This window comes from Pleurodeles waltl, unplaced genomic scaffold (genome assembly GCF_031143425.1).
Source record: "Pleurodeles waltl isolate 20211129_DDA unplaced genomic scaffold, aPleWal1.hap1.20221129 scaffold_80, whole genome shotgun sequence".
Lineage (NCBI taxonomy): Eukaryota > Metazoa > Chordata > Amphibia > Caudata > Salamandridae > Pleurodeles > Pleurodeles waltl.
In genome coordinates, this window is record NW_027150396.1 from 283,931 (window position 1) to 572,288 (window position 288,358).

Sequence of the window (288,358 nt, forward strand, 5' to 3'; positions counted from 1 at the left end):
TCTCCCGATAAAAATGATACCTCAGTTGTGTGGGTAGTCCTAGCGGCCGCGACATGAGACGCCCCAGAACATAACGTGGACACATCCCATTTTTTTTAAGAAAACAGAGCTGTTTTTTGCAAAGTGCCTACCTGTAGATTTTGGCCTCTAGCTCAGCCGGCACCTAGGGAAACCTACCAAACCTGTGCATTTTTGAAAACTAGAGACCTAGGGGAATCTAAGATGGGGTGACTTGTGGGGCTCTGACCAGGTTCTGTTACCCAGAATCCTTTGCAAACCTCAAATTTTGGCTAAAAAACACATTTTCCTCACATTTCGGTGACAGAAAGTTCTGGAATCTGAGAGGAGCCACAAATTTCCTTCCACCCAGCGTTCCCCCAAGTCTCCCGATAAAAATGATACCTCACTTGTGTGGGTAGGCCTGGCGCCCGCGACAGGATATGCCCCAAAACACAACGTGGACACATCACAGAAAACAGAGCTGTTTTTTGCAAAGTGCCTACCTGTAGATTTTGGCCTCTAGCTCAGCCGGCACCTAGGGAAACCTACTAAACCTGTGCATTTTTAAAAACTAGAGACCTAGGGGAATCCAAGATGGGGTGACTTGTGGGGCTCTGACCAGGTTCTGTTACCCAGAATCCTTTGCAAACCTCAAATTTTGGCTAAAAGAAATGCATTTTCCTCACATTTCGGTGACAGAAAGTTCTGGAATCTGAGAGGAGCCACAAATTTCCTTCCACCCTGCCTTCCCCCAAGTCTCCCGATAAAAATGATACCTCAGTTGTGTGGGTAGGCCTAGCGGCTGCGACAAAAGACGCCCCAAAACACAACGTGGACACATCCCATTTTTTTAAAGAAAACAGAGCTGTTTTTTACCAAGTGCCTACCTGTAGATTTTGGCCTCTAGCTCAGCCGGCACCTAGGGAAACCTACCAAACCTGTGCATTTTTTAAAACTAGAGACCTAGGGGAATCCAAGATGGGGTGACTTGTGGGGCTCTGACCAGGTTCTGGTACCCAGATTCCTTTGCAAACCTCAAATTTTGGCTAAAAAAATGCATTTTCGCCACATTTCGGTGACAGAAAGTTCTAGAATCTGAGAGGAGCCACAAATTTCCTTCCACCCAGCGTTCCCCCAAGTCTCCCGATACAAAAGATACCTCACTTGTGTGGGTAGGCCTAGCGCCCGCGACAGGATATGCCCCAAAACACAACATGGACACATCACAGAAAACAGAGCTGTTTTTTGCAAAGTGCCTACCTGTAGATTTTGGCCTCTAGCTCAGCCGGCACCTAGGGAAACCTACCAAACCTGTGCATTTTTGAAAACTAGAGACCTAGGGGAATCCAAGATGGGGTGACTTGTGGGGCTCTGACCAGGTTCTGTTACCCAGAATCCTTTGCAAACCTCAAATTTTGGCTAAAAGAAATGCATTTTCCTCACATTTCGGTGACAGAAAGTTCTGGAATCTAAGAGGAGCCACAAATTTCCTTCCACCCAGCGTTCCCACAAGTCTCCCGATAAAAATGATACCTCAGTTGTGTGGGTAGGCCTAGCGGCCGCGACATGAAACGCCCCAGAATACAACATGGACACATCCCATTTTTTTAAAGAAAACAGAGGTGTTTTTTATAAAGTGCCTACCTGTAGATTTTGGCCTCTAGCTCAGCCGGCACCTAGGGAAACCTACCAAACCTGTGCATTTTTGAAAACTAGAGACCTAGGGGAATCCAAGATGGGGTGACTTGTGGGGCTCTGACCAGGTTCTGTTACCCAGAATCCTTTGCAAACCTCAAATTTTGGCTAAAAGAAATGCATTTTCCTCACATTTCGGTGACAGAAAGTTCTGGAATCTGGGAGGAGCCACAAATTTCCTTCCACCCAGCGTTCCCACAAGTCTCCCGATAAAAATGATACCTCAGTTGTGTGGGTAGGCCTAGCGGCCGCGACATGAAACGCCCCAGAATACAACATCGACACATCCCATTTTTTTAAAGAAAACAGAGGTGTTTTTTATAAAGTGCCTACCTGTAGATTTTGGCCTCTAGCTCAGCCGGCACCTAGGGAAACCTACCAAACCTGTGCATTTTTGAAAACTAGAGACCTAGGGGAATCCAAGATGGGGTGACTTGTGGGGCTCTGACCAGGTTCTGTTACCCAGAATCCTTTGCAAACCTCAAATTTTGGCTAAAAGAAATGCATTTTCCTCACATTTCGGTGACAGAAAGTTCTGGAATCCGAGAAGAGCCACAAATTTCCTTCCACCCAGCGTTCCCCCAAGTCTCCCGATAAAAATGATACCTCAGTTGTGTGGGTAGGCCTAGCGGCCGCGACATGACACACCCCAGAACACAACGTGGACACATCCCATTTTTTAAAAGAAAACAGAGCTGTTTTTTGCAAAGTGCCTACCTGTAGATTTTGGCCTCTAGCTCAGCCGGCACCTAGGGAAACCTACCAAACCTGTGCATTTTTGAAAACTAGAGACCTAGGGGAATCCAAGATGGGGTGACTTGTGGGTCTCTGACCAGGTTCTGTTACCCAGAATCCTTTGCAAACCTCAAATTTTGGCTAAAAGAAATGCATTTTCCTCACATTTCGGTGACAGAAAGTTCTGGAATCTGAGAGGAGCCACAAATTTCCTTCCACCCAGCGTTCCCCCAAGTCTCCCGATAAAAATGATACCTCAGTTGTGTGGGTAGTCCTAGCGGCCGCGACATGAGACGCCCCAGAACATAACGTGGACACATCCCATTTTTTTAAAGAAAACAGAGCTGTTTGTTGCAAAGTGCCTACCTGTAGATTTTGGCCTCTAGCTCAGCCGGCACCTAGGGAAACCTACCAAACCTGTGCATTTTTGAAAACTAGAGACCTAGGGGAATCCAAGATGGGGTGACTTGTGGGGCTCTGACCAGGTTCTGTTACCCAGAATCCTTTGCAAACCTCAAATTTTGGCAAAAAACACATTTTCCTCACATTTCGGTGACAGAAAGTTCTGGAATCTGAGAGGAGCCACAAATTTCCTTCCACCCAGTGTTCCCCTAAGTCTCCCGATAAAAATGATACCTCACTTGTGTGGGTAGGCCTGGCGCCCGCGACAGGATATGCCCCAAAACACAACGTGGACACATCACAGAAAACAGAGCTGTTTTTTGCTAAGTGCCTACCTGTAGATTTTGGCCTCTAGCTCAGCCGGCACCTAGGGAAACCTACTAAACCTGTGCATTTTTAAAAACTAGAGACCTAGGGGAATCCAAGATGGGGTGACTTGTGGGGCTCTGACCAGGTTCTGTTACCCAGAATCCTTTGCAAACCTCAAATTTTGGCTAAAAGAAATGCATTTTCCTCACATTTCGGTGACAGAAAGTTCTGGAATCTGAGAGGAGCCACAAATTTCCTTCCACCCTGCGTTCCCCCAAGTCTCCCGATAAAAATGATACCTCAGTTGTGTGGGTAGGCCTAGCGGCTGCGACAAAAGACGCCCCAAAACACAACGTGGACACATCCCATTTTTTTAAAGAAAACAGAGCTGTTTTTTACCAAGTGCCTACCTGTAGATTTTGGCCTCTAGCTCAGCCGGCACCTAGGGAAACCTACCAAACCTGTGCATTTTTTAAAACTAGAGACCTAGGGGAATCCAAGATGGGGTGACTTGTGGGGCTCTGACCAGGTTCTGGTACCCAGATTCCTTTGCAAACCTCAAATTTTGGCTAAAAAAATGCATTTTCGCCACATTTCGGTGACAGAAAGTTCTAGAATCTGAGAGGAGCCACAAATTTCCTTCCACCCAGCGTTCCCCCAAGTCTCCCGATACAAAAGATACCTCACTTGTGTGGGTAGGCCTAGCGCCCGCGACAGGATATGCCCCAAAACACAACATGGACACATCACAGAAAACAGAGCTGTTTTTTGCAAAGTGCCTACCTGTAGATTTTGGCCTCTAGCTCAGCCGGCACCTAGGGAAACCTACCAAACCTGTGCATTTTTGAAAACTAGAGACCTAGGGGAATCCAAGATGGGGTGACTTGTGGGGCTCTGACCAGGTTCTGTTACCCAGAATCCTTTGCAAACCTCAAATTTTGGCTAAAAAACACATTTTCCTCACATTTCGGTGACAGAAAGTTCTGGAATCTGAGAGGAGCCACAAATTTCCTTCCACCCAGTGTTCCCCTAAGTCTCCCGATAAAAATGATACCTCACTTGTGTGGGTAGGCCTGGCGCCCGCGACAGGATATGCCCCAAAACACAACGTGGACACATCACAGAAAACAGAGCTGTTTTTTGCAAAGTGCCTACCTGTAGATTTTGGCCTCTAGCTCAGCCGGCACCTAGGGAAACCTACTAAACCTGTGCATTTTTAAAAACTAGAGACCTAGGGGAATCCAAGATGGGGTGACTTGTGGGGCTCTGACCAGGTTCTGTTACCCAGAATCCATTGCAAACCTCAAATTTTGGCTAAAAGAAATGCATTTTCCTCACATTTCGGTGACAGAAAGTTCTGGAATCTGAGAGGAGCCACAAATTTGCTTCCACCCTGCGTTCCCCTAAGTCTCCCGATAAAAATGATACCTCGGTTGTGTGGGTAGGCCTAGCGGCTGCGACAAAAAACGCCCCAAAACACAACGTGGACACATTCCATTTTTTTAAAGAAAACAGAGCTGTTTTTTGCCAAGTGCCTACCTGTAGATTTTGGCCTCTAGCTCAGCCGGCACCTAGGGAAACCTTCCAAACCTGTGCATTTTTGAAAACGAGAGACCTAGGGGAATCCAAGATGGGGTGACTTGTGGGGCTCTGACCAGATTCTGTTACCCAGAATCCTTTGCAAACCTCAAATTTTGGCTAAAAAAATCGCATTTTCCTCACATTTCGGTGACAGAAAGTTCTGGAATCTGAGAGGAGCCACAAATTTCCTTCCACCCAGCGTTCCCCTAAGTCTCCCGATTAAAATGATACCTCACTTGTGTGGGTAGGCCCAGCGACTGCGACAGGATATGCCCCAAAACACAACGTGGAGACATCACAGAAAACAGAGCTGTTTTTTGCAAAGTGCCTACCTGTAGATTTTGGCCTCTAGCTCAGCCGGCAGCTAGGGAAACCTACCAAACCTGTGCATTTTTAAAATCTAGAGACCGAGGGGAATCCAAGATGGGGTGACTTGTGGGGCTCTGCCCAGGTTCTGGTACCCAGAATCCTTTGCAAACCTCAAATTTTGGCTAAAAAAATGCATTTTCCTCACATTTCGGTGACAGAAAGTTCTAGAATCTGAGAGGAGCCACAAATTTCCTTCCACCCAGCGTTCCCCCAAGTCACCCAATACAAATGATACTTCACTTGTGTGGGTAGGCCTAGTGCCCACGACAGGATATGCCCCAAAACACAACGTCGACGCATCACAGAAAACAGAGCTGTTTTTTGCAAAGTGCCTACCTGTAGATTTTGGCCTCTAGCTCAGCCGGCACCTAGGGAAACCTACGAAACCTGTGCATTTTTGAAAACGAGAGACCTTGGGGAATCCAAGATGGGGTGACTTGTGGGGCTCTGACCAGGTTCTGTTACCCAGAATCCTTTGCAAACCTCAAATTTTGGCTAAAAAAACACATTTTCCTCACATTTCAGTGACAGAAAGTCCTGGAATCTGAGAGGAGCAACAAATTTCCTTCCACCCAGCGTTCCCCAAAGTCTCCCAATAAAAATGATACCTTACTTGTGTGGGTAGGCCTAGCGCCTGCGACAGGATATGCCCCAAAACACAACGTGGACACATCACAGAAAACAGAGCTGTTTTTTGCAAAGTGCCTACCTGTAGATTTTGGCCTCTAGCTCAGCCGGCACCTAGGGAAACCTACCAAACCTGTGCATTTTTGAAAACTAGAGACCTAGGGGAATCCAAGATGGTGTGACTTGTGGGGCTCTGCCCAGGTTCAGGTACCCAGAATCCTTTGCAAACCTCAAATTTTGGCAAAAAAAATGCATTTTCCTCATATTTCGGTGACAGAAAGTTCTGGAATCTGAGAGGAGCCACAAAATTCCTTCCACCCAGCGTTCCCCCAAGTCTCCCGATACAAATGATACCTCACTTGTGTGGGTAGACCTAGCGCCCGCGACAGGATATGCCCCAAAACATAACGTGGACACATCACAGAAAACAGAGCTGTTTTTTGCAAAGTGCCTTCCTGTAGATTTTGGCCTCTAGCTCAGCCGGCACCTAGGGAAACCTACCAAACCTGTGCATTTTTGAAAACTAGAGAGCTAGGGGAATCCAGGATGGGGTGACTTGTGGGGCTCTGACCAGGTTCTGTTACCCAGAATCCTTTGCAAACCTCAAATATTGGCTACAAAATCGCATTTTCCTAACATTTCGGTGACAGAAAGTTCTGGAATCTGAGAGGAGCCACAAATTTCCTTCCACCCAGCGTTCCCCTAAGTCTCCTGATAAAAATGATACCTCACTTGTGTGGGTAGGCCTAGCGATTGCGACAGGATATGCCCCAAAACAAAACGTGGAGACATCACAGAAAACAGAGCTGTTTTTTGCAAAGTGCCTACCTGTAGATTTTGGCCTCTAGCTCAGCCGGCACCTAGGGAAACCTACCAAACCTGTGCATTTTTGAAAACTAGAGACCTAGGGGAATCCAAGATGGGGTGACTTGTGGGGCTCTGACCAGGTTCTGTTACCCAGAATCCTTTGCAAACCTCAAATATTGGCTAAAAAATCGCATTTTCCTCACATTTCGGTGACAGAAAGTTCTGGAATCTGAGAGGAGCCACAAATTTCCTTCCACCGAGCGTTCCCCTAAGTCTCCCGATAAAAATGATACCTCACTTGTGTGGGTAGGCCTGGCGCCCGCGACAGGATATGCCCCAAAACACAACGTGGACACATCACAGAAAACAGAGCTGTTTTTTGCAAAGTGCCTACCTGTAGATTTTGGCCTCTAGCTCAGCCGGCACCTAGGGAAACCTACTAAACCTGTGCATTTTTAAAAACTAGAGACCTAGGGGAATCCAAGATGGGGTGACTTGTGGGGCTCTGACCAGGTTCTGTTACCCCGAATCCATTGCAAACCTCAAATTTTGGCTAAAAGAAATGCATTTTCCTCACATTTCGGTGACAGAAAGTTCTGGAATCTGAGAGGAGCCACAAATTTGCTTCCACCCTGCGTTCCCCCAAGTCTCCCGATAAAAATGATACCTCGGTTGTGTGGGTAGGCCTAGCGGCTGCGACAAAAAACGCCCCAAAACACAACGTGGACACATTCCATTTTTTTAAAGAAAACAGAGCTGTTTTTTGCCAAGTGCCTACCTGTAGATTTTGGCCTCTAGCTCAGCCGGCACCTAGGGAAACCTTCCAAACCTGTGCATTTTTGAAAACGAGAGACCTAGGGGAATCCAAGATGGGGTGACTTGTGGGGCTCTGACCAGATTCTGTTACCCAGAATCCTTTGCAAACCTCAAATTTTGGCTAAAAAAAATCGCATTTTCCTCACATTTCGGTGACAGAAAGTTCTGGAATCTGAGAGGAGCCACAAATTTCCTTCCACCCAGCGTTCCCCTAAGTCTCCCGATTAAAATGATACCTCACTTGTGTGGGTAGGCCCAGCGACTGCGACAGGATATGCCCCAAAACACAACGTGGAGACATCACAGAAAACAGAGCTGTTTTTTGCAAAGTGCCTACCTGTAGATTTTGGCCTCTAGCTCAGCCGGCAGCTAGGGAAACCTACCAAACCTGTGCATTTTTAAAATCTAGAGACCTAGGGGAATCCAAGATGGGGAGACTTGTGGGGCTCTGCCCAGGTTCTGGTACCCAGAATCCTTTGCAAACCTCAAATTTTGGCTAAAAAAATGCATTTTCCTCACATTTCGGTGACAGAAAGTTCTAGAATCTGAGAGGAGCCACAAATTTCCTTCCACCCAGCGTTCCCCCAAGTCACCCAATACAAATGATACTTCACTTGTGTGTATAGGCCTAGTGCCCACGACAGGATATGCCCCAAAACACAACGTCGACACATCACAGAAAACAGAGCTGTTTTTTGCAAAGTGCCTACCTGTAGATTTTGGCCTCTAGCTCAGCCGGCACCTAGGGAAACCTACGAAACCTGTGCATTTTTGAAAACGAGAGACCTTGGGGAATCCAAGATGGGGTGACTTGTGGGGCTCTGACCAGGTTCTGTTACCCAGAATCCTTTGCAAACCTCAAATTTTGGCTAAAAAAACACATTTTCCTCACATTTCAGTGACAGAAAGTCCTGGAATCTGAGAGGAGCAACAAATTTCCTTCCACCCAGCGTTCCCCAAAGTCTCCCAATAAAAATGATACCTTACTTGTGTGGGTAGGCCTAGCGCCTGCGACAGGATATGCCCCAAAACACAACGTGGACACATCACAGAAAACAGAGCTGTTTTTTGCAAAGTGCCTACCTGTAGATTTTGGCCTCTAGCTCAGCCGGCACCTAGGGAAACCTACCAAACCTGTGCATTTTTGAAAACTAGAGACCTAGGGGAATCCAAGATGGTGTGACTTGTGGGGCTCTGCCCAGGTTCAGGTACCCAGAATCCTTTGCAAACCTCAAATTTTGGCAAAAAAAATGCATTTTCCTCATATTTCGGTGACAGAAAGTTCTGGAATCTGAGAGGAGCCACAAATTTCCTTCCACCCAGCGTTCCCCCAAGTCTCCCGATACAAATGATACCTCACTTGTGTGGGTAGACCTAGCGCCCGCGACAGGATATGCCCCAATACATAACGTGGACACATCACAGAAAACAGAGCTGTTTTTTGCAAAGTGCCTACCTGTAGATTTTGGCCTCTAGCTCAGCCGGCACCAAGGGAAACCTACCAAACCTGTGCATTTTTGAAAACTACAGACCTAGGGGAATCCAAGATGGGGTGACTTGTGGGGCTCTGACCAGGTTCTGTTACCCAGAATCCTTTGCAAACCTCAAATTTTGGCTAAAAGAAATGCATTTTCCTCACATTTCGGTGACAGAAAGTTCTGGAATCTGAGAGGAGCCACAAATTTCCTTCCACCCTGCGTTCCCCCAAGTCTCCCGATAAAAATGATACCTCAGTTGTGTGGTAGGCCTAGCGGCTGCGACAAAACACGCCCCAAAACACAACGTTGACACATCCCATTTTTTTAAAGAAAACAGAGCTGTTTTTTACCAAGTGCCTACCTGTAGATTTTGGCCTCTAGCTCAGCCGGCACCTAGGGAAACCTACCAAACCTGTGCATTTTTTAAAACTAGAGACCTAGGGGAATCCAAGATGGGGTGACTTGTGGGGCTCTGACCAGGTTCTGGTACCCAGATTCCTTTGCAAACCTCAAATTTTGGCTAAAAAAATGCATTTTCGCCACATTTCGGTGACAGAAAGTTCTAGAATCTGAGAGGAGCCACAAATTTCCTTCCACCCAGCGTTCCCCCAAGTCTCCCGATACAAAAGATACCTCACTTGTGTGGGTAGGCCTAGCGCCCGCGACAGGATATGCCCCAAAACACAACATGGACACATCACAGAAAACAGAGCTGTTTTTTGCAAAGTGCCTACCTGTAGATTTTGGCCTCTAGCTCAGCCGGCACCTAGGGAAACCTACCAAACCTGTGCATTTTTGAAAACTAGAGACCTAGGGGAATCCAAGATGGGGTGACTTGTGGGGCTCTGACCAGGTTCTGTTACCCAGAATCCTTTGCAAACCTCAAATTTTGGCTAAAAGAAATGCATTTTCCTCACATTTCGGTGACAGAAAGTTCTGGAATCTAAGAGGAGCCACAAATTTCCTTCCACCCAGCGTTCCCACAAGTCTCCCGATAAAAATGATACCTCAGTTGTGTGGGTAGGCCTAGCGGCCGCGACATGAAGCGCCCCAGAATACAACATGGACACATCCCATTTTTTTAAAGAAAACAGAGGTGTTTTTTATAAAGTGCCTACCTGTAGATTTTGGCCTCTAGCTCAGCCGGCACCTAGGGAAACCTACCAAACCTGTGCATTTTTTAATACTAGAGACCTAGGGGAATCCAAGATGGGGTGACTTGTGGGGCTCTGACCAGGTTCTGTTACCCAGAATCCTTTGCAAACCTCAAATTTTGGCTAAAAGAAATGCATTTTCCTCACATTTCGGTGACAGAAAGTTCTGGAATCCGAGAAGAGCCACAAATTTCCTTCCACCCAGCGTTCCCCCAAGTCTCCCGATAAAAATGATACCTCAGTTGTGTGGGTAGGCCTAGCGGCCGCGACATAAGACACCCCAGAACACAACGTGGACACATCCCATTTTTTAAAAGAAAACAGAGCTGTTTTTTGCTAATTGCCTACCTGTAGATTTTGGCCTCTAGCTCAGCCGGCACCTAGGGAAACCTACCAAACCTGTGCATTTTTGAAAACTAGAGACCTAGGGGAATCCAAGATGGGGCGACTTGTGGGGCTCTGACCAGGTTCTGTTACCCAGAATCCTTTGCAAACCTCAAATTTTGGCTAAAAGAAATGCATTTTCCTCACATTTCGGTGACAGAAAGTTCTGGAATCTGAGAGGAGCCACAAATTTCCTTCCACCCAGCGTTCCCCCAAGTCTCCCGATAAAAATGATACCTCAGTTGTGTGGGTAGGCCTAGCGGCCGCGACATGAGACGCCCCAGAACACAACGTGGACACATCCCATTTTTTTAAAGAAAACAGAGCTGTTTTTTGCAAAGTGCCTACCTGTAGATTTTGGCCTCTAGCTCAGCCGGCACCTAGGGAAACCTACCAAACCTGTGCATTTTTGAAAACTAGAGACCTAGGGGAATCCAAGATGGGGTGACTTGTGGGGCTCTGACCAGGTTCTGTTACCCAGAATCCTTTGCAAACCTCAAATTTTGGCTAAAAGAAATGCATTTTCCTCACATTTCGGTGACAGAAAGTTCTGGAATCTGAGAGGAGCCACAAATTTCCTTCCACCCAGCGTTCCCCCAAGTCTCCCGATAAAAATGATACCTCAGTTGTGTGGGTAGGCCTAGCGGCCGCGACATTAGATGCCCCAGAACACAACGTGGACACATCCCATTTTTTTAAAGAAAACAGAGCTGTTTTTTGCAAAGTGCCTACCTGTAGATATTGGCCTCTAGCTCAGCCGGCACCTAGGGAAACCTACCAAACCTGTGCATTTTTTAAAACTAGAGACCTAGGGGAATCCAAGATGGGGTGACTTGTGGGGCTCTGACCAGGTTCTGTTACCCAGAATCCTTTGCAAACCTCAAATTTTGGCTAAAAAACGCATTTTCCTCACATTTCGGTGACAGAAAGTTCTGGAATCTGAGAGGAGCCACAAATTTCCTTCCACCCAGTTTTCCCCTAAGTCTCCCGATAAAAATGATACCTCACTTGTGTGGGTAGGCCTAGCGCCCGCGACAGGATATGCCCCAAAACACAACGTGGACACATCACAGAAAACAGAGCTGTTTTTTGCAAAGTGCCTACCTGTAGATTTTGGCCTCTAGCTCAGCCGGCACCTACGGAAACCTACTAAACCTGTGCATTTTTAAAAACTAGAGACCTAGGGGAATCCAAGATGGGGTGACTTGTGGGGCTCTGACCAGATTCTGTTACCCAGAATCCTTTGCAAACCTCAAATTTTGGCTAAAAAAATCGCATTTTCCTCACATTTCGGTGACAGAAAGTTCTGGAATCTGAGAGGAGCCACAAATTTCCTTCCACCCAGCGTTCCCCTAAGTCTCCCGATTAAAATGATACCTCACTTGTGTGGGTAGGCCCAGCGACTGCGACAGGATGTGCCCCAAAACACAACGTGGAGACATCACAGAAAACAGAGCAGTTTTTTGCAAAGTGCCTACCTGTAGATTTTGGCCTCTAGCTCAGCCGGCACCTAGGGAAACCTACCAAACCTGTGCATTTTTAAAATCTAGAGACCTAGGGGAATCCAAGATGGGGTGACTTGTGGGGCTCTGCCCAGGTTCTGGTACACAGAATCCTTTGCAAACCTCAAATTTTGGCTAAAAAAATGCATTTTCCTCACATTTCGGTGACAGAAAGTTCTAGAATCTGAGAGGAGCCACAAATTTCCTTCCACCCAGCGTTCCCCCAAGTCACCCAATACAAATGATACTTCACTTGTGTGGGTAGGCCTAGTGCCCGCGACAGGATATGCCCCAAAACACAACGTCGACACATCACAGAAAACAGAGCTGTTTTTTGCAAAGTGCATACCTGTAGATTTTGGCCTCTAGCTCAGCCGGCACCTAGGGAAACCTACAAAACCTGTGCATTTTTGAAAACTAGAGACCTAGGGGAATCCAAGATGGGGTGACTTGTGGGGCTCTGACCAGGTTCTGTTACCCAGAATCCTTTGCAAACCTCAAATTTTGGCTAAAAAAACGCATTTTCCTCACATTTCAGTGACAGAAAGTCCTGGAATCTGAGAGGAGCAACAAATTTCCTTCCACCCAGCGTTCCCCAAAGTCTCCCAATAAAAATGATACCTTACTTGTGTGGGTAGGCCTAGCGCCTGCGACAGGATATGCCCCAAAACACAACGTGGACACATCACAGAAAACAGAGCTGTTTTTTGCAAAGTGCCTACCTGTAGATTTTGGCCTCTAGCTCAGCCGGCACCTAGGGAAACCTACCAAACCTGTGCATTTTTGAAAACTAGAGACCTAGGGGAATCCAAGATGGTGTGACTTGTGGGGCTCTGCCCAGGTTCAGGTACCCAGAATCCTTTGCAAACCTCAAATTTTGGCTAAAAAAACGCATTTTCCTCATATTTTGGTGACAGAAAGTTCTGGAATCTGAGAGAAGCCACAAATTTCCTTCCACCCAGCGTTCCCCTAAGTCTCCCGATAAAAATGATACCTCACTTGTGTGGGTAGGCCTAGCGACTGCGACAGGATATGCCCCAAAACACAACGTGGAGACATCACAGAAAACAGAGCTGTTTTTGGCAAAGTGCCTACCTGTAGATTTTGGCCTCTAGCTCAGCCAGCACCTAGGGAAGCCTACCAAACCTGTGCATTTTTTAAAACTAGAGAGGTAGGGGAATCCAAGATGGGGTGACTTGTGGGGCTCTGCCCAGGTTCTGGTACCCAGAATCCTTTGCAAACCTCAAATTTTGGCTAAAAAATGCATTTTCCTCACATTTCGGTGACAGAAAGTTCTAGAATCTGAGAGGAGCCACAAATTTCCCTCCACCCAACATTCCCCCAAGTCTCCCGATACAAATGATACCTCACTTGTGTGGGTAGGCCTAGCACCCGCGACAGGATATGCCCCAAGACACAACGTGGACACATCACAGAAAACAGAGCTGTTTTTTGCAAAGTGCCTACCTGTAGATTTTGGCCTCTGGCTCAGCCGGCACCTAGGGAAACCTACCAAACCTGTGCATTTTTGAAAACTAGAGACCTAGGGGAATCCAAGATGGGGTGACTTGTGGGGCTCTGCCCAGGTTCTGGTACCCAGAATCCTTTGCAAACCTCAAATTTTGGCCAAAAAAATGCATTTTTCTCATATTTCGGTGACAGAAAGTTCTGGAATCTGAGAGGAGACACAAATTTCCCTCCACCCAACATTCCCCAAAGTCTCCCGATACAAATGATACCTCACTTGTGTGGGTAGGCCTAGCGCCCGCGACAGGATATGCCCCAAAACACAACGTGGACACATCACAGAAAACAGAGCTGTTTTTTGCAAAGTGCCTACCTGTAGATTTTGGCCTCTAGCTCAGCCGGCACCTAAGGAAACCTACCAAACCTGTGCATTTTTGAAAACTAGAGACCTAGGGGAATCCAAGATGGGGTGACTTGTGGGGCTCTGACCAGGTTCTGTTACCCAGAATCCTTTGCAAACATCAAATTTTGGCTAAAAAAACGCATTTTCCTCATATTTTTGTGACAGAAAGTTCTGGAATCTGAGAGGAGCAACAAATTTCCTTCCACCCAGTGTTCCCCAACGTCTCCCGATAAAAATTATACCTCACATGTGTGGGTAGGCCTAGTGCCTGCGACAGGATATGCCCCAAAACACAACGTGGACACATCACAGAAAACAGAGCTGTTTTTTGCAAAGTGCCTACCTGTAGATTTTGGCCTCTAGCTCAGCCGGCACCTAGGGAAACCTACCAAACCTGTGCATTTTTGAAAACTAGAGACCTAGGGGAATCCAAGATGGGGTGACTTGTGGGGCTCTGTCCAGGTACTGGTACCCAGAATCCTTTGCAAACCTCAAATTTTGGCTAAAAAAATGCATTTTCCTCACATTTCGGTGACAGAAAGTTCTAGAATCTGAGAGGAGACACAAATTTCCTTCCACCCACCGTTCCCCCAAGTCACCCAATACAAATGATACTTCACTTGTGTGGGTAGGCCTAGTGCCCGCGACAGGATATGCCCCAAAACACAACGTCGACACATCACAGAAAACAGAGCTGTTTTTTGCAAAGTGCCTACCTGTAGATTTTGGCCTCTAGCTCAGCCGGCACCTAGGGAATCCTACTAAACCTGTGCATTTTTGAAAACTAGAGACCTAGGGGAATCCAAGATGGGGTGACTTGTGGGGCTCTGACCAGGTTCTGTTACCCAGAATCCTTTGCAAACCTCAAATTTTGGCTAAAAGAAATGCATTTTCCTCACATTTCGGTGACAGAAAGCTCTGGAATCTGAGAGGAGCCACAAATTTCCTTCCACCCAGCGTTCCCCTAAGTCTCCCGATAAAAATGATACCTCACTTGTGTGGGTAGGCCTAGCGCCCGTGACAGGATATGCCCCAAAACAAAACGTTTACACATCACAGAAAACAGAGCTGTTTTTTGCAAAGTGCCTACCTGTAGATTTTGGCCTCTAGCTCAGCCGGCACCTAGGGAAACCTACTAAACCTGTGCATTTTTGAAAACTAGAGACCTAGGGGAATCCAAGATGGGTTGACTTGTGGGGCTCTGACCAGGTTCTGTTACCCAGAATCCTTTGCAAACCTCAAATTTTGGCTAAAAGAAATGCATTTTCCTCACATTTCGGTGACAGAAAGCTCTGGAATCTGAGAGGAGCCACAAATTTCCTTCCACCCTGCGTTCCCCCAAGTCTCTCGATAAAAATGATACCTCAGTTGTGTGGGTAGGCCTAGCGGCTGCGACAAAAGACGCCCCAAAACACAACGTGGACACATCCCATTTTTTTAAAGAAAACAGAGCTGTTTTTTGCCAAGTGCCTACCTGTAGATTTTGGCCTCTAGCTCAGCCGGCACCTAGGGAAACCTACCAAACCTGTGCATTTTTTAAAACTAGAGACCTAGGGGAATCCAAGATGGGGTGACTTGTGGGGCTCTGACCAGGTTCTGGTACCCAGATTCCTTTGCAAACCTCAAATTTTGGCTAAAAAAATGCATTTTCGCCACATTTCGGTGACAGAAAGTTCTAGAATCTGAGAGGAGCCACAAATTTCCTTCCACCCAGCGTTCCCCCAAGTCTCCCGATACAAAAGATACCTCACTTGTGTGGGTAGGCCTAGCGCCCGCGACAGGATATGCCCCAAAACACAACGTGGACACATCACAGAAAACAGAGCTGTTTTTTGCAAAGTGCCTACCTGTAGATTTTGGCCTCTAGCTCAGCCGGCACCTAGGGAAACCTACCAAACCTGTGCATTTTTGAAAACTAGAGACCTAGGGGAATCCAAGATGGGGTGACTTGTGGGGCTCTGACCAGGTTCTGTTACCCAGAATCCTTTGCAAACCTCAAATTTTGGCTAAAAGAAATGCATTTTCCTCACATTTCGGTGACAGAAAGTTCTGGAATCTGGGAGGAGCCACAAATTTCCTTCCACCCAGCGTTCCCACAAGTCTCCCGATAAAAATGATACCTCAGTTGTGTGGGTAGGCCTAGCGGCCGCGACATGACACACCCCAGAACACAACGTGGACACATCCCATTTTTTAAAAGAAAACAGAGCTGTTTTTTGCAAAGTGCCTACCTGTAGATTTTGGCCTCTAGCTCAGCCGGCACCTAGGGAAACCTACCAAACCTGTGCATTTTTGAAAACTAGAGACCTAGGGGAATCCAAGATGGGGTGACTTGTGGGTCTCTGACCAGGTTCTGTTACCCAGAATCCTTTGCAAACCTCAAATTTTGGCTAAAAGAAATGCATTTTCCTCACATTTCGGTGACAGAAAGTTCTGGAATCTGAGAGGAGCCACAAATTTCCTTCCACCCAGCGTTCCCCCAAGTCTCCCGATAAAAATGATACCTCAGTTGTGTGGGTAGTCCTAGCGGCCGCGACATGAGACGCCCCAGAACATAACGTGGACACATCCCATTTTTTTAAAGAAAACAGAGCTGTTTTTTGCAAAGTGCCTACCTGTAGATTTTGGCCTCTAGCTCAGCCGGCACCTAGGGAAACCTACCAAACCTGTGCATTTTTGAAAACTAGAGACCTAGGGGAATCCAAGATGGGGTGACTTGTGGGGCTCTGACCAGGTTCTGTTACCCAGAATCCTTTGCAAACCTCAAATTTTGGCTAAAAAACACATTTTCCTCACATTTCGGTGACAGAAAGTTCTGGAATCTGAGAGGAGCCACAAATTTCCTTCCACCCAGTGTTCCCCTAAGTCTCCCGATAAAAATGATACCTCACTTGTGTGGGTAGGCCTGGCGCCCGCGACAGGATATGCCCCAAAACACAACGTGGACACATCACAGAAAACAGAGCTGTTTTTTGCAAAGTGCCTACCTGTAGATTTTGGCCTCTAGCTCAGCCGGCACCTAGGGAAACCTACTAAACCTGTGCATTTTTAAAAACTAGAGACCTAGGGAAATCCAAGATGGGGTGACTTGTGGGGCTCTGACCAGGTTCTGTTACCCAGAATCCTTTGCAAACCTCAAATTTTGGCTAAAAGAAATGCATTTTCCTCACATTTCGGTGACAGAAAGTTCTGGAATCTGAGAGGAGCCACAAATTTCCTTCCACCCTGCGTTCCCCCAAGTCTCCCGATAAAAATGATACCTCAGTTGTGTGGGTAGGCCTAGCGGCTGCGACAAAAGACGCCCCAAAACACAACGTGGACACATCCCATTTTTTTAAAGAAAACAGAGCTGTTTTTTACCAAGTGCCTACCTGTAGATTTTGGCCTCTAGCTCAGCCGGCACCTAGGGAAACCTACCAAACCTGTGCATTTTTTAAAACTAGAGACCTAGGGGAATCCAAGATGGGGTGACTTGTGGGGCTCTGACCAGGTTCTGGTACCCAGATTCCTTTGCAAACCTCAAATTTTGGCTAAAAAAATGCATTTTCGCCACATTTCGGTGACAGAAAGTTCTAGAATCTGAGAGGAGCCACAAATTTCCTTCCACCCAGCGTTCCCCCAAGTCTCCCGATACAAAAGATACCTCACTTGTGTGGGTAGGCCTAGCGCCCGCGACAGGATATGCCCCAAAACACAACATGGACACATCACAGAAAACAGAGCTGTTTTTTGCAAAGTGCCTACCTGTAGATTTTGGCCTCTAGCTCAGCCGGCACCTAGGGAAACCTACCAAACCTGTGCATTTTTGAAAACTAGAGACCTAGGGGAATCCAAGATGGGGTGACTTGTGGGGCTCTGACCAGGTTCTGTTACCCAGAATCCTTTGCAAACCTCAAATTTTGGCTAAAAGAAATGCATTTTCCTCACATTTCGGTGACAGAAAGTTCTGGAATCTAAGAGGAGCCACAAATTTCCTTCCACCCAGCGTTCCCACAAGTCTCCCGATAAAAATGATACCTCAGTTGTGTGGGTAGGCCTAGCGGCCGCGACATGAAACGCCCCAGAATACAACATGGACACATCCCATTTTTTTAAAGAAAACAGAGGTGTTTTTTATAAAGTGCCTACCTGTAGATTTTGGCCTCTAGCTCAGCCGGCACCTAGGGAAACCTACCAAACCTGTGCATTTTTGAAAACTAGAGACCTAGGGGAATCCAAGATGGGGTGACTTGTGGGGCTCTGACCAGGTTCTGTTACCCAGAATCCTTTGCAAACCTCAAATTTTGGCTAAAAGAAATGCATTTTCCTCACATTTCGGTGACAGAAAGTTCTGGAATCCGAGAAGAGCCACAAATTTCCTTCCACCCAGCGTTCCCCCAAGTCTCCCGATAAAAATGATACCTCAGTTGTGTGGGTAGACCTAGCGGCTGCGACATGACACACCCCAGAACACAACGTGGACACATCCCATTTTTTAAAAGAAAATAGAGCTGTTTTTTGCAAAGTGCCTACCTGTATATTTTGGCCTCTAGCTCAGCTGGCACCTAGGGAAACCTACCAAACCTGTGCATTTTTGAAAACTAGAGACCTAGGGGAATCCAAGATGGGGTGACTTGTGGGTCTCTGACCAGGTTCTGTTACCCAGAATCCTTTGCAAACCTCAAATTTTGGCTAAAAGAAATGCATTTTCCTCACATTTCGGTGACAGAAAGTTCTGGAATCTGAGAGGAGCCACAAATTTCCTTCCACCCAGTGTTCCCCCAAGTCTCCCGATAAAAATTATACCTCAGTTGTGTGGGTAGGCCTAGCGGCCGCGACATGAGACGCCCCAGAACACAACGTGGACACATCCCATTTTTTTAAAGAAAACAGAGCTGTTTTTTGCAAAGTGCCTACCTGTAGATTTTGGCCTCTAGCTCAGCCGGCACCTAGGGAAACCTACCAAACCTGTGCATTTTTTAAAACTAGAGACCTAGGGGAATCCAAGATGGGGTGACTTGTGGGGCTCTGACCAGGTTCTGTTACCCAGAATCCTTTGCAAACCTCAAATTTTGGCTAAAAAACACATTTTCCTCACATTTCGGTGACAGAAAGTTCTGGAATCTGAGAGGAGCCACAAATTTCCTTCCACCCAGTGTTCCCCTAAGTCTCCCGATAAAAATGATACCTCACTTGTGTGGGTAGGCCTGGCGCCCGCGACAGGATATGCCCCAAAACACAACGTGGACACATCACAGAAAACAGAGCTGTTTTTTGCAAAGTGCCTACCTGTAGATTTTGGCCTCTAGCTCAGCCGGCACCTAGGGAAACCTACTAAACCTGTGCATTTTTAAAAACTAGAGACCTAGGGGAATCCAAGATGGGGTGACTTGTGGGGCTCTGACCAGGTTCTGTTACCCAGAATCCATTGCAAACCTCAAATTTTGGCTAAAAGAAATGCATTTTCCTCACATTTCGGTGACAGAAAGTTCTGGAATCTGAGAGGAGCCACAAATTTGCTTCCACCCTGCGTTCCCCCAAGTCTCCCGATAAAAATGATACCTCGGTTGTGTGGGTAGGCCTAGCGGCCGCGACATAAGACACCCCAGAACACAACGTGGACACATCCCATTTTTTAAAAGAAAACAGAGCTGTTTTTTGCTAATTGCCTACCTGTAGATTTTGGCCTCTAGCTCAGCCGGCACCTAGGGAAACCTACCAAACCTGTGCATTTTTGAAAACTAGAGACCTAGGGGAATCCAAGATGGGGTGACTTGTGGGGCTCTGTCCAGGTACTGGTACCCAGAATCCTTTGCAAACCTCAAATTTTGGCTAAAAAAATGCATTTTCCTCACATTTCGGTGACAGAAAGTTCTAGAATCTGAGAGGAGACACACATTTCCTTCCACCCACCGTTCCCCCAAGTCTCCCGATAAAAATGATACCTCAGTTGTGTGGGTAGGCCTAGCGGCCGCGACATGAAACGCCCCAGAACACAACGTGGACACATCCCATTTTTTTAAAGAAAACAGAGCTGTTTTTTGCAAAGTGCCTACCTGTAGATTTTGGCCTCTAGCTCAGCCGGCACCTAGGGAAACCTACCAAACCTGTGCATTTTTGAAAACTAGAGACCTAGGGGAATCCAAGATGGGGCGACTTGTGGGGCTCTGACCAGGTTCTGTTACCCAGAATCCTTTGCAAACCTCAAATTTTGGCTAAAAGAAATGCATTTTCCTCACATTTCGGTGACAGAAAGTTCTGGAATCTGAGAGGAGCCACAAATTTCCTTCGACCCAGCGTTCCCCCAAGTCTCCCGATAAAAATGATACCTCAGTTGTGTGGGTAGGCCTAGCGGCCGCGACATGAGACGCCCCAGAACACAACGTGGACACATCTCATTTTTTTAAAGAAAACAGAGCTGTTTTTTGCAAAGTGCCTACCTGTAGATTTTGGCCTCTAGCTCAGCCGGCACCTAGGGAAACCTACCAAACCTGTGCATTTTTGAAAACTAGAGACCTAGGGGAATCCAAGATGGGGTGACTTGTGGGGCTCTGATCAGGTTCTGTTACCCAGAATCCTTTGCAAACCTCAAATTTTGGCTAAAAGAAATGCATTTTCCTCACATTTCGGTGACAGAAAGTTCTGGAATCTGAGAGGAGCTACAAATTTCCTTCCACCCAGCGTTCCCCCAAGTCTCCCGATAAAAATGATACCTCAGTTGTGTGGGTAGGCCTAGCGGCCGCGACATTAGATGCCCCAGAACACAACGTGGACACATCCCATTTTTTTTAAAGAAAACAGAGCTGTTTTTTGCAAAGTGCCTACCTGTAGATATTGGCCTCTAGCTCAGCCGGCACCTAGGGAAACCTACCAAACCTGTGCATTTTTGAAAACTAGAGACCTAGGGGAATCCAAGATGGGGTGACTTGTGGGGCTCTGACCAGGTTCTGTTACCCAGAATCCTTTGCAAACCTCAAATTTTGGCTAAAAAACGCATTTTCCTCACATTTCGGTGACAAAAAGTTCTGGAATCTGAGAGGAGCCACAAATTTCCTTCCACCCAGTTTTCCCCTAATTCTCCCGATAAAAATGATACCTCACTTGTGTGGGTAGGCCTAGCGCCCGCGACAGGATATGCCCCAAAACACAACGTGGACACATCACAGAAAACAGAGCTGTTTTTTGCAAAGTGCCTACCTGTAGATTTTGGCCTCTAGCTCAGCCGGCACCTACGGAAACCTACTAAACCTGTGCATTTTTAAAAACTAGAGACCTAGGGGAATCCAAGATGGGGTGACTTGTGGGGCTCTGACCAGATTTTGTTACCCAGAATCCTTTGCAAACCTCAAATTTTGGCTAAAAAAATCGCATTTTCCTCACATTTCGGTGACAGAAAGTTCTAGAATCTGAGAGGAGCCACAAATTTCCTTCCACCCAGCGTTCCCCCAAGTCACCCAATACAAATGATACTTCACTTGTGTGGGTAGGCCTAGTGCCCGCGACAGGATATGCCCCAAAACACAACGTCGACACATCACAGAAAACAGAGCTGTTTTTTGCAAAGTGCATACCTGTAGATTTTGGCCTCTAGCTCAGCCGGCACCTAGGGAAACCTACAAAACCTGTGCATTTTTGAAAACTAGAGACCTAGGGGAATCCAAGATGGGGTGACTTGTGGGGCTCTGCCCAGGTTCAGGTACCCAGAATCCTTTGCAAACCTCAAATTTTGGCTAAAAAAATGCATTTTCCTCACATTTCAGTGACAGAAAGTCCTAGAATCTGAGAGGAGCAACAAATTTCCTTCCACCCAGCGTTCCCCAAAGTCTCCCAATAAAAATGATACCTTACTTGTGTGGGTAGGCCTAGCGCCTGCGACAGGATATGCCCCAAAACACAACGTGGACACATCACAGAAAACAGAGCTGTTTTTTGCAAAGTGCCTACCTGTAGATTTTGGCCTCTAGCTCAGCCGGCACCTAGGGAAACCTACCAAACCTGTGCATTTTTGAAAACTAGAGACCTTGGGGAATCCAAGATGGTGTGACTTGTGGGGCTCTGCCCAGGTTCAGGTACCCAGAATCCTTTGCAAACCTCAAATTTTGGCTAAAAAAACGCATTTTCCTCATATTTTGGTGACAGAAAGTTCTGGAATCTGAGAGAAGCCACAAATTTCCTTCCACCCAGCGTTCCCCTAAGTCTCCCGATAAAAATGATACCTCACTTGTGTGGGTAGGCCTAGCGACTGCGACAGGATATGCCCCAAAACACAACGTGGAGACATCACAGAAAACAGAGCTGTTTTTGGCAAAGTGCCTACCTGTAGATTTTGGCCTCTAGCTCAGCCAGCACCTAGGGAAGCCTACCAAACCTGTGCATTTTTTAAAACTAGAGAGGTAGGGGAATCCAAGATGGGGTGACTTGTGGGGCTCTGCCCAGGTTCTGGTACCCAGAATCCTTTGCAAACCTCAAATTTTGGCTAAAAAATGCATTTTCCTCACATTTCGGTGACAGAAAGTTCTAGAATCTGAGAGGAGCCACAAATTTCCCTCCACCCAACATTCCCCCAAGTCTCCCGATACAAATGATACCTCACTTGTGTGGGTAGGCCTAGCGCCCGCGACAGGATATGCCCCAAAACACAACGTGGACACATCACAGAAGACAGAGCTGTTTTTTGCAAAGTGCCTACCTGTAGATTTTGGCCTCTGGCTCAGCCGGCACCTAGGGAAACCTACCAAACCTGTGCATTTTTTAAAACTAGAGACCTAGGGGAATCCAAGATGGGGTGACTTGTGGGGCTCTGCCCAGGTTCTGGTACCCAGAATCCTTTGCAAACCTCAAATTTTGGCCAAAAAAATGCATTTTCCTCATATTTCGGTGACAGAAAGTTCTGGAATCTGAGAGGAGCCACAAATTTCCCTCCACCCAACATTCCCCAAAGTCTCCCGATACAAATGATACCTCACTTGTGTGGGTAGGCCTAGCGCCCGCGACAGGATATGCCCCAAAACACAACGTGGACACATCACAGAAAACAGAGCTGTTTTTTGCAAAGTGCCTACCTGTAGATTTTGGCCTCTAGCTCAGCCGGCACCTAAGGAAACCTACCAAACCTGTGCATTTTTGAAAACTAGAGACCTAGGGGAATCCAAGATGGGGTGACTTGTGGGGCTCTGACCAGGTTCTGTTACCCAGAATCCTTTGCAAACATCAAATTTTGGCTAAAAAAACGCATTTTCCTCATATTTTTGTGACAGAAAGTTCTGGAATCTGAGAGGAGCAACAAATTTCCTTCCACCCAGTGTTCCCCAAAGTCTCCCGATAAAAATTATACCTCACATGTGTGGGTAGGCCTAGTGCCTGCGACAGGATATGCCCCAAAACACAACGTGGACACATCACAGAAAACAGAGCTGTTTTTTGCAAAGTGCCTACCTGTAGATTTTGGCCTCTAGCTCAGCCGGCACCTAGGGAAACCTACCAAACCTGTGCATTTTTTAAAACTAGAGACCTAGGGGAATCCAAGATGGGGTGACTTGTGGGGCTCTGACCAGGTTCTGTTACCCAGAATCCTTTGCAAACCTCAAATTTTGGCTAAAAAAATCGCATTTTCCTCACATTTCGGTGACAGAAAGTTCTGGAATCTGAGAGGAGCCACAAATTTCCTTCCACCCAGCGTTCCCCTAAGTCTCCCGATTAAAATGATACCTCACTTGTGTGGGTAGGCCCAGCGACTGCGACAGGATATGCCCCAAAACACAACGTGGAGACATCACAGAAAACAGAGCTGTTTTTTGCAAAGTGCCTACCTGTAGATTTTGGCCTCTAGCTCAGCCGGCAGCTAGGGAAACCTACCAAACCTGTGCATTTTTAAAATCTAGAGACCTAGGGGAATCCAAGATGGGGTGACTTGTGGGGCTCTGCCCAGGTTCTGGTACCCAGAATCCTTTGCAAACCTCAAATTTTGGCTAAAAAAATGCATTTTCCTCACATTTCGGTGACAGAAAGTTCTAGAATCTGAGAGGAGCCACAAATTTCCTTCCACCCAGCGTTCCCCCAAGTCACCCAATACAAATGATACTTCACTTGTGTGGGTAGGCCTAGTGCCCGCGACAGGATATGCCCCAAAACACAACGTCGACACATCACAGAAAACAGAGCTGTTTTTTGCAAAGTGCCTACCTGTAGATTTTGGCCTCTAGCTCAGCCGGCACCTAGGGAAACCTACAAAACCTGTGCATTTTTGAACACGAGAGACCTAGGGGAATCCAAGATGGGGTGCCTTGTGGGGCTCTGACCAGGTTCTGTTACCCAGAATCCTTTGCAAACCTCAAATTTTGGCTAAAAAAACGCATTTTCCTCACATTTCAGTGACAGAAAGTCCTGGAATCTGAGAGGAGCAACAAATTTCCTTCCACCCAGCGTTCCCCAAAGTCTCCCAATAAAAATGATACCTTACTTGTGTGGGTAGGCCTAGCGCCTGCGACAGGATATGCCCCAAAACACAACGTGGACACATCACAGAAAACAGAGCTGTTTTTTGCAAAGTGCCTACCTGTAGATTTTGGCCTCTAGCTCAGCCGGCACCTAGGGAAACCTACCAAACCTGTGCATTTTTGAAAACTAGAGACCTAGGGGAATCCAAGATGGTGTGACTTGTGGGGCTCTGCCCAGGTTCAGGTACCCAGAATCCTTTGCAAACCTCAAATTTTGGCAAAAAAAATGCATTTTCCTCATATTTCGGTGACAGAAAGTTCTGCAATCTGAGAGGAGCCACAAATTTCCTTCCACCCAGCGTTCCCCCAAGTCTCCCGATACAAATGATACCTCACTTGTGTGGGTAGACCTAGCGCCCGCGACAGGATATGCCCCAAAACATAACGTGGACACATCACAGAAAACAGAGCTGTTTTTTGCAAAGTGCCTTCCTGTAGATTTTGGCCTCTAGCTCAGCCGGCACCTAGGGAAACCTACCAAACCTGTGCATTTTTGAAAACTAGAGAGCTAGGGGAATCCAGGATGGGGTGACTTGTGGGGCTCTGACCAGGTTCTGTTACCCAGAATCCTTTGCAAACCTCAAATATTGGCTAAAAAATCGCATTTTCCTAACATTTCGGTGACAGAAAGTTCTGGAATCTGAGAGGAGCCACAAATTTCCTTCCACCCAGCGTTCCCCTAAGTCTCCCGATAAAAATGATACCTCACTTGTGTGGGTAGGCCTAGCGTCTGCAACAGGATATGCCCCAAAACACAACGTGGAGACATCACAGAAAACAGAGCTGTTTTTTGCAAAGTGCCTACCTGTAGATTTTGGCCTCTAGCTCAGCCGGCACCTAGGGAAACCTACCAAACCTGTGCATTTTTGAAAACTAGAGACCTAGGGGAATCCAAGATGGGGTGACTTGTGGGGCTCTGACCAGGTTCTGTTACCCAGAATCCTTTGCAAACCTCAAATTTTGGCTAAAAGAAATGCATTTTCCTCACATTTCGGTGACAGAAAGTTCTGGAATCTGAGAGGAGCCACAAATTTCCTTCCACCCTGCGTTCCCCCAAGTCTCCCGATAAAAATGATACCTCAGTTGTGTGGGTAGGCCTAGCGGCTGCGACAAAAGACGCCCCAAAACACAACGTGGACACATCCCATTTTTTTAAAGAAAACAGAGCTGTTTTTTACCAAGTGCCTACCTGTAGATTTTGGCCTCTAGCTCAGCCGGCACCTAGGGAAACCTACCAAACCTGTGCATTTTTTAAAACTAGAGACCTAGGGGAATCCAAGATGGGGTGACTTGTGGGGCTCTGACCAGATTCTGGTACCCAGATTCCTTTGCAAACCTCAAATTTTGGCTAACAAAAAGGGATTTTCGCCACATTTCGGTGACAGAAAGTTCTAGAATCTGAGAGGAGCCACAAATTTCCTTCCACCCAGCGTTCCCCCAAGTCTCCCGATACAAAAGATACCTCACTTGTGTGGGTAGGCCTAGCGCCCGCGACAGGATATGCCCCAAAACACAACATGGACACATCACAGAAAACAGAGCTGTTTTTTGCAAAGTGCCTACCTGTAGATTTTGGCCTCTAGCTCAGCCGGCACCTAGGGAAACCTACCAAACCTGTGCATTTTTAAAACTAGAGACCTAGGGGAATCCAAGATGGGGTGACTTGTGGGGCTCTGACCAGGTTTTGTTACCCAGAATCCTTTGCAAACCTCAAATTTTGGCTAAAAGAAATGCATTTTCCTCACATTTCGGTGACAGAAAGTTCTGGAATCTAAGAGGAGCCACAAATTTCCTTCCACCCAGGGTTCCCACAAGTCTCCCGATAAAAATGATACCTCAGTTGTGTGGGTAGGCCTAGCGGCCGCGACATGAAACGCCCCAGAATACAACATGGACACATCCCATTTTTTTAAAGAAAACAGAGGTGTTTTTTATAAAGTGCCTACCTGTAGATTTTGGCCTCTAGCTCAGCCGGCACCTAGGGAAACCTACCAAACCTGTGCATTTTTGAAAACTAGAGACCTAGGGGAATCCAAGATGGGGTGACTTGTGGGGCTCTGACCAGGTTCTGTTACCCAGAATCCTTTGCAAACCTCAAATTTTGGCTAAAAGAAATGCATTTTCCTCACATTTCGGTGACAGAAAGTTCTGGAATCCGAGAAGAGCCACAAATTTCCTTCCACCCAGCGTTCCCCCAAGTCTCCCGATAAAAATGATACCTCAGTTGTGTGGGTAGGCCTAGCGGCCGCGACATAAGACACCCCAGAACACAACGTGGACACATCCCATTTTTTAAAAGAAAACAGAGCTGTTTTTTGCAAATTGCCTACCTGTAGATTTTGGCCTCTAGCTCAGCCGGCACCTAGGGAAACCTACCAAACCTGTGCATTTTTGAAAACTAGAGACCTAGGGGAATCCAAGATGGGGTGACTTGTGGGGCTCTGACCAGGTTCTGTTACCCAGAATCCTTTGCAAACCTCAAATTTTGGCTAAAAGAAATGCATTTTCCTCACATTTCGGTGACAGAAAGTTCTGGAATCTGAGAGGAGTCACAAATTTCCTTCCACCCTGCGTTCCCCCAAGTCTCCCGATAAAAATGATACCTCAGTTGTGTGGGTAGGCCTAGCGGCTGCGACAAAAGACGCCCCAAAACACAACGTGGACACATCCCATTTTTTTAAAGAAAACAGAGCTGTTTTTTACCAAGTGCCTACCTGTAGATTTTGGCCTCTAGCTCAGCCGGCACCTAGGGAAACCTACCAAACCTGTGCATTTTTGAAAACTAGAGACCTAGGGGAATCCAAGATGGGGTGACTTGTGGGGCTCTGACCAGGTTCTGTTACCCAGAATCCTTTGCAAACCTCAAATTTTGTCTAAAAAAATGCATTTTCCTCACATTTCAGTGACAGAAAGTCCTGGAATCTGAGAGGAGAAACAAATTTCCTTCCACCCAGCGTTCCCCAAAGTCTCCCAATAAAAATGATACCTTACTTGTGTGGGTAGGCCTAGCGCCTGCGACAGGATATGCCCCAAAACACAACGTGGACACATCACAGAAAACAGAGCTGTTTTTTGCAAAGTGCCTACCTGTAGATTTTGGCCTCTAGCTCAGCCGGCACCTAGGGAAACCTACCACACCTGTGCATTTTTGAAAACTAGAGACCTAGGGGAATCCAAGATGGTGTGACTTGTGGGGCCCTGCCCAGGTTCAGGTACCCAGAATCCTTTGCAAACCTCAAATTTTGGCAAAAAAAATGCATTTTCCTCATATTTCGGTGACAGAAAGTTCTGGAATCTGAGAGGAGCCACAAATTTCCTTCCACCCAGCGTTCCCCCAAGTCTCCCGATACAAATGATACCTCACTTGTGTGGGTAGACCTAGCGCCCGCGACAGGATATGCCCCAAAACATAACGTGGACACATCACAGAAAACAGAGCTGTTTTTTGCAAAGTGCCTACCTGTAGATTTTGGCCTCTAGCTCAGCCGGAACCTAGGGAAACCTACCAAACCTGTGCATTTTTGAAAACTAGAGACCTAGGGGAATCCAAGATGGGGTGACTTGTGGGGCTCTGACCAGGTTCTGTTACCCAGAATCCTTTGCAAACCTCAAATTTTGGCTAAAAGAAATGCATTTTCCTCACATTTCGGTGACAGAAAGTTCTGGAATCTAAGAGGAGCCACAAATTTCCTTCCACCCAGCGTTCCCACAAGTCTCCCGATAAAAATGATACCTCAGTTGTGTGGGTAGGCCTAGCGGCCGCAACATGAAACGCCCCAGAATACAACATGGACACATCCCATTTTTTTAAAGAAAACAGAGGTGTTTTTTATAAAGTGCCTACCTGTAGATTTTGGCCTCTAGCTCAGCCGGCACCTAGGGAAACCTACCAAACCTGTGCATTTTTGAAAACTAGAGACCTAGGGGAATCCAAGATGGGGTGACTTGTGGGGCTCTGACCAGGTTCTGTTACCCAGAATCCTTTGCAAACCTCAAATTTTGGCTAAAAGAAATGCATTTTCCTCACATTTCGGTGACAGAAAGTTCTGGAATCCGAGAAGAGCCACAAATTTCCTTCCACCCAGCGTTCCCCCAAGTCTCCCGATAAAAATGATACCTCAGTTGTGTGGGTAGGCCTAGCGGCCGCGACATAAGACACCCCAGAACACAACGTGGACACATCCCATTTTTTAAAAGAAAACAGAGCTGTTTTTTGCAAATTGCCTACCTGTAGATTTTGGCCTCTAGCTCAGCCGGCACCTAGGGAAACCTACCAAACCTGTGCATTTTTGAAAACTAGAGACCTAGGGGAATCCAAGATGGGGTGACTTGTGGGGCTCTGACCAGGTTCTGTTACCCAGAATCCTTTGCAAACCTCAAATTTTGGCTAAAAGAAATGCATTTTCCTCACATTTCGGTGACAGAAAGTTCTGGAATCTGAGAGGAGCCACAAATTTCCTTCCACCCAGCGTTCCCCCAAGTCTCCCGATAAAAATGATACCTCAGTTGTGTGGGTAAGCCTAGCGGCCGCGACATGAGACGCCCCAGAACACAACGTGGACACATCCCATTTTTTTAAAGAAAACAGAGCTGTTTTTTGCAAAGTGCCTACCTGTAGATTTTGGCCTCTAGCTCAGCCGGCACCTAGGAAAACCTACCAAACCTGTGCATTTTTGAAAACTAGAGACCTAGGGGAATCCAAGATGGGGTGACTTGTGGGGCTCTGACCAGGTTCTGTTACCCAGAATCCTTTGCAAACCTCAAATTTTGGCTAAAAGAAATGCATTTTCCTCACATTTCGGTGACAGAAAGTTCTGGAATCTGAGAGGAGCCACAAATTTCCTTCCACCCAGCGTTCCCCCAAGTCTCCCGATAAAAATGATACCTCAGTTGTGTGGGTAGTCCTAGCGGCCGCGACATGAGACGCCCCAGAACATAACGTGGACACATCCCATTTTTTTAAAGAAAACAGAGCTGTTTTTTGCAAAGTGCCTACCTGTAGATTTTGGCCTCTAGCTCAGCCGGCACCTAGGGAAACCTACCAAACCTGTGCATTTTTGAAAACTAGAGACCTAGGGGAATCCAAGATGGGGTGACTTGTGGGGCTCTGACCAGGTTCTGTTACCCAGAATCCTTTGCAAACCTCAAATTTTGGCTAAAAAACACATTTTCCTCACATTTCGGTGACAGAAAGTTCTGGAATCTGAGAGGAGCCACAAATTTCCTTCCACCCAGTGTTCCCCTAAGTCTCCCGATAAAAATGATACCTCACTTGTGTGGGTAGGCCTGGCGCCCGCGACAGGATATGCCCCAAAACACAACGTGGACACATCACAGAAAACAGAGCTGTTTTTTGCAAAGTGCCTACCTGTAGATTTTGGCCTCTAGCTCAGCCGGCACCTAGGGAAACCTACTAAACCTGTGCATTTTTAAAAACTAGAGACCTAGGGGAATCCAAGATGGGGTGACTTGTGGGGCTCTGACCAGGTTCTGTTACCCAGAATCCTTTGCAAACCTCAAATTTTGGCTAAAAGAAATGCATTTTCCTCACATTTCGGTGACAGAAAGTTCTGGAATCTGAGAGGAGCCACAAATTTGCTTCCACCCTGCGTTCCCCCAAGTCTCCCGATGAAAATGATACCTCAGTTGTGTGGGTAGGCCTAGCGGCTGCGACAAAAGACGCCTCAAAACACAACGTGGACACATCCCATTTTTTTAAAGAAAACAGAGCTGTTTTTTGCCAAGTGCCTACATGTAGATTTTGGCCTCTAGCTCAGCCGGCACCTAGGGAAACCTTCCAAACCTGTGCATTTTTGAAAACAAGAGACCTAGGGGAATCCAAGATGGGGTGACTTGTGGGGCTCTGACCAGATTCTGTTACCCAGAATCCTTTGCAAACCTCAAATTTTGGCTAAAAAAATCGCATTTTCCTCACATTTCGGTGACAGAAAGTTCTGGAATCTGAGAGGAGCCACAAATTTCCTTCCACCCAGCGTTCCCCTAAGTCTCCCGATTAAAATGATACCTCACTTGTGTGGGTAGGCCCAGCGACTGCGACAGGATATGCCCCAAAACACAACGTGGAGACATCACAGAAAACAGAGCTGTTTTTTGCAAAGTGCCTACCTGTAGATTTTGGCCTCTAGCTCAGCCGGCAGCTAGGGAAACCTACCAAACCTGTGCATTTTTAAAATCTAGAGACCTAGGGGAATCCAAGATGGGGTGACTTGTGGGGCTCTGCCCAGGTTCTGGTACCCAGAATCCTTTGCAAACCTCAAATTTTGGCTAAAAAAATGCATTTTCCTCACATTTCGGTGACAGAAAGTTCTAGAATCTGAGAGGAGCCACAAATTTCCTTCCACCCAGCGTTCCCCCAAGTCACCCAATACAAATGATACTTCACTTGTGTGGGTAGGCCTAGTGCCCGCGACAGGATATGCCCCAAAACACAACGTCGACACATCACAGAAAACAGAGCTGTTTTTTGCAAAGTGCCTACCTGTAGATTTTGGCCTCTAGCTCAGCCGGCACCTAGGGAAACCTACAAAACCTGTGCATTTTTGAACACGAGAGACCTAGGGGAATCCAAGATGGGGTGACTTGTGGGGCTCTGACCAGGTTCTGTTACCCAGAATCCTTTGCAAACCTCAAATTTTGGCTAAAAAAACGCATTTTCCTCACATTTCAGTGACAGAAAGTCCTGGAATCTGAGAGGAGCAACAAATTTCCTTCCACCCAGCGTTCCCCAAAGTCTCCCAATAAAAATGATACCTTACTTGTGTGGGTAGGCCTAGCGCCTGCGACAGGATATGCCCCAAAACACAACGTGGACACATCACAGAAAACAGAGCTGTTTTTTGCAAAGTGCCTACCTGTAGATTTTGGCCTCTAGCTCAGCCGGCACCTAGGGAAACCTACCAAACCTGTGCATTTTTGAAAACTAGAGACCTAGGGGAATCCAAGATGGTGTGACTTGTGGGGCTCTGCCCAGGTTCAGGTACCCAGAATCCTTTGCAAACCTCAAATTTTGGCAAAAAAAATGCATTTTCCTCATATTTCGGTGACAGAAAGTTCTGCAATCTGAGAGGAGCCACAAATTTCCTTCCACCCAGCGTTCCCCCAAGTCTCCCGATACAAATGATACCTCACTTGTGTGGGTAGACCTAGCGCCCGCGACAGGATATGCCCCAAAACATAACGTGGACACATCACAGAAAACAGAGCTGTTTTTTGCAAAGTGCCTTCCTGTAGATTTTGGCCTCTAGCTCAGCCGGCACCTAGGGAAACCTACCAAACCTGTGCATTTTTGAAAACTAGAGAGCTAGGGGAATCCAGGATGGGGTGACTTGTGGGGCTCTGACCAGGTTCTGTTACCCAGAATCCTTTGCAAACCTCAAATATTGGCTAAAAAATCGCATTTTCCTAACATTTCGGTGACAGAAAGTTCTGGAATCTGAGAGGAGCCACAAATTTCCTTCCACCCAGCGTTCCCCTAAGTCTCCTGATAAAAATGATACCTCACTTGTGTGGGTAGGCCTAGCGTCTGCAACAGGATATGCCCCAAAACACAACGTGGAGACATCACAGAAAACAGAGCTGTTTTTTGCAAAGTGCCTACCTGTAGATTTTGGCCTCTAGCTCAGCCGGCACCTAGGGAAACCTACCAAACCTGTGCATTTTTGAAAACTAGAGACCTAGGGGAATCCAAGATGGGGTGACTTGTGGGGCTCTGACCAGGTTCTGTTACCCAGAATCCTTTGCAAACCTCAAATTTTGGCTAAAAGAAATGCATTTTCCTCACATTTCGGTGACAGAAAGTTCTGGAATCTGAGAGGAGCCACAAATTTCCTTCCACCCTGCGTTCCCCCAAGTCTCCCGATAAAAATGATACCTCAGTTGTGTGGGTAGGCCTAGCGGCTGCGACAACAGACGCCCCAAAACACAACGTGGACACATCCCATTTTTTTAAAGAAAACAGAGCTGTTTTTTACCAAGTGCCTACCTGTAGATTTTGGCCTCTAGCTCAGCCGGCACCTAGGGAAACCTACCAAACCTGTGCATTTTTTAAAACTAGAGACCTAGGGGAATCCAAGATGGGGTGACTTGTGGGGCTCTGACCAGGTTCTGTTACCCAGAATCCTTTGCAAACCTCAAATTTTGGCTAAAAAAATCGCATTTTCCTCACATTTCGGTGACAGAAAGTTCTGGAATCTGAGAGGAGCCACAAATTTCCTTCCACCCAGCGTTCCCCTAAGTCTCCCGATTAAAATGATACCTCACTTGTGTGGGTAGGCCCAGCGACTGCGACAGGATATGCCCCAAAACACAACGTGGAGACATCACAGAAAACAGAGCTGTTTTTTGCAAAGTGCCTACCTGTAGATTTTGGCCTCTAGCTCAGCCGGCAGCTAGGGAAACCTACCAAACCTGTGCATTTTTAAAATCTAGAGACCTAGGGGAATCCAAGATGGGGTGACTTGTGGGGCTCTGCCCAGGTTCTGGTACCCAGAATCCTTTGCAAACCTCAAATTTTGGCTAAAAAAATGCATTTTCCTCACATTTCGGTGACAGAAAGTTCTAGAATCTGAGAGGAGCCACAAATTTCCTTCCACCCAGCGTTCCCCCAAGTCACCCAATACAAATGATACTTCACTTGTGTGGGTAGGCCTAGTGCCCGCGACAGGATATGCCCCAAAACACAACGTCGACACATCACAGAAAACAGAGCTGTTTTTTGCAAAGTGCCTACCTGTAGATTTTGGCCTCTAGCTCAGCCGGCACCTAGGGAAACCTACAAAACCTGTGCATTTTTGAACACGAGAGACCTAGGGGAATCCAAGATGGGGTGACTTGTGGGGCTCTGACCAGGTTCTGTTACCCAGAATCCTTTGCAAACCTCAAATTTTGGCTAAAAAAACGCATTTTCCTCACATTTCAGTGACAGAAAGTCCTGGAATCTGAGAGGAGCAACAAATTTCCTTCCACCCAGCGTTCCCCAAAGTCTCCCAATAAAAATGATACCTTACTTGTGTGGGTAGGCCTAGCGCCTGCGACAGGATATGCCCCAAAACACAACGTGTACACATCACAGAAAACAGAGCTGTTTTATGCAAAGTGCCTACCTGTAGATTTTGGCCTCTAGCTCAGCCGGCACCTAGGGAAACCTACCAAACCTGTGCATTTTTGAAAACTAGAGACCTAGGGGAATCCAAGATGGTGTGACTTGTGGGGCTCTGCCCAGGTTCAGGTACCCAGAATCCTTTGCAAACCTCAAATTTTGGCTAAAAAAACGCATTTTCCTCATATTTTGGTGACATAAAGTTCTGGAATCTGAGAGAAGCCACAAATTTCCTTCAACCCAGCGTTCCCCTAAGTCTCCCGATAAAAATGATACCTCACTTGTGTGGGTAGGCCTAGCGACTGCGACAGGATATGCCCCAAAACACAACGTGGAGACATCACAGAAAACAGAGCTGTTTTTTGCAAAGTGCCTACCTGTAGATTTTGGCCTCTAGCTCAGCCAGCACCTAGGGAAGCCTACCAAACCTGTGCATTTTTTAAAACTAGAGAGGTAGGGGAATCCAAGATGGGGTGACTTGTGGGGCTCTGCCCAGGTTCTGGTACCCAGAATCCTTTGCGAACCTCAAATTTTGGCTAAAAAATGCATTTTCCTCACATTTCGGTGACAGAAAGTTCTAGAATCTGAGAGGAGCCACAAATTTCCTCCCACCCAGCGTTCCCCCAAGTCTCCCGATACAAATGATACCTCACTTGTGTGGGTAGGCCTAGCGCCTGCGACAGGATATGCCCCAAAACACAATGTGGACACATCACAGAAAACAGAGCTGTTTTTGGCAAAGTGCCTACCTGTAGATTTTGGCCTCTGGCTCAGCCAGCACCTAGGGAAACCTACCAAACCTGTGCATTTTTGAAAACTAGAGACCTAGGGGAATCCAAGATGGGGTGACTTGTGGGGCTCTGCCCAGGTTCTGGTACCCAGAATCCTTTGCAAACCTCAAATTTTGGCCAAAAAAATGCATTTTCCTCATATTTCGGTGACAGAAAGTTCTAGAATCTGAGAGGAGCCACAAATTTCCTTCCACCCACCGTTCCCCCAAGTCACCCAATACAAATGATACTTCACTTGTGTGGGTAGGCCTAGTGCCCGCGACAGGATATGCCCCAAAACACAACCTCGACACATCACAGAAAACAGAGCTGTTTTTTGCAAAGTGCCTACCTGTAGATTTTGGCCTCTAGCTCAGCCGGCACCTAGGGAAACCTACGAAACCTGTGCATTTTCAAAAACTAGAGACCTAGGGGAATCCAAGATGGGGTGACTTGTGGGGCTCTGACCAGGTTCTGTTACCCAGAATCCTTTGCAAACCTCAAATTTTGTCTAAAAAAATGCATTTTCCTCACATTTCAGTGACAGAAAGTCCTGGAATCTGAGAGGAGAAACAAATTTCCTTCCACCCAGCGTTCCCCAAAGTCTCCCAATAAAAATGATACCTTACTTGTGTGGGTAGGCCTAGCGCCTGCGACAGGATATGCCCCAAAACACAACGTGGACACATCACAGAAAACAGAGCTGTTTTTTGCAAAGTGCCTACCTGTAGATTTTGGCCTCTAGCTCAGCCGGCACCTAGGGAAACCTACCACACCTGTGCATTTTTGAAAACTAGAGACCTAGGGGAATCCAAGATGGTGTGACTTGTGGGGCCCTGCCCAGGTTCAGGTACCCAGAATCCTTTGCAAACCTCAAATTTTGGCAAAAAAAATGCATTTTCCTCATATTTCGGTGACAGAAAGTTCTGGAATCTGAGAGGAGCCACAAATTTCCTTCCACCCAGCGTTCCCCCAAGTCTCCCGATACAAATGATACCTCACTTGTGTGGGTAGACCTAGCGCCCGCGACAGGATATGCCCCAAAACATAACGTGGACACATCACAGAAAACAGAGCTGTTTTTTGCAAAGTGCCTACCTGTAGATTTTGGCCTCTAGCTCAGCCGGAACCTAGGGAAACCTACCAAACCTGTGCATTTTTGAAAACTAGAGACCTAGGGGAATCCAAGATGGGGTGACTTGTGGGGCTCTGACCAGGTTCTGTTACCCAGAATCCTTTGCAAACCTCAAATTTTGGCTAAAAGAAATGCATTTTCCTCACATTTCGGTGACAGAAAGTTCTGGAATCTAAGAGGAGCCACAAATTTCCTTCCACCCAGCGTTCCCACAAGTCTCCCGATAAAAATTATACCTCAGTTGTGTGGGTAGGCCTAGCGGCCGCAACATGAAACGCCCCAGAATACAACATGGACACATCCCATTTTTTTAAAGAAAACAGAGGTGTTTTTTATAAAGTGCCTACCTGTAGATTTTGGCCTCTAGCTCAGCCGGCACCTAGGGAAACCTACCAAACCTGTGCATTTTTGAAAACTAGAGACCTAGGGGAATCCAAGATGGGGTGACTTGTGGGGCTCTGACCAGGTTCTGTTACCCAGAATCCTTTGCAAACCTCAAATTTTGGCTAAAAGAAATGCATTTTCCTCACATTTCGGTGACAGAAAGTTCTGGAATCCGAGAAGAGCCACAAATTTCCTTCCACCCAGCGTTCCCCCAAGTCTCCCGATAAAAATGATACCTCAGTTGTGTGGGTAGGCCTAGCGGCCGCGACATAAGACACCCCAGAACACAACGTGGACACATCCCATTTTTTAAAAGAAAACAGAGCTGTTTTTTGCAAATTGCCTACCTGTAGATTTTGGCCTCTAGCTCAGCCGGCACCTAGGGAAACCTACCAAACCTGTGCATTTTTGAAAACTAGAGACCTAGGGGAATCCAAGATGGGGTGACTTGTGGGGCTCTGACCAGGTTCTGTTACCCAGAATCCTTTGCAAACCTCAAATTTTGGCTAAAAGAAATGCATTTTCCTCACATTTCGGTGACAGAAAGTTCTGGAATCTGAGAGGAGCCACAAATTTCCTTCCACCCAGCGTTCCCCCAAGTCTCCCGATAAAAATGATACCTCAGTTGTGTGGGTAAGCCTAGCGGCCGCGACATGAGACGCCCCAGAACACAACGTGGACACATCCCATTTTTTTAAAGAAAACAGAGCTGTTTTTTGCAAAGTGCCTACCTGTAGATTTTGGCCTCTAGCTCAGCCGGCACCTAGGAAAACCTACCAAACCTGTGCATTTTTGAAAACTAGAGACCTAGGGGAATCCAAGATGGGGTGACTTGTGGGGCTCTGACCAGGTTCTGTTACCCAGAATCCTTTGCAAACCTCAAATTTTGGCTAAAAGAAATGCATTTTCCTCACATTTCGGTGACAGAAAGTTCTGGAATCTGAGAGGAGCCACAAATTTCCTTCAACCCAGCGTTCCCCCAAGTCTCCCGATAAAAATGATACCTCAGTTGTGTGGGTAGTCCTAGCGGCCGCGACATGAGACGCCCCAGAACATAACGTGGACACATCCCATTTTTTTAAAGAAAACAGAGCTGTTTTTTGCAAAGTGCCTACCTGTAGATTTTGGCCTCTAGCTCAGCCGGCACCTAGGGAAACCTACCAAACCTGTGCATTTTTGAAAACTAGAGACCTAGGGGAATCCAAGATGGTGTGACTTGTGGGGCCCTGCCCAGGTTCAGGTACCCAGAATCCTTTGCAAACCTCAAATTTTGGGAAAAAAAAATGCATTTTCCTCATATTTCGGTGACAGAAAGTTCTGGAATCTGAGAGGAGCCACAAATTTCCTTCCACCCAGCGTTCCCCCAAGTCTCCCGATACAAATGATACCTCACTTGTGTGGGTAGACCTAGCGCCCGCGACAGGATATGCCCCAAAACATAACGTGGACACATCACAGAAAACAGAGCTGTTTTTTGCAAAGTGCCTACCTGTAGATTTTGGCCTCTAGCTCAGCCGGAACCTAGGGAAACCTACCAAACCTGTGCATTTTTGAAAACTAGAGACCTAGGGGAATCCAAGATGGGGTGACTTGTGGGGCTCTGACCAGGTTCTGTTACCCAGAATCCTTTGCAAACCTCAAATTTTGGCTAAAAGAAATGCATTTTCCTCACATTTCGGTGACAGAAAGTTCTGGAATCTAAGAGGAGCCACAAATTTCCTTCCACCCAGCGTTCCCACAAGTCTCCCGATAAAAATGATACCTCAGTTGTGTGGGTAGGCCTAGCGGCCGCAACATGAAACGCCCCAGAATACAACATGGACACATCCCATTTTTTTAAAGAAAACAGAGGTGTTTTTTATAAAGTGCCTACCTGTAGATTTTGGCCTCTAGCTCAGCCGGCACCTAGGGAAACCTACCAAACCTGTGCATTTTTGAAAACTAGAGACCTAGGGGAATCCAAGATGGGGTGACTTGTGGGGCTCTGACCAGGTTCTGTTACCCAGAATCCTTTGCAAACCTCAAATTTTGGCTAAAAGAAATGCATTTTCCTCACATTTCGGTGACAGAAAGTTCTGGAATCCGAGAAGAGCCACAAATTTCCTTCCACCCAGCGTTCCCCCAAGTCTCCCGATAAAAATGATACCTCAGTTGTGTGGGTAGGCCTAGCGGCCGCGACATAAGACACCCCAGAACACAACGTGGACACATCCCATTTTTTAAAAGAAAACAGAGCTGTTTTTTGCAAATTGCCTACCTGTAGATTTTGGCCTCTAGCTCAGCCGGCACCTAGGGAAACCTACCAAACCTGTGCATTTTTGAAAACTAGAGACCTAGGGGAATCCAAGATGGGGTGACTTGTGGGGCTCTGACCAGGTTCTGTTACCCAGAATCCTTTGCAAACCTCAAATTTTGGCTAAAAGAAATGCATTTTCCTCACATTTCGGTGACAGAAAGTTCTGGAATCTGAGAGGAGCCACAAATTTCCTTCCACCCAGCGTTCCCCCAAGTCTCCCGATAAAAATGATACCTCAGTTGTGTGGGTAAGCCTAGCGGCCGCGACATGAGACGCCCCAGAACACAACGTGGACACATCCCATTTTTTTAAAGAAAACAGAGCTGTTTTTTGCAAAGTGCCTACCTGTAGATTTTGGCCTCTAGCTCAGCCGGCACCTAGGAAAACCTACCAAACCTGTGCATTTTTGAAAACTAGAGACCTAGGGGAATCCAAGATGGGGTGACTTGTGGGGCTCTGACCAGGTTCTGTTACCCAGAATCCTTTGCAAACCTCAAATTTTGGCTAAAAGAAATGCATTTTCCTCACATTTCGGTGACAGAAAGTTCTGGAATCTGAGAGGAGCCACAAATTTCCTTCCACCCAGCGTTCCCCCAAGTCTCCCGATAAAAATGATACCTCAGTTGTGTGGGTAGTCCTAGCGGCCGCGACATGAGACGCCCCAGAACATAACGTGGACACATCCCATTTTTTTAAAGAAAACAGAGCTGTTTTTTGCAAAGTGCCTACCTGTAGATTTTGGCCTCTAGCTCAGCCGGCACCTAGGGAAACCTACCAAACCTGTGCATTTTTGAAAACTAGAGACCTAGGGGAATCCAAGATGGGGTGACTTGTGGGGCTCTGACCAGGTTCTGTTACCCAGAATCCTTTGCAAACCTAAAATTTTGGCTAAAAAACACATTTTCCTCACATTTCGGTGACAGAAAGTTCTGGAATCTGAGAGGAGCCACAAATTTCCTTCCACCCAGTGTTCCCCTAAGTCTCCCGATAAAAATGATACCTCACTTGTGTGGGTAGGCCTGGTGCCCGCGACAGGATATGCCCCAAAACACAACGTGGACACATCACAGAAAACAGAGCTGTTTTTTGCAAAGTGCCTACCTGTAGATTTTGGCCTCTAGCTCAGCCGGCACCTAGGGAAACCTACTAAACCTGTGCATTTTTAAAAACTAGAGACCTAGGGGAATCCAAGATGGGGTGACTTGTGGGGCTCTGACCAGGTTCTGTTACCCAGAATCCTTTGCAAACCTCAAATTTTGGCTAAAAGAAATGCATTTTCCTCACATTTCGGTGACAGAAAGTTCTGGAATCTGAGAGGAGCCACAAATTTGCTTCCACCCTGCGTTCCCCCAAGTCTCCCGATGAAAATGATACCTCAGTTGTGTGGGTAGGCCTAGCGGCTGCGACAAAAGACGCCTCAAAACACAACGTGGACACATCCCATTTTTTTAAAGAAAACAGAGCTGTTTTTTGCCAAGTGCCTACATGTAGATTTTGGCCTCTAGCTCAGCCGGCACCTAGGGAAACCTTCCAAACCTGTGCATTTTTGAAAACAAGAGACCTAGGGGAATCCAAGATGGGGTGACTTGTGGGGCTCTGACCAGATTCTGTTACCCAGAATCCTTTGCAAACCTCAAATTTTGGCTAAAAAAATCGCATTTTCCTCACATTTCGGTGACAGAAAGTTCTGGAATCTGAGAGGAGCCACAAATTTCCTTCCACCCAGCGTTCCCCTAAGTCTCCCGATTAAAATGATACCTCACTTGTGTGGGTAGGCCCAGCGACTGCGACAGGATATGCCCCAAAACACAACGTGGAGACATCACAGAAAACAGAGCTGTTTTTTGCAAAGTGCCTACCTGTAGATTTTGGCCTCTAGCTCAGCCGGCAGCTAGGGAAACCTACCAAACCTGTGCATTTTTAAAATCTAGAGACCTAGGGGAATCCAAGATGGGGTGACTTGTGGGGCTCTGCCCAGGTTCTGGTACCCAGAATCCTTTGCAAACCTCAAATTTTGGCTAAAAAAATGCATTTTCCTCACATTTCGGTGACAGAAAGTTCTAGAATCTGAGAGGAGCCACAAATTTCCTTCCACCCAGCGTTCCCCCAAGTCACCCAATACAAATGATACTTCACTTGTGTGGGTAGGCCTAGTGCCCGCGACAGGATATGCCCCAAAACACAACGTCGACACATCACAGAAAACAGAGCTGTTTTTTGCAAAGTGCCTACCTGTAGATTTTGGCCTCTAGCTCAGCCGGCACCTAGGGAAACCTACAAAACCTGTGCATTTTTGAACACGAGAGACCTAGGGGAATCCAAGATGGGGTGACTTGTGGGGCTCTGACCAGGTTCTGTTACCCAGAATCCTTTGCAAACCTCAAATTTTGGCTAAAAAAACGCATTTTCCTCACATTTCAGTGACAGAAAGTCCTGGAATCTGAGAGGAGCAACAAATTTCCTTCCACCCAGCGTTCCCCAAAGTCTCCCAATAAAAATGATACCTTACTTGTGTGGGTAGGCCTAGCGCCTGCGACAGGATATGCCCCAAAACACAACGTGGACACATCACAGAAAACAGAGCTGTTTTTTGCAAAGTGCCTACCTGTAGATTTTGGCCTCTAGCTCAGCCGGCACCTAGGGAAACCTACCAAACCTGTGCATTTTTGAAAACTAGAGACCTAGGGGAATCCAAGATGGTGTGACTTGTGGGGCTCTGCCCAGGTTCAGGTACCCAGAATCCTTTGCAAACCTCAAATTTTGGCAAAAAAAATGCATTTTCCTCATATTTCGGTGACAGAAAGTTCTGCAATCTGAGAGGAGCCACAAATTTCCTTCCACCCAGCGTTCCCCCAAGTCTCCCGATACAAATGATACCTCACTTGTGTGGGTAGACCTAGCGCCCGCGACAGGATATGCCCCAAAACATAACGTGGACACATCACAGAAAACAGAGCTGTTTTTTGCAAAGTGCCTTCCTGTAGATTTTGGCCTCTAGCTCAGCCGGCACCTAGGGAAACCTACCAAACCTGTGCATTTTTGAAAACTAGAGAGCTAGGGGAATCCAGGATGGGGTGACTTGTGGGGCTCTGACCAGGTTCTGTTACCCAGAATCCTTTGCAAACCTCAAATATTGGCTAAAAAATCGCATTTTCCTAACATTTCGGTGACAGAAAGTTCTGGAATCTGAGAGGAGCCACAAATTTCCTTCCACCCAGCGTTCCCCTAAGTCTCCTGATAAAAATGATACCTCACTTGTGTGGGTAGGCCTAGCGTCTGCAACAGGATATGCCCCAAAACACAACGTGGAGACATCACAGAAAACAGAGCTGTTTTTTGCAAAGTGCCTACCTGTAGATTTTGGCCTCTAGCTCAGCCGGCACCTAAGGAAACCTACCAAACCTGTGCATTTTTGAAAACTAGAGACCTAGGGGAATCCAAGATGGGGTGACTTGTGGGGCTCTGACCAGGTTCTGTTACCCAGAATCCTTTGCAAACCTCAAATTTTGGCTAAAAGAAATGCATTTTCCTCACATTTCGGTGACAGAAAGTTCTGGAATCTGAGAGGAGCCACAAATTTCCTTCCACCCTGCGTTCCCCCAAGTCTCCCGATAAAAATGATACCTCAGTTGTGTGGGTAGGCCTAGCGGCTGCGACAACAGACGCCCCAAAACACAACGTGGACACATCCCATTTTTTTAAAGAAAACAGAGCTGTTTTTTACCAAGTGCCTACCTGTAGATTTTGGCCTCTAGCTCAGCCGGCACCTAGGGAAACCTATCAAACCTGTGCATTTTTTAAAACTAGAGACCTAGGGGAATCCAAGATGGGGTGACTTGTGGGGCTCTGACCAGGTTCTGTTACCCAGAATCCTTTGCAAACCTCAAATTTTGGCTAAAAAAATCGCATTTTCCTCACATTTCGGTGACAGAAAGTTCTGGAATCTGAGAGGAGCCACAAATTTCCTTCCACCCAGCGTTCCCCTAAGTCTCCCGATTAAAATGATACCTCACTTGTGTGGGTAGGCCCAGCGACTGCGACAGGATATGCCCCAAAACACAACGTGGAGACATCACAGAAAACAGAGCTGTTTTTTGCAAAGTGCCTACCTGTAGATTTTGGCCTCTAGCTCAGCCGGCAGCTAGGGAAACCTACCAAACCTGTGCATTTTTAAAATCTAGAGACCTAGGGGAATCCAAGATGGGGTGACTTGTGGGGCTCTGCCCAGGTTCTGGTACCCAGAATCCTTTGCAAACCTCAAATTTTGGCTAAAAAAATGCATTTTCCTCACATTTCGGTGACAGAAAGTTCTAGAATCTGAGAGGAGCCACAAATTTCCTTCCACCCAGCGTTCCCCCAAGTCACCCAATACAAATGATACTTCACTTGTGTGGGTAGGCCTAGTGCCCGCGACAGGATATGCCCCAAAACACAACGTCGACACATCACAGAAAACAGAGCTGTTTTTTGCAAAGTGCCTACCTGTAGATTTTGGCCTCTAGCTCAGCCGGCACCTAGGGAAACCTACAAAACCTGTGCATTTTTGAACACGAGAGACCTAGGGGAATCCAAGATGGGGTGACTTGTGGGGCTCTGACCAGGTTCTGTTACCCAGAATCCTTTGCAAACCTCAAATTTTGGCTAAAAAAAACGCATTTTCCTCACATTTCAGTGACAGAAAGTCCTGGAATCTGAGAGGAGCAACAAATTTCCTTCCACCCAGCGTTCCCCAAAGTCTCCCAATAAAAATGATACCTTACTTGTGTGGGTAGGCCTAGCGCCTGCGACAGGATATGCCCCAAAACACAACGTGGACACATCACAGAAAACAGAGCTGTTTTTTGCAAAGTGCCTACCTGTAGATTTTGGCCTCTAGCTCAGCCGGCACCTAGGGAAACCTACCAAACCTGTGCATTTTTGAAAACTAGAGACCTAGGGGAATCCAAGATGGTGTGACTTGTGGGGCTCTGCCCAGGTTCAGGTACCCAGAATCCTTTGCAAACCTCAAATTTTGGCAAAAAAAATGCATTTTCCTCATATTTCGGTGACAGAAAGTTCTGCAATCTGAGAGGAGCCACAAATTTCCTTCCACCCAGCGTTCCCCCAAGTCTCCCGATACAAATGATACCTCACTTGTGTGGGTAGACCTAGCGCCCGCGACAGGATATGCCCCAAAACATAACGTGGACACATCACAGAAAACAGAGCTGTTTTTTGCAAAGTGCCTTCCTGTAGATTTTGGCCTCTAGCTCAGCCGGCACCTAGGGAAACCTACCAAACCTGTGCATTTTTGAAAACTAGAGAGCTAGGGGAATCCAGGATGGGGTGACTTGTGGGGCTCTGACCAGGTTCTGTTACCCAGAATCCTTTGCAAACCTCAAATATTGGCTAAAAAATCGCATTTTCCTAACATTTCGGTGACAGAAAGTTCTGGAATCTGAGAGGAGCCACAAATTTCCTTCCACCCAGCGTTCCCCTAAGTCTCCCGATAAAAATGATACCTCACTTGTGTGGGTAGGCCTAGCGTCTGCAACAGGATATGCCCCAAAACACAACGTGGAGACATCACAGAAAACAGAGCTGTTTTTTGCAAAGTGCCTACCTGTAGATTTTGGCCTCTAGCTCAGCCGGCACCTAGGGAAACCTACCAAACCTGTGCATTTTTGAAAACTAGAGACCTAGGGGAATCCAAGATGGGGTGACTTGTGGGGCTCTGACCAGGATCTGTTACCCAGAATCCTTTGCAAACCTCAAATTTTGGCTAAAAGAAATGCATTTTCCTCACATTTCGGTGACAGAAAGTTCTGGAATCTGAGAGGAGCCACAAATTTCCTTCCACCCTGCGTTCCCCCAAGTCTCCCGATAAAAATGATACCTCAGTTGTGTGGGTAGGCCTAGCGGCTGCGACAAAAGACGCCCCAAAACACAACGTGGACTCATCCCATTTTTTTAAAGAAAACAGAGCTGTTTTTTACCAAGTGCCTACCTGTAGATTTTGGCCTCTAGCTCAGCCGGCACCTAGGGAAACCTACCAAACCTGTGCATTTTTTAAAACTAGAGACCTAGGGGAATCCAAGATGGGGTGACTTGTGGGGCTCTGACCAGATTCTGGTACCCAGATTCCTTTGCAAACCTCAAATTTTGGCTAACAAAAAGGGATTTTCGCCACATTTCGGTGACAGAAAGTTCTAGAATCTGAGAGGAGCCACAAATTTCCTTCCACCCAGCGTTCCCCCAAGTATCCCGATACAAAAGATACCTCACTTGTGTGGGTAGGCCTAGCGCCCGCGACAGGATATGCCCCAAAACACAACATGGACACATCACAGAAAACAGAGCTGTTTTTTGCAAAGTGCCTACCTGTAGATTTTGGCCTCTAGCTCAGCCGGCACCTAGGGAAACCTACCAAACCTGTGCATTTTTGAAAACTAGAGACCTAGGGGAATCCAAGATGGGGTGACTTGTGGGGCTCTGACCAGGTTCTGTTACCCAGAATCCTTTGCAAACCTCAAATTTTGGCTAAAAGAAATGCATTTTCCTCATATTTCGGTGACAGAAAGTTCTGGAATCTGAGAGGAGCCACAAATTTCCTTACACCCTGCGTTCCCCCAAGTCTCCCGATAAAAATGATACCTCAGTTGTGTGGGTAGGCCTAGCGGCTGCGACAACAGACGCCCCAAAACACAACGTGGACACATCCCATTTTTTTAAAGAAAACAGAGCTGTTTTTTACCAAGTGCCTACCTGTAGATTTTGGCCTCTAGCTCAGCCGGCACCTAGGGAAACCTACCAAACCTGTGCATTTTTTAAAACTAGAGACCTAGGGGAATCCAAGATGGGGTGACTTGTGGGGCTCTGACCAGGTTCTGTTACCCAGAATCCTTTGCAAACCTCAAATTTTGGCTAAAAAAATCGCATTTTCCTCACATTTCGGTGACAGAAAGTTCTGGAATCTGAGAGGAGCCACAAATTTCCTTCCACCCAGCGTTCCCCTAAGTCTCCCGATTAAAATGATACCTCACTTGTGTGGGTAGGCCCAGCGACTGCGACAGGATATGCCCCAAAACACAACGTGGAGACATCACAGAAAACAGAGCTGTTTTTTGCAAAGTGCCTACCTGTAGATTTTGGCCTCTAGCTCAGCCGGCAGCTAGGGAAACCTACCAAACCTGTGCATTTTTAAAATCTAGAGACCTAGGGGAATCCAAGATGGGGTGACTTGTGGGGCTCTGCCCAGGTTCTGGTACCCAGAATCCTTTGCAAACCTCAAATTTTGGCTAAAAAAATGCATTTTCCTCACATTTCGGTGACAGAAAGTTCTAGAATCTGAGAGGAGCCACAAATTTCCTTCCACCCAGCGTTCCCCCAAGTCACCCAATACAAATGATACTTCACTTGTGTGGGTAGGCCTAGTGCCCGCGACAGGATATGCCCCAAAACACAACGTCGACACATCACAGAAAACAGAGCTGTTTTTTGCAAAGTGCCTACCTGTAGATTTTGGCCTCTAGCTCAGCCGGCACCTAGGGAAACCTACAAAACCTGTGCATTTTTGAACACGAGAGACCTAGGGGAATCCAAGATGGGGTGACTTGTGGGGCTCTGACCAGGTTCTGTTACCCAGAATCCTTTGCAAACCTCAAATTTTGGCTAAAAAAACGCATTTTCCTCACATTTCAGTGACAGAAAGTCCTGGAATCTGAGAGGAGCAACAAATTTCCTTCCACCCAGTGTTCCCCAAAGTCTCCCAATAAAAATGATACCTTACTTGTGTGGGTAGGCCTAGCGCCTGCGACAGGATATGCCCCAAAACACAACGTGGACACATCACAGAAAACAGAGCTGTTTTTTGCAAAGTGCCTACCTGTAGATTTTGGCCTCTAGCTCAGCCGGCACCTAGGGAAACCTACCAAACCTGTGCATTTTTGAAAACTAGAGACCTAGGGGAATCCAAGATGGTGTGACTTGTGGGGCTCTGCCCAGGTTCAGGTACCCAGAATCCTTTGCAAACCTCAAATTTTGGCAAAAAAAATGCATTTTCCTCATATTTCGGTGACAGAAAGTTCTGCAATCTGAGAGGAGCCACAAATTTCCTTCCACCCAGCGTTCCCCCAAGTCTCCCGATACAAATGATACCTCACTTGTGTGGGTAGACCTAGCGCCCGCGACAGGATATGCCCCAAAACATAACGTGGACACATCACAGAAAACAGAGCTGTTTTTTGCAAAGTGCCTTCCTGTAGATTTTGGCCTCTAGCTCAGCCGGCACCTAGGGAAACCTACCAAACCTGTGCATTTTTGAAAACTAGAGAGCTAGGGGAATCCAGGATGGGGTGACTTGTGGGGCTCTGACCAGGTTCTGTTACCCAGAATCCTTTGCAAACCTCAAATATTGGCTAAAAAATCGCATTTTCCTAACATTTCGGTGACAGAAAGTTCTGGAATCTGAGAGGAGCCACAAATTTCCTTCCACCCAGCGTTCCCCTAAGTCTCCCGATAAAAATGATACCTCACTTGTGTGGGTAGGCCTAGCGTCTGCAACAGGATATGCCCCAAAACACAACGTGGAGACATCACAGAAAACAGAGCTGTTTTTTGCAAAGTGCCTACCTGTAGATTTTGGCCTCTAGCTCAGCCGGCACCTAGGGAAACCTACCAAACCTGTGCATTTTTGAAAACTAGAGACCTAGGGGAATCCAAGATGGGGTGACTTGTGGGGCTCTGACCAGGTTCTGTTACCCAGAATCCTTTGCAAACCTCAAATTTTGGCTAAAAGAAATGCATTTTCCTCACATTTCGGTGACAGAAAGTTCTGGAATCTGAGAGGAGCCACAAATTTCCTTCCACCCTGCGTTCCCCCAAGTCTCCCGATAAAAATGATACCTCAGTTGTGTGGGTAGGCCTAGCGGCTGCGACAAAAGACGCCCCAAAACACAACGTGGACACATCCCATTTTTTTAAAGAAAACAGAGCTGTTTTTTACCAAGTGCCTACCTGTAGATTTTGCCTCTAGCTCAGCCGGCACCTAGGGAAACCTACCAAACCTGTGCATTTTTTAAAACTAGAGACCTAGGGGAATCCAAGATGGGGTGACTTGTGGGGCTCTGACCAGATTCTGGTACCCAGATTCCTTTGCAAACCTCAAATTTTGGCTAACAAAAAGGGATTTTCGCCACATTTCGGTGACAGAAAGTTCTAGAATCTGAGAGGAGCCACAAATTTCCTTCCACCCAGCGTTCCCCCAAGTATCCCGATACAAAAGATACCTCACTTGTGTGGGTAGGCCTAGCGCCCGCGACAGGATATGCCCCAAAACACAACATGGACACATCACAGAAAACAGAGCTGTTTTTTGCAAAGTGCCTACCTGTAGATTTTGGCCTCTAGCTCAGCCGGCACCTAGGGAAACCTACCAAACCTGTGCATTTTTAAAACTAGAGACCTAGGGGAATCCAAGATGGGGTGACTTGTGGGGCTCTGACCAGGTTTTGTTACCCAGAATCCTTTGCAAACCTCAAATTTTGGCTAAAAGAAATGCATTTTCCTCACATTTCGGTGACAGAAAGTTCTGGAATCTAAGAGGAGCCACAAATTTCCTTCCACCCAGGGTTCCCACAAGTCTCCCGATAAAAATGATACCTCAGTTGTGTGGGTAGGCCTAGCGGCCGCGACATGAAACGCCCCAGAATACAACATGGACACATCCCATTTTTTTAAAGAAAACAGAGGTGTTTTTTATAAAGTGCCTACCTGTAGATTTTGGCCTCTAGCTCAGCCGGCACCTAGGGAAACCTACCAAACCTGTGCATTTTTGAAAACTAGAGACCTAGGGGAATCCAAGATGGGGTGACTTGTGGGGCTCTGACCAGGTTCTGTTACCCAGAATCCTTTGCAAACCTCAAATTTTGGCTAAAAGAAATGCATTTTCCTCACATTTCGGTGACAGAAAGTTCTGGAATCCGAGAAGAGCCACAAATTTCCTTCCACCCAGCGTTCCCCCAAGTCTCCCGATAAAAATGATACCTCAGTTGTGTGGGTAGGCCTAGCGGCCGCGACATAAGACACCCCAGAACACAACGTGGACACATCCCATTTTTTAAAAGAAAACAGAGCTGTTTTTTGCAAATTGCCTACCTGTAGATTTTGGCCTCTAGCTCAGCCGGCACCTAGGGAAACCTACCAAACCTGTGCATTTTTGAAAACTAGAGACCTAGGGGAATCCAAGATGGGGTGACTTGTGGGGCTCTGACCAGGTTCTGTTACCCAGAATCCTTTGCAAACCTCAAATTTTGGCTAAAAGAAATGCATTTTCCTCACATTTGGTGACAGAAAGTTCTGGAATCTGAGAGGAGCCACAAATTTCCTTCCACCCTGCGTTCCCCCAAGTCTCCCGATAAAAATGATACCTCAGTTGTGTGGGTAGGCCTAGCGGCTGCGACAAAAGACGCCCCAAAACACAACGTGGACACATCCCATTTTTTTAAAGAAAACAGAGCTGTTTTTTACCAAGTGCCTACCTGTAGATTTTGGCCTCTAGCTCAGCCGACACCTAGGGAAACCTACCAAACCTGTGCATTTTTTAAAACTAGAGACCTAGGGGAATCCAAGATGGGGTGACTTGTGGGGCTCTGACCAGGTTCTGGTATCCAGATTCCTTTGCAAACCTCAAATTTTGGCTAACAAAAAGGGATTTTCGCCACATTTCGGTGACAGAAAGTTCTAGAATCTGAGAGGAGCCACAAATTTCCTTCCACCCAGCGTTCCCCCAAGTCTCCCGATACAAAAGATACCTCACTTGTGTGGGTAGGCCTAGCGCCCGCGACAGGATATGCCCCAAAACACAACATGAACACATCACAGAAAACAGAGCTGTTTTTTGCAAAGTGCCTACCTGTAGATTTTGGCCTCTAGCTCAGCCGGCACCTAGGGAAACCTACCAAACCTGTGCATTTTTGAAAACTAGAGACCTAGGGGAATCCAAGATGGGGTGACTTGTGGGGCTCTGACCAGGTTCTGTTACCCAGAATCCTTTGCAAACCTCAAATTTTGGCTAAAAGAAATGCATTTTCCTCACATTTCTGTGACAGAAAGTTCTGGAATCTAAGAGGAGCCACAAATTTCCTTCCACCCAGGGTTCCCACAAGTCTCCCGATAAAAATGATACCTCAGTTGTGTGGGTAGGCCTAGCGGCTGCGACAACAGACGCCCCAAAACACAACGTGGACACATCCCATTTTTTTAAAGAAAACAGAGCTGTTTTTTACCAAGTGCCTACCTGTAGATTTTGGCCTCTAGCTCAGCCGGCACCTAGGGAAACCTACCAAACCTGTGCATTTTTTAAAACTAGAGACCTAGGGGAATCCAAGATGGGGTGACTTGTGGGGCTCTGACCAGGTTCTGTTACCCAGAATCCTTTGCAAACCTCAAATTTTGGCTAAAAAAATCGCATTTTCCTCACATTTCGGTGACAGAAAGTTCTGGAATCTGAGAGGAGCCACAAATTTCCTTCCACCCAGCGTTCCCCTAAGTCTCCCGATTAAAATGATACCTCACTTGTGTGGGTAGGCCCAGCGACTGCGACAGGATATGCCCCAAAACACAACGTGGAGACATCACAGAAAACAGAGCTGTTTTTTGCAAAGTGCCTACCTGTAGATTTTGGCCTCTAGCTCAGCCGGCAGCTAGGGAAACCTACCAAACCTGTGCATTTTTAAAATCTAGAGACCTAGGGGAATCCAAGATGGGGTGACTTGTGGGGCTCTGCCCAGGTTCTGGTACCCAGAATCCTTTGCAAACCTCAAATTTTGGCTAAAAAAATGCATTTTCCTCACATTTCGGTGACAGAAAGTTCTAGAATCTGAGAGGAGCCACAAATTTCCTTCCACCCAGCGTTCCCCCAAGTCACCCAATACAAATGATACTTCACTTGTGTGGGTAGGCCTAGTGCCCGCAACAGGATATGCCCCAAAACACAACGTCGACACATCACAGAAAACAGAGCTGTTTTTTGCAAAGTGCCTACCTGTAGATTTTGGCCTCTAGCTCAGCCGGCACCTAGGGAAACCTACAAAACCTGTGCATTTTTGAACACGAGAGACCTAGGGGAATCCAAGATGGGGTGACTTGTGGGGCTCTGACCAGGTTCTGTTACCCAGAATCCTTTGCAAACCTCAAATTTTGGCTAAAAAAACGCATTTTCCTCACATTTCAGTGACAGAAAGTCCTGGAATCTGAGAGGAGCAACAAATTTCCTTCCACCCAGCGTTCCCCAAAGTCTCCCAATAAAAATGATACCTTACTTGTGTGGGTAGGCCTAGCGCCTGCGACAGGATATGCCCCAAAACACAACGTGGACACATCACAGAAAAAAGAGCTGTTTTTTGCAAAGTGCCTACCTGTAGATTTTGGCCTCTAGCTCAGCCGGCACCTAGGGAAACCTACCAAACCTGTGCATTTTTGAAAACTAGAGACCTAGGGGAATCCAAGATGGTGTGACTTGTGGGGCTCTGCCCAGGTTCAGGTACCCAGAATCCTTTGCAAACCTCAAATTTTGGCAAAAAAAATGCATTTTCCTCATATTTCGGTGACAGAAAGTTCTGCAATCTGAGAGGAGCCACAAATTTCCTTCCACCCAGCGTTCCCCCAAGTCTCCCGATACAAATGATACCTCACTTGTGTGGGTAGACCTAGCGCCCGCGACAGGATATGCCCCAAAACATAACGTGGACACATCACAGAAAACAGAGCTGTTTTTTGCAAAGTGCCTTCCTGTAGATTTTGGCCTCTAGCTCAGCCGGCACCTAGGGAAACCTACCAAACCTGTGCATTTTTGAAAACTAGAGAGCTAGGGGAATCCAGGATGGGGTGACTTGTGGGGCTCTGACCAGGTTCTGTTACCCAGAATCCTTTGCAAACCTCAAATATTGGCTAAAAAATCGCATTTTCCTAACATTTCGGTGACAGAAAGTTCTGGAATCTGAGAGGAGCCCAAATTTCCTTCCACCCAGTGTTCCCCTAAGTCTCCCGATAAAAATGATACCTCACTTGTGTGGGTAGGCCTAGCGTCTGCAACAGGATATGCCCCAAAACACAACGTGGAGACATCACAGAAAACAGAGCTGTTTTTTGCAAAGTGCCTACCTGTAGATTTTGGCCTCTAGCTCAGCCGGCACCTAGGGAAACCTACCAAACCTGTGCATTTTTGAAAACTAGAGACCTAGGGGAATCCAAGATGGGGTGACTTGTGGGGCTCTGACCAGGTTCTGTTACCCAGAATCCTTTGCAAACCTCAAATTTTGGCTAAAAGAAATGCATTTTCCTCACATTTCGGTGACAGAAAGTTCTGGAATCTGAGAGGAGCCACAAATTTCCTTCCACCCTGCGTTCCCCCAAGTCTCCCGATAAAAATGATACCTCAGTTGTGTGGGTAGGCCTAGCGGCTGCGACAAAAGACGCCCCAAAACACAACGTGGACACATCCCATTTTTTTAAAGAAAACAGAGCTGTTTTTTACCAAGTGCCTACCTGTAGATTTTGGCCTCTAGCTCAGCCGGCACCTAGGGAAACCTACCAAACCTGTGCATTTTTTAAAACTAGAGACCTAGGGGAATCCAAGATGGGGTGACTTGTGGGGCTCTGACCAGATTCTGGTACCCAGATTCCTTTGCAAACCTCAAATTTTGGCTAACAAAAAGGGATTTTCGCCACATTTCGGTGACAGAAAGTTCTAGAATCTGAGAGGAGCCACAAATTTCCTTCCACCCAGCGTTCCCCCAAGTATCCCGATACAAAAGATACCTCACTTGTGTGGGTAGGCCTAGCGCCCGCGACAGGATATGCCCCAAAACACAACATGGACACATCACAGAAAACAGAGCTGTTTTTTGCAAAGTGCCTACCTGTAGATTTTGGCCTCTAGCTCAGCCGGCACCTAGGGAAACCTACCAAACCTGTGCATTTTTAAAACTAGAGACCTAGGGGAATCCAAGATGGGGTGACTTGTGGGGCTCTGACCAGGTTTTGTTACCCAGAATCCTTTGCAAACCTCAAATTTTGGCTAAAAGAAATGCATTTTCCTCACATTTCGGTGACAGAAAGTTCTGGAATCTAAGAGGAGCCACAAATTTCCTTCCACCCAGGGTTCCCACAAGTCTCCCGATAAAAATGATACCTCAGTTGTGTGGGTAGGCCTAGCGGCCGCGACATGAAACGCCCCAGAATACAACATGGACACATCCCATTTTTTTAAAGAAAACAGAGGTGTTTTTTATAAAGTGCCTACCTGTAGATTTTGGCCTCTAGCTCAGCCGGCACCTAGGGAAACCTACCAAACCTGTGCATTTTTGAAAACTAGAGACCTAGGGGAATCCAAGATGGGGTGACTTGTGGGGCTCTGACCAGGTTCTGTTACCCAGAATCCTTTGCAAACCTCAAATTTTGGCTAAAAGAAATGCATTTTCCTCAAATTTCGGTGACAGAAAGTTCTGGAATCCGAGAAGAGCCACAAATTTCCTTCCACCCAGCGTTCCCCCAAGTCTCCCGATAAAAATGATACCTCAGTTGTGTGGGTAGGCCTAGCGGCCGCGACATAAGACACCCCAGAACACAACGTGGACACATCCCATTTTTTAAAAGAAAACAGAGCTGTTTTTTGCAAATTGCCTACCTGTAGATTTTGGCCTCTAGCTCAGCCGGCACCTAGGGAAACCTACCAAACCTGTGCATTTTTGAAAACTAGAGACCTAGGGGAATCCAAGATGGGGTGACTTGTGGGGCTCTGACCAGGTTCTGTTACCCAGAATCCTTTGCAAACCTCAAATTTTGGCTAAAAGAAATGCATTTTCCTCACATTTCGGTGACAGAAAGTTCTGGAATCTGAGAGGAGCCACAAATTTCCTTCCACCCTGCGTTCCCCCAAGTCTCCCGATAAAAATGATACCTCAGTTGTGTGGGTAGGCCTAGCGGCTGCGACAAAAGACGCCCCAAAACACAACGTGGACACATCCCATTTTTTTAAAGAAAACAGAGCTGTTTTTTACCAAGTGCCTACCTGTAGATTTTGGCCTCTAGCTCAGCCGACACCTAGGGAAACCTACCAAACCTGTGCATTTTTTAAAACTAGAGACCTAGGGGAATCCAAGATGGGGTGACTTGTGGGGCTCTGACCAGGTTCTGGTATCCAGATTCCTTTGCAAACCTCAAATTTTGGCTAACAAAAAGGGATTTTCGCCACATTTCGGTGACAGAAAGTTCTAGAATCTGAGAGGAGCCACAAATTTCCTTCCACCCAGCGTTCCCCCAAGTCTCCCGATACAAAAGATACCTCACTTGTGTGGGTAGGCCTAGCGCCCGCGACAGGATATGCCCCAAAACACAACATGAACACATCACAGAAAACAGAGCTGTTTTTTGCAAAGTGCCTACCTGTAGATTTTGGCCTCTAGCTCAGCCGGCACCTAGGGAAACCTACCAAACCTGTGCATTTTTGAAAACTAGAGACCTAGGGGAATCCAAGATGGGGTGACTTGTGGGGCTCTGACCAGGTTCTGTTACCCAGAATCCTTTGCAAACCTCAAATTTTGGCTAAAAGAAATGCATTTTCCTCACATTTCTGTGACAGAAAGTTCTGGAATCTAAGAGGAGCCACAAATTTCCTTCCACCCAGGGTTCCCACAAGTCTCCCGATAAAAATGATACCTCAGTTGTGTGGGTAGGCCTAGCGGCCGCGACATGAAACGCCCCAGAATACAACATGGACACATCCCATTTTTTTAAAGAAAACAGAGGTGTTTTTTATAAAGTGCCTACCTGTAGATTTTGGCCTCTAGCTCAGCCGGCACCTAGGGAAACCTACCAAACCTGTGCATTTTTGAAAACTAGAGACCTAGGGGAATCCAAGATGGGGTGACTTGTGGGGCTCTGACCAGGTTCTGTTACCCAGAATCCTTTGCAAACCTCAAATTTTGGCTAAAAGAAAGGCATTTTCCTCACATTTCGGTGACAGAAAGTTCTGGAATCTGAGAGGAGCCACAAATTTCCTTCCACCCAGCGTTCCCCCAAGTCTCCCGATAAAAATGATACCTCAGTTGTGTGGGTAGGCCTAGCGGCCGCGACATGAGACGCCCCAGAACACAACGTGGACACATCCCATTTTTTTAAAGAAAACAGAGCTGTTTTTTGCAAAGTGCCTACCTGTAGATTTTGGCCTCTAGCTCAGCCGGCACCTAGGAAAACCTACCAAACCTGTGCATTTTTGAAAACTAGAGACCTAGGGGAATCCAAGATGGGGTGACTTGTGGGGCTCTGACCAGGTTCTGTTACCCAGAATCCTTTGCAAACCTCAAATTTTGGCTAAAAGAAATGCATTTTCCTCACATTTCGGTGAAAGAAAGTTCTGGAATCTGAGAGGAGCCACAAATTTCCTTCCACCCAGCGTTCCCCCAAGTCTCCCGATAAAAATGATACCTCAGTTGTGTGGGTAGGCCTAGCGGCCGCGACATGAGATGCCCCAGAACACAACGTGGACACATCCCATTTTTTTAAAGAAAACAGAGCTGTTTTTTGCAAAGTGCCTACCTGTAGATTTTGGCCTCTAGCTCAGCCGGCACCTAGGGAAACCTACCAAACCTGTGCATTTTTGAAAACTAGAGACCTAGGGGAATCCAAGATGGGGTGACTTGTGGGGCTCTGACCAGGTTCTGTTACCCAGAATCCTTTGCAAACCTCAAATTTTGGCTAAAAAACGCATTTTCCTCACATTTCGGTGACAGAAAGTTCTGGAATCTGAGAGGAGCCACAAATTTCCTTCCACCCAGCGTTCCCCCAAGTCACCCAATACAAATGATACTTCACTTGTGTGGGTAGGCCTAGTGCCCGCGACAGGATATGCCCCAAAACACAACGTCGACTCATCACAGAAAACAGAGCTGTTTTTTGCAAAGTGCCTACCTGTAGATTTTGGCCTCTAGCTCAGCCGGCACCTAGGGAAACCTACAAAACCTGTGCATTTTTGAAAACTAGAGACCTAGGGGAATCCAAGATGGGGTGACTTGTGGGGCTCTGACCAGGTTCTGTTACCCAGAATCCTTTGCAAACCTCAAATTTTGGCTAAAAAAACGCATTGTCCTCACATTTCAGTGACAGAAAGTCCTGGAATCTGAGAGGAGCAACAAATTTCCTTCCACCCAGCGTTCCCCAAAGTCTCCCAATAAAAATGATACCTTACTTGTATGGGTAGGCCTAGCGCCTGCGACAGGATATGCCCCAAAACACAACGTGGACACATCACAGAAAACAGAGCTGTTTTTTGCAAAGTGCCTACCTGTAGATTTTGGCCTCTAGCTCAGCCGGCACCTAGGGAAACCTACCAAACCTGTGCATTTTTGAAAACTAGAGACCTAGGGGAATCCAAGATGGTGTGACTTGTGGGGCTCTGCCCAGGTTCAGGTACCCAGAATCCTTTGCAAACCTCAAATTTTGGCTAAAAAAACGCATTTTCCTCATATTTTGGTGACATAAAGTTCTGGAATCTGAGAGAAGCCACAAATTTCCTTCAACCCAGCGTTCCCCTAAGTCTCCCGATAAAAATGATACCTCACTTGTGTGGGTAGGCCTAGCGACTGCGACAGGATATGCCCCAAAACACAACGTGGAGACATCACAGAAAACAGAGCTGTTTTTTGCAAAGTGCCTACCTGTAGATTTTGGCCTCTAGCTCAGCCAGCACCTAGGGAAGCCTACCAAACCTGTGCATTTTTTAAAACTAGAGAGGTAGGGGAATCCAAGATGGGGTGACTTGTGGGGCTCTGCCCAGGTTCTGGTACCCAGAATCCTTTGCGAACCTCAAATTTTGGCTAAAAAATGCATTTTCCTCACATTTCGGTGACAGAAAGTTCTAGAATCTGAGAGGAGCCACAAATTTCCTCCCACCCAGCGTTCCCCCAAGTCTCCCGATACAAATGATACCTCACTTGTGTGGGTAGGCCTAGCGCCTGCGACAGGATATGCCCCAAAACACAACGTGGACACATCACAGAAAACAGAGCTGTTTTTGGCAAAGTGCCTACCTGTAGATTTTGGCCTCTGGCTCAGCCAGCACCTAGGGAAACCTACCAAACCTGTGCATTTTTGAAAACTAGAGACCTAGGGGAATCCAAGATGGGGTGACTTGTGGGGCTCTGCCCAGGTTCTGGTACCCAGAATCCTTTGCAAACCTCAAATTTTGGCCAAAAAAATGCATTTTCCTCATATTTCGGTGACAGAAAGTTCTAGAATCTGAGAGGAGCCACAAATTTCCTTCCACCCACCGTTCCCCCAAGTCACCCAATACAAATGATACTTCACTTGTGTGGGTAGGCCTAGTGCCCGCGACAGGATATGCCCCAAAACACAACCTCGACACATCACAGAAAACAGAGCTGTTTTTTGCAAAGTGCCTACCTGTAGATTTTGGCCTCTAGCTCAGCCGGCACCTAGGGAAACCTACGAAACCTGTGCATTTTCAAAAACTAGAGACCTAGGGGAATCCAAGATGGGGTGACTTGTGGGGCTCTGACCAGGTTCTGTTACCCAGAATCCTTTGCAAACCTCAAATTTTGTCTAAAAAAATGCATTTTCCTCACATTTCAGTGACAGAAAGTCCTGGAATCTGAGAGGAGAAACAAATTTCCTTCCACCCAGCGTTCCCCAAAGTCTCCCAATAAAAATGATACCTTACTTGTGTGGGTAGGCCTAGCGCCTGCGACAGGATATGCCCCAAAACACAACGTGGACACATCACAGAAAACAGAGCTGTTTTTTGCAAAGTGCCTACCTGTAGATTTTGGCCTCTAGCTCAGCCGGCACCTAGGGAAACCTACCACACCTGTGCATTTTTGAAAACTAGAGACCTAGGGGAATCCAAGATGGTGTGACTTGTGGGGCTCTGCCCAGGTTCAGGTACCCAGAATCCTTTGCAAACCTCAAATTTTGGCAAAAAAAATGCATTTTCCTCATATTTCGGTGACAGAAAGTTCTGGAATCTGAGAGGAGCCACAAATTTCCTTCCACCCAGCGTTCCCCCAAGTCTCCCGATACAAATGATACCTCACTTGTGTGGGTAGACCTAGCGCCCGCGACAGGATATGCCCCAAAACATAACGTGGACACATCACAGAAAACAGAGCTGTTTTTTGCAAAGTGCCTACCTGTAGATTTTGGCCTCTAGCTCAGCCGGAACCTAGGGAAACCTACCAAACCTGTGCATTTTTGAAAACTAGAGACCTAGGGGAATCCAAGATGGGGTGACTTGTGGGGCTCTGACCAGGTTCTGTTACCCAGAATCCTTTGCAAACCTCAAATTTTGGCTAAAAGAAATGCATTTTCCTCACATTTCGGTGACAGAAAGTTCTGGAATCTAAGAGGAGCCACAAATTTCCTTCCACCCAGCGTTCCCACAAGTCTCCCGATAAAAATGATACCTCAGTTGTGTGGGTAGGCCTAGCGGCCGCAACATGAAACGCCCCAGAATACAACATGGACACATCCCATTTTTTTAAAGAAAACAGAGGTGTTTTTTATAAAGTGCCTCCCTGTAGATTTTGGCCTCTAGCTCAGCCGGCACCTAGGGAAACCTACCAAACCTGTGCATTTTTGAAAACTAGAGACCTAGGGGAATCCAAGATGGGGTGACTTGTGGGGCTCTGACCAGGTTCTGTTACCCAGAATCCTTTGCAAACCTCAAATTTTGGCTAAAAGAAATGCATTTTCCTCACATTTCGGTGACAGAAAGTTCTGGAATCCGAGAAGAGCCACAAATTTCCTTCCACCCAGCGTTCCCCCAAGTCTCCCGATAAAAATGATACCTCAGTTGTGTGGGTAGGCCTAGCGGCCGCGACATAAGACACCCCAGAACACAACGTGGACACATCCCATTTTTTAAAAGAAAACAGAGCTGTTTTTTGCAAATTGCCTACCTGTAGATTTTGGCCTCTAGCTCAGCCGGCACCTAGGGAAACCTACCAAACCTGTGCATTTTTGAAAACTAGAGACCTAGGGGAATCCAAGATGGGGTGACTTGTGGGGCTCTGACCAGGTTCTGTTACCCAGAATCCTTTGCAAACCTCAAATTTTGGCTAAAAGAAATGCATTTTCCTCACATTTCGGTGACAGAAAGTTCTGGAATCTGAGAGGAGCCACAAATTTCCTTCCACCCAGCGTTCCCCCAAGTCTCCCGATAAAAATGATACCTCAGTTGTGTGGGTAAGCCTAGCGGCCGCGACATGAGACGCCCCAGAACACAACGTGGACACATCCCATTTTTTTAAAGAAAACAGAGCTGTTTTTTGCAAAGTGCCTACCTGTAGATTTTGGCCTCTAGCTCAGCCGGCACCTAGGAAAACCTACCAAACCTGTGCATTTTTGAAAACTAGAGACCTAGGGGAATCCAAGATGGGGTGACTTGTGGGGCTCTGACCAGGTTCTGTTACCCAGAATCCTTTGCAAACCTCAAATTTTGGCTAAAAGAAATGCATTTTCCTCACATTTCGGTGACAGAAAGTTCTGGAATCTGAGAGGAGCCACAAATTTCCTTCCACCCAGTGTTCCCCTATGTCTCCCGATAAAAATGATACCTCACTTGTGTGGGTAGGCCTAGCGCCCGCGACAGGATATGCCCCAAAACACAACGTGGACACATCACAGAAAACAGAGCTGTTTTTTACCAAGTGCCTACCTGTAGATTTTGGCCTCTAGCTCAGCCGGCACCTAGGGAAACCTACTAAACCTGTGCATTTTTAAAAACTAGAGACCTAGGGGAATCCAAGATGGGGTGACTTGTGGGGCTCTGTCCAGGTACTGGTACCCAGAATCCTTTGCAAACCTCAAATTTTGGCTAAAAAAATGCATTTTCCTCACATTTCGGTGACAGAAAGTTCTAGAATCTGAGAGGAGCCACAAATTTCCTTCCACCCACCGTTCCCCCAAGTCTCCCAATACAAATGATACTTCACTTGTGTGGGTAGGCCTAGTGCCCGCGACAGGATATGCCCCAAAACACAACCTCGACACATCACAGAAAACAGAGCTGTTTTTTGCAAAGTGCCTACCTGTAGATTTTGGCCTCTAGCTCAGCCGGCACCTAGGGAAACCTACGAAACCTGTGCATTTTCAAAAACTAGAGACCTAGGGGAATCCAAGATGGGGTGACTTGTGGGGCTCTGACCAGGTTCTGTTACCCAGAATCCTTTGCAAACCTCAAATTTTGGCTAAAAAAACGCATTTTCCTCACATTTCAGTGACAGAAAGTCCTGGAATCTGAGAGGAGCAACAAATTTCCTTCCACCCAGCGTTCCCCAAAGTCTCCCAATAAAAATGATACCTTACTTGTGTGGGTAGGCCTAGCGCCTGCGACAGGATATGCCCCAAAACACAACGTGGACACATCACAGAAAACAGAGCTGTTTTTTGCTAAGTGCCTACCTGTAGATTTTGGCCTCTAGCTCAGCCGGCAACTAGGGAAACCTACCAAACCTGTGCATTTTTGAAAACTAGAGACCTAGGGGAATCCAAGATGGTGTGACTTGTGGGGCTCTGCCCAGGTTCAGGTACCCAGAATCCTTTGCAAACCTCAAATTTTGTCAAAAAAAATGCATTTTCCTCATATTTCGGTGACAGAAAGTTCTGGAATCTGAGAGGAGCCACAAATTTCCTTCCACCCAGCGTTCCCCCAAGTCTCCCGATACAAATGATACCTCACTTGTGTGGGTAGACCTAGCGCCCGCGACAGGATATTGATAGAGCGGTCCGTAGTAATAATTTACCTGTGTTCGGACGCTCTTTAGGCCGATGAATCTTTTGACTTAGTGGGAACTCTTTGTACTCTTAATCGATCGGTCTCATCAAAATCAATAATCAATAACGAACATAAGCAACACCTTAAACAACATAACACTTTACAATTAATCCAGAATACATTTCGGCGAACCCTGACCTTTCAGCCAGGAATAACTACACCAGTTTATTGCAAAGTTAGTGAATTTATTTCCCTATATTAACAAAGCTAGCACAATATAGATGTGTCTCAACACCAAATGAGAAACATATATGAACCTTAATAGCTGTCCATAACGTCGAAACAAGTGCAATCTATGAAGCATTTGAATCACGAGGCATTCGATAATGGCAATGCAAATCACTAATACGATAATCTGTAATGAACTAATGGCATACATTTAGTCAGCATAACAAGATCTCAAATTGCATCGTGCGACATATGGAATCCTCATCTAACCTCAAATTAGCATCAGCATGTGGGACATCATGCAAAAAACAATTTAGTAACATTAATTTAGAAAACTCCTAGCTAGGGACCTTATCAAAATCAGCAGTTGGTTACCTAAAAGAAACACAATGCAATTTTACAATTTCTTTCCATATTTACCAATTACGATCAGCATACAAGGAAGTCTTCGTCTCACAGGTACCGTTCTTCGGTCATCATGGGTACCAATTTCGATCAGCATAGGACGGGGCAAAGGGGCAGGGGTGGACGGGGCAAATGCCTCACGGCGGCAAGGTAAAACTACTACTTCATGCAAAGGGCATTTCAAAGTTAAAATCTCTAGGGCAAGAATCATTAAAGTCTCTTTCTCTCGATTAGAGAAAGCATCAAAGTCTCTTTCAAAATGGCGTCGCAGCAAAGTGGGCCATAATAGCTACGATGTCCGAATGTTCGTAATCGCGGGCAAATGGCTACCTTCTTCTCGTGCACCTGATTTTTATAGACAATAGTTCGAATCCAGTAGGGTCTCCATTGGAGGGTTCATAGGTTAGCTTCAAATTGACCAATCAAAAACGACAGTTCTCAAGCTTTTACTTAAGCATACATTATCCTTGGAGATGGGTACGCAAGTTGCAACATTGTCTCCCAATTAGCTCACTTTCAGAGCCTCCATTGTCCGCACCTGCAAGTCGACCTTGAATTAAAGAGAAAATATGCCAGGCTGGCACTAACTTTAAGATAAGCATGTGAACAGTTTCTGTGGAAAAGTACAGCTTCAAGCAAAAATACACGTTTATTAGCACAGTGGAAAAATACGAGCATCTAAACCGTGAGACCAGGCAACTAGGCCAAAGCCTCCGCTAAAGTAATGCTAAGCTAAAGCATTTCAAACAAGCAAATCGTAGCACACGTTTACGATTATGTCGGATTAGTGCAATTCTAATACACCACGTTATATAAAGCACGCATATAAATGATGGCAAACTACTCTAAGGGCGCATTTTGTCCCCGTACAATCTTTATTAGTTCGGTTAAAGTCACACATGATTATTTCAGCACTACGTTTAAGCGTTAATAAATCAAAACCTTCATTTTCTGCTTCATCAATCCCTCCTCTGATGACTACTTGTCATCACACAAATTAAGCCCACAAATTTTATCCCATTAAAATTCTGTCAGTTCCCTTTTCCTTTTAGTTCCCCTAGTTTGCGCTTTGTATTCTTCTGCCATTCTTTTCATAATTTTCTCTTCTTTTCTTCTTTTAATTCTTTCCATAATCATTATTATTCCCCTTTTTATTCCCCAAATTCCAAACACACAAATTATTACTATTAATATTCCTTCTATTATTTTCAATAATATTCCATTCCAAATTCCCCCAATCCAATGTCCCACTGAAGCAAGTCCTTTTCCAACTTTCTCCCACACTCCTGGTTCTTTCAATTCCTTCAAATCTGCACTTTCTTTTGTTAGATTAGCAAGCATAGTTTTAATTTTCACACTATTATCGGGTATATAGGTACAGCAGTGACGTGCACCAATCATTTTGCAAACGCCTCCATCCTTTGCTAAAGAATGTCTAAAGCAAGCCTATTTTGAAGAGTCATGGCTCTTTCCGCTGCAAGCTCAGCATCTATCAGGATTATAGCACCTGAAAACTTTGTCAACATGTTATCCACTATAGTAGACAACTTTCTTATTTTGATGGAATTCAACACAACTCCCAATGAAGGAATCATGGCTCCAAATATATCACCTACCACAGCAGCTGCGGTCTCTCTTTTCTGGATACGATGGGATCCAGATGTCTTTTGAATCATCGATACATCATCCAGTTGATAAACCTTCGGGAACACTATACCCAAATAACATCTCCCCCACCATCCCTTTGGAAGACGATAATAGGCATTAAGCCCACAAATGTAATATACACCTGGAATGACAGGGTCAAGTCCGTTCATCATGAATGTCCATTTGGCCTTAAAAATAAACGTATGTTTGCACTCACTCGCTCCTACAAAAATGTTGTCATAATAAGATTCTCCTCGATATATACAACATTTCCCTACATGCCAAGCATCTAAAGCTATTTTCCCTTGTGTCTTTATAGCAGCAAAATCATAGTTATCTACTGAAGTTCTCTTATGTAGCTCTTTTTCTAGTTTCGCCTTCATTTGTGCCCTTCTATCATCTGTGCGATCTAAAAAGCTTATTTCTACAGCAGAGACTGAGCAAGTAAGGTTCTCCCTATGAGCATGAGCCGTTTCAAAAGGTTGCATTGGCTCGAAAAATTCCCTCATTATTTTAGCATCCCAATCTTTAGCAATCTGGCTTAGCTGTGCTATTATAGGAACATAAGCAAAGGTAACATCATAATTTGAGTAAAAATACTGTATGTTAGTTTGACCATAAAACCTAGACATTACTATACTACACGTAATCCCATATGTAAGAGGCATGTGGTGATAAGTCACCCCTTCCTTTACTGATGTCGGTATCTGTGTACACACATAACAATCTTTCGCATCCATAGTTTCAACATACTCTGTTAGTAAGCGATAGAAAACGTTATACGAAAGCTCTTTCTTATCGTGCAAGAGCCTCTCATCCAATGCTAGTCTTTTCAATGGGGTTAGTTCAGTGACAGTAACAGGAGCAATAGTAGAAGCCTCGATATTCTCACTTTCACCCTTTCCATGCATTCCAAACACAATTGCCATTATTATTTTTACACATGTAATTACCAAGCCTATACACACATATTTACAATATCTCTTTCTATTATTTTGCGTGGCGTACCTAGTCATGATCTGTATAGAATCAGAGAGCTAGAAGCACCTATAAAAGAAACTATTTAGTAATTCAGTTACAAAGCTGAACGAGCGCAATGTTCACACCGTCTTCTTCAAAAGGCCAGTCACTTATCGGTTAGCAGCATTTGTCTCAATTCGGCAATAACTCAGTCTTTATCAGTTTAGCAAGTCTCGTCCGGTTTAACAATGTCTCAGTTGGTTGTTTCTTTCACGTTAGATTGTAGCAAGCAATATCATTTACTACCCTTTCAATCGACAGAGTCTATGAAACTTTTCTTTTCTATTGGTATCTCTTCTTCTTCTTCGTTCTCGATGCTTAGAGATACAAACTCATCAGTCCAATCGTCATTGACTGCATATGCCCATTCAGGACCGGAATACCTTCTGTTCGGTATCCTTTTCCTTTTCAATTTTGCTTCTCTTTTCGACTCTGCCTCGCTGGTACTTTCCTCTTTTGTCAAGTCCTTTTCTTCACTTGAGGATTGTTCCACAACAGTCACTTCCTTTCTTTTCTCTTTCACTTTTGGCCTTCCTCCTTCGTTCAAACTTTCTTTACCCCTTTCTTTTATTGGTGAGATACTTAGTCTCCTCTTTGCGCCGTGTCCATTTGATGGACCTGCAGTCTTTTCTGTGGAAGCTTGAACCTTTTCGTTCTGTTCTGCCTCGTCCCCTCCTTCTGGGGAGTCGATCACGTTCTCTTTTTCTTTTTCTGTATCGTCTGCTTCTGGGAAAGCCCTCCTCTGATCAGGCTCTCCTGCCCTTTCAACTTTTTCGAGACCTTCGTCACCGTTACTTTCTTCAGGCTCTTTATCACTTTCAGCTGCTTCAGGCTCCTTGTCACCTTCAGCTGCTTCAGGCTTTTTGCTACCCTCAGCTGCTTCAGGTTCTTTGTCACCTTCAGCTGCTTCGTCGCTGTCTGAACTTTCTCCTTGGTCTCCCCCAAGCGAGTTGGTGTCTTCGTCGTCAGAGAATATTTCTTTCTCTCCCGTTTCTGCCTGCTCGCCTTCAGTTCGGTTTTGTTCTGTCTCAGCACTCAGCACTGTTTTGTCAGGCACTGGTAGTTTCAGCGCTTCAACTTCCTCATCTGTGGGACACAACACCTTCTTTGTGTGACTGGCGTGAATCCAGTTGGGAACCCCTGCACACTTCACATCGGTAGTTGTCGTCAGGATCACTTGGAAAGGGCCTTTCCAATGGGGTTCCAGACACGATTTTCTCACGTGCTTCTTTACCACGACCCAGTCACCTGCTTTCAGTGCGTGTCCTGGACCTTGGATCGGTGGCAAGGTGGTCGCTTCCACCTGGTGAGAGAAAGAGCGAACCACGTCAGCCAGTCCTTTGCAGTAGTCTAACACCATATCATCTGTAATATTCAAAAGCATGTTTGCAGGAACTGCAGGAAGTCTCATAGCCCTGCCCATGAGAATTTCATGCGGAGACAATCCAGTTTTCCTATCGGGAGTATTTCTCATTGACATTAGCACTAAGGGCAATGCGTCAGGCCATTTCAAATTTGTCGATGCACATATTTTTGCCATTCTCGATTTCAGCGTACCATTCATCTGCTCCACCAGTCCTGATGCTTCAGGGCGATAGCTACAGTGCAGCTTTTGCTCAATGTTCAGCGCTTCGCAAAGTAACTTCATCACCTCGTTATTGAAGTGACTTCCCCTATCTGATTCTAAAGAGATCGGGAATCCGAAACGTGGTATCAACTCCCTCAACAATAGCTTCGCAACTGTAAGGCTGTCATTTCTACGTGTGGGGTATGCCTCAATCCAGTGACTAAAAATGCACACAATCACCAACACATATTTCAGACCCCCATGCACAGGCATCTCAATGAAGTCCATCTGCATTCGACTAAAAGGCCCGCTTGCCCTACCAATGTGACTCGCGTTCACAACTGTTCCCTTTCCTGGGTTCATCTGCTGGCAAGTGACACATCGATGACAAACTGCTTCTGCAGCTTGATGAAATCTGGGGTTAAACCAATCAGTTTTGAACAATCTTATCATGGCATCTCTCCCTAGGTGAGCCTGCCCATGATAGAACCGCGCAAGCTGTGATAAGAGACTATTTGGCAAAACAAATTTTCCCTCATGTGAAACCCATAACTCGTCTTGTCTCTTTATACATTGTGATTTAATCCAGGAATCTCTTTCATCCTCCCTGACATTATTTTGTAATGTTTTTAGTTCATCTATTGTATCTACGACCTTCAAGGCAAATGCTTCAGCTGGTTCGAGTTCTGGCTCATTTATCGTATTCCAATCATCCCTTAGTAATATACAGTTCAAGGCACAAAATCTTGCGACTTGATCGGCATACGCATTTCCCAGAGACACATAGTCCTGTCCTTTCGTATGGGCACTACACTTTACCACTGCAACTTCCGCTGGCACTTGAATGGCATGTAACAATTCCCTTATCCTCTCCCCGTTCTTCACTGGGGATCCTGAAGAAGTCAGGAACCCTCTCTGTGACCATACTTGTCCAAAGTCATGCACAATCCCAAACCCGTACTGACTATCAGTGTAAATGGTGACTTTCATCAATGCAGACAGTTGACATGCTCTGGTAAGGGCTACAAGTTCTGCTACTTGTGCAGAATAGACTCCTTGAAGCCATCCCGCTTCCAAGACCCCTGTTACAGTACATACAGCGTATCCTGCTTTCAAAATCCCCATCCCGTCTCTTAGACATGAACCATCAACAAAAAGAATTTGGTCATTTTCATCAAGTTTAGTATCCTTGATGTCCGGTCGAGGTTTTGTGCAAAATTCAGTCACCTGAAGGCAGTCATGCTCGACGTCTTCAGCGTTCTCAATTTCGGCATTTTCTCCAGGAAGCAAGGTTGCTGGATTCAACGTAGTGCACCTTTTCAGCTGCACATTCGGTGAGCCCAGAATAATCGTTTCATACCTTGTGAGTCTTGCTCCAGTCATGTGCTGCGTTCGGGAGCGGGTCAAAAGTATCTCAACTGAGTGAGGGACCATGACTGTTACTGGGTGTCCCATCACTATTCCTTCACTCTGAGTGAGGCTGATACCAACTGCTGCTACGGCGCGCAAACACCCTGGGAGTGCTGCTGCAACCGGATCCAAAGTAGCTGAAAAATACGCTACTGGTCTGTTTACACCACCATGGGCTTGAGTCAAGACAGACAGAGAACATGCATCACGTTCATGACAAAATAATGTGAAAGGCTTCGTGTAATCAGGCATACCTAATGCTGGAGCCCTGCACATGCATTCCTTTAATTCAACAAAAGCATCCATCTCATCTCCTTTCAGCTCAATTTCATCCAAGGCATCCTTCTGGGTCAATTTCAGTAGAGGATTTGCTAGAGTCGAGAAGTTGGGAATCCACTGGCGACAATAGCCCACCATTCCCAAAAACTTCCTCACCTCCTTCCTTGTCTTTGGTGGACTCATTTGGAGTACGCTTGTAATTCTTTCCTTCATTATTCTCCGTGACCCTTTCTCTATTTGGTGACCCAAGTATTTCACTTTCTTCTGACAGAACTGTAATTTGGAAGGAGACACCTTATGTCCATTCCTTCCCAAATGGTTCAACAGAGCAATGGTATCGGCTGTGCAGCCACTTTCTGTCTTTGATGCAACCAGTAAGTCATCAATGTACTGTACTAGTGTTGACTCAAACGGCAATTCTAATTCTTCCAAGTCTTTCTTTAGAATCTGATTGAATATCGACGGTGACTCAGAAAACCCTTGGGGAATTCGACACCAACTGTATACTCTGTCTAGGAATTTGAAACAAAAGAGGAATTGGCTGTCCTCATGAAGAGGCACAGAAAAGAATGCTTGTGACAAGTCGATGACTGAGAACCATTCAGCATTGCAAGGAATTTGGAACATTATCACAGCTGGATTCGGTACGACAGGGCAGCACTTGACTATGATGTCATTTATTTTCCTCAAATCCTGCACGAGTCGGACCTTTCCACTCGGCTTTATTAATCCCATTATTGGTGAATTACATGGACTGCTTAACTCTTCTTTCAGTACTCCCTGTTTTACAAATTCGTCAATGAGTTGAGCAACTTTCATGAGGGTATCTTGTGGCATGTGGTATTGTGGGGTCTGGGGAAAGATTGCATTGGGCTTTACAGTCACTTTCACTGGGTCTACTCCTTTCATCAATCCCACCTCTTTCCCTGTCATGTCCCACACCTCCTTTCCGACTGTTTCCCGTAATTCAGCTGGGATATCTTCTTCAGGTATCATCGGGAAAAGACAAATCAGAGGATACTCTTCATCTACTGTTTCCATCTCATCCCCCTCTACACTGTCCTCTTCTTCCCCATTACTGCTCGTCTGTATTGTTATTCCTTCGTTCGAACACATTATCGAGCAACCCAATTTGCACAATAGGTCTCTCCCTAACAGTGCTATCGGGCTTGAGTCACATACCACAAACTGATGCACCCCTTGATAGTTACCGATGCTGACTGGTACCGGATCTGTAATTGGGTTCGTCAGATGTCTGTTTGCTACTCCCACCACTTGAACTGTCCTCCCTGAGAGTGGCAAATTTGGTACTTCACTGCTCTTAACAGTTGAACGTGTGGCTCCCGTGTCGACCAGGAATGAGACACGATGACCCATTACTCTTCCCTCTACGTACGGACCGCTTTGATCAACTTCCAAGGATGCCGCAAGCACACAATCTCCTTCTTCTCCTGAACTTTCACTCTCCCATACATTGTTTATTCCACTCTCACTGTGTAATGGGAACTGTTGTACGGTGCCATTTGTGCTCATTACCTGACCCGTTACCTGTGGAGGAATCATCACTTGCTGCTGACTCATTGGTGCCAAGGGTATTTGCATTTGCTGATTAGGTACCATAGGTAACTGTTGTTGCATCGGCTGCATTTGCGTCATCTGCATACGAGGCATCTGCATCTGCTGCGGCTGCATAGGTTGTAATCCCTGCAATTGATTTACGGTCTGAAAATTTGGGCTTGGACCTCTCAGTTTCGGTCCCCTCATTGTCTGAAATGCATTGACATCATTGTTTTGCTGACCAACACCTACACCTGCACCTGCACCTGCACCTGCACCTTCCTGCACCACCATCGGGCACTCGCGTTTCCAATGACCGACGATTCCGCACACGTGACACGGCATCACCTTCTTCATTGCCTGCACACCCGTCACAACAGTGTTCAAATCCGGACCATTATTCACAAACCCTCCTCTGCCTCTGCCTCTGGCCTGTGGCTGAAACGCCATGTTTCCCTGCAACTGCAACTGCGGTTGTGGTACCTGCTGTTGGAACCCTTGCATCCCTTGCAAACCTTGCAGACCTTGCAAACCTGTCTGAGCTGCCTTAAGCTGCATCATCATCACCTTCTCTTTCAACTTTTTCTGCTTCACTTCGATTTCGTCGCTACAGTATTTCGCATAAGTCAAGACTTCGTCAATCGGTTTAGACTGCCAACAAATCAAATGTGACTTTATCATTTGACTTATTTCTGGTCTCAGCCCTTCCACAAATCTGAACACAAAATGAAGCATATCTTTCGCCTCTATTGTTTCCGTGCCACTGTAATTCTTGAACGCCTTCAACAACCTCTCATAGTAACTATGAATCGATTCTTTGGCCTCTTGGGCAGTTCGATCAATCTTCTGCCAATCCACATTTTTCGCGGGTACCTTCATTTTCAAATGCTCAATCACCTTATAGTACAAGCTCATCACCATAGGTGATGGTGCACCCGTTTCCCTGTCTCTCTCTGGTTCACTTGTCGGCCAACCTACAGCTCTTTTGCAATCCTACCACAAATCTGCCGGAACCACAATCTCAAAGAGAGTGTTCAGGTCTTCCCAAAGACATTTTGCAAGCTTTACAAACCTATCAGTCTGTTGATACCATTCAATCGGCTTCTCTCTTAGTTTGGGGAAATCGTCCGTAAAAGACTGAATGTCGCTTCTGTGCCATGGTACATGTACTAATTTTCCCCCTGCTGTCTCCCTCATTGGTAACATTGTTACTGTATCACTACTCTGCGGTCTTTTCTCATTGTGCTCTGTAGCACTGTCCCTCCTCTTTTCCTTCCTCTTTACCCACCTGCTTTCCCATTTGTCTAAGCACCTCCACACTTGTGCACTCTGCAGCAATTCTTTAAGGTGTGTCTTCATGCCTGCTGACCTCATGTGTTCAAAATCTGTGGCCCCAAAATCTAACCTGTAGCTTCTGCTTAAGTGTTTCATCTTGTCTATGTCAACCCCGTTTCTGTCAGCTGCTTCCTGCAAGCTCTTATGTATCTTGTTCACTTCCTTCGTAATCCTGGGACATAGATACCTCAGCTCTTCTTCCGTGTAGGACTCTAACCTGTTCACACCCATAGTCCCTTCCACCAATTCTTGTGCTTCCATGTTCAACCTGACCCTATTCATATAGTTTTCTCCTTTCCCACTAGCTGAATTTTGTGTGGAGTTTAGACTGTTGAACCATTGTGTCAACTGTTGCGCATTCACCCCCATCAGCGTAGAATTCACATCGACTGCCATTGATGGTTGCGGCAACTTTTCAGTGTTCGATGTTAGGGGTATTATCAGTGGGGGGCTCGACCTCACCAGTGTTGACTGAGCACATATGGGACTAAACTCCATCAAGGATCCAGACCCATTTGGCTGAGTCGCTGTCGGAGTTATCCCTGGGGTGTTTTCTATGCACCTCCTTTCTGTCCCATTCTGCGGCATTGATCCCTGACTGCTCAGACCCAAGTTAGGCTGACTATACAGAGGTACCGGCGGACCTACAGTAATGGGTAGTGATATCGCGTCTGGGTTCTGTCCATTCCCCATGTTCTGAGGCATGTTCATTCCCACACCATGGGTCATCATTGCCGGCATGCCCATCTGACTCCCCGTCATCTGAGCATGTGCATTTCCTCCCTGCATCTGCTTCTGGGGCAACATAAACTGAGTTGATTCAGCTTGTCCCATTATTGGGTTGTAACCATTCTGTACTCCCCTTACGGTTTGTTCTAGAATCATTCCTGCACTGTTATCACTGTTGTAGTACACTGGCATCTGCGGCTGATAATTTTCTGCTGGTTTCAACACGGGCACATCTGGATATATTCTCCTAACCTGCGGTATCTGCGGGGTGAACAGTAGACTCGGGTCCTTAGATCCCGATGACGCTCCTGAACTCTGGGTTTCACTGTTCTGTACCAGTGCCGGAGGGGCAGAACTGGTACTTGGACCTTGTCCATTCTCTGCATAAGGCGGTGGACGGTCGTTCAGCATTTGCATTATCAACTCCTCATCCTCTAACTCCTCTTCTCTTCTCAACTTTTCCTCATCCTCTCTATCCTTGGAGCACTTCCTGTCTGTCTTACAGGTGGCTTTCTTACCTGTCTCCTCTCCTTCCTTAGTAATTGCGGGGAATAATTTTATCCCCTGCAATACATCTGACCTCCACACCTTCTGTGCATTATCCCACCTAGCATCCGCTAGTGTCTTTTCTACCTTTCTCATCCTGGTCTCGAACTTCTTTTGCTGTTGCTGTCTGGCCATTAGTTCCCAAATTGCTAGAGCCTCAAACTGTGCTGGCCTTGGAGGCACCTTCATGTCGTACATCGTGAATCTCAAATTCTCTAAAATCCTTATATTGAATGTCCCATGTATCGGGAACGCTACGCTCCCATGTTTCTCTGTCAACTTGTGCCATTGCTTTAACCAAAGGCACGGAGCTACCCCCTTCTCTTCCATTACAATGTAAGCTGGTGTACCCTCGGGTGGCGTCTCTTCTCCTACGCTCGCTTTAATGTAAGACTCCCCCTTCATCGCACTCCTAAATGCTTTAAAGAATTTCATTTTTTTTTTTTTCTCGTCTTTTATTTAGCCAAGTTTATAATCAATAGGTGACTTTAATTCCACAAAAATTTGTAATCAATAGATGACTTTAATTCCCAGAATACTCTTCACCTGCCTTTCCCCTCCCAATCGAGTCCCACGGACTGCGTCCAATCCGTGCGCGACCCTTCTCTGCAACCAACCTATCCCAGCGCGGCTCTTAGTGACGTCACACTCACACACACTGCGGCTGACAAAGCCTCGCGGCTAGTCTTCCTTCACTCACCTCCTCTCGTAACAACTTCTGCATGTATCGCGAGCTACCAAAAAATAAAACAGATCTGTCGGTTTACTACAGGAAGGGTAACACAATCGCTTCAGGACCTTAGGGACCTTTCACTAGCCTCGGGACCTTTCACTAGCCTCCGGCCGCTATTCCGTCTTTCTCAGTCCCCACATTCGCAAGCAAATCTGACCCGCAGACCTACTCTCAACTTGTCAATGATCTATTCTAGTGCACTTAGAATCTTGTCAAAGCCCGAAGTCGAAGTTTCTTTCACTCCCTAACATACGTACCGACTCGTTGACCACGCCCGATCAACCTACTAAACCGCCCAGACCACAACATGGATCAACATACTCCGGAGTCTCTTGACCTCGCAGGGCCCGTCTCAACAACAACAACCACGTGGACCTTTTTTTTATGCACAAAGCGCCACACGCACATGAAGTTCGACGACTTCCCTACTCTCACACTCGGAGCCGCACCTCCGCTGTCTCTATGAAGTTCGACGACTTCACTACTTCTACACTCGGAGTCGCACCTCCGCTATCCTCTAAAAAGAAAAATCCTCACAACCTTTTCACTCATCCTGCGGCAATAAGCTGTGCAAGCGCAAAACCCTAACTTCACTCATACCATCACTAGTACCGCCAACGCTGATTCCACACCTCCATTCTCTCCATTCGCAAGCTCCGAGATCCCGGGGAAGTCGCGGTGGACCTAGCCCATCATCATCTTGTCAATCCGTTTTATCCAAGAAAAATCTAATTCAACCTCTCGAATGGGGTCTCAAAATGCGTAACCGTTAACTCAACACCATGTACTTTAAGAGTACAGGGTCCCAAAAGACGAAACCGTCCTCTGCTACCATCTACTGATAGAGCGGTCCGTAGTAATAATTTACCTGTGTTCGGACGCTCTTTAGGCCGATGAATCTTTTGACTTAGTGGGAACTCTTTGTACTCTTAATCGATCGGTCTCATCAAAATCAATAATCAATAACGAACATAAGCAACACCTTGAACAACATAACACTTTACAATTAATCCAGAATACATTTCGGCGAACCCTGACCTTTCAGCCAGGAATAACTACACCAGTTTATTGCAAAGTTAGTGAATTTATTTCCCTATATTAACAAAGCTAGCACAATATAGTTGTGTCTCAACACCAAATGATAAACATATATGAACCTTAATAGCTGTCCATAACGTCGAAACAAGTGCAATCTATGAAGCATTTGAATCACGAGGCATTCGATAATGGCAATGCAAATCACTAATACGATAATCTGTAATGAACTAATGGCATACATTTAGTCAGCATAACAAGATCTCAAATTGCATCGTGCGACATATGGAATCCTCATCTAACCTCAAATTAGCATCAGCATGTGGGACATCATGCAAAAAACAATTTAGTAACATTAATTTAGAAAACTCCTAGCTAGGGACCTTATCAAAATCAGCAGTTGGTTACCTAAAAGAAACACAATGCAATTTTACAATTTCTTTCCATATTTACCAATTACGATCAGCATACAAGGAAGTCTTCGTCTCACAGGTACCGTTCTTCGGTCATCATGGGTACCAATTTCGATCAGCATAGGACGGGGCAAAGGGGCAGGGGTGGACGGGGCAAATGCCTCACGGCGGCAAGGTAAAACTACTACTTCATGCAAAGGGCATTTCAAAGTTAAAATCTCTAGGGCAAGAATCATTAAAGTCTCTTTCTCTCGATTAGAGAAAGCATCAAAGTCTCTTTCAAAATGGCGTCGCAGCAAAGTGGGCCATAATAGCTACGATGTCCGAATGTTCGTAATCGCGGGCAAATGGCTACCTTCTTCTCGTGCACCTGATTTTTATAGACAATAGTTCGAATCCAGTAGGGTCTCCATTGGAGGGTTCATAGGTTAGCTTCAAATTGACCAATCAAAAACGACAGTTCTCAAGCTTTTACTTAAGCATACATTATCCTTGGAGATGGGTACGCAAGTTGCAACATTGTCTCCCAATTAGCTCACTTTCAGAGCCTCCATTGTCCGCACCTGAAAGTCGACCTTGAATTAAAGAGAAAATATGCCAGGCTGGCACTAACTTTAAGATAAGCATGTGAACAGTTTCTGTGGAAAAGTACAGCTTCAAGCAAAAATACACGTTTATTAGCACAGTGGAAAAATACGAGCATCTAAACCGTGAGACCAGGCAACTAGGCCAAAGCCTCCGCTAAAGTAATGCTAAGCTAAAGCATTTCAAACAAGCAAATCGTAGCACACGTTTACGATTATGTCGGATTAGTGCAATTCTAAAACACCACGTTATATAAAGCACGCATATAAATGATGGCAAACTACTCTGAGGGCGCATTTTGTCCCCGTACAATCTTTATTAGTTCGGTTAAAGTCACACATGATTATTTCAGCACTACGTTTAAGCGTTAATAAATCAAAACCTTCATTTTCTGCTTCATCAATCCCTCCTCTGATGACTACTTGTCATCACACAAATTAAGCCCACAAATTTTATCCCATTAAAATTCTGTCAGTTCCCTTTTCCTTTTAGTTCCCCTAGTTTGCGCTTTGTATTCTTCTGCCATTCTTTTCATAATTTTCTCTTCTTTTCTTCTTTTAATTCTTTCCATAATCATTATTATTCCCCTTTTTATTCCCCAAATTCCAAACACACAAATTATTACTATTAATATTCCTTCTATTATTTTCAATAATATTCCATTCCAAATTCCCCCAATCCAATGTCCCACTGAAGCAAGTCCTTTTCCAACTTTCTCCCACACTCCTGGTTCTTTCAATTCCTTCAAATCTGCACTTTCTTTTGTTAGATTAGCAAGCATAGTTTTAATTTTCACACTATTATCGGGTATATAGGTACAGCAGTGACGTGCACCAATCATTTTGCAAACGCCTCCATCCTTTGCTAAAAGAATGTCTAAAGCAAGCCTATTTTGAAGAGTCATGGCTCTTTCCGCTGCAAGCTCAGCATCTATCAGGATTATAGCACCTGAAAACTTTGTCAACATGTTATCCACTATAGTAGACAACTTTCTTATTTTGATGGAATTCAACACAACTCCCAATGAAGGAATCATGGCTCCAAATATATCACCTACCACAGCAGCTCCGGTCTCTCTTTTCTGGATACGATGGGATCCAGATGTCTTTTGAATCATCGATACATCATCCAGTTGATAAACCTTCGGGAACACTATACCCAAATAACATCTCCCCCACCATCCCTTTGGAAGACGATAATAGGCATTATGCCCACAAATGTAATATACACCTGGAATGACAGGGTCAAGTCCGTTCATCATGAATGTCCATTTGGCCTTAAAAATAAACGTATGTTTGCACTCACTCGCTCCTACAAAAATGTTGTCATAATAAGATTCTCCTCGATATATACAAAATTTCCCTACATGCCAAGCATCTAAAGCTATTTTCCCTTGTGTCTTTATAGCAGCAAAATCATAGTTATCTACTGAAGTCCTCTTATGTAGCTCTTTTTCTAGTTTCGCCTTCATTTGTGCCCTTCTATCATCTGTGCGATCTAAAAAGCTTATTTCTACAGCAGAGACTGAGCAAGTAAGGTTCTCCCTATGAGCATGAGCCGTTTCAAAAGGTTGCATTGGCTCGAAAAATTCCCTCATTATTTTAGCATCCCAATCTTTAGCAATCTGGCTTAGCTGTGCTATTATAGGAACATAAGCAAAGGTAACATCATAATTTGAGTAAAAATACTGTATGTTAGTTTGACCATAAAACCTAGACATTACTATACTACACGTAATCCCATATGTAAGAGGCATGTGGTGATAAGTCACCCCTTCCTTTACTGATGTCGGTATCTGTGTACACACATAACAATCTTTCGCATCCATAGTTTCAACATACTCTGTTAGTAAGCGATAGAAAACGTTATACGAAAGCTCTTTCTTATCGTGCAAGAGCCTCTCATCCAATGCTAGTCTTTTCAATGGGGTTAGTTCAGTGACAGTAACAGGAGCAATAGTAGAAGCCTCGATATTCTCACTTTCACCCTTTCCATGCATTCCAAACACAATTGCCATTATTATTATTACACATGTAATTACCAAGCCTATACACACATATTTACAATATCTCTTTCTATTATTTTGCGTGGCGTACCTAGTCATGATCTGTATAGAATCAGAGAGCTAGAAGCACCTATAAAAGAAACTATTTAGTAATTCAGTTACAAAGCTGAACGAGCGCAATGTTCACACCGTCTTCTTCAAAAGGCCAGTCACTTATCGGTTAGCAGCATTTGTCTCAATTCGGCAATAACTCAGTCTTTATCAGTTTAGCAAGTCTCGTCCGGTTTAACAATGTCTCAGTTGGTTGTTTCTTTCACGTTAGATTGTAGCAAGCAATATCATTTACTACCCTTTCAATCGACAGAGTCTATGAAACTTTTCTTTTCTATTGGTATCTCTTCTTCTTCTTCGTTCTCGATGCTTAGAGATACAAACTCATCAGTCCAATCGTCATTGATTGCATATGCCCATTCAGGACCGGAATACCTTCTGTTCGGTATCCTTTTCCTTTTCAATTTTGCTTCTCTTTTCGACTCTGCCTCGCTGGTACTTTCCTCTTTTGTCAAGTCCTTTTCTTCACTTGAGGATTGTTCCACAACAGTCACTTCCTTTCTTTTCTCTTTCACTTTTGGCCTTCCTCCTTCGTTCAAACTTTCTTTACCCCTTTCTTTTATTGGTGAGATACTTAGTCTCCTCTTTGCGCCGTGTCCATTTGATGGACCTGCAGTCTTTTCTGTGGAAGCTTGAACCTTTTCGTTCTGTTCTGCCTCGTCCCCTCCTTCTGGGGAGTCGATCACGTTCTCTTTTTCTTTTTCTGTATCGTCTGCTTCTGGGAAAGCCCTCCTCTGATCAGGCTCTCCTGCCCTTTCAACTTTTTCGAGACCTTCGTCACCGTTACTTTCTTCAGGCTCTTTATCACTTTCAGCTGCTTCAGGCTCCTTGTCACCTTCAGCTGCTTCAGGCTTTTTGCTACCCTCAGCTGCTTCAGGTTCTTTGTCACCTTCAGCTGCTTCGTCGCTGTCTGAACTTTCTCCTTGGTCTCCCCCAAGCGAGTTGGTGTCTTCGTCGTCAGAGAATATTTCTTTCTCTCCCGTTTCTGCCTGCTCGCCTTCAGTTCGGTTTTGTTCTGTCTCAGCACTCAGCACTGTTTTGTCAGGCACTGGTAGTTTCAGCGCTTCAACTTCCTCATCTGTGGGACACAACACCTTCTTTGTGTGACTGGCGTGAATCCAGTTGGGAACCCCTGCACACTTCACAGCGGTAGTTGTCGTCAGGATCACTTGGAAAGGGCCTTTCCAACGGGGTTCCAGACACGATTTTCTCACGTGCTTCTTTACCACGACCCAGTCACCTGCTTTCAGTGCGTGTCCTGGACCTTGGATCGGTGGCAAGGTGGTCGCTTGCACCTGGTGAGAGAAAGAGCGAACCACGTCAGCCAGTCCTTTGCAGTAGTCTAACACCATATCATCTGTAATATTCAAAAGCATGTTTGCAGGAACTGCAGGAAGTCTCATAGCCCTGCCCATGAGAATTTCATGCGGAGACAATCCAGTTTTCCTATCGGGAGTATTTCTCATTGACATTAGCACTAAGGGCAATGCGTCAGGCCATTTCAAATTTGTCGATGCACATATTTTTGCCATTCTCGATTTCAGCGTACCATTCATCTGCTCCACCAGTCCTGATGCTTCAGGGCGATAGCTACAGTGCAGCTTTTGCTCAATGTTCAGCGCTTCGCAAAGTAACTTCATCACCTCGTTATTGAAGTGACTTCCCCTATCTGATTCTAAAGAGATCGGGAATCCGAAACGTGGTATCAACTCCCTCAACAATAGCTTCGCAACTGTAAGGCTGTCATTTCTACGTGTGGGGTATGCCTCAATCCAGTGACTAAAAATGCACACAATCACCAACACATATTTCAGACCCCCATGCACAGGCATCTCAATGAAGTCCATCTGCATTCGACTAAAAGGCCCGCTTGCCCTACCAATGTGACTCGCGTTCACAACTGTTCCCTTTCCTGGGTTCATCTGCTGGCAAGTGACACATCGATGCCAAACTGCTTCTGCAGCTTGACGAAATCTGGGGTTAAACCAATCAGTTTTGAACAATCTTATCATGGCATCTCTCCCTAGGTGAGCCTGCCCATGATAGAACCGCGCAAGCTGTGATAAGAGACTATTACGCAAAACTAATTTTCCCTCATGTGAAACCCATAACTCGTCTTGTCTCTTTATACATTGTGATTTAATCCAGGAATCTCTTTCATCCTCCCTGACATTATTTTGTAATGTTTTTAGTTCATCTATTGTATCTACGACCTTCAAGGCAAATGCTTCAGCTGGTTCGAGTTCTGGCTCATTTATCGTATTCCAATCATCCCTTAGTAATATACAGTTCAAGGCACAAAATCTTGCGACTTGATCCGCATACGCATTTCCCAGAGACACATAGTCCTGTCCTTTCGTATGGGCACTACACTTTACCACTGCAACTTCGGCTGGCACTTGAATGGCATGTAACAATTCCCTTATCCTCTCCCCGTTCTTCACTGGGGATCCTGAAGAAGTCAGGAACCCTCTCTGTGACCATAGTTGTCCAAAGTCATGCACAATCCCAAACCCGTACTGACTTTCAGTGTAAATGGTGACTTTCATCAATGCAGACAGTTGACATGCTCTGGTAAGGGCTACAAGTTCTGCTACTTGTGCAGAATAGACTCCTTGAAGCCATCCCGCTTCCAAGACCCCTGTTACAGTACATACAGCGTATCCTGCTTTCAAAATCCCCATCCCGTCTCTTAGACATGAACCATCAACAAAAAGAATTTGGTCATTTTCATCAAGTTTAGTATCCTTGATGTCCGGTCGAGGTTTTGTGCAAAATTCAGTCACCTGAAGGCAGTCATGCTCGACGTCTTCAGCGTTCTCAATTTCGGCATTTTCTCCAGGAAGCAAGGTTGCTGGATTCAACGTAGTGCACCTTTTCAGCTGCACATTCGGTGAGCCCAGAATAATCGTTTCATACCTTGTGAGTCTTGCTCCAGTCATGTGCTGCGTTCGGGAGCGGGTCAAAAGTATCTCAACTGAGTGAGGGACCATGACTGTTACTGGGTGTCCCATCACTATTCCTTCACTCTGAGTGAGGCTGATACCAACTGCTGCTACGGCGCGCAAACACCCTGGGAGTGCTGCTGCAACCGGATCCAAAGTAGCTGAAAATTACGCTACTGGTCTGTTTACACCACCATGGGCTTGAGTCAAGACAGACAGAGAACATGCATCACGTTCATGACAAAACAATGTGAAAGGCTTCGTGTAATCAGGCATACCTAATGCTGGAGCCCTGCACATGCATTCCTTTAATTCAACAAAAGCATCCATCTCATCTCCTTTCAGCTCAATTTCATCCAAGGCATCCTTCTGGGTCAATTTCAGTAGAGGCTTTGCTAGAGTCGAGAAGTTGGGAATCCACTGGCGACAATAGCCCACCATTCCCAAAAACTTCCTCACCTCCTTCCTTGTCTTTGGTGAACTCATTTGGAGTACGCTTGTAATTCTTTCCTTCATTATTCTCCGTGACCCTTTCTCTATTTGGTGACCCAAGTATTTCACTTTCTTCTGACAGAACTGTAATTTGGAAGGAGACACCTTATGTCCATTCCTTCCCAAATGGTTCAACAGAGCAATGGTATCGGCTGTGCAGCCACTTTCTGTCTTTGATGCAACCAGTAAGTCATCAATGTACTGTACTAGTGTTGACTCAAACGGCAATTCTAATTCTTCCAAGTCTTTCTTTAGAATCTGATTGAATATCGACGGTGACTCAGAAAACCCTTGGGGAATTCGACACCAACTGTATACTCTGTCTAGGAATTTGAAACAAAAGAGGAATTGGCTGTCCTCATGAAGAGGCACAGAAAAGAATGCTTGTGACAAGTCGATGACTGAGAACCATTCAGCATTGCAAGGAATTTGGAACATTATCACAGCTGGATTCGGTACGACAGGGCAGCACTTGACTATGATGTCATTTATTTTCCTCAAATCCTGCACGAGTCGGACCTTTCCACTCGGCTTTATTAATCCCATTATTGGTGAATTACATGGACTGCTTAACACTTCTTTCAGTACTCCCTGTTTTACAAATTCGTCAATGAGTTGAGCAACTTTCATGAGGGTATCTTGTGGCATGTGGTATTGTGGGGTCTGGGGAAAGATTGCATTGGGCTTTACAGTCACTTTCACTGGGTCTACTCCTTTCATCAATCCCACCTCTTTCCCTGTCATGTCCCACACCTCCTTTCCGACTGTTTCCCGTAATTCAGCTGGGATATCTTCTTCAGGTATCATCGGGAAAAGACAAATCAGAGGATACTCTTCATCTACCGTTTCCATCTCATCCCCCTCTACACTGTCCTCTTCTTCCCCATCACTGCTCGTCTGTATTGTTATTCCTTCGTTCGAACACATTATCGAGCAACCCAATTTGCACAATAGGTCTCTCCCTAACAGTGCTATCGGGCTTGAGTCACATACCACAAACTGATGCACCCCTTGATAGTTACCGATGCTGACTGGTACCGGATCTGTAATTGGGTTCGTCAGATGTCTGTTTGCTACTCCCACCACTTGAACTGTCCTCCCTGAGAGTGGCAAATTTGGTACTTCACTGCTCTTAACAGTTGAACGTGTGGCTCCCGTGTCGACCAGGAATGAGACACGATGACCCATTACTCTTCCCTCTACGTACGGACCGCTTTGATCAACTTCCAAGGATGCCGCAAGCACACAATCTCCTTCTTCTCCTGAACTTTCACTCTCCCATACATTGTTTATTCCACTCTCACTGTGTAATGGGAACTGTTGTACGGTGCCATTTGTGCTCATTACCTGACCCGTTACCTGTGGAGGAATCATCACTTGCTGCTGACTCATTGGTGCCAAGGGTATTTGCATTTGCTGATTAGGTACCATAGGTAACTGTTGTTGCATCGGCTGCATTTGCGTCATCTGCATACGAGGCATCTGCATCTGCTGCGGCTGCATAGGTTGTAATCCCTGCAATTGATTTACGGTCTGAAAATTTGGGCTTGGACCTCTCAGTTTCGGTCCCCTCATTGTCTGAAATGCATTGACATCATTGTTTTGCTGACCAACACCTACACCTGCACCTGCACCTGCACCTGCACCTTCCTGCACCACCATCGGGCACTCGCGTTTCCAATGACCGACGATTCCGCACACGTGACACGGCATCACCTTCTTCATTGCCTGCACACCCGTCACAACAGTGTTCAAATCCGGACCATTATTCACAAACCCTCCTCTGCCTCTGCCTCTGGCCTGTGGCTGAAACGCCATGTTTCCCTGCAACTGCAACTGCGGTTGTGGTACCTGCTGTTGGAACCCTTGCATCCCTTGCAAACCTTGCAGACCTTGCAAACCTGTCTGAGCTGCCTTAAGCTGCATCATCATCACCTTCTCTTTCAACTTTTTCTGCTTCACTTCGATTTCGTCGCTACAGTATTTCGCATAAGTCAAGACTTCGTCAATCGGTTTAGACTGCCAACAAATCAAATGTGACTTTATCATTTGACTTATTTCTGGTCTCAGCCCTTCCACAAATCTGAACACAAAATGAAGCATATCTTTCGCCTCTATTGTTTCCGTGCCACTGTAATTCTTGAACGCCTTCAACAACCTCTCATAGTAACTATGAATCGATTCTTTGGCCTCTTGGGCAGTTCGATCAATCTTCTGCCAATCCACATTTTTCGCGGGTACCTTCGTTTTCAAATGCTCAATCACCTTATAGTACAAGCTCATCACCATAGGTGATGGTGCACCCGTTTCCCTGTCTCTCTCTGGTTCACTTGTCGGCCAACCTACAGCTCTTTTGCAATCCTACCACAAATCTGCCGGAACCACAATCTCAAAGAGAGTGTTCAGGTCTTCCCAAAGACATTTTGCAAGCTTTACAAACCTATCAGTCTGTTGATACCATTCAATCGGCTTCTCTCTTAGTTTGGGGAAATCATCCGTAAAAGACTGAATGTCGCTTCTGTGCCATGGTACATGTACTAATTTTCCCCCTGCTGTCTCCCTCATTGGTAACATTGTTACTGTATCACTACTCTGCGGTCTTTTCTCATTGTGCTCTGTAGCACTGTCCCTCCTCTTTTCCTTCCTCTTTACCCACCTGCTTTCCCATTTGTCTAAGCACCTCCACACTTGTGCACTCTGCAGCAATTCTTTAAGGTGTGTCTTCATGCCTGCTGACCTCATGTGTTCAAAATCTGTGGCCCCAAAATCTAACCTGTAGCTTCTGCTTAAGTGTTTCATCTTGTCTATGTCAACCCCGTTTCTGTCAGCTGCTTCCTGCAAGCTCTTATGTATCTTGTTCACTTCCTTCGTAATCCTGGGACATAGATACCTCAGCTCTTCTTCCGTGTAGGACTCTAACCTGTTCACACCCATAGTCCCTTCCACCAATTCTTGTGCTTCCATGTTCAACCTGACCCTATTCATATAGTCTTCTCCTTTCCCACTAGCTGAATTTTGTGTGGAGTTTAGACTGTTGAACCATTGTGTCAACTGTTGCGCATTCACCCCCATCAGCGTAGAATTCACATCGACTGCCATTGATGGTTGCGGCAACTTTTCAGTGTTCGATGTTAGGGGTATTATCAGTGGGGGGCTCGACCTCACCAGTGTTGACTGAGCACATATGGGACTAAACTCCATCAAGGATCCAGACCCATTTGGCTGAGTCGCTGTTGGAGTTATCCCTGGGGTGTTTTCTATGCACCTCCTTTCTGTCCCATTCTGCGGCATTGATCCCTGACTGCTCAGACCCAAGTTAGGCTGACTATACAGAGGTACCGGCGGACCTACAGTAATGGGTAGTGATATCGCGTCTGGGTTCTGTCCATTCCCCATGTTCTGAGGCATGTTCATTCCCACACCATGGGTCATCATTGCCGGCATGCCCATCTGACTCCCCGTCATCTGAGCATGTGCATTTCCTCCCTGCATCTGCTTCTGGGGCAACATAAACTGAGTTGATTCAGCTTGTCCCATTATTGGGTTGTAACCATTCTGTACTCCCCTTACGGTTTGTTCTAGAATCATTCCTGCACTGTTATCACTGTTGTAGTACACTGGCATCTGCGGCTGATAATTTTCTGCTGGTTTCAACACGGGCACATCTGGATATATTCTCCTAACCTGCGGTATCTGCGGGGTGAACAGTAGACTCGGGTCCTTAGATCCCGATGACGCTCCTGAACTCTGGGTTTCACTGTTCTGTACCAGTGCCGGAGGGGCAGAACTGGTACTTGGACCTTGTCCATTCTCTGCATAAGGCGGTGGACGGTCGTTCAGCAATTGCATTATCAACTCCTCATCCTCTAACTCCTCTTCTCTTCTCAACTTTTCCTCATCCTCTCTATCCTTGGAGCACTTCCTGTCTGTCTTACAGGTGGCTTTCTTACCTGTCTCCTCTCCTTCCTTAGTAATTGCGGGGAATAATTTTATCCCCTGCAATACATCTGACCTCCACACCTTCTGTGCATTATCCCACCTAGCATCCGCTAGTGTCTTTTCTACCTTTCTCATCCTGGTCTCGAACTTCTTTTGCTGTTGCTGTCTGGCCATTAGTTCCCAAATTGCTAGAGCCTCAAACTGTGCTGGCCTTGGAGGCACCTTCATGTCGTACATCGTGAATCTCAAATTCTCCAAAATCCTTATATTGAATGTCCCATGTATCGGGAACGCTACGCTCCCATGTTTCTCTGTCAACTTGTGCCATTGCTTTAACCAAAGGCACGGAGCTACCCCCTTCTCTTCCATTACAATGTAAGCTGGTGTACCCTCGGGTGGCGTCTCTTCTCCTACGCTCGCTTTAATGTAAGACTCCCCCTTCATCGCACTCCTAAATGCTTTAAAGAATTTCATTTTTTTTTTTTTCTCGTCTTTTATTTAGCCAAGTTTATAATCAATAGGTGACTTTAATTCCACAAAAATTTGTAATCAATAGATGACTTTAATTCCCAGAATACTCTTCACCTGCCTTTCCCCTCCCAATCGAGTCCCACGGACTGCGTCCAATCCGTGCGCGACCCTTCTCTGCAACCAACCTATCCCAGCGCGGCTCTTAGTGACGTCACACTCACACACACTGCGGCTGACAAAGCCTCGCGGCTAGTCTTCCTTCACTCACCTCCTCTCGTAACAACTTCTGCATGTATCGCGAGCTACCAAAAAATAAAACAGATCTGTCGGTTTACTACAGGAAGGGTAACACAATCGCTTCAGGACCTTAGGGACCTTTCACTAGCCTCGGGACCTTTCACTAGCCTCCGGCCGCTATTCCGTCTTTCTCAGTCCCCACATTCGCAAGCAAATCTGACCCGCAGACCTACTCTCAACTTGTCAATGATCTATTCTAGTGCACTTAGAATCTTGTCAAAGCCCGAAGTCGAAGTTTCTTTCACTCCCTAACATACGTACCGACTCGTTGACCACGCCCGATCAACCTACTAAACCGCCCAGACCACAACATGGATCAACATACTCCGGAGTCTCTTGACCTCGCAGGGCCCGTCTCAACAACAACAACCACGTGGACCTTTTTTTTATGCACAAAGCGCCACACGCACATGAAGTTCGACGACTTCCCTACTCTCACACTCGGAGCCGCACCTCCGCTGTCTCTATGAAGTTCGACGACTTCACTACTTCTACACTCGGAGTCGCACCTCCGCTATCCTCTAAAAAGAAAAATCCTCACAACCTTTTCACTCATCCTGCGGCAATAAGCTGTGCAAGCGCAAAACCCTAACTTCACTCATACCATCACTAGTACCGCCAACGCTGATTCCACACCTCCATTCTCTCCATTCGCAAGCTCCGAGATCCCGGGGAAGTCGCGGTGGACCTAGCCCATCATCATCTTGTCAATCCGTTTTATCCAAGAAAAATCTAATTCAACCTCTCGAATGGGGTCTCAAAATGCGTAACCGTTAACTCAACACCATGTACTTTAAGAGTACAGGGTCCCAAAAGACGAAACCGTCCTCTGCTACCATCTACTGATAGAGCGGTCCGTAGTAATAATTTACCTGTGTTCGGACGCTCTTTAGGCCGATGAATCTTTTGACTTAGTGGGAACTCTTTGTACTCTTAATCGATCGGTCTCATCAAAATCAATAATCAATAACGAACATAAGCAACACCTTGAACAACATAACACTTTACAATTAATCCAGAATACATTTCGGCGAACCCTGACCTTTCAGCCAGGAATAACTACACCAGTTTATTGCAAAGTTAGTGAATTTATTTCCCTATATTAACAAAGCTAGCACAATATAGATGTGTCTCAACACCAAATGATAAACATATATGAACCTTAATAGCTGTCCATAACGTCGAAACAAGTGCAATCTATGAAGCATTTGAATCACGAGGCATTCGATAATGGCAATGCAAATCACTAATACGATAATCTGTAATGAACTAATGGCATACATTTAGTCAGCATAACAAGATCTCAAATTGCATCGTGCGACATATGGAATCCTCATCTAACCTCAAATTAGCATCAGCATGTGGGACATCATGCAAAAAACAATTTAGTAACATTAATTTAGAAAACTCCTAGCTAGGGACCTTATCAAAATCAGCAGTTGGTTACCTAAAAGAAACACAATGCAATTTTACAATTTCTTTCCATATTTACCAATTACGATCAGCATACAAGGAAGTCTTCGTCTCACAGGTACCGTTCTTCGGTCATCATGGGTACCAATTTCGATCAGCATAGGACGGGGCAAAGGGGCAGGGGTGGACGGGGCAAATGCCTCACGGCGGCAAGGTAAAACTACTACTTCATGCAAAGGGCATTTCAAAGTTAAAATCTCTAGGGCAAGAATCATTAAAGTCTCTTTCTCTCGATTAGAGAAAGCATCAAAGTCTCTTTCAAAATGGCGTCGCAGCAAAGTGGGCCATAATAGCTACGATGTCCGAATGTTCGTAATCGCGGGCAAATGGCTACCTTCTTCTCGTGCACCTGATTTTTATAGACAATAGTTCGAATCCAGTAGGGTCTCCATTGGAGGGTTCATAGGTTAGCTTCAAATTGACCAATCAAAAACGACAGTTCTCAAGCTTTTACTTAAGCATACATTATCCTTGGAGATGGGTCCGCAAGTTGCAACATTGTCTCCCAATTAGCTCACTTTCAGAGCCTCCATTGTCCGCACCTGAAAGTCGACCTTGAATTAAAGAGAAAATATGCCAGGCTGGCACTAACTTTAAGATAAGCATGTGAACAGTTTCTGTGGAAAAGTACAGCTTCAAGCAAAAATACACGTTTATTAGCACAGTGGAAAAATACGAGCATCTAAACCGTGAGACCAGGCAACTAGGCCAAAGCCTCCGCTAAAGTAATGCTAAGCTAAAGCATTTCAAACAAGCAAATCGTAGCACACGTTTACGATTATGTCGGATTAGTGCAATTCTAAAACACCACGTTATATAAAGCACGCATATAAATGATGGCAAACTACTCTGAGGGCGCATTTTGTCCCCGTACAATCTTTATTAGTTCGGTTAAAGTCACACATGATTATTTCAGCACTACGTTTAAGCGTTAATAAATCAAAACCTTCATTTTCTGCTTCATCAATCCCTCCTCTGATGACTACTTGTCATCACACAAATTAAGCCCACAAATTTTATCCCATTAAAATTCTGTCAGTTCCCTTTTCCTTTTAGTTCCCCTAGTTTGCGCTTTGTATTCTTCTGCCATTCTTTTCATAATTTTCTCTTCTTTTCTTCTTTTAATTCTTTCCATAATCATTATTATTCCCCTTTTTATTCCCCAAATTCCAAACACACAAATTATTACTATTAATATTCCTTCTATTATTTTCAATAATATTCCATTCCAAATTCCCCCAATCCAATGTCCCACTGAAGCAAGTCCTTTTCCAACTTTCTCCCACACTCCTGGTTCTTTCAATTCCTTCAAATCTGCACTTTCTTTTGTTAGATTAGCAAGCATAGTTTTAATTTTCACACTATTATCGGGTATATAGGTACAGCAGTGACGTGCACCAATCATTTTGCAAGCGCCTCCATCCTTTGCTAAAAGAATGTCTAAAGCAAGCCTATTTTGAAGAGTCATGGCTCTTTCCGCTGCAAGCTCAGCATCTATCAGGATTATAGCACCTGAAAACTTTGTCAACATGTTATCCACTATAGTAGACAACTTTCTTATTTTGATGGAATTCAACACAACTCCCAATGAAGGAATCATGGCTCCAAATATATCACCTACCACAGCAGCTGCGGTCTCTCTTTTCTGGATACGATGGGATCCAGATGTCTTTTGAATCATCGATACATCATCCAGTTGATAAACCTTCGGGAACACTATACCCAAATAACATCTCCCCCACCATCCCTTTGGAAGACGATAATAGGCATTATGCCCACAAATGTAATATACACCTGGAATGACAGGGTCAAGTCCGTTCATCATGAATGTCCATTTGGCCTTAAAAATAAACGTATGTTTGCACTCACTCGCTCCTACAAAAATGTTGTCATAATAAGATTCTCCTCGATATATACAAAATTTCCCTACATGCCAAGCATCTAAAGCTATTTTCCCTTGTGTCTTTATAGCAGCAAAATCATAGTTATCTACTGAAGTCCTCTTATGTAGCTCTTTTTCTAGTTTCGCCTTCATTTGTGCCCTTCTATCATCTGTGCGATCTAAAAAGCTTATTTCTACAGCAGAGACTGAGCAAGTAAGGTTCTCCCTATGAGCATCAGCCGTTTCAAAAGGTTGCATTGGCTCGAAAAATTCCCTCATTATTTTAGCATCCCAATCTTTATCAATCTGGCTTAGCTGTGCTATTATAGGAACATAAGCAAAGGTAACATCATAATTTGAGTAAAAATACTGTATGTTAGTTTGACCATAAAACCTAGACATTACTATACTACACGTAATCCCATATGTAAGAGGCATGTGGTGATAAGTCACCCCTTCCTTTACTGATGTCGGTATCTGTGTACACACATAACAATCTTTCGCATCCATAGTTTCAACATACTCTGTTAGTAAGCGATAGAAAACGTTATACGAAAGCTCTTTCTTATCGTGCAAGAGCCTCTCATCCAATGCTAGTCTTTTCAATGGGGTTAGTTCAGTGACAGTAACAGGAGCAATAGTAGAAGCCTCGATATTCTCACTTTCACCCTTTCCATGCATTCCAAACACAATTGCCATTATTATTATTACACATGTAATTACCAAGCCTATACACACATATTTACAATATCTCTTTCTATTATTTTGCGTGGCGTACCTAGTCATGATCTGTATAGAATCAGAGAGCTAGAAGCACCTATAAAAGAAACTATTTAGTAATTCAGTTACAAAGCTGAACGAGCGCAATGTTCACACCGTCTTCTTCAAAAGGCCAGTCACTTATCGGTTAGCAGCATTTGTCTCAATTCGGCAATAACTCAGTCTTTATCAGTTTAGCAAGTCTCGTCCGGTTTAACAATGTCTCAGTTGGTTGTTTCTTTCACGTTAGATTGTAGCAAGCAATATCATTTACTACCCTTTCAATCGACAGAGTCTATGAAACTTTTCTTTTCTATTGGTATCTCTTCTTCTTCTTCGTTCTCGATGCTTAGAGATATAAACTCATCAGTCCAATCGTCATTGATTGCATATGCCCATTCAGGACCGGAATACCTTCTGTTCGGTATCCTTTTCCTTTTCAATTTTGCTTCTCTTTTCGACTCTGCCTCGCTGGTACTTTCCTCTTTTGTCAAGTCCTTTTCTTCACTTGAGGATTGTTCCACAACAGTCACTTCCTTTCTTTTCTCTTTCACTTTTGGCCTTCCTCCTTCGTTCAAACTTTCTTTATCCCTTTCTTTTATTGGTGAGTTACTTAGTCTCCTCTTTGCGCCGTGTCCATTTGATGGACCTGCAGTCTTTTCTGTGGAAGCTTGAACCTTTTCGTTCTGTTCTGCCTCGTCCCCTCCTTCTGGGGAGTCGATCACGTTCTCTTTTTCTTTTTCTGTATCGTCTGCTTCTGGGAAAGCCCTCCTCTGATCAGGCTCTCCTGCCCTTTCAACTTTTTCGAGACCTTCGTCACCGTTACTTTCTTCAGGCTCTTTATCACTTTCAGCTGCTTCAGGCTCCTTGTCACCTTCAGCTGCTTCAGGCTTTTTGCTACCCTCAGCTGCTTCAGGTTCTTTGTCACCTTCAGCTGCTTCGTCGCTGTCTGAACTTTCTCCTTGGTCTCCCCCAAGCGAGTTGGTGTCTTCGTCGTCAGAGAATATTTCTTTCTCTCCCGTTTCTGCCTGCTCGCCTTCAGTTCGGTTTTGTTCTGTCTCAGCACTCAGCACTGTTTTGTCAGGCACTGGTAGTTTCAGCGCTTCAACTTCCTCATCTGTGGGACACAACACCTTCTTTGTGTGACTGGCGTGAATCCAGTTGGGAACCCCTGCACACTTCACAGCGGTAGTTGTCGTCAGGATCACTTGGAAAGGGCCTTTCCAACGGGGTTCCAGACACGATTTTCTCACGTGCTTCTTTACCACGACCCAGTCACCTGCTTTCAGTGCGTGTCCTGGACCTTGGATCGGTGGCAAGGTGGTCGCTTGCACCTGGTGAGAGCGAACCACGTCAGCCAGTCCTTTGCAGTAGTCTAACACCATATCATCTGTAATATTCAAAAGCATGTTTGCAGGAACTGCAGGAAGTCTCATAGCCCTGCCCATGAGAATTTCATGCGGAGACAATCCAGTTTTCCTATCGGGAGTATTTCTCATTGACATTAGCACTAAGGGCAATGCGTCAGGCCATTTCAAATTTGTCGATGCACATATTTTTGCCATTCTCGATTTCAGCGTACCATTCATCTGCTCCACCAGTCCTGATGCTTCAGGGCGATAGCTACAGTGCAGCTTTTGCTCAATGTTCAGCGCTTCGCAAAGTAACTTCATCACCTCGTTATTGAAGTGACTTCCCCTATCTGATTCTAAAGAGATCGGGAATCCGAAACGTGGTATCAACTCCCTCAACAATAGCTTCGCAACTGTAAGGCTGTCATTTCTACGTGTGGGGTATGCCTCAATCCAGTGACTAAAAATGCACACAATCACCAACACATATTTCAGACCCCCATGCACAGGCATCTCAATGAAGTCCATCTGCATTCGACTAAAAGGCCCGCTTGCCCTACCAATGTGACTCGCGTTCACAACTGTTCCCTTTCCTGGGTTCATCTGCTGGCAAGTGACACATCGATGCCAAACTGCTTCTGCAGCTTGACGAAATCTGGGGTTAAACCAATCAGTTTTGAACAATCTTATCATGGCATCTCTCCCTAGGTGAGCCTGCCCATGATAGAACCGCGCAAGCTGTGATAAGAGACTATTTGGCAAAACAAATTTTCCCTCATGTGAAACCCATAACTCGTCTTGTCTCTTTATACATTGTGATTTAATCCAGGAATCTCTTTCATCCTCCCTGACATTATTTTGTAATGTTTTTAGTTCATCTATTGTATCTACGACCTTCAAGGCAAATGCTTCAGCTGGTTCGAGTTCTGGCTCATTTATCGTATTCCAATCATCCCTTAGTAATATACAGTTCAAGGCACAAAATCTTGCGACTTGATCCGCATACGCATTTCCCAGAGACACATAGTCCTGTCCTTTCGTATGGGCACTACACTTTACCACTGCAACTTCGGCTGGCACTTGAATGGCATGTAACAATTCCCTTATCCTCTCCCCGTTCTTCACTGGGGATCCTGAAGAAGTCAGGAACCCTCTCTGTGACCATAGTTGTCCAAAGTCATGCACAATCCCAAACCCGTACTGACTTTCAGTGTAAATGGTGACTTTCATCAATGCAGACAGTTGACATGCTCTGGTAAGGGCTACAAGTTCTGCTACTTGTGCAGAATAGACTCCTTGAAGCCATCCCGCTTCCAAGACCCCTGTTACAGTACATACAGCGTATCCTGCTTTCAAAATCCCCATCCCGTCTCTTAGACATGAACCATCAACAAAAAGAATTTGGTCATTTTCATCAAGTTTAGTATCCTTGATGTCCGGTCGAGGTTTTGTGCAAAATTCAGTCACCTGAAGGCAGTCATGCTCGACGTCTTCAGCGTTCTCAATTTCGGCATTTTCTCCAGGAAGCAAGGTTGCTGGATTCAACGTAGTGCACCTTTTCAGCTGCACATTCGGTGAGCCCAGAATAATCGTTTCATACCTTGTGAGTCTTGCTCCAGTCATGTGCTGCGTTCGGGAGCGGGTCAAAAGTATCTCAACTGAGTGAGGGACCATGACTGTTACTGGGTGTCCCATCACTATTCCTTCACTCTGAGTGAGGCTGATACCAACTGCTGCTACGGCGCGCAAACACCCTGGGAGTGCTGCTGCAACCGGATCCAAAGTAGCTGAAAATTACGCTACTGGTCTGTTTACACCACCATGGGCTTGAGTCAAGACAGACAGAGAACATGCATCACGTTCATGACAAAACAATGTGAAAGGCTTCGTGTAATCAGGCATACCTAATGCTGGAGCCCTGCACATGCATTCCTTTAATTCAACAAAAGCATCCATCTCATCTCCTTTCAGCTCAATTTCATCCAAGGCATCCTTCTGGGTCAATTTCAGTAGAGGCTTTGCTAGAGTCGAGAAGTTGGGAATCCACTGGCGACAATAGCCCACCATTCCCAAAAACTTCCTCACCTCCTTCCTTGTCTTTGGTGAACTCATTTGGAGTACGCTTGTAATTCTTTCCTTCATTATTCTCCGTGACCCTTTCTCTATTTGGTGACCCAAGTATTTCACTTTCTTCTGACAGAACTGTAATTTGGAAGGAGACACCTTATGTCCATTCCTTCCCAAATGGTTCAACAGAGCAATGGTATCGGCTGTGCAGCCACTTTCTGTCTTTGATGCAACCAGTAAGTCATCAATGTACTGTACTAGTGTTGACTCAAACGGCAATTCTAATTCTTCCAAGTCTTTCTTTAGAATCTGATTGAATATCGACGGTGACTCAGAAAACCCTTGGGGAATTCGACACCAACTGTATACTCTGTCTAGGAATTTGAAACAAAAGAGGAATTGGCTGTCCTCATGAAGAGGCACAGAAAAGAATGCTTGTGACAAGTCGATGACTGAGAACCATTCAGCATTGCAAGGAATTTGGAACATTATCACAGCTGGATTCGGTACGACAGGGCAGCACTTGACTATGATGTCATTTATTTTCCTCAAATCCTGCACGAGTCGGACCTTTCCACTCGGCTTTATTAATCCCATTATTGGTGAATTACATGGACTGCTTAACACTTCTTTCAGTACTCCCTGTTTTACAAATTCGTCAATGAGTTGAGCAACTTTCATGAGGGTATCTTGTGGCATGTGGTATTGTGGGGTCTGGGGAAAGATTGCATTGGGCTTTACAGTCACTTTCACTGGGTCTACTCCTTTCATCAATCCCACCTCTTTCCCTGTCATGTCCCACACCTCCTTTCCGACTGTTTCCCGTAATTCAGCTGGGATATCTTCTTCAGGTATCATCGGGAAAAGACAAATCAGAGGATACTCTTCATCTACCGTTTCCATCTCATCCCCCTCTACACTGTCCTCTTCTTCCCCATCACTGCTCGTCTGTATTGTTATTCCTTCGTTCGAACACATTATCGAGCAACCCAATTTGCACAATAGGTCTCTCCCTAACAGTGCTATCGGGCTTGAGTCACATACCACAAACTGATGCACCCCTTGATAGTTACCGATGCTGACTGGTACCGGATCTGTAATTGGGTTCGTCAGATGTCTGTTTGCTACTCCCACCACTTGAACTGTCCTCCCTGAGAGTGGCAAATTTGGTACTTCACTGCTCTTAACAGTTGAACGTGTGGCTCCCGTGTCGACCAGGAATGAGACACGATGACCCATTACTCTTCCCTCTACGTACGGACCCCTTTGATCAACTTCCAAGGATGCCGCAAGCACACAATCTCCTTCTTCTCCTGAACTTTCACTCTCCCATACATTGTTTATTCCACTCTCACTGTGTAATGGGAACTGTTGTACGGTGCCATTTGTGCTCATTACCTGACCCGTTACCTGTGGAGGAATCATCACTTGCTGCTGACTCATTGGTGCCAAGGGTATTTGCATTTGCTGATTAGGTACCATAGGTAACTGCTGTTGCATCGGCTGCATTTGCGTCATCTGCATACGAGGCATCTGCATCTGCTGCGGCTGCATAGGTTGTAATCCCTGCAATTGATTTACGGTCTGAAAATTTGGGCTTGGACCTCTCAGTTTCGGTCCCCTCATTGTCTGAAATGCATTGACATCATTGTTTTGCTGACCAACACCTACACCTGCACCTGCACCTGCACCTTCCTGCACCACCATCGGGCACTCGCGTTTCCAATGACCGACGATTCCGCACACGTGACACGGCATCACCTTCTTCATTGCCTGCACACCCGTCACAACAGTGTTCAAATCCGGACCATTATTCACAAACCCTCCTCTGCCTCTGCCTCTGGCCTGTGGCTGAAACGCCATGTTTCCCTGCAACTGCAACTGCGGTTGTGGTACCTGCTGTTGGAACCCTTGCATCCCTTGCAAACCTTGCAGACCTTGCAAACCTGTCTGAGCTGCCTTAAGCTGCATCATCATCACCTTCTCTTTCAACTTTTTCTGCTTCACTTCGATTTCGTCGCTACAGTATTTCGCATAAGTCAAGACTTCGTCAATCGGTTTAGACTGCCAACAAATCAAATGTGACTTTATCATTTGACTTATTTCTGGTCTCAGCCCTTCCACAAATCTGAACACAAAATGAAGCATATCTTTCGCCTCTATTGTTTCCGTGCCACTGTAATTCTTGAACGCCTTCAACAACCTCTCATAGTAACTATGAATCGATTCTTTGGCCTCTTGGGCAGTTCGATCAATCTTCTGCCAATCCACATTTTTCGCGGGTACCTTCGTTTTCAAATGCTCAATCACCTTATAGTACAAGCTCATCACCATAGGTGATGGTGCACCCGTTTCCCTGTCTCTCTCTGGTTCACTTGTCGGCCAACCTACAGCTCTTTTGCAATCCTACCACAAATCTGCCGGAACCACAATCTCAAAGAGAGTGTTCAGGTCTTCCCAAAGACATTTTGCAAGCTTTACAAACCTATCAGTCTGTTGATACCATTCAATCGGCTTCTCTCTTAGTTTGGGGAAATCGTCCGTAAAAGACTGAATGTCGCTTCTGTGCCATGGTACATGTACTAATTTTCCCCCTGCTGTCTCCCTCATTGGTAACATTGTTACTGTATCACTACTCTGCGGTCTTTTCTCATTGTGCTCTGTAGCACTGTCCCTCCTCTTTTCCTTCCTCTTTACCCACCTGCTTTCCCATTTGTCTAAGCACCTCCACACTTGTGCACTCTGCAGCAATTCTTTAAGGTGTGTCTTCATGCCTGCTGACCTCATGTGTTCAAAATCTGTGGCCCCAAAATCTAACCTGTAGCTTCTGCTTAAGTGTTTCATCTTGTCTATGTCAACCCCGTTTCTGTCAGCTGCTTCCTGCAAGCTCTTATGTATCTTGTTCACTTCCTTCGTAATCCTGGGACATAGATACCTCAGCTCTTCTTCCGTGTAGGACTCTAACCTGTTCACACCCATAGTCCCTTCCACCAATTCTTGTGCTTCCATGTTCAACCTGACCCTATTCATATAGTCTTCTCCTTTCCCACTAGCTGAATTTTGTGTGGAGTTTAGACTGTTGAACCATTGTGTCAACTGTTGCGCATTCACCCCCATCAGCGTAGAATTCACATCGACTGCCATTGATGGTTGCGGCAACTTTTCAGTGTTCGATGTTAGGGGTATTATCAGTGGGGGGCTCGACCTCACCAGTGTTGACTGAGCACATATGGGACTAAACTCCATCAAGGATCCAGACCCATTTGGCTGAGTCGCTGTCGGAGTTATCCCTGGGGTGTTTTCTATGCACCTCCTTTCTGTCCCATTCTGCGGCATTGATCCCTGACTGCTCAGACCCAAGTTAGGCTGACTATACAGAGGTACCGGCGGACCTACAGTAATGGGTAGTGATATCGCGTCTGGGTTCTGTCCATTCCCCATGTTCTGAGGCATGTTCATTCCCACACCATGGGTCATCATTGCCGGCATGCCCATCTGACTCCCCGTCATCTGAGCATGTGCATTTCCTCCCTGCATCTGCTTCTGGGGCAACATAAACTGAGTTGATTCAGCTTGTCCCATTATTGGGTTGTAACCATTCTGTACTCCCCTTACGGTTTGTTCTAGAATCATTCCTGCACTGTTATCACTGTTGTAGTACACTGGCATCTGCGGCTGATAATTTTCTGCTGGTTTCAACACGGGCACATCTGGATATATTCTCCTAACCTGCGGTATCTGCGGGGTGAACAGTAGACTCGGGTCCTTAGATCCAGATGACGCTCCTGAACTCTGGGTTTCACTGTTCTGTACCAGTGCCGGAGGGGCAGAACTGGTACTTGGACCTTGTCCATTCTCTGCATAAGGCGGTGGACGGTCGTTCAGCAATTGCATTATCAACTCCTCATCCTCTAACTCCTCTTCTCTTCTCAACTTTTCCTCATCCTCTCTATCCTTGGAGCACTTCCTGTCTGTCTTACAGGTGGCTTTCTTACCTGTCTCCTCTCCTTCCTTAGTAATTGCGGGGAATAATTTTATCCCCTGCAATACATCTGACCTCCACACCTTCTGTGCATTATCCCACCTAGCATCCGCTAGTGTCTTTTCTACCTTTCTCATCCTGGTCTCGAACTTCTTTTGCTGTTGCTGTCTGGCCATTAGTTCCCAAATTGCTAGAGCCTCAAACTGTGCTGGCCTTGGAGGCACCTTCATGTCGTACATCGTGAATCTCAAATTCTCTAAAATCCTTATATTGAATGTCTCATGTATCGGGAACGCTACGCTCCCATGTTTCTCTGTCAACTTGTGCCATTGCTTTAACCAAAGGCACGGAGCTACCCCCTTCTCTTCCATTACAATGTAAGCTGGTGTACCCTCGGGTGGCGTCTCTTCTCCTACGCTCGCTTTAATGTAAGACTCCCCCTTCATCGCACTCCTAAATGCTTTAAAGAATTTCATTTTTTTTTTTTTCTCGTCTTTTATTTAGCCAAGTTTATAATCAATAGGTGACTTTAATTCCACAAAAATTTGTAATCAATAGATTACTTTAATTCCCGGAATACTCTTCACCTGCCTTTCCCCTCCCAATCGAGTCCCACGGACTGCGTCCAATCCGTGCGCGACCCTTCTCTGCAACCAACCTATCCCAGCGCGGCTCTTAGTGACGTCACACTCACACACACTGCGGCTGACAAAGCCTTGCGGCTAGTCTTCCTTCACTCACCTCCTCTCGTAACAACTTCTGCATGTATCGCGAGCTACCAAAAAATAAAACAGATCTGTCGGTTTACTACAGGAAGGGTAACACAATCGCTTCAGGACCTTAGGGACCTTTCACTAGCCTCGGGACCTTTCACTAGCCTCCGGCCGCTATTCCGTCTTTCTCAGTCCCCACATTCGCAAGCAAATCTGACCCGCAGACCTACTCTCAACTTGTCAATGATCTATTCTAGTGCACTTAGAATCTTGTCAAAGCCCGAAGTCGAAGTTTCTTTCACTCCCTAACATACGTACCGACTCGTTGACCACGCCCGATCAACCTACTAAACCGCCCAGACCACAACATGGATCAACATACTCCGGAGTCTCTTGACCTCGCAGGGCCCGTCTCAACAACAACAACCACGTGGACCTTTTTTTTATGCACAAAGCGCCACACGCACATGAAGTTCGACGACTTCCCTACTCTCACACTCGGAGCCGCACCTCCGCTGTCTCTATGAAGTTCGACGACTTCACTACTTCTACACTCGGAGTCGCACCTCCGCTATCCTCTAAAAAGAAAAATCCTCACAACCTTTTCACTCATCCTGCGGCAATAAGCTGTGCAAGCGCAAAACCCTAACTTCACTCATACCATCACTAGTACCGCCAACGCTGATTCCACACCTCCATTCTCTCCATTCGCAAGCTCCGAGATCCCGGGGAAGTCGCGGTGGACCTAGCCCATCATCATCTTGTCAATCCGTTTTATCCAAGAAAAATCTAATTCAACCTCTCGAATGGGGTCTCAAAATGTGTAACCGTTAACTCAACACCATGTACTTTAAGAGTACAGGGTCCCAAAAGACGAAACCGTCCTCTGCTACCATCTACTGATAGAGCGGTCCGTAGTAATAATTTACCTGTGTTCGGACGCTCTTTAGGCCGATGAATCTTTTGACTTAGTGGGAACTCTTTGTACTCTTAATCGATCGGTCTCATCAAAATCAATAATCAATAACGAACATAAGCAACACCTTGAACAACATAACACTTTACAATTAATCCAGAATACATTTCGGCGAACCCTGACCTTTCAGCCAGGAATAACTACACCAGTTTATTGCAAAGTTAGTGAATTTATTTCCCTATATTAACAAAGCTAGCACAATATAGATGTGTCTCAACACCAAATGATAAACATATATGAACCTTAATAGCTGTCCATAACGTCGAAACAAGTGCAATCTATGAAGCATTTGAATCACGAGGCATTCGATAATGGCAATGCAAATCACTAATACGATAATCTGTAATGAACTAATGGCATACATTTAGTCAGCATAACAAGATCTCAAATTGCATCGTGCGACATATGGAATCCTCATCTAACCTCAAATTAGCATCAGCATGTGGGACATCATGCAAAAAACAATTTAGTAACATTAATTTAGAAAACTCCTAGCTAGGGACCTTATCAAAATCAGCAGTTGGTTACCTAAAAGAAACACAATGCAATTTTACAATTTCTTTCCATATTTACCAATTACGATCAGCATACAAGGAAGTCTTCGTCTCACAGGTACCGTTCTTCGGTCATCATGGGTACCAATTTCGATCAGCATAGGACGGGGCAAAGGGGCAGGGGTGGACGGGGCAAATGCCTCACGGCGGCAAGGTAAAACTACTACTTCATGCAAAGGGCATTTCAAAGTTAAAATCTCTAGGGCAAGAATCATTAAAGTCTCTTTCTCTCGATTAGAGAAAGCATCAAAGTCTCTTTCAAAATGGCGTCGCAGCAAAGTGGGCCATAATAGCTACGATGTCCGAATGTTCGTAATCGCGGGCAAATGGCTACCTTCTTCTCGTGCACCTGATTTTTATAGACAATAGTTCGAATCCAGTAGGGTCTCCATTGGAGGGTTCATAGGTTAGCTTCAAATTGACCAATCAAAAACGACAGTTCTCAAGCTTTTACTTAAGCATACATTATCCTTGGAGATGGGTACGCAAGTTGCAACATTGTCTCCCAATTAGCTCACTTTCAGAGCCTCCATTGTCCGCACCTGCAAGTCGACCTTGAATTAAAGAGAAAATATGCCAGGCTGGCACTAACTTTAAGATAAGCATGTGAACAGTTTCTGTGGAAAAGTACAGCTTCAAGCAAAAATACACGTTTATTAGCACAGTGGAAAAATACGAGCATCTAAACCGTGAGACCAGGCAACTAGGCCAAAGCCTCCGCTAAAGTAATGCTAAGATAAAGCATTTCAAACAAGCAAATCGTAGCACACGTTTACGATTATGTCGGATTAGTGCAATTCTAATACACCACGTTATATAAAGCACGCATATAAATGATGGCAAACTACTCTGAGGGCGCATTTTGTCCCCGTACAATCTTTATTAGTTCGGTTAAAGTCACACATGATTATTTCAGCACTACGTTTAAGCGTTAATAAATCAAAACCTTCATTTTCTGCTTCATCAATATGCCCCAAAACATAACGTGGACACATCACAGAAAACAGAGCTGTTTTTTGCAAAGTGCCTACCTGTAGATTTTGGCCTCTAGCTCAGCCGGCACCTAGGGATACCTACCAAACCTGTGCATTTTTGAAAACTAGAGAGCTAGGGGAATCCAAGATGGGGTGACTTGTGGGGCTCTGACCAGGTTCTGTTACCCAGAATCCTTTGCAAGCCTCAAATATTGGCTAAAAAATCGCATTTTCCTAACATTTCGGTGACAGAAAGTTCTGGAATCTGAGAGGAGCCACAAATTTCCTTCCACCCAGCGTTCCCCTAAGTCTCCCGATAAAAATGATACCTCACTTGTGTGGGTAGGCCTAGCGACTGCGACAGGATATGCCCCAAAACACAACGTGGAGACATCACAGAAAACAGAGCTGTTTTTTGCAAAGTGCCTATCTGTAGATTTTGGGCTCTAGCTCAGCCAGCACCTAGGGAAGCCTACCAAATCTGTGCATTTTTTTAAACTAGAGACCTAGGGGAATCCAAGATGGGGTGACTTGTGGGGCTCTGACCAGGTTCTGTTACCCAGAATCCTTTGCAAACCTCAAATTTTGGCAAAAAAAACGCATTTTCCTCACATTTCAGTGACAGAAAGTCCTGGAATCTGAGAGGAGCAACAAATTTCCTTCCACCCAGCGTTCCCCAAAGTCTCCCAATAATAATGATACCTCACTTGTGTGGGTAGGCCTAGCGCCTGCGACAGGATATGCCACAAAACACAACGTGGACACATCACAGAAAACAGAGCTGTTTTTTGCAAAGTGCCTACCTGTAGATTTTGGCCTCTAGCTCAGCCGGCACCTAGGGAAACCTACCAAACCTGTGCATTTTTGAAAACTAGAGACCTAGGGGAATCCAAGATGGGGTGATTTGTGGGGCTCTGACCAGGTTCTGTTACCCAGAATCCTTTGCAAACCTCAAATTTTGGCTAAAAAATCGCATTTTCCTCACATTTCGGTGACAGAAAGTTCTGGAATCTGAGAGGAGCCACAAATTTCCTTCCACCCAGCGTTCCCCTAAGTCTCCCGATAACAATGATACCTCACTTGTGTTGGTAGGCCTAGCGACTGCGACAGGATATGCCCCAAAACACAACGTGGAGACATCACAGAAAACAGAGCTGTTTTTTGCAAAGTGCCTACCTGTAGATTTTGGCCTCTAGCTCAGCCGGCACCTAGGGAAACCTACCAAACCTGTGCATTTTTGAAAACTAGAGACCTAGGGGAATCCAAGATGGGGTGACTTGTGGGGCTCTGACCAGGTTCAGGTACCCAGAATCCTTTGCAAACCTCAAATTTTGGCCAAAAAAAAGCATTTTCCTCATATTTCGGTGACAGAAAGTTCTGGAATCTGAGAGGAGCCACAAATTTCCGTCCACCCAGCGTTCCCCCAAGTCTCCCGATACAAATGATACCTCACTTGTGTGGGTAGACCTAGCGCCCGCGACAGGATATGCCCCAAAACATAACGTGGACACATCACAGAAAACAGAGCTGTTTTTTGCAAAGTGCCTACCTGTAGATTTTGGCCTCTAGCTCAGCCGGCACCTAGGGATACCTACCAAACCTGTGCATTTTTAAAAACTAGAGAGCTAGGGGAATCCAAGATGGGGTGACTTGTGGGGCTCTGACCAGGTTCTGTTACCCAGAATCCTTTGCAAACCTCAAATATTGGCTAAAAAATCGCATTTTCCTAACATTTCGGTGACAGAAAGTTCTGGAATCTGAGAAGAGCCACAAATTTCCTTCCACCCAGCGATCCCCTAAGTCTACCGATAAAAATGATACCTCACTTGTGTGGGTAGGCCTAGCGACTGCGACAGGATATGCCCCAAAACACAACGTGGAGACATCACAGAAAACAGAGCTGTTTTTTGCAAAGTGCCTATCTGTAGATTTTGGACTCTAGCTCAGCCAGCACCTAGGGAAGCCTACCAAATCTGTGCATTTTTTTAAACTAGAGACCTAGGGGAATCCAAGATGGGGTGACTTGTGGGGCTCTGCCCAGTTTCTGGTACCCAGAATCCTTTGCAAACCTCAAATTTTGGCTAAAAAATGCATTTTCCTCACATTTCGGTGACAGAAAGTTCTAGAATCTGAGAGGAGCCACAAATTTCCTTCAACCCAGCGTTCCCCCAAGTCTCCTGATACAAATGATACCTCACTTGTGTGGGTAGGCCTAGCGCCCGCGACAGGATATGCCCCAAAATACAACGTGGACACATCACAGAAAACAGAGCTGTTTTTTGCAGAGTGCCTACCTGTAGATTTTGGCCTCTAGCTCAGCCGGCACCTTGGGAAACCTACCAAACCTGTGCATTTTTGAAAACTAGAGACCTAGGGGAATCCAAGATGGGGTGACTTGTGGGGCTCTGACCAGGTTCTGTTACCCAGAATCCTTTGCAAACCTCAAATTTTGGCAAAAAAAACGCATTTTCCTCACATTTCAGTGACAGAAAGTCCTGGAATCTGAGAGGAGCAACAAATTTCCTTCCACCCAGCGTTCCCCAAAGTCTCCCAATAAAAATGATACCTCACTTGTGTGGGTAGGCCTAGCGCCTGCGACAGGATATGCCCCAAAACACAACGTGGACACATCACAGAAAACAGAGCTGTTTTTTGCAAAGTGCCTACCTGTAGATTTTGGCCTCTGGCTCAGCCGGCACCTAGGGAAACCTACCAAACCTGTGCATTTTTGAAAACTAGAGACCTAGGGGAATCCAAGATGGGGTGACTTGTGGGGCTCTGCCCAGGTTCTGTTACCCAGAATCCTTTGCAAACCTCAAATTTTGGCCAAAAAAATGCATTTTCCTCATATTTCGGTGACAGAAAGTTCTGGAATCTGAGAGGAGCCACAAATTTCCCTCCACCCAGCATTCCCAAAAGTCTCCCGATACAAATGATACCTCACTTGTGTGGGTAGGCCTAGCGCCCGCGACAGGATATGCCCCAAAACACAACGTGGACACATCACAGAAAACAGAGCTGTTTTTTGCAAAGTGCCTACCTGTAGATTTTGGCCTCTAGCTCAGCCGGCACCTAAGGAAACCTACCAAACCTGTGCATTTTTGAAAAATAGAGACCTAGGGGAATCCAAGATGGGGTGACTTGTGGGGCTCTGACCAGGTTCTGTTACCCAGAATCCTTTGCAAACCTCAAATTGTGGCTAAAAAAACGCATTTTCCTCATATTTTGGTGACAGAAAGTTCTGGAATCTGAGAGGAGCAACAAATTTCCTTCCACCCAGCGTTCCCCAAAGTCTCCCGATAAAAATTATACCTCACATGTGTGGGTAGGCCTAGTGCCTGCGACAGGATATGCCCCAAAACACAACGTGGACACATCACAGAAAACAGAGCTGTTTTTTGCAAAGTGCCTACCTGTAGATTTTGGCCTCTAGCTCAGCCGGCACCTAGGGAAACCTACCAAACCTGTGCATTTTTGAAAACTAGAGACCTAGGGGAATCCAAGATGGGGTGACTTGTGGGGCTCTGACCAGGTTCTGTTACCCAGAATCCTTTGCAAACCTCAAATTTTGGCAAAAAAAACGCATTTTCCTCACATTTCAGTGACAGAAAGTCCTGGAATCTGAGAGGAGCAACAAATTTCCTTCCACCCAGCGTTCCCCAAAGTCTCCCAATAAAAATGATACCTCACTTGTGTGGGTAGGCCTAGCGCCTGCGACAGGATATGCCCCAAAACACAACGTGGACACATCACAGAAAACAGAGCTGTTTTTTGCAAAGTGCCTACCTGTAGATTTTGGCCTCTGGCTCAGCCGGCACCTAGGGAAACCTACCAAACCTGTGCATTTTTGAAAACTAGAGACCTAAGGGAATCCAAGATGGGGTGACTTGTGGGGCTCTGCCCAGGTTCTGTTACCCATGAATCCTTTGCAAACCTCAAATTTTGGCCAAAAAAATGCATTTTCCTCATATTTCGGTGACAGAAAGTTCTGGAATCTGAGAGGAGCCACAAATTTCCCTCCACCCAGCATTCCCCAAAGTCTCCCGATACAAATGATACCTCACTTGTGTGGGTAGGCCTAGCGCCCGCGACAGGATATGCCCCAAAACACAACGTGGACACATCACAGAAAACAGAGCTGTTTTTTGCAAAGTGCCTACCTGTAGATTTTGGCCTCTAGCTCAGCCGGCACCTAAGGAAACCTACCAAACCTGTGCATTTTTGAAAACTAGAGACCTAGGGGAATCCAAGATGGGGTGACTTGTGGGGCTCTGACCAGGTTCTGTTACCCAGAATCCTTTGCAAACCTCAAATTGTGGCTAAAAAAACGCATTTTCCTCATATTTTGGTGACAGAAAGTTCTGGAATCTGAGAGGAGCAACAAATTTCCTTCCACCCAGCGTTCCCCAAAGTCTCCCGATAAAAATTATACCTCACATGTGTGGGTAGGCCTAGTGCCTGCGACAGGATATGCCCCAAAACACAACGTGGACACATCACAGAAAACAGAGCTGTTTTTTGCAAAGTGCCTACCTGTAGATTTTGGCCTCTAGCTCAGCCGGCACCTAGGGAAACCTACCAAACCTGTGCATTTTTGAAAACTAGAGACCTAGGGGAATCCAAGATGGGGTGACTTGTGGGGCTCTGTCCAGGTACTGGTACCCAGAATCCTTTGCAAACCTCAAATTTTGGCTAAAAAAATGCATTTTCCTCACATTTCGGTGACAGAAAGTTCTAGAATCTGAGAGGAGCCACAAATTTCCTTCCACCCAGCGTTCCCCCAAGTCACCCAATACAAATGATACTTCACTTGTGTGGGTAGGCCTAGTGCCCGCGACAGGATATGCCCCAAAACACAACGTCGACACATCACAGAAAACAGAGCTGTTTTTTGCAAAGTGCCTACCTGTAGATTTTGGCCTCTAGCTCAGCCGGCACCTAGGGAAACCTACAAAACCTGTGCATTTTTTAAAACTAGAGACCTAGGGGAATCCAAGATGGGGTGACTTGTGGGGCTCTGACCAGGTTCTGTTACCCAGAATCCTTTGCAAACCTCAAATTTTGGCTAAAAAAACGCATTTTCCTCACATTTCAGTGACAGAAAGTCCTGGAATCTGAGAGGAGCAACAAATTTCCTTCCACCCAGCGTTCCCCAAAGTCTCCCAATAAAAATGATACCTTACTTGTGTGGGTAGGCCTAGCGCCTGCGACAGGATATGCCCCAAAACACAACGTGTACACATCACAGAAAACAGAGCTGTTTTTTGCAAAGTGCCTACCTGTAGATTTTGGCCTCTAGCTCAGCCGGCACCTAGGGAAACCTACCAAACCTGTGCATTTTTGAAAACTAGAGACCTAGGGAATCCAAGATGGTGTGACTTGTGGGGCTCTGCCCAGGTTCAGGTACCCAGAATCCTTTGCAAACCTCAAATTTTGGCAAAAAAAATGCATTTTCCTCATATTTCGGTGACAGAAAGTTCTGGAATCTGAGAGGAGCCACAAATTTCCTTCCACCCAGCGTTCCCCCAAGTCTCCCGATACAAATGATACCTCACTTGTGTGGGTAGACCTAGCGCCCGCGACAGGATATTGATAGAGCGGTCCGTAGTAATAATTTACCTGTGTTCGGACGCTCTTTAGGCCGATGAATCTTTTGACTTAGTGGGAACTCTTTGTACTCTTAATCGATCGGTCTCATCAAAATCAATAATCAATAACGAACATAAGCAACACCTTGAACAACATAACACTTTACAATTAATCCAGAATACATTTCGGCGAACCCTGACCTTTCAGCCAGGAATAACTACACCAGTTTATTGCAAAGTTAGTGAATTTATTTCCCTATATTAACAAAGCTAGCACAATATAGATGTGTCTCAACACCAAATGATAAACATATATGAACCTTAATAGCTGTCCATAACGTCGAAACAAGTGCAATCTATGAAGCATTTGAATCACGAGGCATTCGATAATGGCAATGCAAATCACTAATACGATAATCTGTAATGAACTAATGGCATACATTTAGTCAGCATAACAAGATCTCAAATTGCATCGTGCGACATATGGAATCCTCATCTAACCTCAAATTAGCATCAGCATGTGGGACATCATGCAAAAAACAATTTAGTAACATTAATTTAGAAAACTCCTAGCTAGGGACCTTATCAAAATCAGCAGTTGGTTACCTAAAAGAAACACAATGCAATTTTACAATTTCTTTCCATATTTACCAATTACGATCAGCATACAAGGAAGTCTTCGTCTCACAGGTACCGTTCTTCGGTCATCATGGGTACCAATTTCGATCAGCATAGGACGGGGCAAAGGGGCAGGGGTGGACGGGGCAAATGCCTCACGGCGGCAAGGTAAAACTACTACTTCATGCAAAGGGCATTTCAAAGTTAAAATCTCTAGGGCAAGAATCATTAAAGTCTCTTTCTCTCGATTAGAGAAAGCATCAAAGTCTCTTTCAAAATGGCGTCGCAGCAAAGTGGGCCATAATAGCTACGATGTCCGAATGTTCGTAATCGCGGGCAAATGGCTACCTTCTTCTCGTGCACCTGATTTTTATAGACAATAGTTCGAATCCAGTAGGGTCTCCATTGGAGGGTTCATAGGTTAGCTTCAAATTGACCAATCAAAAACGACAGTTCTCAAGCTTTTACTTAAGCATACATTATCCTTGGAGATGGGTACGCAAGTTGCAACATTGTCTCCCAATTAGCTCACTTTCAGAGCCTCCATTGTCCGCACCTGCAAGTCGACCTTGAATTAAAGAGAAAATATGCCAGGCTGGCACTAACTTTAAGATAAGCATGTGAACAGTTTCTGTGGAAAAGTACAGCTTCAAGCAAAAATACACGTTTATTAGCACAGTGGAAAAATACGAGCATCTAAACCGTGAGACCAGGCAACTAGGCCAAAGCCTCCGCTAAAGTAATGCTAAGCTAAAGCATTTCAAACAAGCAAATCGTAGCACACGTTTACGATTATGTCGGATTAGTGCAATTCTAATACACCACGTTATATAAAGCACGCATATAAATGATGGCAAACTACTCTGAGGGCGCATTTTGTCCCCGTACAATCTTTATTAGTTCGGTTAAAGTCACACATGATTATTTCAGCACTACGTTTAAGCGTTAATAAATCAAAACCTTCATTTTCTGCTTCATCAATATGCCCCAAAACATAACGTGGACACATCACAGAAAACAGAGCTGTTTTTTGCAAAGTGCCTACCTGTAGATTTTGGCCTCTAGCTCAGCCGGCACCTAGGGATACCTACCAAACCTGTGCATTTCTGAAAACTAGAGAGCTAGGGGAATCCAAGATGGGGTGACTTGTGGGGCTCTGACCAGGTTCTGTTACCCAGAATCCTTTGCAAACCTCAAATATTGGCTAAAAAATCGCATTTTCCTAACATTTCGGCGACAGAAAGTTCTGGAATCTGAGAGGAGCCACAAATTTCCTTCCACCCAGCGTTCCCCTAAGTCTCCCGATAAAAATGATACCTCACTTGTGTGGGTAGGCCTAGCGACTGCGACAGGATATGCCCCAAAACACAACGTGGAGACATCACAGAAAACAGAGCTGTTTTTTGCAAAGTGCCTATCTGTAGATTTTGGACTCTAGCTCAGCCAGCACCTAGGGAAGCCTACCAAATCTGTGCATTTTTTTAAACTAGAGACCTAGGGGAATCCAAGATGGGGTGACTTGTGGGGCTCTGCCCAGTTTCTGGTACCCAGAATCCTTTGCAAACCTCAAATTATGGCTAAAAAATGCATTTTCCTCACATTTCGGTGACAGAAAGTTCTAGAATCTGAGAGGAGCCACAAATTTCCTTCAACCCAGCGTTCCCCCAAGTCTCCCGATACAAATGATACCTTACTTGTGTGGGTAGGCCTAGCGCCCGCGACAGGATATGCCCCAAAATACAACGTGGACACATCACAGAAAACAGAGCTGTTTTTTGCAAAGTGCCTACCTGTAGATTTTGGCCTCTAGCTCAGCTGGCACCTTGGGAAACCTACCAAACCTGTGCATTTTTGAAAACTAGAGACCTAGGGGAATCCAAGATGGGGTGACTTGTGGGGCTCTGACCAGGTTCTGTTACCCAGAATCCTTTGCAAACCTCAAATTTTGGCAAAAAAAACGCATTTTCCTCACATTTCAGTGACAGAAAGTCCTGGAATCTGAGAGGAGCAACAAATTTCCTTCCAACCAGCGTTCCCCAAAGTCTCCCAATAAAAATGATACCTCACTTGTGTGGGTAGGCCTAGCGCCTGCGACAGGATATGCCACAAAACACAACGTGGACACATCATAGAAAACAGAGCTGTTTTTTGCAAAGTGCCTACCTGTAGATTTTGGCCTCTAGCTCAGCCGGCACCTAGGGAAACCTACCAAACCTGTGCATTTTTGAAAACTAGAGACCTAGGGGAATCCAAGATGGGGTGATTTGTGGGGCTCTGACCAGGTTCTGTTGCCCAGAATCCTTTGCGAACCTCAAATTTTGGCTAAAAAATCGCATTTTCCTCACATTTCGGTGACAGAAAGTTCTGGAATCTGAGAGGAGCCACAAATTTCCTTCCACCCAGCGTTCCCCTAAGTCTCCCGATAAAAATGATACCTCACTTGTGTGGGTAGGCCTAGCGACTGCGACAGGATATGCCCCAAAACACAACGTGGAGACATCACAGAAAACAGAGCTGTTTTTTGCAAAGTGCCTACCTGTAGATTTTGGCCTCTAGCTCAGCCGGCACCTAGGGAAACCTACCAAACCTGTGCATTTTTGAAAACTAGAGACCTAGGGGAATCCAAGATGGGGTGACTTGTGGGGCTCTGACCAGGTTCTGTTACCCGGAACCCTTTGCAAACCTCAAATTTTGGCTAAAAAAACGCATTTTCCTCATATTTTGGGACAGAAAGTTTTGGAATCTGAGAGGAGCCACAAATTTCCTTCCACCCAGCGTTTCCCAAAGTCTCCCGATAAAAATGATACCTCACATGTGTGGGTAGGCCTAGCGCCTGCGACAGGATATGCCCCAAAACACAACGTGGACACATCACAGAAAACAGAGCTGTTTTTTGCAAAGTGCCTACCTGTAGATTTTGGCCTCTGCCTCAGCCGGCACCTAGGGAAACCTACCAAACCTGTGCATTTTTGAAAACTAGAGACCTAGGGGAATCCAAGATGGGGTGACTTGTGGAGCTCTGCCCAGGTTCTGGTACCCAGAATCCTTTGCAAACCTCAAATTTTGGCCAAAAAAATGCATTTTCCTCATATTTCGGTGACAGAAAGTTCTGGAATCTGAGAGGAGCCACAAATTTCCCTCCACCCAGCATTCCCCAAAGTCTCCCGATGCAAATGATACCTCACTTGTGTGGGTAGGCCTTGCGCCCGCGACAGGATATGCCCCAAAACACAACGTGGACACATCACAGAAGACAGAGCTGTTTTTTGCAAAGTGCCTACCTGTAGATTTTGGCCTCTAGCTCAGCCGGCAACTAAGGAAACCTACCAAATCTGTGCATTTTTGAAAACTAGAGACCTAGCGGAATCCAAGATGGGGTGACTTGTGGGGCTCTGACCAGGTTCTGTTACCCAGAATCCTTTGCAAACCTCAAATTTTGGCTAAAAAAATGCATTTTCCTCATATTTTGGTGACAGAAAGTTCTGGAATCTGAGAGGAGCAACAAATTTCCTTCCACCCAGCGTTCCCCAAAGTCTCCCGATAAAAATTATACCTCACATGTGTGGGTAGGCCTAGTGCCTGCGACAGGATATGCCCCAAAACACAACGTGGACACATCACAGAAAACAGAGCTGTTTTTTGCAAAGTGCCTACCTGTAGATTTTGGCCTCTAGCTCAGCCGGCAACTAAGGAAACCTACCAAACCTGTGCATTTTTGAAAACTAGAGACCTAGGGGAATCCAAGATGGGGTGACTTGTGGGGCTCTGTCCAGGTTCTGGTACCCAGAATCCTTTGCAAACCTCAAATTTTGGCTAAAAAAATGCATTTTCCTCACATTTCGGTGACAGAAAGTTCTAGAATCTGAGAGGAGCCACAAATTTCCTTCCACCCAGCGTTCCCCCAAGTCTCCCGATAAAAATGGTACCTCAGTTGTGTGGGTAGGCCTAGCGGCCGCGACATGACACACCCCAGAACAAAACGTGGACACATCCCATTTTTTTAAAGAAAACAGAGCGTTTTTTTGCAACGTGCCTACCTGTAGATTTTGGCCTCTAGCTCAGCCGGCACCTAGGGAAACCTACCAAACCTGTGCATTTTTGAAAACTAGAGACCTAGGGGAATCCAAGATGGGGTGACTTGTGGGGCTCTGCCCAGGTTCTGGTACCCAGAATCCTTTGCAAACCTCAAATTTTGGCCAAAAAAATGCATTTTCCTCATATTTCGGTGACAGAAAGTTCTGGAATCTGAGAGGAGCCACAAATTTCCCTCCACCCAGCATTCCCCAAAGTCTCCCGATGCAAATGATACCTCACTTGTGTGGGTAGGCCTTGCGCCCGCGACAGGATATGCCCCAAAACACAACGTGGACACATCACAGAAAACAGAGCTGTTTTTTGCAAAGTGCCTACCTGTAGATTTTGGCCTCTAGCTCAGCCGGCACCTAAGGAAACCTACCAAACCTGTGCATTTTTGAAAACTAGAGACCTAGGGGAATCCAAGATGGGGTGACTTGTGGGGCTCTGACCAGGTTCTGTTACCCAGAATCCTTTGCAAACCTCAAATTTTGGCTAAAAAAACGCATTTTCCTCATATTTTGGTGACAGAAAGTTCTGGAATCTGAGAGGAGCAACAAATTTCCTTCCACCCAGCGTTCCCCAAAGTCTCCCGATAAAAATTATACCTCACATGTGTGGGTAGGCCTAGTGCCTGCGACAGGATATGCCCCAAAACACAACGTGGACACATCACAGAAAACAGAGCTGTTTTTTGCAAAGTGCCTACCTGTAGATTTTGGCCTCTAGCTCAGCCGGCACCTAGGGAAACCTACCAAACCTGTGCATTTTTGAAAACTAGAGACCTAGGGGAATCCAAGATGGGGTGACTTGTGGGGCTCTGTCCAGGTTCTGGTACCCAGAATCCTTTGCAAACCTCAAATTTTGGCTAAAAAAATGCATTTTCCTCACATTTCGGTGACTGAAAGTTCTAGAATCTGAGAGGAGCCACAAATTTCCTTCCACCCAGCGTTCCCCCAAGTCTCCCGATAAAAATGGTACCTCAGTTGTGTGGGTAGGCCTAGCGGCCGCGACATGACACACCCCAGAACAAAACGTGGACACATCCCATTTTTTTAAAGAAAACAGAGCGTTTTTTTGCAACGTGCCTATTTGTAGATTTTGGCCTCTAGCTCAGCCGGCACCTAGGGAAACCTACCAAACCTGTGCATTTTTGAAAACTAGAGACCTAGGGGAATCCAAGATGGGGTGACTTGTGGGGCTCTGACCAGGTTCTGTTACCCAGAATCCTTTGCAAACCTCAAATTTTGGCTAAAAGAAATGCATTTTCCTCACATTTCGATGACAGAAAGTTCTGGAATCTGAGAGGAGCCACAAATTTCCTTCCACCCAGCGTTCCCCCAAGTCTCCCGATAAAAATGATACCTCAGTTGTGTGGGTAGGCCTAGCGGCCGCGACATGAGACGCCCCAGAACACAACGTGGACACATCCCATTTTTTAAAAGAAAACAGAGCTGTTTTTTGCAAAGTGCCTACCTGTAGATTTTGGCCTCTAGCTCAGCCGGCACCTAGGGAAACCTACCAAACCTGTGCATTTTTGAAAACTAGAGACCTAGGGGAATCCAAGATGGGGTGACTTGTGGGGCTCTGACCAGGTTCTGTTACCCAGAATCCTTTGCAAACCTCAAATTTTGGCTAAAAGAAATGCATTTTCCTCACATTTCGGTGACAGAAAGTTCTGGAATCTGAGAGGAGCCACAAATTTCCTTCCACCTAGCGTTCCCCCAAGTCTCCCGATAAAAATGATACCTCAGTTGTGTGGGTAGGCCTAGCGGCCGCGACATAAGACGCCCCAGAACACAACATGGACACATCCCATTTTTTTAAAGAAAACAGAGCTGTTTTTTGCAAAGTGCCTACCTGTAGATTTTGGCCTCTAGCTCAGCCGGCACCTAGGGAAACCTACCAAACCTCTGCATTTTTTAAAACTAGAGACCTAGGGGAATCCAATATGGGGTGACTTGTGGGGCTCTGACCAGGTTCTGTTACCCAGAATCCTTTGCAAACCTCAAATTTTGGCTAAAAAAACGCATTTTCCTCATATTTTGGTGACAGAAAGTTCTGGAATCTGAGAGGAGCAACAAATTTCCTTCCACCCAGCGTTCCCCAAAGTCTCCCGATAAAAATGATACCTCACATGTGTGGGTAGGCCTAGCGCCTGCGACAGGATATGCCCCAAAACACAACGTGGACACATCACAGAAAACAGAGCTGTTTTTTGGAAAGTGCCTACCTGTAGATTTTGGCTTCTAGCTCAGCCGGCACCTAGGGAAACCTACCAAACCTGTGCATTTTTGAAAACTAGAGACCTAGGGGAATCCAAGATGGGGTGACTTGTGGGGCTCTGCCCAGGTTCTGGTACCCAGAATCCTTTGCAAACCTCAAATTTTGGCTAAAAAAATGCATTTTCCTCACATTTCGGTGACAGAAAGTTCTAGAATCTGAGAGGAGCCACAAATTTACTTCCACCCAGCGTTCACCCAAGTCTCCCGATAAAAATGGTACCTCAGTTGTGTGGGTAGGCCTAGCGGCCGCGACATGACACACCCCAGAACACAACGTGGACACATCCCATTTTTTAAAAGAAAACAGAGCTGTTTTTTGCAAAGTGCCTACCTGTAGATTTTGGCCTCTAGCTCAGCCGGCACCTAGGGAAACCTACCAAACCTGTGCATTTTTGAAAACTAGAGACCTAGGGGAATCCAAGATGGGGTGACTTGTGGGGCTCTGACCAGGTTCTGTTACCCAGAATCCTTTGCAAACCTCAAATTTTGGCTAAAAGAAATGCATTTTCCTCACATTTCTGTGACAGAAAGTTCTGGAATCTGAGAGGAGCCACAAATTTCCTTCCACCCAGCGTTCCCCCAAGTCTCCCGATAAAAATGATACCTCAGTTGTGTGGGTAGGCCTAGCGGCCGCGACATAAAACGCCCCAGAACACAACGTGGACACATCCCATTTTTTTTAAAGAAAACAGAGCTGTTTTTTGCAAAGTGCCTACCTGTAGATTTTGGCCTCTAGCTCAGCCGGCACCTAGGGAAACCTACCAAACCTCTGCATTTTTTAAAAATAGAGACCTAGGGGAATCCAATATGGGGTGACTTGTGGGGCTCTGACCAGGTTCTGTTACCCAGAATCCTTTGCAAACCTCAAATTTTGGCTAAAAAAACGCATTTTCCTCATATTTTGGTGACAGAAAGTTCTGGAATCTGAGAGGAGCAACAAATTTCCTTCCACCCAGCGTTCCCCAAAGTCTCCCGATAAAAATGATACCTCAGATGTGTGGGTAGGCCTAGCGCCTGCGACAGGATATGCCCCAAAACACAACGTGGACACATCACAGAAAACAGAGCTGTTTTTTGGAAAGTGCCTACCTGTAGATTTTGGCCTCTAGCTCAGCCGGCACCTAGGGAAACCTACCAAACCTGTGCATTTTTGAAAACTAGAGACCTAGGGGAATCCAAGATGGGGTGACTTGTGGGGCTCTGCCCAGGTTCTGGTACCCAGAATCCTTAGCAAACCTCAAATTTTGGCTAAAAAAATGCATTTTCCTCACATTTCGGTGACAGAAAGTTCTAGAATCTGAGAGGAGCCACAAATTTACTTCCACCCAGCGTTCACCCAAGTCTCCCGATAAAAATGGTACCTCAGTTGTGTGGGTAGGCCTAGCGGCCGCGACATGACACACCCCAGAACAAAACGTGGACACATCCCATTTTTTTAAAGAAAACAGAGCGTTTTTTTGCAACGTGCCTACCTGTAGATTTTGGCCTCTAGCTCAGCCGGCACCTAGGGAAACCTACCAAACCTGTGCATTTTTAAAAACTAGAGACCTAGGGGAATCCAAGATGGGGTGACTTGTGGGGCTCTGACCAGGTTCTGTTACCCAGAATCCTTTGCAAACCTCAAATTTTGGCTAAAAGAAATGCATTTTCCTCACATTTCGGTGACAGAAAGTTCTGGAATCTGAGAGGAGCCACAAATTTCCTTCCACCCAGCGTTCCCCCAAGTCTCCCGATAAAAATGATACCTCAGTTGTGTGGGTAGGCCTAGCGGCCGCGACATGAGACGCCCCAGAACACAACGTGGACACATCCCATTTTTTAAAAGAAAACAGAGCTGTTTTTTGCAAAGTGCCTACCTGTAGATTTTGGCCTCTAGCTCAGCCGGCACCTAGGGAAACCTACCAAACCTGTGCATTTTTGAAAAGTAGAGACCTAGGGGAATCCAAGATGGGGTGACTTGTGGGGCTCTGACCAGGTTCTGTTACCCAGAATCCTTTGCAAACCTCAAATTTTCGCTAAAAGAAATGCATTTTCCTCACATTTCGGTGACAGAAAGTTCTGGAATCTGAGAGGAGCCACAAATTTCCTTCCACCCAGCGTTCCCCCAAGTCTCCCGATAAAAATGATACCTCAGTTGTGTGGGTAGGCCTAGCGGCCGCGACATGAGACGCCCCAGAACAAAACGTGGACACATCCCATTTTTTTAAAGAAAACAGAGCTGTTTTTTGCAAAGTGCCTACCTGTAGATTTTGGCCTCTAGCTCAGCCGGCACCTAGGGAAACCTACCAAACCTGTGCATTTTTAAAAACTAGAGACCTAGGGGAATCCAAGATGGGGTGACTTGTGGGGCTCTGACCAGGTTCTGTTACCCAGAATCCTTTGCAAACCTCAAATTTTGGCTAAAAAACGCATTTTCCTCACATTTCGGTGACAGAAAATTCTGGAATCTGAGAGGAGCCACAAATTTCCTTCCACCCAGTGTTCCCCTAAGTCTCCCGATAAAAATGATACCTCACTTGTGTGGTTAGGCCTAGCGCCCGCGACAGGATATGCCCCAAAACACAACGTGGACACATCACAGAAAACAGAGCTGTTTTTTGCAAAGTGCCTACCTGTAGATTTTGGCCTCTAGCTCAGCCGGCACCTAGGGAAACCTACTAAACCTGTGCATTTTTAAAAACTAGAGACCTAGGGGAATCCAAGATGGGGTGACTTGTGGGGCTCTGACCAGATTCTGTTACCCAGAATCCTTTGCAAACCTCAAATTTTGGCTAAAAAAATCGCATTTCCCTCACATTTCGGTGACAGAAAGTTCTGGAATCTGAGAGGAGCCACAAATTTCCTTCCACCCAGCGTTCCCCGAAGTCTCCAGATTAAAATGATACCTCACTTGTGTGGGTAGGCCCAGCGACTGCGACAGGATATGCCCCAAAACACAACGTGGAGACATCACAGAAAACAGAGCTGTTTTTTGCAAAGTGCCTACCTGTAGATTTTGGCCTCTAGCTCAGCCGGCACCTAGGGAAACCTACCAAACCTGTGCATTTTTAAAATCTAGAGACCTAGGGGAATCCAAGATGGGGTGACTTGTGGGGCTCTGCCCAGGTTCTGGTACACAGAATCCTTTGCAAACCTCAAATTTTGGCTAAAAAAATGCATTTTCCTCACATTTCGGTGACAGAAAGTTCTAGAATCTGAGAGGAGCCACAAATTTCCTTCCACCCAGCGTTCCCCCAAGTCACCCAATACAAATGATACTTCACTTGTGTGGGTAGGCCTAGTGCCCGCGACAGGATATGCCCCAAAACACAACGTGGACACATCACAGAAAACAGAGCTGTTTTTTGCAAAGTGCCTACCTGTAGATTTTGGCCTCTAGCTCAGCCGGCACCTAGGGAAACCTACAAAACCTGTGCATTTTTTAAAACTAGAGACCTAGGGGAATCCAAGATGGGGTGACTTGTGGGGCTCTGACCAGGTTCTGTTACCCAGAATCCTTTGCAAACCTCAAATTTTGGCTAAAAAAACGTATTTTCCTCACATTTCAGTGACAGAAAGTCCTGGAATCTGAGAGGAGCAACAAATTTCCTTCCACCCAGCGTTCCCCAAAGTCTCCCAATAAAAATGATACCTTACTTGTGTGGGTAGGCCTAGCGCCTGCGACAGGATATGCCCCAAAACACAACGTGGACACATCACAGAAAACAGAGCTGTTTTTTGCAAAGTGCCTACCTGTAGATCTTGGCCTCTAGCTCAGCCGGCACCTAGGGAAACCTACCAAACCTGTGCATTTTTGAAAACTAGAGACCTAGGGGAATCCAAGATGGTGTGACTTGTGGGGCTCTGCCCAGGTTCAGGTACACAGAATCCTTTGCAAACCTCAAATTTTGGCAAAAAATATGCATTTTCCTCATATTTCGGTGACAGAAAGTTCTGGAATCTGAGAGGAGCCACAAATTTCCTTCCACCCAGCGTTCCCCCAAGTCACCCAATACAAATGATACTTCACTTGTGTGGGTAGGCCTAGTGCCCGCGACAGGATATGCCCCAAAACACAACGTCGACACATCACAGAAAACAGAGCTGTTTTTTGCAAAGTGCCTACCTGTAGATTTTGGCCTCTAGCTCAGCCGGCACCTAGGGAAACCTACAAAACCTGTGCATTTTTGAAAACTAGAGACCTAGGGGAATCCAAGATGGGGTGACTTGTGGGGCTCTAACCAGGTTCTGTTACCCAGAATCCTTTGCAAACCTCAAATTTTGGCTAAAAAAACGCATTTTCCTCACATTTCAGTGACAGAAAGTCCTGGAATCTGAGAGGAGCAACAAATTTCCTTCCACCCAGCGTTCCCCAAAGTCTCCCAATAAAAATGATACCTTACTTGTGTGGGTAGGCCTAGCGCCTGGGACAGGATATGCCCCAAAACACAACGTGGACACATCACAGAAAACAGAGCTGTTTTTTGCAAAGTGCCTACCTGTAGATTTTGGCCTCTAGCTCAGCCGGCACCTAGGGAAACCTACCAAACCTGTGCATTTTTGAAAACTAGAGACCTAGGGGAATCCAAGATGGGGTGACTTGTGGGGCTCTGTCCAGGTTCTGGTACCCAGAATCCTTTGCAAACCTCAAATTTTGGCTAAAAAAATGCATTTTCCTCACATTTCGGTGACAGAAAGTTCTTGAATCTGAGAGGAGCCACAAATTTCCTTCCACCCAGCGTTCCCCCAAGTCTCCCGATAAAAATGATACCTCAGTTGTGTGGGTAGGCCTAGCGGCCGCGACATGAGACGCCCCAGAACACAACGTGGACACATCCCATTTTTTAAAAGAAAACAGAGCTGTTTTTTGCAAAGTGCCTACCTGTAGATTTTGGCCTCTAGCTCAGCCGGCACCTAGGGAAACCTACCAAACCTGTGCATTTTTAAAAACTAGAGACCTAGGGGAATCCAAGATGGGGTGACTTGTGGGGCTCTGACCAGGTTCTGTTACCCAGAATCCTTTGCAAACCTCAAATTTTGGCTAAAAAACGCATTTTCCTCACATTTCGGAGACAGAAAGTTCTGGAATCTGAGAGGAGCCACAAATTTCCTTCCACCCAGTGTTCCCCTAAGTCTCCCGATAAAAATGATACCTCACTTGTGTGGTTAGGCCTAGCGCCCGCGACAGGATATGCCCCAAAACACAACGTGGACACATCACAGAAAACAGAGCTGTTTTTTGCAAAGTGCCTACCTGTAGATTTTGGCCTCTAGCTCAGCCGGCACCTAGGGAAACCTACTAAACCTGTGCATTTTTAAAAACTAGAGACCTAGGGGAATCCAAGATGGGGTGACTTGTGGGGCTCTGACCAGATTCTGTTACCCAGAATCCTTTGCAAACCTCAAATTTCGGCTAAAAAAATCGCATTTTCCTCACATTTCGGTGACAGAAAGTTCTGGAATCTGAGAGGAGCCACAAATTTCCTTCCACCCAGGGTTCCCCTAAGTCTCCCGATTAAAATGATACCTCACTTGTGTGGGTAGGCCCAGCGACTGCGACAGGATATGCCCCAAAACTCAACGTGGAGACATCACAGAAAACAGAGCTGTTTTTTGCAAAGTGCCTACCTGTAGATTTTGGCCTCTAGCTCAGCCGGCACCTAGGGAAACCTACCAAACCTGTGCATTTTTAAAATCTAGAGACCTAGGGGAATCCAAGATGGGGTGACTTGTGGGGCTCTGCCCAGGTTCTGGTACACAGAATCCTTTGCAAACCTCAAATTTTGGCTAAAAAAATGCATTTTCCTCACATTTCGGTGACAGAAAGTTCTAGAATCTGAGAGGAGCCACAAATTTCCTTCCACCCAGCGTTCCCCCAAGTCACCCAATACAAATGACACTTCACTTGTGTGGGTAGGCCTAGTGCCCGCGACAGGATATGCCCCAAAACACAACGTCGACACATCACAGAAAACAGAGCTGTTTTTTGCAAAGTGCCTACCTGTAGATTTTGGCCTCTAGCTCAGCCGGCACCTAGGGAAACCTACAAAACCTGTGCATTTTTGAAAACTAGAGACCTAGGGGAATCCAAGATGGGGTGACTTGTGGGGCTCTGACCAGGTTCTGTTACCCAGAATCCTTTGCAAACCTCAAATTTTGGCTAAAAAAACGTATTTTCCTCACATTTCAGTGACATAAAGTCCTGGAATCTGAGAGGAGCAACAAATTTCCTTCCACCCAGCGTTCCCCAAAGTCTCCCAATAAAAATGATACCTTACTTGTGTGGGTAGGCCTAGCGCCTGCGACAGGATATGCCCCAAAACACAACGTGGACACATCACAGAAAACAGAGCTGTTTTTTGCAAAGTGCCTACCTGTAGATTTTGGCCTCTAGCTCAGCCGGCACCTAGGGAAACCTACCAAACCTGTGCATTTTTTAAAACTAGAGACCTAGGGGAATCCAAGATGGTGTGACTTGTGGGGCTCTGCCCAGGTTCAGGTACACAGAATCCTTTGCAAACCTCAAATTTTGGCAAAAAAAATGCATTTTCCTCATATTTCGGTGACAGAAAGTTCTGGAATCTGAGAGGAGCCACAAATTTCCTTCCACCCAGCGTTCCCCCAAGTCACCCAATACAAATGATACTTCACTTGTGTGGGTAGGCCTAGTGCTCGCGACAGGATATGCCCCAAAACACAACGTGGAGACATCACAGAAAACAGAGCTGTTTTTTGCAAAGTGCCTACCTGTAGATTTTGGCCTCTAGCTCAGCCGGCACCTAGGGAAACCTACAAAACCTGTGCATTTTTGAAAACTAGAGACCTAGGGGAATCCAAGATGGGGTGACTTGTGGGGCTCTGACCAGGTTCTGTTACCCAGAATCCTTTGCAAACCTCAAATTTTGGCTGAAAAAACGCATTTTCCTCACATTTCAGTGACAGAAAGTCCTGGAATCTGAGAGGAGCAACAAATTTCCTTCCACCCAGCGTTCCCCAAAGTCTCCCAATAAAAATGATACCTTACTTGTGTGGGTAGGCCTAGCGCCTGCGACAGGATATGCCCCAAAACACAACGTGGACACATCACAGAAAACAGAGCTGTTTTTTGCAAAGTGCCTACCTGTAGATTTTGGCCTCTAGCTCAGCCGGCACCTAGGGAAACCTACCAAACCTGTGCATTTTTGAAAACTAGAGACCTAGGGGAATCCAAGATGGGGTGACTTGTGGGGCTCTGACCAGGTTCTGTTACCCAGAATCCTTTGCAAACCTCAAATTTTGGCTAAAAGAAATGCATTTTTCTCACATTTCGATGACAGAAAGTTCTGGAATCTGAGAGGAGCCACAAATTTCCTTCCAACCAGCGTTCCCCCAAGTCTCCTGATAAAAATGATACCTCAGTTGTGTGGGTAGGCCTAGCGGCCGCGACATGAGACGCCCCAGAACACTACGTGGACACATCCCATTTTTTAACAGAAAACAGAGCTGTTTTTTGCAAAGTGCCTACCTGTAGATTTTGGCCTCTAGCTCAGCCGGCACCTAGGGAAACCTACCAAACCTGTGCATTTTTGAAAACTAGAGACCTAGGGGAATCCAAGATGGGGTGACTTGTGGGGCTCTGACCAGGTTCTGTTACCCAGAATCCTTTGCAAACCTCAAATTTTGGCTAAAAGAAATGCATTTTCCTCACATTTCGGTGACAGAAAGTTCTGGAATCTGAGAGGAGCCACAAATTTCCTTCCACCCAGCGTTCCCCCAAGTCTCCCGATAAAAATGGTACCTCAGTTGTGTGGGTAGGCCTAGCGGCCGCGACATGGAACACCCCAGAACAAAACGTGACACATCCCATTTTTTTAAAGAAAACAGAGCGTTTTTTTGCAACGTGCCTACCTGTAGATTTTGGCCTCTAGCTCAGCCGGCACCTAGGGAAACCTACCAAACCTGTGCATTTTTGAAAACTAGAGACCTAGGGGAATCCAAGATGGGGTGACTTGTGGGGCTCTGACCAGGTTCTGTTACCCAGAATCCTTTGCAAACCTCAAATTTTGGCTAAAAGAAATGCATTTTTCTCACATTTCGATGACAGAAAGTTCTGGAATCTGAGAGGAGCCACACATTTCCTTCCACCCAGCGTTCCCCCAAGTCTCCTGATAAAAATGATACCTCAGTTGTGTGGGTAGGCCTAGCGGCCGCGACATGAGACACCCCAGAACACAACGTGGACACATCCCATTTTTTAAAAGAAAACAGAGCTGTTTTTTGCAAAGTGCCTACCTGTAGATTTTGGCCTCTAGCTCAGCCGGCACCTAGGGAAACCTACCAAACCTGTGCATTTTTGAAAACTAGAGACCTAGGGGAATCCAAGATGGGGTGACTTGTGGGGCTCTGACCAGGTTCTGTTACCCAGAATCCTTTGCAAACCTCAAATTTTGGCTAAAAGAAATGCATTTTCCTCACATTTCGGTGACAGAAAGTTCTGGAATCTGAGAGGAGCCACAAATTTCCTTCCACCCAGCGTTCCCCCAAGTCTCCCGATAAAAATGATACCTCAGTTGTGTGGGTAGGCCTAGCGGCCGCGACATAAGACACCCCAGAACACAACGTGGACACATCCCATTTTTTTTAAAGAAAACAGAGCTGTTTTTTGCAAAGTGCCTACCTGTAGATTTTGGCCTCTAGCTCAGCCGGCACCTAGGGAAACCTACCAAACCTCTGCATTTTTTAAAACTAGAGACCTAGGGGAATCCAATATGGGGTGACTTGTGGGGCTCTGACCAGGTTCTGTTACCCAGAATCCTTTGCAAACCTTAAAATTTTGGCTAAAAAAACGCATTTTCCTCATATTTTGGTGACAGAAAGTTCTGGAATCTGAGAGGAGCAACAAATTTCCTTCCACCCAGCGTTCCCCAAAGTCTCCCGATAAAAATGATACCTCACATGTGTGGGTAGGCCTAGCGCCTGCGACAGGATATGCCCCAAAACACAACGTGGACACATCACAGAAAACAGAGCTGTTTTTTGCAAAGTGCCTACCTGTAGATTTTGGCCTCTAGCTCAGCCGGCACCTAGGGAAACCTACCAAACCTGTGCATTTTTGAAAACTAGAGACCTAGGGGAATCCAAGATGGGGTGACTTGTGGGGCTCTGCCCAGGTTCTGGTACCCAGAATCCTTTGCAAACCTCAAATTTTGGCTAAAAAAATGCATTTTCCTCACATTTCGGTGACAGAAAGTTCTAGAATCTGGGAGGAGCCACAAATTTCCTTCCACCCAGCGTTCCCCCAAGTCTCCCGATAGAAATGATACCTCAGTTGTGTGAGTAGGCCTAGCAGCCGCGACATGAGACACCCCAGAACAAAACGAGGACACATCCCATTTTTTTAAAGAAAACAGAGCGTTTTTTTGCAAAGTGCCTACCTGTAGATTTTGGCCTCTAGCTCAGCCGGCACCTAGGGAAACCTACCAAACCTGTGCATTTTTGAAAACTAGAGACCTAGGGGAATCCAAGATGGGGTGACTTGTGGGGCTCTGACCAGGTTCTGTTACCCAGAATCCTTTGCAAACCTCAAATTTTGGCTAAAAAAACGCATTTTCCTCATATTTTGGTGACAGAAAGTTCTGGAATTTGAGAGGAGCAACAAATTTCCTTCCACCCAGCGTTCCCCAAAGTCTCCCGATAAAAATGATACCTCACATGTTTGGGTAGGCCTAGTGCCTGCGACAGGATATGCCCCAAAACACAACGTGGACACATCACAGAAAACAGAGCTGTTTTTTGCAAAGTGCCTACCTGTAGATTTTGGCCTCTAGCTCAGCCGGCACCTAGGGAAACCTACCAAACCTGTGCATTTTTGAAAACTAGAGACCTAGGGGAATCCAAGATGGGGTGACTTGTGGGGCTCTGCCCAGGTTCTGGTACCCAGAATCCTTTGCAAACCTCAAATTTTGGCTAAAAAAATGCATTTTCCTCACATTTCGGTGACAGAAAGTTCTAGAATCTGAGAGGAGCCACAAATTTCCTTCCACCCAGCGTTCCCCCAAGTCTCCCGATAGAAATGATACCTCAGTTGTGTGGGTAGGCCTAGCGGCCGCGACATGAGACACCCCAGAACAAAACGAGGACACATCCCATTTTTTTAAAGAAAACAGAGCGTTTTTTTGCAAAGTGCCTACCTGTAGATTTTGGCCTCTAGCTCAGCCGGCACCTAGGGAAACCTACCAAACCTGTGCATTTTTGAAAACTAGAGACCTAGGGGAATCCAAGATGGGGTGACTTGTGGGGCTCTGACCAGGTTCTGTTACCCAGAATCCTTTGCAAACCTCAAATTTTGGCTAAAAAAACGCATTTTCCTCATATTTTGGTGACAGAAAGTTCTGGAATCTGAGAGGAGCAACAAATTTCCTTCCACCCAGCATTCACCCAAAGTCTCCCGATAAAAATGATACCTCACATGTTTGGGTAGGCCTAGTGCCTGCGACAGGATATGCCCCAAAACACAACGTGGACACATCACAGAAAACAGAGCTGTTTTTGGCAAAATGCCTACCTGTAGATTTTGGCCTCTAGCTCAGCCGGGCACCTAGGGAAACCTACCAAACCTGTGCATTTTTGAAAACTAGAGACCTAGGGGAATCCAAGATGGGGTGACTTGTGGGGCTCTGTCCAGGTTCTGGTACCCAGAATCCTTTGCAAACCTCAAATTTTGGCTAAAAAAATGCATTTTTCTCACATTTCGGTGACAGAAAGTTCTAGAATCTGAGAGGAGCCACAAATTTACTTCCACCCAGCGTTCACCCAAGTCTCCCGATAAAAATGGTACCTCAGTTGTGTGGGTAGGCCTAGCGGCCGCGACATGACACACCCCAGAAGAAAACGTGGACACATCCCATTTTTTTAAAGAAAACAGAGTGTTTTTTTGCAACGTGCCTACCTGTAGATTTTGGCCTCTAGCTCAGCCGGCACCTAGGGAAACCTACCAAACCTGTGCATTTTTGAAAACTAGAGACCTAGGGGAATCCAAGATGGGGTGACTTGTGGGGCTCTGACCAGGTTCTGTTACCCAGAATCCTTTGCAAACCTCAAATTTTGGCTAAAAGAAATGCATTTTCCTCACATTTCGATGACAGAAAGTTCTGGAATCTGAGAGGAGCCACAAATTTCCTTCCACCCAGCGTTCCCCCAAGTCTCCCGATAAAAATGATACCTCAGTTGTGTGGGTAGGCCTAGCGGCCGCGACATGAGACGCCCCACAACACAACGTGGACACATCCCATTTTTTAAAAGAAAACAGAGCTGTTTTTTGCAAAGTGCCTACCTGTAGATTTTGGCCTCTAGCTCAGCCGGCACCTAGGGAAACCTACCAAACCTGTGCATTTTTGAAAACTAGAGACCTAGGGGAATCCAAGATGGGGTGACTTGTGGGGCTCTGACCAGGTTCTGTTACCCAGAATCCTTTGCAAACCTCAAATTTTGGCTAAAAGAAATGCATTTTCCTCACATTTCGGTGACAGAAAGTTCTGGAATCTGAGAGGAGCCACAAATTTCCTTCCACCCAGCGTTCCCCCAAGTCTCCCGATAAAAATGATACCTCAGTTGTGTGGGTAGGCCTAGCGGCCGCGACATAAGACGCCCCAGAACACAACGTGGACACATCCCATTTTTTTTAAAGAAAACAGAGCTGTTTTTTGCAAAGTGCCTACCTGTAGATTTTGGCCTCTAGCTCAGCCGGCACCTAGGGAAACCTACCAAACCTCTGCATTTTTTAAAACTAGAGACCTAGGGGAATGCAATATGGGGTGACTTGTGGGGCTCTGACCAGGTTCTGTTACCCAGAATCCTTTGCAAACCTCAAATTTTGGCTAAAAAAACGCATTTTCCTCATATTTTGGTGACAGAAAGTTCTGGAATCTGAGAGGAGCAACAAATTTCCTTCCACCCAGCGTTCCCCAAAGTCTCCCGATAAAAATGATACCTCACATGTGTGGGTAGGCCTAGCGCCTGCGACAGGATATGCCCCAAAACACAACGTGGACACATCACAGAAAACAGAGCTGTTTTTTGCAAAGTGCCTACCTGTAGATTTTGGCCTCTAGCTCAGCCGGCACCTAGGGAAACCTACCAAACCTGTGCATTTTTGAAAACTAGAGACCTAGGGGAATCCAAGATGGGGTGACTTGTAGGGCTCTGCCCAGGTTCTGGTACCCAGAATCCTTTGCAAACCTCAAATTTTGGCTAAAAAAATGCATTTTCCTCACATTTCGGTGACAGAAAGTTCTAGAATCTGAGAGGAGCCACAAATTTCCTTCCACCCAGCGTTCCCCCAAGTCTCCCGATAGAAATGATACCTCAGTTGTGTGGGTAGGCCTAGCGGCCGCGACATGAGACACCCCAGAACAAAACGAGGACACATCCCATTTTTTTAAAGAAAACAGAGCGTTTTTTTTGCAAAGTGCCTACCTGTAGATTTTGGCCTCTAGCTCAGCCGGCACCTAGGGAAACCTACCAAACCTGTGCATTTTTGAAAACTAGAGACCTAGGGGAATCCAAGATGGGGTGACTTGTGGGGCTCTGACCAGGTTCTGTTACCCAGAATCCTTTGCAAACCTCAAATTTTGGCTAAAAAAACGCATTTTCCTCATATTTTGGTGACAGAAAGTTCTGGAATCTGAGAGGAGCAACAAATTTCCTTCCACCCAGCGTTCCCCAAAGTCTCCCGATAAAAATGATACCTCACATGTTTGGGTAGGCCTAGTGCCTGCGACAGGATATGCCCCAAAACACAACGTGGACACATCACAGAAAACAGAGCTGTTTTTTGCAAAGTGCCTACCTGTAGATTTTGGCCTCTAGCTCAGCCGGCACCTAGGGAAACCTACCAAACCTGTGCATTTTTGAAAACTAGAGACCTAGGGGAATCCAAGATGGGGTGACTTGTGGGGCTCTGACCAGGTTCTGTTACCCAGAATCCTTTGCAAACCTCAAATTTTGGCTAAAAAAACGCATTTTCCTCATATTTTGGTGACAGAAAGTTCTGGAATCTGAGAGGAGCAACAAATTTCCTTCCACCCAGCGTTCCCCAAAGTCACCCGATAAAAATGATACCTCACATGTTTGGGTAGGCCTAGTGCCTGCGACAGGATATGCCCCAAAACACAACGTGGACACATCACAGAAAACAGAGCTGTTTTTTGCAAAGTGCCTACCTGTAGATTTTGGCCTCTAGCTCAGCCGGCACCTAGGGAAACCTACCAAACCTGTGCATTTTTGAAAACTAGAGACCTAGGGGAATCCAAGATGGGGTGACTTGTGGGGCTCTGTCCAGGTTCTGGTACCCAGAATCCTTTGCAAACCTCAAATTTTGGCTAAAAAAATGCATTTTTCTCACATTTCGGTGACAGAAAGTTCTAGAATCTGAGAGGAGCCACAAATTTACTTCCACCCAGCGTTCACCCAAGTCTCCCGATAAAAATGGTACCTCAGTTGTGTGGGTAGGCCTAGCGGCCGCGACATGACACACCCCAGAACAAAACGTGGACACATCCCATTTTTTTAAAGAAAACAGAGTGTTTTTTTGCAACGTGCCTACCTGTAGATTTTGGCCTCTAGCTCAGCCGGCACCTAGGGAAACCTACCAAACCTGTGCATTTTTGAAAACTAGAGACCTAGGGGAATCCAAGATGGGGTGACTTGTGGGGCTCTGACCAGGTTCTGTTACCCAGAATCCTTTGCAAACCTCAAATTTTGGCTAAAAGAAATGCATTTTCCTCACATTTCGATGACAGAAAGTTCTGGAATCTGAGAGGAGCCACAAATTTCCTTCCACCCAGCGTTCCCCCAAGTCTCCCGATAAAAATGATACCTCAGTTGTGTGGGTAGGCCTAGCGGCCGCGACATGAGACGCCCCAGAACACAACGTGGACACATCACATTTTTTAAAAGAAAACAGAGCTGTTTTTTGCAAAGTGCCTACCTGTAGATTTTGGCCTCTAGCTCAGCCGGCACCTAGGGAAACCTACCAAACCTGTGCATTTTTGAAAACTAGAGACCTAGGGGAATCCAAGATGGGGTGACTTGTGGGGCTCTGACCAGGTTCTGTTACCCAGAATGCTTTGCAAACCTCAAATTTTGGCTAAAAGAAATGCATTTTCCTCACATTTCGGTGACAGAAAGTTCTGGAATCTGAGAGGAGCCACAAATTTCCTTCCACCCAGCGTTCCCCCAAGTCTCCCGATAAAAATGATACCTCAGTTGTGTGGGTAGGCCTAGCGGCCGCGACATGAGACGCCCCAGAACACAACGTGGACACATCCCATTTTTTTAAAGAAAACAGAGCTGTTTTTTGCAAAGTGCCTACCTGTAGATTTTGGCCTCTAGCTCAGCCGGCACCTAGGGAAACCTACCAAACCTGTGCATTTTTAAAAACTAGAGACCTAGGGGAATCCAAGATGGGGTGACTTGTGGGGCTCTGACCAGGTTCTGTTACCCAGAATCCTTTGCAAACCTCAAATTTTGGCTAAAAAACGCATTTTCCTCACATTTCGGTGACAGAAAGTTCTGGAATCTGAGAGGAGCCACAAATTTCCTTCCACCCAGTGTTCCCCTAAGTCTCCCGATAAAAATGATACCTCACTTGTGTGGTTAGGCCTAGCGCCCGCGACAGGATATGCCCCAAAACACAACGTGGACACATCACAGAAAACAGAGCTGTTTTTTGCAAAGTGCCTACCTGTAGATTTTGGCCTCTAGCTCAGCCGGCACCTAGGGAAACCTACTAAACCTGTGCATTTTTAAAAACTAGAGACCTTGGGGAATCCAAGAAGGGGTGACTTGTGGGGCTCTGACCAGATTCTGTTACCCAGAATCCTTTGCAAACCTCAAATTTTGGCTAAAAAAATCGCATTTTCCTCACATTTCGGTGACAGAAAGTTCTGGAATCTGAGAGGAGCCACAAATTTCCTTCCACCCAGCGTTCCCCTAAGTCTCCCGATTAAAATGATACCTCACTTGTGTGGGTAGGCCCAGCGACTGCGACAGGATATGCCCCAAAACACAACGTGGAGACATCACAGAAAACAGAGCTGTTTTTTGCAAAGTGCCTACCTGTAGATTTTGGCCTCTAGCTCAGCCGGCACCTAGGGAAACCTACCAAACCTGTGCATTTTTAAAATCTAGAGACCTAGGGGAATCCAAGATTGGGTGACTTGTGGGGCTCTGCCCAGGTTCTGGTACACAGAATCCTTTGCAAACCTCAAATTTTGGCTAAAAAAATGCATTTTCCTCACATTTCGGTGACAGAAAGTTCTAGAATCTGAGAGGAGCCACAAATTTCCTTCCACCCAGCATTCCCCCAAGTCACCCAATACAAATGATACTTCACTTGTGTGGGTAGGCCTAGTGCCCGCGACAGGATATGCCCCAAAACACCACGTCGACACATCACAGAAAACAGAGCTGTTTTTTGCAAAGTGCCTACCTGTAGATTTTGGCCTCTAGCTCAGCCGGCACCTAGGGAAACCTACAAAACCTGTGCATTTTTGAAAACTAGAGACCTAGGGGAATCCAAGATGGGGTGACTTGTGGGGCTCTGACCAGGTTCTGTTACCCAGAATCCTTTGCAAACCTCAAATTTTGGCTAAAAAAACGTATTTTCCTCACATTTCAGTGACAGAAAGTCCTGGAATCTGAGAGGAGCAACAAATTTCCTTCCACCCAGCGTTCCCCAAAGTCTCCCAATAATAATGATACCTTACTTGTGTGGGTAGGCCTAGCGCCTGCGACAGGATATGCCCCAAAACACAACGTGGACACATCACAGAAAACAGAGCTGTTTTTTGCAAAGTGCCTACCTGTAGATTTTGGCCTCTAGCTCAGCCGGCACCTAGGGAAACCTACCAAACCTGTGCATTTTTGAAAAGTAGAGACCTAGGGGAATCCAAGATGGTGTGACTTGTGGGGCTCTGCCCAGGTTCAGGTACACAGAATCCTTTGCAAACCTCAAATTTTGGCAAAAAAAATGCATTTTCCTCATATTTCGGTGACAGAAAGTTCTGGAATCTGAGAGGAGCCACAAATTTCCTTCCACCCAGCGTTCCCCCAAGTCACCCAATACAAATGATACTTCACTTGTGTGGGTAGGCCTAGTGCCCGCGACAGGATATGCCCCAAAACACAACGTCGACACATCACAGAAAACAGAGCTGTTTTTTGCAAAGTGCCTACCTGTAGATTTTGGCCTCTAGCTCAGCCGGCACCTAGGGAAACCTACAAAACCTGTGCATTTTTGAAAACTAGAGACCTAGGGGAATCCAAGATGGGGTGACTTGTGGGGCTCTGACCAGGTTCTGTTACCCAGAATCCTTTGCAAACCTCAAATTTTGGCTAAAAAAACGCATTTTCCTCACATTTCAGTGACAGAAAGTCCTGGAATCTGAGAGGAGCAACAAATTTCCTTCCACCCAGCGTTCCCCAAAGTCTCCCAATAAAAATGATACCTTACTTGTGTGGGTAGGCCTAGCGCCTGTGACAGGATATGCCCCAAAACACAACGTGGACACATCACAGAAAACAGAGCTGTTTTTTGCAAAGTACCTACCTGTAGATTTTGGCCTCTAGCTCAGCCGGCACCTAGGGAAACCTACCAAACCTGTGCATTTTTGAAAACTAGAGACCTAGGGGAATCCAAGATGGGTTGACTTGTGGGGCTCTGTCCAGGTTCTGGTACCCAGAATCCTTTGCAAACCTCAAATTTTGGCTAAAAAAATGCATTTTCCTCACATTTCGGTGACAGAAAGTTCTAGAATCTGAGAGGAGCCACAAATTTCCTTCCACCCAGCGTTCCCCCAAGTCTCCCGATAAAAATGATACCTCAGTTGTGTGGGTAGGCCTAGCGGCCGCGACATGAAACGCCCCAGAACACAACGTGGACACATCCCATTTTTTTAAAGAAAACAGAGCTGTTTTTTGCAAAGTGCCTACCTGTAGATTTTGGCCTCTAGCTCAGCCGGCACCTAGGGAAACCTACCAAACCTGTGCATTTTTAAAGACTAGAGACCTAGGGGAATCCAAGATGGGGTGACTTATGGGGCTCTGACCAGGTTCTGTTACCCAGAATCCTTTGCAAACCTCAAATTTTGGCTAAAAAACGCATTTTCCTCACATTTCGGTGACAGAAAGTTCTGGAATCCGAGAGGAGCCACAAATTTCCTTCCACCCAGTGTTCCCCTAAGTCTCCCGATAAAAATAATACCTCACTTGTGTGGTTAGGCCTAGCGCCCGCGACAGGATATGCCCCAAAACACAACGTGGACACATCACAGAAAACAGAGCTGTTTTTTGCAAAGTGCCTACCTGTAGATTTTGGCCTCTAGCTCAGCCGGCACCTAGGGAAACCTACCAAACCTGTGCATTTTTTAAAACTAGAGACCTAGGGGAATCCAAGATGGGGTGACTTGTGGGGCTCTGACCAGGTTCTGTTACCCAGAATCCTTTGCAAACCTCAAATTTTGGCTAAAAGAAATGCATTTTCCTCACATTTCGATGACAGAAAGTTCTGGAATCTGAGAGGAGCCACAAATTTCCTTCCACCCAGCGTTCCCCCCAAGTCTCCTGATAAAAATGATACCTCAGTTGTGTGGGTAGGCCTAGCGGCCGCGACATGAGACGCCCCAGAACACAACGTGGACACATCCCATTTTTTAAAAGAAAACAGAGCTGTTTTTTGCAAAGTGCCTACCTGTAGATTTTGGCCTCTAGCTCAGCCGGCACCAAGGGAAACCTACCAAACCTGTGCATTTTTGAAAACTAGAGACCTAGGGGAATCCAAGATGGGGTGACTTGTGGGGCTCTGACCAGGTTCTGTTACCCAGAATCCTTTGCAAACCTCAAATTTTGGCTAAAAGAAATGCATTTTCCTCACATTTCGGTGACAGAAAGTTCTGGAATCTGAGAGGAGCCACAAATTTCCTTCCACCCAGCGTTCCCCCAAGTCTCCCGATAAAAATGATACCTCAGTTGTGTGGGTAGGCCTAGCGGCCGCGACATAAGACGCCCCAGAACACAACGTGGACACATCCCATTTTTTTAAAGAAAACAGAGCTGTTTTTTGCAAAGTGCCTACCTGTAGATTTTGGCCTCTAGCTCAGCCGGCACCTAGGGAAACCTACCAAACTTCTGCATTTTTTAAAACTAGAGACCTAGGGGAATCCAATATGGGGTGACTTGTGGGGCTCTGACCAGGTTCTGTTACCCAGAATCCTTGGCAAAACTCAAATTTTGGCTAAAAAAACGCATTTTCCTCATATTTTGGTGACAGAAAGTTCTGGAATCTGAGAGGAGCAAACAAATTTCCTTCCAACCAGCGTTCCCCAAAGTCTCCCGATAAAAATGATACCTCACATGTGTGGGTAGGCCTAGCGCCTGCGACAGGATATGCCCCAAAACACAACGTGGACACATCACAGAAAACAGAGCTGTTTTTTGCAAAGTGCCTACCTGTAGATTTTGGCCTCTAGCTCAGCCGGCACCTAGGGAAACCTATCAATCCTGTGCATTTTTGAAAACTAGAGACCTAGGGGAATCCAAGATGGGGTGACTTGTGGGGCTCTGACCAGGTTCTGGTACCCAGAATCCTTTGCAAACCTCAAATTTTGGCTAAAAAAATGCATTTTCCTCATATTTAGGTGACAGAAAGTTCTAGAATCTGAGAGGAGCCACAAATTTCCTTCCACCCAGCGTTCCCCCAAGTCTCCCGATAGAAATGATACCTCAGTTGTGTGGGTAGGCCTAGCGGCCGCGACATGAGACACCCCAGAACAAAACGTGGATACATCCCATTTTTTTAAAGAAAACAGAGCGTTTTTTTGCAAAGTGCCTACCTGTAGATTTTGGCCTCTAGCTCAGCCGGCACCTAGGGAAACCTACCAAACCTGTGCATTTTTGAAAACTAGAGACCTAGGGGAATCCAAGATGGGGTGACTTGTGGGGCTCTGACCAGGTTCTGTTACCCAGAATCCTTTTGAAACCTCAAATTTTGGCTAAAAAAACGCATTTTCCTCATATTTTGGTGACAGAAAGTTCGGGAATCTGAGAGGAGCAACAAATTTCCTTCCACCCAGCGTTCCCCAAAGTCTCCCGATAAAAATGATATCTCACATGTGTGGGTAGGCCTAGTGCCTGCGACAGGATATGCCCCAAAACACAACGTGGACACATCACAGAAAACAGAGCTGTTTTTTGCAAAGTGCCTACCTGTAGATTTTGGCCTCTAGCTCAGCCGGCACCTAGGGAAACCTACCAAACCTGTGCATTTTTGAAAACTAGAGACCTAGGGGAATCCAAGATGGGGTGACTTGTGGGGCTCTGTCCAGGTTCTGGTACCCAGAATCCTTTGCAAACCTCAAATTTTGGCTAAAAAAATGCATTTTCCTCACATTTCGGTGACAGAAAGTTCTAGAATCTGAGAGGAGCCACAAATTTCCTTCCACCCAGCGTTCCCCCAAGTCTCCCGATAAAAATGGTACCTCAGTTGTGTGGGTAGGCCTAGCGGCCGCGACATGAAACACCCCAGAACCAAAACGTGGGACACATCCCATTTTTTTAAAGAAAACAGAGCGTTTTTTTGCAAGTGCCTACCTGTAGATTTTGGCCTCTAGCTCAGCCGGCACCTAGGGAAACCTACCAAACCTGTGCATTTTTGAAAACTAGAGACCTAGGGGAATCCAAGATGTGGTGACTTGTGGGGCTCTGACCAGGTTCTGTTACCCAGAATCCTTTGCAAACCTCAAATTTTGGCTAAAAGAAATGCATTTTCCTCACATTTCGATGACAGAAAGTTCTGGAATCTGAGAGGAGCCACAAATATCCTTCCACCCAGCGTTCCCCCAAGTCTCCCGATAAAAATGATACCTCAGTTGTGTGGGTAGGCCTAGCGGCCGCGACATGAGACGCCCCAGAACACAACGTGGACACATCCCATTTTTTAAAAGAAAACAGAGCTGTTTTTTGCAAAGTGCCTACCTGTAGATTTTGGCCTCTAGCTCAGCCGGCACCTAGGGAAACCTACCAAACCTGTGCATTTTTGAAAACTAGAGACCTAGGGGAATCCAAGATGGGGTGACTTGTGGGGCTCTGACCAGGTTCTGTTACCCAGAATCCTTTGCAAACCTCAAATTTTGGCTAAAAGAAATGCATTTTCCTCACATTTCGGTGACAGAAAGTTCTGGAATCTGAGAGGAGCCACAAATTTCCTTCCACCCAGCGTTCCCCCAAGTCTCCCCGATAAAAATGATACCTCAGTTGTGTGGGTAGGCCTAGCGGCCGCGACATAAGACGCCCCAGAACACAACGTGGACACTTCACAGAAAACAGAGCTGTTTTTTGCAAAGTGCCTACCTGTAGATTTTGGCCTCTAGCTCAGCCGGCACCTAGGGAAACCTACCAAACCTCTGCATTTTTTAAAACTAGAGACTTAGGGGAATCCAATATGGGGTAACTTGTGGGGCTCTGACCAGGTTCTGTTACCCAGAATCCTTTGCAAACCTCAAATTTTGGCTAAAAAAAACGCATTTTCCTCATATTTTGGTGACAGAAAGTTCTGGAATCTGAGAGGAGCAACAAATTTCCTTCCACCCAGCGTTCCCCAAAGTCTCCCGATAAAAATGATACCTCACATGTGTGGGTAGGCCTAGCGCCTGCGACAGGATATGCCCCAAAACACAACGTGGACACATCACAGAAAACAGAGCTGTTTTTTGCAAAGTGCCTACCTGTAGATTTTGGCCTCTAGCTCAGCCGGCACCTAGGGAAACCTACCAAACCTGTGCATTTTTTAAAACTAGAGACCTAGGGGAATCCAAGATGGGGTGACTTGTGGGGCTCTGCCCAGGTTCTGGTACCCAGAATCCTTTGCAAACCTCAAATTTTGGCTAAAAAAAATGCATTTTCCTCACATTTCGGTGACAGAAAGTTCTAGAATCTGAGAGGAGCCACAAATTTCCTTCCACCCAGCGTTCCCCCAAGTCTCCCTATAGAAATGATACCTCAGTTGTGTGGGTAGGCCTAGCGGCCGCGACATGAGACACCCCAGAACAAAACGTGGACACATCCCATTTTTTTTAAAGAAAACAGAGCGTTTTTTTGCAAAGTGCCTACCTGTAGATTTTGGCCTCTAGCTCAGCCGGCACCTAGGGAAACCTACCAAACCTGTGCATTTTTGAAAACTAGAGACCTAGGGGAATCCAAGATGGGGTGACTTGTGGGGCTCTGACCAGGTTCTGTTACCCAGAACCCTTTGCAAACCTCAAATTTTGGCTAAAAGACATGCATTTTCCTCACATTTCGATGACAGAAAGTTCTGGAATCTGAGAGGAGCCACAAATTTCCTTCCACCCAGCGTTCCCCCAAGTCTCCCGATAAAAATGATACCTCAGGTGTGTGGGTAGGCCTAGCGGCCGCGACATGAGACACCCCAGAACAAAACGTGGACACATCCCATTTTTTTAAAGAAAACAGAGCGTTTTTTTGCATAGTGCCTACCTGTAGATTTTGGCCTCTAGCTCAGCCGGCACCTAGGGAAACCTACCAAACCTGTGCATTTTTAAAAACTAGAGACCTAGGGGAATCCAAGATGGGGTGACTTGTGGGGCTCTGACCAGGTTCTGTTACCCAGAATCCTTTGCAAACCTCAAAATTTGGCTAAAAAAACGCATTTTCCTCTTATTTTGGTGACAGAAAGTTCTGGAATCTGAGAGGAGCAACAAATTTCCTTCCACCCAGCGTTCCCCAAAGTCTCCCGATAAAAATGATACCTCACATGTTTGGGTAGGCCTAGTGCCTGCGACAGGATTTGCCCCAAAACACAACGTGGACACATCACAGAAAACAGAGCTGTTTTTTGCAAAGTGCCTACCTGTAGATTTTGGCCTCTAGCTCAGCCGGCACCTAGGGAAACCTACCAAACCTGTGCATTTTTTAAAACTAGAGACCTGGGGGAATCCAAGATGGGGTGACTTGTGGGGCTCTGTCCAGGTTCTGGTACCCAGAATCCTTTGCAAACCTCAAATTTTGGCTAAAAAAATGCATTTTTCTCACATTTCGGTGACAGAAAGTTCTAGAATCTGAGAGGAGCCACAAATTTCCTTCCACCCAGCGTTCCCCCAAGTCTCCCGATAAAAATGGTACCTCAGTTGTGTGGGTAGGCCTAGCGGCCGCAACATGGCACACCCCAGAACAAAACGTGGACACATCCCATTTTTTTAAAGAAAACAGAGCGTTTTTTTGCAACGTGCCTACCTGTAGATTTTGGCCTCTAGCTCAGCCGGCACCTAGGGAAACCTACTAAACCTGTGCATTTTTGAAAACTAGAGACCTAGGGGAATCCAAGATGGGGTGACTTGTGGGGCTCTGACCAGGTTCTGTTACCCAGAATCCTTTGCAAACCTCAAATTTTGGCTAAAAGAAATGCATTTTCCTCACATTTCGATGACAGAAAGTTCTGGAATCTGAGAGGAGCCACAAATTTCCTTCCACCCAGCGTTCCCCCAAGTCTCCCGATAAAAATGATACCTCAGTTGTGTGGGTACGCCTAGCGGCCGCGACATAAGACGCCCCGGAACACAACGTGGACACATCCCATTTTTTAAAAGAAAACAGAGCTGTTTTTTGCAAAGTGCCTACCTGTAGATTTTGGCCTCTAGCTCAGCCGGCACCTAGGGAAACCTACCAAACCTCTGCATTTTTTAAAACTAGAGACCTAGGGGAATCCAATATGGGGTGACTTGTGGGGCTCTGACCAGGTTCTGTTACCCAGAATCCTTGGCAAACCTCAAATTTTGGCTAAAAAAACGCATTTTCCTCATATTTTGGTGACAGAAAGTTCGGGAATCTGAGAGGAGCAACAAATTTCCTTCCACCCAGCGTTCCCCAAAGTCTCCCGATAAAAATGATACCTCACATGTGTGGGTAGGCCTAGCGCCTGCGACAGGATATGCCCCAAAACACAACGTGGACACATCACAGAAAACAGAGCTGTTTTTTGCAAAGTGCCTACCTGTAGATTTTGGCCTCTAGCTCAGCCGGCACCTAGGGAAACCTACCAAACCTGTGCATTTTTGAAAACTAGAGACCTAGGGGAATCCAAGATGGGGTGACTTGTGGGGCTCTGCCCAGGTTCTGGTACCCAGAATCCTTTGCAAACCTCAAATTTTGGCTAAAAAAATGCATTTTCCTCACATTTAGGTGACAGAAAGTTCTAGAATCTGAGAGGAGCCACAAATTTCCTTCCACCCAGCGTTCCCCCAAGTCTCCCGATAGAAATTATACCTCAGTTGTGTGGGTAGGCCTAGCGGCCGCAACATAAGACACCCCAGAACAAAACGTGGACACATCCCATTTTTTTAAAGAAAACAGAGCGTTTTTTTTGCAAAGTGCCTACCTGTAGATTTTGGCCTCTAGCTCAGCCGGCACCTAGGGAAACCTACCAAACCTGTGCATTTTTTAAAACTAGAGACCTAGGGGAATCCAAGATGGGGTGACTTGTGGGGCTCTGACCAGGTTCTGTTACCCAGAATCCTTTGCAAACCTCAAATTTTGGCTAAAAAAACACATTTTCCTCACATTTCGATGACAGAAAGTTCTGGAATCTGAGAGGAGCCACAAATTTCCTTCCACCCAGCGTTCCCCCAAGTCTCCCGATAAAAATGATACCTCAGTTGTGTGGGTAGGCCTAGCGGCCGCGACATGACACACCCCAGAACAAAACGTGGACACATCCCATTTTTTTAAAGGAAACAGAGCGTTTTTTTGCAAAGTGCCTACCTGTAGATTTTGGCCTCTAGCTCAGCCGGCACCTAGGGAAACCTACCAAACCTGTGCATTTTTGAAAACTAGAGACCTAGGGGAATCCAAGATGGGGTGACTTGTGGGGCTCTGACCAGGTTCTGTTACCCAGAATCCTTTGCAAACCTCAAATTTTGGCTAAAAAAACGCATTTTCCTCATATTTTGGTGACAGAAAGTTCTGGAATCTGAGAGGAGCAACAAATTTCCTTCCACCCAGCGTTCCCCAAAGTCTCCCGATAAAAATGATACCTCGCATGTGTGGGTAGGCCTAGTGCCTGCGACAGGATATGCCCCAAAACACAACGTGGACACATCACAGAAAACAGAGCTGTTTTTTGCAAAGTGCCTACCTGTAGATTTTGGCCTCTAGCTCAGCCGGCACCTACGGAAACCTACCTAACCTCTGCCTTTTTTAAAACTAGAGACCTAGGGGAATCCAATATGGGGTGAATTGTGGGGCTCTGACCAGGTTCTGTTACCCAGAATCCTTTGCAAACCTCAAATTTTGGCTAAAAAAACGCATTTTCCTCATATTTTGGTGACAGAAAGTTCTGGAATCTGAGAGGAGCAATAAATTTCCTTCCACCCAGCGTTCCCCAAAGTCTCCGATAAAAATGATACCTCACATGTGTGGGTAGGCCTAGCACCTGCGACAGGATATGCCCCAAAACACAACGTGGACACATCACAGAAAACAGAGCTGTTTTTTGCAAAAGTGCCTACCTGTAGATTTTGGCCTCTAGCTCAGCCGGCACCTAGGGAAACCTACCAAACCTGTGCATTTTTTAAAACTAGAGACCTAGGGGAATCCAAGATGGGGGAACTTGTGGGGCTCTGTCCAGGTTCTGGTACCCAGAATCCTTTGCAAACCTCAAATTTTGGCTAAAAAAATGCATTTTTCTCACATTTCGGTGACAGAAAGTTCTAGAATCTGAGAGGAGCCACAAATTTCCTTCCACCCAGCGTTCCCCCAAGTCTCCCGATAAAAATGGTACCTCAGTTGTGTGGGTAGGCCTAGCGGCCGCGACATGACACACCCCAGAACAAAACGTGGACACATCCCATTTTTTTAAAGAAAACAGAGCGTTTTTTTGCAACGTGCCTACCTGTAGATTTTGGCCTCTAGCTCAGCCGGCACCTAGGGAAACCTACCAAACCTGTGCATTTTTGAAAACTAGAGACCTAGGGGAATCCAAGATGGGGTGACTTGTGGGGCTCTGACCAGGTTCTGTTACCCAGAATCCTTTGCAAACCTCAAATTTTGGCTAAAAGAAATGCATTTTCCTCACATTTCGATGACAGAAAGTTCTGGAATCTGAGAGGAGCCACAAATTTCCTTCCACCCAGCGTTCCCCCAAGTCTCCCGATAAAAATGATACCTCAGTTGTGTGGGTAGGCCTAGCGGCCGCGACATAAGACACCCCGGAACACAACGTGGACACATCCCATTTTTTAAAAGAAAACAGAGCTGTTTTTTGCAAAGTGCCTACCTGTAGATTTTGGCCTCTAGCGCAGCCGGCACTAGGGAAACCTACCAAACCTCTGCATTTTTTAAAACTAGAGACCTAGGGGAATCCAATATGGGGTGACTTGTGGGGCTCTGACCAGGTTCTGTTACCCAGAATCCTTGGCAAACCTCAAATTTTGGCTAAAAAAACGCATTTTCCTCATATTTTGGTGACAGAAAGTTCTGTAATCTGAGAGGAGCAACAAATTTCCTTCCACCCAGCGTTCCCCAAAGTCTCCCGATAAAAATGATACCTCACATGTGTGGGTAGGCCTAGCGCCTGCGACAGGATATGCCCCAAAACACAACGTGGACACATCACAGAAAACAGAGCTGTTTTTTGCAAAGTGCCTACCTGTAGATTTTGGCCTCTAGCTCAGCCGGCACCTAGGGAAACCTACCAAACCTGTGCATTTTTGAAAACTAGAGACCAAGGGGAATCCAAGATGGGGTGACTTGTGGGGCTCTGCCCAGGTTCTGGTACCCAGAATCCTTTGCAAACCTCAAATTTTGGCTAAAAAAATGCATTTTCCTCACATTTAGGTGACAGAAAGTTCTAGAATCTGAGAGGAGCCACAAATTTCCTTCCACCCAGCGTTCCCCCAAGTCTCCCGATAGAAATTATACCTCAGTTGTGTGGGTAGGCCTAGCGGCCGCAACATGACACACCCCAGAACAAAACGTGGACACATCCCATTTTTTTAAAGAAAACAGAGCGTTTTTTTGCAAAGTGCCTACCTGTAGATTTTGGCCTCTAGCTCAGCCGGCACCTAGGGAAACCTACCAAACCTGTGCATTTTTGAAAACTAGAGACCTAGGGGAATCCAAGATGGGGTGACTTGTGGGGCTCTGACCAGGTTCTGTTACCCAGAATCCTTTGCAAACCTCAAATTTTGGCTAAAAAAACGCATTTTCCTCACATTTCGATGACAGAAAGTTCTGGAATCTGAGAGGAGCCACAAATTTCCTTCCACCCAGCGTTCCCCAAGTCTCCCGATAAAAATGATACCTCAGTTGTGTGGGTAGGCCTAGCGGCCGCGACATGAGACACCCCAGAACAAAACGTGGACACATCCCATTTTTTTAAAGGAAACAGAGCGTTTTTTTGCAAAGTGCCTACCTGTAGATTTTGGCCTCTAGCTCAGCCGGCACCTAGGGAAACCTACCAAACCTGTGCATTTTTGAAAACTAGAGACCTAGGGGAATCCAAGATGGGGTGACTTGTGGGGCTCTGACCAGGTTCTGTTACCCAGAATCCTTTGCAAACCTCAAATTTTGGCTAAAAAAAACGCATTTTCCTCATATTTTGGTGACAGAAAGTTCTGGAATCTGAGAGGAGCAACAAATTTCCTTCCACCCAGCGTTCCCCAAAGTCTCCCGATAAAAATGATACCTCGCATGTGTGGGTAGGCCTAGTGCCTGCGACAGGATATGCCCCAAAACACAACGTGGACACATCACAGAAAACAGAGCTGTTTTTTGCAAAGTGCCTACCTGTAGATTTTGGCCTCTAGCTCAGCCGGCACCTACGGAAACCTACCTAACCTCTGCCTTTTTTTAAAACTAGAGACCTAGGGGAATCCAATATGGGGTGAATTGTGGGGCTCTGACCAGGTTCTGTTACCCAGAATCCTTTGCAAACCTCAAATTTTGGCTAAAAAAACGCATTTTCCTCATATTTTGGTGACAGAAAGTTCTGGAATCTGAGAGGAGCAACAAATTTCCTTCCACCCAGCGTTCCCCAAAGTCTCCCGATAAAAATGATACCTCACATGTGTGGGTAGGCCTAGCACCTGCGACAGGATATGCCCCAAAACACAACGTGGACACATCACAGAAAACAGAGCTGTTTTTTGCAAAGTGCCTACCTGTAGATTTTGGCCTCTAGCTCAGCCGGCATCTAGGGAAACCTACCAAACCTGTGCATTTTTTAAAACTAGAGACCTAGGGGAATCCAAGATGGGGTGACTTGTGGGGCTCTGCCCAGGTTCTGGTACCCAGAATCCTTTGCAAACCTCAAATTTTGGCTAAAAAAATGCATTTTCCTCACATTTAGGTGACAGAAAGTTCTAGAATCTGAGAGGAGCCACAAATTTCCTTCCACCCAGCGTTCCCCCAAGTCTCCCGATAGAAATTATACCTCAGTTGTGTGGGTAGGCCTAGCGGCCGCAACATGATACACCCCAGAACAAAACGTGGACACATCCCATTTTTTTAAAGAAAACAGAGCGTTTTTTTGCCAAGTGCCTACCTGTAGATTTTGGCCTCTAGCTCAGCCGGCACCTAGGGAAACCTACCAAACCTGTGCATTTTTGAAAACTAGAGACCTAGGGGAATCCAAGATGGGGTGACTTGTGGGGCTCTGACCAGGTTCTGTTACCCAGAATCCTTTGCAAACCTCAAATTTTGGCTAAAAAAATGCATTTTCCTCACATTTCGATGACAGAAAGTTCTGGAATCTGAGAGGAGCCACAAATTTCCTTCCACCCAGCGTTCCCCCAAGTCTCCCGATAAAAATGATACCTCAGTTGTGTGGGTAGGCCTAGCGGCCGCGACATGAGACACCCCAGAACAAAACGTGGACACATCCCATTTTTTTAAAGGAAACAGAGCGTTTTTTTGCAAAGTGCCTACCTGTAGATTTTGGCCTCTAGCTCAGCCGGCACCTAGGGAAACCTACCAAACCTGTGCATTTTTGAAAACTAGAGACCTAGGGGAATCCAAGATGGGGTGACTTGTGGGGCTCTGACCAGGTTCTGTTACCCAGAATCCTTTGCAAACCTCAAATTTTGGCTAAAAAAAACGCATTTTCCTCATATTTTGGTGACAGAAAGTTCTGGAATCTGAGAGGAGCAACAAATTTCCTTCCACCCAGCGTTCCCCAAAGTCTCCCGATAAAAATGATACCTCGCATGTGTGGGTAGGCCTAGTGCCTGCGACAGGATATGCCCCAAAACACAACGTGGATACATCACAGAAAACAGAGCTGTTTTTTGCAAAGTGCCTACCTGTAGATTTTGGCCTCTAGCTCAGCCGGCACCTAGGGAAACCTACCTAACCTCTGCCTTTTTTAAAACTAGAGACCTAGGGGAATCCAATATGGGGTGAATTGTGGGGCTCTGACCAGGTTCTGTTACCCAGAATCCTTTGCAAACCTCAAATTTTGGCTAAAAAAAACGCATTTTCCTCATATTTTGGTGACAGAAAGTTCTGGAATCTGAGAGGAGCAACAAATTTCCTTCCACCCAGCGTTCCCCAAAGTCTCCCGATAAAAATGATACCTCGCATGTGTGGGTAGGCCTAGTGCCTGCGACAGGATATGCCCCAAAACACAACGTGGACACATCACAGAAAACAGAGCTGTTTTTTGCAAAGTGCCTACCTGTAGATTTTGGCCTCTAGCTCAGCCGGCACCTACGGAAACCTACCTAACCTCTGCCTTTTTTAAAACTAGAGACCTAGGGGAATCCAATATGGGGTGAATTGTGGGGCTCTGACCAGGTTCTGTTACCCAGAATCCTTTGCAAACCTCAAATTTTGGCTAAAAAAACGCATTTTCCTCATATTTTGGTGACAGAAAGTTCTGGAATCTGAGAGGAGCAACAAATTTCCTTCCACCCAGCGTTCCCCAAAGTCTCCCGATAAAAATGATACCTCACATGTGTGGGTAGGCCTAGCACCTGCGACAGGATATGCCCCAAAACACAACGTGGACACATCACAGAAAACAGAGCTGTTTTTTGCAAAGTGCCTACCTGTAGATTTTGGCCTCTAGCTCAGCCGGCACCTAGGGAAACCTACCAAACCTGTGCATTTTTTAAAACTAGAGACCTAGGGGAATCCAAGATGGGGTGACTTGTGGGGCTCTCCCCAGGTTCTGGTACCCAGAATCCTTTGCAAACCTCAAATTTTGGCTAAAAAAATGCATTTTCCTCACATTTAGGTGACAGAAAGTTCTAGAATCTGAGAGGAGCCACAAATTTCCTTCCACCCAGCGTTCCCCCAAGTCTCCCGATAGAAATTATACCTCAGTTGTGTGGGTAGGCCTAGCGGCCGCAACATGAGACACCCCAGAACAAAACGTGGACACATCCCATTTTTTTAAAGAAAACAGAGCGTTTTTTTTGCAAAGTGCCTACCTGTAGATTTTGGCCTCTAGCTCAGCCGGCACCTAGGGAAACCTACCAAACCTGTGCATTTTTGAAAACTAGAGACCTAGGGGAATCCAAGATGGGGTGACTTGTGGGGCTCTGACCATGTTCTGTTACCCAGAATCCTTTGCAAACCTCAAATTTTGGCTAAAAAAATGCATTTTCCTCACATTTCGATGACAGAAAGTTCTGGAATCTGAGAGGAGCCACAAATTTCCTTCCACCCAGCGTTCCCCCAAGTCTCCCGATAAAAATGATACCTCAGTTGTGTGGGTAGGCCTAGCGGCCGCGACATGAGACACCCCAGAACAAAACGTGGACACATCCCATTTTTTTAAAGGAAACAGAGCGTTTTTTTGCAAAGTGCCTACCTGTAGATTTTGGCCTCTAGCTCAGCCGGCACCTAGGGAAACCTACCAAACCTGTGCATTTTTGAAAACTAGAGACCTAGGGGAATCCACGATGGGGTGACTTGTGGGGCTCTGACCAGGTTCTGTTACCCAGAATCCTTTGCAAACCTCAAATTTTGGCTAAAAAAACGCATTTTCCTCATATTTTGGTGACAGAAAGTTCTGGAATCTGAGAGGAGCAACAAATTTCCTTCCACCCAGCGTTCCCCAAAGTCTCCCGATAAAAATGATACCTCGCATGTGTGGGTAGGCCTAGTGCCTGCGACAGGATATGCCCCAAAACACAACGTGGACACATCACAGAAAACAGAGCTGTTTTTTGCAAAGTGCCTACCTGTAGATTTTGGCCTCTAGCTCAGCCGGCACCTAGGGAAACCTACCTAACCTCTGCCTTTTTTAAAACTAGAGACCTAGGGGAATCCAATATGGGGTGAATTGTGGGGCTCTGACCAGGTTCTGTTACCCAGAATCCTTTGCAAACCTCAAATTTTGGCTAAAAAAACGCATTTTCCTCATATTTTGGTGACAGAAAGTTCTGGAATCTGAGAGGAGCAACAAATTTCCTTCCACCCAGCGTTCCCCAAAGTCTCCCGATAAAAATGATACCTCACATGTGTGGGTAGGCCTAGTGCCTGCGACAGGATATGCCCCAAAACACAACGTGGACACATCACAGAAAACAGAGCTGTTTTTTGCAAAGTGCCTACCTGTAGATTTTGGCCTCTAGCTCAGCCGGCACCTAGGGAAACCGACCTAACCTCTGCCTTTTTTAAAACTAGAGACCTAGGGGAATCCAATATGGGGTGAATTGTGGGGCTCTGACCAGGTTCTGTTACCCAGAATCCTTTGCAAACCTCAAATTTTGGCTAAAAAAACGCATTTTCCTCATATTTTGGTGACAGAAAGTTCTGGAATCTGAGAGGAGCAACAAATTTCCTTCCACCCAGCGTTCCCCCAAGTCTCCCGATGAAAATGATACCTCAGTTGTGTGGGTAGGCCTAGCGGCCGCGACATGAGGCACCGCAGAACAAAACGTGGACACATCCCATTTTTTAAAAGAAAACAGAGCGTTTTTTTGCAAAGTGCCTCCTTGTAGATTTTGGCCTCTAGCTCAGCCGGCACCTAGGGAAACCTACCAAACCTGTGCATTTTTGAAAACTAGAGACCTAGGGGAATCCAAGATGTGGTGACTTGTGGGGCTCTGACCAGGTTCTGTTACCCAGAATCCTTTGCAAACCTCAAATTTTGGCTAAAAAAACTCATTTTCCTCATATTTTGGTGACAGAAAGTTCTGGAATCTGAGAGGAGCAACAAATTTCCTTCCACCCAGCGTTCCCCAAAGTCTCCCGATAAAAATGATACCTCACATGTGTGGGTAGGCCTAGTGCCTGCGACAGGATATGCCCCAAAACACAACGTGGACACATCACAGAAAACAGAGCTGTTTTTTGCAAAGTGCCTACCTGTAGATTTTGGGCTCTAGCTCAGCCGGCACCTAGGGAAACCTACCAAACCTGTGCATTTTTTAAAACTAGAGACCTAGGGGAATCCAAGATGGGGTGACTTGTGGGGCTCTGTCCAGGTTCTGGTACCCAGAATCCTTTGCAAACCTCAAATTTTGGCTAAAAAAATGCATTTTCCTCACATTTCGGTGACAGAAAGTTCTAGAATCTGAGAGGAGCCACAAATTTCCTTCCACCCAGCGTTCCCCCAAGTCTCCCGATGAAAATGATACCTCAGTTGTGTGGGTAGGCCTAGCGGCCGCGACATGAGGCACCCCAGAACAAAACGTGGACACATCCCATTTTTTAAAAGAAAACAGAGCGTTTTTTTTGCAAAGTGCCTACCTATAGATTTTGGCCTCTAGCTCAGCCGGCACCTAGGGAAACCTACCAAACCTGTGCATTTTTTAAAACTAGAGACCTAGGGGAATCCAAGATCGGGTGACTTGTGGGGCTCTGACCAGGTTCTGTTACGCAGAATCCTTTGCAAACCTCAAATTTTGGCTAAAAGAAATGCATTTTCCTCACATTTCGATGACAGAAAGTTCTGGAATCTGAGAGGAGCCACAAATTTCCTTCCACCCAGCGTTCCCCCAAGTCTCCCGATAAAAATGATACCTCAGTTGTGTGGGTAGGCCTAGCGGCCGCGACATGAGACACCCCAGAACAAAACGTGGACACATCCCATTTTTTAAAAGAAAACAGAGCGTTTTTTTGCAAAGTGCCTACCTGTAGATTTTGGCCTCTAGCTCAGCCGGCACCTAGGGAAACCTACCAAACCTGTGCATTTTTTAAAACTAGAGACCTAGGGGAATCCAATATGGGGTGAATTGTGGGGCTCTGACCAGGTTCTGTTACCCAGAATCCTTTGCAAACCTCAAATTTTGGCTAAAAAAACGCATTTTCCTCATATTTTGGTGACAGAAAGTTCTGGAATCTGAGAGGAGCAACAAATTTCCTTCCACCCAGCGTTCCCCAAAGTCTCCCGATAAAAATGATACCTCACATGTGTGGGTAGGCCTAGCACCTGCGACAGGATATGCCCCAAAACACAACGTGGACACATCACAGAAAACAGAGCTGTTTTTTGCAAAGTGCCTACCTGTAGATTTTGGCCTCTAGCTCAGCCGGCACCTAGGGAAACCTACCAAACCTGTGCATTTTTTAAAACTAGAGACCTAGGGGAATCCAAGATGGGGTGACTTGTGGGGCTCTGCCCAGGTTCTGGTACCCAGAATCCTTTGCAAACCTCAAATTTTGGCTAAAAAAATGCATTTTCCTCACATTTCGGTGACAGAAAGTTCTAGAATCTGAGAGGAGCCACAAATTTCCTTCCACCCAGCGTTCCCCCAAGTCTCCCGATGAAAATGATACCTCAGTTGTGTGGGTAGGCCTAGCGGCCGCGACATGAGGCACCGCAGAACAAAACGTGGACACATCCCATTTTTTAAAAGAAAACAGAGCGTTTTTTTGCAAAGTGCCTCACTGTAGATTTTGGCCTCTAGCTCAGCCGGCACCTAGGGAAACCTACCAAACCTGTGCATTTTTGAAAACTAGAGACCTAGGGGAATCCAAGATGTGGTGACTTGTGGGGCTCTGACCAGGTTCTGTTACCCAGAATCCTTTGCAAACCTCAAATTTTGGCTAAAAAAACTCATTTTCCTCATATTTTGGTGACAGAAAGTTCTGGAATCTGAGAGGAGCAACAAATTTCCTTCCACCCAGCGTTCCCCAAAGTCTCCCGATAAAAATGATACCTCACATGTGTGGGTAGGCCTAGTGCCTGCGACAGGATATGCCCCAAAACACAACGTGGACACATCACAGAAAACAGAGCTGTTTTTTGCAAAGTGCCTACCTGTAGATTTTGGGCTCTAGCTCAGCCGGCACCTAGGGAAACCTACCAAACCTGTGCATTTTTTAAAACTAGAGACCTAGGGGAATCCAAGATGGGGTGACTTGTGGGGCTCTGTCCAGGTTCTGGTACCCAGAATCCTTTGCAAACCTCAAATTTTGGCTAAAAAAAAGCATTTTCCTCACATTTCGGTGACAGAAAGTTCTAGAATCTGAGAGGAGCCACAAATTTCCTTCCACCCAGCGTTCCCCCAAGTCTCCCGATGAAAATGATACCTCAGTTGTGTGGGTAGGCCTAGCGGCCGCGACATGAGGCACCCCAGAACAAAACGTGGACACATCCCATTTTTTAAAAGAAAACAGAGCGTTTTTTTTGCAAAGTGCCTACCTATAGATTTTGGCCTCTAGCTCAGCCGGCACCTAGGGAAACCTACCAAACCTGTGCATTTTTGAAAACTAGAGACCTAGGGGAATCCAAGATCGGGTGACTTGTGGGGCTCTGACCAGGTTCTGTTACGCAGAATCCTTTGCAAACCTCAAATTTTGGCTAAAAGAAATGCATTTTCCTCACATTTCGATGACAGAAAGTTCTGGAATCTGAGAGGAGCCACAAATTTCCTTCCACCCAGCGTTCCCCCAAGTCTCCCGATAAAAATGATACCTCAGTTGTGTGGGTAGGCCTAGCGGCCGCGACATGAGACACCCCAGAACAAAACGTGGACACATCCCATTTTTTAAAAGAAAACAGAGCGTTTTTTTGCAAAGTGCCTACCTGTAGATTTTGGCCTCTAGCTCAGCCGGCACCTAGGGAAACCTACCAAACCTGTGCATTTTTGAAAACTAGAGACCCAGGGGAATCCAAGATGGGGTGACTTGTGGGGCTCTGACCAGGTTCTGGTACCCAGAATCCTTTGCAAACCTCAAATTTTGGCTAAAAGAAATGCATTTTCCTCACATTTCGATGACAGAAAGGTCTGGAATCTGAGAGGAGCCACAAATTTCCTTCCACCCAGCGTTCCCCCAAGTCTCCCGATAAAAATGATTCCTCAGTTGTGTGGGTAGGCCTAGCGGCCGCGACATAAGACGCCCCAGAACACAACGTGGACACATCCCATTTTTTTAAAGAAAACAGAGCTGTTTTTTGCAAAGTGCCTACCTGTAGATTTTGGCCTCTAGCTCAGCCGGCACCTAGGGAAACCTACCTAACCTCTGCATTTTTTAAAACTAGAGACCTAGGGGAATCCAATATGGGGTGAATTGTGGGGCTCTGACCAGGTTCTGTTACCCAGAATCCTTTGCAAACCTCAAATTTTGGCTAAAAAAACGCATTTTCCTCATATTTTGGTGACAGAAAGTTCTGGAATCTGAGAGGAGCAACAAATTTCCTTCCACCCAGCGTTCCCCCAAGTCTCCCGATGAAAATGATACCTCGCATGTGTGGGTAGGCCTAGTGCCTGCGACAGGATATGCCCCAAAACACAACGTGGACACATCACAGAAAACAGAGCTGTTTTTTGCAAAGTGCCTACCTGTAGATTTTGGGCTCTAGCTCAGCCGGCACCTAGGGAAACCTACCAAACCTGTGCATTTTTTAAAACTAGAGACCTAGGGGAATCCAAGATGGGGTGACTTGTGGGGCTCTGTCCAGGTTCTGGTACCCAGAATCCTTTGCAAACCTCAAATTTTGGCTAAAAAAAAGCATTTTCCTCACATTTCGGTGACAGAAAGTTCTAGAATCTGAGAGGAGCCACAAATTTCCTTCCACCCAGCGTTCCCCCAAGTCTCCCGATGAAAATGATACCTCAGTTGTGTGGGTAGGCCTAGCGGCCGCGACATGAGGCACCCCAGAACAAAACGTGGACACATCCCATTTTTTAAAAGAAAACAGAGCGTTTTTTTTGCAAAGTGCCTACCTATAGATTTTGGCCTCTAGCTCAGCCGGCACCTAGGGAAACCTACCAAACCTGTGCATTTTTGAAAACTAGAGACCTAGGGGAATCCAAGATCGGGTGACTTGTGGGGCTCTGACCAGGTTCTGTTACGCAGAATCCTTTGCAAACCTCAAATTTTGGCTAAAAGAAATGCATTTTCCTCACATTTCGATGACAGAAAGTTCTGGAATCTGAGAGGAGCCACAAATTTCCTTCCACCCAGCGTTCCCCCAAGTCTCCCGATAAAAATGATACCTCAGTTGTGTGGGTAGGCCTAGCGGCCGCGACATGAGACACCCCAGAACAAAACGTGGACACATCCCATTTTTTAAAAGAAAACAGAGCGTTTTTTTGCAAAGTGCCTACCTGTAGATTTTGGCCTCTAGCTCAGCCGGCACCTAGGGAAACCTACCAAACCTGTGCATTTTTGAAAACTAGAGACCCAGGGGAATCCAAGATGGGGTGACTTGTGGGGCTCTGACCAGGTTCTGGTACCCAGAATCCTTTGCAAACCTCAAATTTTGGCTAAAAGAAATGCATTTTCCTCACATTTCGATGACAGAAAGGTCTGGAATCTGAGAGGAGCCACAAATTTCCTTCCACCCAGCGTTCCCCCAAGTCTCCCGATAAAAATGATTCCTCAGTTGTGTGGGTAGGCCTAGCGGCCGCGACATAAGACGCCCCAGAACACAACGTGGACACATCCCATTTTTTTAAAGAAAACAGAGCTGTTTTTTGCAAAGTGCCTACCTGTAGATTTTGGCCTCTAGCTCAGCCGGCACCTAGGGAAACCTACCTAACCTCTGCATTTTTTAAAACTAGAGACCTAGGGGAATCCAATATGGGGTGAATTGTGGGGCTCTGACCAGGTTCTGTTACCCAGAATCCTTTGCAAACCTCAAATTTTGGCTAAAAAAACGCATTTTCCTCATATTTTGGTGACAGAAAGTTCTGGAATCTGAGAGGAGCAACAAATTTCCTTCCACCCAGCGTTCCCCAAAGTCTCCCGATAAAAATGATACCTCACATGTGTGGGTAGGCCTAGCGCCTGCGACAGGATATGCCCCAAAACACAACGTGGACACATCACAGAAAACAGAGCTGTTTTTTGCAAAGTGCCTACCTGTAGATTTTGGCCTCTAGCTCAGCCGGCACCTAGGGAAACCTACCAAACCTGTGCATTTTTGAAAACTAGAGACCTAGGGGAATCCAAGATGGGGTGACTTGTGGGGCTCTGCCCAGGTTCTGGTTCCCAGAATCCTTTGCAAACCTCAAATTTTGGCTAAAAAAATGCATTTTCATCACATTTCGGTGACAGAAAGTTCTAGAATCTGAGAGGAGCCACAAATTTCCTTCCACCCAGCGTTCCCCCAAGTCTCCCGATAGAAATGATACCTCAGTTGTGTGGGTAGGCCTAGCGGCCGCGACATGACACACCCCAGAACAAAACGTGGACACATCCCATTTTTTTAAAGAAAACAGAGCGTTTTTTTGCAAAGTGCCTACCTGTAGATTTTGGCCTCTAGCTCAGCCGGCACCTAGGGAAACCTACCAAACCTGTGCATTTTTGAAAACTAGAGACCTAGGGGAATCTAAGATGGGGTGACTTGTGGGGCTCTGACCAGGTTCTGTTACCCAGAATCCTTTGCAAACCTCAAATTTTGGCTAAAAAAACGCATTTTCCTCATATTTTGGTGACAGAAAGTTCTGGAATCTGAGAGGAGCAACAAATTTCCTTCCACCCAGCGTTCCCCCAAGTCTCCCGATAAAAATGATACCTCAGTTGTGTCGGTAGGCCTAGCGGCCGCGACATGAGACACCCCAAAACAAAACGTGGACACATCCCATTTTTTAAACGAAAACAGAGCGTTTTTTTGCAAAGTGCCTACCTGTAGATTTTGGCCTCTAGCTCAGCCGGCACCTAGGGAAACCTACCAAACCTGTGCATTTTTGAAAACTAGAGACCTAGGGGAATCCAAGATGGGGTGACTTGTGGGGCTCTGACCAGGTTCTGGTACCCAGAATCCTTTGCAAACCTCAAATTTTGGCTAAATAAACGCATTTTCCTCATATTTTGGTGACAGAAAGTTCTGGAATCTGAGAGGAGCAACAAATTTCCTTCCACCCAGCGTTCCCCAAAGTCTCCCGATAAAAATGATACCTCACATGTGTGGGTAGGCCTAGTGCCTGCGACAGGATATGCCCCAAAACACAACGTGGACACATCACAGAAAACAGAGCTGTTTTTTGCAAAGTGCCTACCTGTAGATTTTGGGCTCTAGCTCAGCCGGCACCTAGGGAAACCTACCAAACCTGTGAATTTTTTAAAACTAGAGACCTAGGGGAATCCAAGATGGGGTGACTTGTGGGGCTCTGTCCAGGTTCTGGTACCCAGAATCCTTTGCAAACCTCAAATTTTGGCTAAAAAAATGCATTTTCCTCACATTTCGGTGACAGAAAGTTCTAGAATCTGAGAGGAGCCACAAATTTCCTTCCACCCAGCGTTCCCCCAAGTCTCCCGATGAAAATGATACCTCAGTTGTGTGGGTAGGCCTAGCGGCCGCGACATGAGGCACCCCAGAACAAAACGTGGACACATCCCATTTTTTAAAAGAAATCAGAGCGTTTTTTTTGCAAAGTGCCTACCTATAGATTTTGGCCTCTAGCTCAGCCGGCACCTAGGGAAACCTACCAAACCTGTGCATTTTTGAAAACTAGAGACCTAGGGGAATCCAAGATCGGGTGACTTGTGGGGCTCTGACCAGGTTCTGTTACGCAGAATCCTTTGCAAACCTCAAATTTTGGCTAAAAGAAATGCATTTTCCTCACATTTCGATGACAGAAAGTTCTGGAATCTGAGAGGAGCCACAAATTTCCTTCCACCCAGCGTTCCCCCAAGTCTCCCGATAAAAATGATACCTCAGTTGTGTGGGTAGGCCTAGCGGCCGCGACATGAGACACCCCAGAACAAAACGTGGACACATCCCATTTTTTAAAAGAAAACAGAGCGTTTTTTTGCAAAGTGCCTACCTGTAGATTTTGGCCTCTAGCTCAGCCGGCACCTAGGGAAACCTACCAAACCTGTGCATTTTTGAAAACTAGAGACCCAGGGGAATCCAAGATGGGGTGACTTGTGGGGCTCTGACCAGGTTCTGGTACCCAGAATCCTTTGCAAACCTCAAATTTTGGCTAAAAGAAATGCATTTTCCTCACATTTCGATGACAGAAAGTTCTGGAATCTGAGAGGAGCCACAAATTTCCTTCCACCCAGCGTTCCCCCAAGTCTCCCGATAAAAATGATTCCTCAGTTGTGTGGGTAGGCCTAGCGGCCGCGACATAAGACGCCCCAGAACACAACGTGGACACATCCCATTTTTTTAAAGAAAACAGAGCTGTTTTTTGCAAAGTGCCTACCTGTAGATTTTGGCCTCTAGCTCAGCCGGCACCTAGGGAAACCTACCTAACCTCTGCATTTTTTTAAACTAGAGACCTAGGGGAATCCAATATGGGGTGAATTGTGGGGCTCTGACCAGGTTCTGTTACCCAGAATCCTTTGCAAACCTCAACTTTTGGCTAAAAAAACGCATTTTCCTCATATTTTGGTGACAGAAAGTTCTGGAATCTGAGAGGAGCAACAAATTTCCTTCCACCCAGCGTTCCCCAAAGTCTCCCGATAAAAATGATACCTCACATGTGTGGGTAGGCCTAGCGCCTGCGACAGGATATGCCCCAAAACACAACGTGGACACATCACAGAAAACAGAGCTGTTTTTTGCAAAGTGCCTACCTGTAGATTTTGGCCTCTAGCTCAGCCGGCACCTAGGGAAACCTACCAAACCTGTGCATTTTTGAAAACTAGAGACCTAGGGGAATCCAAGATGGGGTGACTTGTGGGGCTCTGCCCAGGTTCTGGTTCCCAGAATCCTTTGCAAACCTCAAATTTTGGCTAAAAAAATGCATTTTCATCACATTTCGGTGACAGAAAGTTCTAGAATCTGAGAGGAGCCACAAATTTCCTTCCACCCAGCGTTCCCCCAAGTCTCCCGATAGAAATGATACCTCAGTTGTGTGGGTAGGCCTAGCGGCCGCGACATGACACACCCCAGAACAAAACGTGGACACATCCCATTTTTTTAAAGGAAACAGAGCGTTTTTTTGCAAAGTGCCTACCTGTAGATTTTGGCCTCTAGCTCAGCCGGCACCTAGGGAAACCTACCAAACCTGTGCATTTTTGAAAACTAGAGACCTAGGGGAATCCAAGATGGGGTGACTTGTGGGGCTCTGACCAGGTTCTGTTACCCAGAATCCTTTGCAAACCTCAAATTTTGGCTAAAAAAACGCATTTTCCTCATATTTTGGTGACAGAAAGTTCTGGAATCTGAGAGGAGCAACAAATTTCCTTCCACCCAGCGTTCCCCAAAGTCTCCCGATAAAAATGATACCTCGCATGTGTGGGTAGGCCTAGTGCCTGCGACAGGATATGCCCCAAAACACAACGTGGATACATCACAGAAAACAGAGCTGTTTTTTGCAAAGTGCCTACCTGTAGATTTTGGCCTCTAGCTCAGCCGGCACCTAGGGAAACCTACCTAACCTCTGCCTTTTTTAAAACTAGAGACCTAGGGGAATCCAATATGGGGTGAATTGTGGGGCTCTGACCAGGTTCTGTTACCCAGAATCCTTTGCAAACCTCAAATTTTGGCTAAAAAAACGCATTTTCCTCATATTTTGGTGACAGAAAGTTCTGGAATCTGAGAGGAGCAACAAATTTCCTTCCACCCAGCGTTCCCCAAAGTCTCCCGATAAAAATGATACCTCGCATGTGTGGGTAGGCCTAGTGCCTGCGACAGGATATGCCCCAAAACACAACGTGGACACATCACAGAAAACAGAGCTGTTTTTTGCAAAGTGCCTACCTGTAGATTTTGGCCTCTAGCTCAGCCGGCACCTACGGAAACCTACCTAACCTCTGCCTTTTTTAAAACTAGAGACCTAGGGGAATCCAATATGGGGTGAATTGTGGGGCTCTGACCAGGTTCTGTTACCCAGAATCCTTTGCAAACCTCAAATTTTGGCTAAAAAAACGCATTTTCCTCATATTTTGGTGACAGAAAGTTCTGGAATCTGAGAGGAGCAACAAATTTCCTTCCACCCAGCGTTCCCCAAAGTCTCCCGATAAAAATGATACCTCACATGTGTGGGTAGGCCTAGCACCTGCGACAGGATATGCCCCAAAACACAACGTGGACACATCACAGAAAACAGAGCTGTTTTTTGCAAAGTGCCTACCTGTAGATTTTGGCCTCTAGCTCAGCCGGCACCTAGGGAAACCTACCAAACCTGTGCATTTTTTAAAACTAGAGACCTAGGGGAATCCAAGATGGGGTGACTTGTGGGGCTCTCCCCAGGTTCTGGTACCCAGAATCCTTTGCAAACCTCAAATTTTGGCTAAAAAAATGCATTTTCCTCACATTTAGGTGACAGAAAGTTCTAGAATCTGAGAGGAGCCACAAATTTCCTTCCACCCAGCGTTCCCCCAAGTCTCCCGATAGAAATTATACCTCAGTTGTGTGGGTAGGCCTAGCGGCCGCAACATGAGACACCCCAGAACAAAACGTGGACACATCCCATTTTTTTAAAGAAAACAGAGCGTTTTTTTGCAAAGTGCCTACCTGTAGATTTTGGCCTCTAGCTCAGCCGGCACCTAGGGAAACCTACCAAACCTGTGCATTTTTGAAAACTAGAGACCTAGGGGAATCCAAGATGGGGTGACTTGTGGGGCTCTGACCATGTTCTGTTACCCAGAATCCTTTGCAAACCTCAAATTTTGGCTAAAAAAATGCATTTTCCTCACATTTCGATGACAGAAAGTTCTGGAATCTGAGAGGAGCCACAAATTTCCTTCCACCCAGCGTTCCCCCAAGTCTCCCGATAAAAATGATACCTCAGTTGTGTGGGTAGGCCTAGCGGCCGCGACATGAGACACCCCAGAACAAAACGTGGACACATCCCATTTTTTTAAAGGAAACAGAGCGTTTTTTTGCAAAGTGCCTACCTGTAGATTTTGGCCTCTAGCTCAGCCGGCACCTAGGGAAACCTACCAAACCTGTGCATTTTTGAAAACTAGAGACCTAGGGGAATCCACGATGGGGTGACTTGTGGGGCTCTGACCAGGTTCTGTTACCCAGAATCCTTTGCAAACCTCAAATTTTGGCTAAAAAAACGCATTTTCCTCATATTTTGGTGACAGAAAGTTCTGGAATCTGAGAGGAGCAACAAATTTCCTTCCACCCAGCGTTCCCCAAAGTCTCCCGATAAAAATGATACCTCGCATGTGTGGGTAGGCCTAGTGCCTGCGACAGGATATGCCCCAAAACACAACGTGGACACATCACAGAAAACAGAGCTGTTTTTTGCAAAGTGCCTACCTGTAGATTTTGGCCTCTAGCTCAGCCGGCACCTAGGGAAACCTACCTAACCTCTGCCTTTTTTAAAACTAGAGACCTAGGGGAATCCAATATGGGGTGAATTGTGGGGCTCTGACCAGGTTCTGTTACCCAGAATCCTTTGCAAACCTCAAATTTTGGCTAAAAAAAACGCATTTTCCTCATATTTTGGTGACAGAAAGTTCTGGAATCTGAGAGGAGCAACAAATTTCCTTCCACCCAGCGTTCCCCAAAGTCTCCCGATAAAAATGATACCTCACATGTGTGGGTAGGCCTAGTGCCTGCGACAGGATATGCCCCAAAACACAACGTGGACACATCACAGAAAACAGAGCTGTTTTTTGCAAAGTGCCTACCTGTAGATTTTGGCCTCTAGCTCAGCCGGCACCTAGGGAAACCGACCTAACCTCTGCCTTTTTTAAAACTAGAGACCTAGGGGAATCCAATATGGGGTGAATTGTGGGGCTCTGACCAGGTTCTGTTACCCAGAATCCTTTGCAAACCTCAAATTTTGGCTAAAAAAACGCATTTTCCTCATATTTTGGTGACAGAAAGTTCTGGAATCTGAGAGGAGCAACAAATTTCCTTCCACCCAGCGTTCCCCCAAGTCTCCCGATGAAAATGATACCTCAGTTGTGTGGGTAGGCCTAGCGGCCGCGACATGAGGCACCGCAGAACAAAACGTGGACACATCCCATTTTTTAAAAGAAAACAGAGCGTTTTTTTGCAAAGTGCCTCCTTGTAGATTTTGGCCTCTAGCTCAGCCGGCACCTAGGGAAACCTACCAAACCTGTGCATTTTTGAAAACTAGAGACCTAGGGGAATCCAAGATGTGGTGACTTGTGGGGCTCTGACCAGGTTCTGTTACCCAGAATCCTTTGCAAACCTCAAATTTTGGCTAAAAAAACTCATTTTCCTCATATTTTGGTGACAGAAAGTTCTGGAATCTGAGAGGAGCAACAAATTTCCTTCCACCCAGCGTTCCCCAAAGTCTCCCGATAAAAATGATACCTCACATGTGTGGGTAGGCCTAGTGCCTGCGACAGGATATGCCCCAAAACACAACGTGGACACATCACAGAAAACAGAGCTGTTTTTTGCAAAGTGCCTACCTGTAGATTTTGGGCTCTAGCTCAGCCGGCACCTAGGGAAACCTACCAAACCTGTGCATTTTTTAAAACTAGAGACCTAGGGGAATCCAAGATGGGGTGACTTGTGGGGCTCTGTCCAGGTTCTGGTACCCAGAATCCTTTGCAAACCTCAAATTTTGGCTAAAAAAATGCATTTTCCTCACATTTCGGTGACAGAAAGTTCTAGAATCTGAGAGGAGCCACAAATTTCCTTCCACCCAGCGTTCCCCCAAGTCTCCCGATGAAAATGATACCTCAGTTGTGTGGGTAGGCCTAGCGGCCGCGACATGAGGCACCCCAGAACAAAACGTGGACACATCCCATTTTTTAAAAGAAAACAGAGCGTTTTTTTTGCAAAGTGCCTACCTATAGATTTTGGCCTCTAGCTCAGCCGGCACCTAGGGAAACCTACCAAACCTGTGCATTTTTTAAAACTAGAGACCTAGGGGAATCCAAGATCGGGTGACTTGTGGGGCTCTGACCAGGTTCTGTTACGCAGAATCCTTTGCAAACCTCAAATTTTGGCTAAAAGAAATGCATTTTCCTCACATTTCGATGACAGAAAGTTCTGGAATCTGAGAGGAGCCACAAATTTCCTTCCACCCAGCGTTCCCCCAAGTCTCCCGATAAAAATGATACCTCAGTTGTGTGGGTAGGCCTAGCGGCCGCGACATGAGACACCCCAGAACAAAACGTGGACACATCCCATTTTTTAAAAGAAAACAGAGCGTTTTTTTGCAAAGTGCCTACCTGTAGATTTTGGCCTCTAGCTCAGCCGGCACCTAGGGAAACCTACCAAACCTGTGCATTTTTTAAAACTAGAGACCTAGGGGAATCCAATATGGGGTGAATTGTGGGGCTCTGACCAGGTTCTGTTACCCAGAATCCTTTGCAAACCTCAAATTTTGGCTAAAAAAACGCATTTTCCTCATATTTTGGTGACAGAAAGTTCTGGAATCTGAGAGGAGCAACAAATTTCCTTCCACCCAGCGTTCCCCAAAGTCTCCCGATAAAAATGATACCTCACATGTGTGGGTAGGCCTAGCACCTGCGACAGGATATGCCCCAAAACACAACGTGGACACATCACAGAAAACAGAGCTGTTTTTTGCAAAGTGCCTACCTGTAGATTTTGGCCTCTAGCTCAGCCGGCACCTAGGGAAACCTACCAAACCTGTGCATTTTTTAAAACTAGAGACCTAGGGGAATCCAAGATGGGGTGACTTGTGGGGCTCTGCCCAGGTTCTGGTACCCAGAATCCTTTGCAAACCTCAAATTTTGGCTAAAAAAATGCATTTTCCTCACATTTCGGTGACAGAAAGTTCTAGAATCTGAGAGGAGCCACAAATTTCCTTCCACCCAGCGTTCCCCCAAGTCTCCCGATGAAAATGATACCTCAGTTGTGTGGGTAGGCCTAGCGGCCGCGACATGAGGCACCGCAGAACAAAACGTGGACACATCCCATTTTTTAAAAGAAAACAGAGCGTTTTTTTGCAAAGTGCCTCCCTGTAGATTTTGGCCTCTAGCTCAGCCGGCACCTAGGGAAACCTACCAAACCTGTGCATTTTTGAAAACTAGAGACCTAGGGGAATCCAAGATGTGGTGACTTGTGGGGCTCTGACCAGGTTCTGTTACCCAGAATCCTTTGCAAACCTCAAATTTTGGCTAAAAAAACTCATTTTCCTCATATTTTGGTGACAGAAAGTTCTGGAATCTGAGAGGAGCAACAAATTTCCTTCCACCCAGCGTTCCCCAAAGTCTCCCGATAAAAATGATACCTCACATGTGTGGGTAGGCCTAGTGCCTGCGACAGGATATGCCCCAAAACACAACGTGGACACATCACAGAAAACAGAGCTGTTTTTTGCAAAGTGCCTACCTGTAGATTTTGGGCTCTAGCTCAGCCGGCACCTAGGGAAACCTACCAAACCTGTGCATTTTTTAAAACTAGAGACCTAGGGGAATCCAAGATGGGGTGACTTGTGGGGCTCTGTCCAGGTTCTGGTACCCAGAATCCTTTGCAAACCTCAAATTTTGGCTAAAAAAAAGCATTTTCCTCACATTTCGGTGACAGAAAGTTCTAGAATCTGAGAGGAGCCACAAATTTCCTTCCACCCAGCGTTCCCCCAAGTCTCCCGATGAAAATGATACCTCAGTTGTGTGGGTAGGCCTAGCGGCCGCGACATGAGGCACCCCAGAACAAAACGTGGACACATCCCATTTTTTAAAAGAAAACAGAGCGTTTTTTTTGCAAAGTGCCTACCTATAGATTTTGGCCTCTAGCTCAGCCGGCACCTAGGGAAACCTACCAAACCTGTGCATTTTTGAAAACTAGAGACCTAGGGGAATCCAAGATCGGGTGACTTGTGGGGCTCTGACCAGGTTCTGTTACGCAGAATCCTTTGCAAACCTCAAATTTTGGCTAAAAGAAATGCATTTTCCTCACATTTCGATGACAGAAAGTTCTGGAATCTGAGAGGAGCCACAAATTTCCTTCCACCCAGCGTTCCCCCAAGTCTCCCGATAAAAATGATACCTCAGTTGTGTGGGTAGGCCTAGCGGCCGCGACATGAGACACCCCAGAACAAAACGTGGACACATCCCATTTTTTAAAAGAAAACAGAGCGTTTTTTTGCAAAGTGCCTACCTGTAGATTTTGGCCTCTAGCTCAGCCGGCACCTAGGGAAACCTACCAAACCTGTGCATTTTTGAAAACTAGAGACCCAGGGGAATCCAAGATGGGGTGACTTGTGGGGCTCTGACCAGGTTCTGGTACCCAGAATCCTTTGCAAACCTCAAATTTTGGCTAAAAGAAATGCATTTTCCTCACATTTCGATGACAGAAAGGTCTGGAATCTGAGAGGAGCCACAAATTTCCTTCCACCCAGCGTTCCCCCAAGTCTCCCGATAAAAATGATTCCTCAGTTGTGTGGGTAGGCCTAGCGGCCGCGACATAAGACGCCCCAGAACACAACGTGGACACATCCCATTTTTTTAAAGAAAACAGAGCTGTTTTTTGCAAAGTGCCTACCTGTAGATTTTGGCCTCTAGCTCAGCCGGCACCTAGGGAAACCTACCTAACCTCTGCATTTTTTAAAACTAGAGACCTAGGGGAATCCAATATGGGGTGAATTGTGGGGCTCTGACCAGGTTCTGTTACCCAGAATCCTTTGCAAACCTCAAATTTTGGCTAAAAAAACGCATTTTCCTCATATTTTGGTGACAGAAAGTTCTGGAATCTGAGAGGAGCAACAAATTTCCTTCCACCCAGCGTTCCCCAAAGTCTCCCGATAAAAATGATACCTCACATGTGTGGGTAGGCCTAGCGCCTGCGACAGGATATGCCCCAAAACACAACGTGGACACATCACAGAAAACAGAGCTGTTTTTTGCAAAGTGCCTACCTGTAGATTTTGGCCTCTAGCTCAGCCGGCACCTAGGGAAACCTACCAAACCTGTGCATTTTTGAAAACTAGAGACCTAGGGGAATCCAAGATGGGGTGACTTGTGGGGCTCTGCCCAGGTTCTGGTTCCCAGAATCCTTTGCAAACCTCAAATTTTGGCTAAAAAAATGCATTTTCATCACATTTCGGTGACAGAAAGTTCTAGAATCTGAGAGGAGCCACAAATTTCCTTCCACCCAGCGTTCCCCCAAGTCTCCCGATAGAAATGATACCTCAGTTGTGTGGGTAGGCCTAGCGGCCGCGACATGACACACCCCAGAACAAAACGTGGACACATCCCATTTTTTTAAAGAAAACAGAGCGTTTTTTTGCAAAGTGCCTACCTGTAGATTTTGGCCTCTAGCTCAGCCGGCACCTAGGGAAACCTACCAAACCTGTGCATTTTTGAAAACTAGAGACCTAGGGGAATCTAAGATGGGGTGACTTGTGGGGCTCTGACCAGGTTCTGTTACCCAGAATCCTTTGCAAACCTCAAATTTTGGCTAAAAAAACGCATTTTCCTCATATTTTGGTGACAGAAAGTTCTGGAATCTGAGAGGAGCAACAAATTTCCTTCCACCCAGCGTTCCCCCAAGTCTCCCGATAAAAATGATACCTCAGTTGTGTCGGTAGGCCTAGCGGCCGCGACATGAGACACCCCAAAACAAAACGTGGACACATCCCATTTTTTAAACGAAAACAGAGCGTTTTTTTGCAAAGTGCCTACCTGTAGATTTTGGCCTCTAGCTCAGCCGGCACCTAGGGAAACCTACCAAACCTGTGCATTTTTGAAAACTAGAGACCTAGGGGAATCCAAGATGGGGTGACTTGTGGGGCTCTGACCAGGTTCTGGTACCCAGAATCCTTTGCAAACCTCAAATTTTGGCTAAATAAACGCATTTTCCTCATATTTTGGTGACAGAAAGTTCTGGAATCTGAGAGGAGCAACAAATTTCCTTCCACCCAGCGTTCCCCAAAGTCTCCCGATAAAAATGATACCTCACATGTGTGGGTAGGCCTAGTGCCTGCGACAGGATATGCCCCAAAACACAACGTGGACACATCACAGAAAACAGAGCTGTTTTTTGCAAAGTGCCTACCTGTAGATTTTGGGCTCTAGCTCAGCCGGCACCTAGGGAAACCTACCAAACCTGTGAATTTTTTAAAACTAGAGACCTAGGGGAATCCAAGATGGGGTGACTTGTGGGGCTCTGTCCAGGTTCTGGTACCCAGAATCCTTTGCAAACCTCAAATTTTGGCTAAAAAAATGCATTTTCCTCACATTTCGGTGACAGAAAGTTCTAGAATCTGAGAGGAGCCACAAATTTCCTTCCACCCAGCGTTCCCCCAAGTCTCCCGATGAAAATGATACCTCAGTTGTGTGGGTAGGCCTAGCGGCCGCGACATGAGGCACCCCAGAACAAAACGTGGACACATCCCATTTTTTAAAAGAAATCAGAGCGTTTTTTTTGCAAAGTGCCTACCTATAGATTTTGGCCTCTAGCTCAGCCGGCACCTAGGGAAACCTACCAAACCTGTGCATTTTTGAAAACTAGAGACCTAGGGGAATCCAAGATCGGGTGACTTGTGGGGCTCTGACCAGGTTCTGTTACGCAGAATCCTTTGCAAACCTCAAATTTTGGCTAAAAGAAATGCATTTTCCTCACATTTCGATGACAGAAAGTTCTGGAATCTGAGAGGAGCCACAAATTTCCTTCCACCCAGCGTTCCCCCAAGTCTCCCGATAAAAATGATACCTCAGTTGTGTGGGTAGGCCTAGCGGCCGCGACATGAGACACCCCAGAACAAAACGTGGACACATCCCATTTTTTAAAAGAAAACAGAGCGTTTTTTTGCAAAGTGCCTACCTGTAGATTTTGGCCTCTAGCTCAGCCGGCACCTAGGGAAACCTACCAAACCTGTGCATTTTTGAAAACTAGAGACCCAGGGGAATCCAAGATGGGGTGACTTGTGGGGCTCTGACCAGGTTCTGGTACCCAGAATCCTTTGCAAACCTCAAATTTTGGCTAAAAGAAATGCATTTTCCTCACATTTCGATGACAGAAAGTTCTGGAATCTGAGAGGAGCCACAAATTTCCTTCCACCCAGCGTTCCCCCAAGTCTCCCGATAAAAATGATTCCTCAGTTGTGTGGGTAGGCCTAGCGGCCGCGACATAAGACGCCCCAGAACACAACGTGGACACATCCCATTTTTTTAAAGAAAACAGAGCTGTTTTTTGCAAAGTGCCTACCTGTAGATTTTGGCCTCTAGCTCAGCCGGCACCTAGGGAAACCTACCTAACCTCTGCATTTTTTAAAACTAGAGACCTAGGGGAATCCAATATGGGGTGAATTGTGGGGCTCTGACCAGGTTCTGTTACCCAGAATCCTTTGCAAACCTCAACTTTTGGCTAAAAAAACGCATTTTCCTCATATTTTGGTGACAGAAAGTTCTGGAATCTGAGAGGAGCAACAAATTTCCTTCCACCCAGCGTTCCCCAAAGTCTCCCGATAAAAATGATACCTCACATGTGTGGGTAGGCCTAGCGCCTGCGACAGGATATGCCCCAAAACACAACGTGGACACATCACAGAAAACAGAGCTGTTTTTTGCAAAGTGCCTACCTGTAGATTTTGGCCTCTAGCTCAGCCGGCACCTAGGGAAACCTACCAAACCTGTGCATTTTTGAAAACTAGAGACCTAGGGGAATCCAAGATGGGGTGACTTGTGGGGCTCTGCCCAGGTTCTGGTTCCCAGAATCCTTTGCAAACCTCAAATTTTGGCTAAAAAAATGCATTTTCATCACATTTCGGTGACAGAAAGTTCTAGAATCTGAGAGGAGCCACAAATTTCCTTCCACCCAGCGTTCCCCCAAGTCTCCCGATAGAAATGATACCTCAGTTGTGTGGGTAGGCCTAGCGGCCGCGACATGACACACCCCAGAACAAAACGTGGACACATCCCATTTTTTTAAAGAAAACAGAGCGTTTTTTTGCAAAGTGCCTACCTGTAGATTTTGGCCTCTAGCTCAGCCGGCACCTAGGGAAACCTACCAAACCTGTGCATTTTTGAAAACTAGAGACCTAGGGGAATCTAAGATGGGGTGACTTGTGGGGCTCTGACCAGGTTCTGTTACCCAGAATCCTTTGCAAACCTCAAATTTTGGCTAAAAGAAATGCATTTTCCTCACATTTCGATGAAAGAAAGTTCTGGAATCTGAGAGGAGCCACAAATTTCCTTCCACCCAGCGTTCCCCCAAGTCTCCCGATGAAAATGATACCTCAGTTGTGTGGGTAGGCCTAGCGGCCACGACATGAGGCACACCAGAACAAAACGTGGACACATCCCATTTTTTAAAAGAAAACAGAGCGTTTTTTTGCAAAGTGCCTACCTGTAGATTTTGGCCTCTAGCTCAGCCGGCACCTAGGGAAACCTACCAAACCTGTGCATTTTTGAAAACTAGAGACCTAGGGGAATCCAAGATGTGGTGACTTGTGGGGCTCTGACCAGGTTCTGTTACCCAGAATCCTTTGCAAACCTCAAATTTTGGCAAAAAAAAACGCATTTTCCTCATATTTTGGTGACAGAAAGTTCTGGAATCTGAGAGGAGCAACAAATTTCCTTCCACCCAGCGTTCCCCCAAGTCTCCCGATAAAAATGATACCTCAGTTGTGTCGGTAGGCCTAGCGGCCGCGACATGAGACACCCCAGAACAAAACGTGGACACATACCATTTTTTAAAAGAAAACAGAGCGTTTTTTTGCAAAGTGCCTACCTGTAGATTTTGGCCTCTAGCTCAGCCGGCACCTAGGGAAACCTACCAAACCTCTGCATTTTTTAAAACTAGAGACCTAGGGGAATCCAAGATGGGGTGACTTGTGGAGCTCTGACCAGGTTCTGTTACCCAGAATCCTTTGCAAACCTCAAATTTTGGCTAAAAAAAACGCATTTTCCTCATATTTTGGTGACAGAAAGTTCTGGAATCTGAGAGGAGCAACAAATTTCCTTCCACCCAGCGTTCCCCAAAGTCTCCCGATAAAAATTATACCTCACATGTGTGGGTAGGCCTAGCGCCTGCGACAGGATATGCCCCAAAACACAACGTGGACACATCACAGAAAACAGAGCTGTTTTTTGCAAAGTGCCTACCTATAGATTTTGGCCTCTAGCTCAGCCGGCACCTAGGGAAACCTACCAAACCTGTGCATTTTTGAAAACTAGAGACCTAGGGGAATCCAAGATGGGGTGACTTGTGGGGCTCTGCCCAGGTTCTGGTACCCAGAATCCTTTGCAAACCTCAATTTTTGGCTAAAAAAATGCATTTTCCTCACATTTCGGTGACAGAAAGTTCTAGAATCTGAGAGGAGCCACAAATTTCCTTCCACCCAGCGTTCCCCCAAGTCTCCCGATAGAAATGATACCTCAGTTGTGTGGGTAGGCCTAGCGGTCGCGACATGAGACACCCCAGAACAAAACGTGGACACATCCCATTTTTTTAAAGAAAACAGAGCGTTTTTTTGCAAAGTGCCTACCTGTAGATTTTGGCCTCTAGCTCAGCCGGCACCTAGGGAAACCTACCAAACCTGTGCATTTTTGAAAACTAGAGACCTAGGGGAATCCAAGATGGGGTGACTTGTGGGGCTCTGACCAGGTTCTGTTACCCAGAATCCTTTGCAAACCTCAAATTTTGGCTAAAAGAAATGCATTTTCCTCACATTTCGATGACAGAAAGTTCTGGAATCTGAGAGGAGCCACAAATTTCCTTCCACCCAGCGTTCCCCCAAGTCTCCCGATAAAAATGATACCTCAGTTGTGTGGGTAGGCCTAGCGGCCGCGACATGGCACAACCCCAGAACAAAACGTGGACACATCCCATTTTTTTAAAGAAAACAGAGCGTTTTTTTGCAAAGTGCCTACCTGTAGATTTTGGCCTCTAGCTCAGCCGGCACCTAGGGAAACCTACCAAACCTGTGCATTTTTGAAAACTAGAGACCTAGGGGAATCCAAGATGGGGTGACTTGTGGGGCTCTGACCAGGTTCTGTTACCCAGAATCCTTTGCAAACCTCAAATTTTGGCTAAAAGAAATGCATTTTCCTCACATTTCGATGACAGAAAGGTCTGAAATCTGAGAGGAGCCACACATTTCCTTCCACCCAGCGTTCCCCCAAGTCTCCCGATAAAAATGATACCTCAGTTGTGTGGGTAGGCCTAGCGGCCGCGACATGAGATCCCCCAGAACACAACGTGGACACATCCCATTTTTTAAAAGAAAACAGAGCTGTTTTTTGCAAAGTGACTACCTGTAGATTTTGGCCTCTAGCTCAGCCGGCACCTAGGGAAACCTACCAAACCTGTGCATTTTTGAAAACTAGAGACCTAGCGGAATCCAAGATGGGGTGACTTGTGGGGCTCTAACCAGGTTCTGTTACCCAGAATCCTTTGCAAACCTCAAATTTTGGCAAAAAAAAACAATTTTCCTCATATTTTGGTGACAGAAAGTTCTGGAATCTGAGAGGAGCAACAAATTTCCTTCCACCCAGCGTTCCCCAAAGTCTCCCGATAAAAATGATACCTCACATGTGTGGGTAGGCCTAGCGCCTGCGACAGGATATGCCCCAAAACACAACGTGGACACATCACAGAAAACAGAGCTGTTTTTTGCAAAGTGCCTACCTGTTGATTTTGGCCTCTAGCTCAGCCGGCACCTAGGGAAACCTACCAAACCTGTGCATTTTTTAAAACTAGAGACCTAGGGGAATCCAAGATGGGGTGACTTGTGGGGCTCTGCCCAGGTTCTGGTACCCAGAATCCTTTGCAAACCTCAAATTTTGGCTAAAGAAATGCATTTTCCTCACATTTCGGTGACAGAAAGTTCTAGAATCTGAGAGGAGCCACAAATTTCCTTCCACCCAGCGTTCCCCCAAGTCTCCCGATAGAAATGATACCTCAGTTGTGTGGGTAGGCCTAGCGGCCGCGACATGAGGCACCCCAGAACAAAACGTGGACACATCCCATTTTTTTAAAGAAAACAGAGCGTTTTTTTGCAAAGTGCCTACCTGTAGATTTTGGCCTCTAGCTCAGCCGGCACCTAGGGAAACCTACCAAACCTGTGCATTTTTGAAAACTAGAGACCTAGGGGAATCCAAGATGGGGTGACTTGTGGGGCTCGGACCAGGTTCTGTTACCCAGAATCCTTTGCAAACCTCAAATTTTGGCTAAAAAAATGCATTTTCCTCACATTTCGGTGACAGAAAGTTCTGGAATCTGAGAGGAGCCACAAATTTCCTTCCACCCAGCGTTCCCCCAAGTCTCCCGATAAAAATTATACCTCAGTTGTGTTGGTAGGCCTAGCGGCCGCGACATGAGACGCCCCAAAACACAACGTGGACACTTCACAGAAAACAGAGCTGTTTTTTGCAAAGTGCCTACCTGTAGATTTTGGCCTCTAGCTCAGCCGGCACCTAGGGAAACCTACTAAACCTGTGCATTTTTGAAAACTAGAGACCTAGGGGAATCCAAGATGGGGTGACTTGTGGGGCTCTGCCCAGGTTCTGTTACCCAGAATCCTTTGCAAACCTCAAATTTTGGCTAAAAAAATGCATTTTCCTCATATTTCGGTGACAGAAAGTTCTGGAATCTGAGAGGAGCCACAAATTTCCTTCCACCCAGCGTTCCCCTAAGTCTCCCGATAAAAATGATACCTCACTTGTGTGGGTAGGCCTAGCGACTGCGACAGGATATGCCCCAAAACACAACGTAGAGACATCACAGAAAACAGAGCTGTTTTTTGCAAAGTGCCTACCTGTAGATTTTGGCCTCTAGCTCAGCCGGCACCTAGGGAAACCTACCAAACCTGTGCATTTTTGGAAAACTAGAGACCTAGGGGAATCCAAGATGGGGTGACTTGTGGGGCTCTGCCCAGGTTCTGGTACCCAGAATCCTTTGCAAACCTCAAATTTTGGCAAAAAAAATGCATTTTCCTCATATTTTGGTGACAGAAAGTTCTAGAATCTGAGAGGAGCAACAAATTTCCTTCCACCCAGTGTTCCCCCAAGTCTCCAGATAAAAATGATACCTCACTTGTGTGGGTAGGCCTAGCGCCCGCGACAGGATATGCCCCAAAACACAACGTGGACACATCACAGAAAACAGAGCTGTTTTTTGCAAAGTGCCTACCTGTAGATTATGGCCTCTAGCTCAGCCGGCACCTAGGGAAACCTACCAAACCTGTGCATTTTTGAAAACTAGAGACCTAGGGGAATCCAAGATGGGGTGACTTGTGGGGCTCTGCCCAGGTTCTGGTACTCAGAATCCTTTGCAAACCTCAAATTTTGGCTGAAAAAAAAGCATTTTCCTCATATTTCGGTGAAAGACAGTTCTAGAATCTGAGAGGAGCCACACATATCCTTCCACCCAGGGTTCCCCCAAGTCTCCCGATAAAAATGATACCTCACTTGTGTGGGTAGGCCTAGCGCCCGCGACAGGATATGCCCCAAAACACAAAGTGGACACATCACAGAAAACAGAGCTGTTTTTTGCAAAGTGCCTACCTGTAGATTTTGGCCTCTAGCTCAGCCGGCACCTAGGGAAATCTACCAAACCTGTGCATTTTTGAAAACTAGAGACCTAGGGGAATCCAAGATGGGGTGACTTGTGGGGCTCTGCCCAGGTTCTGGTACCCAGAATCCTTTGCAAACCTCAAATTTTGGCTAAAAAAATGCATTTTCCTCACATTTCGGTGACAGAAAGTTCTAGAATCTGAGAGGAGCCACAAATTTCCTTCCACCCAGCGTTCCCCAAAGTCTCCCGATAAAAATGATACCTCACATGTGTGGGTAGGCCTAGCACCTGCGACAGGATATGCCCCAAAACACAACGTGGACACATCACAGAAAACAGAGCTGTTTTTTGCAAAGTGCCTACCTGTAGATTTTGGCCTCTAGCTCAGCCGGCACCTAGGGAAACCTACCAAACCTGTGCATTTTTTAAAACTAGAGACCTAGGGGAATCCAAGATGGGGTGACTTGTGGGGCTCTGCCCAGGTTCTGGTACCCAGAATCCTTTGCAAACCTCAAATTTTGGCTAAAAAAAATGCATTTTCCTCACATTTCGGTGACAGAAAGTTCTAGAATCTGAGAGGAGCCACAAATTTCCTTCCACCCAGCGTTCCCCCAAGTCTCCCGATGAAAATGATACCTCAGTTGTGTGGGTAGGCCTAGCGGCCGCGACATGAGACCCCCCCAGAACACAACGTGGACACATCCCATTTTTTAAAAGAAAACAGAGCGTTTTTTTGCAAAGTGCCTCCCTGTAGATTTTGGCCTCTAGCTCAGCCGGCACCTAGGGAAACCTACCAAACCTGTGCATTTTTGAAAACTAGAGACCTAGGGGAATCCAAGATGTGGTGACTTGTGGGGCTCTGACCAGGTTCTGTTACCCAGAATCCTTTGCAAACCTCAAATTTTGGCTAAAAAAACTCATTTTCCTCATATTTTGGTGACAGAAAGTTCTGGAATCTGAGAGGAGCAACAAATTTCCTTCCACCCAGCGTTCCCCAAAGTCTCCCGATAAAAATGATACCTCACATGTGTGGGTAGGCCTAGTGCCTGCGACAGGATATGCCCCAAAACACAACGTGGACACATCACAGAAAACAGAGCTGTTTTTTGCAAAGTGCCTACCTGTAGATTTTGGGCTCTAGCTCAGCCGGCACCTAGGGAAACCTACCAAACCTGTGCATTTTTTAAAACTAGAGACCTAGGGGAATCCAAGATGGGGTGACTTGTGGGGCTCTGTCCAGGTTCTGGTACCCAGAATCCTTTGCAAACCTCAAATTTTGGCTAAAAAAATGCATTTTCCTCACATTTCGGTGACAGAAAGTTCTAGAATCTGAGAGGAGCCACAAATTTCCTTCCACCCAGCGTTCCCCCAAGTCTCCCGATGAAAATGATACCTCAGTTGTGTGGGTAGGCCTAGCGGCCGCGACATGAGGCACCCCAGAACAAAACGTGGACACATCCCATTTTTTAAAAGAAAACAGAGCGTTTTTTTTGCAAAGTGCCTACCTATAGATTTTGGCCTCTAGCTCAGCCGGCACCTAGGGAAACCTACCAAACCTGTGCATTTTTGAAAACTAGAGACCTAGGGGAATCCAAGATCGGGTGACTTGTGGGGCTCTGACCAGGTTCTGTTACGCAGAATCCTTTGCAAACCTCAAATTTTGGCTAAAAGAAATGCATTTTCCTCACATTTCGATGACAGAAAGTTCTGGAATCTGAGAGGAGCCACAAATTTCCTTCCACCCAGCGTTCCCCCAAGTCTCCCGATAAAAATGATACCTCAGTTGTGTGGGTAGGCCTAGCGGCCGCGACATGAGACACCCCAGAACAAAAAGTGGACACATCCCATTTTTTAAAAGAAAACAGAGCGTTTTTTTGCAAAGTGCCTACCTGTAGATTTTGGCCTCTAGCTCAGCCGGCACCTAGGGAAACCTACCAAACCTGTGCATTTTTTAAAACTAGAGACCTAGGGGAATCCAATATGGGGTGAATTGTGGGGCTCTGACCAGGTTCTGTTACCCAGAATCCTTTGCAAACCTCAAATTTTGGCTAAAAAAACGCATTTTCCTCATATTTTGGTGACAGAAAGTTCTGGAATCTGAGAGGAGCAACAAATTTCCTTCCACCCAGCGTTCCCCAAAGTCTCCCGATAAAAATGATACCTCACATGTGTGGGTAGGCCTAGCACCTGCGACAGGATATGCCCCAAAACACAACGTGGACACATCACAGAAAACAGAGCTGTTTTTTGCAAAGTGCCTACCTGTAGATTTTGGCCTCTAGCTCAGCCGGCACCTAGGGAAACCTACCAAACCTGTGCATTTTTTAAAACTAGAGACCTAGGGGAATCCAAGATGGGGTGACTTGTGGGGCTCTGTCCAGGTTCTGGTACCCAGAATCCTTTGCAAACCTCAAATTTTGGCTAAAAAAAAGCATTTTCCTCACATTTCGGTGACAGAAAGTTCTAGAATCTGAGAGGAGCCACAAATTTCCTTCCACCCAGCGTTCCCCCAAGTCTCCCGATGAAAATGATACCTCAGTTGTGTGGGTAGGCCTAGCGGCCGCGACATGAGGCACCCCAGAACAAAACGTGGACACATCCCATTTTTTAAAAGAAAACAGAGCGTTTTTTTTGCAAAGTGCCTACCTATAGATTTTGGCCTCTAGCTCAGCCGGCACCTAGGGAAACCTACCAAACCTGTGCATTTTTGAAAACTAGAGACCTAGGGGAATCCAAGATCGGGTGACTTGTGGGGCTCTGACCAGGTTCTGTTACGCAGAATCCTTTGCAAACCTCAAATTTTGGCTAAAAGAAATGCATTTTCCTCACATTTCGATGACAGAAAGTTCTGGAATCTGAGAGGAGCCACAAATTTCCTTCCACCCAGCGTTCCCCCAAGTCTCCCGATAAAAATGATACCTCAGTTGTGTGGGTAGGCCTAGCGGCCGCGACATGAGACACCCCAGAACAAAACGTGGACACATCCCATTTTTTAAAAGAAAACAGAGCGTTTTTTTGCAAAGTGCCTACCTGTAGATTTTGGCCTCTAGCTCAGCCGGCACCTAGGGAAACCTACCAAACCTGTGCATTTTTGAAAACTAGAGACCCAGGGGAATCCAAGATGGGGTGACTTGTGGGGCTCTGACCAGGTTCTGGTACCCAGAATCCTTTGCAAACCTCAAATTTTGGCTAAAAGAAATGCATTTTCCTCACATTTCGATGACAGAAAGGTCTGGAATCTGAGAGGAGCCACAAATTTCCTTCCACCCAGCGTTCCCCCAAGTCTCCCGATAAAAATGATTCCTCAGTTGTGTGGGTAGGCCTAGCGGCCGCGACATAAGACGCCCCAGAACACAACGTGGACACATCCCATTTTTTTAAAGAAAACAGAGCTGTTTTTTGCAAAGTGCCTACCTGTAGATTTTGGCCTCTAGCTCAGCCGGCACCTAGGGAAACCTACCTAACCTCTGCATTTTTTAAAACTAGAGACCTAGGGGAATCCAATATGGGGTGAATTGTGGGGCTCTGACCAGGTTCTGTTACCCAGAATCCTTTGCAAACCTCAAATTTTGGCTAAAAAAACGCATTTTCCTCATATTTTGGTGACAGAAAGTTCTGGAATCTGAGAGGAGCAACAAATTTCCTTCCACCCAGCGTTCCCCAAAGTCTCCCGATAAAAATGATACCTCACATGTGTGGGTAGGCCTAGCGCCTGCGACAGGATATGCCCCAAAACACAACGTGGACACATCACAGAAAACAGAGCTGTTTTTTGCAAAGTGCCTACCTGTAGATTTTGGCCTCTAGCTCAGCCGGCACCTAGGGAAACCTACCAAACCTGTGCATTTTTGAAAACTAGAGACCTAGGGGAATCCAAGATGGGGTGACTTGTGGGGCTCTGCCCAGGTTCTGGTTCCCAGAATCCTTTGCAAACCTCAAATTTTGGCTAAAAAAATGCATTTTCATCACATTTCGGTGACAGAAAGTTCTAGAATCTGAGAGGAGCCACAAATTTCCTTCCACCCAGCGTTCCCCCAAGTCTCCCGATAGAAATGATACCTCAGTTGTGTGGGTAGGCCTAGCGGCCGCGACATGACACACCCCAGAACAAAACGTGGACACATCCCATTTTTTTAAAGAAAACAGAGCGTTTTTTTGCAAAGTGCCTACCTGTAGATTTTGGCCTCTAGCTCAGCCGGCACCTAGGGAAACCTACCAAACCTGTGCATTTTTGAAAACTAGAGACCTAGGGGAATCTAAGATGGGGTGACTTGTGGGGCTCTGACCAGGTTCTGTTACCCAGAATCCTTTGCAAACCTCAAATTTTGGCTAAAAAAACGCATTTTCCTCATATTTTGGTGACAGAAAGTTCTGGAATCTGAGAGGAGCAACAAATTTCCTTCCACCCAGCGTTCCCCCAAGTCTCCCGATAAAAATGATACCTCAGTTGTGTCGGTAGGCCTAGCGGCCGCAACATGAGACACCCCAGAACAAAACGTGGACACATCCCATTTTTTAAAAGAAAACAGAGCGTTTTTTTGCAAAGTGCCTACCTGTAGATTTTGGCCTCTAGCTCAGCCGGCACCTAGGGAAACCTACCAAACCTGTGCATTTTTGAAAACTAGAGACCTAGGGGAATCCAAGATGGGGTGACTTGTGGGGCTCTGACCAGGTTCTGGTACCCAGAATCCTTTGCAAACCTCAAATTTTGGCTAAATAAACGCATTTTCCTCATATTTTGGTGACAGAAAGTTCTGGAATCTGAGAGGAGCAACAAATTTCCTTCCACCCAGCGTTCCCCAAAGTCTCCCGATAAAAATGATACCTCACATGTGTGGGTAGGCCTAGTGCCTGCGACAGGATATGCCCCAAAACACAACGTGGACACATCACAGAAAACAGAGCTGTTTTTTGCAAAGTGCCTACCTGTAGATTTTGGGCTCTAGCTCAGCCGGCACCTAGGGAAACCTACCAAACCTGTGAATTTTTTAAAACTAGAGACCTAGGGGAATCCAAGATGGGGTGACTTGTGGGGCTCTGTCCAGGTTCTGGTACCCAGAATCCTTTGCAAACCTCAAATTTTGGCTAAAAAAATGCATTTTCCTCACATTTCGGTGACAGAAAGTTCTAGAATCTGAGAGGAGCCACAAATTTCCTTCCACCCAGCGTTCCCCCAAGTCTCCCGATGAAAATGATACCTCAGTTGTGTGGGTAGGCCTAGCGGCCGCGACATGGCACAACCCCAGAACAAAACGTGGACACATCCCATTTTTTTAAAGAAAACAGAGCGTTTTTTTGCAAAGTGCCTACCTGTAGATTTTGGCCTCTAGCTCAGCCGGCACCTAGGGAAACCTACCAAACCTGTGCATTTTTGAAAACTAGAGACCTAGGGGAATCCAAGATGGGGTGACTTGTGGGGCTCTGACCAGGTTCTGTTACCCAGAATCCTTTGCAAACCTCAAATTTTGGCTAAAAGAAATGCATTTTCCTCACATTTCGATGACAGAAAGGTCTGAAATCTGAGAGGAGCCACACATTTCCTTCCACCCAGCGTTCCCCCAAGTCTCCCGATAAAAATGATACCTCAGTTGTGTGGGTAGGCCTAGCGGCCGCGACATGAGACCCCCCAGAACACAACGTGGACACATCCCATTTTTTAAAAGAAAACAGAGCTGTTTTTTGCAAAGTGACTACCTGTAGATTTTGGCCTCTAGCTCAGCCGGCACCTAGGGAAACCTACCAAACCTGTGCATTTTTGAAAACTAGAGACCTAGCGGAATCCAAGATGGGGTGACTTGTGGGGCTCTAACCAGGTTCTGTTACCCAGAATCCTTTGCAAACCTCAAATTTTGGCAAAAAAAACAATTTTCCTCATATTTTGGTGACAGAAAGTTCTGGAATCTGAGAGGAGCAACAAATTTCCTTCCACCCAGCGTTCCCCAAAGTCTCCCGATAAAAATGATACCTCACATGTGTGGGTAGGCCTAGCGCCTGCGACAGGATATGCCCCAAAACACAACGTGGACACATCACAGAAAACAGAGCTGTTTTTTGCAAAGTGCCTACCTGTTGATTTTGGCCTCTAGCTCAGCCGGCACCTAGGGAAACCTACCAAACCTGTGCATTTTTTAAAACTAGAGACCTAGGGGAATCCAAGATGGGGTGACTTGTGGGGCTCGGACCAGGTTCTGTTACCCAGAATCCTTTGCAAACCTCAAATTTTGGCTAAAAAAATGCATTTTCCTCACATTTCGGTGACAGAAAGTTCTGGAATCTGAGAGGAGCCACAAATTTCCTTCCACCCAGCGTTCCCCCAAGTCTCCCGATAAAAATTATACCTCAGTTGTGTTGGTAGGCCTAGCGGCCGCGACATGAGACGCCCCAAAACACAACGTGGACACTTCACAGAAAACAGAGCTGTTTTTTGCAAAGTGCCTACCTGTAGATTTTGGCCTCTAGCTCAGCCGGCACCTAGGGAAACCTACTAAACCTGTGCATTTTTGAAAACTAGAGACCTAGGGGAATCCAAGATGGGGTGACTTGTGGGGCTCTGCCCAGGTTCTGTTACCCAGAATCCTTTGCAAACCTCAAATTTTGGCTAAAAAAATGCATTTTCCTCATATTTCGGTGACAGAAAGTTCTGGAATCTGAGAGGAGCCACAAATTTCCTTCCACCCAGCGTTCCCCTAAGTCTCCCGATAAAAATGATACCTCACTTGTGTGGGTAGGCCTAGCGACTGCGACAGGATATGCCCCAAAACACAACGTAGAGACATCACAGAAAACAGAGCTGTTTTTTGCAAAGTGCCTACCTGTAGATTTTGGCCTCTAGCTCAGCCGGCACCTAGGGAAACCTACCAAACCTGTGCATTTTTGGAAAACTAGAGACCTAGGGGAATCCAAGATGGGGTGACTTGTGGGGCTCTGCCCAGGTTCTGGTACCCAGAATCCTTTGCAAACCTCAAATTTTGGCAAAAAAAAATGCATTTTCCCTCATATTTTGGTGACAGAAAGTTCTAGAATCTGAGAGGAGCAACAAATTTCCTTCCACCCAGTGTTCCCCCAAGTCTCCAGATAAAAATGATACCTCACTTGTGTGGGTAGGCCTAGCGCCCGCGACAGGATATGCCCCAAAACACAACGTGGACACATCACAGAAAACAGAGGCTGTTTTTTGCAAAGTGCCTACCTGTAGATTATGGCCTCTAGCTCAGCCGGCACCTAGGGAAACCTACCAAACCTGTGCATTTTTGAAAACTAGAGACCTAGGGGAATCCAAGATGGGGTGACTTGTGGGGCTCTGCCCAGGTTCTGGTACTCAGAATCCTTTGCAAACCTCAAATTTTGGCTAAAAAAAAGCATTTTCCTCATATTTCGGTGAAAGACAGTTCTAGAATCTGAGAGGAGCCACACATATCCTTCCACCCAGGGTTCCCCCAAGTCTCCCGATAAAAATGATACCTCACTTGTGTGGGTAGGCCTAGCGCCCGCGACAGGATATGCCCCAAAACACAAAGTGGACACATCACAGAAAACAGAGCTGTTTTTTGCAAAGTGCCTACCTGTAGATTTTGGCCTCTAGCTCAGCCGGCACCTAGGGAAACCTACCAAACCTGTGCATTTTTGAAAACTAGAGACCTAGGGGAATCCAAGATGGGGTGACTTGTGGGGCTCTGCCCAGGTTCTGGTACCCAGAATCCTTTGCAAACCTCAAATTTTGGCTAAAAAAAATGCATTTTCCTCACATTTCGGTGACAGAAAGTTCTAGAATCTGAGAGGAGCCACAAATTTCCTTCCACCCAGCGTTCCCCAAAGTCTCCCGATAAAAATGATACCTCACATGTGTGGGTAGGCCTAGCACCTGCGACAGGATATGCCCCAAAACACAACGTGGACACATCACAGAAAACAGAGCTGTTTTTTGCAAAGTGCCTACCTGTAGATTTTGGCCTCTAGCTCAGCCGGCACCTAGGGAAACCTACCAAACCTGTGCATTTTTTAAAACTAGAGACCTAGGGGAATCCAAGATGGGGTGACTTGTGGGGCTCTGCCCAGGTTCTGGTACCCAGAATCCTTTGCAAACCTCAAATTTTGGCTAAAAAAATGCATTTTCCTCACATTTCGGTGACAGAAAGTTCTAGAATCTGAGAGGAGCCACAAATTTCCTTCCACCCAGCGTTCCCCCAAGTCTCCCGATGAAAATGATACCTCAGTTGTGTGGGTAGGCCTAGCGGCCGCGACATGAGGCACCGCAGAACAAAACGTGGACACATCCCATTTTTTAAAAGAAAACAGAGCGTTTTTTTGCAAAGTGCCTCCCTGTAGATTTTGGCCTCTAGCTCAGCCGGCACCTAGGGAAACCTACCAAACCTGTGCATTTTTGAAAACTAGAGACCTAGGGGAATCCAAGATGTGGTGACTTGTGGGGCTCTGACCAGGTTCTGTTACCCAGAATCCTTTGCAAACCTCAAATTTTGGCTAAAAAAACTCATTTTCCTCATATTTTGGTGACAGAAAGTTCTGGAATCTGAGAGGAGCAACAAATTTCCTTCCACCCAGCGTTCCCCAAAGTCTCCCGATAAAAATGATACCTCACATGTGTGGGTAGGCCTAGTGCCTGCGACAGGATATGCCCCAAAACACAACGTGGACACATCACAGAAAACAGAGCTGTTTTTTGCAAAGTGCCTACCTGTAGATTTTGGGCTCTAGCTCAGCCGGCACCTAGGGAAACCTACCAAACCTGTGCATTTTTTAAAACTAGAGACCTAGGGGAATCCAAGATGGGGTGACTTGTGGGGCTCTGCCCAGGTTCTGGTACCCAGAATCCTTTGCAAACCTCAAATTTTGGCTAAAAAAATGCATTTTCCTCACATTTCGGTGACAGAAAGTTCTAGAATCTGAGAGGAGCCACAAATTTCCTTCCACCCAGCGTTCCCCCAAGTCTCCCGATGAAAATGATACCTCAGTTGTGTGGGTAGGCCTAGCGGCCGCGACATGAGGCACCGCAGAACAAAACGTGGACACATCCCATTTTTTAAAAGAAAACAGAGCGTTTTTTTTGCAAAGTGCCTCCCTGTAGATTTTGGCCTCTAGCTCAGCCGGCACCTAGGGAAACCTACCAAACCTGTGCATTTTTGAAAACTAGAGACCTAGGGGAATCCAAGATGTGGTGACTTGTGGGGCTCTGACCAGGTTCTGTTACCCAGAATCCTTTGCAAACCTCAAATTTTGGCTAAAAAAACTCATTTTCCTCATATTTTGGTGACAGAAAGTTCTGGAATCTGAGAGGAGCAACAAATTTCCTTCCACCCAGCGTTCCCCAAAGTCTCCCGATAAAAATGATACCTCACATGTGTGGGTAGGCCTAGTGCCTGCGACAGGATATGCCCCAAAACACAACGTGGACACATCACAGAAAACAGAGCTGTTTTTTGCAAAGTGCCTACCTGTAGATTTTGGGCTCTAGCTCAGCCGGCACCTAGGGAAACCTACCAAACCTGTGCATTTTTTAAAACTAGAGACCTAGGGGAATCCAAGATGGGGTGACTTGTGGGGCTCTGTCCAGGTTCTGGTACCCAGAATCCTTTGCAAACCTCAAATTTTGGCTAAAAAAATGCATTTTCCTCACATTTCGGTGACAGAAAGTTCTAGAATCTGAGAGGAGCCACAAATTTCCTTCCACCCAGCGTTCCCCCAAGTCTCCCGATGAAAATGATACCTCAGTTGTGTGGGTAGGCCTAGCGGCCGCGACATGAGGCACCCCAGAACAAAACGTGGACACATCCCATTTTTTAAAAGAAAACAGAGCGTTTTTTTTGCAAAGTGCCTACCTATAGATTTTGGCCTCTAGCTCAGCCGGCACCTAGGGAAACCTACCAAACCTGTGCATTTTTGAAAACTAGAGACCTAGGGGAATCCAAGATCGGGTGACTTGTGGGGCTCTGACCAGGTTCTGTTACGCAGAATCCTTTGCAAACCTCAAATTTTGGCTAAAAGAAATGCATTTTCCTCACATTTCGATGACAGAAAGTTCTGGAATCTGAGAGGAGCCACAAATTTCCTTCCACCCAGCGTTCCCCCAAGTCTCCCGATAAAAATGATACCTCAGTTGTGTGGGTAGGCCTAGCGGCCGCGACATGAGACACCCCAGAACAAAACGTGGACACATCCCATTTTTTAAAAGAAAACAGAGCGTTTTTTTGCAAAGTGCCTACCTGTAGATTTTGGCCTCTAGCTCAGCCGGCACCTAGGGAAACCTACCAAACCTGTGCATTTTTTAAAACTAGAGACCTAGGGGAATCCAATATGGGGTGAATTGTGGGGCTCTGACCAGGTTCTGTTACCCAGAATCCTTTGCAAACCTCAAATTTTGGCTAAAAAAACGCATTTTCCTCATATTTTGGTGACAGAAAGTTCTGGAATCTGAGAGGAGCAACAAATTTCCTTCCACCCAGCGTTCCCCAAAGTCTCCCGATAAAAATGATACCTCACATGTGTGGGTAGGCCTAGCACCTGCGACAGGATATGCCCCAAAACACAACGTGGACACATCACAGAAAACAGAGCTGTTTTTTGCAAAGTGCCTACCTGTAGATTTTGGCCTCTAGCTCAGCCGGCACCTAGGGAAACCTACCAAACCTGTGCATTTTTTAAAACTAGAGACCTAGGGGAATCCAAGATGGGGTGACTTGTGGGGCTCTGCCCAGGTTCTGGTACCCAGAATCCTTTGCAAACCTCAAATTTTGGCTAAAAAAATGCATTTTCCTCACATTTCGGTGACAGAAAGTTCTAGAATCTGAGAGGAGCCACAAATTTCCTTCCACCCAGCGTTCCCCCAAGTCTCCCGATGAAAATGATACCTCAGTTGTGTGGGTAGGCCTAGCGGCCGCGACATGAGGCACCGCAGAACAAAACGTGGACACATCCCATTTTTTAAAAGAAAACAGAGCGTTTTTTTGCAAAGTGCCTCCCTGTAGATTTTGGCCTCTAGCTCAGCCGGCACCTAGGGAAACCTACCAAACCTGTGCATTTTTGAAAACTAGAGACCTAGGGGAATCCAAGATGTGGTGACTTGTGGGGCTCTGACCAGGTTCTGTTACCCAGAATCCTTTGCAAACCTCAAATTTTGGCTAAAAAAACTCATTTTCCTCATATTTTGGTGACAGAAAGTTCTGGAATCTGAGAGGAGCAACAAATTTCCTTCCACCCAGCGTTCCCCAAAGTCTCCCGATAAAAATGATACCTCACATGTGTGGGTAGGCCTAGTGCCTGCGACAGGATATGCCCCAAAACACAACGTGGACACATCACAGAAAACAGAGCTGTTTTTTGCAAAGTGCCTACCTGTAGATTTTGGGCTCTAGCTCAGCCGGCACCTAGGGAAACCTACCAAACCTGTGCATTTTTTAAAACTAGAGACCTAGGGGAATCCAAGATGGGGTGACTTGTGGGGCTCTGTCCAGGTTCTGGTACCCAGAATCCTTTGCAAACCTCAAATTTTGGCTAAAAAAAAGCATTTTCCTCACATTTCGGTGACAGAAAGTTCTAGAATCTGAGAGGAGCCACAAATTTCCTTCCACCCAGCGTTCCCCCAAGTCTCCCGATGAAAATGATACCTCAGTTGTGTGGGTAGGCCTAGCGGCCGCGACATGAGGCACCCCAGAACAAAACGTGGACACATCCCATTTTTTAAAAGAAAACAGAGCGTTTTTTTTGCAAAGTGCCTACCTATAGATTTTGGCCTCTAGCTCAGCCGGCACCTAGGGAAACCTACCAAACCTGTGCATTTTTGAAAACTAGAGACCTAGGGGAATCCAAGATCGGGTGACTTGTGGGGCTCTGACCAGGTTCTGTTACGCAGAATCCTTTGCAAACCTCAAATTTTGGCTAAAAGAAATGCATTTTCCTCACATTTCGATGACAGAAAGTTCTGGAATCTGAGAGGAGCCACAAATTTCCTTCCACCCAGCGTTCCCCCAAGTCTCCCGATAAAAATGATACCTCAGTTGTGTGGGTAGGCCTAGCGGCCGCGACATGAGACACCCCAGAACAAAACGTGGACACATCCCATTTTTTTAAAGAAAACAGAGCTGTTTTTTGCAAAGTGCCTACCTGTAGATTTTGGCCTCTAGCTCAGCCGGCACCTAGGGAAACCTACCTAACCTCTGCATTTTTTAAAACTAGAGACCTAGGGGAATCCAATATGGGGTGAATTGTGGGGCTCTGACCAGGTTCTGTTACCCAGAATCCTTTGCAAACCTCAAATTTTGGCTAAAAAAACGCATTTTCCTCATATTTTGGTGACAGAAAGTTCTGGAATCTGAGAGGAGCAACAAATTTCCTTCCACCCAGCGTTCCCCAAAGTCTCCCGATAAAAATGATACCTCACATGTGTGGGTAGGCCTAGCGCCTGCGACAGGATATGCCCCAAAACACAACGTGGACACATCACAGAAAACAGAGCTGTTTTTTGCAAAGTGCCTACCTGTAGATTTTGGCCTCTAGCTCAGCCGGCACCTAGGGAAACCTACCAAACCTGTGCATTTTTGAAAACTAGAGACCTAGGGGAATCCAAGATGGGGTGACTTGTGGGGCTCTGCCCAGGTTCTGGTTCCCAGAATCCTTTGCAAACCTCAAATTTTGGCTAAAAAAATGCATTTTCATCACATTTCGGTGACAGAAAGTTCTAGAATCTGAGAGGAGCCACAAATTTCCTTCCACCCAGCGTTCCCCCAAGTCTCCCGATAGAAATGATACCTCAGTTGTGTGGGTAGGCCTAGCGGCCGCGACATGACACACCCCAGAACAAAACGTGGACACATCCCATTTTTTTAAAGAAAACAGAGCGTTTTTTTGCAAAGTGCCTACCTGTAGATTTTGGCCTCTAGCTCAGCCGGCACCTAGGGAAACCTACCAAACCTGTGCATTTTTGAAAACTAGAGACCTAGGGGAATCTAAGATGGGGTGACTTGTGGGGCTCTGACCAGGTTCTGTTACCCAGAATCCTTTGCAAACCTCAAATTTTGGCTAAAAAAACGCATTTTCCTCATATTTTGGTGACAGAAAGTTCTGGAATCTGAGAGGAGCAACAAATTTCCTTCCACCCAGCGTTCCCCCAAGTCTCCCGATAAAAATGATACCTCAGTTGTGTCGGTAGGCCTAGCGGCCGCGACATGAGACACCCCAGAACAAAACGTGGACACATCCCATTTTTTAAAAGAAAACAGAGCGTTTTTTTGCAAAGTGCCTACCTGTAGATTTTGGCCTCTAGCTCAGCCGGCACCTAGGGAAACCTACCAAACCTGTGCATTTTTGAAAACTAGAGACCTAGGGGAATCCAAGATGGGGTGACTTGTGGGGCTCTGACCAGGTTCTGGTACCCAGAATCCTTTGCAAACCTCAAATTTTGGCTAAATAAACGCATTTTCCTCATATTTTGGTGACAGAAAGTTCTGGAATCTGAGAGGAGCAACAAATTTCCTTCCACCCAGCGTTCCCCAAAGTCTCCCGATAAAAATGATACCTCACATGTGTGGGTAGGCCTAGTGCCTGCGACAGGATATGCCCCAAAACACAACGTGGACACATCACAGAAAACAGAGCTGTTTTTTGCAAAGTGCCTACCTGTAGATTTTGGGCTCTAGCTCAGCCGGCACCTAGGGAAACCTACCAAACCTGTGAATTTTTTAAAACTAGAGACCTAGGGGAATCCAAGATGGGGTGACTTGTGGGGCTCTGTCCAGGTTCTGGTACCCAGAATCCTTTGCAAACCTCAAATTTTGGCTAAAAAAATGCATTTTCCTCACATTTCGGTGACAGAAAGTTCTAGAATCTGAGAGGAGCCACAAATTTCCTTCCACCCAGCGTTCCCCCAAGTCTCCCGATGAAAATGATACCTCAGTTGTGTGGGTAGGCCTAGCGGCCGCGACATGAGGCACCCCAGAACAAAACGTGGACACATCCCATTTTTTAAAAGAAAACAGAGCGTTTTTTTTGCAAAGTGCCTACCTATAGATTTTGGCCTCTAGCTCAGCCGGCACCTAGGGAAACCAACCAAACCTGTGCATTTTTGAAAACTAGAGACCTAGGGGAATCCAAGATCGGGTGACTTGTGGGGCTCTGACCAGGTTCTGTTACGCAGAATCCTTTGCAAACCTCAAATTTTGGCTAAAAGAAATGCATTTTCCTCACATTTCGATGACAGAAAGTTCTGGAATCTGAGAGGAGCCACAAATTTCCTTCCACCCAGCGTTCCCCCAAGTCTCCCGATAAAAATGATACCTCAGTTGTGTGGGTAGGCCTAGCGGCCGCGACATGAGACACCCCAGAACAAAACGTGGACACATCCCATTTTTTAAAAGAAAACAGAGCGTTTTTTTGCAAAGTGCCTACCTGTAGATTTTGGCCTCTAGCTCAGCCGGCACCTAGGGAAACCTACCAAACCTGTGCATTTTTGAAAACTAGAGACCCAGGGGAATCCAAGATGGGGTGACTTGTGGGGCTCTGACCAGGTTCTGGTACCCAGAATCCTTTGCAAACCTCAAATTTTGGCTAAAAAAACGCATTTTCCTCATATTTTGGTGACAGAAAGTTCTGGAATCTGAGAGGAGCAACAAATTTCCTTCCACCCAGCGTTCCCCCAAGTCTCCCGATAAAAATGATACCTCAGTTGTGTCCGTAGGCCTAGCGGCCGCGACATGAGACACCCCAGAACAAAACGTGGACACATCCCATTTTTTAAAAGAAAACAGAGCGTTTTTTTGCAAAGTGCCTACCTGTAGATTTTGGCCTCTAGCTCAGCCGGCACCTAGGGAAACCTACCAAACCTGTGCATTTTTGAAAACTAGAGACCTAGGGGAATCCAAGATGGGGTGACTTGTGGGGCTCTGACCAGATTCTGGTACCCAGAATCCTTTGCAAACCTCAAATTTTGGCTAAATAAACGCATTTTCCTCATATTTTGGTGACAGAAAGTTCTGGAATCTGAGAGGAGCAACAAATTTCCTTCCACCCAGCGTTCCCCAAAGTCTCCCGATAAAAATGATACCTCACATGTGTGGGTAGGCCTAGTGCCTGCGACAGGATATGCCCCAAAACACAACGTGGACACATCACAGAAAACAGAGCTGTTTTTTGCAAAGTGCCTACCTGTAGATTTTGGGCTCTAGCTCAGCCGGCACCTAGGGAAACCTACCAAACCTGTGAATTTTTTAAAACTAGAGACCTAGGGGAATCCAAGATGGGGTGACTTGTGGGGCTCTGTCCAGGTTCTGGTACCCAGAATCCTTTGCAAACCTCAAATTTTGGCTAAAAAAATGCATTTTCCTCACATTTCGGTGACAGAAAGTTCTAGAATCTGAGAGGAGCCACAAATTTCCTTCCACCCAGCGTTCCCCCAAGTCTCCCGATGAAAATGATACCTCAGTTGTGTGGGTAGGCCTAGCGGCCGCGACATGAGGCACCCCAGAACAAAACGTGGACACATCCCATTTTTTAAAAGAAAACAGAGCGTTTTTTTTGCAAAGTGCCTACCTATAGATTTTGGCCTCTAGCTCAGCCGGCACCTAGGGAAACCTACCAAACCTGTGCATTTTTGAAAACTAGAGACCTAGGGGAATCCAAGATCGGGTGACTTGTGGGGCTCTGACCAGGTTCTGTTACGCAGAATCCTTTGCAAACCTCAAATTTTGGCTAAAAGAAATGCATTTTCCTCACATTTCGATGACAGAAAGTTCTGGAATCTGAGAGGAGCCACAAATTTCCTTCCACCCAGCGTTCCCCCAAGTCTCCCGATAAAAATGATACCTCAGTTGTGTGGGTAGGCCTAGCGGCCGCGACATGAGACACCCCAGAACAAAACGTGGACACATCCCATTTTTTAAAAGAAAACAGAGCGTTTTTTTGCAAAGTGCCTACCTGTAGATTTTGGCCTCTAGCTCAGCCGGCACCTAGGGAAACCTACCAAACCTGTGCATTTTTGAAAACTAGAGACCCAGGGGAATCCAAGATGGGGTGACTTGTGGGGCTCTGACCAGGTTCTGGTACCCAGAATCCTTTGCAAACCTCAAATTTTGGCTAAAAGAAATGCATTTTCCTCACATTTCGATGACAGAAAGTTCTGGAATCTGAGAGGAGCCACAAATTTCCTTCCACCCAGCGTTCCCCCAAGTCTCCCGATAAAAATGATTCCTCAGTTGTGTGGGTAGGCCTAGCGGCCGCGACATAAGACGCCCCAGAACACAACGTGGACACATCCCATTTTTTTTTAAAGAAAACAGAGCTGTTTTTTGCAAAGTGCCTACCTGTAGATTTTGGCCTCTAGCTCAGCCGGCACCTAGGGAAACCTACCTAACCTCTGCATTTTTTTAAACTAGAGACCGAGGGGAATCCAATATGGGGTGAATTGTGGGGCTCTGACCAGGTTCTGTTACCCAGAATCCTTTGCAAACCTCAACTTTTGGCTAAAAAAACGCATTTTCCTCATATTTTGGTGACAGAAAGTTCTGGAATCTGAGAGGAGCAACAAATTTCCTTCCACCCAGCGTTCCCCAAAGTCTCCCGATAAAAATGATACCTCACATGTGTGGGTAGGCCTAGCGCCTGCGACAGGATATGCCCCAAAACACAACGTGGACACATCACAGAAAACAGAGCTGTTTTTTGCAAAGTGCCTACCTGTAGATTTTGGCCTCTAGCTCAGCCGGTACCTAGGGAAACCTACCAAACCTGTGCATTTTTGAAAACTAGAGACCTAGGGGAATCCAAGATGGGGTGACTTGTGGGGCTCTGCCCAGGTTCTGGTTCCCAGAATCCTTTGCAAACCTCAAATTTTGGCTAAAAAAATGCATTTTCATCACATTTCGGTGACAGAAAGTTCTAGAATCTGAGAGGAGCCACAAATTTCCTTCCACCCAGCGTTCCCCCAAGTCTCCCGATAGAAATGATACCTCAGTTGTGTGGGTAGGCCTAGCGGCCGCGACATGACACACCCCAGAACAAAACGTGGACACATCCCATTTTTTTAAAGAAAACAGAGCGTTTTTTTGCAAAGTGCCTACCTGTAGATTTTGGCCTCTAGCTCAGCCGGCACCTAGGGAAACCTACCAAACCTGTGCATTTTTGAAAACTAGAGACCTAGGGGAATCTAAGATGGGGTGACTTGTGGGGCTCTGACCAGGTTCTGTTACCCAGAATCCTTTGCAAACCTCAAATTTTGGCTAAAAGAAATGCATTTTCCTCACATTTCGATGAAAGAAAGTTCTAGAATCTGAGAGGAGCCACAAATTTCCTTCCACCCAGCGTTCCCCCAAGTCTCCCGATGAAAATGATACCTCAGTTGTGTGGGTAGGCCTAGCGGCCACGACATGAGGCACACCAGAACAAAACGTGGACACATCCCATTTTTTAAAAGAAAACAGAGCGTTTTTTTGCAAAGTGCCTACCTGTAGATTTTGGCCTCTAGCTCAGCCGGCACCTAGGGAAACCTACCAAACCTGTGCATTTTTGAAAACTAGAGACCTAGGGGAATCCAAGATGTGGTGACTTGTGGGGCTCTGACCAGGTTCTGTTACCCAGAATCCTTTGCAAACCTCAAATTTTGGCTAAAAAAACGCATTTTCCTCATATTTTGGTGACAGAAAGTTCTGGAATCTGAGAGGAGCAACAAATTTCCTTCCACCCAGCGTTCCCCCAAGTCTCCCGATAAAAATGATACCTCAGTTGTGTCGGTAGGCCTAGCGGCCGCGACATGAGACACCCCAGAACAAAACGTGGACACATCCCATTTTTTAAAAGAAAACAGAGCGTTTTTTTGCAAAGTGCCTACCTGTAGATTTTGGCCTCTAGCTCAGCCGGCACCTAGGGAAACCTACCAAACCTCTGCATTTTTTAAAACTAGAGACCTAGGGGAATCCAAGATGGGGTGACTTGTGGAGCTCTGACCAGGTTCTGTTACCCAGAATCCTTTGCAAACCTCAAATTTTGGCTAAAAAAACGCATTTTCCTCATATTTTGGTGACAGAAAGTTCTGGAATCTGAGAGGAGCAACAAATTTCCTTCCACCCAGCGTTCCCCAAAGTCTCCCGATAAAAATTATACCTCACATGTGTGGGTAGGCCTAGCGCCTGCGACAGGATATGCCCCAAAACACAACGTGGACACATCACAGAAAACAGAGCTGTTTTTTGCAAAGTGCCTACCTATAGATTTTGGCCTCTAGCTCAGCCGGCACCTAGGGAAACCTACCAAACCTGTGCATTTTTGAAAACTAGAGACCTAGGGGAATCCAAGATGGGGTGACTTGTGGGGCTCTGCCCAGGTTCTGGTACCCAGAATCCTTTGCAAACCTCAATTTTTGGCAAAAAAAATGCATTTTCCTCACATTTCGGTGACAGAAAGTTCTAGAATCTGAGAGGAGCCACAAATTTCCTTCCACCCAGCGTTCCCCCAAGTCTCCCGATAGAAATGATACCTCAGTTGTGTGGGTAGGCCTAGCGGTCGCGACATGAGACACCCCAGAACAAAACGTGGACACATCCCATTTTTTTAAAGAAAACAGAGCGTTTTTTTGCAAAGTGCCTACCTGTAGATTTTGGCCTCTAGCTCAGCCGGCACCTAGGGAAACCTACCAAACCTGTGCATTTTTGAAAACTAGAGACCTAGGGGAATCCAAGATGGGGTGACTTGTGGGGCTCTGACCAGGTTCTGTTACCCAGAATCCTTTGCAAACTTCAAATTTTGGCTAAAAGAAATGCATTTTCCTCACATTTCGATGACAGAAAGTTCTGGAATCTGAGAGGAGCCACAAATTTCCTTCCACCCAGCGTTCCCCCAAGTCTCCCGATAAAAATGATACCTCAGTTGTGTGGGTAGGCCTAGCGGCCGCGACATGGCACAACCCCAGAACAAAACGTGGACACATCCCATTTTTTTAAAGAAAACAGAGCGTTTTTTTGCAAAGTGCCTACCTGTAGATTTTGGCCTCTAGCTCAGCCGGCACCTAGGGAAACCTACCAAACCTGTGCATTTTTGAAAACTAGAGACCTAGGGGAATCCAAGATGGGGTGACTTGTGGGGCTCTGACCAGGTTCTGTTACCCAGAATCCTTTGCAAACCTCAAATTTTGGCTAAAAGAAATGCATTTTCCTCACATTTCGATGACAGAAAGGTCTGAAATCTGAGAGGAGCCACACATTTCCTTCCACCCAGCGTTCCCCCAAGTCTCCCGATAAAAATGATACCTCAGTTGTGTGGGTAGGCCTAGCGGCCGCGACATGAGACCCCCCAGAACACAACGTGGACACATCCCATTTTTTAAAAGAAAACAGAGCTGTTTTTTGCAAAGTGCCTACCTGTAGATTTTGGCCTCTAGCTCAGCCGGCACCTAGGGAAACCTACCAAACCTGTGCATTTTTGAAAACTAGAGACCTAGCGGAATCCAAGATGGGGTGACTTGTGGGGCTCTAACCAGGTTCTGTTACCCAGAATCCTTTGCAAACCTCAAATTTTGGCAAAAAAAACAATTTTCCTCATATTTTGGTGACAGAAAGTTGTGGAATCTGAGAGGAGCAACAAATTTCCTTCCACCCAGCGTTCCCCAAAGTCTCCCGATAAAAATGATACCTCACATGTGTGGGTAGGCCTAGCGCCTGCGACAGGATATGCCCCAAAACACAACGTGGACACATCACAGAAAACAGAGCTGTTTTTTGCAAAGTGCCTACCTGTTGATTTTGGCCTCTAGCTCAGCCGGCACCTAGGGAAACCTACCAAACCTGTGCATTTTTTAAAACTAGAGACCTAGGGGAATCCAAGATGGGGTGACTTGTGGGGCTCTGCCCAGGTTCTGGTACCCAGAATCCTTTGCAAACCTCAAATTTTGGCTAAAGAAATGCATTTTCCTCACATTTCGGTGACAGAAAGTTCTAGAATCTGAGAGGAGCCACAAATTTCCTTCCACCCAGCGTTCCCCCAAGTCTCCCGATAGAAATGATACCTCAGTTGTGTGGGTAGGCCTAGCGGCCGCGACATGAGGCACCCAAGAACAAAACGTGGACACATCCCATTTTTTTAAAGAAAACAGAGCGTTTTTTTGCAAAGTGCCTACCTGTAGATTTTGGCCTCTAGCTCAGCCGGCACCTAGGGAAACCTACCAAACCTGTGCATTTTTGAAAACTAGAGACCTAGGGGAATCCAAGATGGGGTGACTTGTGGGGCTCGGACCAGGTTCTGTTACCCAGAATCCTTTGCAAACCTCAAATTTTGGCTAAAAAAATGCATTTTCCTCACATTTCGGTGACAGAAAGTTCTGGAATCTGAGAGGAGCCACAAATTTCCTTCCACCCAGCGTTCCCCCAAGTCTCCCGATAAAAATTATACCTCAGTTGTGTTGGTAGGCCTAGCGGCCGCGACATGAGACGCCCCAAAACACAACGTGGACACTTCACAGAAAACAGAGCTGTTTTTTGCAAAGTGCCTACCTGTAGATTTTGGCCTCTAGCTCAGCCGGCACCTAGGGAAACCTACTAAACCTGTGCATTTTTGAAAACTAGAGACCTAGGGGAATCCAAGATGGGGTGACTTGTGGGGCTCTGCCCAGGTTCTGTTACCCAGAATCCTTTGCAAACCTCAAATTTTGGCTAAAAAAATGCATTTTCCTCATATTTCGGTGACAGAAAGTTCTGGAATCTGAGAGGAGCCACAAATTTCCTTCCACCCAGCGTTCCCCTAAGTCTCCCGATAAAAATGATACCTCACTTGTGTGGGTAGGCCTAGCGACTGCGACAGGATATGCCCCAAAACACAACGTGGAGACATCACAGAAAACAGAGCTGTTTTTTGCAAAGTGCCTACCTGTAGATTTTGGCCTCTAGCTCAGCCGGCACCTAGGGAAACTTACCAAACCTGTGCATTTTTGGAAAACTAGAGACCTAGGGGAATCCAAGATGGGGTGACTTGTGGGGCTCTGCCCAGGTTCTGGTACCCAGAATCCTTTGCAAACCTCAAATTTTGGCAAAAAAAATGCATTTTCCTCATATTTCGGTGACAGAAAGTTCTAGAATCTGAGAGGAGCAACAAATTTCCTTCCACCCAGTGTTCCCCCAAGTCTCCAGATAAAAATGATACCTCACTTGTGTGGGTAGGCCTAGCGCCCGCGACAGGATATGCCCCAAAACACAACATGGACACATCACAGAAAACAGAGCTGTTTTTTGCAAAGTGCCTACCTGTAGATTATGGCCTCTAGCTCAGCCGGCACCTAGGGAAACCTACCAAACCTGTGCATTTTTGAAAACTAGAGACCTAGGGGAATCCAAGATGGGGTGACTTGTGGGGCTCTGCCCAGGTTCTGGTACTCAGAATCCTTTGCAAACCTCAAATTTTGGCTAAAAAAAAGCATTTTCCTCATATTTCGGTGAAAGACAGTTCTAGAATCTGAGAGGAGCCACACATATCCTTCCACCCAGGGTTCCCCCAAGTCTCCCGATAAAAATGATACCTCACTTGTGTGGGTAGGCCTAGCGCCCGCGACAGGATATGCCCCAAAACACAAAGTGGACACATCACAGAAAACAGAGCTGTTTTTTGCAAAGTGCCTACCTGTAGATTTTGGCCTCTAGCTCAGCCGGCACCTAGGGAAACCTACCAAACCTGTGCATTTTTGAAAACTAGAGACCTAGGGGAATCCAAGATGGGGTGACTTGTGGGGCTCTGCCCAGGTTCTGGTACCCAGAATCCTTTGCAAACCTCAAATTTTGGCTAAAAAAATGCATTTTCCTCACATTTCGGTGACAGAAAGTTCTAGAATCTGAGAGGAGCCACAAATTTCCTTCCACCCAGCGTTCCCCCAAGTCTCCCGATAGAAATGATACCTCAGTTGTGTGGGTAGGCCTAGCGGTCACGACATGAGACACCCCAGAACAAAACGTGGACACATCCCATTTTTTTAAAGAAAACAGAGCGTTTTTTTGCAAAGTGCCTACCTGTAGATTTTGGCCTCTAGCTCAGCCGGCACCTAGGGAAACCTACCAAACCTGTGCATTTCTGAAAACTAGAGACCTAGGGGAATCCAAGATGGGGTGACTTGTGGGGCTCTGACCAGGTTCTGTTACCCAGAATCCTTTGCAAACCTCAAATTTTGGCTAAAAGAAATGCATTTATCTTACATTTCGATGACAGAAAGTTCTGGAATCTGAGAGGAGCCACAAATTTCCTTCCACCCAGCGTTCCCCCAAGTCTCCCGATAAAAATGATACCTCAGTTGTGTGGGTAGGCCTAGCGGCCGCGACATGGCACAACCCCAGAACAAAACGTGGACACATCCCATTTTTTTAAAGAAAACAGAGCGTTTTTTTGCAAAGTGCCTACCTGTAGATTTTGGCCTCTAGCTCAGCCGGCACCCAGGGAAACCTACCAAACCTGTGCATTTTTTAAAACTAGAGACCTAGGGGAATCCAAGATGGGGTGACTTGTGGGGCTCTGACCAGGTTCTGTTACCCAGAATCCTTTGCAAACCTCAAATTTTGGCTAAAAGAAATGCATTTTCCTCACATTTCGATGACAGAAAGGTCTGAAATCTGAGAGGAGCCACACATTTCCTTCCACCCAGCGTTCCCCCAAGTCTCCCGATAAAAATGATACCTCAGTTGTGTGGGTAGGCCTAGCGGCCGCGACATGAGACGCCCCAGAACACAACGTGGACACATCCCATTTTTTAAAAGAAAACAGAGCTGTTTTTTGCAAAGTGCCTACCTGTAGATTTTGGCCTCTAGCTCAGCCGGCACCTAGGGAAACCTACCAAACCTGTGCATTTTTGAAAACTAGAGACCTAGGGGAATCCAAGATGGGGTGACTTGTGGGGCTCTGCCCAGGTTCTGGTACCCAGAATCCTTTGCAAACCTCAATTTTTGGCTAAAAAAATGCATTTTCCTCACATTTCGGTGACAGAAAGTTCTACAATCTGAGAGGAGCCACAAATTTCCTTCCACCCAGCGTTCCCCAAGTCTCCCGATAGAAATGATACCTCAGTTGTGTGGGTAGGCCTAGCGGTCGCGACATGAGACACCCCAGAACAAAACGTGGACACATCCCATTTTTTTAAAGAAAACAGAGCGTTTTTTTGCAAAGTGCCTACCTGTAGATTTTGGCCTCTAGCTCAGCCGGCACCTAGGGAAACCTACCAAACCTGTGCATTTCTGAAAACTAGAGACCTAGGGGAATCCAAGATGGGGTGACTTGTGGGGCTCTGACCAGGTTCTGTTACCCAGAATCCTTTGCAAACCTCAAATTTTGGCTAAAAGAAATGCATTTATCTTACATTTCGATGACAGAAAGTTCTGGAATCTGAGAGGAGCCACAAATTTCCTTCCACCCAGCGTTCCCCCAAGTCTCCCGATAAAAATGATACCTCAGTTGTGTGGGTAGGCCTAGCGGCCGCGACATGGCACAACCCCAGAACAAAACGTGGACACATCCCATTTTTTTTAAAGAAAACAGAGCGTTTTTTTGCAAAGTGCCTACCTGTAGATTTTGGCCTCTAGCTCAGCCGGCACCTAGGGAAACCTACCAAACCTGTGCATTTTTTTAAAACTAGAGACCTAGGGGAATCCAAGATGGGGTGACTTGTGGGGCTCTGACCAGGTTCTGTTACCCAGAATCCTTTGCAAACCTCAAATTTTGGCTAAAAGAAATGCATTTATCTCACATTTCGATGACAGAAAGTTCTGGAATCTGAGAGGAGCCACAAATTTCCTTCCACCCAGCGTTCCCCCAAGTCTCCCGATAAAAATGATACCTCAGTTGTGTGGGTAGGCCTAGCGGCCGCGACATGGCACAACCCCAGAACAAAACGTGGACACATCCCATTTTTTTAAAGAAAACAGAGCGTTTTTTTGCAAAGTGCCTACCTGTAGATTTTAGCCTCTAGCTCAGCCGGCACCTAGGGAAACCTACCAAACCTGTGCATTTTTTAAAACTAGAGACCTAGGGGAATCCAAGATGGGGTGACTTGTGGGGCTCTGACCAGGTTCTGTTACCCAGAATCCTTTGCAAACCTCAAATTTTGGCTAAAAGAAATGCATTTTCCTCACATTTCGATGACAGAAAGGTCTGAAATCTGAGAGGAGCCACACATTTCCTTCCACCCAGCGTTCCCCCAAGTCTCCCGATAAAAATGATACCTCAGTTGTGTGGGTAGGCCTAGCGGCCGCGACATGAGACGCCCCAGAACACAACGTGGACACATCCCATTTTTTAAAAGAAAACAGAGCTGTTTTTTGCAAAGTGCCTACCTGTAGATTTTGGCCTCTAGCTCAGCCGGCACCTAGGGAAACCTACCAAACCTGTGCATTTTTGAAAACTAGAGACCTAGGGGAATCCAAGATGGGGTGACTTGTGGGGCTCTGCCCAGGTTCTGGTACCCAGAATCCTTTGCAAACCTCAATTTTTGGCTAAAAAAATGCATTTTCCTCACATTTCGGTGACAGAAAGTTCTACAATCTGAGAGGAGCCACAAATTTCCTTCCACCCAGCGTTCCCCCAAGTCTCCCGATAGAAATGATACCTCAGTTGTGTGGGTAGGCCTAGCGGTCGCGACATGAGACACCCCAGAAGAAAACGTGGACACATCCCATTTTTTTAAAGAAAACAGAGCGTTTTTTTGCAAAGTGCCTACCTGTAGATTTTGGCCCCTAGCTCAGCCGGCACCTAGGGAAACCTACCAAACCTGTGCATTTTTGAAAACTAGAGACCTAGGGGAATCCAAGATGGGGTGACTTGTGGGGCTCTGACTAGGTTCTGTTACCCAGAATCCTTTGCAAACCTCAAATTTTGGCTAAAAGAAATGCATTTATCTCACATTTCGATGACAGAAAGTTCTGGAATCTGAGAGGAGCCACAAATTTACTTCCACCCAGCGTTCCCCCAAGTCTCCCGATAAAAATGATACCTCAGTTGTGTGGGTAGGCCTAGCGGCCGCGACATGACACACCCCAGAACAAAACGTGGACACATCCCATTTTTTTAAAGAAAACAGAGCGTTTTTTTGCAAAGTGCCTACCTGTAGATTTTGGCCTCTAGCTCCGCCGGCACCTAGGGAAACCTACCAAACCTGTGCATTTTTGAAAACTAGAGACCTAGGGGAATCCAAGATGGGGTGACTTGTGGGGCTCTGACCAGGTTCTGTTACCCAGAATCCTTTGCAAACCTCAAATTTTGGCAAAAAAAACGAATTTTCCTCATATTTTGGTGACAGAAAGTTCTGGAATCTGAGAGGAGCAACAAATTTCCTTCCACCCAGCGTTCCCCAAAGTCTCCCGATAAAAATGATACCTCACATGTGTGGGTAGGCCTAGCGCCTGCAACAGGATATGCCCCAAAACACAACGTGGACACATCACAGAAAACAGAGCTGTTTTTTGCAAAGTGCCTACCTGTAGATTTTGGCCTCTAGCTCAGCCGGCACCTAGGGAAACCTACCAAACCTGTGCATTTTTGAAAACTAGAGACCTAGCGGAATCCAAGATGGGGTGACTTGTGGGGCTCTAACCAGGTTCTGTTACCCAGAATCCTTTGCAAACCTCAAATTTTGGCAAAAAAATCAATTTTCCTCATATTTTGGTGACAGAAAGTTCTGGAATCTGAGAGGAGCAACAAATTTCCTTCCACCCAGCGTTTCCCAAAGTCTCCCGATAAAAATGATACCTCACATGTGTGGGTAGGCCTAGCGCCTGCAACAGGATATGCCCCAAAACACAACGTGGACACATCACAGAAAACAGAGCTGTTTTTTGCAAAGTGCCTACCTGTAGATTTTGGCCTCTAGCTCAGCCGGCACCTAGGGAAACCTACCAAACCTGTGCATTTTTTAAAACTAGAGACCTAGGGGAATCCAAGATGGGGTGACTTGTGGGGCTCTGACCAGGTTCTGTTACCCAGAATCCTTTGCAAACCTCAAATTTTGGCTAAAAGAAATGCATTTATCTCACATTTCGATGACAGAAAGTTCTGGAATCTGAGAGGAGCCACAAATTTCCTTCCACCCAGCGTTCCCCCAAGTCTCCCGATAAAAATGATACCTCAGTTGTGTGGGTAGGCCTAGCGGCCGCGACATGGCACAACCCCAGAACAAAACGTGGACACATCCCATTTTTTTAAAGAAAACAGAGCGTTTTTTTGCAAAGTGCCTACCTGTAGATTTTAGCCTCTAGCTCAGCCGGCACCTAGGGAAACCTACCAAACCTGTGCATTTTTTAAAACTAGAGACCTAGGGGAATCCAAGATGGGGTGACTTGTGGGGCTCTGACCAGGTTCTGTTACCCAGAATCCTTTGCAAACCTCAAATTTTGGCTAAAAGAAATGCATTTTCCTCACATTTCGATGACAGAAAGGTCTGAAATCTGAGAGGAGCCACACATTTCCTTCCACCCAGCGTTCCCCCAAGTCTCCCGATAAAAATGATACCTCAGTTGTGTGGGTAGGCCTAGCGGCCGCGACATGAGACGCCCCAGAACACAACGTGGACACATCCCATTTTTTAAAAGAAAACAGAGCTGTTTTTTGCAAAGTGCCTACCTGTAGATTTTGGCCTCTAGCTCAGCCGGCACCTAGGGAAACCTACCAAACCTGTGCATTTTTGAAAACTAGAGACCTAGGGGAATCCAAGATGGGGTGACTTGTGGGGCTCTGCCCAGGTTCTGGTACCCAGAATCCTTTGCAAACCTCAATTTTTGGCTAAAAAAATGCATTTTCCTCACATTTCGGTGACAGAAAGTTCTACAATCTGAGAGGAGCCACAAATTTCCTTCCACCCAGCGTTCCCCCAAGTCTCCCGATAGAAATGATACCTCAGTTGTGTGGGTAGGCCTAGCGGTCGCGACATGAGACACCCCAGAAGAAAACGTGGACACATCCCATTTTTTTAAAGAAAACAGAGCGTTTTTTTGCAAAGTGCCTACCTGTAGATTTTGGCCCCTAGCTCAGCCGGCACCTAGGGAAACCTACCAAACCTGTGCATTTTTGAAAACTAGAGACCTAGGGGAATCCAAGATGGGGTGACTTGTGGGGCTCTGACTAGGTTCTGTTACCCAGAATCCTTTGCAAACCTCAAATTTTGGCTAAAAGAAATGCATTTATCTCACATTTCGATGACAGAAAGTTCTGGAATCTGAGAGGAGCCACAAATTTACTTCCACCCAGCGTTCCCCCAAGTCTCCCGATAAAAATGATACCTCAGTTGTGTGGGTAGGCCTAGCGGCCGCGACATGACACACCCCAGAACAAAACGTGGACACATCCCATTTTTTTAAAGAAAACAGAGCGTTTTTTTGCAAAGTGCCTACCTGTAGATTTTGGCCTCTAGCTCCGCCGGCACCTAGGGAAACCTACCAAACCTGTGCATTTTTGAAAACTAGAGACCTAGGGGAATCCAAGATGGGGTGACTTGTGGGGCTCTGACCAGGTTCTGTTACCCAGAATCCTTTGCAAACCTCAAATTTTGGCAAAAAAAACGAATTTTCCTCATATTTTGGTGACAGAAAGTTCTGGAATCTGAGAGGAGCAACAAATTTCCTTCCACCCAGCGTTCCCCAAAGTCTCCCGATAAAAATGATACCTCACATGTGTGGGTAGGCCTAGCGCCTGCAACAGGATATGCCCCAAAACACAACGTGGACACATCACAGAAAACAGAGCTGTTTTTTGCAAAGTGCCTACCTGTAGATTTTGGCCTCTAGCTCAGCCGGCACCTAGGGAAACCTACCAAACCTGTGCATTTTTGAAAACTAGAGACCTAGGGGAATCCAAGATGGGGTGACTTGTGGGGCTCTTCCCAGGTTCTGGTACCCAGAATCCTTTGCAAACCTCAAATTTTGGCTAAAAAAATGCATTTTCCTCACATTTCGGTGACAGAAAGTTCTAGAATCTGAGAGGAGCCACAAATTTCCTTCCACCCAGCGTTCCCCCAAGTCTCCCGATAGAATTGATACCTCAGTTGTGTGGGTAGGCCTAGCGGTCGCGACATGAGACACCCCAGAACAAAACGTGGACACATCCCATTTTTTTAAAGAAAACAGAGCGTTTTTTTGCAAAGTGCCTACCTGTAGATTTTGGCCTCTAGCTCAGCCGGCACCTAGGGAAACCTACCAAACCTGTGCATTTCTGAAAACTAGAGACCTAGGGGAATCCAAGATGGGGTGACTTGTGGGGCTCTGACCAGGTTCTGTTACCCAGAATCCTTTGCAAACCTCAAATTTTGGCTAAAAGAAATGCATTTATCTCACATTTCGATGACAGAAAGTTCTGGAATCTGAGAGGAGCCACAAATTTCCTTCCACCCAGCGTTCCCCCAAGTCTCCCGATAAAAATGATACCTCAGTTGTGTGGGTAGGCCTAGCGGCCGCGACATGGCACAACCCCAGAACAAAACGTGGACACATCCCATTTTTTTAAAGAAAACAGAGCGTTTTTTTGCAAAGTGCCTACCTGTAGATTTTGGCCTCTAGCTCAGCCGGCACCTAGGGAAACCTACCAAACCTGTGCATTTTTTAAAACTAGAGACCTAGGGGAATCCAAGATGGGGTGACTTGTGGGGCTCTGACCAGGTTCTGTTACCCAGAATCCTTTGCAAACCTCCAATTTTGGCTAAAAGAAATGCATTTATCTCACATTTCGATGACAGAAAGTTCTGGAATCTGAGAGGAGCCACAAATTTTCTTCCACCCAGCGTTCCCCCAAGTCTCCCGATTAAAATGATACCTCAGTTGTGTGGGTAGGCCTAGCGGCCGCGACATGGCACAACCCCAGAACACAACGTGGACACATCCCATTTTTTTAAAGAAAACAGAGCGTTTTTTTGCAAAGTGCCTACCTGTAGATTTTAGCCTCTAGCTCAGCCGGCACCTAGGGAAACCTACCAAACCTGTGCATTTTTGAAAACTAGAGACCTAGGGGAATCCAAGATGGGGTGACTTGTGGGGCTCTTCCCAGGTTCTGGTACCCAGAATCCTTTGCAAACCTCAATTTTTGGCTAAAAAAATGCATTTTCCTCACATTTCGGTGACAGAAAGTTCTAGAATCTGAGAGGAGCCACAAATTTCCTTCCACCCAGCGTTCCCCCAAGTCTCCCGATAGAAATGATACCTCAGTTGTGTGGGTAGGCCTAGCGGTCGCGACATGAGACACCCCAGAAGAAAACGTGGACACATCCCATTTTTTTAAAGAAAACAGAGCGTTTTTTTGCAAAGTGCCTACCTGTAGATTTTGGCCTCTAGCTCAGCCGGCACCTAGGGAAACCTACCAAACCTGTGCATTTTTGAAAACTAGAGACCTAGGGGAATCCAAGATGGGGTGACTTGTGGGGCTCTGACCAGGTTCTGTTACCCAGAATCCTTTGCAAACCTCAAATTTTGGCTAAAAGAAATGCATTTATCTCACATTTCGATGACAGAAAGTTCTGGAATCTGAGAGGAGCCACAAATTTCCTTCCACCCAGCGTTCCCCCAAGTCACCCGATAAAAATGATACCTCAGTTGTGTGGGTAGGCCTAGCGGCCGCGACATGACACACCCCAGAACAAAACGTGGACACATCCCATTTTTTTAAAGAAAACAGAGCGTTTTTTTGCAAAGTGCCTACCTGTAGATTTTGGCCTCTAGCTCCGCCGGCACCTAGGGAAACCTACCAAACCTGTGCATTTTTGAAAACTAGAGACCTAGGGGAATCCAAGATGGGGTGACTTGTGGGGCTCTGACCAGGTTCTGTTACCCAGAATCCTTTGCAAACCTCAAATTTTGGCTAAAAGAAATGCATTTATCTCACATTTCGATGACAGAAAGTTCTGGAATCTGAGAGGAGCAACAAATTTCCTTCCACCCAGCGTTCCCCAAAGTCTCCCGATAAAAATGATACCTCACATGTGTGGGTAGGCCTAGCGCCTGCAACAGGATATGCCCCAAAACACAACGTGGACACATCACAGAAAACAGAGCTGTTTTTTGCAAAGTGCCTACCTGTAGATTTTGGCCTCTAGCTCCGCCGGCACCTAGGGAAACCTACCAAACCTGTGCATTTTTGAAAACTAGAGACCTAGGGGAATCCAAGATGGGGTGACTTGTGGGGCTCTGACCAGGTTCTGTTACCCAGAATCCTTTGCAAACCTCAAATTTTGGCTAAAAAAATGCATTTTCCTCACATTTCGGTGACAGAAAGTTCTAGAATCTGAGAGGAGCCACAAATTTCCTTCCACCCAGCGTTCCCCCAAGTCTCCCGATAGAAATGATACCTCAGTTCTGTGGGTAGGCCTAGCGGCCGCGACATGACGCACCCCAGAACAAAACGTGAACACATCCCATTTTTTTAAAGAAAACAGCGTTTTTTTGCAAAGTGCCTACCTGTAGATTTTGGCCTCTAGCTCAGCCGGCACCTAGGGAAACCTACCAAACCTGTGCATTTTTGAAAACTAGAGACCCAGGGGAATCCAAGATGGGGTGACTTGTGGGGCTCTGACCAGGTTCTGTTACCCAGAATCCTTTGCAAACCTCAAATTTTGGCTAAAAGAAATGCATTTTCCTCACATTTCGATGACAGAAAGGTCTGAAATCTGAGAGGAGCCACACATTTCCTTCCACCCAGCGTTCCCCCAAGTCTCCCGATAAAAATGATACCTCAGTTGTGTGGGTAGGCCTAGCGGCCGCGACATGAGACGCCCCAGAACACAACGTGGACACATCCCATTTTTTAAAAGAAAACAGAGCTGTTTTTTGCAAAGTGCCTACCTGTAGATTTTGGCCTCTAGCTCAGCCGGCACCTAGGGAAACCTACCAAACCTGTGCATTTTTGAAAACTAGAGACCTAGCGGAATCCAAGATGGGGTGACTTGTGGGGCTCTAACCAGGTTCTGTTACCCAGAATCCTTTGCAAACCTCAAATTTTGGCTAAAAAAACGCATTTTCCTCATATTTTGGTGACAGAAAGTTCTGGAATCTGAGGGGAGCAACAAATTTCCTTCCACCCAGCGTTCCCCAAAGTCTCCCGATAAAAATGATACCTCACATGTGTGGGTAGGCCTAGCGCCTGCGACAGGATATGCCCCAAAACACAACGTGGACACATCACAGAAAACAGAGCTGTTTTTTGCAAAGTGCCTACCTGTAGATTTTGGCCTCTAGCTCAGCCGGCACCTAGGGAAACCTACCAAACCTGTGCATTTTTGAAAACTAGAGACCTAGGGGAATCCAAGATGGGGTGACTTGTGGGGCTCTGCCCAGGTTCTGGTACCCAGAATCCTTTGCAAACCTCAATTTTTGGCTAAAAAAATGCATTTTCCTCACATTTCGGTGACAGAAAGTTCTAGAATCTGAGAGGAGCCACAAATTTCCTTCCACCCAGCGTTCCCCCAAGTCTCCCGATAGAAATGATACCTCAGTTGTGTGGGTAGGCCTAGCGGTCGCGACATGAGACACCCCAGAAGAAAACGTGGACACATCCCATTTTTTTAAAGAAAACAGAGCGTTTTTTTGCAAAGTGCCTACCTGTAGATTTTGGCCTCTAGCTCAGCCGGCACCTAGGGAAACCTACCAAACCTGTGCATTTTTGAAAACTAGAGACCTAGGGGAATCCAAGATGGGGTGACTTGTGGGGCTCTGACCAGGTTCTGTTACCCAGAATCCTTTGCAAACCTCAAATTTTGGCTAAAAGAAATGCATTTATCTCACATTTCGATGACAGAAAGTTCTGGAATCTGAGAGGAGCCACAAATTTCCTTCCACCCAGCGTTCCCCCAAGTCTCCCGATAAAAATGATACCTCAGTTGTGTGGGTAGGCCTAGCGGCCGCGACATAACACACAGCAGAACAAAACGTGGACACATCCCATTTTTTTAAAGAAAACAGAGCGTTTTTTTGCAAAGTGCCTACCTGTAGATTTTGGCCTCTAGCTCAGCCGGCACCTAGGGAAACCTACCAAACCTGTGCATTTTTGAAAACTAGAGACCTAGGGGAATCCAAGATGGGGTGACTTGTGGGGCTCTGACCAGGTTCTGTTACCCAGAATCCTTTGCAAACCTCAAATTTTGGCAAACAAAACGCATTTTCCTCATATTTTGGTGACAGAAAGTTCTGGAATCTGAGAGGAGCAACAAATTTCCTTCCACCCAGCGTTCCCCAAAGTCTCCCGATAAAAATGATACCTCACATGTGTGGGTAGGCCTAGCGCCTGCGACAGGATATGCCCCAAAACACAACGTGGACACATCACAGAAAACAGAGCTGTTTTTTGCAAAGTGCCTACCTGTAGATTTTGGCCTCTAGCTCAGCCGGCACCTAGGGAAACCTACCAAACCTGTGCATTTTTGAAAACTAGAGACCTAGGGGAATCCAAGACGGGGTGACTTGTGGGGCTCTGCCCAGGTTCTGGTACCCAGAATCCTTTGCAAACCTCAAATTTTGGCTAAAAAAATGCATTTTCCTCACATTTCGGTGACAGAAAGTTCTAGAATCTGAGAGGAGCCACAAATTTCCTTCCACCCAGCGTTCCCCCAAGTCTCCCGATAGAAATGATACCTCAGTTGTGTGGGTAGGCCTAGCGGCCGCGACATGAGGCACCTCAGAACAAAACGTGGACACATCCCATTTTTTTAAAGAAAACAGCGTTTTTTTGCAAAGTGCCTACCTGTAGATTTTGGCCTCTAGCTCAGCCGGCACCTAGGGAAACCTACCAAACCTGTGCATTTTTGAAAACTAGAGACCTAGGGGAATCCAAGATGGGGTGACTTGTGGGGCTCTGACCAGGTTCTGTTACCCAGAATCCTTTGCAAACCTCAAATTTTGGCTAAAAAAATGCATTTTCCTCACATTTCGGTGACAGAAAGTTCTGGAATCTGAGAGGAGCCACAAATTTCCTTCCACCCAGCGTTCCCCCAAGTCTCCCGATAAAAATTATACCTCAGTTGTGTTGGTAGGCCTAGCGGCCGCGACATGAGACGCCCCAAAACACAACGTGGACACTTCACAGAAAACAGAGCTGTTTTTTGCAAAGTGCCTACCTGTAGATTTTGGCCTCTAGCTCAGCCGGCACCTAGGGAAACCTACTAAACCTGTGCATTTTTGAAAACTAGAGACCTAGGGGAATCCAAGATGGGGTGACTTGTGGGGCTCTGACCAGGTTCTGTTACCCAGAATCCTTTGCAAACCTCAAATTTTGGCTAAAAAAATGCATTTTCCTCACATTTCGGTGACAGAAAGTTCTAGAATCTGAGAGGAGCCACAAATTTCCTTCCACCCAGCGTTCCCCCAAGTCTCCCGATAGAAATGATACCTCAGTTGTGTGGGTAGGCCTAGCGGCCGCGACATGAGGCACCCCAGAACAAAACGTGGACACATCCCATTTTTTTAAAGAAAACAGCGTTTTTTTGCAAAGTGCCTACCTGTAGATTTTGGCCTCTAGCTCAGCCGGCACCTAGGGAAACCTACCAAACCTGTGCATTTTTGAAAACTAGAGACCTAGGGGAATCCAAGATGGGGTGACTTGTGGGGCTCTGACCAGGTTCTGTTACCCAGAATCCTTTGCAAACCTCAAATTTTGGCTAAAAAAATGCATTTTCCTCACATTTCGGTGACAGAAAGTTCTGGAATCTGAGAGGAGCCACAAATTTCCTTCCACCCAGCGTTCCCCCAAGTCTCCCGATAAAAATTATACCTCAGTTGTGTTGGTAGGCCTAGCGGCCGCGACATGAGACGCCCCAAAACACAACGTGGACACTTCACAGAAAACAGAGCTGTTTTTTGCAAAGTGCCTACCTGTAGATTTTGGCCTCTAGCTCAGCCGGCACCTAGGGAAACCTACTAAACCTGTGCATTTTTGAAAACTAGAGACCTAGGGGAATCCAAGATGGGGTGACTTGTGGGGCTCTGACCAGGTTCTGTTACCCAGAATCCTTTGCAAACCTCAAATTTTGGCTAAAAAAATGCATTTTCCTCACATTTCGGTGACAGAAAGTTCTGGAATCTGAGAGGAGCCACAAATTTCCTTCCACCCAGCGTTCCCCTAAGTCTCCCGATAAAAATGATACCTCACTTGTGTGGGTAGCCCTAGCGACTGCGACAGGATATGCCCCAAAACACAACGTGGAGACATCACAGAAAACAGAGCTGTTTTTTGCAAAGTGCCTACCTGTAGATTTTGGCCTCTAGCTCAGCCGGCACCTAGGGAAACCTACCAAACCTGTGCATTTTTGGAAAACTAGAGACCTAGGGGAATCCAAGATGGGGTGACTTGTGGGGCTCTGCCCAGGTTCTGGTAACCAGAATCCTTTGCAAACCTCAAATTTTGGCAAAAAAAATGCATTTTCCTCATATTTCGGTGACAGAAAGTTCTAGAATCTGAGAGGAGCAACACATTTCCTTCTACCCAGTGTTCCCCCAAGTCTCCAGATAAAAATTATACCTCACTTGTGTGGGTAGGCCTAGCGCCCGCGACAGGATATGCCCCAAAACACAACGTGGACACATCACAGAAAACAGAGCTGTTTTTTGCAAAGTGCCTACCTGTAGATTATGGCCTCTAGCTCAGCCGGCACCTAGGGAAACCTACCAAACCTGTGCATTTTTGAAAACTAGAGACCTAGGGGAATCCAAGATGGGGTGACTTGTGGGGCTCTGACCAGGTTCTGTTACCCAGAATCCTTTGCAAACCTCAAATTTTGGCTAAAAAAATGCATTTTCCTCACATTTCGGTGACAGAAAGTTCTGGAATCTGAGAGGAGCCACAAATTTCCTTCCACCCAGCGTTCCCCCAAGTCTCCCGATAAAAATTATACCTCAGTTGTGTTGGTAGGCCTAGCGGCCGCGACATGAGACGCCCCAAAACACAACGTGGACACTTCACAGAAAACAGAGCTGTTTTTTGCAAAGTGCCTACCTGTAGATTTAGGCCTCTAGCTCAGCCGGCACCTAGGGAAACCTACTAAACCTGTGCATTTTTGAAAACTAGAGACCTAGGGGAATCCAAGATGGGGTGACTTGTGGGGCTCTGACCAGGTTCTGTTACCCAGAATCCTTTGCAAACCTCAAATTTTGGCTAAAAAAATGCATTTTCCTCACATTTCGGTGACAGAAAGTTCTGGAATCTGAGAGGAGCCACAAATTTCCTTCCACCCAGCGTTCCCCTAAGTCTCCCGATAAAAATGATACCTCACTTGTGTGGGTAGGCCTAGCGACTGCGACAGGATATGCCCCAAAACACAACGTGGAGACATCACAGAAAACAGAGCTGTTTTTTGCAAAGTGCCTACCTGTAGATTTTGGCCTCTAGCTCAGCCGGCACCTAGGGAAACCTACCAAACCTGTGCATTTTTGGAAAACTAGAGACCTAGGGGAATCCAAGATGGGGTGACTTGTGGGGCTCTGCCCAGGTTCTGGTACCCAGAATCCTTTGCAAACCTCAAATTTTGGCAAAAAAAATGCATTTTCCTCATATTTCGGTGACAGAAAGTTCTAGAATCTGAGAGGAGCAACAAATTTCCTTCCACCCAGTGTTCCCCCAAGTCTCCAGATAAAAATTATACCTCACTTGTGTGGGTAGGCCTAGCGCCCGCGACAGGATATGCCCCAAAACACAACGTGGACACATCACAGAAAACAGAGCTGTTTTTTGCAAAGTGCCTACCTGTAGATTATGGCCTCTAGCTCAGCCGGCACCTAGGGAAACCTACCAAACCTGTGCATTTTTGAAAACTAGAGACCTAGGGGAATCCAAGATGGGGTGACTTGTGGGGCTCTGCCCAGGTTCTGGTACCCAGAATCCTTTGCAAACCTCAAATTTTGGCTAAAAAAATGCATTTTCGCCACATTTCGGTGACAGAAAGTTCTAGAATCTGAGAGGAGCCACAAATTTCCTTCCACCCAGCGTTCACCCAAGTCTCCCGATACAAATGATACCTCACTTGTGTGGGTAGGCCTAGCGCCCGCGACAGGATATGCCCCAAAACACAACGTGGACACATCACAGAAAACAGAGCTGTTTTTTGCAAAGTGTCTACCTGTAGGTTTTGGCCTCTAGCTCAGCCGGCACCTAGGGAAACCTATCAAACCTGTGCATTTTTGAAAACTAGAGACCTAGGGGAATCCAAGATGGGGTGACTTGTGGGGCTCTGCCCAGGTTCTGGTACTCAGAATCCTTTGCAAACCTCAAAGTTTGGCTAAAAAAAAGCATTTTCCTCATATTTCGGTGAAAGACAGTTCTAGAATCTGAGAGGAGCCACACATATCCTTCCACCCAGGGTTCCCCCAAGTCTCCCTATAAAAATGATACCTCACTTGTGTGGGTAGGCCTAGCGCCCGCGACAGGATATGCCCCAAAACACAAAGTGGACACATCACAGAAAACAGAGCTGTTTTTTGCAAAGTGCCTACCTGTAGATTTTGGCCTCTAGCTCAGCCGGCACCTAGGGAAACCTACCAAACCTGTGCATTTTTGAAAACTAGAGACCTAGGGGAATCCAAGATGGGGTGACTTGTGGGGCTCTGCCCAGGTTCTGGTACTCAGAATCCTTTGCAAACCTCAAATTTTGGCTAAAAAAATGCATTTTCGCCACATTTCGGTGACAGAAAGTTCTAGAATCTGAGAGGAGACACACATTTCCTTCCACCCAGCGTTCCCCCAAGTCTCCCGATACAAAAGATACCTCACTTGAGTGGGTAGGCCTAGCGCCCGCGACAGGATATGCCCCAAAACACAACGTGGACACATCACAGAAAACAGAGCTGTTTTTTGCAAAGTGCCTACCTGTAGATTTTGGCCTCTAGCTCAGCCGGCACCTAGGGAAACCTACCAAACCTGTGCATTTTTGAAAACTAGAGACCTAGGGGAATCCAAGATGGGGTGACTTGTGGGGCTCTGACCAGGTTCTGTTACCCAGAATCCTTTGCAAACCTCAAATTTTGGCTAAAAGAAATGCATTTTCCTCACATTTCGGTGACAGAAAGTTCTGGAATCTGAGAGGAGCCACAAATGTCCTTCCACCCAGCGTTCCCCCAAGTCTCCCGATAAAAATGATACCTCAGTTGTGTGGGTAGGCCTAGCGGCCGCGACATGAGACACCCCAGAACACAACGTGGACACATCCCATTTTTTTAAAGAAAACAGAGCTGTTTTTTGCAAAGTGCCTACCTGTAGATTTTGGCCTCTAGCTCAGCCGGCACCTAGGGAAACCTACCAAACCTCTGCATTTTTTTAAACTAGAGACCTAGGGGAATCCAAGATGGGGTGACTTGTGGTGTTCTGACCAGGTTCTGTTACCCAGAATCCTTTGCAAACCTCAAATTTTGGCTAAAAAAACGCATTTTCCTCATATTTTGGTGACAGAAAGTTCTGGAATCTGAGAGGAGCAACAAATTTCCTTCCACCCAGCGTTCCCCAAAGTCTCCCGATAAAAATGATACCTCACATGTGTGGGTAGGCCTAGCGCCTGCGACAGGATATGCCCCAAAACACAACGTGGACACATCACAGAAAACAGAGCTATTTTTTGCAAAGTGCCTACCTGTAGATTTTGGCCTCTAGCTCAGCCGGCACCTAGGGAAACCTACCAAACCTGTGCATTTTTGAAAACTAGAGACCTAGGGGAATCAAAGATGGGGTGACTTGTGGGGCTCTGACCAGGTTCTGTTACCCAGAATCCTTTGCAAACCTCAAATTTTGGCTTAAAAAATCGCATTTTCCTCACATTTCGGTGACAGAAAGTTCTGGAATCTGAGAGGAGCCACAAATTTCCTTCCACCCACCGTTCCCCTAAGTCTCCCGATAAAAATTATACCTCACTTGTGTGGGTAGGCCTAGCGCCCGCGACAGGATATGCCCCAAAACACAACGTGGACACATCACAGAAAACAGAGCTGTTTTTTGCAAAGTGCCTACCTGTAGATTTTGGCCTCTAGCTCAGCCGGCACCTAGGGAAACCTACCAAACCTGTGCATTTTTGAAAACTAGAGACCTAGGGGAATCCAAGATGGGGTGACTTGTGGGGCTCTGCCCAGGTTCTGGTACCCAGAATCCTTTGCAAACCTCAAATTTTGGGTAAAAAAATGCATTTTCCTCACATTTCGGTGACAGAAAGTTCTAGAATCTGAGAGGAGCCACAAATTTCCTTCCACCCAGCGTTCCCCCAAGTCTCCCAATAGAAATGATACCTCAGTTGTGTGGGTAGGCCTAGCGGCCGCGACATGAGACACCCCAGAACAAAACGTGGACAAATCCCATTTTTTTAAAGAAAACATAGCGTTTTTTTGCAAAGTGCCTACCTGTAGATTTTGGCCTCTAGCTCAGCCGGCACCTAGGGAAACCTACCAAACCTGTGCATTTTTGAAAACTAGAGACCTAGGGAAATCCAAGATGGGGTGACTTGTGGGTCTCTGACCAGGTTCTGTTACCCAGAATCCTTTGCAGACCTCAAATTTTGGCTAAAAGAAATGCATTTTCCTCACATTTCGATGACAGAAAGTTCTAGAATCTGAGAGGAGCCACAAATTTCCTTCCACCCAGCGTTCCCCCAAGTCTCCCGATACAAAAGATACCTCACTTGAGTGGGTAGGCCTAGCGCCCGCGACAGGATATGCCCCAAAACACAACGTGGACACATCACAGAAAACAGAGCTGTTTTTTGCAAAGTGCCTACCTGTAGATTTTGGACTCTAGCTCATCCGGCACCTAGGGAAACCTACCAAACCTGTGCATTTTGGAAAACTAGAGACCTAGGGGAATCCAAGATGGGGTGACTTGTGGGGCTCTGCCCAGGTTCTGGTACCCAGAATCCTTTGCAAGCCTCAAATTTTGGCTAAAAAAATGCATTTTCCTCACATTTCGGTGACAGAAAGTTCTAGAATCTGAGAGGAGCCACAAATTTCCTTCCACCCAGCGTTCCCCCAAGTCTCCTGATAAAAATGATACCTCAGTTGTGTGGGTAGGCCTAGCGGCCGCGACATAAGGCACCCCAGAACAAAACGTGGACACATCCCATTTTTTTAAAGAAAACAGAGCGTTTTTTGCAAAGTGCCTACCTGTAGATTTTGGCCTCTAGCTCAGCCGGCACCTAGGGAAACCTACCAAACCTGTGCATTTTTGAAAACTAGAGACCTAGGGGAATCCAAGATGGGGTGACTTGTGGGGCTCTGACCAGGTTCTGTTACCCAGAATCCTTTGCAAACCTCAAATTTTGGCTAAAAAAATGCATTTTCCTCACATTTCGGTGACAGAAAGTTCTGGAATCTGAGAGGAGCCACAAATTTCCTTCCACCCAGCGTTCCCCCAAGTCTCCCGATAAAAATTATACCTCAGTTGTGTGGGTAGGCCTAGCGGCCGCGACATGAGCCGCCCCAAAACACAATGTGGACACTTCACAGAAAACAGAGCTGTTTTTTGCAAAGTGCCTACCTGTAGATTTTGACCTCTAGCTCAGCCGGCACCTAGGGAAACCTACCAAACCTGTGCATTTTTGAAAACTAGAGACCTAGGGGAATGCAAGATGGGGTGACTTGTGGGGCTCTGACCAGGTTCTGTTACCCAGAATCCTTTGCAAACTTCAAATTTTGGATAAAAAAATGCATTTTCCTCACATTTCGGTGACAGAAATTCTGGAATCTGAGAGGAGCCACAAATTTCCTTCCACCCAGCGTTCCCCTAAGTCTCCCGATAAAAATGATACCTCACTTGTGTGGGTAGCCCTAGCGACTGCGACAGGATATGCCCCAAAACACAACGTGGAGACATCACAGAAAACAGAGCTGTTTTTTGCAAAGTGCCTACCTGTAGATTTTGGCCTCTAGCTCAGCCGGCACCTAGGGAAACCTACCAAACCTGTGCATTTTTGGAAAACTAGAGACCTAGGGGAATCCAAGATGGGGTGACTTGTGGGGCTCTGCCCAGGTTCTGGTACTCAGAATCCTTTGCAAACCTCAAATTTTGGCAAAAAAAATGCATTTTCCTCATATTTCGGTGACAGAAAGTTCTAGAATCTGAGAGGAGCCACAAATTTCCTTCCACCCAGTGTTCCCCCAAGTCTCCAGATAAAAATGATACCTCACTTGTGTGGGTAGGCCTAGCGCCCGCGCCAGGATATGCCCCAAAACACAACGTGGACACATCACAGAAAACAGAGCTGTTTTTTGCAAAGTGCCTACCTGTAGATTATGGCCTCTAGCTCAGCCGGCACCTAGGGAAACCTACCAAACCTGTGCATTTTTGAAAGCTAGAGACCTAGGGGAATCCAAGATGGGGTGACTTGTGGGGCTCTGCCCAGGTTCTGGTACCCAGAATCCTTTGCAAACCTCAAATTTTGGCTAAAAAAATGCATTTTCGCCACATTTCGGTGACAGAAAGTTCTAGAATCTGAGAGGAGCCACAAATTTCCTTCCACCCAGCGTTCACCCAAGTCTCCCGATACAAATGATACCTCACTTGTGTGGGTAGGCCTAGCGCCCGCGACAGGATATGCCCCAAAACACAACGTGGACACATCACAGAAAACAGAGCTGTTTTTTGCAAAGTGTCTACCTGTAGATTTTGGCCTCTAGCTCAGCCGGCACCTAGGGAAACCTACCAAACCTGTGCATTTTTGAAAACTAGAGACCTAGGGGAATCCAAGATGGGGTGACTTGTGGGGCTCTGCCCAGGTTCTGGTACTCAGAATCCTTTGCAAACCTCAAATTTTGTCTAAAAAAAAGCATTTTCCTCATATTTCGGTGAAAGAAAGTTCTAGAATCTGAGAGGAGCCACACATATCCTTCCACCCATGGTTCCCCCAAGTCTCCCGATAAAAATGATACCTCACTTGTGTGGGTAGGCCTAGCGCCTGCGACAGGATATGCCCCAAAACACAACGTGGACACATCACAGAAAACAGAGCTGTTTTTTGCAAAGTGCCTACCTGTAGATTTTGGCCTCTAGCTCAGCCGGCACCTAGGGAAACCTACCAAACCTGTGCATTTTTTAAAACTAGAGACCTAGGGGAATCCAAGATGTGGTGACTTGTGGGTCTCTGCCCAGGTTCTGGTACGCAGAATCCTTTGCAAACCTCAAATTTTGGCTAAAAAAATGCATTTTCGCCACATTTCGGTGACAGAAAGTTCTAGAATCTGAGAGGAGCCACAAATTTCCTTCCACCCAGCGTACCCCCAAGTCTCCCGATACAAAAGATACCTCACTTGTGTGGGTAGGCCTAGCGCCCGCAACAGGATATGCCCCAAAACACAACGTGGACACATCACAGAAAACAGAGCTGTTTTTTGCAAAGTGCCTACCTGTAGATTTTGGCCTCTAGCTCAGCCGGCACCTAGGGAAACCTACCAAACCTGTGCATTTTTTAAAACTAGAGACCTAGGGGAATCCAAGATGGGGTGACTTGTGGTGCTCTGCCCAGGTTCTGGTACCCAGAATCCTTTGCAAACCTCAAATTTTGGCTAAAAAAATGCATTTTCCTCACATTTCGGTGAAAGAAAGTTCTAGAATCTGAGAGGAGCCACACATATCCTTCCACCCATGGTTCCCCCAAGTCTCCCGATAAAAATGATACCTCACTTGTGTGGGTAGGCCTAGCGCCTGCGACAGGATATGCCCCAAAACACAACGTGGACACATCACAGAAAACAGAGCTGTTTTTTGCAAAGTGCCTACCTGTAGATTTTGGCCTCTAGCTCAGCCGGCACCTAGGGAAACCTACCAAACCTGTGCATTTTTTAAAACTAGAGACCTAGGGGAATCCAAGATGTGGTGACTTGTGGGTCTCTGCCCAGGTTCTGGTACGCAGAATCCTTTGCAAACCTCAAATTTTGGCTAAAAAAATGCATTTTCGCCACATTTCGGTGACAGAAAGTTCTAGAATCTGAGAGGAGCCACAAATTTCCTTCCACCCAGCGTACCCCCAAGTCTCCCGATACAAAAGATACCTCACTTGTGTGGGTAGGCCTAGCGCCCGCAACAGGATATGCCCCAAAACACAACGTGGACACATCACAGAAAACAGAGCTGTTTTTTGCAAAGTGCCTACCTGTAGATTTTGGCCTCTAGCTCAGCCGGCACCTAGGGAAACCTACCAAACCTGTGCATTTTTTAAAACTAGAGACCTAGGGGAATCCAAGATGGGGTGACTTGTGGTGCTCTGCCCAGGTTCTGGTACCCAGAATCCTTTGCAAACCTCAAATTTTGGCTAAAAAAATGTATTTTCCTCACATTTCGGTGACAGAAAGTTCTAGAATCTGAGAGGAGCCACAAATTTCCTTCCACCCAGTGTTCCCCCAAGTCTCCCAATAGAAATGATACTTCAGTTGTGTGGGTAGGCCTAGCGGTCGCGACATGAGACACCCCAGAACAAAACGTGGACACATCCCATTTTTTAAAAGAAAACAGAGCGTTTTTTTGCAAAGTGCCTACCTGTAGATTTTGGCCTCTAGCTCAGCCGGCACCTAGGGAAACCTACCAAACCTGTGCATTTTTTAAAACTAGAGACCTAGGGGAATCCAAGATGGGGTGACTTGTGGGGCTCTGACCAGGTTCTGTTACCCAGAATCCTTTGCAAACCTCAAATTTTGGCTAAAAGAAATGCATTTATCTCACATTTCGATGACAGAAAGTTCTGGAATCTGAGAGGAGCCACAAATTTCCTTCCACCCAGCGTTCCCCCAAGTCTCCCGATAAAAATGATACCTCAGTTGTGTGGGTAGGCCTAGCGGCCGCGACATGACACACCCCAGAACAAAACGTGGACACATCCCATTTTTTTAAAGAAAACAGAGCTGTTTTTTGCAAAGTGCCTACCTGTAGATTTTGGCCTCTAGCTCAGCCGGCACCTAGGGAAACCTACCAAACCTCTGCATTTTTTTAAACTAGAGACCTAGGGGAATCCAAGATGGGGTGACTTGTGGTGTTCTGACCAGGTTCTGTTACCCAGAATCCTTTGCAAACCTCAAATTTTGGCTAAAAAAACGCATTTTCCTCATATTTTGGTGACAGAAAGTTCTGGAATCTGAGAGGAGCAACAAATTTCCTTCCACCCAGCGTTCCCCAAAGTCTCCCGATAAAAATGATACCTCACATGTGTGGGTAGGCCTAGCGCCTGCGACAGGATATGCCCCAAAACACAACGTGGACACATCACAGAAAACAGAGCTATTTTTTGCAAAGTGCCTACCTGTAGATTTTGGCCTCTAGCTCAGCCGGCACCTAGGGAAACCTACCAAACCTGTGCATTTTTGAAAACTAGAGACCTAGGGGAATCAAAGATGGGGTGACTTGTGGGGCTCTGACCAGGTTCTGTTACCCAGAATCCTTTGCAAACCTCAAATTTTGGCTTAAAAAATCGCATTTTCCTCACATTTCGGTGACAGAAAGTTCTGGAATCTGAGAGGAGCCACAAATTTCCTTCCACCCACCGTTCCCCTAAGTCTCCCGATAAAAATTATACCTCACTTGTGTGGGTAGGCCTAGCGCCCGCGACAGGATATGCCCCAAAACACAACGTGGACACATCACAGAAAACAGAGCTGTTTTTTGCAAAGTGCCTACCTGTAGATTTTGGCCTCTAGCTCAGCCGGCACCTAGGGAAACCTACCAAACCTGTGCATTTTTGAAAACTAGAGACCTAGGGGAATCCAAGATGGGGTGATTTGTGGGGCTCTGCCCAGGTTCTGGTACCCAGAATCCTTTGCAAACCTCAAATTTTGGGTAAAAAAATGCATTTTCCTCACATTTCGGTGACAGAAAGTTCTAGAATCTGAGAGGAGCCACAAATTTCCTTCCACCCAGCGTTCCCCCAAGTCTCCCAATAGAAATGATACCTCAGTTGTGTGGGTAGGCCTAGCGGCCGCGACATGAGACACCCCAGAACAAAACGTGGACAAATCCCATTTTTTTAAAGAAAACATAGCGTTTTTTTGCAAAGTGCCTACCTGTAGATTTTGGCCTCTAGCTCAGCCGGCACCTAGGGAAACCTACCAAACCTGTGCATTTTTGAAAACTAGAGACCTAGGGAAATCCAAGATGGGGTGACTTGTGGGTCTCTGACCAGGTTCTGTTACCCAGAATCCTTTGCAGACCTCAAATTTTGGCTAAAAGAAATGCATTTTCCTCACATTTCGATGACAGAAAGTTCTAGAATCTGAGAGGAGCCACAAATTTCCTTCCACCCAGCGTTCCCCCAAGTCTCCCGATACAAAAGATACCTCACTTGAGTGGGTAGGCCTAGCGCCCGCGACAGGATATGCCCCAAAACACAACGTGGACACATCACAGAAAACAGAGCTGTTTTTTGCAAAGTGCCTACCTGTAGATTTTGGACTCTAGCTCATCCGGCACCTAGGGAAACCTACCAAACCTGTGCATTTTGGAAAACTAGAGACCTAGGGGAATCCAAGATGGGGTGACTTGTGGGGCTCTGCCCAGGTTCTGGTACCCAGAATCCTTTGCAAGCCTCAAATTTTGGCTAAAAAAATGCATTTTCCTCACATTTCGGTGACAGAAAGTTCTAGAATCTGAGAGGAGCCACAAATTTCCTTCCACCCAGCGTTCCCCCAAGTCTCCTGATAAAAATGATACCTCAGTTGTGTGGGTAGGCCTAGCGGCCGCGACATAAGGCGCCCCAGAACAAAACGTGGACACATCCCATTTTTTTAAAGAAAACAGAGCGTTTTTTGCAAAGTGCCTACCTGTAGATTTTGGCCTCTAGCTCAGCCGGCACCTAGGGAAACCTACCAAACCTGTGCATTTTTGAAAACTAGAGACCTAGGGGAATCCAAGATGGGGTGACTTGTGGGGCTCTGACCAGGTTCTGTTACCCAGAATCCTTTGCAAACCTCAAATTTTGGCTAAAAAAATGCATTTTCCTCACATTTCGGTGACAGAAAGTTCTGGAATCTGAGAGGAGCCACAAATTTCCTTCCACCCAGCGTTCCCCCAAGTCTCCCGATAAAAATTATACCTCAGTTGTGTGGGTAGGCCTAGCGGCCGCGACATGAGCCGCCCCAAAACACAACGTGGACACTTCACAGAAAACAGAGCTGTTTTTTGCAAAGTGCCTACCTGTAGATTTCGACCTCTAGCTCAGCCGGCACCTAGGGAAACCTACCAAACCTGTGCATTTTTGAAAACTAGAGACCTAGGGGAATGCAAGATGGGGTGACTTGTGGGGCTCTGACCAGGTTCTGTTACCCAGAATCCTTTGCAAACTTCAAATTTTGGATAAAAAAATGCATTTTCCTCACATTTCGGTGACAGAAATTCTGGAATCTGAGAGGAGCCACAAATTTCCTTCCACCCAGCGTTCCCCTAAGTCTCCCGATAAAAATGATACCTCACTTGTGTGGGTAGCCCTAGCGACTGCGACAGGATATGCCCCAAAACACAACGTGGAGACATCACAGAAAACAGAGCTGTTTTTTGCAAAGTGCCTACCTGTAGATTTTGGCCTCTAGCTCAGCCGGCACCTAGGGAAACCTACCAAACCTGTGCATTTTTGGAAAACTAGAGACCTAGGGGAATCCAAGATGGGGTGACTTGTGGGGCTCTGCCCAGGTTCTGGTACTCAGAATCCTTTGCAAACCTCAAATTTTGGCAAAAAAAATGCATTTTCCTCATATTTCGGTGACAGAAAGTTCTAGAATCTGAGAGGAGCCACAAATTTCCTTCCACCCAGTGTTCCCCCAAGTCTCCAGATAAAAATGATACCTCACTTGTGTGGGTAGGCCTAGCGCCCGCGCCAGGATATGCCCCAAAACACAACGTGGACACATCACAGAAAACAGAGCTGTTTTTTGCAAAGTGCCTACCTGTAGATTATGGCCTCTAGCTCAGCCGGCACCTAGGGAAACCTACCAAACCTGTGCATTTTTGAAAGCTAGAGACCTAGGGGAATCCAAGATGGGGTGACTTGTGGGGCTCTGCCCAGGTTCTGGTACCCAGAATCCTTTGCAAACCTCAAATTTTGGCTAAAAAAATGCATTTTCGCCACATTTCGGTGACAGAAAGTTCTAGAATCTGAGAGGAGCCACAAATTTCCTTCCACCCAGCGTTCACCCAAGTCTCCCGATACAAATGATACCTCACTTGTGTGGGTAGGCCTAGCGCCCGCGACAGGATATGCCCCAAAACACAACGTGGACACATCACAGAAAACAGAGCTGTTTTTTGCAAAGTGTCTACCTGTAGATTTTGGCCTCTAGCTCAGCCGGCACCTAGGGAAACCTACCAAACCTGTGCATTTTTGAAAACTAGAGACCTAGGGGAATCCAAGATGGGGTGACTTGTGGGGCTCTGCCCAGGTTCTGGTACTCAGAATCCTTTGCAAACCTCAAATTTTGTCTAAAAAAAAGCATTTTCCTCATATTTCGGTGAAAGAAAGTTCTAGAATCTGAGAGGAGCCACACATATCCTTCCACCCATGGTTCCCCCAAGTCTCCCGATAAAAATGATACCTCACTTGTGTGGGTAGGCCTAGCGCCTGCGACAGGATATGCCCCAAAACACAACGTGGACACATCACAGAAAACAGAGCTGTTTTTTGCAAAGTGCCTACCTGTAGATTTTGGCCTCTAGCTCAGCCGGCACCTAGGGAAACCTACCAAACCTGTGCATTTTTGAAAACTAGAGACCTAGGGGAATCCAAGATGTGGTGACTTGTGGGTCTCTGCCCAGGTTCTGGTACGCAGAATCCTTTGCAAACCTCAAATTTTGGCTAAAAAAATGCATTTTCGCCACATTTCGGTGACAGAAAGTTCTAGAATCTGAGAGGAGCCACAAATTTCCTTCCACCCAGCGTACCCCCAAGTCTCCCGATACAAAAGATACCTCACTTGTGTGGGTAGGCCTAGCGCCCGCAACAGGATATGCCCCAAAACACAACGTGGACACATCACAGAAAACAGAGCTGTTTTTTGCAAAGTGCCTACCTGTAGATTTTGGCCTCTAGCTCAGCCGGCACCTAGGGAAACCTACCAAACCTGTGCATTTTTTAAAACTAGAGACCTAGGGGAATCCAAGATGGGGTGACTTGTGGTGCTCTGCCCAGGTTCTGGTACCCAGAATCCTTTGCAAACCTCAAATTTTGGCTAAAAAAATGTATTTTCCTCACATTTCGGTGACAGAAAGTTCTAGAATCTGAGAGGAGCCACAAATTTCCTTCCACCCAGTGTTCCCCCAAGTCTCCCAATAGAAATGATACTTCAGTTGTGTGGGTAGGCCTAGCGGTCGCGACATGAGACACCCCAGAACAAAACGTGGACACATCCCATTTTTTAAAAGAAAACAGAGCGTTTTTTTGCAAAGTGCCTACCTGTAGATTTTGGCCTCTAGCTCAGCCGGCACCTAGGGAAACCTACCAAACCTGTGCATTTTTTAAAACTAGAGACCTAGGGGAATCCAAGATGGGGTGACTTGTGGGGCTCTGACCAGGTTCTGTTACCCAGAATCCTTTGCAAACCTCAAATTTTGGCTAAAAGAAATGCATTTATCTCACATTTCGATGACAGAAAGTTCTGGAATCTGAGAGGAGCCACAAATTTCCTTCCACCCAGCGTTCCCCCAAGTCTCCCGATAAAAATGATACCTCAGTTGTGTGGGTAGGCCTAGCGGCCGCGACATGACACACCCCAGAACAAAACGTGGACACATCCCATTTTTTTAAAGAAAACAGAGCGTTTTTTTGCAAAGTGCCTACCTGTAGATTTTGGCCTCTAGCTCAGCCGGCACCTAGGGAAACCTACCAAACCTGTGCATTTTTGAAAACTAGAGACCTAGGGGAATCCAAGATGGGGTGACTTGTGGGGCTCTGACCAGGTTCTGTTACCCAGAATCCTTTGCAAACCTCAAATTTTGGCAAAAAAAACGCATTTTCCTCATATTTTGGTGACAGAAAGTTCTGGAATCTGAGAGGAGCAACAAATTTCCTTCCACCCAGCGTTCCCCAAAGTCTCCCGATAAAAATGATACCTCACATGTGTGGGTAGGCCTAGCGCCTGCGACAGGATATGCCCCAAAACACAACGTGGACACATCACAGAAAACAGAGCTGTTTTTTGCAAAGTGCCTACCTGTAGATTTTGGCCTCTAGCTCAGCCGGCACCTAGGGAAACCTACCAAACCTGTGCATTTTTGAAAACTAGAGACCTAGGGGAATCCAAGATGTGGTGACTTGTGGGGCTCTGCCCAGGTTCTGGTACCCAGAATCCTTTGCAAACCTCAAATTTTGGCTAAAAAAATGCATTTTCCTCACATTTCGGTGACAGAAAGTTCTAGAATCTGAGAGGAGCCACAAATTTCCTTCCACCCAGCGTTCCCCCAAGTCTCCCGATAGAAATGATACCTCAGTTGTGTGGGTAGGCCTAGCGGCCGCGACATGTGGCACCCCAGAACAAAACGTGGACACATCCCATTTTTTTAAAGAAAACAGCGTTTTTTTGCTAAGTGCCTACCTGTAGATTTTGGCCTCTAGCTCAGCCGGCACCTAGGGAAACCTACCAAACCTGTGCATTTTTGAAAACTAGAGACCTAGGGGAATCCAAGATGGGGTGACTTGTGGGGCTCTGACCAGGTTCTGTTACCCAGAATCCTTTGCAGACCTCAAATTTTGGCTAAAAGAAATGCATTTTCCTCACATTTCGATGACAGAAAGTTCTAGAATCTGAGAGGAGCCACAAATTTCCTTCCACCCAGCGTTCCCCCAAGTCTCCCGATACAAAAGATACCTCACTTGAGTGGGTAGGCCTAGCGCCCGCGACAGGATATGCCCCAAAACACAACGTGGACACATCACAGAAAACAGAGCTGTTTTTTGCAAAGTGCCTACCTGTAGATTTTGGACTCTAGCTCATCCGGCACCTAGGGAAACCTACCAAACCTGTGCATTTTGGAAAACTAGAGACCTAGGGGAATCCAAGATGGGGTGACTTGTGGGGCTCTGCCCAGGTTCTGGTACCCAGAATCCTTTGCAAGCCTCAAATTTTGGCTAAAAAAATGCATTTTCCTCACATTTCGGTGACAGAAAGTTCTAGAATCTGAGAGGAGCCACAAATTTCCTTCCACCCAGCGTTCCCCCAAGTCTCCTGATAAAAATGATACCTCAGTTGTGTGGGTAGGCCTAGCGGCCGCGACATAAGGCACCCCAGAACAAAACGTGGACACATCCCATTTTTTTAAAGAAAACAGAGCGTTTTTTGCAAAGTGCCTACCTGTAGATTTTGGCCTCTAGCTCAGCCGGCACCTAGGGAAACCTACCAAACCTGTGCATTTTTGAAAACTAGAGACCTAGGGGAATCCAAGATGGGGTGACTTGTGGGGCTCTGACCAGGTTCTGTTACCCAGAATCCTTTGCAAACCTCAAATTTTGGCTAAAAAAATGCATTTTCCTCACATTTCGGTGACAGAAAGTTCTGGAATCTGAGAGGAGCCACAAATTTCCTTCCACCCAGCGTTCCCCCAAGTCTCCCGATAAAAATTATACCTCAGTTGTGTGGGTAGGCCTAGCGGCCGCGACATGAGCCGCCCCAAAACACAACGTGGACACTTCACAGAAAACAGAGCTGTTTTTTGCAAAGTGCCTACCTGTAGATTTTGACCTCTAGCTCAGCCGGCACCTAGGGAAACCTACCAAACCTGTGCATTTTTGAAAACTAGAGACCTAGGGGAATGCAAGATGGGGTGACTTGTGGGGCTCTGACCAGGTTCTGTTACCCAGAATCCTTTGCAAACTTCAAATTTTGGATAAAAAAATGCATTTTCCTCACATTTCGGTGACAGAAATTCTGGAATCTGAGAGGAGCCACAAATTTCCTTCCACCCAGCGTTCCCCTAAGTCTCCCGATAAAAATGATACCTCACTTGTGTGGGTAGCCCTAGCGACTGCGACAGGATATGCCCCAAAACACAACGTGGAGACATCACAGAAAACAGAGCTGTTTTTTGCAAAGTGCCTACCTGTAGATTTTGGCCTCTAGCTCAGCCGGCACCTAGGGAAACCTACCAAACCTGTGCATTTTTGGAAAACTAGAGACCTAGGGGAATCCAAGATGGGGTGACTTGTGGGGCTCTGCCCAGGTTCTGGTACTCAGAATCCTTTGCAAACCTCAAATTTTGGCAAAAAAAATGCATTTTCCTCATATTTCGGTGACAGAAAGTTCTAGAATCTGAGAGGAGCCACAAATTTCCTTCCACCCAGTGTTCCCCCAAGTCTCCAGATAAAAATGATACCTCACTTGTGTGGGTAGGCCTAGCGCCCGCGCCAGGATATGCCCCAAAACACAACGTGGACACATCACAGAAAACAGAGCTGTTTTTTGCAAAGTGCCTACCTGTAGATTATGGCCTCTAGCTCAGCCGGCACCTAGGGAAACCTACCAAACCTGTGCATTTTTGAAAGCTAGAGACCTAGGGGAATCCAAGATGGGGTGACTTGTGGGGCTCTGCCCAGGTTCTGGTACCCAGAATCCTTTGCAAACCTCAAATTTTGGCTAAAAAAATGCATTTTCGCCACATTTCGGTGACAGAAAGTTCTAGAATCTGAGAGGAGCCACAAATTTCCTTCCACCCAGCGTTCACCCAAGTCTCCCGATACAAATGATACCTCACTTGTGTGGGTAGGCCTAGCGCCCGCGACAGGATATGCCCCAAAACACAACGTGGACACATCACAGAAAACAGAGCTGTTTTTTGCAAAGTGTCTACCTGTAGATTTTGGCCTCTAGCTCAGCCGGCACCTAGGGAAACCTACCAAACCTGTGCATTTTTGAAAACTAGAGACCTAGGGGAATCCAAGATGGGGTGACTTGTGGGGCTCTGCCCAGGTTCTGGTACTCAGAATCCTTTGCAAACCTCAAATTTTGTCTAAAAAAAAGCATTTTCCTCATATTTCGGTGAAAGAAAGTTCTAGAATCTGAGAGGAGCCACACATATCCTTCCACCCATGGTTCCCCCAAGTCTCCCGATAAAAATGATACCTCACTTGTGTGGGTAGGCCTAGCGCCTGCGACAGGATATGCCCCAAAACACAACGTGGACACATCACAGAAAACAGAGCTGTTTTTTGCAAAGTGCCTACCTGTAGATTTTGGCCTCTAGCTCAGCCGGCACCTAGGGAAACCTACCAAACCTGTGCATTTTTGAAAACTAGAGACCTAGGGGAATCCAAGATGTGGTGACTTGTGGGTCTCTGCCCAGGTTCTGGTACGCAGAATCCTTTGCAAACCTCAAATTTTGGCTAAAAAAATGCATTTTCGCCACATTTCGGTGACAGAAAGTTCTAGAATCTGAGAGGAGCCACAAATTTCCTTCCACCCAGCGTACCCCCAAGTCTCCCGATACAAAAGATACCTCACTTGTGTGGGTAGGCCTAGCGCCCGCAACAGGATATGCCCCAAAACACAACGTGGACACATCACAGAAAACAGAGCTGTTTTTTGCAAAGTGCCTACCTGTAGATTTTGGCCTCTAGCTCAGCCGGCACCTAGGGAAACCTACCAAACCTGTGCATTTTTTAAAACTAGAGACCTAGGGGAATCCAAGATGGGGTGACTTGTGGTGCTCTGCCCAGGTTCTGGTACCCAGAATCCTTTGCAAACCTCAAATTTTGGCTAAAAAAATGTATTTTCCTCACATTTCGGTGACAGAAAGTTCTAGAATCTGAGAGGAGCCACAAATTTCCTTCCACCCAGTGTTCCCCCAAGTCTCCCAATAGAAATGATACTTCAGTTGTGTGGGTAGGCCTAGCGGTCGCGACATGAGACACCCCAGAACAAAACGTGGACACATCCCATTTTTTAAAAGAAAACAGAGCGTTTTTTTGCAAAGTGCCTACCTGTAGATTTTGGCCTCTAGCTCAGCCGGCACCTAGGGAAACCTACCAAACCTGTGCATTTTTTAAAACTAGAGACCTAGGGGAATCCAAGATGGGGTGACTTGTGGGGCTCTGACCAGGTTCTGTTACCCAGAATCCTTTGCAAACCTCAAATTTTGGCTAAAAGAAATGCATTTATCTCACATTTCGATGACAGAAAGTTCTGGAATCTGAGAGGAGCCACAAATTTCCTTCCACCCAGCGTTCCCCCAAGTCTCCCGATAAAAATGATACCTCAGTTGTGTGGGTAGGCCTAGCGGCCGCGACATGACACACCCCAGAACAAAACGTGGACACATCCCATTTTTTTAAAGAAAACAGAGCTGTTTTTTGCAAAGTGCCTACCTGTAGATTTTGGCCTCTAGCTCAGCCGGCACCTAGGGAAACCTACCAAACCTCTGCATTTTTTTAAACTAGAGACCTAGGGGAATCCAAGATGGGGTGACTTGTGGTGTTCTGACCAGGTTCTGTTACCCAGAATCCTTTGCAAACCTCAAATTTTGGCTAAAAAAACGCATTTTCCTCATATTTTGGTGACAGAAAGTTCTGGAATCTGAGAGGAGCAACAAATTTCCTTCCACCCAGCGTTCCCCAAAGTCTCCCGATAAAAATGATACCTCACATGTGTGGGTAGGCCTAGCGCCTGCGACAGGATATGCCCCAAAACACAACGTGGACACATCACAGAAAACAGAGCTATTTTTTGCAAAGTGCCTACCTGTAGATTTTGGCCTCTAGCTCAGCCGGCACCTAGGGAAACCTACCAAACCTGTGCATTTTTGAAAACTAGAGACCTAGGGGAATCAAAGATGGGGTGACTTGTGGGGCTCTGACCAGGTTCTGTTACCCAGAATCCTTTGCAAACCTCAAATTTTGGCTTAAAAAATCGCATTTTCCTCACATTTCGGTGACAGAAAGTTCTGGAATCTGAGAGGAGCCACAAATTTCCTTCCACCCACCGTTCCCCTAAGTCTCCCGATAAAAATTATACCTCACTTGTGTGGGTAGGCCTAGCGCCCGCGACAGGATATGCCCCAAAACACAACGTGGACACATCACAGAAAACAGAGCTGTTTTTTGCAAAGTGCCTACCTGTAGATTTTGGCCTCTAGCTCAGCCGGCACCTAGGGAAACCTACCAAACCTGTGCATTTTTGAAAACTAGAGACCTAGGGGAATCCAAGATGGGGTGATTTGTGGGGCTCTGCCCAGGTTCTGGTACCCAGAATCCTTTGCAAACCTCAAATTTTGGGTAAAAAAATGCATTTTCCTCACATTTCGGTGACAGAAAGTTCTAGAATCTGAGAGGAGCCACAAATTTCCTTCCACCCAGCGTTCCCCCAAGTCTCCCAATAGAAATGATACCTCAGTTGTGTGGGTAGGCCTAGCGGCCGCGACATGAGACACCCCAGAACAAAACGTGGACAAATCCCATTTTTTTAAAGAAAACATAGCGTTTTTTTGCAAAGTGCCTACCTGTAGATTTTGGCCTCTAGCTCAGCCGGCACCTAGGGAAACCTACCAAACCTGTGCATTTTTGAAAACTAGAGACCTAGGGAAATCCAAGATGGGGTGACTTGTGGGTCTCTGACCAGGTTCTGTTACCCAGAATCCTTTGCAGACCTCAAATTTTGGCTAAAAGAAATGCATTTTCCTCACATTTCGATGACAGAAAGTTCTAGAATCTGAGAGGAGCCACAAATTTCCTTCCACCCAGCGTTCCCCCAAGTCTCCCGATACAAAAGATACCTCACTTGAGTGGGTAGGCCTAGCGCCCGCGACAGGATATGCCCCAAAACACAACGTGGACACATCACAGAAAACAGAGCTGTTTTTTGCAAAGTGCCTACCTGTAGATTTTGGACTCTAGCTCATCCGGCACCTAGGGAAACCTACCAAACCTGTGCATTTTGGAAAACTAGAGACCTAGGGGAATCCAAGATGGGGTGACTTGTGGGGCTCTGCCCAGGTTCTGGTACCCAGAATCCTTTGCAAGCCTCAAATTTTGGCTAAAAAAATGCATTTTCCTCACATTTCGGTGACAGAAAGTTCTAGAATCTGAGAGGAGCCACAAATTTCCTTCCACCCAGCGTTCCCCCAAGTCTCCTGATAAAAATGATACCTCAGTTGTGTGGGTAGGCCTAGCGGCCGCGACATAAGGCACCCCAGAACAAAACGTGGACACATCCCATTTTTTTAAAGAAAACAGAGCGTTTTTTGCAAAGTGCCTACCTGTAGATTTTGGCCTCTAGCTCAGCCGGCACCTAGGGAAACCTACCAAACCTGTGCATTTTTGAAAACTAGAGACCTAGGGGAATCCAAGATGGGGTGACTTGTGGGGCTCTGACCAGGTTCTGTTACCCAGAATCCTTTGCAAACCTCAAATTTTGGCTAAAAAAATGCATTTTCCTCACATTTCGGTGACAGAAAGTTCTGGAATCTGAGAGGAGCCACAAATTTCCTTCCACCCAGCGTTCCCCCAAGTCTCCCGATAAAAATTATACCTCAGTTGTGTGGGTAGGCCTAGCGGCCGCGACATGAGCCGCCCCAAAACACAACGTGGACACTTCACAGAAAACAGAGCTGTTTTTTGCAAAGTGCCTACCTGTAGATTTCGACCTCTAGCTCAGCCGGCACCTAGGGAAACCTACCAAACCTGTGCATTTTTGAAAACTAGAGACCTAGGGGAATGCAAGATGGGGTGACTTGTGGGGCTCTGACCAGGTTCTGTTACCCAGAATCCTTTGCAAACTTCAAATTTTGGATAAAAAAATGCATTTTCCTCACATTTCGGTGACAGAAATTCTGGAATCTGAGAGGAGCCACAAATTTCCTTCCACCCAGCGTTCCCCTAAGTCTCCCGATAAAAATGATACCTCACTTGTGTGGGTAGCCCTAGCGACTGCGACAGGATATGCCCCAAAACACAACGTGGAGACATCACAGAAAACAGAGCTGTTTTTTGCAAAGTGCCTACCTGTAGATTTTGGCCTCTAGCTCAGCCGGCACCTAGGGAAACCTACCAAACCTGTGCATTTTTGGAAAACTAGAGACCTAGGGGAATCCAAGATGGGGTGACTTGTGGGGCTCTGCCCAGGTTCTGGTACTCAGAATCCTTTGCAAACCTCAAATTTTGGCAAAAAAAATGCATTTTCCTCATATTTCGGTGACAGAAAGTTCTAGAATCTGAGAGGAGCCACAAATTTCCTTCCACCCAGTGTTCCCCCAAGTCTCCAGATAAAAATGATACCTCACTTGTGTGGGTAGGCCTAGCGCCCGCGCCAGGATATGCCCCAAAACACAACGTGGACACATCACAGAAAACAGAGCTGTTTTTTGCAAAGTGCCTACCTGTAGATTATGGCCTCTAGCTCAGCCGGCACCTAGGGAAACCTACCAAACCTGTGCATTTTTGAAAGCTAGAGACCTAGGGGAATCCAAGATGGGGTGACTTGTGGGGCTCTGCCCAGGTTCTGGTACCCAGAATCCTTTGCAAACCTCAAATTTTGGCTAAAAAAATGCATTTTCGCCACATTTCGGTGACAGAAAGTTCTAGAATCTGAGAGGAGCCACAAATTTCCTTCCACCCAGCGTTCACCCAAGTCTCCCGATACAAATGATACCTCACTTGTGTGGGTAGGCCTAGCGCCCGCGACAGGATATGCCCCAAAACACAACGTGGACACATCACAGAAAACAGAGCTGTTTTTTGCAAAGTGTCTACCTGTAGATTTTGGCCTCTAGCTCAGCCGGCACCTAGGGAAACCTACCAAACCTGTGCATTTTTGAAAACTAGAGACCTAGGGGAATCCAAGATGGGGTGACTTGTGGGGCTCTGCCCAGGTTCTGGTACTCAGAATCCTTTGCAAACCTCAAATTTTGTCTAAAAAAAAGCATTTTCCTCATATTTCGGTGAAAGAAAGTTCTAGAATCTGAGAGGAGCCACACATATCCTTCCACCCATGGTTCCCCCAAGTCTCCCGATAAAAATGATACCTCACTTGTGTGGGTAGGCCTAGCGCCTGCGACAGGATATGCCCCAAAACACAACGTGGACACATCACAGAAAACAGAGCTGTTTTTTGCAAAGTGCCTACCTGTAGATTTTGGCCTCTAGCTCAGCCGGCACCTAGGGAAACCTACCAAACCTGTGCATTTTTGAAAACTAGAGACCTAGGGGAATCCAAGATGTGGTGACTTGTGGGTCTCTGCCCAGGTTCTGGTACGCAGAATCCTTTGCAAACCTCAAATTTTGGCTAAAAAAATGCATTTTCGCCACATTTCGGTGACAGAAAGTTCTAGAATCTGAGAGGAGCCACAAATTTCCTTCCACCCAGCGTACCCCCAAGTCTCCCGATACAAAAGATACCTCACTTGTGTGGGTAGGCCTAGCGCCCGCAACAGGATATGCCCCAAAACACAACGTGGACACATCACAGAAAACAGAGCTGTTTTTTGCAAAGTGCCTACCTGTAGATTTTGGCCTCTAGCTCAGCCGGCACCTAGGGAAACCTACCAAACCTGTGCATTTTTTAAAACTAGAGACCTAGGGGAATCCAAGATGGGGTGACTTGTGGTGCTCTGCCCAGGTTCTGGTACCCAGAATCCTTTGCAAACCTCAAATTTTGGCTAAAAAAATGTATTTTCCTCACATTTCGGTGACAGAAAGTTCTAGAATCTGAGAGGAGCCACAAATTTCCTTCCACCCAGTGTTCCCCCAAGTCTCCCAATAGAAATGATACTTCAGTTGTGTGGGTAGGCCTAGCGGTCGCGACATGAGACACCCCAGAACAAAACGTGGACACATCCCATTTTTTAAAAGAAAACAGAGCGTTTTTTTGCAAAGTGCCTACCTGTAGATTTTGGCCTCTAGCTCAGCCGGCACCTAGGGAAACCTACCAAACCTGTGCATTTTTTAAAACTAGAGACCTAGGGGAATCCAAGATGGGGTGACTTGTGGGGCTCTGACCAGGTTCTGTTACCCAGAATCCTTTGCAAACCTCAAATTTTGGCTAAAAGAAATGCATTTATCTCACATTTCGATGACAGAAAGTTCTGGAATCTGAGAGGAGCCACAAATTTCCTTCCACCCAGCGTTCCCCCAAGTCTCCCGATAAAAATGATACCTCAGTTGTGTGGGTAGGCCTAGCGGCCGCGACATGACACACCCCAGAACAAAACGTGGACACATCCCATTTTTTTAAAGAAAACAGAGCGTTTTTTTGCAAAGTGCCTACCTGTAGATTTTGGCCTCTAGCTCAGCCGGCACCTAGGGAAACCTACCAAACCTGTGCATTTTTGAAAACTAGAGACCTAGGGGAATCCAAGATGGGGTGACTTGTGGGGCTCTGACCAGGTTCTGTTACCCAGAATCCTTTGCAAACCTCAAATTTTGGCAAAAAAAACGCATTTTCCTCACATTTCGGTGACAGAAAGTTCTGGAATCTGAGAGGAGCCACAAATTTCCTTCCACCCAGCGTTCCCCCAAGTCTCCCGATAAAAATTATACCTCAGTTGTGTGGGTAGACCTAGCGGCCGCGACATGAGCCGCCCCAAAACACAACGTGGACACTTCACAGAAAACAGAGCTGTTTTTTGCAAAGTGCCTACCTGTAGATTTTGACCTCTAGCTCAGCCGGCACCTAGGGAAACCTACCAAACCTGTGCATTTTTGAAAACTAGAGACCTAGGGGAATGCAAGATGGGGTGACTTGTGGGGCTCTGACCAGGTTCTGTTACCCAGAATCCTTTGCAAACTTCAAATTTTGGATAAAAAAATGCATTTTCCTCACATTTCGGTGACAGAAATTCTGGAATCTGAGAGGAGCCACAAATTTCCTTCCACCCAGCGTTCCCCTAAGTCTCCCGATAAAAATGATACCTCACTTGTGTGGGTAGCCCTAGCGACTGCGACAGGATATGCCCCAAAACACAACGTGGAGACATCACAGAAAACAGAGCTGTTTTTTGCAAAGTGCCTACCTGTAGATTTTGGCCTCTAGCTCAGCCGGCACCTAGGGAAACCTACCAAACCTGTGCATTTTTGGAAAACTAGAGACCTAGGGGAATCCAAGATGGGGTGACTTGTGGGGCTCTGCCCAGGTTCTGGTACTCAGAATCCTTTGCAAACCTCAAATTTTGGCAAAAAAAATGCATTTTCCTCATATTTCGGTGACAGAAAGTTCTAGAATCTGAGAGGAGCCACAAATTTCCTTCCACCCAGTGTTCCCCCAAGTCTCCAGATAAAAATGATACCTCACTTGTGTGGGTAGGCCTAGCGCCCGCGCCAGGATATGCCCCAAAACACAACGTGGACGCATCACAGAAAACAGAGCTGTTTTTTGCAAAGTGCCTACCTGTAGATTATGGCCTCTAGCTCAGCCGGCACCTAGGGAAACCTACCAAACCTGTGCATTTTTGAAAGCTAGAGACCTAGGGGAATCCAAGATGGGGTGACTTGTGGGGCTCTGCCCAGGTTCTGGTACCCAGAATCCTTTGCAAACCTCAAATTTTGGCTAAAAAAATGCATTTTCGCCACATTTCGGTGACAGAAAGTTCTAGAATCTGAGAGGAGCCACAAATTTCCTTCCACCCAGCGTTCACCCAAGTCTCCCGATACAAATGATACCTCACTTGTGTGGGTAGGCCTAGCGCCCGCGACAGGATATGCCCCAAAACACAACGTGGACACATCACAGAAAACAGAGCTGTTTTTTGCAAAGTGTCTACCTGTAGATTTTGGCCTCTAGCTCAGCCGGCACCTAGGGAAACCTACCAAACCTGTGCATTTTTGAAAACTAGAGACCTAGGGGAATCCAAGATGGGGTGACTTGTGGGGCTCTGCCCAGGTTCTGGTACTCAGAATCCTTTGCAAACCTCAAATTTTGTCTAAAAAAAAGCATTTTCCTCATATTTCGGTGAAAGAAAGTTCTAGAATCTGAGAGGAGCCACACATATCCTTCCACCCATGGTTCCCCCAAGTCTCCCGATAAAAATGATACCTCACTTGTGTGGGTAGGCCTAGCGCCTGCGACAGGATATGCCCCAAAACACAACGTGGACACATCACAGAAAACAGAGCTGTTTTTTGCAAAGTGCCTACCTGTAGATTTTGGCCTCTAGCTCAGCCGGCACCTAGGGAAACCTCCCAAACCTGTGCATTTTTGAAAACTAGAGACCTAGGGGAATCCAAGATGTGGTGACTTGTGGGTCTCTGCCCAGGTTCTGGTACGCAGAATCCTTTGCAAACCTCAAATTTTGGCTAAAAAAATGCATTTTCGCCACATTTCGGTGACAGAAAGTTCTAGAATCTGAGAGGAGCCACAAATTTCCTTCCACCCAGCGTACCCCCAAGTCTCCCGATACAAAAGATACCTCACTTGTGTGGGTAGGCCTAGCGCCCGCAACAGGATATGCCCCAAAACACAACGTGGACACATCACAGAAAACAGAGCTGTTTTTTGCAAAGTGCCTACCTGTAGATTTTGGCCTCTAGCTCAGCCGGCACCTAGGGAAACCTACCAAACCTGTGCATTTTTTAAAACTAGAGACCTAGGGGAATCCAAGATGGGGTGACTTGTGGTGCTCTGCCCAGGTTCTGGTACCCAGAATCCTTTGCAAACCTCAAATTTTGGCTAAAAAAATGTATTTTCCTCACATTTCGGTGACAGAAAGTTCTAGAATCTGAGAGGAGCCACAAATTTCCTTCCACCCAGTGTTCCCCCAAGTCTCCCAATAGAAATGATACTTCAGTTGTGTGGGTAGGCCTAGCGGTCGCGACATGAGACACCCCAGAACAAAACGTGGACACATCCCATTTTTTAAAAGAAAACAGAGCGTTTTTTTGCAAAGTGCCTACCTGTAGATTTTGGCCTCTAGCTCAGCCGGCACCTAGGGAAACCTACCAAACCTGTGCATTTTTTAAAACTAGAGACCTAGGGGAATCCAAGATGGGGTGACTTGTGGGGCTCTGACCAGGTTCTGTTACCCAGAATCCTTTGCAAACCTCAAATTTTGGCTAAAAGAAATGCATTTATCTCACATTTCGATGACAGAAAGTTCTGGAATCTGAGAGGAGCCACAAATTTCCTTCCACCCAGCGTTCCCCCAAGTCTCCCGATAAAAATGATACCTCAGTTGTGTGGGTAGGCCTAGCGGCCGCGACATGACACACCCCAGAACAAAACGTGGACACATCCCATTTTTTTAAAGAAAACAGAGCGTTTTTTTGCAAAGTGCCTACCTGTAGATTTTGGCCTCTAGCTCAGCCGGCACCTAGGGAAACCTACCAAACCTGTGCATTTTTGAAAACTAGAGACCTAGGGGAATCCAAGATGGGGTGACTTGTGGGGCTCTGACCAGGTTCTGTTACCCAGAATCCTTTGCAAACCTCAAATTTTGGCAAAAAAAACGCATTTTCCTCATATTTTGGTGACAGAAAGTTCTGGAATCTGAGAGGAGCAACAAATTTCCTTCCACCCAGCGTTCCCCAAAGTCTCCCGATAAAAATGATACCTCACATGTGTGGGTAGGCCTAGCGCCTGCGACAGGATATGCCCCAAAACACAACGTGGACACATCACAGAAAACAGAGCTGTTTTTTGCAAAGTGCCTACCTGTAGATTTTGGCCTCTAGCTCAGCCGGCACCTAGGGAAACCTACCAAACCTGTGCATTTTTGAAAACTAGAGACCTAGGGGAATCCAAGATGGGGTGACTTGTGGGGCTCTGCCCAGGTTCTGGTACCCAGAATCCTTTGCAAACCTCAAATTTTGGCTAAAAAAATGCATTTTCCTCACATTTCGGTGACAGAAAGTTCTAGAATCTGAGAGGAGCCACAAATTTCCTTCCACCCAGCGTTCCCCCAAGTCTCCCGATAGAAATGATACCTCAGTTGTGTGGGTAGGCCTAGCGGCCGCGACATGTGGCACCCCAGAACAAAACGTGGACACATCCCATTTTTTTAAAGAAAACAGCGTTTTTTTGCTAAGTGCCTACCTGTAGATTTTGGCCTCTAGCTCAGCCGGCACCTAGGGAAACCTACCAAACCTGTGCATTTTTGAAAACTAGAGACCTAGGGGAATCCAAGATGGGGTGACTTGTGGGGCTCTGACCAGGTTCTGTTACCCAGAATCCTTTGCAAACCTCAAATTTTGGCTAAAAAAATGCATTTTCCTCACATTTCGGTGACAGAAAGTTCTGGAATCTGAGAGGAGCCACAAATTTCCTTCCACCCAGCGTTCCCCCAAGTCTCCCGATAAAAATTATACCTCAGTTGTGTTGGTAGGCCTAGCGGCCGCGACATGAGACGCCCCAAAACACAACGTGGACACTTCACAGAAAACAGAGCTGTTTTTTGCAAAGTGCCTACCTGTAGATTTTGGCTTCTAGCTCAGCCGGCACCTAGGGAAACCTACTAAACCTGTGCATTTTTGAAAACTAGAGACCTAGGGGAATCCAAGATGGGGTGACTTGTGGGGCTCTGACCAGGTTCTGTTACCCAGAATCCTTTGCAAACCTCAAATTTTGGCTAAAAAAATGCATTTTCCTCACATTTCGGTGACAGAAAGTTCTAGAATCTGAGAGGAGCCACAAATTTCCTTCCACCCAGCGTTCCCCCAAGTCTCCCGATAGAAATGATACCTCAGTTGTGTGGGTAGGCCTAGCGGCCGCGACATGAGGCACCCCAGAACAAAACGTGGACACATCCCATTTTTTTAAAGAAAACAGCGTTTTTTTGCAAAGTGCCTACCTGTAGATTTTGGCCTCTAGCTCAGCCGGCACCTAGGGAAACCTACCAAACCTGTGCATTTTTGAAAACTAGAGACCTAGGGGAATCCAAGATGGGGTGACTTGTGGGGCTCTGACCAGGTTCTGTTACCCAGAATCCTTTGCAAACCTCAAATTTTGGCTAAAAGAATGCATTTTCCTCACATTTCGGTGACAGAAAGTTCTGGAATCTGAGAGGAGCCACAAATTTCCTTCCACCCAGCGTTCCCCCAAGTCTCCCGATAAAAATTATACCTCAGTTGTGTTGGTAGGCCTAGCGGCCGCGACATGAGACGCCCCAAAACACAACGTGGACACTTCACAGAAAACAGAGCTGTTTTTTGCAAAGTGCCTACCTGTAGATTTTGGCCTCTAGCTCAGCCGGCACCTAGGGAAACCTACTAAACCTGTGCATTTTTGAAAACTAGAGACCTAGGGGAATCCAAGATGGGGTGACTTGTGGGGCTCTGACCAGGTTCTGTTACCCAGAATCCTTTGCAAACCTCAAATTTTGGCTAAAAAAATGCATTTTCCTCATATTTCGGTGACAGAAAGTTCTGGAATCTGAGAGGAGCCACGAATTTCCTTCCACCCAGCGTTCCCCTAAGTCTCCCGATAAAAATGATACCTCACTTGTGTGGGTAGGCCTAGCGACTGCGACAGGATATGCCCCAAAACACAACGTGGAGACATCACAGAAAACAGAGCTGTTTTTTGCAAAGTGCCTACCTGTAGATTTTGGCCTCTAGCTCAGCCGGCACCTAGGGAAACCTACCAAACCTGTGCATTTTTGAAAACTAGAGACCTAGGGGAATCCAAGATGTGGTGACTTGTGGGTCTCTGCCCAGGTTCTGGTACGCAGAATCCTTTGCAAACCTCAAATTTTGGCTAAAAAAATGCATTTTCGCCACATTTCGGTGACAGAAAGTTCTAGAATCTGAGAGGAGCCACAAATTTCCTTCCACCCAGCGTACCCCCAAGTCTCCCGATACAAAAGATACCTCACTTGTGTGGGTAGGCCTAGCGCCCGCAACAGGATATGCCCCAAAACACAACGTGGACACATCACAGAAAACAGAGCTGTTTTTTGCAAAGTGCCTACCTGTAGATTTTGGCCTCTAGCTCAGCCGGCACCTAGGGAAACCTACCAAACCTGTGCATTTTTTAAAACTAGAGACCTAGGGGAATCCAAGATGGGGTGACTTGTGGTGCTCTGCCCAGGTTCTGGTACCCAGAATCCTTTGCAAACCTCAAATTTTGGCTAAAAAAATGTATTTTCCTCACATTTCGGTGACAGAAAGTTCTAGAATCTGAGAGGAGCCACAAATTTCCTTCCACCCAGTGTTCCCCCAAGTCTCCCAATAGAAATGATACTTCAGTTGTGTGGGTAGGCCTAGCGGTCGCGACATGAGACACCCCAGAACAAAACGTGGACACATCCCATTTTTTAAAAGAAAACAGAGCGTTTTTTTGCAAAGTGCCTACCTGTAGATTTTGGCCTCTAGCTCAGCCGGCACCTAGGGAAACCTACCAAACCTGTGCATTTTTTAAAACTAGAGACCTAGGGGAATCCAAGATGGGGTGACTTGTGGGGCTCTGACCAGGTTCTGTTACCCAGAATCCTTTGCAAACCTCAAATTTTGGCTAAAAGAAATGCATTTATCTCACATTTCGATGACAGAAAGTTCTGGAATCTGAGACGAGCCACAAATTTCCTTCCACCCAGCGTTCCCCCAAGTCTCCCGATAAAAATGATACCTCAGTTGTGTGGGTAGGCCTAGCGGCCGCGACATAACACACCCCAGAACAAAACGTGGACACATCCCATTTTTTTAAAGAAAACAGAGCGTTTTTTTGCAAAGTGCCTACCTGTAGATTTTGGCCTCTAGCTCAGCCGGCACCTAGGGAAACCTACCAAACCTGTGCATTTTTGAAAACTAGAGACCTAGGGGAATCCAAGATGGGGTGACTTGTGGGGCTCTGACCAGGTTCTGTTACCCAGAATCCTTTGCAAACCTCAAATTTTGGCAAAAAAAAACGCATTTTCCTCATATTTTGGTGACAGAAAGTTCTGGAATCTGAGAGGAGCAACAAATTTCCTTCCACCCAGCGTTCCCCAAAGTCTCCCGATAAAAATGATACCTCACATGTGTGGGTAGGCCTAGCGCCTGCGACAGGATATGCCCCAAAACACAACGTGGACACATCACAGAAAACAGAGCTGTTTTTTGCAAAGTGCCTACCTGTAGATTTTGGCCTCTAGCTCAGCCGGCACATAGGGAAACCTACCAAACCTGTGCATTTTTGAAAACTAGAGACCTAGGGGAATCCAAGATGGGGTGACTTGTGGGGCTCTGCCCAGGTTCTGGTACCCAGAATCCTTTGCAAACCTCAAATTTTGGCTAAAAAAATGCATTTTCCTCACATTTCGGTGACAGAAAGTTCTAGAATCTGAGAGGAGCCACAAATTTCCTTCCACCCAGCGTTCCCCCAAGTCTCCCGATAGAAATGATACCTCAGTTGTGTGGGTAGGCCTAGCGGCCGCGACATGTGGCACCCCAGAACAAAACGTGGACACATCCCATTTTTTTAAAGAAAACAGCGTTTTTTTGCAAAGTGCCTACCTGTAGATTTTGGCCTCTAGCTCAGCCGGCACCTAGGGAAACCTACCAAACCTGTGCATTTTTGAAAACTAGAGACCTAGGGGAATCCAAGATGGGGTGACTTGTGTGGCTCTGACCAGGTTCTGTTACCCAGAATCCTTTGCAAACCTCAAATTTTGGCTAAAAAAATGCATTTTCCTCACATTTCGGTGACAGAAAGTTCTGGAATCTGAGAGGAGCCACAAATTTCCTTCCACCCAGCGTTCCCCCAAGTCTCCCGATAAAAATTATACCTCAGTTGTGTTGGTAGGCCTAGCGGCCGCGACATGAGACGCCCCAAAACACAACGTGGACACTTCACAGAAAACAGAGCTGTTTTTTGCAAAGTGCCTACCTGTAGATTTTGGCCTCTAGCTCAGCCGGCACCTAGGGAAACCTACTAAACCTGTGCATTTTTGAAAACTAGAGACCTAGGGGAATCCAAGATGGGGTGACTTGTGGGGCTCTGACCAGGTTCTGTTACCCAGAATCCTTTGCAAACCTCAAATTTTGGCTAAAAAAATGCATTTTCCTCACATTTCGGTGACAGAAAGTTCTAGAATCTGAGAGGAGCCACAAATTTCCTTCCACCCAGCGTTCCCCCAAGTCTCCCGATAGAAATGATACCTCAGTTGTGTGGGTAGGCCTAGCGGCCGCGACATGAGGCACCCCAGAACAAAACGTGGACACATCCCATTTTTTTAAAGAAAACAGCGTTTTTTTGCAAAGTGCCTACCTGTAGATTTTGGCCTCTAGCTCAGCCGGCACCTAGGGAAACCTACCAAACCTGTGCATTTTTGAAAACTAGAGACCTAGGGGAATCCAAGATGGGGTGACTTGTGGGGCTCTGACCAGGTTCTGTTACCCAGAATCCTTTGCAAACCTCAAATTTTGGCTAAAAGAATGCATTTTCCTCACATTTCGGTGACAGAAAGTTCTGGAATCTGAGAGGAGCCACAAATTTCCTTCCACCCAGCGTTCCCCCAAGTCTCCCGATAAAAATTATACCTCAGTTGTGTTGGTAGGCCTAGCGGCCGCGACATGAGACGCCCCAAAACACAACGTGGACACTTCACAGAAAACAGAGCTGTTTTTTGCAAAGTGCCTACCTGTAGATTTTGGCCTCTAGCTCAGCCGGCACCTAGGGAAACCTACTAAACCTGTGCATTTTTGAAAACTAGAGACCTAGGGGAATCCAAGATGGGGTGACTTGTGGGGCTCTGACCAGGTTCTGTTACCCAGAATCCTTTGCAAACCTCAAATTTTGGCTAAAAAAATGCATTTTCCTCATATTTCGGTGACAGAAAGTTCTGGAATCTGAGAGGAGCCACGAATTTCCTTCCACCCAGCGTTCCCCTAAGTCTCCCGATAAAAATGATACCTCACTTGTGTGGGTAGGCCTAGCGACTGCGACAGGATATGCCCCAAAACACAACGTGGAGACATCACAGAAAACAGAGCTGTTTTTTGCAAAGTGCCTACCTGTAGATTTTGGCCTCTAGCTCAGCCGGCACCTAGGGAAACCTACCAAACCTGTGCATTTTTGGAAAACTAGAGACCTAGGGGAATCCAAGATGGGGTGACTTGTGGGGCTCTGCCCAGGTTCTGGTATCCAGAATCCTTTGCAAACCTCAAATTTTGGCAAAAAAAATGCATTTTCCTCATATTTCGGTGACAGAAAGTTCTAGAATCTGAGAGGAGCAACACATTTCCTTCTACCCAGTGTTCCCCCAAGTCTCCAGATAAAAATTATACCTCACTTGTGTGGGTAGGCCTAGCGCCCGCGACAGGATATGCCCCAAAACACAACGTGGACACATCACAGAAAACAGAGCTGTTTTTTGCAAAGTGCCTACCTGTAGATTATGGCCTCTAGCTCAGCCGGCACCTAGGGAAACCTACCAAACCTGTGCATTTTTGAAAACTAGAGACCTAGGGGAATCCAAGATGGGGTGACTTGTGGGGCTCTGACCAGGTTCTGTTACCCAGAATCCTTTGCAAACCTCAAATTTTGGCTAAAAAAATGCATTTTCCTCACATTTCGGTGACAGAAAGTTCTGGAATCTGAGAGGAGCCACAAATTTCCTTCCACCCAGCGTTCCCCCAAGTCTCCCGATAAAAATTATACCTCAGTTGTGTTGGTAGGCCTAGCGGCCGCGACATGAGACGCCCCAAAACACAACGTGGACACTTCACAGAAAACAGAGCTGTTTTTTGCAAAGTGCCTACCTGTAGATTTAGGCCTCTAGCTCAGCCGGCACCTAGGGAAACCTACTAAACCTGTGCATTTTTTAAAACTAGAGACCTAGGGGAATCCAAGATGGGGTGACTTGTGGGGCTCTGACCAGGTTCTGTTACCCAGAATCCTTTGCAAACCTCAAATTTTGGCTAAAAAAATGCATTTTCCTCACATTTCGGTGACAGAAAGTTCTGGAATCTGAGAGGAGCCACAAATTTCCTTCCACCCAGCGTTCCCCTAAGTCTCCCGATAAAAATGATACCTCACTTGTGTGGGTAGGCCTAGCGACTGCGACAGGATATGCCCCAAAACACAACGTGGAGACATCACAGAAAACAGAGCTGTTTTTTGCAATGTGCCTACCTGTAGATTTTGGCCTCTAGCTCAGCCGGCACCTAGGGAAACCTACCAAACCTGTGCATTTTTGGAAAACTAGAGACCTAGGGGAATCCAAGATGGGGTGACTTGTGGGGCTCTGCCCAGGTTCTGGTACCCAGAATCCTTTGCAAACCTCAAATTTTGGCAAAAAAAATGCATTTTCCTCATATTTCGGTGACAGAAAGTTCTAGAATCTGAGAGGAGCAACAAATTTCCTTCCACCCAGTGTTCCCCCAAGTCTCCAGATAAAAATTATACCTCACTTGTGTGGGTAGGCCTAGCGCCCGCGACAGGATATGCCCCAAAACACAACGTGGACACATCACAGAAAACAGAGCTGTTTTTTGCAAAGTGCCTACCTGTAGATTATGGCCTCTAGCTCAGCCGGCACCTAGGGAAACCTACCAAACCTGTGCATTTTTGAAAACTAGAGACCTAGGGGAATCCAAGATGGGGTGACTTGTGGGGCTCTGCCCAGGTTCTGGTACCCAGAATCCTTTGCAAACCTCAAATTTTGGCTAAAAAAATGCATTTTCGCCACATTTCGGTGACAGAAAGTTCTAGAATCTGAGAGGAGCCACAAATTTCCTTCCACCCAGCGTTTACCCAAGTCTCCCGATACAAATGATACCTCACTTGTGTGGGTAGGCCTAGCGCCCGCGACAGGATATGCCCCAAAACACAACGTGGACACATCACAGAAAACAGAGCTGTTTTTTGCAAAGTGTCTACCTGTAGATTTTGGCCTCTAGCTCAGCCGGCACCTAGGGAAACCTATCAAACCTGTGCATTTTTGAAAACTAGAGACCTAGGGGAATCCAAGATGGGGTGACTTGTGGGGCTCTGCCCAGGTTCTGGTACTCAGAATCCTTTGCAAACCTCAAAGTTTGTCTAAAAAAAAGCATTTTCCTCATATTTCGGTGAAAGACAGTTCTAGAATCTGAGAGGAGCCACACATATCCTTCCACCCAGGGTTCCCCCAAGTCTCCTGATAAAAATGATACCTCACTTGTGTGGGTAGGCCTAGCGCCCGCGACAGGATATGCCCCAAAACACAAAGTGGACACATCACAGAAAACAGAGCTGTTTTTTGCAAAGTGCCTACCTGTAGATTTTGGCCTCTAGCTCAGCCGGCACCTAGGGAAACCTACCAAACCTGTGCATTTTTGAAAACTAGAGACCTAGGGGAATCCAAGATTGGGTGACTTGTGGGGCTCTGCCCAGGTTCTGGTACGCAGAATCCTTTGCAAACCTCAAATTTTGGCTAAAAAAATGCATTTTCGCCACATTTCGGTGACAGAAAGTTCTAGAATCTGAGAGGAGACACACATTTCCTTCCACCCAGCATTCCCCCAAGTCTCCCGATACAAAAGATACCTCACTTGAGTGGGTAGGCCTAGCGCCCGCGACAGGATATGCCCCAAAACACAACGTGGACACATCACAGAAAACAGAGCTGTTTTTTGCAAAGTGCCTACCTGTAGATTTTGGCCTCTAGCTCAGCCGGCACCTAGGGAAACCTACCAAACCTGTGCATTTTTGAAAGCTAGAGACCTAGGGGAATCCAAGATGGGGTGACTTGTGGGGCTCTGCCCAGGTTCTGGTACCCAGAATCCTTTGCAAACCTCAAATTTTGGCTAAAAAAATGCATTTTCCTCACATTTCGGTGACAGAAAGTTCTAGAATATGAGAGGAGCCAGAAATTTCCTTCCACCCAGCGTTCACCCAAGTCTCCCGATACAAATGATACCTCACTTGTGTGGGTAGGCCTAGCGCCCGCGACAGGATATGCCCCAAAACACAACGTGGACACATCACAGAAAACAGAGCTGTTTTTTGCAAAGTGTCTACCTGTAGATTTTAGCCTCTAGCTCAGCCGGCACCTAGGGAAACCTACCAAACCTGTGCATTTTTGAAAACTAGAGACCTAGGGGAATCCAAGATGGGGTGACTTGTGGGGCTCTGCCCAGGTTCTGGTACTCAGAATCCTTTGCAAACCTCAAATTTTGGCTAAAAAAAAGCATTTTCCTCATATTTCGGTGAAAGAAAGTTCTAGAATCTGAGAGGAGCCACACATATCCTTCCACCCATGGTTCCCCCAAGTCTCCCGATAAAAATGATACCTCACTTGTGTGGGTAGGCCTAGCGCTCGCGACAGGATATGCCCCAAAACACAACGTGGACACATCACAGAAAACAGAGCTGTTTTTTGCAAAGTGCCTACCTGTAGATTTTGGCCTCTAGCTCAGCCGGCACCTAGGGAAACCTACCAAACCTGTGCATTTTTTTTTGAAAACTAGAGACCTAGGGGAATCCAAGATGGGGTGACTTGTGGGTCTCTGCCCAGGTTCTGGTACGCAGAATCCTTTGCAAACCTCAAATTTTGGCTAAAAAAATGCATTTTCGCCACATTTCGGTGACAGAAAGTTCTAGAATCTGAGAGGAGCCACAAATTTCCTTCCACCCAGCGTACCCCCAAGTCTCCCGATACAAAAGATACCTCACTTGTGTGGGTAGGCCTAGCGCCCGCAACAGGATATGCCCCAAAACACAACGTGGACACATCACAGAAAACAGAGCTGTTTTTTGCAAAGTGCCTACCTGTAGATTTTGGCCTCTAGCTCAGCCGGCACCTAGGGAAACCTACCAAACCTGTGCATTTTTGAAAACTAGAGACCTAGGGGAATCCAAAATGGGGTGACTTGTGGTGCTCTGCCCAGGTTCTGGTACCCAGAATCCTTTGCAAACCTCAAATTTTGGCTAAAAAAATGTATTTTCCTCACATTTCGGTGACAGAAAGTTCTAGAATCTGAGAGGAGCCACAAATTTCCTTCCACCCAGTGTTCCCCCAAGTCTCCCGATAGAAATGATACCTCAGTTGTGTGGGTAGGCCTAGCGGTCGCGACATGAGACACCCCAGAACAAAACGTGGACACATCCCATTTTTTTAAAGAAAACAGAGCGTTTTTTGCACAGTGCCTACCTGTAGATTTTGGCCTCTAGCTCAGCCGGCACCTAGGGAAACCTACCAAACCTGTGCATTTTTGAAAACTAGAGACCTAGGGGAATCCAAGATGGGGTGACTTGTGTGGCTCTGACCAGGTTCTGTTACCCAGAATCCTTTGCAAACCTCAAATTTTGGCTAAAAAAATGCATTTTCCTCACATTTCGGTGACAGAAAGTTCTGGAATCTGAGAGGAGCCACAAATTTCCTTCCACCCAGCGTTCCCCCAAGTCTCCCGATAAAAATTATACCTCAGTTGTGTTGGTAGGCCTAGCGGCCGCGACATGAGACGCCCCAAAACACAACGTGGACACTTCACAGAAAACAGAGCTGTTTTTTGCAAAGTGCCTACCTGTAGATTTTGGCCTCTAGCTCAGCCGGCACCTAGGGAAACCTACTAAACCTGTGCATTTTTGAAAACTAGAGACCTAGGGGAATCCAAGATGGGGTGACTTGTGGGGCTCTGACCAGGTTCTGTTACCCAGAATCCTTTGCAAACCTCAAATTTTGGCTAAAAAAATGCATTTTCCTCACATTTCGGTGACAGAAAGTTCTAGAATCTGAGAGGAGCCACAAATTTCCTTCCACCCAGCGTTCCCCCAAGTCTCCCGATAGAAATGATACCTCAGTTGTGTGGGTAGGCCTAGCGGCCGCGACATGAGGCACCCCAGAACAAAACGTGGACACATCCCATTTTTTTAAAGAAAACAGCGTTTTTTTGCAAAGTGCCTACCTGTAGATTTTGGCCTCTAGCTCAGCCGGCACCTAGGGAAACCTACCAAACCTGTGCATTTTTGAAAACTAGAGACCTAGGGGAATCCAAGATGGGGTGACTTGTGGGGCTCTGACCAGGTTCTGTTACCCAGAATCCTTTGCAAACCTCAAATTTTGGCTAAAAGAATGCATTTTCCTCACATTTCGGTGACAGAAAGTTCTGGAATCTGAGAGGAGCCACAAATTTCCTTCCACCCAGCGTCCCCCCAAGTCTCCCGATAAAAATTATACCTCAGTTGTGTTGGTAGGCCTAGCGGCCGCGACATGAGACGCCCCAAAACACAACGTGGACACTTCACAGAAAACAGAGCTGTTTTTTGCAAAGTGCCTACCTGTAGATTTTGGCCTCTAGCTCAGCCGGCACCTAGGGAAACCTACTAAACCTGTGCATTTTTGAAAACTAGAGACCTAGGGGAATCCAAGATGGGGTGACTTGTGGGGCTCTGACCAGGTTCTGTTACCCAGAATCCTTTGCAAACCTCAAATTTTGGCTAAAAAAATGCATTTTCCTCATATTTCGGTGACAGAAAGTTCTGGAATCTGAGAGGAGCCACGAATTTCCTTCCACCCAGCGTTCCCCTAAGTCTCCCGATAAAAATGATACCTCACTTGTGTGGGTAGGCCTAGCGACTGCGACAGGATATGCCCCAAAACACAACGTGGAGACATCACAGAAAACAGAGCTGTTTTTTGCAAAGTGCCTACCTGTAGATTTTGGCCTCTAGCTCAGCCGGCACCTAGGGAAACCTACCAAACCTGTGCATTTTTGGAAAACTAGAGACCTAGGGGAATCCAAGATGGGGTGACTTGTGGGGCTCTGCCCAGGTTCTGGTATCCAGAATCCTTTGCAAACCTCAAATTTTGGCAAAAAAAATGCATTTTCCTCATATTTCGGTGACCGAAAGTTCTAGAATCTGAGAGGAGCAACACATTTCCTTCTACCCAGTGTTCCCCCAAGTCTCCAGATAAAAATTATACCTCACTTGTGTGGGTAGGCCTAGCGCCCGCGACAGGATATGCCCCAAAACACAACGTGGACACATCACAGAAAACAGAGCTGTTTTTTGCAAAGTGCCTACCTGTAGATTATGGCCTCTAGCTCAGCCGGCACCTAGGGAAACCTACCAAACCTGTGCATTTTTGAAAACTAGAGACCTAGGGGAATCCAAGATGGGGTGACTTGTGGGGCTCTGACCAGGTTCTGTTACCCAGAATCCTTTGCAAACCTCAAATTTTGGCTAAAAAAATGCATTTTCCTCACATTTCGGTGACAGAAAGTTCTGGAATCTGAGAGGAGCCACAAATTTCCTTCCACCCAGCGTTCCCCCAAGTCTCCCGATAAAAATTATACCTCAGTTGTGTTGGTAGGCCTAGCGGCCGCGACATGAGACGCCCCAAAACACAACGTGGACACTTCACAGAAAACAGAGCTGTTTTTTGCAAAGTGCCTACCTGTAGATTTAGGCCTCTAGCTCAGCCGGCACCTAGGGAAACCTACTAAACCTGTGCATTTTTTAAAACTAGAGACCTAGGGGAATCCAAGATGGGGTGACTTGTGGGGCTCTGACCAGGTTCTGTTACCCAGAATCCTTTGCAAACCTCAAATTTTGGCTAAAAAAATGCATTTTCCTCACATTTCGGTGACAGAAAGTTCTGGAATCTGAGAGGAGCCACAAATTTCCTTCCACCCAGCGTTCCCCTAAGTCTCCCGATAAAAATGATACCTCACTTGTGTGGGTAGGCCTAGCGACTGCGACAGGATATGCCCCAAAACACAACGTGGAGACATCACAGAAAACAGAGCTGTTTTTTGCAATGTGCCTACCTGTAGATTTTGGCCTCTAGCTCAGCCGGCACCTAGGGAAACCTACCAAACCTGTGCATTTTTGGAAAACTAGAGACCTAGGGGAATCCAAGATGGGGTGACTTGTGGGGCTCTGCCCAGGTTCTGGTACCCAGAATCCTTTGCAAACCTCAAATTTTGGCAAAAAAAATGCATTTTCCTCATATTTCGGTGACAGAAAGTTCTAGAATCTGAGAGGAGCAACAAATTTCCTTCCACCCAGTGTTCCCCCAAGTCTCCAGATAAAAATTATACCTCACTTGTGTGGGTAGGCCTAGCGCCCGCGACAGGATATGCCCCAAAACACAACGTGGACACATCACAGAAAACAGAGCTGTTTTTTGCAAAGTGCCTACCTGTAGATTATGGCCTCTAGCTCAGCCGGCACCTAGGGAAACCTACCAAACCTGTGCATTTTTGAAAACTAGAGACCTAGGGGAATCCAAGATGGGGTGACTTGTGGGGCTCTGCCCAGGTTCTGGTACCCAGAATCCTTTGCAAACCTCAAATTTTGGCTAAAAAAATGCATTTTCGCCACATTTCGGTGACAGAAAGTTCTAGAATCTGAGAGGAGCCACAAATTTCCTTCCACCCAGCGTTTACCCAAGTCTCCCGATACAAATGATACCTCACTTGTGTGGGTAGGCCTAGCGCCCGCGACAGGATATGCCCCAAAACACAACGTGGACACATCACAGAAAACAGAGCTGTTTTTTGCAAAGTGTCTACCTGTAGATTTTGGCCTCTAGCTCAGCCGGCACCTAGGGAAACCTATCAAACCTGTGCATTTTTGAAAACTAGAGACCTAGGGGAATCCAAGATGGGGTGACTTGTGGGGCTCTGCCCAGGTTCTGGTACTCAGAATCCTTTGCAAACCTCAAAGTTTGGCTAAAAAAAAGCATTTTCCTCATATTTCGGTGAAAGACAGTTCTAGAATCTGAGAGGAGCCACACATATCCTTCCACCCAGGGTTCCCCCAAGTCTCCTGATAAAAATGATACCTCACTTGTGTGGGTAGGCCTAGCGCCCGCGACAGGATATGCCCCAAAACACAAAGTGGACACATCACAGAAAACAGAGCTGTTTTTTGCAAAGTGCCTACCTGTAGATTTTGGCCTCTAGCTCAGCCGGCACCTAGGGAAACCTACCAAACCTGTGCATTTTTGAAAACTAGAGACCTAGGGGAATCCAAGATGGGGTGACTTGTGGGGCTCTGCCCAGGTTCTGGTACGCAGAATCCTTTGCAAACCTCAAATTTTGGCTAAAAAAATGCATTTTCGCCACATTTCGGTGACAGAAAGTTCTAGAATCTGAGAGGAGACACACATTTCCTTCCACCCAGCGTTCCCCCAAGTCTCCCGATACAAAAGATACCTCACTTGAGTGGGTAGGCCTAGCGCCCGCGACAGGATATGCCCCAAAACACAACGTGGACACATCACAGAAAACAGAGCTGTTTTTTGCAAAGTGCCTACCTGTAGATTTTGGCCTCTAGCTCAGCCGGCACCTAGGGAAACCTACCAAACCTGTGCATTTTTGAAAGCTAGAGACCTAGGGGAATCCAAGATGGGGTGACTTGTGGGGCTCTGCCCAGGTTCTGGTACCCAGAATCCTTTGCAAACCTCAAATTTTGGCTAAAAAAATGCATTTTCCTCACATTTCGGTGACAGAAAGTTCTAGAATATGAGAGGAGCCAGAAATTTCCTTCCACCCAGCGTTCACCCAAGTCTCCCGATACAAATGATACCTCACTTGTGTGGGTAGGCCTAGCGCCCGCGACAGGATATGCCCCAAAACACAACGTGGACACATCACAGAAAACAGAGCTGTTTTTTGCAAAGTGTCTACCTGTAGATTTTAGCCTCTAGCTCAGCCGGCACCTAGGGAAACCTACCAAACCTGTGCATTTTTGAAAACTAGAGACCTAGGGGAATCCAAGATGGGGTGACTTGTGGGGCTCTGCCCAGGTTCTGGTACTCAGAATCCTTTGCAAACCTCAAATTTTGGCTAAAAAAAAGCATTTTCCTCATATTTCGGTGAAAGAAAGTTCTAGAATCTGAGAGGAGCCACACATATCCTTCCACCCATGGTTCCCCCAAGTCTCCCGATAAAAATGATACCTCACTTGTGTGGGTAGGCCTAGCGCTCGCGACAGGATATGCCCCAAAACACAACGTGGACACATCACAGAAAACAGAGCTGTTTTTTGCAAAGTGCCTACCTGTAGATTTTGGCCTCTAGCTCAGCCGGCACCTAGGGAAACCTACCAAACCTGTGCATTTTTTTTTTAAAACTAGAGACCTAGGGGAATCCAAGATGGGGTGACTTGTGGGTCTCTGCCCAGGTTCTGGTACGCAGAATCCTTTGCAAACCTCAAATTTTGGCTAAAAAAATGCATTTTCGCCACATTTCGGTGACAGAAAGTTCTAGAATCTGAGAGGAGCCACAAATTTCCTTCCACCCAGCGTACCCCCAAGTCTCCCGATACAAAAGATACCTCACTTGTGTGGGTAGGCCTAGCGCCCGCAACAGGATATGCCCCAAAACACAACGTGGACACATCACAGAAAACAGAGCTGTTTTTTGCAAAGTGCCTACCTGTAGATTTTGGCCTCTAGCTCAGCCGGCACCTAGGGAAACCTACCAAACCTGTGCATTTTTGAAAACTAGAGACCTAGGGGAATCCAAAATGGGGTGACTTGTGGTGCTCTGCCCAGGTTCTGGTACCCAGAATCCTTTGCAAACCTCAAATTTTGGCTAAAAAAATGTATTTTCCTCACATTTCGGTGACAGAAAGTTCTAGAATCTGAGAGGAGCCACAAATTTCCTTCCACCCAGTGTTCCCCCAAGTCTCCCGATAGAAATGATACCTCAGTTGTGTGGGTAGGCCTAGCGGTCGCGACATGAGACACCCCAGAACAAAACGTGGACACATCCCATTTTTTTAAAGAAAACAGAGCGTTTTTTGCACAGTGCCTACCTGTAGATTTTGGCCTCTAGCTCAGCCGGCACCTAGGGAAACCTACCAAACCTGTGCATTTTTGAAAACTAGAGACCTAGGGGAATCAAAGATGGGGTGACTTGTGTGGCTCTGACCAGGTTCTGTTACCCAGAATCCTTTGCAAACCTCAAATTTTGGCTAAAAGAAATGCATTTTCCTCACATTTCGATGACAGAAAGTTCTGGAATCTGAGAGGAGCCCCAAATTTCCTTCCACCCAGCGTTCCCCCAAGTCTCCCGATACAAATGATACCTCAGTTGTGTGGGTAGGCCTAGCGGCCGCGACATGAGACACCCCAGAACAAAACGTGGACACATCCCATTTTTTTAAAGAAAACAGAGCGTTTTTTTGCAAAGTGCCTACCTGTAGATTTTGGCCTCTAGCTCAGCCGGCACCTAGGGAAACCTACCAAACCTGTGCATTTTTGAAAACTAGAGACCTAGGGGAATCCAAGATGGGGTGACTTGTGGGGCTCTGACCAGGTTCTGTTACCCAGAATCCTTTGCAAACCTCAAATTTTGGCTAAAAGAAATGCATTTTCCTCACATTTCGGTGACAGAAAGTTCTGGAATCTGAGAGGAGCCACAAATTTCCTTCCACCCAGCGTTCCCCCAAGTCTCCCGATAAAAATGATACCTCAGTTGTGTGGGTAGGCCTAGCGGCCGCGACATGAGACGCCCCAGAACACAACGTGGACACATCCCATTTTTTTAAAGAAAACAGAGCTGTTTTTTGCAAAGTGCCTACCTGTAGATTTTGGCCTCTAGCTCAGCCGGCACCTAGGGAAACCTACCAAACCTCTGCATTTTTTTAAACTAGAGACCTAGGGGAATCGAAGATGGGGTGACTTGTGGTGTTCTGACCAGGTTCTGTTACCCAGAATCCTTTGCAAACCTCAAATTTTGGCTAAAAAAACGCATTTTCCTAATTTACAAGCTTCTACCTAGGCATACATTATCCTTGGAGTCGGGAACGTAAGTTGCAACATAATTTACCAATTAACTCAGTTTCAGAGCGTCCATTGTCTGCACCTGCAGATTGACCTTGGAGCAAAGAAGAAGTTGCCGGGCTGGCACAAAACCTTAAAGATAAGCATGTGAACCGATCCCACTGGAAAAGTACAGCTTCAAGCGAGAATACACGTTTATTAGCACAGTGGAAAAATACGAGCATCTAAATCGTGAGACACGGCAACTAGGCCAAAGCCTCCATTAAAGTTATGCTAAGCTAAAACATTTCAAGCAAGCAAATCATCGCAAACGTTTACGATTATGTCAGATTAATACAATTCTAATACATCACGTTATATAAAGCACGCTTATAAATGTTGGCAAACTACTCTGAGGGCACATTTTGTCCCCGTACAATCTTATTAGTTCGGTTAAAATCACACTTGATTATTGCAATACTACGTTTATGCGCTAATAAATGTAAAACCTTCATTTCAGCTTCCTCAATCCCTCCTCTGATGACTACTTGTCATCACACAAAACTATTCCCACAAATTTTATGCCATTAAAATTCTGTCAGTTCTCTCTGCCTTTTAGTTCCCCTTGTTCTTGCTTTGTATTCTTCTGCCATTCTTTTCATCATTTTCTCCTCCTTCCTTCTTTTAATTCTTTCCATGATCATTAATATTCCCCTTTTTATTCCCCAAATTCCAAAAATGCAAATCAGTACTATTAGAATTCCCTGTATTATTTTTAGCAAAATTCCATTCCAAATTCCACCAAGCCAACTTCCCACTGACGCAATTCTCTTTCCAACCTTCTCCCAAACTCCTGGTTCTTTCAGTTCCTTCAAATCTGCACTCTCTTTCGTTAAATTTGCAAGCATTGTTTTAATCTTCACACTGTTGTCCGGAATATAAGTGCAACAGTGGCGCGCACCAAGCATTTTGCAAACGCCGCCATCCTTTGCTAAAAGAATGTCTAAGGCAAGCCTGTTTTGAAGAGTCATAGCTCTTTCCGCTGCAAGTTCAGCATCCATCAGGATTATAGCACCTGAAAACTTTGTCAGCATGTTATCCACTATAGTAGACAACTTTCTTATTTTGATGGAATTCAACACAACTCCCAATGAAGGAATCATGGCTCCAAATATATCTCCTACCACAGCAGCTGCGGTCTCTCTTTTCTGGATACGATGAGATCCAGATGTCTTTGGAATCACCGATAGGTCATCCAGTTGATAAACCTTTGGGAACACTATACCCAAATAACATCTCCCCCACCATCCCTTTGGAAGACGATAATAGGCATTATGCCCGCAAATGTAATATACACCCGGTATGACAGGGTCAAGTCCGTTCAGCATGAATGTCCATTTGGCTTTAAAGATAAACTTATGTTTACATTCACTCGCACCCACAAAAATGTTATCATAATAAGACTCACCACGATATATACAAAATGTCCCTACATGCCAAGCGTCTAAAGCTATTTTCCCTTGTGTTTTTATTGCGGCAAAATCATAATTATCTACTGAAGTCCTCTTATGTAGCTCTTTTTCTAATTTAGCATTCATTTCTGCCCTTCTATCATCTGTGCGATCTAAAAAGCTTATTTCTACTGCTGAGAGCGAGCAGGTAAGGTTTTCCCTATGAGCGTGAGCCGTTTCAAAAGGTTGCATTGGCTCGAAAAATTCCCTCATTATTTTAGCATCCCAATCTTTAGCAATCTGACTAAGCTGCGTGATTATAGGAACATATGCAAAGGTAACATCATAATTTGAGTAAAAATACTGTATGTTGGTTTGACCATAAAATCTAGAAGTTACTATACTACATGTAATCCCATATGTAAGAGGCATGTGGTGATAAGTCGCCCCTTCCGCTACTGATGTCGGTATCTGTGTACACACATAACAATCTTTCGCATCCATAGTCTCAACATATTCTGTTAGTAAGCGATAGAAAACATTATATGAAAGCTCTTTCTTATCATGCAAGTGTCTCTCATCTAATTCTAGTCTTTTCAATGCTGTTAGTTCAGTGACAGTAACAGGAGCAAGAGTAGAAGCGTCAATTTTCTCATTCTCACCCTTACCATGCATTCCAAGCACTATTGCCATTATTATTATTATACATGCAACTATCAAGCCTATACACACATATTTACAATATTTCACTCTACTGTTTCGTGTAGCGTATTTAGTCATGATCTGTATAGAATCAGAGAGTTAGAAGCACCTATAAAAAAACGATTTAGCAATTTCAGTTACAAAGCTGAACGAGTGCAATGTTCACACAGTTCTCTTCAGGAGCCAAGTCACTTATCGGTTAGCAGCATTTGTCTCAATTCGGCAATAACTCAGTCTCTTTTCAACAAAAAAAACTCCGTTTTATTTATTTATTTATTTTTTCTTTCAAAGTTCAATAACTCAATCTCTCCCTTTTTTTTTTTTTTTTTCAGTAAGCGATGTTGTCTCTAATCAGGTTTTAAAAGTCAATCAGGTTATCAAAGTCTTATCAGGTTAGCAAATGTCTCATCCGGTTTAGCAATGTCTCAGCTGGTTGTATCACGTTAGATTATAGCAAGCAATGTCTTTTACCAGCTTTTCAATCAACAGTGTCCATAAAGCTTTTCTTTTCTATTGGTATCTCTTCTTCTTCGTTCTCGAGGCTAAGAGATACAAATTCGTCAGTCCAATCGTCATGAACTACATATGCCCATTCTGGACCGGAATATCTCCTGTTTGGTATCCTTTTCCTTTTCAATTTTGCATCTCTCTTTGATTCTGCCTCACTGGTACTTTCCTCTTTGGTCAAGTCCTTTTCGTCACTTGACGTTGGTACCACGACAGACACTTCCTTTCTTTTCTCTTTCACTCTTGGCCCTTCACTGTCGTTCAATGTTTCTCCAGTTCTTACTTTTACTGGTGATATACTTGGTCTTTTCTTTGCACTGTGTCCACTTGATGGACCTGCGACCTCTTCTGAAGGAGTTTGAACAATTTAGTTCTCTTTCGCCTTGTCCCCTTCTTCTAGGGGATCAGTTAGGTTTTCTTTTTCTTTTTCTGTACCGTCTGCTTCTGGGAAAGCCCTCCTCTGATCAGGCTCTCCTGCTTTTTCACCTCTTTCTGTATCATCTACTTCTGGGAAAGCCCTCCTCTGATCAGGCTTTCCTGCTTTTTCACCTCTGTCGAGCCCGTTGTCACCGTTACTTTCGTCAGGCTCTTTGTCACTTTCAGCTGCTTCAGGCTCTTTGTTACCTTCAGCTTCTTCGTCGCTGTCTGAGGTTTCTCCTTGGTCTTCCCCAAGTGAGTCTGTGGCTTCGTCCTCAGAGAATATTTCTCTCTCGTCTATTTCTGCCTGTTCGCTTCTAGTTCTGTTTTGCTCTGTCTCAGCACTCGGCACTTTGTTATCAGGTACTGGCAGTTTCAGCGCTTCAACTTCCTCTTCTGTGGGACACAACACTTTCTTTGTGTGACTGGCGTGAATCCAGTTGGGAACTCCCGCACACTTCACAGCGGTAGTGGTCGTCAGGATCACTTGGAAAGGGCCTTTCCAACGGGGTTCCAGACACGACTTCCTCACGTGCTTCTTTACCATGACCCAGTCACCTGCTTTCAGTGTGTGTCCTGGACCTTGGATCGGTGGCAAGGTGGTTGCTTCCACCTGGTGAGAGAAAGAGCGAACCACGTCAGCCAGACCTTTGCAGTAGTCTAACACCATATCATCTGTAATATTCAAAAGCGCGTTTGCGGGAACTGCAGGAAGTCTCATTGCCCTGCCCATAAGAATTTTGTGCGGGACAGTCCAGTCTTTCTGTCAGGGGTGTTTCTCATTGACATTAACACCAAGGGCAACGCGTCAGGCCATTTCAAATTTGTCGATGCACATATTTTCGCCATTCTTGATTTCAGTGTACCATTCATTTGTTCCACCAGTCCTGATGCTTCAGGGCGATAGCTACAATGCAGTTTTTGCTCAATGTTTAGCGCTTCGCAAAGTAACTTTATAACCTCGTTATTGAAGTGACTTCCCCTATCTGATTCTAAAGAGATCGGGAATCCGAAACGTGGTATTAACTCCCTCAGCAATAGCTTTGCAACTGTAAGGCTGTCATTTCTACGTGTGGGGTATGCTTCAATCCAGTGACTAAAAATGCACACAATCACCAACACATACTTCAGACCTCCATGCACAGGCATCTCAATAAAGTCCATCTGCATCCGGCTGAATGGGCCGCCTGCCCTACCGATGTGGCCCATGTTCACAACTGTTCCCTTTCCTGGGTTCATCTGCTGACAGGTGACACAACGGTGGCAGACTGCCTCTGCAACTTGACGGAATCTGGGGTTAAACCAATCAGTTTTGAACAATCTTATCATGGCATCTCTCCCTAGGTGAGCCTGCCCATGATAGAACCGCGCTAGCTGCGATAAGAGACAATTTGGTAAGACAAATTTTCCCTCATTTGAAACCCATATCTCATCTGGTCTCTTTGTGCATTGTGATTTAATCCAGGAAGCTTTTTCATCCTCCCTGACGCTATTCTGTAATGCTTTTAGTTCATCCATTGTATCTACGACTTTCAAGGCAAATGCTTCAGCTGGTTCAAGCTCTGGCTCATTTATCGAATTCCATTCATCCCTGAGCAATATACAGTTCAAGGCACAAAATCTTGCTACTTGATCCGCATATGCATTTCCCAGAGAAACATAGTCCTGTCCTTTTGTATGAGCACTACACTTTACCACTGCAATTTCGGCTGGCATTTGAATGGCGTGTAACAATTCCCTTATCCTCTCCCCGTTTTTCACTGGCGACCCTGAAGAAGTCAGGAAACCTCTCTGTGACCATAGTTGCCCAAAGTCGTGCACAATTCCAAACCCGTACTGACTATCAGTGTAAATGGTAACCTTCATCAATGCAGACAGTTGACATGCTCTTGTAAGGGCTACAAGCTCTGCTACTTGTGCGGAATAAACTCCTTGAAGCCAGGACGCTTCCAAGACACCTGTTACAGTACATACAGCATATCCTGCTTTCAATATTCCCAATGCATCTCTTAAACATGATCCATCAACAAAAACAATTTGGTCATTTTCATCAAGCTTAGTATCCTTGATGTCAGGTCGGGGTTTTGTGCAAAATTCAGTCACCTGAAGGCAGTCATGCTCGACGTCTTCAGCGTTCTCAATTTCAGCATTTTCACCGGGAAGCAAGGTTGCTGGATTCAACGTAGTGCACCTTTTCAGCTGCACATTCGGTGAGCCCAGAATTATCGTTTCATACCTTGTGAGTCTTGCTCCAGTCATGTGTTGCGTTCGGGAGCGGGTCAAAAGTATCTCAACTGAGTGAGGGACCATGACTGTTAATGGATGTCCCATCACTATTCCTTCACTCTGAGTGAGGCTGATACCAACTGCTGCTACGGCGCGCAAACACCCAGGTAGTGCTGCTGCAACCGGATCCAGAGTAGCCGAAAAATATGCTACTGGTCTGTTTATGCCACCATGGGCTTGAGTCAAGACAGACAAAGAACATGCATCACGTTCATGACAAAACAATGTGAAAGGCTTCGTGTAATCAGGCATACCTAAAGCTGGAGCCCTGCACATGCATTCTTTCAATTCAATAAAAGCATCCATCTCATCTCCTTTCAACTGAATTTCATCCAATGCATCCTTCTGGGTCAGTTTCAGTAAAGGCTTTGCCAGAGTTGAGAAGTTGGGAATCCACTGGCGACAGTAGCTCACCATTCCCAAAAACTTCCTCACCTCTCTCCTCGTCTTTGGTGGACTCATTTGAAGTACACTTGTTATTCTTTCCTTCATTATTTTCCGTGACCCTTTCTCTATTTGATGACCCAAGTATTTCACCTTCTTCTGACAGAACTGCAGCTTTGAAGGAGACACCTTGTGTCCATTCCTTCCCAAGTGGTTCAGTAGGGCAATGGTGTCGGCTGTGCAGCCACTCTCTGTTTTAGATGCGATCAGTAAGTCATCAATGTACTGTACTAGTGTTGACTCGAATGGCAACTCTAACGCTTCCAAGTCTTTCTTTAGAATCTGATTGAAAATTGACGGTGACTCAGAAAACCCTTGAGGAATTCGACACCAACTGTAGACTCTGTCTAAGAATTTGAAACAAAAGAGAAATTGGCTGTCCTCATGAAGAGGCACCGAAAAGAATGCTTGTGACAAGTCGATGACTGAGAACCACTCAGCATCGCAAGGGACTTGAAACATTATCACAGCTGGATTTGGCACTACAGGGCAGCATTTGACTACGATGTCATTTATTTTCCTCAAGTCCTGCACTATTCGGACCTTTCCGCTTGGCTTTATTAGTCCCATGATTGGTGAATTACATGGACTACTTAACACTTCTTTCAGTACTCCCTGTTTTACAAACTCGTCAATGAGTTGGGCGACCTTCATGAGGGTGTCTTGTGCCATGTGGTATTGTGGGGTCTGGGGAAACGTTACATTGGGTTTTACGGTCACTTTCACTGGTTCCACTCCTTTCACCAATCCCACCTCTTTTCCTGTCATATCCCACACTTCCTTTCCGACTGTTTCCCGTAATTCAGCTGGAATATCCTCTTCAGTTATCATCGGAAGAAGGTTAATCAGAGGGTATTTTCCCTCGTCAATTTCCATCTCGTCCCCTTCTACACTGTCCTCTTCTTCCCCATCACTGCTCGTCTGAATTCTAATTCCATCGTACGAACACATGATCGAACATCCCAGTTTGCACAATAGGTCTCTCCCTAACAGTGCTATCGGGCTTGAGTCACATACCACAAAATTGTGTGACCCTTGATAGTTACCAATTCTGACTGGTACTGGATCTGTGATTGGGTTCGTCAGGTACCTGTTTGCTACTCCCACCACTTGAACTGTTCTCCCTGAGAGGGGCAAATTTGGTACTTCAATGCTCCTAACAGTTGAACGTGTGGCTCCTGTGTCAACCAAGAATGAAACACGATGGCCCATGACTCTTCCCTCCACATACGGACCCTTTTGATCAACTTCCAAGGATGCTGAAAGCACACAATTTCCCTCCTCATCTGAACTTTCACTCTCCCATACATCGTTTATTCCATTCTCACTGTGTAATGGGAACTGTTGTACTGTGCCATTCGTACTCATCACCTGACCCGAGACCTGTGGAGGAACCATCACTTGCTGCTGATTCATTGGTGCCAAAGGTATTTGCATTTGCTGATTGGGTACCATTGGTAACTGCTGTTGCATTGGCTGCATTTGCGTCATCTGCATACGGGGCATCTGCATCTGCTGCGGTTGCATGGGCTGTAATCCCTGCAGCTGATTTATGGTCTGAAAATTTGGGTTTGGACCTCTCATTTTCGGTCCCCTCATTGTCTGGAATGCATTGACATCATTGTTTTGCTGACCAACACCTGCACCTTCCTGCACCATCATCGGGCACTCGCGTTTCCAATGTCCGACTATTCCGCACACGTGACACGGCATCACCTTTTTCATTGCCTGCACACCATTCTGAATCACCACAGTGTTCAAATCCGGACCATTATTCCCGAAACCTCCTCTGCCTCTGCCTCTCGCCTGTGGCTGAAACACCATGTTTCCCTGCGGCTGCGGCTGCGGTATCTGCTGTTGAAACCCTTGCAACCCTTGCAAACCTGTCTGAGCTGCTTTAAGTTGCATCATCATCACTTTCTCTTTCAACCTTTTCTGTTTCACTTCAATTTCGTCGCTACAGTATTTCGCATAATTCAACACCTCATCAATCGGTTTCGACTGCCAACAAATCAAATGCGTCTTTATCATCTGACTTATCTCTGGTCTCAGCCCTACCACAAATCTAAACACGAAATGAAGCATGTCCTTCGCCTCTATTGTTTCCGTGCCACTGTAGTTCTTAAACGCCTTCAACAACCTCTCATAGTAACCATGAATTGACTCTTTAGCCTCTTGGGCAGTTCGATCAATCTTCTGCCAATCCACATTTTTCGCGGCAACCTTCGTCTTCAAGTGCTCAATCACCTTATAGTACAAGCTCATCACCATAGGTGATGGTGCACCCGTTTCCCTGTCTCTCTCTGGTTCACTTGTCGGCCAACCTACAGCCCTTTTGCAGTCTTCCCACAAATCTGCCGGAACCACAATCTCAAAGAGGGTGTTCAGGTCTTCCCAAAGGCATTTTGCAAGCTTCACAAACCTATCAGTCTGTTGATACCATTCAATCGGCTTCTCTCTCAGTTTGGGAAAATCATCCGTAAAGGACTGAATGTCGCTTCTGTGCCACGGTATATGTATTAATTTTCCCCCTGCTGTCTCCCTCATTGGTAACATGGCTATTGCATCACTACTCTGTGGTCTTTTCTCCTTGTGCCCTGGGACACTGTCTTTTTTCTTTTCCTTTTTCCTTGCCCATCTGCTCTCCCATTTGTCTAAGCACCTCCACACTTGTGCACTCTGCAGCAATTCTCTAAGGTGCGTTTTCATGCTGACCTCATGTGTTCAAAATCTGTGGTCCCGAAATCCAACCTATAGCTCCTGCTCAAGTGTTTTGTTTTGTCTATCTCAACCCCGTTTTTATCAGCTATTTCTTGCAACCTTCTATGTACTTTGTTCACTTCTCTCGTAATCCTGGGACATAGATACCTCAGCTCTTCTTCCGAATAGGACTCTAACCTATTCACACCCATAGTCCCTTCCACTAACTCGTCTGCTTCCATGTTCAACCTTACCCTATTCAGATAGTCTTCTCCCTTCATACTGACTGAGCTTTGTGAGGAATTCAGACTGTTGAACCACTGTGTCAGCTGTTGCGCATTCAACCCCATCAGTGTAGCATTCCCATCGACTGCCATTGATGGTTGCGGCAACTTTTCAGTGTTCGATGATAGCGGTATCATCAGTGGGGGACTCGACCTCACCACTGTTGACTGAGCACATATGGGACTAAACTCCATCAAGGACCCAGATCCAGTTGGCTGAGCCACTATCGGAGTTGTCTCTGGAGTGTTTTCTATGCACCTCCTTTCTATCCCATTCTGCACCATTAATCCTTGACCTGCCATACCTGAGTTAGGCTGACTGTACAAAGGTACCGGTGGACCTACAGTAATGGGTAGGGATATCGCATCTGGGTTCTGTCCATTCCCCACGTTCTGAGGCATGTTCATTCCCACATTATGGGTCATCATTGCCGGCATGCCCGTCTGACTCCCCGTCATCTGAGCATGTGCGTTTCCCCCATGCATCTGCTTTTGAGGCATCAAAAGCTGGGTTGATTCAGCTTGTGCCAATGTTGGGTTGCAACCATTCTGTACTCCCATTACAGTGGGATCTAGAATCATTCCCCTACCATTGTCACTGCTGTAGTACCTTGGGACCTGCGGCTGATAATTTTCTGCTGCCTTCAACACAGGCACATCTGGATATATTCTCCTAACCTGCGGTATCTGCGGGGTGAACAGTAAACTCGGGTCCTTAGATCCCGATGGTGTTCCTGTAGTCGGAGTTTCATTACTCTGTACCGGTGCCGGAGGGGCAGAACTGGTACTCGGACCTTGTCCACTCTCAGCATAAGGTGGTGGACGGTCGTTCAACAATTGCATGATGAACTCCTCATCCTCTGACTCGTCCTCCCTATCCTTGGAACACCTCCTGTTTGTTTTACAGGTAGCTTTCTTGCCTGTCTCCTCTTCTTCCTTAGCAATTGCGGGAAACAATTTTATCCCCTGTAATACATCTGACCTCCACACCTTCTGTGAATTATCCCACCTAGCGTCCGCTAGTGTCTTTTCTGCCTTTCTTATCCTGGTCTCGAACTTCTTTTGCTGTTGCTGTCTGGCCATTAGTTACCAAATCGCTAGAGCCTCAAACTGTGCTGGCCTTGGAGGTACCTTCATGTCATACATCGCAAATCTCAAATTCTCTAGGATCCTTATATTGAATGTCCCATGTATCGGGAACGCTACGCTCCCATGTTTCTCTGTCAACTTGTGCCATTGCTTTAGCCAAAGGCACGGAGCTACTCCCCTTTCCTCCATTACAATGTATGCTGGTGTACCTTCGGGTGGCGTCTCTTCTCCTACGCTCGCTTTAATGTAAGACTCCCCCTTCAGCGCACTCTTGAATGCTTTCAAAAATTTCATTTTCTCGTCCTTTATTTCGCAAAGTTTGTAATCAATAGGTGACTTTAATTCCCGGAATACTCTTCACTTGCCTTTCCCCTTCCAATCGAGCCCCACGGACTGCGTCCAATCCGTGCGCGACCCTTCTCTGCAACCAACCTATCCCAGCGCGGCTCCTAGTGACGTCACACTCACACACACTGCGGCTGACAAAGCCTCGCGGCTCGTCCTCCTTCACTCAGCTCCTCTCGTAACAACTTCTAGCATGTATCGCGAGCAACCAAATAATAATAAAACAGATCTGTCGGTTTACTACAGGAAGGGTAACACAATCGCTTCAGGACCTTAGGGATTTTTCACTAGCCTCGGCAGTTATTCCATCTTTCTCGGTCCCCTCTTTCGCAAGCAAATCTGACCCGCAGACTTTGCTCTCAACTTGTCAGTGATCTATTCTAGTGCACTTAGAATTTTGTCAAAGCCCGAAGTCGAAGTTTCTTTCACTCCCTTAACACACGTACCGACTCGTTGACCACGCCCGGTCAACCTATTAAACCGACCAGACCACAACATAAAACAAGTGTCTCATACACTTTTCAACATACTCCGGAGTCTCTTGACCTCGCAGGGCCCGTCTCAACAACAACAACCACGTGGACCTTTTTCCTGCACAAAGCGCCACATGCACATGAAGTTCAACGACTTCCCTACTCTCACACTCGGAGTCGCACCTCCGCTATCCTCTATGAAGTTCGACGACTTCCCTACTTCTACACTCGGAGTCGCTATCCTCTAAAATCCTCGCAACCTTTTCACACAATCTGCGGCAATAAGCTGTGCAAGCGCAAAACCCTAACTCCACTCATACCATCACTAGTACCGCCAACGCAACTAGGCCAAAGCCTCCATTAAAGTTATGCTAAGCTAAAACATTTCAAGCAAGCAAATCATCGCAAACGTTTACGATTATGTCAGATTAATACAATTCTAATACATCACGTTATATAAAGCACGCTTACAAATGTTGGCAAACTACTCTGAGGGCACATTTTGTCCCCGTACAATCTTATTAGTTCGGTTAAAATCACACTTGATTATTGCAATACTACGTTTATGCGCTAATAAATGTAAAACCTTCATTTCAGCTTCCTCACCCAGTGTTCCCCCAAGTCTCCCGATAAAAATGATACCTCAGTTGTGTGGGTAGGCCTAGCGGTCGCGACATGAGACACCCCAGAACAAAACGTGGACACATCCCATTTTTTTAAAGAAAACAGAGCGTTTTTTTGCAAAGTGCCTACCTGTAGATTTTGGCCTCTAGCTCAGCCGGCACCTAGGGAAACCTACCAAACCTGTGCATTTTTGAAAACTAGAGACCTAGGGGAATCCAAGATGGGGTGACTTGTGGGGCTCTGACCAGGTTCTGTTACCCAGAATCCTTTGCAAACCTCAAATTTTGGCTAAAAGAAATGCATTTTCCTCACATTTCGGTGACAGAAAGTTCTGGAATCTGAGAGGAGCCACAAATTTCCTTCCACCCAGCGTTCCCCCAAGTCTCCCGATAAAAATGATACCTCAGTTGTGTGGGTAGGCCTAGCGGCCGCGACATGAGACGCCCCAGAACACAACGTGGACACATCCCATTTTTTTAAAGAAAACAGAGCTGTTTTTTGCAAAGTGCCTACCTGTAGATTTTGGCCTCTAGCTCAGCCGGCACCTAGGGAAACCTACCAAACCTCTGCATTTTTTTAAACTAGAGACCTAGGGGAATCCAAGATGGGGTGACTTGTGGTGTTCTGACCAGGTTCTGTTACCCAGAATCCTTTGCAAACCTCAAATTTTGGCTAAAAAAAGCATTTTCCTCATATTTTGGTGACAGAAAGTTCTGGAATCTGAGAGGAGCAACAAATTTCCTTCCACCCAGCGTTCCCCAAAGTCTCCCGATAAAAATGATACCTCACATGTGTGGGTAGGCCTAGCGCCTGCGACAGGATATGCCCCAAAACACAACGTGGACACATCACAGAAAACAGAGCTGTTTTTTGCAAAGTGCCTACCTGTAGATTTTGGCCTCTAGCTCAGCCGGCACCTAGGGAAATCCCAGAATCCTTTGCAAACCTCAAATTTTGGCTAAAAAAATGCATTTTCCTCACATTTCGGTGACAGAAAGTTCTAGAATCTGAGAGGAGCCACAAATTTCCTTCCACCCAGCGTTCCCCCAAGTCTCCCAATAGAAATGATACCTCAGTTGTGTGGGTAGGCCTAGCGGCCGCGACATGACACACCCCAGAACAAAACGTGGACACATCCCATTTTTTTAAAGAAAACAGAGCGTTTTTTTGCAAAGTGCCTACCTGTAGATTTTGGCCTCTAGCTCAGCCGGCACCTAGGGAAACCTACCAAATCTGTGCATTTTTGAAAACTAGAGACCTAGGGGAATCCAAGATGGGGTGACTTGTGGGGCTCTGACCAGGTTCTGTTACCCAGAATCCTTTGCAGACCTCAAATTTTGGCTAAAAGAAAAGCATTTTCCTCACATTTCGATGACAGAAAGTTCTGGAATCTGAGAGGAACCACAAATTTCCTTCAACCCAGCGTTCCCCCAAGTCTCCCGATAAAAATGATACCTCAGTTGTGTGGGTAGGCCTAGCGGCCGCGACATGAGACGCCCCAAAACACAACGTGGACACTTCACAGAAAACAGAGCTGTTTTTTGCAAAGTGCCTACCTGTAGATTTTGGCCTCTAGCTCAGCCGGCACCTCGGGAAACCTACCAAACCTGTGCATTTTTAAAAACTAGAGACCTAGGGGAATCAAAGATGGGGTGACTTGTGGGGCTCTGACCAGGTTCTGTTACCCAGAATCCTTTGCAAACCTCAAATTTTGGCAAAAAAATCGCATTTTCCTCACATTTCGGTGACAGAAAGTTCTGGAATCTGAGAGGAGCCACAAATTTCCTTCCACCCAGCGTTCCCCTAAGTCTCCCGATAAAAATTATACCTCACTTGTGTGGGTAGGCCTAGCGCCCGCGACAGGGTATGCCCCAAAACACAACGTGGACACATCACAGAAAACAGAGCTGTTTTTTGCAAAGTGCCTACCTGTAGATTTTGGCCTCTAGCTCAGCCGGCACCTAGGGAAACCTACCAAACCTGTGCATTTTTGAAAACTAGAGACCTAGGGGAATCCAAGATGGGGTGACTTGTGGGGCTCTGCCCAGGTTCTGGTACCCAGAATCCTTTGCAAACCTCAAATTTTGGCTAAAAAAATGCATTTTCGCCACATTTCGGTGACAGAAAGTTCTAGAATCTGAGAGGAGCCACAAATTTCCTTCCACCCAGCGTTCCCCCAAGTCTCCCGATACAAATGATACCTCACTTGTGTGGGTAGGCCTAGAGCCCGCGACAGGATATGCCCCAAAACATAACGTGGACACATCACAGAAAACAGAGCTGTTTTTTGCAAAGTGCCTACCTGTAGATTTTGGCCTCTAGCTCAGCCGGCACCTAGGGAAACCTACCAAACCTGGGCATTTATGAAAACTAGAGACCTAGGGGAATCCAAGATGGGGTGACTTGTGGGGCTCTGCCCAGGTTCTGGTACTCAGAATACTTTGCAAACCTCAAATTTTGGCTAAAAAAATGCATTTTCCTCATATTTCGGTGACAGAAAGTTCTAGAATCTGAGAGGAGCCACACATATCCTTCCACCCAGGGTTCCCCCAAGTCTCCCGATAAAAATGATACCTCACTTGTGTGGGTAAGCCTAGCGCCCGCGACAGGATATGCCCCAAAACACAACGTGGACACATCACAGAAAACAGAGCTGTTTTTTGCAAAGTGCCTACCTGTAGAGTTTGGCCTCTAGCTCAGCCGGCACCTAGGGAAACCTACCAAACCTGTGCATTTTTGAAAACTAGAGACCTAGGGGAATCCAAGATGGGGTGACTTGTGGGGCTCTGCCCAGGTTCTGGTACCCAGAATCCTTTGAAAACCTCAAATTTTGGCTAAAAAAATGCATTTTTGCCACATTTCGGTGACAGAAAGTTCTAGAATCTGAGAGGAGCCACACATTTCCTTCCACCCAGCGTTCCCCCAAGTCTCCCGATACAAAAGACACCTCACTTGTGTGGGTAGGCCTAGCGCCCGCGACAGGATATGCCCCAAAACACAACGTGGACACATCACAGAAAACAGAGCTGTTTTTTGCAAAGTGCCTATCTGTAGATTTTGGCCTCTAGCTCAGCCGGCACCTAGGGAAACCTACCAAACCTGTGCATTTTTTAAAACTAGAGACCTAGGGGAACCCACGATGGGGTGACTTGTGGTGCTCTGCCCAGGTTCTGGTACCCAGAATCCTTTGCAAACCTCAAATTTTGGCTAAAAATTGCATTTTCCTCACATTTCGGTGACAGAAAGTTCTAGAATCTGAGAGGAGCCACAAATTTCCTTCCACCCAGCGTTCCCCCAAGTCTCCCAATAGAAATGATACCTCAGTTGTGTGGGTAGGCCTAGCGGCCGCGACATAACACACCCCAGAACAAAACGTGGACACATCCCATTTTTTTAAAGAAAACAGAGCGTTTTTTTGCAAAGTGCCTACCTGTAGATTTTGGCCTCTAGCTCAGCCGGCACCTAGGGAAACCTACCAAATCTGTGCATTTTTGAAAACTAGAGACCTAGGGGAATCCAAGATGGGGTGACTTGTGGGGCTCTGACCAGGTTCTGTTACCCAGAATCCTTTGCAGACCTCAAATTTTGGCTAAAAGAAATGCATTTTCCTCACATTTCGATGACAGAAAGTTCTGGAATCTGAGATGAACCACAAATTTCCTTCCACCCAGCGTTCCCCCAAGTCTCCCGATAAAAATGATACCTCAGTTGTGTGGGTAGGCCTAGCGGCCGCGACATGAGACGCCCCAAAACACAACGTGGACACTTCACAGAAAACAGAGCTGTTTTTTGCAAAGTGCCTACCTGTAGATTTTGGCCTCTAGCTCAGCCGGCACCTCGGGAAACCTACCAAACCTGTGCATTTTTAAAAACTAGAGACCTAGGGGAATCAAAGATGGGGTGACTTGTGGGGCTCTGACCAGGTTCTGTTACCCAGAATCCTTTGCAAACCTCAAATTTTGGCAAAAAAATCGCATTTTCCTCACATTTCGGTGACAGAAAGTTCTGGAATCTGAGAGGAGCCACAAATTTCCTTCCACCCAGCGTTCCCCTAAGTCTCCCGATAAAAATTATACCTCACTTGTGTGGGTAGGCCTAGCGCCCGCGACAGGGTATGCCCCAAAACACAACGTGGACACATCACAGAAAACAGAGCTGTTTTTTGCAAAGTGCCTACCTGTGGATTTTGGCCTCTAGCTCAGCCGGCACCTAGGGAAACCTACCAAACCTGTGCATTTTTGAAAACTAGAGACCTAGGGGAATCCAAGATGGGGTGACTTGTGGGGCTCTGCCCAGGTTCTGGTACCCAGAATCCTTTGCAAACCTCAAATTTTGGCTAAAAAAATGCATTTTCGCCACATTTCGGTGACAGAAAGTTCTAGAATCTGAGAGGAGCCACAAATTTCCTTCCACCCAGCGTTCCCCCAAGTCTCCCGATACAAATGATACCTCACTTGTGTGGGTAGGCCTAGAGCCCGCGACAGGATATGCCCCAAAACATAACGTGGACACATCACAGAAAACAGAGCTGTTTTTTGCAAAGTGCCTACCTGTAGATTTTGGCCTCTAGCTCAGCCGGCACCTAGGGAAACCTACCAAACCTGTGCATTTATGAAAACTAGAGACCTAGGGGAATCCAAGATGGGGTGACTTGTGGGGCTCTGCCCAGGTTCTGGTACTCAGAATACTTTGCAAACCTCAAATTTTGGCTAAAAAAATGCATTTTCCTCATATTTCGGTGACAGAAAGTTCTAGAATCTGAGAGGAGCCACACATATCCTTCCACCCAGGGTTCCCCCAAGTCTCCCGATAAAAATGATACCTCACTTGTGTGGGTAAGCCTAGCGCCCGCGACAGGATATGCCCCAAAACACAACGTGGACACATCACAGAAAACAGAGCTGTTTTTTGCAAAGTGCCTACCTGTAGAGTTTGGCCTCTAGCTCAGCCGGCACCTAGGGAAACCTACCAAACCTGTGCATTTTTGAAAACTAGAGACCTAGGGGAATCCAAGATGGGGTGACTTGTGGGGCTCTGCCCAGGTTCTGGTACCCAGAATCCTTTGCAAACCTCAAATTTTGGCTAAAAAAATGCATTTTTGCCACATTTCGGTGACAGAAAGTTCTAGAATCTGAGAGGAGCCACACATTTCCTTCCACCCAGCGTTCCCCCAAGTCTCCCGATACAAAAGACACCTCACTTGTGTGGGTAGGCCTAGCGCCCGCGACAGGATATGCCCCAAAACACAACGTGGACACATCACAGAAAACAGAGCTGTTTTTTGCAAAGTGCCTATCTGTAGATTTTTGCCTCTAGCTCAGCCGGCACCTAGGGAAACCTACCAAACCTGTGCATTTTTTAAAACTAGAGACCTAGGGGAACCCACGATGGGGTGACTTGTGGTGCTCTGCCCAGGTTCTGGTACCCAGAATCCTTTGCAAACCTCAAATTTTGGCTAAAAAAATGCATTTTCCTCACATTTCGGTGACAGAAAGTTCTAGAATCTGAGAGGAGCCACAAATTTCCTTCCACCCAGCGTTCCCCCAAGTCTCCCAATAGAAATTATACCTCAGTTGTGTGGGTAGGCCTAGCGGCCGCGACATGACACACCCCAGAACAAAACGTGGACACATCCCATTTTTTTAAAGAAAACAGAGCGTTTTTTTGCAAAGTGCCTACCTGTAGTTTTTGGCCTCTAGCTCAGCCGGCACCTAGGGAAACTTACCAAATCTGTGCATTTTTAAAAACTAGAGACCTAGGGGAATCCAAGATGGGGTGACTTGTGGGGCTCTGACCAGGTTCTGTTACCCAGAATCCTTTGCAGACCTCAAATTTTGGCTAAAAGAAATGCATTTTCCTCACATTTCGATGACAGAAAGTTCTGGAATCTGAGATGAACCACAAATTTCCTTCCACCCAGCGTTCCCCCAAGTCTCCCGATAAAAATGATACCTCAGTTGTGTGGGTAGGCCTAGCGGCCGCGACATGAGACGCCCCAAAACACAACGTGGACACTTCACAGAAAACAGAGCTGTTTTTTGCAAAGTGCCTACCTGTAGATTTTGGCCTCTAGCTCAGCCGGCACCTAGGGAAACCTACCAAACCTCTGCATTTTTTTAAACTAGAGACCTAGGGGAATCCAAGATGGGGTGACTTGTGGTGTTCTGACCAGGTTCTGTTACCCAGAATCCTTTGCAAACCTCAAATTTTGGCTAAAAAAAGCATTTTCCTCATATTTTGGTGACAGAAAGTTCTGGAATCTGAGAGGAGCAACAAATTTCCTTCCACCCAGCGTTCCCCAAAGTCTCCCGATAAAAATGATACCTCACATGTGTGGGTAGGCCTAGCGCCTGCGACAGGATATGCCCCAAAACACAACGTGGACACATCACAGAAAACAGAGCTGTTTTTTGCAAAGTGCCTACCTGTAGATTTTGGCCTCTAGCTCAGCCGGCACCTAGGGAAACCTACCAAACCTGTGCATTTTTGAAAACTAGAGACCTAGGGGAATCCAAGATGGGGTGACTTGTGGGGCTCTGCCCAGGTTCTGGTACCCAGAATCCTTTGCAAACCTCAAATTTTGGCTAAAAAAATGCATTTTCCTCACATTTCGGTGACAGAAAGTTCTAGAATCTGAGAGGAGCCACAAATTTCCTTCCACCCAGCGTTCCCCCAAGTCTCCCAATAGAAATGATACCTCAGTTGTGTGGGTAGGCCTAGCGGCCGCGACATGGCACACCCCAGAACAAAACGTGGACACATCCCATTTTTTTAAAGAAAACAGAGCGTTTTTTTGCAAAGTGCCTACCTGTAGATTTTGGCCTCTAGCTCAGCCGGCACCTAGGGAAACCTACCAAATCTGTGCATTTTTGAAAACTAGAGACCTAGGGGAATCCAAGATGGGGTGACTTGTGGGGCTCTGACCAGGTTCTGTTATCCAGAATCCTTTGCAGACCTCAAATTTTGGCTAAAAGAAATGCATTTTCCTCACATTTCGATGACAGAAAGTTCTGGAATCTGAGAGGAACCACAAATTTCCTTCAACCCAGCGTTCCCCCAAGTCTCCCGATAAAAATGATACCTCAGTTGTGTGGGTAGGCCTAGCGGCCGCGACATGAGACGCCCCAAAACACAACGTGGACACTTCACAGAAAACAGAGCTGTTTTTTGCAAAGTGCCTACCTGTAGATTTTGGCCTCTAGCTCAGCCGGCACCTCGGGAAACCTACCAAACCTGTGCATTTTTAAAAACTAGAGACCTAGGGGAATCAAAGATGGGGTGACTTGTGGGGCTCTGACCAGGTTCTGTTACCCAGAATCCTTTGCAAACCTCAAATTTTGGCAAAAAAATCGCATTTTCCTCACATTTCGGTGACAGAAAGTTCTGGAATCTGAGAGGAGCCACAAATTTCCTTCCACCCAGCGTTCCCCTAAGTCTCCCGATAAAAATTATACCTCACTTGTGTGGGTAGGCCTAGCGCCCGCGACAGGGTATGCCCCAAAACACAACGTGGACACATCACAGAAAACAGAGCTGTTTTTTGCAAAGTGCCTACCTGTAGATTTTGGCCTCTAGCTCAGCCGGCACCTAGGGAAACCTACCAAACCTGTGCATTTTTGAAAACTAGAGACCTAGGGGAATCCAAGATGGGGTGACTTGTGGGGCTCTGCCCAGGTTCTGGTACCCAGAATCCTTTGCAAACCTCAAATTTTGGCTAAAAAAATGCATTTTCGCCACATTTCGGTGACAGAAAGTTCTAGAATCTGAGAGGAGCCACAAATTTCCTTCCACCCAGCGTTCCCCCAAGTCTCCCGATACAAATGATACCTCACTTGTGTGGGTAGGCCTAGAGCCCGCGACAGGATATGCCCCAAAACATAACGTGGACACATCACAGAAAACAGAGCTGTTTTTTGCAAAGTGCCTACCTGTAGATTTTGGCCTCTAGCTCAGCCGGCACCTAGGGAAACCTACCAAACCTGTGCATTTATGAAAACTAGAGACCTAGGGGAATCCAAGATGGGGTGACTTGTGGGGCTCTGCCCAGGTTCTGGTACTCAGAATACTTTGCAAACCTCAAATTTTGGCTAAAAAAATGCATTTTCCTCATATTTCGGTGACAGAAAGTTCTAGAATCTGAGAGGAGCCACACATATCCTTCCACCCAGGGTTCCCCCAAGTCTCCCGATAAAAATGATACCTCACTTGTGTGGGTAAGCCTAGCGCCCGCGACAGGATATGCCCCAAAACACAACGTGGACACATCACAGAAAACAGAGCTGTTTTTTGCAAAGTGCCTACCTGTAGAGTTTGGCCTCTAGCTCAGCCGGCACCTAGGGAAACCTACCAAACCTGTGCATTTTTGAAAACTAGAGACCTAGGGGAATCCAAGATGGGGTGACTTGTGGGGCTCTGCCCAGGTTCTGGTACCCAGAATCCTTTGCAAACCTCAAATTTTGGCTAAAAAAATGCATTTTTGCCACATTTCGGTGACAGAAAGTTCTAGAATCTGAGAGGAGCCACACATTTCCTTCCACCCAGCGTTCCCCCAAGTCTCCCGATACAAAAGACACCTCACTTGTGTGGGTAGGCCTAGCGCCCGCGACAGGATATGCCCCAAAACACAACGTGGACACATCACAGAAAACAGAGCTGTTTTTTGCAAAGTGCCTATCTGTAGATTTTGGCCTCTAGCTCAGCCGGCACCTAGGGAAACCTACCAAACCTGTGCATTTTTTTAAACTAGAGACCTAGGGGAACCCACGATGGGGTGACTTGTGGTGCTCTGCCCAGGTTCTGGTACCCAGAATCCTTTGCAAACCTCAAATTTTGGCTAAAAAAATGCATTTTCCTCACATTTCGGTGACAGAAAGTTCTAGAATCTGAGAGGAGCCACAAATTTCCTTCCACCCAGCGTTCCCCCAAGTCTCCCAATAGAAATGATACCTCAGTTGTGTGGGTAGGCCTAGCGGCCGCGACATGACACACCCCAGAACAAAACGTGGACACATCCCATTTTTTTAAAGAAAACAGAGCGTTTTTTTGCAAAGTGCCTACCTGTAGATTTTGGCCTCTAGCTCAGCCGGCACCTAGGGAAACCTACCAAATCTGTGCATTTTTGAAAACTAGAGACCTAGGGGAATCCAAGATGGGGTGACTTGTGGGGCTCTGACCAGGTTCTGTTACCCAGAATCCTTTGCAGACCTCAAATTTTGGCTAAAAGAAATGCATTTTCCTCACATTTCGATGACAGAAAGTTCTGGAATCTGAGATGAACCACAAATTTCCTTCCACCCAGCGTTCCCCCAAGTCTCCCGATAAAAATGATACCTCAGTTGTGTGGGTAGGCCTAGCGGCCGCGACATGAGACGCCCCAAAACAAAACGTGGACACATCCCATTTTTTTAAAGAAAACAGAGCGTTTTTTTGCAAAGTGCCTACCTGTAGATTTTGGCCTCTAGCTCAGCCGGCACCTCGGGAAACCTACCAAACCTGTGCATTTTTAAAAACTAGAGACCTAGGGGAATCAAAGATGGGGTGACTTGTGGGGCTCTGACCAGGTTCTGTTACCCAGAATCCTTTGCAAACCTCAAATTTTGGCAAAAAAATCGCATTTTCCTCACATTTCGGTGACAGAAAGTTCTGGAATCTGAGAGGAGCCACAAATTTCCTTCCACCCAGCGTTCCCCTAAGTCTCCCGATAAAAATTATACCTCACTTGTGTGGGTAGGCCTAGCGCCCGCGACAGGGTATGCCCCAAAACACAACGTGGACACATCACAGAAAACAGAGCTGTTTTTTGCAAAGTGCCTACCTGTAGATTTTGGCCTCTAGCTCAGCCGGCACCTAGGGAAACCTACCAAACCTGTGCATTTTTGAAAACTAGAGACCTAGGGGAATCCAAGATGGGGTGACTTGTGGGGCTCTGCCCAGGTTCTGGTACCCAGAATCCTTTGCAAACCTCAAATTTTGGCTAAAAAAATGCATTTTCGCCACATTTCGGTGACAGAAAGTTCTAGAATCTGAGAGGAGCCACAAATTTCCTTCCACCCAGCGTTCCCCCAAGTCTCCCGATACAAATGATACCTCACTTGTGTGGGTAGGCCTAGAGCCCGCGACAGGATATGCCCCAAAACATAACGTGGACACATCACAGAAAACAGAGCTGTTTTTTGCAAAGTGCCTACCTGTAGATTTTGGCCTCTAGCTCAGCCGGCACCTAGGGAAACCTACCAAACCTGTGCATTTATGAAAACTAGAGACCTAGGGGAATCCAAGATGGGGTGACTTGTGGGGCTCTGCCCAGGTTCTGGTACTCAGAATACTTTGCAAACCTCAAATTTTGGCTAAAAAAATGCATTTTCCTCATATTTCGGTGACAGAAAGTTCTAGAATCTGAGAGGAGCCACACATATCCTTCCACCCAGGGTTCCCCCAAGTCTCCCGATAAAAATGATACCTCACTTGTGTGGGTAAGCCTAGCGCCCGCGACAGGATATGCCCCAAAACACAACGTGGACACATCACAGAAAACAGAGCTGTTTTTTGCAAAGTGCCTACCTGTAGAGTTTGGCCTCTAGCTCAGCCGGCACCTAGGGAAACCTACCAAACCTGTGCATTTTTGAAAACTAGAGACCTAGGGGAATCCAAGATGGGGTGACTTGTGGGGCTCTGCCCAGGTTCTGGTACCCAGAATCCTTTGCAAACCTCAAATTTTGGCTAAAAAAATGCATTTTTGCCACATTTCGGTGACAGAAAGTTCTAGAATCTGAGAGGAGCCACACATTTCCTTCCACCCAGCGTTCCCCCAAGTCTCCCGATACAAAAGACACCTCACTTGTGTGGGTAGGCCTAGCGCCCGCGACAGGATATGCCCCAAAACACAACGTGGACACATCACAGAAAACAGAGCTGTTTTTTGCAAAGTGCCTATCTGTAGATTTTGGCCTCTAGCTCAGCCGGCACCTAGGGAAACCTACCAAACCTGTGCATTTTTTAAAACTAGAGACCTAGGGGAACCCACGATGGGGTGACTTGTGGTGCTCTGCCCAGGTTCTGGTACCCAGAATCCTTTGCAAACCTCAAATTTTGGCTAAAAAAATGCATTTTCCTCACATTTCGGTGACAGAAAGTTCTAGAATCTGAGAGGAGCCACAAATTTCCTTCCACCCAGCGTTCTCCCAAGTCTCCCAATAGAAATGATACCTCAGTTGTGTGGGTAGGCCTAGCGGCCGCGACATGACACACCCCAGAGCAAAACGTGGACACATCCCATTTTTTTAAAGAAAACAGAGCGTTTTTTTGCAAAGTGCCTACCTGTAGATTTTGGCCTCTAGCTCAGCCGGCACCTAGGGAAACCTACCAAATCTGTGCATTTTTGAAAACTAGAGACCTAGGGGAATCCAAGATGGGGTGACTTGTGGGGCTCTGACCAGGTTCTGTTACCCAGAATCCTTTGCAGACCTCAAATTTTGGCTAAAAGAAATGCATTTTCCTCACATTTCGATGACAGAAAGTTCTGGAATCTGAGATGAACCACAAATTTCCTTCCACCCAGCGTTCCCCCAAGTCTCCCGATAAAAATGATACCTCAGTTGTGTGGGTAGGCCTAGCGGCCGCGACATGAGACGCCCCAAAACACAACGTGGACACTTCACAGAAAACAGAGCTGTTTTTTGCAAAGTGCCTACCTGTAGATTTTGGCCTCTAGCTCAGCCGGCACCTCGGGAAACCTACCAAACCTGTGCATTTTTAAAAACTAGAGACCTAGGGGAATCAAAGATGGGGTGACTTGTGGGGCTCTGACCAGGTTCTGTTACCCAGAATCCTTTGCAAACCTCAAATTTTGGCAAAAAAATCGCATTTTCCTCACATTTCGGTGACAGAAAGTTCTGGAATCTGAGAGGAGCCACAAATTTCCTTCCACCCAGCGTTCCCCTAAGTCTCCCGATAAAAATTATACCTCACTTGTGTGGGTAGGCCTAGCGCCCGCGACAGGGTATGCCCCAAAACACAACGTGGACACATCACAGAAAACAGAGCTGTTTTTTGCAAAGTGCCTACCTGTAGATTTTGGCCTCTAGCTCAGCCGGCACCTAGGGAAACCTACCAAACCTGTGCATTTTTGAAAACTAGAGACCTAGGGGAATCCAAGATGGGGTGACTTGTGGGGCTCTGCCCAGGTTCTGGTACCCAGAATCCTTTGCAAACCTCAAATTTTGGCTAAAAAAATGCATTTTCGCCACATTTCGGTGACAGAAAGTTCTAGAATCTGAGAGGAGCCACAAATTTCCTTCCACCCAGCGTTCCCCCAAGTCTCCCGATACAAATGATACCTCACTTGTGTGGGTAGGCCTAGAGCCCGCGACAGGATATGCCCCAAAACACAACGTGGACACATCACAGAAAACAGAGCTGTTTTTTGCAAAGTGCCTACCTGTAGATTTTGGCCTCTAGCTCAGCCGGCACCTAGGGAAACCTACCAAACCTGTGCATTTATGAAAACTAGAGACCTAGGGGAATCCAAGATGGGGTGACTTGTGGGGCTCTGCCCAGGTTCTGGTACTCAGAATACTTTGCAAACCTCAAATTTTGGCTAAAAAAATGCATTTTCCTCATATTTCGGTGACAGAAAGTTCTAGAATCTGAGAGGAGCCACACATATCCTTCCACCCAGGGTTCCCCCAAGTCTCCCGATAAAAATGATACCTCACTTGTGTGGGTAAGCCTAGCGCCCGCGACAGGATATGCCCCAAAACACAACGTGGACACATCACAGAAAACAGAGCTGTTTTTTGCAAAGTGCCTACCTGTAGAGTTTGGCCTCTAGCTCAGCCGGCACCTAGGGAAACCTACCAAACCTGTGCATTTTTGAAAACTAGAGACCTAGGGGAATCCAAGATGGGGTGACTTGTGGGGCTCTGCCCAGGTTCTGGTACCCAGAATCCTTTGCAAACCTCAAATTTTGGCTAAAAAAATGCATTTTTGCCACATTTCGGTGACAGAAAGTTCTAGAATCTGAGAGGAGCCACACATTTCCTTCCACCCAGCGTTCCCCCAAGTCTCCCGATACAAAAGACACCTCACTTGTGTGGGTAGGCCTAGCGCCCGCGACAGGATATGCCCCAAAACACAACGTGGACACATCACAGAAAACAGAGCTGTTTTTTGCAAAGTGCCTACCTGTAGATTTTGGCCTCTAGCTCAGCCGGCACCTAGGGAAACCTACCAAACCTGTGCATTTTTTAAAACTAGAGACCTAGGGGAACCCACGATGGGGTGACTTGTGGTGCTCTGCCCAGGTTCTGGTACCCAGAATCCTTTGCAAACCTCAAATTTTGGCTAAAAGAAATGCATTTTCCTCACATTTCGATGACAGAAAGTGCTGGAATCTGAGAGGAGCCACAAATTTCCTTCCACCCAGCGTTCCCCCAAGTCTCCCGATAAAAATGATACCTCAGTTGTGTGGGTAGGCCTAGCGGCCGCGACATGAGACACCCCAGAACAAAACGTGGACACATCCCATTTTTTTAAAGAAAACAGAGCGTTTTTTTGCAAAGTGCCTACCTGTAGATTTTGGCCTCTAGCTCAGCCGGCACATAGGGAAACCTACCAAACCTGTGCATTTTTGAAAACTAGAGACCTAGGGGAATCCAAGATGGGGTGACTTGTGGGGCTCTGACCAGGTTCTGTTACCCAGAATCCTTTGCAAACCTCAAATTTTGGCTAAAAGAAATGCATTTTCCTCACATTTCGGTGACAGAAAGTTCTGGAATCTGAGAGGAGCCACAAATTTCCTTCCACCCAGCGTTCCCCCAAGTCTCCCGATAAAAATGATACCTCTGTTGTGTGGGTAGGCCTAGCGGCCGCGACATGAGACACCCCAGAACACAACGTGGACACATCCCATTTTTTTAAAGAAAACACAGCTTTTTTTTGCAAAGTGCCTACCTGTAGATTTTGGCCTCTAGCTCAGCCGGCACCTAGGGAAACCTACCAAACCTCTGCATTTTTTTAAACTAGAGACCTAGGGGAATCCAAGATGGGGTGACTTGTGGGGTTCTGACCAGGTTCTGTTACCCAGAATCCTTTGCAAACCTCAAATTTTAGCTAAAAAAACACATTTTCCTCATATTTGGTGACAGAAAGTTCTGCAATCTGAGAGGAGCAACAAATTTCCTTCCACCCAGCGTTCCCCAAAGTCTCCCGATAAAAATGATACCTCACATGTGTGGGTAGGCCTAGCGCCCGCGACAGGATATGCCCCAAAACACAACGTGGACACATCACAGAAAACAGAGCTGTTTTTTGCAAAGTGCCTACCTGTAGAGTTTGGCCTCTAGCTCAGCCGGCACCTAGGGAAACCTACCAAACCTGTGCATTTTTGAAAACTAGAGACCTAGGGGAATCCAAGATGGGGTGACTTGTGGGGCTCTGACCAGGTTCTGTTACCCAGAATCCTTTGCAGACCTCAAATTTTGGCTAAAAGAAAAGCATTTTCCTCACATTTCGATGACAGAAAGTTCTGGAATCTGAGAGGAACCACAAATTTCCTTCAACCCAGCGTTCCCCCAAGTCTCCCGATAAAAATGATACCTCAGTTGTGTGGGTAGGCCTAGCGGCCGCGACATGAGACGCCCCAAAACACAACGTGGACACTTCACAGAAAACAGAGCTGTTTTTTGCAAAGTGCCTACCTGTAGATTTTGGCCTCTAGCTCAGCCGGCACCTCGGGAAACCTACCAAACCTGTGCATTTTTAAAAACTAGAGACCTAGGGGAATCAAAGATGGGGTGACTTGTGGGGCTCTGACCAGGTTCTGTTACCCAGAATCCTTTGCAAACCTCAAATTTTGGCAAAAAAATCGCATTTTCCTCACATTTCGGTGACAGAAAGTTCTGGAATCTGAGAGGAGCCACAAATTTCCTTCCACCCAGCGTTCCCCTAAGTCTCCCGATAAAAATTATACCTCACTTGTGTGGGTAGGTCTAGCGCCCGCGACAGGGTATGCCCCAAAACACAACGTGGACACATCACAGAAAACAGAGCTGTTTTTTGCAAAGTGCCTACCTGTAGATTTTGGCCTCTAGCTCAGCCGGCACCTAGGGAAACCTACCAAACCTGTGCATTTTTGAAAACTAGAGACCTAGGGGAATCCAAGATGGGGTGACTTGTGGGGCTCTGCCCAGGTTCTGGTACCCAGAATCCTTTGCAAACCTCAAATTTTGGCTAAAAAAATGCATTTTCGCCACATTTCGGTGACAGAAAGTTCTAGAATCTGAGAGGAGCCACAAATTTCCTTCCACCCAGCGTTCCCCCAAGTCTCCCGATACAAATGATACCTCACTTGTGTGGGTAGGCCTAGAGCCCGCGACAGGATATGCCCCAAAACATAACGTGGACACATCACAGAAAACAGAGCTGTTTTTTGCAAAGTGCCTACCTGTAGATTTTGGCCTCTAGCTCAGCCGGCACCTAGGGAAACCTACCAAACCTGTGCATTTATGAAAACTAGAGACCTAGGGGAATCCAAGATGGGGTGACTTGTGGGGCTCTGCCCAGGTTCTGGTACTCAGAATACTTTGCAAACCTCAAATTTTGGCTAAAAAAATGCATTTTCCTCATATTTCGGTGACAGAAAGTTCTAGAATCTGAGAGGAGCCACACATATCCTTCCACCCAGGGTTCCCCCAAGTCTCCTGATAAAAATGATACCTCACTTGTGTGGGTAAGCCTAGCGCCCGCGACAGGATATGCCCCAAAACACAACGTGGACACATCACAGAAAACAGAGCTGTTTTTTGCAAAGTGCCTATCTGTAGAGTTTGGCCTCTAGCTCAGCCGGCACCTAGGGAAACCTACCAAACCTGTGCATTTTTTAAAACTAGAGACCTAGGGGAACCCACGATGGGGTGACTTGTGGTGCTGTGCCCAGGTTCTGGTACCCAGAATCCTTTGCAAACCTAAAATTTTGGCTAAAAAAATGTATTTTCCTCACATTTCGGTGACAGAAAGTTCTAGAATCTGAGAGGAGCCACAAATTTCCTTCCACCCAGCGTTCCCCCAAGTCTCCCGATAGAAATGATACCTCAGTTGTGTGGGTAGGCCTAGCGGTCGCGACATGAGACACCCCAGAACAAAACGTGGACACATCCCATTTTTTTAAAGAAAACAGAGCGTTTTTTTGCAAAGTGCCTACCTGTAGATTTTGGCCTCTAGCTCAGCCGGCACCTAGGGAAACCTACCAAACCTGTGCATTTTTGAAAACTAGGGACCTAGGGGAATCAAAGATGGGGTGACTTGTGGGGCTCTGACTAGGTTCTGTTACCCAGAATCCTTTGCAAACCTCAAATTTTGGCTAAAAGAAATGCATTTTCCTCACATTTCGATGACAGAAAGTGCTGGAATCTGAGAGGAGCCACAAATTTCCTTCCACCCAGCGTTCCCCCAAGTCTCCCGATAAAAATGATACCTCAGTTGTGTGGGTAGGCCTAGCGGCCGCGACATGAGACACCCCAGAACAAAACGTGGACACATCCCATTTTTTTAAAGAAAACAGAGCGTTTTTTTGCAAAGTGCCTACCTGTAGATTTTGGCCTCTAGCTCAGCCGGCACATAGGGAAACCTACCAAACCTGTGCATTTTTGAAAACTAGAGACCTAGGGGAATCCAAGATGGGGTGACTTGTGGGGCTCTGACCAGGTTCTGTTACCCAGAATCCTTGCAAACCTCAAATTTTGGCTAAAAGAAATGCATTTTCCTCACATTTCGGTGACAGAAAGTTCTGGAATCTGAGAGGAGCCACAAATTTCCTTCCACCCAGCGTTCCCCCAAGTCTCCCGATAAAAATGATACCTCTGTTGTGTGGGTAGGCCTAGCGGCCGCGACATGAGACACCCCAGAACACAACGTGGACACATCCCATTTTTTTAAAGAAAACAGAGCTGTTTTTTGCAAAGTGCCTACCTGTAGATTTTGGCCTCTAGCTCAGCCGGCACCTAAGGAAACCTACCAAACCTCTGCATTTTTTTAAACTAGAGACCTAGGGGAATCCAAGATGGGGTGACTTGTGGGGTTCTGACCAGGTTCTGTTACCCAGAACCCTTTGCAAACCTCAAATTTTAGCTAAAAAAACGCATTTTCATCATATTTGGTGACAGAAAGTTCTGGAATCTGAGAGGAGCACCAAATTTCCTTCCACCCAGCGTTCCCCAAAGTCTCCCGATAAAAATGATACCTCACATGTGTGGGTAGGCCTAGCGCCTGCGACAGGATATGCCCCAAAACACAACGTGGACACATCACAGAAAACAGAGCTGTTTTTTGCAAAGTGCCTACCTGTAGATTTTGGCCTCTAGCTCAGCCGGCACCTAGGGAAACCTACCAAACCTGTGCATTTTTGAAAACTAGAGACCTAGGGGAATCCAAGATGGGGTGACTTGTGGGGCTCTGCCCAGGTTCTGGTACCCAGAATCCTTTGCAAACCTCAAATTTTGGCTAAAAAAAATGCATTTTCCTCACATTTCGGTGACAGAAAGTTCTAGAATCTGAGAGGAGCCACAAATTTCCTTCCACCCAGCGTTCCGCCAAGTCTCCCAATAGAAATGATACCTCAGTTGTGTGGGTAGGCCTAGCGGCCGCGACATGAGACACCCCAGAACACAACGTGGATACATCCCATTTTTTTAAAGAAAACAGAGCTGTTTTTTGCAAAGTGCCTACCTGTAGATTTTGGCCTCTAGCTCAGCCGGCACCTAGGGAAACCTACCAAACCTCTGCATTTTTTTAAACTAGAGACCTAGGGGAATCCAAGATGGGGTGACTTGTGGGGTTCTGACCAGGTTCTGTTACCCAGAATCCTTTGCAAACCTCAAATTTTAGCTAAAAAAACGCATTTTCCTCATATTTTGGTGACAGAAAGTTCTGGAATCTGAGAGGAGCAACAAATTTCCTTCCACCCAGCGTTCCCCAAAGTCTCCCGATAAAAATGATACCTCACATGTGTGGGTAGGCCTAGCGCCTGCGACAGGATATGCCCCAAAACACAACGTCGACACATCACAGAAAACAGAGCTGTTTTTTGCAAAGTGCCTACCTGTAGGTTTTGGCCTCTAGCTCAGCCGGCACCTAGGGAAACCTACCAAACCTGTGCATTTTTGAAAACTAGAGACCTAGGGGAATCCAAGATGGGGTGACTTGTGGGGCTCTGCCCAGGTTCTGGTACCCAGAATCCTTTGCAAACCTCAAATTTTGGCTAAAAAAAATGCATTTTCCTCACATTTCGGTGACAGAAAGTTCTAGAATCTGAGAGGAGCCACAAATTTCCTTCCACCCAGCGTTCCCCCAAGTCTCCCAATAGAAATGATACCTCAGTTGTGTGGGTAGGCCTAGCGGCCGCGACATAAGACACCCCAGAACAAAACGTGGACACATCCCATTTTTTTAAAGAAAACAGCGTTTTTTTGCAAAGTGCCTACCTGTAGATTTTGGCCTCTAGCTCAGCCAGCACCTAGGGAAACCTACCAAACCTGTGCATTTTTGAAAACTAGAGACCTAGGGGAATCCAAGATGGGGTGACTTGTGGGGCTCTGACCAGGTTCTGTTACCCAGAATCCTTTGCAAACCTCAAATTTTGGCTAAAAGAAATGCATTTTCCTCACATTTCGATGACAGAAAGTTCTAGAATCTGAGAGGAGCCACAAATTTCCTTCCACCCAGCGTTCCGCCAAGTCTCCCAATAGAAATGATACCTCAGTTGTGTGGGTAGGCCTAGCGGCCGCGACATGAGACACCCCAGAACACAACGTGGATACATCCCATTTTTTTAAAGAAAACAGAGCTGTTTTTTGCAAAGTGCCTACCTGTAGATTTTGGCCTCTAGCTCAGCCGGCACCTAGGGAAACCTACCAAACCTCTGCATTTTTTTAAACTAGAGACCTAGGGGAATCCAAGATGGGGTGACTTGTGGGGTTCTGACCAGGTTCTGTTACCCAGAATCCTTTGCAAACCTCAAATTTTAGCTAAAAAAACGCATTTTCCTCATATTTTGGTGACAGAAAGTTCTGGAATCTGAGAGGAGCAACAAATTTCCTTCCACCCAGCGTTCCCCAAAGTCTCCCGATAAAAATGATACCTCACATGTGTGGGTAGGCCTAGCGCCTGCGACAGGATATGCCCCAAAACACAACGTCGACACATCACAGAAAACAGAGCTGTTTTTTGCAAAGTGCCTACCTGTAGGTTTTGGCCTCTAGCTCAGCCGGCACCTAGGGAAACCTACCAAACCTGTGCATTTTTGAAAACTAGAGACCTAGGGGAATCCAAGATGGGGTGACTTGTGGGGCTCTGCCCAGGTTCTGGTACCCAGAATCCTTTGCAAACCTCAAATTTTGGCTAAAAAAAATGCATTTTCCTCACATTTCGGTGACAGAAAGTTCTAGAATCTGAGAGGAGCCACAAATTTCCTTCCACCCAGCGTTCCCCCAAGTCTCCCAATAGAAATGATACCTCAGTTGTGTGGGTAGGCCTAGCGGCCGCGACATAAGACACCCCAGAACAAAACGTGGACACATCCCATTTTTTTAAAGAAAACAGCGTTTTTTTGCAAAGTGCCTACCTGTAGATTTTGGCCTCTAGCTCAGCCAGCACCTAGGGAAACCTACCAAACCTGTGCATTTTTGAAAACTAGAGACCTAGGGGAATCCAAGATGGGGTGACTTGTGGGGCTCTGACCAGGTTCTGTTACCCAGAATCCTTTGCAAACCTCAAATTTTGGCTAAAAGAAATGCATTTTCCTCACATTTCGATGACAGAAAGTTCTGGAATCTGAGAGGAGCCACAAATTTCCTTCCACCCAGCGTTCCCCCAAGTCTCCCGATAAAAATGATTCCTCAGTTGTGTGGGTAGGCCTAGCGGCCGCGACATAAGACGCCCCAAAACACAACGTGGACACCTCACAGAAAACAGAGCTGTTTTTTGCAAAGTGCCTACCTGTAGATTTTGGCCTCTAGCTCAGCCGGCACCTAGGGAAACCTACCAAACCTGTGCATTTTTGAAAACTAGAGACCTAGGGCAATCCAAGATGGGGTGACTTGTGGGGCTCTGCCCAGGTTCTGGTACTCAGAATCCTTTGCAAACCTCAAATTTTGGCTAAAAAAATGCATTTTCCTCATATTTCGGTGACAGAAAGTTCTAGAATCTGAGAGGAACCACACATATCCTTCCACCCAGGGTTCCCCCAAGTCTCCCGATAAAAATGATACCTCACTTGTGTGGGTAGGCCTAGCGCCCGCGACAGGATATGCCCCAAAACACAACGTGGACACATCACAGAAAACAGAGCTGTTTTTTGCAAAGTGCCTACCTGTAGATTTTGGCCTGTAGCTCAGCCGGCACCTAGGGAAACCTACCAAACCTGTGCATTTTTGAAAACTAGAGACCTATGGGAATCCAAGATGGGGTGACTTGTGGGGCTCTGCCCAGGTTCTGGTAGCCAGAATCCTTTGCAAACCTCAAATTTTGGATAAAAAAATGCATTTTCGCCACATTTCGGTGACAGAAAGTTCTAGAATCTGAGAGGAGCCACACATTTCCTTCCACCCAGCGTTCCCCCAAGTCTCCCGATACAAAAGACACCTCACTTGTGTGGGTAGGCGTAGCGCCCGCGACAGGATATGCCCCAAAACACAACGTGGACACATCACAGAAAACAGAGCTGTTTTTTGCAAAGTGCCTACCTGTAGATTTTGGCCTCTAGCTCAGCCGGCACCTAGGGAAACCTATCAAACCCGTGCATTTTTGAAAACTAGAGACCTAGGGGAATCCAAGATGGGGTGACTTGTGGGGCTCTGACCAGGTTCTGGTACCCAGAATCCTTTGCAAACCTCAAATTTTGGCAAAAAAAATGCATTTTCCTTATATTTCGGTGACAGAAAGTTCTAGAATCTGAGAGGAGCCACACATTTCCTTCCACCCAGGGTTCCCCCAAGTCTCCCGATAAAAATGATACCTCACTTGTGTGGGTAGGCCTAGCGCCCGCGACAGGATATGCCCCAAAACACAACGTGGACACATCACAGAAAACAGAGCTGTTTTTTGCAAAGTGCCTACCTGTAGATTTTGGCCTTTAGCTCAGCCGGCACCTAGGGAAAACTACCAAAACTGTGCATTTTTGAAAACTAGAGACCTAGGGGAATCGAAGATGGGGTGACTTGTGGGGCTCTGCCCAGGTTCTGGTACCCAGAATCCTTTGCAAACCTCAAATTTTGGCTAAAAAATGCATTTTCGCCACATTTCGGTGACAGAAAGTTCTAGAATCTGAGAGGAACCACAAATTTCCTTCCACCCAGCGTTCCCCCATGTCTCCCGATACAAATGATACCTCACTTGTGTGGGTAGGCCTAGCGCCCGCGACAGGATATGCCCCAAAACACAACGTGGACACATCACAGAAAACAGAGCTGTTTTTTGCAAAGTGCCTACCTGTAGATTTTGGCCTCTAGCTCAGCCGGCACCTAGGGAAACCTACCAAACCTGTGCATTTTTTAAAACTAGAGACCTAGGGGAATCCAAGATGGGGTGACTTGAGGGGCTCTGCCCAGGTTCTGGTACCCAGAATCCTTTGCAAACCTCAAATTTTGGCAAAAAAAAATGCATTTTCCTTATATTTCGGTGACAGAAAGTTCTAGAATCTGAGAGGAGCCACACATTTCCTTCCACCCAGGGTTCCCCCAAGTCTCCCGATAAAAATGATACCTCACTTGTGTGGGTAGGCCTAGCGCCCGCGACAGGATATGCCCCAAAACACAACGTGGACACATCACAGAAAACAGAGCTGTTTTTTGCAAAGTGCCTACCTGTAGATTTTGGCCTTTAGCTCAGCCGGCACCTAGGGAAACCTACCAAAACTGTGCATTTTTGAAAACTAGAGACCTAGGGGAATCGAAGATGGGGTGACTTGTGGGGCTCTGCCCAGGTTCTGGTACCCAGAATCCTTTGCAAACCTCAAATTTTGGCTAAAAAATGCATTTTCGCCACATTTCGGTGAAAGAAAGTTCTAGAATCTGAGAGGAACCACAAATTTCCTTCCACCCAGCGTTACCCCATGTCTCCTGATACAAATGAGACCTCACTTGTGTGGGTAGGCCTAGCGCCCGCGACAGGATATGCCCCAAAACACAACGTTGACTTATCACAGAAAACAGAGCTGTTTTTTGCAAAGTGCCTACCTGTAGATTTTGGCCTCTAGCTCAGCCGGCACCTAGGGAAACCTACCAAACCTGTGCATTTTTTAAAACTAGAAACCTAGGGGAATCCAAGATGGGGTGACTTGTGGGGCTCTGCCCAGGATCTGGTACCCAGAATCCTTTGCAAACCTCAAATTTTGGCTAAAAAAAATGCATTTTCCTCACATTTCGGTGACAGAAAGTTCTAGAATCTGAGAGGAGCCACAAATTTCCTTCCACCCAGCGTTCCCCCAAGTCTCCCAATAGAAATGATACCTCAGTTGTGTGGGTAGGCCTAGCGGCTGCGACATGAGACGCCCCAGAACAAAACGTGGACACATCACAGAAAACAGAGCTGTTTTTTGCAAAGTGCCTACCTGTAGATTTTGGCCTCTAGCTCAGCCGGCACCTAGGGAAACCTACCAAACCTGTGCATTTTTGAAAACTAGAGACCTAGGGGAATCCAAGATGGGGTGACTTGTGGGGCTCTGACCAGGTTCTGGTACCCAGAATCCTTTGCAAACCTCAAATTTTGGCAAAAAAAATGCATTTTCCTTATATTTCGGTGACAGAAAGTTCTAGAATCTGAGAGGAGCCACACATTTCCTTCCACCCAGGGTTCCCCCAAGTCTCCCGATAAAAATGATTCCTCACTTGTGTGGGTAGGCCTAGCGCCCGCGACAGGATATGCCCCAAAACACAACGTGGACACATCACAGAAAACAGAGCTGTTTTTTGCAAAGTGCCTACCTGTAGATTTTGGCCTTTAGCTCAGCCGGCACCTAGGGAAAACTACCAAAACTGTGCATTTTTGAAAACTAGAGACCTAGGGGAATCGAAGATGGGGTGACTTGTGGGGCTCTGCCCAGGTTCTGGTACCCAGAATCCTTTGCAAACCTCAAATTTTGGCTAAAAAATGCATTTTCGCCACATTTCGGTGACAGAAAGTTCTAGAATCTGAGAGGAACCACAAATTTCCTTCCACCCAGTGTTCCCCCATGTCTCCCGATACAAATGATACCTCACTTGTGTGGGTAGGCCTAGCGCCCGCGACAGGATATGCCCCAAAACACAACGTGGACACATCACAGAAAACAGAGCTGTTTTTTGCAAAGTGCCTACCTGTAGATTTTGGCCTCTAGCTCAGCCGGCACCTAGGGAAACCTACCAAACCTGTGCATTTTTTAAAACTAGAGTCCTAATGGAATCCAAGATGGGGTGACTTGTGGGGCTCTGCCCAGGTTCTGGTACCCAGAATCCTTTGCAAACCTCAAATTTTGGCAAAAAAAAATGCATTTTCCTTATATTTCGGTGACAGAAAGTTCTAGAATCTGAGAGGAGCCACACATTTCCTTCCACCCAGGGTTCCCTCAAGTCTCCCGATAAAAATGATACCTCACTTGTGTGGGTAGGCCTAGCGCCCGCGACAGGATATGCCCCAAAACACAACGTGGACACATCACAGAAAACAGAGCTGTTTTTTGCAAAGTGCCTACCTGTAGATTTTGGCCTTTAGCACAGCCGGCACCTAGGGAAACCTACCAAAATTGTGCATTTTTGAAAACTAGAGACCTAGGGGAATCGAAGATGGGGTGACTTGTGGGGCTCTGCCCAGGTTCTGGTACCCAGAATCCTTTGCAAACCTCAAATTTTGGCTAAAAAATGCATTTTCGCCACATTTCGGTGACAGAAAGTTCTAGAATCTGAGAGGAACCACAAATTTCCTTCCACCCAGCGTTACCCCATGTCTCCTGATACAAATGATACCTCACTTGTGTGGGTAGGCCTAGCGCCCGCGACAGGATATGCCCCAAAACACAACGTGGACACATCACAGAAAACAGAGCTGTTTTTTGCAAAGTGCCTACCTGTAGATTTTGGCCTCTAGCTCAGCCGGCACCTAGGGAAACCTACCAAACCTGTGCATTTTTTAAAACTAGAAACCTAGGGGAATCCAAGATGGGGTGACTTGTGGGGCTCTGCCCAGGTTCTGGTACCCAGAATCCTTTGCAAACCTCAAATTTTGGCTAAAAAAAATGCATTTTCCTCACATTTCGGTGACAGAAAGTTCTAGAATCTGAGAGGAGCCACAAATTTCCTTCCACCCAGCGTTCCCCCAAGTCTCCCAATAGAAATGATACCTCAGTTGTGTGGGTAGGCCTAGCGGCCGCGACATGAGACGCCCCAGAACAAAACGTGGACACATCCCATTTTTTTAAAGAAAACAGCGTTTTTTTGCAAAGTGCCTACCTGTAGATTTTGGCCTCTAGCTCAGCCGGCACCTAGGGAAACCTACCAAACCTGTGCATTTTTTAAAACTAGAAACCTAGGGGAATCCAAGATGGGGTGACTTGTGGGGCTCTGCCCAGGTTCTGGTACCCAGAATCCTTTGCAAACCTCAAATTTTGGCTAAAAGAAATGCATTTTCCTCACATTTCGATGACAGAAAGTTCTGGAATCTGAGAGGAGCCACAAATTTCCTTCCACCCAGCGTTCCCCCAAGTCTCCCAATAAAAATGATACCTCAGTTGTGTGGGTAGGCCTAGCGGCCGCGACATAAGACGCCCCAAAACACAACGTGGACACTTCACAGAAAACAGAGCTGTTTTTTGCAAAGTGCCTACCTGTAGATTTTGGCCTCTAGCTCAGCCGGCACCTAGGGAAACCTACCAAACCTGTGCATTTTTGAAAACTAGAGACCTAGGGGAATCCAAGATGGGGTGACTTGTGGGGCTCTGACCAGGTTCTGGTACCCAGAATCCTTTGCAAACCTCAAATTTTTGCAAAAAAAATGCATTTTCCTTATATTTCGGTGACAGAAAGTTCTAGAATCTGAGAGGAGCCACACATTTCCTTCCACCCAGGGTTCCCCCAAGTCTCCCGATAAAAATGAAACCTCACTTGTGTGGGTAGGCCTAGCGCCCGCGACAGGATATGCCCCAAAACACAACGTGGACACATCACAGAAAACAGAGCTGTTTTTTGCAAAGTGCCTACCTGTAGATTTTGGCCTTTAGCTCAGCCGGCACCTAGGGAAAACTACCAAAACTGTGCATTTTTGAAAACTAGAGACCTAGGGGAATCGAAGATGGGGTGACTTGTGGGGCTCTGCCCAGGTTCTGGTACCCAGAATCCTTTGCAAACCTCAAATTTTGGCTAAAAAATGCATTTTCGCCACATTTCGGTGACAGAAAGTTCTAGAATCTGAGAGGAACCACAAATTTCCTTCCACCCAGCGTTCCCCCATGTCTCCCGATACAAATGATACCTCACTTGTGTGGGTAGGCCTAGCGCCCGCGACAGGATATGCCCCAAAACACAACGTGGACACATCACAGAAAACAGAGCTGTTTTTTGCAAAGTGCCTACCTGTTGATTTTTGCCTCTAGCTCAGCCGGCACCTAGGGAAACCTACCAAACCTGTGCATTTTTTAAAACTAGAGACCTAGGAGAATCCAAGATGGGGTGACTTGTGGGGCTCTGCCCAGGTTCTGGTACCCAGAATCCTTTGCAAACCTCAAATTTTGGCAAAAAAAATGCATTTTCCTTATATTTCGGTGACAGAAAGTTCTAGAATCTGAGAGGAGCCACACATTTCCTTCCACCCAGGGTTCCCCCAAGTCTCCCGATAAAAATGATACCTCACTTGTGTGGGTAGGCCTAGCGCCCGCGACAGGATATGCCCCAAAACACAACGTGGACACATCACAGAAAACAGAGCTGTTTTTTGCAAAGTGCCTACCTGTAGATTTTGGCCTTTAGCTCAGCCGGCACCTAGGGAAACCTACCAAAACTGTGCATTTTTGAAAACTAGAGACCTAGGGGAATCGATGATGGGGTGACTTGTGGGGCTCTGCCCAGGTTCTGGTACCCAGAATCCTTTGCAAACCTCAAATTTTGGCTAAAAAATGCATTTTCGCCACATTTCGGTGACAGAAAGTTCTAGAATCTGAGAGGAACCACAAATTTCCTTCTACCCAGCGTTCCCCCATGTCTCCCGATACAAATGATACCTCACTTGTGTGGGTAGGCCTAGCGCCCGCGACAGGATATGCCCCAAAACACAACGTGGACACATCACAGAAAACAGAGCTGTTTTTTGCAAAGTGCCTACCTGTAGATTTTGGCCTTTAGCTCAGCCGGCACCTAGGGACACCTACCAAAACTGTGCATTTTTGAAAACTAGAGACCTAGGGGAATCGATGATGGGGTGACTTGTGGGGCTCTGCCCAGGTTCTGGTACCCAGAATCCTTTGCAAACCTCAAATTTTGGCTAAAAAATGCATTTTCGCCACATTTCGGTGACAGAAAGTTCTAGAATCTGAGAGGAACCACAAATTTCCTTCTACCCAGCGTTCCCCCATGTCTCCCGATACAAATGATACCTCACTTGTGTGGGTAGGCCTAGCGCCCGCGACAGGATATGCCCCAAAACACAACGTGGACACATCACAGAAAACAGAGCTGTTTTTTGCAAAGTGCCTACCTGTAGATTTTGGCCTCTAGCTCAGCCGGCACCTAGGGAAACCTACCAAACCTGTGCATTTTTTAAAACTAGAGACCTAGGGGAATCCAAGATGGGGTGACTTGTGGGGCTCTGCCCAGGTTCTGGTACCCAGAATCCTTTGCAAACCTCAAATTTTGCCCAAAAAAATGCATTTTCCTTATATTTCGGTGACAGAAAGTTCTAGAATCTGAGAGGAGCCACACATTTCCTTCCACCCAGGGTTCCTCCAAGTCTCCCGATAAAAATGATACCTCACTTGTGTGGGTAGGCCTAGCGCCCGCGACAGGATATGCCCCAAAACACAACGTGGACACATCACAGAAAACAGAGCTGTTTTTTGCAAAGTGCCTACCTGTAGATTTTGGCCTTTAGCTCTGCCGGCACCTAGGGAAACCTACCAAAACTGTGCATTTTTGAAAACTAGAGACCTAGGGGAATCGAAGATGGGGTGACTTGTGGGGCTCTGCCCAGGTTCTGGTACCCAGAATCCTTTGCAAACCTCAAATTTTGGCTAAAAAATGCATTTTCGCCACATTTCGGTGACAGAAAGTTCTAGAATCTGAGAGGAACCACAAATTTCCTTCCACCCAGCGTTCCCCCATGTCTCCCGATACAAATGATACCTCACTTGTGTGGGTAGGCCTAGCGCCCGCGACAGGATATGCCCCAAAACACAACGTGGACACATCACAGAAAACAGAGCTGTTTTTTGCAAAGTGCCTACCTGTAGATTTTGGCCTCTAGCTCAGCCGGCACCTAGGGAAACCTACCAAACCTGTGCATTTTTGAAAACTAGAGACCTAGGGGAATCCAAGATGGGGTGACTTGTGGGGCTCTGCCCAGGTTCTGGTACCCAGAATCCTTTGCAAACCTCAAATTTTGGCTAAAAAATGCATTTTCGCCACATTTCGGTGACAGAAAGTTCTAGAATCTGAGAGGAGCCACAAATTTCCTTCCACCCAGCGTTCCCCCAAGTCTCCCAATACAAATGATACCTCACTTGTGTGGGTAGGCCTAGCGCCCGCGACAGGATATGCCCCAAAACACAACGTGGACACATCACAGAAAACAGAGCTGTTTTTAGCAAAGTGCCTACCTGTAGGTTTTGGCCTCTAGCTCAGCCGGCACCTAGGGAAACCTACCAAACCTGTGCATTTTTGAAAACTAGAGACCTAGGGGAATCCAAGATGGGGTGACTTGTGGGGCTCTGCCCAGGTTCTGGTACCCAGAATCCTTTGCAAATCTCAAATTTTGGCAAAAAAAATGCATTTTCCTCATATTTCGGTGACAGAAAGTTCTAGAATCTGAGAGGAGCCACACATTTCCTTCCACCCAGGGTTCCCTCAAGTCTACCAATAAAAATGATACCTCACTTGTGTGGGTAGGCCTAGCGCCCGCGACAGGATATGCCCCAAAACACAACGTGGACACATCACAGAAAACAGAGCTGTTTTTTGCAAAGTGCCTACCTGTAGATTTTGGCCTTTAGCTCAGCCGGCACCTAGGGACACCTACCAAAACTGTGCATTTTTGAAAACTAGAGACCTAGGGGAATCGATGATGGGGTGACTTGTGGGGCTCTGCCCAGGTTCTGGTACCCAGAATCCTTTGCAAACCTCAAATTTTGGCTAAAAAATGCATTTTCGCCACATTTCGGTGACAGAAAGTTCTAGAATCTGAGAGGAACCACAAATTTCCTTCTACCCAGCGTTCCCCCATGTCTCCCGATACAAATGATACCTCACTTGTGTGGGTAGGCCTAGCGCCCGCGACAGGATATGCCCCAAAACACAACGTGGACACATCACAGAAAACAGAGCTGTTTTTTGCAAAGTGCCTACCTGTAGATTTTGGCCTCTAGCTCAGCCGGCACCTAGGGAAACCTACCAAACCTGTGCATTTTTTAAAACTAGAGACCTAGGGGAATCCAAGATGGGGTGACTTGTGGGGCTCTGCCCAGGTTCTGGTACCCAGAATCCTTTGCAAACCTCAAATTTTGCCCAAAAAAATGCATTTTCCTTATATTTCGGTGACAGAAAGTTCTAGAATCTGAGAGGAGCCACACATTTCCTTCCACCCAGGGTTCCTCCAAGTCTCCCGATAAAAATGATACCTCACTTGTGTGGGTAGGCCTAGCGCCCGCGACAGGATATGCCCCAAAACACAACGTGGACACATCACAGAAAACAGAGCTGTTTTTTGCAAAGTGCCTACCTGTAGATTTTGGCCTTTAGCTCTGCCGGCACCTAGGGAAACCTACCAAAACTGTGCATTTTTGAAAACTAGAGACCTAGGGGAATCGAAGATGGGGTGACTTGTGGGGCTCTGCCCAGGTTCTGGTACCCAGAATCCTTTGCAAACCTCAAATTTTGGCTAAAAAATGCATTTTCGCCACATTTCGGTGACAGAAAGTTCTAGAATCTGAGAGGAACCACAAATTTCCTTCCACCCAGCGTTCCCCCATGTCTCCCGATACAAATGATACCTCACTTGTGTGGGTAGGCCTAGCGCCCGCGACAGGATATGCCCCAAAACACAACGTGGACACATCACAGAAAACAGAGCTGTTTTTTGCAAAGTGCCTACCTGTAGATTTTGGCCTCTAGCTCAGCCGGCACCTAGGGAAACCTACCAAACCTGTGCATTTTTGAAAACTAGAGACCTAGGGGAATCCAAGATGGGGTGACTTGTGGGGCTCTGCCCAGGTTCTGGTACCCAGAATCCTTTGCAAACCTCAAATTTTGGCTAAAAAATGCATTTTCGCCACATTTCGGTGACAGAAAGTTCTAGAATCTGAGAGGAGCCACAAATTTCCTTCCACCCAGCGTTCCCCCAAGTCTCCCAATACAAATGATACCTCACTTGTGTGGGTAGGCCTAGCGCCCGCGACAGGATATGCCCCAAAACACAACGTGGACACATCACAGAAAACAGAGCTGTTTTTAGCAAAGTGCCTACCTGTAGGTTTTGGCCTCTAGCTTAGCCGGCACCTAGGGAAACCTACCAAACCTGTGCATTTTTGAAAACTAGAGACCTAGGGGAATCCAAGATGGGGTGACTTGTGGGGCTCTGCCCAGGTTCTGGTACCCAGAATCCTTTGCAAACCTCAAATTTTGGCAAAAAAAATGCATTTTCCTCATATTTCGGTGACAGAAAGTTCTAGAATCTGAGAGGAGCCACACATTTCCTTCCACCCAGGGTTCCCTCAAGTCTACCAATAAAAATGATACCTCACTTGTGTGGGTAGGCCTAGCGCACGCGACAGGATATGCCCCAAAACACAACGTGGACACATCACAGAAAACAGAGCTGTTTTTTGCGAAGTGCCTACCTGTAGATTTTGGCCTTTAGCACAGCCGGCACCTAGGGAAACCTACCAAAACTATGCATTTTTGAAAACTAGAGACCTAGGGGAATCGAAGATGGGGTGACTTGTGGGGCTCTGCCCAGGTTCTGGTACCCAGAATCCTTTGCAAACCTCAAATTTTGGCTAAAAAATTCATTTTCGCCACATTTCGGTGACAGAAAGTTCTAGAATCTGAGAGGAGCCACACATTTCCTTCCACCCAGCGTTCCCCCAAGTCTCCCGATACAAAAGACACCTCACTTGTGTGGGTAGGCCTAGCGCCCGCGACAGGATATGCCCCAAAACACAACGTGGACACATCACAGAAAACAGAGCTGTTTTTTGCAAAGTGCCTACCTGTAGATTTTGGCCTCTAGCTCAGCCGGCACCTAGGGAAACCTACCAAACCTCTGCATTTTTTTAAACTAGAGACCTAGGGGAATCCAAGATGGGGTGACTTGTGGGGTTCTGACCAGGTTCTGGTACCCAGAATCCTTTGCAAACCTCAAATTTTGGCTAAAAAAATGCATTTTCCTCATATTTCGATTACAGAAAGTTCTGGAATCTGAGAGGAACCACAAATTTCCTTCCACCCAGCGTTCCCCCAAGTATCCAGATAAAAATGATACCTCACATGTGTGGGTAGGCCTAGCGCCTGCGACAGGATATGCCCCAAAACACAACGTGGACACATCACAGAAAACAGAGCTGTTTTTTGCAAAGTGCCTACTTGTAGATTTTGGCCTCTAGCTCAGCCGGCACCTAGGGAAACCTACCAAACCTGTGCATTTTTGAAAACTAGAGACCTAGGGGAATCCAAGATGGGGTGACTTGTGGGGCTCTGCCCAGGTTCTGGTACCCAGAATCCTTTGCAAACCTCAAATTTTGGCTAAAAAAATGCATTTTCCTCACATTTCGGTGACAGAAAGTTCTAGAATCTGAGAGGAGCCACAAATTTCCTTCCACCCAGCGTTCCCCCAAGTATCCCAATAGAAATGATACCTCAGTTGTGTGGGTAGGCCTAGCGGCCGCGACATGACACACCCCAGAACAAAACGTGGACACATCCCATTTTTTTAAAGAAAACAGAGCGTTTTTTTGCAAAGTGCCTACCTGTAGATTTTGGCCTCTAGCTCAGCCGGCACCTAGGGAAACCTACCAAACCTGTGCATTTTTGAAAACTAGAGACCTAGGGGAATCCAAGATGGGGTGACTTGTGGGGCTCTGACCAGGTTCTGTTACCCAGAATCCTTTGCAAACTCAAATTTTGGCTAAAAGAAATGCATTTTCCTCACATTTCGATGACAGAAAGTTCTGGAATCTGAGAGGAACCACGAATTTCCTTCCACCCAGCGTTCCCCCAAGTCTCCCGATAAAAATGATACCTCAGTTGTGTGGGTAGGCCTAGCGGCCGCGACATGACACGCCCCAAAACACAACGTGGACACTTCACAGAAAACAGAGCTGTTTTTTGCAAGGGGCCTACCTGTAGATTTTGGCCTCTAGCTCAGCCGGCACCTAGGGAAACCTACCAAAACTGTGCATTTTTGAAAACTAGAGACCTAGGGGAATCGAAGATGGGGTGACTTGTGGGGCTCTGCCCAGGTTCTGGTACCCAGAATCCTTTGCAAACCTCAAATTTTGTCTAAAAAATGCATTTTCGCCACATTTCGGTGACAGAAAGTTCTAGAATCTGAGAGGAGCCACACATTTCCTTCCACCCAGCGTTCCCCCAAGTCTCCCGATACAAATGATACCTCACTTGTGTGGGTAGGCCTAGCGCCCGCGACAGGATATGCCCCAAAACACAACGTGGACACATCACAGAAAACAGAGCTGTTTTTTGCAAAGTGCCTACCTGTAGATTTTGGCCTCTAGCTCAGCCGGCACCTAGGGAAACCTACCAAACCTGTGCATTTTTTAAAACTAGAGACCTAGGGGAATCCAAGATGGGGTGACTTGTGGGGCTCTGCCCAGGTTCTGGTACCCAGAATCCTTTGCAAACCTCAATTTTGACAAAAAAAATGCATTTTCTTTATATTTCGGTGACAGAAAGTTCTAGAATCTGAGAGGAGCCACACATTTCCTTCCACCCAGGGTTCCCCCAAGTCTCCCGATAAAAATGATACCTCACTTGTGTGGGTAGACCTAGCGCCCGCGACAGGATATGCCCCAAAACACAACGTGGACACATCACAGAAAACAGAGCTGTTTTTTGCAAAGTGCCTACCTGTAGATTTTGGCCTTTAGCTCAGCCGGCACCTAGGGAAACCTACCAAAACTGTGCATTTTTGAAAACTAGAGACCTAGGGGAATCGAAGATGGGGTGACTTGTGGGGCTCTGCCCAGGTTCTGGTACCCAGAATCCTTTGCAAACCTCAAATTTTGGCTAAAAAATGCATTTTCGTCACATTTCGGTGACAGAAAGTTCTAGAATCTGAGAGGAACCACAAATTTCCTTCCACCCAGCGTTCCCCCATGTCTCCCGATACAAATGATACCTCACTTGTGTGGGTAGGCCTAGCGCCCGCGACAGGATATGCCCCAAAACACAACGTGGACACATCACAGAAAACAGAGCTGTTTTTTGCAAAGTGCCTACCTGTAGATTTTGGCCTCTAGCTCAGCCGGCATCTAGGGAAACCTACCAAACCTGTGCATTTTTGAAAACTAGAGACCTAGGGGAATCCAAGATGGGGTGACTTGTGGGGCTCTGCCCAGGTTCTGGTACCCAGAATCCTTTGCAAACCTCAAATTTTGTCTAAAAAATGCATTTTCGCCACATTTCGGTGACAGAAAGTTCTAGAATCTGAGAGGAACAACAAATTTCCTTCCACCCAGCGTTCCCCAATGTCTCCCGATACAAATGATACCTCACTTGTGTGGGTAGGCCTAGCGCCCGCGACAGGATATGCCCCAAAACACAACGTGGACACATCACAGAAAACAGAGCTGTTTTTTGCAAAGTGCCTACCTGTAGATTTTGGCCTCTAGCTCAGCCGGCACCTAGGGAAACCTACCAAACCTGTGCATTTTTTAAAACTAGAGACCTAGGGGAATCCAAGATGGGGTGACTTGTGGGGCTCTGCCCAGGTTCTGGTACCCAGAATCCTTTGCAAACCTCAAATTTTGGCAAAAAAAATGCATTTTCCTTATATTTCGGTGACAGAAAGTTCTAGAATCTGAGAGGAGCCACACATTTCCTTCCACCCAGGGTTCCCCCAAGTCTCCCGATAAAAATGATACCTCACTTGTGTGGGTAGACCTAGCGCCCGCGACAGGATATGCCCCAAAACACAACGTGGACACATCACAGAAAACAGAGCTGTTTTTTGCAAAGTGCCTACCTGTAGATTTTGGCCTTTAGCTCAGCCGGCACCTAGGGAAACCTACCAAAACTGTGCATTTTTGAAAACTAGAGACCTAGGGGAATCGAAGATGGGGTGACTTGTGGGGCTCTGCCCAGGTTCTGGTACCCAGAATCCTTTGCAAACCTCAAATTTTGGCTAAAAAATGCATTTTCGCCACATTTCGGTGACAGAAAGTTCTAGAATCTGAGAGGAACCACAAATTTCCTTCCACCCAGTGTTCCCCCATGTCTCCCGATACAAATGATACCTCACTTGTGTGGGTAGGCCTAGCGCCCGCGACAGGATAAGCCCCAAAACACAACGTGGACACATCACAGAAAACAGAGCTGTTTTTTGCAAAGTGCCTACCTGTAGATTTTGGCCTTTAGCACAGCCGGCACCTAGGGAAACCTACCAAAACTGTGCATTTTTGAAAACTAGAGACCTAGGGGAATCGAAGATGGGGTGACTTGTGGGGCTCTGCCCAGGTTCTGGTACCCAGAATCCTTTGCAAACCTCAAATTTTGGCTAAAAAATGCATTTTCGCCACATTTCGGTGACAGAAAGTTCTAGAATCTGAGAGGAGCCACACATTTCCTTCCACCCAGCGTTCCCCCAAGTCTCCCGATACAAAAGACACCTCACTTGTGTGGGTAGGCCTAGCGCCCGCGACAGGATATGCCCCAAAACACAACGTGGACACATCACAGAAAACAGAGCTGTTTTTTGCAAAGTGCCTACCTGTAGATTTTGGCCTCTAGCTCAGCCGGCACCTAGGGAAACCTACCAAACCTCTGCATTTTTTTAAACTAGAGACCCAGGGGAATCCAAGATGGGGTAACTTGTGGGGTTCTGACCAGGTTCTGGTACCCAGAATCCTTTGCAAACGTCAAATTTTGGCTAAAAAAATGCATTTTCCTCACATTTCGATTACAGAAAGTTCTGGAATCTGAGAGGAACCACAAATTTCCTTCCACCCAGCGTTCCCCCAAGTATCCAGATAAAAATGATACCTCAGTTGTGTGGGTGGGCCTAGCGGCCGCGACATGAGACGCCCCAATACACAACGTGGACACTTCACAGAAAACAGAGCTGTTTTTTGCAAAGTGCCTACCTGTAGATTTTGGCCTCTGGCTCAGCCGGCACCTAGGGAAACCTACCAAACCTGTGCATTTTTGAAAACTAGAGACCTAGGGGAATCAAAGATGGGGTGACTTGTGGGGTTCTGACCAGGTTCTGTTACCCAGAATCCTTTGCAAACCTCAAATTTTGGCTAAAAAAATGCATTTTCCTCATATTTTGGTGACAGAAAGTTCTGGAATCTGAGAGGAGCAACAAATTTCCTTCCACCCAGCGTTCCCCAAAGTCTCCCGATAAAAATGATACCTCACATGTGTGGGTAGGCCTAGCGCCTGCGACAGGATATGCCCCAAAACACAACGTGGACACATCACAGAAAACAGAGCTGTTTTTTGCAAAGTGCCTACTTGTAGATTTTGGCCTCTAGCTCAGCCGGCACCTAGGGAAACCTACCAAACCTGTGCATTTTTGAAAACTAGAGACCTAGGGGAATCCAAGATGGGGTGACTTGTGGGGCTCTGCCCAGGTTCTGGTACCCAGAATCCTTTGCAAACCTCAAATTTTGGCTAAAAAAATGCATTTTCCTCACATTTCGGTGACAGAAAGTTCTAGAATCTGAGAGGAGCCACAAATTTCCTTCCACCCAGCGTTCCCCCAAGTCTCCCAATAGAAATGATACCTCAGTTGTGTGGGTAGGCCTAGCGGCCGCGACATGACTCACCCCAGAACAAAACGTGGACACATCCCATTTTTTTAAAGAAAACAGAGCGTTTTTTTGCAAAGTGCCTACCTGTAGATTTTGGCCTCTAGCTCAGCCGGCACCTAGGGAAACCTACCAAACCTGTGCATTTTTGAAAACTAGAGACCTAGGGGAATCCAAGATGGGGTGACTTGTGGGGCTCTGACCAGGTTCTGTTACCCAGAATCCTTTGCAAACTCAAATTTTGGCTAAAAGAAATGCATTTTCCTCACATTTCGATGATAGAAAGTTCTGGAATCTGAGAGGAACCACAAATTTCCTTCCACCCAGCGTTCCCCCAAGTCTCCCGATAAAAATGATACCTCAGTTGTGTGGGTAGGCCTAGCGGCCGCGACATAACACGCCCCAAAACACAACGTGGACACTTCACAGAAAACAGAGCTGTTTTTTGCAAAGTGCCTACCTGTAGATTTTGGCCTCTAGCTCAGCCGGCACCTAGGGAAACCTACCAAAACTGTGCATTTTTGAAAACTAGAGACCTAGGGGAATCGAAGATGGGGTGACTTGTGGGGCTCTGCCCAGGTTCTGGTACCCAGAATCCTTTGCAAACCTCAAATTTTGTCTAAAAAATGCATTTTCGCCACATTTCGGTGACAGAAAGTTCTAGAATCTGAGAGGAACAACAAATTTCCTTCCACCCAGCGTTCCCCCATGTCTCCCGATACAAATGATACCTCACTTGTGTGGGTAGGCCTAGCGCCCGCGACAGGATATGCCCCAAAACACAACGTGGACACATCACAGAAAACAGAGCTGTTTTTTGCAAAGTGCCTACCTGTAGATTTTGGCCTCTAGCTCAGCCGGCACCTAGGGAAACCTACCAAACCTGTGCATTTTTTAAAACTAGAGACCTAGGGGAATCCAAGAT